The sequence below is a fragment of the Ylistrum balloti genome, unplaced genomic scaffold (assembly GCF_031769215.1).
Source record: "Ylistrum balloti isolate Yb309-2 unplaced genomic scaffold, AGI_CSIRO_Ybal_v1 Utg370416, whole genome shotgun sequence".
Classification (NCBI taxonomy): domain Eukaryota; kingdom Metazoa; phylum Mollusca; class Bivalvia; order Pectinida; family Pectinidae; genus Ylistrum; species Ylistrum balloti.
The window spans coordinates 1,724,290-1,982,728 of record NW_026782282.1 but is presented as its reverse complement, the minus strand read 5'-3'; the positions used below and the strand labels follow the sequence as shown (position 1 = coordinate 1,982,728).

General features: G+C 34.4%; 14 protein-coding genes across 21 annotated transcripts in view; 6 read left to right on the top strand and 8 right to left on the bottom strand.

Moving 5' to 3' along the window:
* Positions 1-36,098: 36,098 nt before the first annotated feature.
* On the top strand, positions 36,099-57,263 carry LOC132554509 (low-density lipoprotein receptor-related protein 8-like). 4 transcript variants are annotated; one of them, XM_060218826.1, is made up of 19 exons: positions 36,104-36,176; positions 40,328-40,447; positions 43,827-43,943; positions 44,403-44,522; positions 44,830-44,952; positions 45,605-45,718; positions 45,802-45,921; positions 46,032-46,154; positions 46,651-46,782; positions 47,444-47,627; positions 48,281-48,511; positions 48,873-48,991; positions 49,373-49,506; positions 49,869-50,019; positions 50,313-50,567; positions 51,933-52,064; positions 53,358-53,369; positions 56,476-56,595; positions 57,026-57,263. In XM_060218826.1, exons 1-19 carry the CDS (start codon positions 36,104-36,106, stop codon positions 57,103-57,105), a joined length of 2,460 nt encoding a protein of 819 aa, XP_060074809.1. In that variant the 3' UTR covers positions 57,106-57,263. The 4 variants fall into 4 exon arrangements, with proteins under 4 accessions (XP_060074805.1, XP_060074809.1, XP_060074806.1 ...); XM_060218822.1 differs by lacking the exons at positions 40,328-40,447; positions 53,358-53,369; positions 56,476-56,595; positions 57,026-57,263 and having other exon boundaries at positions 36,099-36,176; positions 51,933-52,136; XM_060218823.1 differs by lacking the exons at positions 45,802-45,921; positions 53,358-53,369; positions 56,476-56,595; positions 57,026-57,263 and having other exon boundaries at positions 51,933-52,136.
* Positions 57,264-59,026: 1,763 nt separating this feature from the next.
* On the bottom strand, positions 59,027-70,309 carry LOC132554526 (chitobiosyldiphosphodolichol beta-mannosyltransferase-like). Its single transcript, XM_060218847.1, has 13 exons — positions 70,084-70,309; positions 69,262-69,342; positions 68,872-68,975; positions 68,342-68,490; positions 67,265-67,351; positions 66,711-66,821; positions 66,226-66,335; positions 64,935-64,973; positions 64,594-64,659; positions 63,479-63,589; positions 63,211-63,325; positions 60,125-60,200; positions 59,027-59,234 (listed from the first exon to the last, which is right to left on the bottom strand). The coding sequence occupies exons 1-13, from the start codon at positions 70,280-70,282 to the stop codon at positions 59,082-59,084; spliced, it is 1,401 nt and encodes a 466-aa protein (XP_060074830.1). The 5' UTR covers positions 70,283-70,309; the 3' UTR covers positions 59,027-59,081.
* A 300-nt stretch (positions 70,310-70,609) lies between these two features.
* Positions 70,610-76,920, top strand: LOC132554529 (ankyrin repeat domain-containing protein 54-like). The gene is given in 4 exon segments (XM_060218851.1): positions 70,610-70,753; positions 73,171-73,770; positions 74,434-74,503; positions 74,679-76,920. Coding segments are annotated over 4 exon segments (855 nt in total). The 5' UTR covers positions 70,610-70,681; the 3' UTR covers positions 74,792-76,920.
* A 21,395-nt stretch (positions 76,921-98,315) lies between these two features.
* On the bottom strand, positions 98,316-130,009 carry LOC132554588 (uncharacterized). The gene is made up of 13 exons (XM_060218912.1): positions 129,983-130,009; positions 128,649-128,820; positions 127,871-127,950; positions 127,408-127,554; positions 122,861-122,967; positions 116,143-116,261; positions 114,966-115,078; positions 113,926-114,059; positions 112,710-112,825; positions 112,351-112,523; positions 111,970-111,980; positions 108,129-108,174; positions 98,316-98,728 (listed from the first exon to the last, which is right to left on the bottom strand). The coding sequence occupies exons 2-13, from the start codon at positions 128,769-128,771 to the stop codon at positions 98,446-98,448; spliced, it is 1,452 nt and encodes a 483-aa protein (XP_060074895.1). The 5' UTR covers positions 128,772-128,820; positions 129,983-130,009; the 3' UTR covers positions 98,316-98,445.
* A 3,331-nt stretch (positions 130,010-133,340) lies between these two features.
* On the bottom strand, positions 133,341-160,255 carry LOC132554507 (scaffold attachment factor B1-like). Of its 2 annotated transcripts, none has more exons than XM_060218818.1 (20): positions 160,123-160,255; positions 157,458-157,563; positions 155,936-155,964; positions 148,149-148,277; positions 147,700-147,771; positions 146,916-146,958; positions 143,819-144,494; positions 142,864-142,901; positions 141,545-141,639; positions 140,992-141,141; positions 140,308-140,428; positions 139,902-140,069; positions 139,200-139,435; positions 138,443-138,606; positions 138,151-138,279; positions 137,888-137,980; positions 137,065-137,361; positions 136,485-136,783; positions 135,466-135,666; positions 133,341-134,639 (listed from the first exon to the last, which is right to left on the bottom strand). In XM_060218818.1, exons 1-20 carry the CDS (start codon positions 160,249-160,251, stop codon positions 134,299-134,301), a joined length of 3,516 nt encoding a protein of 1,171 aa, XP_060074801.1. In that variant the 5' UTR covers positions 160,252-160,255; the 3' UTR covers positions 133,341-134,298. The 2 variants fall into 2 exon arrangements, with proteins under 2 accessions (XP_060074801.1, XP_060074803.1); XM_060218820.1 differs by having other exon boundaries at positions 142,864-142,898.
* A 122-nt stretch (positions 160,256-160,377) lies between these two features.
* On the top strand, positions 160,378-168,807 carry LOC132554587 (uncharacterized). Its single transcript, XM_060218911.1, has 11 exons — positions 160,378-160,421; positions 161,368-161,463; positions 162,016-162,092; positions 162,966-163,054; positions 163,420-164,228; positions 164,424-164,568; positions 165,048-165,153; positions 166,344-166,448; positions 167,089-167,196; positions 167,517-167,700; positions 168,565-168,807. The coding sequence occupies exons 1-11, from the start codon at positions 160,378-160,380 to the stop codon at positions 168,677-168,679; spliced, it is 1,878 nt and encodes a 625-aa protein (XP_060074894.1). The 3' UTR covers positions 168,680-168,807.
* Positions 168,808-171,821: 3,014 nt separating this feature from the next.
* Positions 171,822-175,778, bottom strand: LOC132554552 (tektin-4-like). Its single transcript, XM_060218877.1, has 6 exons — positions 175,157-175,778; positions 174,899-174,969; positions 174,350-174,493; positions 173,480-173,702; positions 173,074-173,228; positions 171,822-172,295 (listed from the first exon to the last, which is right to left on the bottom strand). The coding sequence occupies exons 1-6, from the start codon at positions 175,691-175,693 to the stop codon at positions 172,079-172,081; spliced, it is 1,347 nt and encodes a 448-aa protein (XP_060074860.1). The 5' UTR covers positions 175,694-175,778; the 3' UTR covers positions 171,822-172,078.
* Positions 175,779-178,670: 2,892 nt separating this feature from the next.
* On the bottom strand, positions 178,671-190,745 carry LOC132554516 (forkhead box protein K2-like). The gene is made up of 8 exons (XM_060218833.1): positions 190,366-190,745; positions 188,846-189,046; positions 187,978-188,278; positions 186,042-186,235; positions 185,270-185,472; positions 184,714-184,905; positions 183,490-183,785; positions 178,671-183,064 (listed from the first exon to the last, which is right to left on the bottom strand). The coding sequence occupies exons 1-8, from the start codon at positions 190,722-190,724 to the stop codon at positions 182,936-182,938; spliced, it is 1,875 nt and encodes a 624-aa protein (XP_060074816.1). The 5' UTR covers positions 190,725-190,745; the 3' UTR covers positions 178,671-182,935.
* Positions 190,746-193,898: 3,153 nt separating this feature from the next.
* LOC132554556 (cilia- and flagella-associated protein 52-like) lies at positions 193,899-203,018 on the top strand. The gene is made up of 12 exons (XM_060218881.1): positions 193,899-193,962; positions 194,746-194,945; positions 195,274-195,410; positions 196,338-196,466; positions 197,595-197,694; positions 198,225-198,478; positions 198,767-198,842; positions 199,316-199,428; positions 200,064-200,212; positions 200,872-201,184; positions 202,018-202,255; positions 202,693-203,018. The coding sequence occupies exons 1-12, from the start codon at positions 193,908-193,910 to the stop codon at positions 202,876-202,878; spliced, it is 1,950 nt and encodes a 649-aa protein (XP_060074864.1). The 5' UTR covers positions 193,899-193,907; the 3' UTR covers positions 202,879-203,018.
* A 1,923-nt stretch (positions 203,019-204,941) lies between these two features.
* LOC132554520 (ubiquitin-like protein ATG12) lies at positions 204,942-209,028 on the bottom strand. The gene is made up of 4 exons (XM_060218838.1): positions 208,857-209,028; positions 208,335-208,471; positions 207,170-207,232; positions 204,942-206,816 (listed from the first exon to the last, which is right to left on the bottom strand). The coding sequence occupies exons 1-4, from the start codon at positions 209,017-209,019 to the stop codon at positions 206,757-206,759; spliced, it is 423 nt and encodes a 140-aa protein (XP_060074821.1). The 5' UTR covers positions 209,020-209,028; the 3' UTR covers positions 204,942-206,756.
* Positions 209,029-210,781: 1,753 nt separating this feature from the next.
* Positions 210,782-221,007, bottom strand: LOC132554506 (charged multivesicular body protein 6-A-like). 2 transcript variants are annotated; one of them, XM_060218817.1, is made up of 9 exons: positions 220,929-221,007; positions 219,252-219,382; positions 218,471-218,580; positions 217,808-217,895; positions 216,991-217,077; positions 216,157-216,222; positions 215,464-215,544; positions 214,618-214,684; positions 210,782-213,694 (listed from the first exon to the last, which is right to left on the bottom strand). In XM_060218817.1, the coding sequence occupies exons 2-9, from the start codon at positions 219,318-219,320 to the stop codon at positions 213,651-213,653; spliced, it is 612 nt and encodes a 203-aa protein (XP_060074800.1). In that variant the 5' UTR covers positions 219,321-219,382; positions 220,929-221,007; the 3' UTR covers positions 210,782-213,650. The 2 variants fall into 2 exon arrangements, with proteins under 2 accessions (XP_060074800.1, XP_060074799.1); XM_060218816.1 differs by lacking the exon at positions 220,929-221,007 and adding an exon at positions 219,660-219,762.
* Positions 221,008-222,607: 1,600 nt separating this feature from the next.
* On the top strand, positions 222,608-225,639 carry LOC132554547 (phosphatidylinositol-glycan biosynthesis class X protein-like). Of its 2 annotated transcripts, none has more exons than XM_060218873.1 (5): positions 222,608-222,663; positions 223,650-223,794; positions 224,360-224,585; positions 224,997-225,088; positions 225,475-225,639. In XM_060218873.1, exons 1-5 carry the CDS (start codon positions 222,638-222,640, stop codon positions 225,628-225,630), a joined length of 645 nt encoding a protein of 214 aa, XP_060074856.1. In that variant the 5' UTR covers positions 222,608-222,637; the 3' UTR covers positions 225,631-225,639. The 2 variants fall into 2 exon arrangements, with proteins under 2 accessions (XP_060074856.1, XP_060074855.1); XM_060218872.1 differs by having other exon boundaries at positions 222,614-222,790.
* A 2,242-nt stretch (positions 225,640-227,881) lies between these two features.
* Positions 227,882-234,565, bottom strand: LOC132554533 (myb-like protein X). 2 transcript variants are annotated; one of them, XM_060218858.1, is made up of 5 exons: positions 234,352-234,565; positions 233,386-234,312; positions 229,698-229,871; positions 228,685-228,913; positions 227,882-228,450 (listed from the first exon to the last, which is right to left on the bottom strand). In XM_060218858.1, the coding sequence occupies exons 1-5, from the start codon at positions 234,451-234,453 to the stop codon at positions 228,047-228,049; spliced, it is 1,836 nt and encodes a 611-aa protein (XP_060074841.1). In that variant the 5' UTR covers positions 234,454-234,565; the 3' UTR covers positions 227,882-228,046. The 2 variants fall into 2 exon arrangements, with proteins under 2 accessions (XP_060074841.1, XP_060074839.1); XM_060218856.1 differs by having other exon boundaries at positions 233,386-234,565.
* An 8,334-nt stretch (positions 234,566-242,899) lies between these two features.
* LOC132554530 (nucleosome-remodeling factor subunit NURF301-like) overlaps positions 242,900-258,439 on the top strand; it is a 20,170-nt gene continuing 4,630 nt past the window's right edge. Inside the window, exons 1-19 of the mRNA XM_060218852.1 lie at positions 242,900-243,903; positions 244,124-244,244; positions 245,055-245,176; positions 245,635-245,840; positions 246,128-246,375; positions 247,016-247,532; positions 248,209-248,427; positions 248,848-249,231; positions 250,086-250,228; positions 250,615-250,907; positions 250,969-250,975; positions 251,071-252,643; positions 253,435-253,573; positions 253,841-254,178; positions 255,022-255,231; positions 255,365-255,472; positions 255,716-256,471; positions 257,276-257,549; positions 257,944-258,169. Of these exons, the coding sequence (XP_060074835.1) occupies positions 242,900-243,903; positions 244,124-244,244; positions 245,055-245,176; positions 245,635-245,840; positions 246,128-246,375; positions 247,016-247,532; positions 248,209-248,427; positions 248,848-249,231; positions 250,086-250,228; positions 250,615-250,907; positions 250,969-250,975; positions 251,071-252,643; positions 253,435-253,573; positions 253,841-254,178; positions 255,022-255,231; positions 255,365-255,472; positions 255,716-256,471; positions 257,276-257,549; positions 257,944-258,169 (6,888 nt within the window). The remainder of the gene's footprint in view (positions 243,904-244,123; positions 244,245-245,054; positions 245,177-245,634; positions 245,841-246,127; positions 246,376-247,015; positions 247,533-248,208; positions 248,428-248,847; positions 249,232-250,085; positions 250,229-250,614; positions 250,908-250,968; positions 250,976-251,070; positions 252,644-253,434; positions 253,574-253,840; positions 254,179-255,021; positions 255,232-255,364; positions 255,473-255,715; positions 256,472-257,275; positions 257,550-257,943; positions 258,170-258,439) is intronic.

Here is a 258,439-nt window from a genome sequence, read left to right as displayed (position 1 = left end):
TCCCATTAAGCCTTACTGCAGGAAAAATAGTATAGATATCAATACATTATCATACAATGTAAATCTATCTTAATTATTCATAAAATTAACAATGGCACCCCTCTCCCAGAGCATAATACACACAAACACATCATACAATGGCCTGGTCATAAAAAACACTATGAAAAAGACATTAAAACTAAAATATTCCTTCCATCAGAAGATAAGAAAAAAAAAAAAAAAATACAGAAAAATGTTTATTTTATAAAATACATGTCTCATCAATTCATTCTGATCCAATGTTTATTTCATCAACAACTGGATTTTTCAATTAATTCTAAAACTGTTACAATGTGTGCAGTCATCTGAAAACATGTTTCTGTAATTAAATATTTGTTCAAACTTTTGCGATGAAAGGTGGCCAGTCTGTGGTATAATTACTTTTAGTCATGCTTGTACCCCTCTATAACAGCTAGGCAGATTCTTTCAAGCAACAAAACGAAAAACATGTCACAAACAAAGATATTGGTGATGACATACAACCTCTGTAGATTAATTGATAATTAGAATAAATGTGAAAAGAAAAACAGAAAACAACTGACTTTTACACACCTACTGTGACTCTATAAATATTTCAAAACCTGACAACTATGTGAGTTAATGTCCGAATGATCATGGTATAAAGCAAATTTCATCCAACACAATAGTGTGACAAATGGCCAGTTGACATTCCATGACAGTAACTCCACCACAGTCACAAGAACAAACTTATAATTTACAGCCAAAACATTAATTAATTTTGGTATAAGTTGGGTGAAAATGGACATTTACGAGGTCAAATAATATGACCTATCAAAGACAGAAGGTTGTGTTGAAAAGGTCAAAGGTTGAATTTCCATTCATAATTGTGGAGATAATTTAAACTTTGAAGGGGAGTTATTGGATCAGGAGTGTAGAAATGAATAAAACATGTGTAGGTTCTGTAAGTTTTGTGAATAAAGCATCATGCTATTTAGCCCCCAGACATATTTTCAAACAGTTAAATGTGTGTTTATGTGCCAACAATTTGAATTGCATGAGTATAAATACTGTATTTACAAACAAAATGATTTAAGTCTGAACTGGTGATCTTTAATGTATGTTGAATGACAGACGCTGTATGGGCTTTTGAATTTTAACACCACCAATTTATAGCTAAACTGGTATATCTATGAAGGACAAGAAACAAATTTTGCTTTTCAAATGCTGAAATTTATATTGTATACTTTTACGATTGACACAAACACGAACACTGGCGTGTTACCGTCAAATCACCTGGTCGCACATTCGTCGACAACCATAACGCTTTTGTAAACCCAACCTCAGGTCTAGAATACTTTTCTCAGGTAAAATTTAACATATTGTACCTAGGGAAAGAAGAACCTGTTCAGTCTCTCTCATCAGTTCCAAATGATTAACCAGCCAATCAAGTGCCTGTAAGGCAATTCTTTCCCTAAGAGCACGAATACAATTGATGTTCATTTCGCCTGTGGAAATTGTAGAAAAATATGTTTGAAGATTTTATCTTGTTTCAAGTGCCCCTTAAGCAATATTTTTGTGTCACACTAGAAATTTCAAGTGAGATTTTACTCAATAAAATGTGCTAAAAACAGTAAACATTTCAGTTTTTTGGTAGTTTAAGGATATCTTAAAATTCTTAAGGCTCTATCCCACCTTACACTATAATGCACTTCTTTTCAAAAAGATTTCAGCACTAAGCATCTTCTTCTAATAAACAAAGTGTAAGGTCACATACAACCTTAACTCTAACACAAATCCTAGTAGTAATGTGCAAGGCAGCATGTAACCTGAACTCAAACACAAATTAGAGCTGAAGTGTGTTTAAGATTATATCATGTCAATTCTAACTACACCAACTGAAAGTTTAGCTGGAGTCAGGTAACAATATAACAGAAACAGAAGAACTTTGCCTGTTAAATTCAGGGCTTTTTGCTCGTCTTATTTGTTAAAGACAGGTTTTACTGTATAAACATACATATTCATGCATGTCAGATATAGATATAATATTCACAACAAAAACAACCTACTAAATTAGCATATGATATTAAACTGTAGGTTAAATATATGAACATTTTGCATGATTATTGTTAAGAAGTCCCCCTTGGCTTATTTTACATCCTATTTCCAGCCTTTAAATCACTAGAGGTCCAGACTGATTGGCAAAGCCCTAGTATTTATTGTATAATGTCAGTTTAGTTCCCTAATGGACAGTAAGTCAGACGTCTTACCAATTACAGGGAAATTTAAACTACTACAGGGACATCTAATCAACTACAGGGACATCTAATCAACTACAGGGACATCAATCAACTACAGGGACAACTAATCAACTACAGGGACATCTTAATAACTACAGGGACATCTAATCAACTACAGGGACATCAAAACAACTACAGGGACATCAAAACAACTACAGGGACATCGAATCAACTACAGGGACATCTAATCAACTACAGGGACATCAAAACAACTACAGGGACATCTTAATAACTACAGGGACATCTAATCAACCACAGGGACATCTTAATAACTACAGGGACATCTAATCAACCACAGGGACATCTTAATAACTACAGGGACATCTAATCAACCACAGGGACATCTTAATAACTACAGGGACATCTAATCAACTACAGGGACATCTAATCAACTACAGGGACATCAATCAACTACAGGGACAACTAATCAACTACAGGGACATCTTAATAACTACAGGGACATCTAATCAACTACAGGGACATCAAAACAACTACAGGGACATCAAAACAACTACAGGGACATCAAATCAACTACAGGGACATCTAATCAACTACAGGGACATCAAAACAACTACAGGGACATCTTAATAACTACAGGGACATCTAATCAACCACAAGGACATCTTAATAACTACAGGGACATCTAATCAACCACAGGGACATCTTAATAACTACAGGGACATCTAATCAACCACAGGGACATCTTAATAACTACAGGGACATCTAATCAACTACAGGGACATCTAATCAACTACAGGGACATCTTAATAACTACAGGGACATCTAATCAACTACAGGGACATCAAAACAACTACAGGGACATCAAAACAACTACAGGGACATCGAATCAACTACAGGGACATCTAATCAACTACAGGGACATCAAAACAACTACAGGGACATCTTAATAACTACAGGGACATCTAATCAACCACAAGGACATCTTAATAACTACAGGGACATCTAATCAACCACAGGGACATCTTAATAACTACAGGGACATCTAATCAACCACAGGGACATCTTAATAACTACAGGGACATCTAATCAACTACAGGGACATCAATCAACTACAGGGACAACTAATCAACTACAGGGACATCTTAATAACTACAGGGACATCTAATCAACTACAGGGACATCAAAACAACTACAGGGACATCAAAACAACTACAGGGACATCGAATCAACTACAGGGACATCTAATCAACTACAGGGACATCAAAACAACTACAGGGACATCTTAATAACTACAGGGACATCTAATCAACCACAGGGACATCTTAATAACTACAGGGACATCTAATCAACCACAGGGACATCTTAATAACTACAGGGACATCTAATCAACCACAGGGACATCTTAATAACTACAGGGACATCTAATCAACTACAGGGACATCTTAATAACTACAGGGACATCTAATCAAACACAGGGACATCTTAATAACTACAGGGACATCTAATCAAGTACAGGGACAACTAATCAACTACAGGGACATCTTAATAACTACAGGGACATCTAATCAAACACAGGGACATCTTAATAACTACAGGGACATCTAATCAAGTACAGGGACAACTAATCAACTACAGGGACATCTTAATAACTACAGGGACATCTAATCAAACACAGGGACATTTTAATAACTACAGGGACATCTTAATAACTACAGGGACATCTAATCAAACACAGGGACATCTTAATAACTACAGGGACATCTAATCAAACACAGGGACATCTTAATAACTACAGGGACATCTAATCAAACACAGGGACATCTTAATAACTACAGGGACATCTAATCAAACACAGGGACATCTTAATCAACTACAGGGACAACTAATCAAGTACAGGGACATCTAATCAACTACAGGGACATCTTAATAACTACAGGTACATCAAAACAACTACAGGGACATCAAAACAACTACAGGGACATCTAATCAACTACAGGGACATCTTAATAACTACAGGGACATCTAATCAACCACAGGGACATCTTAATAACTACAGGGACATCTAATCAACTACAGGGACATCCAATCAACTACAGGGACATCAAAACAACTACAGGGACATCTAATCAAATACAGGGACATCGAATCAACTACAGGGACATCTAATCCACTACAGGGACATCGAATCAACTACAGGGACATCTTAATAACTACAGGGACATCGAATCAACTACAGGGACATCTAATCAACTACAGGGACATCTTAATAACTACAGGGACAACTAATGAACTACAGGGACATCTTAATAACTACAGGGACATTTAATCAACTACAGGGAAATCGAATCAACTACAGGGACATCTAATCAACTACAGGGACATCTAATCAACTACAGGGACATCTTAATAACTACAGGGACAACTAATCAACTACAGGGACATCTTAATAACTACAGGGACATCTAATCAACTACAGGGACATTTTAATAACTACAGGGACATTTTAATAACTATAGGGACATCTAATCAAGTACAGGGACATCTAAACAACTACAGGGACATCTTAATAACTACAGGGACATGTAATTGACTTTAGAGACATCACAATGATAAGATTTGAATTTGTCACAAAGGTAAGTTTATAATACAATTACAAAATTTGATATCTGAAATGGGTGCTAGACGACTCAGACTTTGAATTACATAAAAATGTCAATCATACTCTAAGTATCCAAATAGATTTTAAATTATATAGACTGTCTTAATAATTCACGTTTTCTGTCCGCTGTGTGTATGAGCCTCACTTTTAAATCCTGTCCCTGAGATGCAGTAGGAATTGTATGTTGTACCCTGGGACTTATTGTAGGACACATGAGATATCATCGTATCCTCCATACACATTCCCAACTTACCACAGTAAAGGACTTTCATTAGCCATTCTCCTTAAACCCTTAACATCTACTTCCATACACACTTTATTCTGACCTCTATCGGTCTATCTTGACCTAAACCACTTAACTACTGTTTGACTGATATCAATACAGCCTTCCAGCCATTCTCCCTACCCCTACACCAAACATCTGACCAGAAATACAAATCCCTGTTAAACCCTTTACTAAATCGGTTGTAATTATTCTGCCTGAAATATTTAGTTTACCCCCTTACAGAACTTGTTCTGATGGCCACACCCAGTTTTGATACTATTAAGGTTCTTTTTACTTTTCTTTCCCCACCTAATACTCACGATCCCTTCCAAAAATTTCTAGTCGGACACATACAATCAAAATCTTCCCATTCAAAGTCTCTACACCACCTCGGATATCTCAACCTCTCATCAATCCCCCCTTCTGTTTCAACTGCTTTTTCCCAAAAATAAAACTACTAACAATACCTGTCCCCATGTCCAAATTCTTTATAAATATTTCAAACCAACCTTAAAAATTGATTTTTCAATCTGAACCCCTGTGTCTTCATCCCTCCTTTTCCCCCCACCCCTGAACTATAACCCCTATTTCTTATTATTGATGTGTAATTGTTGACAAAATAAATTCTCTATGGAAATCAATATTAAGACTCACGTGATACGCATACATTTCTATTAAAAGTTTTAATCTCAATTATTTTTGTACTTCTTTCGTCAAATTACAAATGTAGTAGTTAAAAATTTCAGACAATTTTGAATGGAACTTTCCATTAACAAGGTATCAATGTCCTTAAATTGAAATATATAAGCAGAATATACATTGCACACCATTGTTATACCTATATACAATGTACCTGTACACAATCTACCTGTAAATACCTGTCTACTGCCTAATCTTCTTATCATCTTGTAATCATTAAACATAATCTCATAACAATAACCCTATGCAGCTTTTCACTGACATTAAAATTCAGACTTTCCTTGTGACAGCTCATTCTAATGATAGGCCAATACTCGTGTATACTATTATTGATATTTTCCCAATCAGTAGAGGCTTTAATTTTTGTTTTGCCCTGATAAGGGAATTGATAATCAATACTTTTTCACTCAGCTAAAATTAGTAGTTTATGAGTGTACATTTTCTGTTAAGATCAACAATACTTCACAAAAACATGAAAAAGGAAGAAAAAAAATCTTTGTCATGTACAATCATGATGTATAAATTTCTTTTTCATATTACAACAGATTTTCAGAAGAATAATGGTAATGATGAAAAAATAGAACGACATATTCAGAAATCTCCTATACCACAATTTGAAATTTAAGGATTCAGCTAGTATACATTACATGTATCAAACAATCAAGAATTCAAGAAGAGAGGATGTGCTGTCCGAGACAGGAACAGTGTTCCATTAACAAATATAAGTGACCTTGACCTTTGACCCTCAGGACTGAACACATTTCCACAAAAAATACAATTTTCAATTAGGAAAAACTGCATCAAAATTTAGCTAAACATCCCCATAGAACTGAAGTTATTTAGAAGATGCTTTATTTGAAATAACATAAAACAACCATTACCTTTGAACTCTGATAATTGAACTGAAAACTAAAGAAAGTACTAAATAAAGCCTGAAATGAACTGCTTTTACAAAAACCCCGACCTGAGAATTTGATGCGTAGACTTTTTACATAAATTATCAGGCAGAAACCTGTCCACAGCTGATGAAACTGATGGTCAATGCTAATTTACATGTGGAAAACAGAAATTGATTCATTAATAAATTACACTACGTCAAAAGTTTTGTTACACTTGTGTCACTAATCAAAATATATCAAAGAAAGTTTAGGAGTCAAATTTCAACAAATTATGTTGTGAAATCCTTTCCTGTGTTCACACTTTATGTCATATTCATGTAAATATGGAGATCTTTTTCTGAACAACATCCATTCAAACACTAAACCTGTCAATATTTCAGTTGTTACACTTTGTAAATGTATTTTGACTGTAATGGTGGAAATAAAAATGTCAGTGCCCTATATCTATATCAAGTACCTGGGTGATACAATTTGTACTTTTTACTCCCGTTGACCTTCAATAAAAAGTGCACTTACTGAAATGTATCTATACACAACTAAATGTATACCAGTGTTTTGTCAGAGTGAACTTACATTACAATCCTTATCCAATAGTATTTGTGTTTCATCCAACATGACCCAATCATCTGAACAGGGTTCACATTTTGACAGATTTTCATGTGAGGCAATTGTAATTAATTAGTATTCGATGCTACAGGCCTAAAATAACAGGAAACTGAGACCTTGGAACATCCTCTGCTGTAGTAGTTGTTCCCTTTGGTAAGACACTATACTCAAATTGCTAATGATGTGTTGGGCCTCCTTTATGGTGTTCTTTAAGATAGCCACTAACTTCTACAAGGAGACCCTCCCTTAAAGTGACCCTTGCTTGAATTTTTTTGTCATATCACGTTAAGTTACACACTTACCTTTGTGCTGTTTGTCTTTGCTCAGAAATAATATCAACCTGTGGTACATTCCTGAGAATTATTGTCTGCTTTTTCTGTCATTTTGACAAGGGATTTGAAGATCACATCTTCAAAACTGAAAAAAAAAAAAAAAAAAGCAATTAATAAAACTTAGATTTATTTAAAAAGGCATTTCAAATCACTTTTGGGCCTGAATTTAACGTCCATCCTTAAACCTAATGCTGCCATTTTATTCTAACCTTTTTTTCCCGAAGGTGTCATGTTAAAAAAGAAGCACAAGCTGAAAACTCACATCATACCACAATTTAATATTATGATATCTAGTAGCCATATGAGCATGTCCTAAATTCTAAATTTCAAAGAAAATCATCAAGACCAAAAGAAATACCAATTGCACAACTACTCTCAATATGTGCTCCAAGAATTTAGTCGAAAATGAAATTTACCCCAGACAAATTTCTGTCCACTGATTTAAGATGACAAACACTCCATTCTATATCCCACTAACCCTCACACCCCAAAATCATTCTTGAGAAGGAAGCATACCAACTGTTTAAGGATCAGGCTGAATAACTTAGAGCAAGTCAGCAATAGCATATATATGTTTACATCATTGTTACAGTGCATAACTATCAATGTTTACATCCAAACCTGCTTCTAAATGCAGGTGTTGAATTTAAGGCAAAAAAAATTAACTGCAAATTTTGCTGAATTCAAAGCTATAAATCATAAATGACATGTCACACAAGGAACAACATAAACAAGTTATTGAAAGGTAAAATCTATCTCACCATGAAGAGGACAAACTGATACAGTTTCACCACGACCCAGGTACATACAGGATCATAGATCACATCAACGAGTTATGAGTGAAGAGGCTATTTATTACGTTACCAGGCCAAAGAATGACATTTATTTCACAAAACTCCTCTACCAGATATTTTGACAGTCACAAAATATGTTTACTGCTAAAATCAAAAGTAGGGCTAAATTCTATCAACAAACTTATAAAATCTTTTTGCTGTTCTGTTTTGGCGTGACATGACATATTTTTTTATAAAGTTAAAAAAGTGACTCCTTTGTCTGTTATTTAAAGATTTTTTCTTCTTGAAACATCCATAAAAGCCTTCACGCACAAATATATAAACACCAATTGTAAATTTTTATGTATCTAAAAACTCTGTTGCACAATTTGAAAGTGGTTTATGGTTTCCATATTTTGAGTGCCTTATTTATGACACCAAACATTTTTTGGTAGTCAAGTGTTTTTAACTATAATTCTACCTTGCCGATAAGTTATTCATGAAAGCTGAAATCCTGAAACATTTAGAGTAAGAGATAAATGATTATTTCTATCTATTATCATTGTAACAGTCTTGTGTAGTAAAAACAGAAAATAATTCTATTAAAATTGAAACTAGTTTGATTTCTGATTGAACATGTTACATGGGTATCATTTTGTGGACATGAATCACTGGACTACATATATGATCAGAAACCATGGCCACATACACTTGTAATGCCTACATGGTTCAGAAGAAATGAAAGTATTAATTGTCTCCACTTGAGTTCGTTTCACTTCATTTTGTGTAACGTAGAAGCAGCCTCTATCAATTGATGTGAATGTTTAACCTAGAATCTTTAGTGTACCAAAGATATTAACAACATTCTTGAACCAGGTAAACTGCTTTCACATCCTGTCAAGCACCTTCTGTTTCCGGATAATTTAGTCCAAATACACTAGTTCACATTTAACAACCCCATTGCCCAAACAATACCATTCTCAGTTTGAGTGTGTGAATTGTAATGTACAGAAGAAAAAGAACTGATATACACATGTAAAGCTAACATTAGATGAAGTTTTTCTTTTCATTCAAATTTGCAATTTTCTCTCTTTTCTTTTCCACCCAAATTATTTTCCATTTTTGACATTGAAAATATTATTTAAGCTGAATTTGTATTTACTATATTTTGAAAGAAAAGTAATTCAAATAAAGCGGATTTTCATTCACAAATTCTGGCCATCATTCTTAACTACATTTAAATGAAAAAAATATATATGTCAGGACTACCTCAACAATCCTAAATTATCAACAAACTTGTTGAAATCAAATCAATTGTCCTGTTCTTTCATTTTACTGAAGTTTCACTGATTTACCAGAAACTAATTTATTATGAATATTATCTCTGTGCAATGTTATCTCAACCCAACAGGTAAGATTATTATATAGTTTATTACTCAAGACTTTGCCTGGTGCTTCATTACACTGAGGTGATTGATTTGCTTTTTCTCACACTTTCCAGTTGTTATAATATTTTAAGATGTCATGATCAACTGAATACTTTACTACATCATCATAAATAGCTTATACAATACGTGTCAAAATTTGATGATATCAAATGATGAGATGGATACACACTGATAATATGATGACTCTATTGAGTGATGACATTTTAAGAATAAAAGAGGATACTATCTTGTAATAAAACATAGAGGAGAAAAGAATGATTTATCTTTCCCCAGCAAAACTGGGAATGCACCTGTTAGGTGTAGGAGAAATATTTGTCTTGTCCAAGTCGGGTTTAAAAAAAATTTCACAGTGAAATGACTTTTTAAATTTGAGTATTCCATCTTGACATTGTTAATTATAAACTGTAAATCTGAATCCGAAACATAATAACAATTTCTGCAAATAACATCATCCATAGCACTACATAGATTAAACAGGTGGTGAAAAATAACAATCAGGTGCTGAAATTTTTTTATGTTTCACTGTAATTGTCAGCAGAAACAATCAAAGCAATCACTATCACTATTTTACTGTTCTATTTTTAACTGTTTCCCATTTTCATCCCAAATAATCCATCATTTTCAGTCAAAAGTTCAAGCTTAGAATTTTGAATTGGGAATAATTTCAACAAACAATAAAGGGTTGTGTGACTCACACATATACACAAACAGTAGGTGTTTTATCTTCTTGAAGGTGAACAAATTAAACCCTCAATTAATTAAACGTCATAGAAACATTTCCTGTGATGGCAAAATACATGTGGTTACCACGGTGACCTCACCTTTTAATGTAACTGTACGCCTAAATCACATGTTATTGCTACGGACATCTAGTAAGTGTGCATTTTAAAAACTACATTGGACGACTTGCATTGCCAGCCAGTGAGTAAGGAATTACCTATAAACAAAACCTTATAGCTGTTTACTGTGTTAATTATCATCACACCGTCATTACCATACTACATCCATACCTACAATAATTTTCACCTATTCATGAAGACATTTATGAACAAGTGCAAAAGGAAACAAACTACAGTACATTGTTCACATCTTGTGTACTTTTTTCTCTACAATCTGTTTACCATCTTGTTACAATATATTTGAGAGTAAATAGGATTATAGTACAGTCGAAAAAGTTGATTTCATACCAGCTTGTACATTACATACCTCTGTGCCAGTATGTTTCCCATCAGTCATTTGTCTGATGAATGTGACTGTCCCATCAAAACATCACACTCAAACCTTTTACTGAATGTGTTATAACAACTTGTATTCTATTGACATCACCAATGTTAAGAAAATGTTCAAAAATATCCTGTTTTATCATACTTGTTTTAAAACCTTCATTTTTGGCACAAGGAACTTCAGATATTGATACTGACCTAAAGACTCCCACTTGAAAGGACGCCAATCTGTCATATGACTACTTCCCAGTTAAGAATTTATTTATACAGCTACATAGACTAAACCATCAGTGCAGGGTTATACACAGAAGTATATACTACTACACATTTGGATCTAACATTTAATACATTGATAAAAATGTTTTATTCATGCTGATCTACATAATTCATCATTACTCCCTTACCTATGGAAAAAACATGCAATAATTTTCCACATCGTTAAAAGTGTATGGTGTGAATATATTTTGCAAGCAAAATGTAATGGGTGTGTCAGAGAGCTGAGAACCAATTCCTGAGGTAGTGATCTGGTAACATATTAACGATCCCAACGCTGCTCTCGTAATGCAGAAAAAAAAATCTTATATAGTTGTGGTGCTGGTTTTTTCTTGTAACTTCGTGTATCTCTTCAAAACTTTGACATCAGTTCTCCTATGACATTCCATGTTGCAATGAAATTAGAAAAAATTCTCTAAAGGATTGGGCCATCAAAAGCACCTCAGGGTTAAAACCATCTCTTTATCCTTAGAAAGTTGAACCTACATAACTGATCTGAATCCATTTCCATTGAAACTAGAAATCCAAACCATTTCATACATCACCTTCCATACAAACTATGACCCTATATATACCATGACCTTATACATATGACCTTAAATACAAACCAAGACCTTGTGGACAAACCATGACCTTGTTCACTTTATGACCAGGATTTTTGAATACATAGTTTCCCATTGTACAAGTTTTGTGCACAATTTAATTTTCAAATTAAAAGACTTGAAATTTAAAGAAGACAAATGATATTTTCGCTGGTAATTAAGCGTAGATCAATAACCATCCTGTCTACAAGCCTAGACAAAATGCATTCAAGCATAGCCAACTTCTTTTCAATTATAGTATTCACAGGATAATTTTACACTCTAACCATTAGAAAACCTCCATGGACAAGGACAATTTGTAACATGCTTATTCATAAATGTCCTTTGACAGTACTGTAATCTTCACACAGAAAAAGTCTACACTGAACCTGATCACAAACATGTAGAAACCAAACCACCAACCTGTGCTGATCCGAGGACCTGTCTACTGCATATCTAAATATTTCTAGCTTTAATATGTTTTACTGAACGTTTACAAAAGAATCCTTGTAAATCTGAACATTAAAAGTCTGATAATCATCACTGATCTTTGGATAAGTAATCCATAACTTACTATTCTTTAAACATAAACATGAATAATATTTTTGAAAATAAGTTTATGCTGAATAAAAACATTGGTTTCTGGTTTCTTTGAATTGCACTGCTTTAACCATGTACAAACACACATAACACATGATTTCATCATATCAAAATCTTGACAAATATTATTTTTTGTTTCCCTAAAATACTGAAATATTCTGAACATAATTCACTGACACTGTATTTGAATAATTTGACATACATATAACATACAAGCAAGATATTTTGACATGAATAGTTCTACCTCACACTTAATGCAGTTTAGTTTACAAGGAAACAACTTATATAGCCAAAATCTGGTTTATGCAGTTTTCCATTCAACAATACAATGACAATTCTGGTTTATGCAGGTTTCCCATTTATGCAGGTTTTTCACTTAACCATTCAATGACAATTCTGGTTTATGCAGGTTTTTCATTTAACCATTCAATGACATTTCTGGTTTATGCAGGTTTTTCATTTAACCATTCAATGACATTTCTGGTTTATGCAGGTTTTCCATTTAACCATTCAATGACATTTCTGGTTTATGCAGGTTTTTCATTTAACCATTCAATGACATTTCTGGTTTATGCAGGTTTTCCATTTAACAACAATTCTGGTTTGTGCAGGTTTCACTATACAAATGCACATTTAACAGATAAAATCTAGTTCATATAGGTTTCTGGTTTTATTTAAAAGGCAAATTAAAGCATTGTTTATTCAGGTCAGACATTGTTTAACTTATTTCAGGCTGCCCTTATTGCCAAGAAGAATTGAAGAACCCAAGAATGATTTCGAGATCAATCAACACTTGTCTACACCAAGGATTGTTAACAAAGATTTCTATACATATATATATATGCTTTATATGGGGGTAGGCAACCAAAATACACTTACGACTATTACACAATATAATGTACACTCTAAAAAGAAATTATTCCACTGGATTGAATAAAGAATATCTTGCGAGTCCACTGAAAGAATTGAGGAAATTAGTCAATGTTCTGATTCTAATCTTCTTACACTGTAATATATTATATAACAAATACCTAAATCCAACAGTGTCTACGGCCTTGTGACCATTACAAAAGACATGAAAGTCAGTACCTTTAACAGAGAAATTCAGCTATAAGATCTATTTAATACATGCTTAACTAGCACCACCCTTAAGACGTTTGACTGACACTTAACTGAATCATCAGTCTTTTTAAACATGAAATGTACACAGAAAGTATATTTTATTTTACCACACCCATTACAGAAGCAGATTAAGTGCTAGAGTGTACTGTCTACACTAAATAATTATAGACTTTCAGCGTTCTTGTACCATTGGGCTGGGTCCAAACTGACAAATGTATGTGTGTCATCGGCTAACATTTAACACCCCTCCCAAACATATTGTTATATTCAACTGTGAACTGCCGAACTATGGTTTTAATTCCGATAGCCATGGTCTGTGAGCATTCTATCCCAGTAGTATACATATATATAGCATTATCAACACCATAGATCTCAGGCATACATTGTTATTTTATTATATACTCCAAAACAGCTTAATGTTATCACAAATTAACGAGAAATTGTTTAAAGTCACCAAATTAAAAGGCAGGAGCATAAATTACATTTGATAAGTCATATATTGAGTACTATATTATGAATTGAGATAAATTAGGACCTGTCTTAACGCCTTATACATACAAATATACTGAACGCATAATACATCACAAGACATTTACTGCCGTATACAGGCTAACAAGCACTTACCACCTGCACAGAAAACGTGTCCGTAAATCACTTTGTCAATCTCTTTAGTGTCGAAATTTAATCCAAGTAAGGAACAATTTTTATATCATCCACTGATTAAATTTTCTGCATAGACTGACCACAGGTCAGTCTTTTCGAAGTGACCACCAGTGTAACACTGACACGCACACATTTACCTATATGTATTATGCTCAAGTGATTTCCGGGCCGATCTGATCCTGTACAGGTATAATACACATAGGTATACCGGTTTGGAGTCTTTACACTAGGCTCATTAGCATGACAATGAACGGAATTTCAACATGGGTGAGTTTATAACTCAACAAACCAGTCAGTGGAGCATATATCTAATACAGGTGAAAATAATATACATGTATACTTTACAAATACATCATTTATAGAAACACGTATACATTTCACCTATCTTGTCAAAATGGATTTCAGGTCAAATTTTTATGTAAATCTCATGTCAAAAATTGGATCTCAAATATTTCTTTATAATGCTTAAGAAACATTTCAACCAGAACTGAAATTTTTTTGATAGAAAAAAAGAAAGTGTTAACCTAAATTTGTCGACCCCTTTGAACTTTGTATAGAATTGCTTCAATGATCAGCTGGGGAGTATACACTTCGTGGAATAAAACATGAATGACCACAGCAATACGCCCCACTGTTAACCACCAGATGGCTAAAGTCCCATTCAGGTCAAGCTACAGAATGTATCGATAAGGACACAGCAATACCCAAGGGGATCCTGTACTTGCCTGGTTCTGCTCAAATTGAAATATCTTCAAATTCAATTCTGAAATATTTTGACAAAATTGTATGAAGCAAAACACAAAAATTACATTCGCATGGGGTCACCTGTTCTTTATTTACTTTAGCCATACAACAGAAATTTGAAAGTACTGTCTTAATTGCCACAACAAATTGATCTTTTCAAACTTATTTCTTTCAACTGGTGTAATTAAAGATTGATGAAGACTATTGCCCGTTTGTTTACATTTTGTTACATAAGATTCAATTTCTTGATTCAAAATTGATAACTCTTTGGCATGGAACCAATAAATGCATACCATATGACAACCGTTACAAGAATATTTCATATGAGGTGAATGATTTCTTAATTGATTATACATGACCTATATAACTGACGTGTTGACCAACAAATGTATATGGTCGGTATACATACTTAATGCTCATGAATGCCAATGGAGATATAATCAATCAATTTTATATTCGGATAAGATGTTTGATTAGTATACCATGAAGTGACGACCTGATAGAAGAGATCTATTATTTCACTCTAACATATTCAGACAGAAAGATATTTAACACGCTACAAAAATAAAGCTTTCATCAAATGATGTTTGGTTTTTGCTTTGCATTGACATTTGTGAACTAAACTTTATAGCCAAAACAAGATCATGCAGATTGGGGCCTTATACCTAGAGCTCTGTGACATTAGATCAATCAGATATATATATATGCTACATTAGAGTATTAAACCAGGAAGAACTAGAAAATAAATTCTACCATAGTCTGGTAATTTTTCTAATGTTGATCCTATAATTTCCAGGTCAATTACAAATAGTGTCAACAATGTTTCACTGAGTTACCGTAATTATACAAATGACATTTTTTTTTATTAAGATGTACAGTTGCATCCTATATCCTGCCAAGTGTTTTGGACATATTTTTCTGGCAGAAAACAAAAATATTGTGATGGAAGCCAACAAAAATTTCCAAATATTGCTGTGTCTACACTACAATTTAGAAAACATGAAATCTATCGTTGTCTATTTTCTGTAACTCCTAATTTACATCTGATGTGAGTTTTAAAAAAAGTTGACTCCTAATAAGCACCGATCTGCTTCAAACACATACTGGTACGTACCATTCACAATTTGAGCAGTATAATGACATGTACATATCTACAGTATCAAGAATATAATGATTAAAACATGAGCTGGAGTCATATGATAATTTCATTAAATTGATGATAAAGCTTAACTCTCATTAGATACTTCCTAATACCATCTAACTTAATTACAAGGGTGGGCTTATTACCAGACATGTGTGTATCACATAATAAACATTTTTTTGGGAATTTCGTTGCATTGTAAACACTGGGACAATTTTACTTCAGTTTCAAAAATGGGTACAAATGTTGGGAGTTGATGTACATTTTGTACTTCCACAATTTTAAATAAAAGATACTTCATTATTAGCAGCCTCCATCATTATTCATAATTGAACAGCTACAGAAAACATGTTTGTTTTACTTCCAAAAGCAGTGACAAAAGAAATTCCATGACTGCCCTAAATACAAAATTCACTTTCTATTTTGCTTGAGTAAATTCCCCAACCATACAAGGACACTTTCTACCTAATACACCTAGAATAATTACAGGATTAGTACACAGGTGAGCGGTTGCAAGCCTAACCAAGTTTGTAGACTGGATCAAGAGCATGGAACCCGTCTCTCAGACCTAATTCCCTTGTATACATGGAACAGAGTGCCTTTCAGCAAACGCTCCACTGACTGCTTGTGTAAATTCTTGAAAAGAATTTCAGCTACTGTACGGCATAAAAGAAATTTAAACGTCCATTCATATACCTCGGCTGTAATGTTTATCTAGTTTTCATCATATTTATGACCATATACAAAGACGTTAGGCCAAACGTCATATCAGGTTTGAAGATACCTATGTCACTGACACTACACAGGTCCTTCTCAAAGAAATTTCTATAACCTGATGTCTATCTCACACGTAAATATATAAACATATGTGAAATCAGAATGAAAAATGGCCCCAAGATAATTGTTTTGTGGTCCTACATTTAAGTCAGGTGTCTAACGTTACTGTATTTCTCCTCCGATGTCTTTTCTCATAATGATCAAGATTTTACACACGATATGCAAATTAGTTTATTGACAATCACAATATTTACAATACAAACACAGCCTGAAATACACAGTTATAAGAGTGATTTTAATCGGTCATACGAGTCTGCACTCCATATGAGAATATGATTATGTGGTCCTCGCAGCAAAAGCAACTTGATAATACTTTCTAAAACCAAAAAAGAAATAAAAAAGTAGCTGATATCAGGTAGTGCAAGTGTTCAATATGACCCCTTGTCTAGTTTGACCACTCATCCAGTTCTGACCCTGTCTTATACTGTCAAAGTGACAAGAGATGACAGGTGTGGATGTGAGGTCATAATTAGGCAAGGATAACCTGCTCACCTGTCCATTTGACCGCCTGTCGCCTGTAGGCATCTACGCTAATGACCAGTCCATCTCACACACCGACTGCTCTAAAATATGTCACGCTTCGTATCTGCACTCTACTAATTACAGGTGTAAGGAAAACTATGTCTGCCATACACTGTAATGTTGTTCTATCATTAATGACCTTTTTTATATGTTCTATACATTTATGTGATGTCAGAAGACAGGGTTTTCTTTTTCTTTTGCTGAGTATATTGGACAAAATCTTCCTTTTGTGTTTCTCAAGAAACTGAATTAATTTAGTTTAGTGTTGCTTTACGTCCTATTAACAGCTGGGGTCACTTAAGGACATGCCAGGTCTGGGTGGTGAAGGAAGTGAGAATTCTTGGAGCAAAACCACCAACCTGCAGCTAGTACCTGGCAACTGTCCTCAGAATCGTGACCCTGAGGTCCCTGCCTCTTATGAAAGCTGAGAATTTTTGTCCTGTCATGATTGTATGTTTGGAAAACAAACTTTACCCCAATTGCCCCTGATGGTATGAAATGGGCCTCCTGTATAATATTCAGTGAGGTAGCCATCAGCTACCACAAGGAGACACCTGCCTCAAAATGAAACCCAGCAATCCAATAAAGTTGTCTTCCTACTGACATACATAAATGAGAGAAATAATCAAAATAGCAGAAACAGACTGGTATAAATTATAAACAGCAAACCAGGCCCCACTTGTATAAAACATCTTAACTTGAGATTTCCTCAAGTCGAGATTTTCCTCAGCTGATATCTCCTCAAAAACGGCTTGTATAAAATTTTCTCAAGGAACAGGAGGAAGGCATCGGCTACGATGTCCTGAAATTCCTTGAGGAATTTTCATACAATATATTTTCAAGGAGATATTAGCTGAGGAAAATATGGGCTTGAGGAAATCTTAAACTGAGATATTTTATACAAGTGGGGCCTGTTCACATATAGGGATATCTCAAGTGTTCTATACAGCCAGATTCCTGTATGAAGTCAATATTTGGTATCTGAATGTCAAGGACAGGTTTCTGTTGCTGACAGGTTCCTTAAAAAACAGTAAAAAAGCTGTTTATGACTGGCATCGGTGGGGGTATAATGAAAGGCACTAGACAGGTCAAATTCTAGACTAACTAGTGGATTAATTTTGGTCCTTTCAGCCCCTAATCAAAGATTTCAAGGATATTTATTACATGTGTTGGTCCCTGTAGTCATGATGAAATTTTACTGACATCTAGAACAGCTGAAAGACTGGATCATATCTACCTAACAGTAAGCCAATGGCTGGTTACCAGCCCATCCCGTAAACTTGGTAAAAGAAATAACATGTTGGCCCCCTGGCCGAACTGCAGCATAAGATAAAATAAGGTATTGATGAAAAGCTGTAATGTAAAAGTATATGTATGTAATATATAACAGAGGTCATTATTTTTTTCAATGCCTCCGCTAGGGTCGCAATAGTATACTGCTAAACGGTATATCGCAGTAAAATGCCTTCATTCCAGTTAACAGTGGTTTTTTTTATTACTACGGTACGAAAATGGTATGTGTTTTTCCCGATTATAGATTCATTCCTTTGTTACCCAACACACAACCTTGGACTTATTAAAATGTTCAGCGACGAGGATCTGCTTTGAACACTGCAGCAGTATGTAAAGGCATGTAGGAACAACAGATAGTAATTCCATCATGGAAGTACTAGGGTATATTTAATATGTATTTGGTCAGGACATACCAATAAGTGTTAATCAGTGATTCCAGTGGCTATGAAAGTTTTCTTGTCCTGTATATAATGATGATCTATACAAAAGAAAAACATGCCTGTTTGTGTGGAACAATGTTATTAGTACCAGTACAATTAGCCAATCAATCTAACCTCTTCTTTCTGAGAACATCAAACAGATCATAACAAACAAATCACTGCAGCAATTTCACATAACTGTGAATTCTTTCAATAATTTTATAACTTTGATGACCCATATATGGAAATTCTATCAAAAATTAAAATTGAAATTATATTGCAATAGAAAGGCCAACTAAAGATTTGTTTCAAGAGTAACAAATAAAGTTTCATCCAATGGTAAACATTGGCTATAAAGACAGGCGACACCCTGGATTACTCCCATAATGCTTTAAGGTCATGTTTCTAACTGTCCCTTTCTAAATACAGTAAATAAGATAACAACTTGATAGCATAAAAATCATTCCATTGAAAACAGTAACATCTTTATCTTTAAATTGACAAATGAAAATTGAAAATAAAACAAACCAGCTGATGTAATAAAACGGTACAAAACCCTTTGTGATTCAACACTGACTGATATTCAAGAATAGATGGCCATGTGCGTGAAGTTTGTGGTAAATTACAAGCAACGGTGGACTTGGCTGTGACTTTGAACATACAACACTTAGACTCCATTTATCTGTTGCTAGAGCACTGACAAGAATTTTCTGAAAAAATGTTACACATGTATATATGGAAACATCTGCAATATCCTCTCAACTTTCAATCATGAAATGATACATGACAAACAGAGGAATTAAGACTTGTACATGTTGCCTGTTATTTTACCTTGACCTCGGTACCCAAATGCTAAGGACATCTACTACACACACTTATCAGAAGAACACCTTGTGTATATGTACATTCAGGGAGTCAGAGATGGTAACTAGGAATGGAATAACTTTTGAAGAAACCACTGACAATGATGTTATCAATCCTGGTGATGTATTGACAAGATTAACTGTCAATGTAAATTTAAAATATGTCACTGATATTTACGCAGTACACACATCTCGGCCAATCATTAAGTTAACACAGGAAACTTTCTGACTGAAACCCTTCATATTTGTAATCTTTAGTATTTCCTGTCAAATCCAATTTCTATTCAACAAATTTGCTATATTCCTGAAGCTTCAATGCCTCCTTGCCAGTTGAGAAATAATGTACTGGAGACTGTAGTACCCTTTTGAAACAAATTTTGATTTCAATCATCAATTTTTTTTTAGACTTTTAAACACAAATTTAAACAAATTTTTCAATATAAAACAAGACAAACAGTCCTAACAAAAATCCAAAAATTGTTTGGTATTGTCCATCAAGTGTCCCCTTCATTCCTCAGCATTACTTAGAAAATTCCACCTCAAATGCTGTCTGCCATTAATACAACTTATGAATTTTCTGCTCAATAAATGACTGCAGTGTACAAAGAGACCTTTTATAATCATACAGCTCAGACATAACATTGTTGAACTATCAGCTAATATACCATATTTATCGGTGAAAATGTCCTAGCCTGGTAATAAGCCCACCCTAATAAAAGTAGAAATGTCAACATTTTTCTGCAATAAGCCCACCTGCATGATTACATGACAACCTTGATTGTCTAGTTCAAGCTCAAGCAATAGACAGTGTGGCAAAGAGGAATGCCACGGGAGAAATATGCAATTTCCAGGTAAAGTAAAGGACAATTGTGTTGACAACTCACAACATAAAGAAAAGAAGTCTTGAGAAAGCGATCTGGTGGTCTACTTAATACAAGTAAATATTTTACCACAAATTTAGATGTATCAAGTTTTTCAAAAGTAATTGTATCTGTATTGTCGTAATTTCTAGAATTCTACGTCCGAACTTGTTTTTCTGCAAAATAATGTCACTCTGGATTAAAAAAAAGCTCACTGTTTCTTATTACAGCTATTTATTGGTACAAGAATGACAAAACAAAAAACAACAACAGAACAACCAAACTAGAAATGAAAGTTAATAACAAGATGTATACAAACAATTTCCTTTTTTTGTGGTTGTGTTTTCAGACATGAATAACATATATCCTAATGTAGAAGTAATTAAACATTTGAACATGTAACATATCTGACCACAAAATGTCACTGGGAAAGTCATGATGAATTGATGTGCATGTTTGTTTATGTACAGGATGTACGTAATTATTAATAAACCAAACCTGTCCTTCCCCTCCAAAATTTCACCAAAGCACCAGGAAAATGGAGTTTATTTAAGGAGAAATTTGATAACAACTTGTTCTTAATTTGTTCACAACCCAGGAAAATACTGTAATGTGAATGAAGATTCTTAGTCATTCCAATTTTTGTAGTTTTACCAGAGAAAAGGGTGGCATAAGGAAGCCTTACCTTTTCCCAATGAATTGAATTTCCAAATGAATTTATTTTTCTAGAGACCTATTTTTCAAGATGTTATCCATCTTTGAAAAAATATTGAAGTCTTGAAGTTTTATTTCATTATACAACATAAATCATAAGGCAATAGTTTTTATCACACAATATTTGCAGTAATGTTAAATATGTTATGTCACTATAGCTTATATATGTGTTTCTGTGAATTATATTCTATAAATAAATATACGCCCAAATCATAAATGCTCACATTCTGAAGTGATGGATGGCCGTCTTAGGCTATGTGTGATATAACAACAGATTCATAATCATTATAAGAGTAAAATTTACGCCACATTGTAGATACATGTGACAGTGATCTCATATGTTCATACTAGTGTCAAGTTACAAGAACCATTTATACAGGATTTCATGTTTCCATATCCTGAACTAGGTTCCAAATTTCATTTTACATCAGAAGATATAAGTCTTAGAAAAATTCACCGAAAAGAAATTATTACTCATCAGGTCACCTGACCTTCAAATAACTTAATACTCCCACATGAATAAATATTACTCCCACAATCTGAAAACAAATAATTACTTCTCAGCTGATTTTATTTTGAATGTCAAGCAAAAATAATTCATGGAAAGACATTTCTTCCTCAAAGTGTCACAATATTGCGACTGCGACATCAGATTATTTGTTAGGGGCTAACCAATTGCTAACAACAGAGCTTCTTTTTCAGAACAACTAGAAATATGTATGCTTTCCTTCTATAATAGTGTTAACATACACCCACATCAACACTTCAAAACTTAACCAAATGATTGATGTTTGTAGGAAAACAATTTAAAGATGAAATCCTCAAGGTTGCGACAAATCATACTTCCATCATATCATATTAATTCGGTTCACAGCTTCTCTGTTTTGAATAACTTTGAATTGAATCAAGAAATGCAGTTATTTTTAATAGATTCCTTGATTTTGTGAGCAATTTACTCCTAACAACACTCATGATACACAACAAAGAGAATACTTTAGTACATTTAGTTAATATGTCTTCCCTGTGTTTTTATTATGGGTGATAATTAAATGATGTTGTCAATCCTGTATGATTTTTTGGGTTGTGTTAAACAATTTACATACAGTAATAGACTTTTCTATCTTGCCATTTTGTTTAAAAAACTGGAAGTGGTCCCATATCTTGGATACCATTTTGTTTACTGGCAGCAAATGTAAATTTAGACCCAATTTGAATAATTTGAATTTGTGGAATTCAAAATTTGAGATTTGATTTGAAAAAATAGATCCTTGATGCACCAAAAGTTTCGGTGCACTGCACACCACTATTATCAAGTAATATATGTAGTTAAATCATCAATAGAGCATTGCAGTCTAAAATCTAACTCAAGCAGGTGAATATTCAAGATGGGTAGCTCAACTCCTAACCCAAGATGGTTTGTTTCTCTTTAAAATGAGATACCCTTCAATCCTGTACTGTAATGGGTGTGTCTTTGGGCAAGGTACACTTACCAACAATTGCCCTGCATAGTGCATCATGCCATTCCAAGAGCACACAATGTATGCAAATGTTGTGATTGTAGACTACAGAGCATATAAGAAAGCGATCCACAAACAGTGGAAACTGAACAAAGGGCAATAACTCTGTATGTAAAGAATCATGAGACAAGATTTCTGTATGCAGTTCTCTATCGATCCAAGAGGTATAGATGACAGAGTATACCCAGTAGAAATATGGGCTGGATAAAGGACTCACAGACAGAGCAAAGAGTGCAAAACTAATCCCAAGTTTTAGTAACAGATTTTGATAAATAAGCCATGTAAATATCTATCGTTAGCTCTTATTTTACCTTTCTAAAAGCGATGCTCTATCACAATGACATTGTATGATAAGAAAAAGTATGAACCGCTATTCAAGCAAAATTTACAGGTAGCTTATATATTCCCATTCATATGGTGCAAACCTGGGTAATAAATATAGATTAAAAAATAAATTTATTTAATCATCCTACATATATAAACACGTACAGGCTTAAAGTATATCTCCTGGGATGACAATTTAAGACATGATCGACCAGGAAGTTAGTATGATGTAAGATGAATGGTAAACAGTTATGTAAACACAAGTTTGTGTGCATGATCATTGATCATTGTACACTTAAAAATAGGTGTTGCTTCCATATACCCCCTGGTATTCATCCTCAACTATAACTACTTCAACCAGACATGATCAAACCAAGTGTTTGTGACCTAAGATAGACAGTTTACCTAAGAATTAATCAATTACCTCTGTATTTAATATAATTTGCTTTATCGATACCATTACAGTTATTGATTTCAATATTTGTGTATATTTATTCACTCCATATTGATTCAAATTTTTTCCTTCCTAGATAGGCCATAAAAATTATTTCTGCAATGTCTTCTGATTCATACATTCAACAAATTAGGCAATACCCAAATCATTTGTTAAGAACGCCATCGGTTTAACAATCTTATCCTTACCAACATCTGTAATGACCTCTTTATACAGCCTGATAGATAAAATATGTGATTCTATAGTGTACCTGGAAATCATTCAAGAAAACATATTTAGAAAACAGGGAAAACTGGTGTAGATCATGGGGCTTCCTTGATATCATCCAGCCAATGTTAACATAAGTAGACCATGAAGTGTATTACCATTCTGTTGTCTTAAACATATCTAAATGTATCTTTTGCAATGTTTTACTGTTATGATAATACAAAAGAGGTTATTTATATTAAATTTCCATGCTGATATCCCATACTGATAAATCATTAACACATGTTGTATATAAAATAGCATCTCCGTATATTTTCCCTTTCCACTCTGATGAAACACTCTGATTATGGTTATTGTGTTTGAATCACTCGATAGAGCATCCATCAAATTAAACACGAATAGTTTCATTGATAATTCAGTACAATTTGTTTTCCAAAAATAAAGTTCTTTTCTTTTCCACACAGTAATGGATATTTTTGTACCCACTTTTGCAAAGCATCCATCTTCCATTTGCATGAAAACTCCATCTATATGTGCATAATTCGCAGATTCCTAGGTCAAGGTCATCCAAATATCAAACAGTGTTTTAAGCACTTTGTCATGTCTGATAAACAAAGCTTAAGAGACAACCCTGCAGTTGCCAGGTTTTGGAGTACTGTACCAGGAAGTAAAAAACATTGAATTTGCTATAGCAATAATACCAAAATAGGAAAAAGACTTAAGTATTTGACTATTTGTTTACTTTTAATACCCTAGCCATAAATCATACCTTTCTAACGACGGGTAAATTTTTTTTTTACAAATCAATTAGTACCATGGTTACATATGAGCATGCACAGGAGGACTCCATTAGACATTACCTCTGACTCAACACAAGGGCAGGTTTATTTTTGAACATAAGTGTTATTAAAGCTACTGAACTTACTGTTAAGACGATAAGGCTTCCAGCACAATATTGCTTTGGAGGCAACACTGGCACATTCTGTGTAGATCTAGAACAATATTTTCAAGCATGATATTAGATATGAAATTAACGAGGAAATGTTTCAAATCTCTCTCTCTCTTTAAAACAAATTGGCAACCAAATTTTCCTCACCCCTCTATAAATTTCATTCAACCTCTGATAACCAGTGAAATCTGACTGATTTGTTCTATATATTATTATAGGTAATATTTTTCATCACATATCTGGTATTCGCGGAACAAATAACACTACTGCAGTTATAATTTTTTAAAGGCACCGACTGCAAGGAACAAAATATTATTTCTCAAAGCAATGCTCATCTACAACATCATACTGCAGCCTATTAAAACACAGTATGGAGATTAACTGGGGTCGATTGATTTTATTTACAGAGGTGAACTAGAATTAAATATTGTTAAACTTCCTGTACCTGTTGCTCATAACAATCTATCACTTCTACAGATGTAGTCATAATATCACATCAGCCACAGGCAAATTTATCAAAATAAAGCTCATTACATATATTTCTAGAAATTTTCAAATCAAAAGAAAAATAGTATATAATTTGGCTGTTTAAAATGTTTGTGTGTACAGTTGATTTGTCTCTACAACAGCATATATCAGTCTGCAGATTTTCATTTTTAGGCAAGGGTAAAAAGTTATATGCCTTTTTTCCTAAACTTACCAGGTCTCCCTTCATATCTCCCTAACTTTTTGGAGTTTGCCCCTGTTCCAATTATTTGTGAATCAACCCATCTCACTTTAAACTGGTGATAAGGTGATCAGTTCACAGGACAGCATTAACTTCAGCGTTTAAATAAATAAAAAGACTTTCAAACCATACCCATTGTAAGTGTTACTGCCAGGTCTTTTGTATGATTTGTTCCAATACTGAAAGGTTAACTGGTACAAATCTCTCTTTCCCTGTTTTTGAAGACCACCCCACCTAATTGAGGTTATAATATTTTAAATGCCAACTAAACACTAACAAACTAGATATCGGTCATGCAACATTTTTGTATTGGCCATCGCCTGTCATAAAACAACCAGCTACAGGCCAGCAACATTTTGGAACTATAATTCATAACCAGTCCACACCTATTTTTCTCCAATCTCTGATATTAGTCAGTATTTTTACCCTCCAGCAGGAGACAGGTGATTCAAGGGCAGATAACTGTCATCACATTTAGCAATTAGCTTGTTTTGCCTCAAACTAAACAACTTTCATCACCCTACCATATTTCACTGACATTATATGTATGGTTTACATTTTTTTACAGAACAAAATGAGTTAAAGATATTTATCAGAGCAGTATAACCCATGCCTGGTTATATGGTGCTGTTTGCATGTACCTATTTTTCTTCTGTATGAATGCCAAGAAATACTATTTCATTGTCCTGTAATGAGCTTGCTCTCTCACTTTTCACAAGATTATGTGTTGGCTCCATGGGCATATTGTATATAAAAAATATGGTACTCTTAATTTCGCCATGGTCCTAACAAAATGTATCTGCTGTGGTAAATCAAGACTTTCATTCATGAATAAGAAAATATCTTTAACTTTGATATGACACCTTATTTAGTTATCTTATATGCTTCTGATACTGAGGGTTTCTACCATGCCCTGTACATACTTTTCTTCCATTGCAGTAATAAAGACTGCATCAAAGCATACAAGAGTGCCGTGGACACAATATATGCCACAACAAAATATAAAGATCAAAATAAAATGGCATAAATCTTACAAAAATCAATGAACCATAAACTGGACCCCTCATGCACATCGAACCATTGTATTAGTGACATTGAGGAAGTTTTATGAAAATCTGATCATTAGTTTAGGAGGAGTTGCGTTCACAAAGCTCCACTAAGAGCAAGCCAAAGACAAAAAGTTGAAAATCGCCCCTTTATGCACATCTACCCATTGTAGCAGTGACATTGAGCAAGTTTCATGAAAATTTGATGATAAGTTTAGGAGGAGTTGCGTTCACAAGAAATGGACGTACGTACGGAATTACAGGCAGACGGACGGAGAAGATGACGCCAATATACGCCCGCCTCCAGCGGCGTATAAAAATGAAAAATTTTAATAATAAATAATATTTCATTGCATTTAAGACCATTTCATCAAATTGGTCGAGTTAGGAGGCAAGAAAGAAGTTTTACCTTGTAGTTTGAAAAAGAAGTTACTAACATTGTTTTAATGACAATGAACCCATTTTTTCTGTTTTAAATTGGACAGATTTCAAGGTATCACTTGAATGCAAACAAGAATTTGGTAAATACCCAAAATAAATCAGTTTCAGTCCTTACAACTGATAGATTCAAGGTATTATCTTAATATTTTGACAAAATTTGTAAAAGAAATAATATTTTTACTCAAAACACATAATGTTTTATTTTCACATCAAGCATCATAGGTTAAATATTTTAAATGTATGTTTGGTGTAAGGAAAGCCTAAAACCCAAACCATCTACATTTAAAGCGTTCTGTAGGTCAAATCCTTAGTTGACGTTCCTGTATCCCATAGTATAAACATCGAACAGCTGTTTCACACTAAGTATAAACCATGGCTACTAGTTGCTGAGATACAGAAACATTTATTTGATGCTAAAATCAAAAAGCCTATTCATCTCAATGATAAAAACATAAATATGACTGTTTGTTTACAATCTGAACATTTTTTCAATGTGTTAAAATCAAAAGCAAATTAAAAAGTTCAGCAATTCAGAGGTCACTTAAATGCAGAACCACATAGAAATGCTATAATTTCAATTCTTTATTCAATTACAGATGACCATTAAGCTAAGCTGGAATAAGTCACCATACTTTTTCCGCCATCCCATCACTTGTTAACTTTCAATGTACACTCCATCGATTCAGATCACTTTTAAATTTCTAAACCAAAATTTTAATATTCAATACTATGATTTGAAATGAACTTACATTACAACAATGAACAAGTGCAAAGTCTATCAAGTTTGATGTGTAAAATGACAGAAAAAATTTAAATAAAGCACCTCTTCTTTTCATTAAGTTTGCATTTTTATCAAATTTTTAACTTAATCATGAAGTCAGTTCAATAACTTTCTCAAGGAGCACTGCATTTATCTTCTATATTGTTTTTGCATTTTTCTCTCTTTTTTCTTTTTTTTCCAACACAAAAACAATATTTTCTATGAATTTTACTTTATATTGTATAAATAAGCTCTTTACAAAAATCGGACCATTTACATTTGGGCTTTCTTAGACAGTGGAACTGTTGACCCAATATTGACATTCAGGTATATATGTTCATTACATTGAGTGTGTACTGTACTAGGATGGATCGATCATATGATCATAATACGCATGTTATACTGAGAGCTCAAGTATTAATTATCAATACTTTAGATTAGATATTGACAGAAGGGAACCAAATCATATAAAAAATATGGTAACACAGACTGGCTATGAAATCAGTACCTACGCAGTAGTATCTTAATTTATACCAGTGTGTAGCTGCATTCATGCAAATATGAAAACATTAGGGAAACGTATGCACCTTATTTTTACTTTCACTTCCCTTATAAAGCATCTAAATGAATTTCACTTTCAATTACACATAATTTGCCAAACAAAGATAAATTTTCCTGATTTCCTGATAAACAAAAGGTATCAGTAAGCCAATTCATTTCAATGCTTTATAAGGGAAAGTGAAAGTACAAATGAGATGCATACTTTTCACCGATACCCTGAAAACTCCTATCCCATGTAACTTATAATATAGGATGGGTGTTTGAGGAAGAGAGAGAGGGATGTGGGCATGCGTTAGGGTGTGGTGGTGTGGGGTTTACACTTCACTGCACAAGATCAAAGTATACATAACTTGGGTGTTTTCTTGGGAGGTTGAGGACTTTGCAGATGGTTGTGTGTGTCACCATTGTCCCTAATTTGCCATGATATAACATACATGTACACAGCTGTGACTGAGCCAGGTCTACATGTATATATATATAGCAGTTAATAATATAATAATTTCTCACAAATCCACATATATTCATTCAAATTAGTTCTAGAATCCTTTAACTTAAACACTTTTTTTTCATCTTGATTATGCATATATGTTTTAACAAAAAACCGACACAGGTGTACAGGTACATTTCTATACACTTAACAGCTCTAATTAAAAGTCAGGCGAAGATGTACACGAGGTGAATATATAGATATAAAAATACGGGTTTATATTGTTTACAGGTGTTGTGATTGAACAAGTCGACCAACTACTGGTATATGGTATAAATATCGTAACACCAAACTATTGTACGACTACTTGTATACGAAAGATTGGACAAGTACATTGGGTATGTGTTACTCTATGTGAACAAAACACTTATAGACAATATAAACTAAACCTCTGCATTGCTACTTCGGGATACTGTGTGTTGTTGAATTGTCGACGACAGGTGCATATAGATAAGCATTGAACACTGATACACAATATTGTCCTACCCGTCAATATCATATTTATTCTAAATATTCAAGAATATATATTTTTCAAACTAAAATCGTACTATTTCTCTAGCTCAATTAAATGCGATTTGCAATATTTGAAAACACATGCTGTTTCGTGTTTTGACAGCTAATTTATCTACCCGACAAAACACGGGACGTTCTGGCCAATTCAGTGAATAATGTTTCACACTTACCTGCACAGAAGCGCTATACAGCCTTCAAAATTGCTTGAGATATTCTCCAACTATCGAATAGATTTAAGTATGTTAAGACACAGTTCGTAAATTTGTAGATGAAATGAAGTTATCCTAGTTTTGGCAAATGTTTGGTTGCCTATCCCCGTCCATTAAATCGTTATCGATTTCCTTCTCTCCACAACAGAGTGCCGACAGGTAACACACTATGAATATTCATGACTCTCCGATACCGCAAAGCGATTGGATAAAATTGTTTGGTGTGAAAGGTCATACTGTTACCGCGAAATTTACACACGGATGTTGTCATGTTGTTGTAGGTGAGCGTATGGAAATGATTTTTTTTATGTATTTTATCACGGACTTAGATATACATCTAAATCCGTGACGTCATCATTTTATCTCAATTAAAATAACATCATCAGTACAACAAGATTTACTGTAAATGAATGTAAATGTATAATTTCTCTCTTTCCGTAACTTTTTTTTCTTTCATTCTTTCCGCACGTCTTTTCCCGCTTTCTTGTGAAACTATGAAATCGGCCACATCTGTCACATCATCTTCAAACAGATTTGATTTAACATATTTTATTGCGCGTAAGTAGCAATAGGATTGGGCACAAGTTTTCAAATGATAACCTTCAACAGAGTGAACAGATGGTGTGATGATTTTAAGGTAAAAATGACTCAGCCCGAGACCTAAATATTTAGTCCAAATAATGCATTCTTCCTTTATTAAAACAAATAAAACAAAACAACACAACACAAAAATTAAGATAGATAAAAATGTGCAATTACTTACGATAAATGTTATAGTGGACCCTGAATCATGCCAGGCTGTGACAATAACATAGCATCATTGGTGGGATATTTCATGCATCGCACATTCTTCTTTGATAGTTCCGAGATTCCTGGCGAGGTCTGTTGAATGCAGTTGCCACGGAGAAAGCTCTGAAGCCAAGCTCCATTCGATGAAAAATTGATGTATATTATAAAAAGAGAGCTTCTGTACAAAACATCAGACTACTGGCATAACCATATTGGCGATGCATGCATTCGAAAAAAAAAAACAACAGAAAATTGATTGACCCTGACCCTGTCTATCCGCCAACACCCAACACATTCAAAAAATTAAACATGTCTTGTTTTGTAGCAGAAAACCGGACGTCATAATGTCAAATATTTCTAAAACCTATCTTTATTTTCTTTGATTGACCAAGATTTACAGATGGCGGCTATGTTCGAAGAAGCAGAACTCGCTCCGTTTTGAAACACTCCGTAACACTCGCTGATTTGTCCCCATCTTAGAGCTTCTCCGCATGAAAAAAACGACGTCATTTGCAACATGGCTTCCGTATGATAGTAAAACTGATTAAAGAACCAATTTTAGCGCGCCCCTTTTTTGAGATCAATGTTAACAGCAACAGAATACAGATATACAGCATCCTTAACATTTCAGTCGGTGTTCTTCGCATCCCCACAGTGCTTATGCTGTCCGTCCGCTCCAGTCTACATACTTCCTCTTTTCCTACCGAGTCCTTCTAATCTCTCTCTCTCTGAAAATCCAGTTCGTCTTCTTGTGTGTTGACCGTCATCTATGACAGAGAGATGATGATGATGATGATGATGATGATGAAGAAGAAGAAGAAAAAGATGATGATGAAGATTGTATTTAATGGGGTTTGGCCTTTATTGACATTTCAAAACACGATTTGCCATAGGAGCCAGTCAAAATGAACTTTTCTGCGACCAACCCCATATTGCTGTTTTGTTTGACTCTCTCTCTCTCTTGTGTGTTTTAATTTTTTCGACAATATAATATACACAAAAATGGACAGGATCACTAGCGATTTCTTTAGATGGTAATTCCCTTCTACTATTGACGTTTCCCAAAGTTACATAACTTGTCCTGTCGTTTGCCCTCGTTCTTCAACCTACAAGACATTGACATGTCTATAATTCACTGGTTTTCCGTCACAGCACTCTGTGCTATGTAAGCGTTGGAAACAACCTCTTGCTATTTTTCCTTGTGGTAGACACTTTACTTTGTGGTTCTGTCATTGAAATTTGTCAACAACAAGAAAACAACAGCATGTCAGCATAATCATAACCCAAACTCAAATTCACTAAATCTAAAACAAAACAAAAAAACAAAACAAAAAAAACAAAAAAATTACACGCAGACTTCTGAAAGAATACGAGGAGTATTTGACAAATGATCCGGAAGAGTAAGCGTCTTCTGTTTCATCGACGACACCCGCCATGTATACCTTAGTAAATCCAAGTAAGTAATGTCACGTTCCCAAATGCGAACGAGGAATACAACAACGGACCAACAGGCAAACTACGGGGCATCAAACACGTCCAGATCCTTATCATACAATGAAATAGAACATTTCTCAATGAGATCACTATGACGACCGTAAGACCTTTATATAATTTTCTTCCACCTGCATCTTTTGAAACCCCATGTTGAGAATTTGTCCGCCAGTTGATGACTTCTTGCAAGAAATTCATGATAATGGGAGCAGACCGTTGAATATCTAATCCAATGTAATTTGTAAACACCGCAGGTTGGCAATGAGGGGATGTTGCTATCCAGAAAGGGAAAATTCATAAAAAGGAAATCGTGCTTATCATACATCTTTGTGGAAGGTTGTCGATGTTATTTTTCTGGACAGTTGAAAGTACTCTTAATGACAAATGGAGAAACACCTTTTTAAATGTTTGTAGTAACGATAAAGGAAGGTAACATGTAGAGCATGAAATACATCTGATTCAACTCACTGATATGGAAAGTATATGAATGTAATCGCCATGACAACAACGTCTGTCTGATGGTCTTTAATGATTCCAAATTATTGCAAGGTTTGCAAAATTTCCAGTTGTAAGTTTTGTCTTTTATTGACGTAAGATGACTCGATGACGTACATCACGGAAAATTGTAATGAAGTCACATTTTGAGGAAAATATTAGTTTGGTGTACAGATGTTTACATAAGCCACTTCGATCTGTATTTAAACACCTATTGCAAAATTAATTTTAGTATATAATACCATCGAACAAAATACGACACTCGGAAACAAGACAAAATCGATGTAAAAATTTCGTTTTTTTAAATGTTTTTTCCCGATAAATGGAAGCATAGACACTCTCGCGTGATGAATTCGACATATCCTATTTCATCACATTGTATTGGGTGGCTTTCCAAGGAAACAAAATATGAAAATGTAACATATGTTCAAAATTGATTAAGATTCATATCCAATGACGTGATCCTGTTTATATATATATGCATAATGTGTTAAGCATGGCGTTATTCCCATCTGATATATGCAGAACTTCCCGGTTAGCGTGGAAAGCCCCGAAGAATAAAGATCAATTTTAATGCATAAAGATATTTAACGAATGTAGGAAATGCAACCAAGAAAAAAGAGCGAAGAGAAAAAAAGAGTCTGAGGATGAACAAAAACCAACACTTAGATCATTGCTGGTGATCTGTATAAGTTTACCATAAAAGGTGCGCTTCCGATCAAACACATATGATGACCTGTTCTTGTATCCACGGTACTGTTGAAGTCATTATTTCATGAAGTACACAAGAGTTATCGCCCTTTAATTATTTTCATCAACGCTGAAGTTGTCTTTCTTGCAATTAGTAATTATTAATGACCTGGTATCTAAAGTAAAGTCCTGACATTTTCGTGAAACATGGGAGCTATGTTTTGGTTTCGTATACTCATGGTCAAAGGATCAAAATCCGTATATCAAAATGTTCTTTCAAGTTACCGTAATGTACAAGGTTGATTAGCAGACCAAATTTACGAGACAGCTTATTTCATCTTGCTTTCCATCCAACCTCAACCACTCCCATACACATTTAACACTCTAGATTTGAATAGTAATTATACGATTAAGAAAAAAAACCCGATCGGAATATGATCATCCACGTCTAATTTAAAATCAACAAAGAAAAACACGTAAAGAAACAACGTGATTGAAAATCAAGGACAGGACAAACTCTTCTACATCAACTGCTGACCGCTATCTTTTCCAAATACGAAACTAACAGGCATGAAGAATTCTACTTCCCTGTGGTGAATTTTCCATTTCTTAGAAGCAACCTACCTGCTTCCTCATCCTATGGTGTTTATATGCCGTAGTTGATCCGATATTCAATATATTGTTTCCAATATTTCGAATTCCGTGCAAGATGTCGGGAGAGGTAAGTAAGACTATGAAAACGTGTGGTTGTCACCGTGACCTCCTTGTGAGGTTTGGAAATAGATGTGTTCGATGCTCGTTAGGATGCCTGACGGTAATGTTATTAAAAGTCGGATTCTTCTTTGAGAAGGAATTTTTTTATGGTGGCAGTGACTCTAGATTTACATGTTTATGTCTTCGACGAAGCAGAGGTTGGGTGCTCGAGACATATAACCAATCTAGTTCTTTTTCAATTGTCTCGATGCAGATATTTGTTTAGTTCTTTTCACAAACTAGCTTCATCGACTTTAAGATTGTAGAAAGGTTTTGTTACTATGTTGGATTATTCCTGTTTTGTTTTTCATCAGTCAGTCATCGACATTTATAGCGAAAATGATGACATTGTGAGAAAGTCCTTTGTCTATTGAATAACTGCGACAAGGTCAAACGAAAGTGAGGGAATGGGATTATCACTACCTTAAGATAAAAAAAATCACTTATCATACAGCTTTGGGAAAATGCGGCCCTTTTAGTTTTTTAGCGAAAATATCGAGGTAAGCAGATAATTTTAGAAGTTATTTCCCAATTCTGATGAACATGGACAAACTTTTCAAGTTAACCAAAACTGTGATTTCCAGAATAATGATCAACGAAGTGAAATTGAAGAAGGGGAAGGGTCTATCTAACATGCTTTGGAAAGTTGTTAAGCCTCTTATGAAAAATTTTCAGGCAAGAGAAGAAAACAGTTTGTTGCCATGCGGGTGGTAATACCCTGTAAAGATATTGCCAACCAAACATTCAATTTCACCTCGCTTTAGACGTACTTTTTACCAAATACATTCTGGAAAACTTCAAAATAGCATTTCAATGACAATGGAGGCGTTCGTCTAGGTTGAGAAAGGTTATATAGTAGTGTACAGTTTAGAAAGTAAATGCTTTTCTTCATGGAGATTTTTTCATGAACGGGTGTTCAAGACTGATCAATAAAAAGATCTTTGGTTCCTCAATGTATATCATTTCACAACGAGGCTGTAATCCTGGTGTGGTAATACTACAAATGGTGGTGAGAATACAAAGGATAAAGGTTTTGTTGCACAACTAGCCAAGCCAGCAGTAAAACATTGTGTTATTTGGCTTGTAGATGTCGGTAGACGATGACTGGACTCAAAACGCCGGGTTTCGAGAGATGCAGGTTGATGACGACTTTGGGTAAGTATTTTATTCAACGTTATGATAATATTGGGAAATATCCATTTTTGTGATACCCGATAACATGTGTTATCATTTGGAAATGTGGCATTACTTGGATTTACCTGGAGCAGAATACCCTTACTCTTCCGAAACACTATTTTTGTACTTTTACATTGGTCACCGTGTAAATCTCTCATTTGATCATATTTCGCATTAATTAATCTGATATTTTTTAGTACGGACACATTCTTGATTCAAACTCAAATTCGATGAAGCAAGGGCAAATCAAACAAGAGAGATTTACACAGAGATCCCTGACTTAATTTCAAGGAGAATAGGACCAGGTGTGCAGAAAGAGTAGGCGATTTCTGTTTTACAAGGAATTATAATTGTGTTGAATGGTATGCAATTTCATGCTGTTAAAAATAGATTCTTATTCAATTTTAAGATATAAAGTGAAGTAGATATCTTATATCTACAAATGTATATCTCATAAAACGTACAAGATTTATAATAATTCTTTGTGAGGTATATAATTTTCGACATATTGCCCCAAAAAGATTTAAACTTGCTTGTTATACTCTCTATGTGATCTTGTTATTTTAAGCCCTGATGACATTTTAATGCAGCATTAACTACACTCCCATTTCACGGTAATACGCTGACTATGAGAGGAATATGTCATTCCGAACCGGATACTCTCACACTTATATAAACCTCCGAACCTGCTTACCTCAAATACAGCGTTAGCCAGACAAGATGGCTGTCGGGACGTACATACTCACGACTGTATTTCTCTTCTATTTGATTGCCATCTGCCGCACACAGCCAGGTAGGGCACGAGTTGAAACGTTTACACAAATGTTTAAACCTCATGTATACTTCTTTTCATAACAATTATTAGTATATATGTTTTAACAGTTATTTCTGTATTTTCTTTTTGGTCATTTTCTGTCGTAAACTAAATATCTGCGAGTGAAAACTTAGCAATATGAACTGCATTGTGATAGGTTTTCAATAGAACATCCGGTCCGGATATCAAACTGTCGTGTCCAAGCTATGACATTTCAGTGCGATGACACTATAAAATCATCCGTCAGTAGCCCCAATCACACGTAGACACCATCTTCATATGACTCTGCTTGTTAAAAAGACACAAAAAATTAAACACCTTAGTCAATTAGTGATTAATTCTTTGGTGTAAAGTTTTCCTAACAAGAGCGAATTATCATTTTTCTATTTTTTGGATAATTTATTTGTGCATTGGAGTATCATTTCAGAATTCAGATATTGTAAGGAAAAAAAACATTCAACTTTACGTACATTGTCTCGCCGGTATCTGAATGCCCCTTTAAGTATTTGTGTTTACTACGTGACACTACTTATACTTTCACTAACATTGTGTGACAATCATACGTATGTGTGTGAAACAGTACAGTGTGAAAACACATCTTTCATCACACGCTTACTCATGCAACGTAGTTACAACTATTTAGCTACGATAGATATATTTGTTCTTAGCAAAATAAACCGGATTAACAGAAGGCTTTGTTTATAACCCATTTTGTTTAGAACTTAAAAAACCTGCTGTTAGTTCATAAAACATAAGTTAATTTGGGTTAACGAGGTTCACATGTAAATTCTTGACAATGCACAATTTGTCACCCATGGCCCGGTGTCTCTAGACATTGTTCGCGCCAACAAGCTACTGACATTTAACCGCCCAGTTTACCGAAATAATGGTTTTGTTTTTCATTCCGCAAAGTATATTTCTCGCGAAACCATTTTTAAAAGCAAACTTTTGAAGTAATCTCCAAATATTAATTAACTGTTGATATCCTGGCTCGGATTAACCTGAAACCCGCATCAGAGCGAAATTTTGTGAAATAAGATATTGCGGCTTTCGAATGTGCTGGGATTTTTAAAAATGTATTTTACATTTTGTAAATCCTATATATATATATGTTTAATTTAATTTACCTGACATGGGAACCCATATGTACAAACTCGGCTCCACGACTGAACCTCAGGACGAACTCTCGTTTTTGAAATGTAGAATATATACATGTACTTGTTTTATTTCAATCCACGGCATATACATAAGAGATAGCTCTTTATAAAAATGTTTTAAGATTTGTGTAATGCATAAACTTTCGTGGCATTAAAATCAGTAGTCGTACACCATAGGACACAATATGTATAATTCCCACAACTGATTACGTTGTTGTGAAAACGCCCAATACTTAAATGTTGATTTGTGGTTAACACTCTCTTGTAATGTAATAAAAATTGAAAAATTCTTTATAGTAATGCTAGGAAAAAAACTGTCGCACTTAGTATTTCTTTGTCTTCGATAATATTTTATGTATCAATAAGATGTTTCATCGGTTATTTTGCTTTTTAACTCATCTTTTTTTCATTTAAAAATTAACATTACTTTAGGATTTTCCTTGATGGATCTACACTGAACAAAACACACGACGAATTATGTTTCTCACATTTAAACATATTTATTAAATTCACAAAATGTAACAAAAGAAACAACTTCCCCCCCCCCCCCCCCCCCCAAAAAAAAAAGTCTTGGGGCAAAGGTCAAACCCAGATCACGATCTTTGTTACTCTGAAGTAATTGAAGTTAAGTGTTACACAAATATGTATTAAATATATATACAATAAGGAAATTGTAACAAATTGAAAAGTTGTGAAACAACTTCACAAATCGCTGAATAAGCAGTGATTCAATATTTGCTTAAGAAAGGTGTAGCACCTAAGGATATCCATGGTGATTTGGTAGCAACACCATAGAATGATGTCATTTGCTACAGTGAAAATGTGGGTAGCGGAATTTAAGCTTGGCAGGCAGAGCCTTGGGTGTGATGCCCTTCCTGGAAGGCTTGTCACTATCGCATCACTAGAAATGGAAATAAAGCTCATGAAAATTATTATAGGTGACAGGCGAGTTATATAGAGATATATAGCCAGTTCACAGGAAAGCATGCATTCCATTCAGATCTTACAAAGAGAAAGCAGTCAGTACGTTTGGTACCAAGACTTCTGACAGTTGAGCAAAAGTTTTCCAGGCGGATTTTGTCTCGTGCTAGTCTGAACTTTTTAGAGGCAGATCCTGCTAACTTCCAGTAGAGGTTTGTGACTATGGATGAAACATGGGTCCATTATTTCATACCAGTGTATACAATGGAAGCACCCTGTTTCACCTCCGGCAAAGAAGGCATAAACTGTTCCATCAGCTGGTATACTGTTCCATTAGCTGGAAAGGTTAAGGCCTTGTTTTTCTGAGATGCTGATGCTATTTTGATGGTAGATTATCTGCAAATAGGACAAGCAATCAACGGCACATATTATTCATCACTTCTTAGTCATGGTTTACATGGGTGGTCTTGGAGTCTGTCTCTTGACCTTCTTGAGAATAACATGACTACGTGGCGACACGAGAGAGAGAAGGGGGAAGAGGAGGCCCAGCCTTTTTAATATGGTTTTACTGCGGGGTGATGTATGTATGTATGTATGTATGTATGTATGTATGTATGTATGTATGTATGTATGTGTGTGTGTGTGTGTGTGTGTGTGTGTGTGTGTGTGTGTGTGTGTGTGTGTAATGTAATGTATGTAATGTATGTATGTGTGTGTGTGTGTGTGTGTGTGTGTGTGTGTGTGTGTGTGTGTGTGTGTAATGTAATGTAATGTAATGTATGTATGTATGTATGTATGTATGTATGTATGTATGTATGTATGTATGTATGTAATGTAATGTAATGTAATGTAATGTATGTATGTATGTATGTATGTATGTATGTATGTATGTATGTATGTATGTATGCATGCATGCATGTATGTATGTAATTATATTTCACGAATTATAACTTTAAATGAATACTTATATCTTATCTCCTCCTTGTACAAAAAAAAAATGTTTCAAATCAATTAGTAATATTTCCATCAATTAGTAAAGATTTCCATCGATTAGTAATATTTCCATCAATTAGTGAAGATTTCCATCTAACTGTGGTATATTTCATTTGTCATATACCGATAAGAAATGAGGAAAAAACATTTAAATGAAAGGTCGCAAAAACACAGAGGCAGTATGCAGTTAATAACACTTGTAAAGGCTAGAAATGTAGCTGATAAATTCGAAAAAAAAATAAAACATATGATAGTGTGCTTTTTAGTTGTTGTAATTTATCGGGCACTTAACAATTGTTAAATCATAGATATAGATTTAACTGGAAATTGTAGGGCGCCGGGCTTCAAACCCTTCTTGGTAATATTCTAAACAGATGTAGACAGACTGTTGAGTTTAAATATACTTAAGATATTTTTAAGCATTAAAACAAAACTTAACCCCGAGGACATTGATCCTTGGTGACGGAAACTTACGGTTTCAAACACTTTGATGACTTTCACAATCTTTGGTTAGGTGTATCCGGTTCAAGGAATACTTCCGCAATTATGAGGCTCAAAATTTATGACAGACGGCTCCGATGCATGTATACACATTCATGTGTACCCGTTGTACAAATATGAAACGTTAACCCCCCCCCCCCCCCACACACACACACACACATACACACGCAACCCCCCCCCCCCCCCCCCCCACCCCCACCCCCACACACACACAGAGCAAAACGATAATCATTCATCATAATGAGGATTAATTAAGAAAGATTTCCAGAATTAATAATCAGATATAAAAAAAACACCCATTCATTACTTTTTGCGTAGAGGCACGTTACCATGAAAATGTAGGCTCAGACCCATTTAACACACGTACTTATATATATGTTGTGTTACTTTTTCATTTATTTATTTTTTATATTGTTGTTATCATTTTATTGATAAAACAGGAAATTAATTTAGCAAATATGTAAATAATTGATGACAATGAGTACACGGTAAAAAGAGGGAGAGTGATAATTTCAATTAGCGAAGGCATAAAACAAAATGATACTATTTACCGCATAGATTCAAACCGGAAGTGTAATCCAGGAGAAGTGCGTTGCGCAAATACCAGCAGGTGTATTCCCCGGAAGTGGATGTGTGACGGAGATGCTGATTGTCCCAACAAGACTGATGAACTCAAATGTAGGCTCTGTATTCAGAAACTTATATTTGGCATTAGAAATCAACGGCTTTAGTGTTAAGAACCATCGACTATGTTGTAAAGGGTTACATTATGCCTGAATGCATTTTTTTTTTCAGTAAACCTAGTAAAAATTGTATAAATGCATCATTGGCACCATCCAAAAAGAATTTGAAAATTGACACCGGCGAAAAGAAAACAATGGATTAGTATTTTGATAAAGCTTACAAAATTTTGTTTGACTTAATTCATATCGCAAACAGTTGAAGAAATGATAAGGGATGGTTCTGAACTTGCGCTGCTTTTCTTGAACTAACACAAACGCTTATTCGTAATAACAACACAATGTGAAAATAAAAATATTTTGGAGAAAAGTTTGAAAAAGATGAACCACGCGCCTCAAACGTTTAACTATAGCATGTGCACGTGTGTAGGAAAAAAGTAAACCTAACTTTTGGTAACAATGTATATCATCAATTAACCTAGTTATTGGTAACGGTGTATTTTATCAATTAACCTAGTTATCGGTTACGGTGTATTTTATCAATTAACCTAGTTATCGGTTCCGGTGTATTTTATCAATTAACCAAGTTATTGGTAACGGTGTATTTTATCAATTAACCTAGTTATTGGTTACGGTGTATTTTATCGATTAACCTAGTTATTGGTTACGGTGTATTTTATCGATTAACCTAGTTATCGGTTACGGTGTATTTCATTGATTAACCTAGTTATCGGTTACGGTGTATTTCATCGATTAACCTAGTTATCGGTTACGGTGTATTTCATCGATTAACCTAGTTATCGGTTACGGTGTATTTCATCGATTAACCTAGTTATCGGTTACGGTGTATTTCATCGATTAACCTAGTTATCGGTTACGGTGTATTTCATCGATTAACCTAGTTATCGGTTACGGTGTATTTCATCGATTAACCTAGTTATCGGTTACGGTGTATTTCATCGATTAACCTAGTTATTGGTTACGGTGTATTTTATCGATTAACCTAGTTATTGGTTACGGTGTATTTTATGATTAACCTAGTTACTGGTTACGGTGTATTTTATCGATTAACCTAGTTATTGGTTACGGTGTATTTTATGATTAACCTAGTTATTGGTTACGGTGTATTTTATGATTAACCTAGTTATTGGTTACGGTGTATTTTATGATTAACCTAGTTACTGGTTACGGTGTATTTTATCGATTAACCTAGTTATTGGTTACGGTGTATTTTATCAGTTCATCTAGTTATTAGTTACAATGTATGTTATCAGTAACCTACTTTTGGTTACAGTATATGCAAAAACTTTGTTTTTCTGTTGCGGGAGTTCTTTTCGAAGTGGGTGATTTCGTAGTGAATGTTATACTGATTTCTAAAGGTCCTGACATTTTTTAAACATAACCTGTCAAATGTTCTCTCAAGTAGTGCAAAAATCAACATGAAAGTATACTATCCGTTGGCCTCTGGTCAGCACATGCTCTAAATCTCATTGGTCATATCTCTAGTAGTCACGATCTGCTGAAGGCGTCGTCTGCACATGAATCTTTTGTGAGAGATATCAACGGTAATGTCTCCTACTTAGTTCTTGTGCAGGCAAATTTGTTGTATTTTAGACATTCTTGAAGAGAAAATGTTTCCATGTGTCGGTAACTTGTGGCTTCTTTCAATATGTCATCGGTAGGTAAATCACGAGTAACTGTCATAAGGTCACCCGTATGTAGGTCACGTGCGTCAGCAGATGACTCGTCGTATACTAACACGAGAAGAATACTGCATGGCTAATAATATTCTCGTTAAACATTTGCTTCATACATCAGTAAACTAGAGAAAAGAGCACCTTCGCATTAGTCTGATCAAGCATATTATTATCTTCTCAAAAACAACTCTAACAATCAATGCTCTTATAATTATATGTACATATATATGTAATAATTATCTATGGAAGTAACACAGTGAGCATTAGTGATCAATTGCATTGAATTATAGAGAGCGGATTGGGTGATTTTGCTATGAATAATTCTATCGGCATTATTTGAACGATTACAAAATGCTGGTATAGAAATGTATAAAAAAAATCATGATTCGAAAATAGATGAATAAGTGAACAAGTAAAATATGAAATGTAATCAAACAAACAAACATGTAGCGCCAATCGCAATTGCCGAAGATGCTTTTGGGAAACTTTTGTTAATTATACATAATTTTGTAAAATGACAGAATTCCCCTTGCACTCTATTATCTCATCTCACCTCAGCCCAAAGTTAAGTTCCCTCTTTGTCCTGCCAAAATGGAACTGAAATATTACAAAGAATCCAATTTTAATTCATGTTCAAACTGTATCTAAAGCGGGCTTGAAAATAACTTTATGACCTTCGTTTAAAAATGATACTGCTACCTCACTAAACTTCAAGGTTCAAAGGTTAATAAAGGCATTTATATAATTTTAACAATTAAGCATCATACAGTATGTTTTGTTGAACATGCTGGAAAACAATATATCAAAACAATATCATTACGCTATTTAAATAATGTAAACATTTTAGGCATGGGTGATTAAGGATAATTACTAACTATTCTTAGTTAAGGTCCTGACCAACATTCATGAATAAAAAATCAGAAATTAAATTGTGGTTTGAGACCTGATTCTCTACTAAGTAATATTTTAAAGCCAAATAGGAGACGAAAATTAAATTAATTTTTGTTTTCTGTTTCCGGTCATGAGCAGGTCAAGCAGCAACATGTAATTAAATGTTTTACTTAATTTTATTAGTTGCCTTGTAAAATCAATGTATGAAAATAACGGGAAACATTTTATTAATGTTAGTATATACAGAATAAAAGTTAATTATCTAATTATAACCAAATACATGTGTAACTTTTGCATGACTACATTGGCATTGCCTTATCTAGAGCTTGGCTTTTCTTTCAACCACTTTGGATTCTTCTCAGTTGCCTCCAAGGCTTCAAACTTTATGTCCATAGCGTCACTGAGGAGCCTTAGGACAAAACAGCTGTATGGAGCAGTTTAACTCTGCTGTATCTCTTAATCTGTTTTAAAATTTGCCATTCACTTGTGTGTCTTAAGTACAATCTACAAAGAAAGATGTTTCAGTTTTTGTAATGATCGACAACTGGGTAAAGAAAGTGTTCTTAATTAATATTTATTATTATATATTGATATCGTCGTTCACGTTCTTCAATAAATCGTTTTATATCTTTTATATTTAAGACTTTTTTGTTTGCTCATGCACAACAGGGTGTGGCACAGAAAAAAATAAACACAGAGGGACATGATATAATCTGTAGACAATCTGTTCTTTTTATCATATATGAGTTTATGAGTAATGACAACTCTGATTTTAAAACATTTTTCTAGGTGGAAATGAAACATGCTCACTTCAAGAATTCATGTGTAAATCTGGAAAGTGTATTCCAGCGAGTTGGAAATGTGACGGAGACGACGACTGTGGTGATCACTCTGACGAGAAAAGCTGTATGTTTGCTTTGATATTGTACTATTAAGATAACTTAGTGGAGCAGTGGACTGCTTTTAAAACAAATTGTTTATGTTTTTGATATTACCTCGATTCTTTCTACAAGAACGTATCATCATATAGCAGGTGTCATTTATGAATCAAATTTGTATTTATTCATTTGCTTCATACAATGAAATATAAGAAATATCCGACCAGAGCAACAGACTAATAAAATCTATTATTGAGTTCTTTGGTGTCACCTCTATTCTCGTTCTATGAACATAACATCACCTGGCAGTTCCAACATTTTCAGCATCACAAGTCCTAGTAGGACGAAAAAGTTTTATGATGCAGTTTAATTGATTAGGTTGGCTCTATCTTACTTTGTATAGAAATGTACTATTATTTTGTGTCTTTAATACAATTTATTTATGAATTATGCAACTTTATAAAACTTGTATCGTGTATCTTTTTAGGTACAAATAAAACTTGTCTAGACAATGAATTTATGTGCAAAACAAGTCAAAAGTGTATCAGTCGGCAATGGCGATGTGATGGGGACAAAGACTGCATCGATAATTCTGACGAGCTTAACTGTACGTACTACAGTCGGTATCAGAGGAATTCTGTCAATCAGTAATATGGAATAGAATTTTAAAAAATTAACCCATCAGCCGTTTGAAGATCAGTGTAGACAGTTTTACACCTCAGTACATCTTAATTATATATATATATATATAACGAGTTTGACAAGCTCCAATAATTCTCTGACGTAGCCCGTGTCAAACAAATCATTAAAAACATCTCATGATTTCTATAAAACATATTTATTGTCGCAATGTTTTCTTATCATGCAATTCGGACTATAAAGAATTTTCTTTAACGCCGATATTTGTTCTATAGGTAATATGACGCGTAATACCTGTAAAGACGGGGAATTCACGTGCAACTCTAATGAATGTATCCACGAGTCATGGGTCTGCGATGGAGCGAATGACTGCGTCGATGGCTCTGATGAGCGGAATTGTAAGTTAACCCAATACGTATAATTACTTGTTTATATATCTATTTACTTATTTTCTGTACCTGTTCATTTTTAGATCACACTGCGTCTATATATATATCGTATAACTGGTCAATGATTTCATGAGGTAACTTTAATTAATCAGTCTTCATTGCGAGATGGAATAAAAAATGGAAATATCAAATGCAAATAAACGTTAAAAGAAAGTAGAAGAAAATACCAACATGTCAACATAATTATAATACAAACTCAAATTCAATAAAACTAGAGCAAAATATGAACAATTGAAAGATTCTGACGGAGACTAAGGGAAGTACTAAGAGAATGAGACCAGGTGTTGCAGAAGAGTAAGCATCTTCTGGTCCACGACGCCGCCATGAAAATCTTTGTCAATCCGAGTAATGTCACGTTCTCAAAAGAGAATTAGGAATACAACAACAGAGCGAACACGTTAACTAATGGGCGCCAAATACGTCCATCTTCATAGCGCAATATGGATATTTACACAAAAAATGTCAACACGCTGTTATTTTCCATGTTATTTGTTGTTTTATAACACAATTTTCAAGAACTGGAATACTCATTGCAGGAAACAACAAGTTTTATTATATTTAGTTCAAAGCCATTGTTGATTTATGATAATACTTGTTGCAGGCACAGCCTGTCGCGAAAATATGTTTATGTGCCAAACAAGTAAGAAGTGTATTTCTAAAGAATGGCGATGTGACGGGACAAACGACTGCGTCGACAAGTCGGACGAAGTCAATTGTAAGTCTTTTATGATTTCATTGTATTAAGTTCAAAGAAATCGCTTTTTACTACGATTTTCATGTGCTTGATACTCATTGTAGGTAAAAATAAGACGTGTAGGGACGATCAGTTTATGTGTAAAACAGATCGGATTTGTGTTCCTCAAGAATGGCGGTGCGACGGTGACGGTGACTGCACCGATAATTCAGACGAAAATAACTGTGAGTTTATTTTATTTTTGAAAAATGTACGTATTTATTGTCGCAATGTTTTCTTATCATACAATTCGGACTATAAAGAATTTTCTTTAACGCCGATATTTGTTCTATAGGTAATATGACGCGTAATACCTGTAAAGACGTGGAATTCACGTGCAACTCTAATGAATGTATCCACGAGTCATGGGTCTGCGATGGAGCGAATGACTGCGTCGATGGCTCTGATGAGCGGAATTGTAAGTTAACCCAATACGTATAATTACTTGTTTATTTATCTATTTACTTATTTTCTGTACCTGTTCATTTTTCATCACACGGCGTCTGTCGTCGTTCGTCGTCAACTTTTCCGTTCAAACGACTTCCTCTCAATAACCAAAAGGGCTAGTATTTTCTTGGGCAATTTCTTAGATGTAACCCAACAACATCTGCAAAAATGAACTAGACCGATTTTATTTGCAAATTCACAATGAAATTACAAGACAACATGGAAAAACTACGTCATAGTTGGTAAAATTGCGGAATCAATAACTATCAAAATATCATCCTCTAATATTCTATTATGCACGTAGACATTGGGAACAGTCTATAGATAGGCACGAAATCCAATGCCCATGAACTAGTCTAAGCTGGGGAAAATTAGCCCCGCGTTTTTAAACAACTTCAAAGTATTTTTGTTTCGATAAAAAATTGATGATTGAATCAGAAATGATACATGACATTTTTAATTTGCAGGTACTAAGGAGATCAAGTGTACTTCAAGTCAGTTCCCATGTGACAAGAAAACGTGCATTGAGGAAGCCAAGAAATGTGACGGATTCACGGACTGTTACAACGGAAGGGATGAGGCAAATTGTGAAACCAAGGGTAGCACACACTAGTTTTTCCCATATAAAGTCAATAGTCATTTGTCAATTGAAACATTTAACTTGAACCAAAAATGTGTTTTTAAGAAAAATCTTCACACATTTCACTTTTCTGAAGTATGCTGAAAACCAAAATCAGTATGCTTGACAGCTACTGAAGACTTGAGATTTAAAAAAAAAGAGAGAAAAAAGACGATGGAGTGTGTCATCATATAACGTAATATAATGTTGGATGTGATGTGCCAAAGCTAAACAAAATATTTTTTTCTGTGAAGTCTAGGTTGTTATACGTTGTAGTATAAAGTGATACAGACGAAAATAAGTAAATTTCTATTTTGTTAGATATTAAAGATTTAGTTACTTAACGAACGGTATGCGGTGTGATTATTTTGGGTGGTCGTGTGGCGCAGTGGATAACAGCTTCAGAGTTATGTTGTTAACTTTCAGATCATGTAGATTTTCCCAATGTTATCTCGTTTTCTCGTTCATAAGATTTCATCCCAGTCAACAATGCGATTAATTCAAGACGTCCTTCGTGGATGATATCTATTCTTATGTTGATAAAACGATGGATCGACCACATCAAAATATTATTGTACATTTTTACTTGTTGAGAAATAATTTCAGTCTACGTCTGTATCATTTTGGGATTCATTTTTCAGATACAAAAGTTATCCTGGCAGACACGCACAGCCTTAAGTTGGTTACACTTTTAAGTGGGCCCAAAAAGGCATTGTCACGTCGGATATCGCCCTCACGAACCGGACAAACCATAATAGGAGTGGACTTCGACTACGAGGAGAACTATGTGTTTTGGACAGATAATAAGAGATCTGGAATCTTTGTGTAATATTTCTATTTAACTATTGTGTTTTGAGTGGAAACATTTTGTTTTTAATTTAAATGCAATTTTAATGATGATAAATGATTCAACAAGAGTTCGCCATTTTCACTGACGGTATATTTTTAACAGAAGTGTAAAATGTAAATTTTGTTTTGTATATTCTCATTTACGGAAATGTTTACTGTCGGCTTTCTTCTCCGATAATAACCTGGTAACTGTTTGAAAGAACAAAACTGTACAACTAGTGTTGTAATGAATTTATGTTGTGAATGAAAAAACCGATGATATGCTATTTATTGGTCAATATTTATATAACATCATATGAATTACCTTACTTTCCATTTTATTTAAAAGTCAAAACTCTTTGACAACAAGTATGCCCGCCTTGGGTATGATGTTACTTTAAAAATTTTTTCAAAAATGATTCACAAAGTTTGCTACAAAAATCATTTTCGTTTGGGTATTCATTGATCTTTATTCTATTAATTTACGAATACGTGTGTCTGGGAATTAGCTGTTAAAATTTACATCATTTACGTCAGTGGTGTGTTTTAATCAAATCCGTAGTTATAAAAAAAATCAAATTTCTTCAAAAATGCTGTCCTGACAAATTATATCTGAATTTTTAGATATATTTTAAACACGTTTTTTATAGTGCCAGTTTTCAGAATACTTCGGGATCCATTACGGACGAGCGAGCCGTCTTGAGTGACGGGATAATCACAGCAGACGGCATGGCAGTAGATTGGGTCAATAATCTAATCTATTGGACAGATACTGGCCGGGATGAGATATCCGTCACAAATTACAACGGAACAATGAAAAAAGTCCTGTTTCGCGATAACCTAGATGAGCCTAGAGGCATAATAGTGGATCCATTGACAGGGTAAGATTATGATACTATAATTGCGCGGATAATATAATACAAGACACATTGCTGACACGATTAATAATTTGTCAGATTATTGCCTGCTTGTGATATCACTACACCAATCCCCATTCCTCTTGGGTATATGTATTATCACAATATATTTTGATGACAAATGTGGAAATCCGTACCGAATTTCCTATTTTTTAAGCTTAAACTTTGTTGAAGTTGAATGTATCAAATGTCATCTGAAGATACCAGAAAATGTATTCCATTTTGATACACAAATGCATGAACGTATGAAGAGATGATTCTATCTTATTTTTGGACACAGCTACCTTTGTTATTTTCTTATTGAGAAATATTCGTCTTTATTTAGATGGATGTATTGGACAGATTGGGGTAACCCTGCCAAAATAGAAAGATCCGGCATGAATGGACAACAAAGAGAGACTATTGTAGCAAGCGATTTGACTTGGCCAAATGGTATCACTTTAGGTAATAGCTAAGTATATCTTATTAGTGATGGTATAACAATAGATAAAATGTAAAATATATATCATATGACAGGTCAGCCCAGTTTTGAGATAACCATACTGTAATAACGGCGGTAGCTTTAATGGTGCTTGCAATTTACTGTTGAGATAAGAGCGAATCGTTCTCATTTCTTACCATATGGTCTGTTATCGTAACGTGAAACATTTTTTATAAGATAATAATTATGCTTTAAAAACCACAGCGATATCCAGGTTTCATGAACAGTAGATCGAAAATTTCAGTCTTTTAAATGATAATTTGATATCAATATTAGCATCGTTTTATCATTTTAGAGGCAGAAATTTTCGGTCAAGGTGAACATTAGTTTGTTTCACTTTACAGATTATGACGATGGACGGTTATATTGGGTTGACTCCAAATTAAGAAAGGTGGAATCATCTCAAGTTGATGGCAGTGACAGAAGAGTTATCAGCTCTGGGAAAATAAGCCATGACTTTGCCATCTCCACATCTAAAGTAAGATTTGATAGCGACATAGTATGTGTGTGAAGTGTTCCTCGAACAGAGATCGAATGTAATGACACCAAATGTATACTTTTGCTTTTTTTACCCCATGAATATTTATGTGATGGTAAGTCAAGGTCACATATATTTTTTTTTGTATATACATGATACAAGGTCAATGTCACGTAACTGGTTTTGTATCAATAAATAGCAAATCAAGTAATATTGGATCTGTTTAAAAATACAGAGCATACGTTTATTCTTGTTTTTATAACCTCAATGAGGTACCCCTTAGCTTCTAAAAGGACAATCCGAGTTTGTTTATGGGGCAATGCACACAAATACAAAAATCACGTGTCCCGTTTTACTTGTAGTTTGATATCTTTATCACATCCTGGGCAGACATTGGTATCACAGGATTGTCAAAATCAAATGGAGAAATTACAAAATTCACAAACGAAAGGACCGATTCTATCTCTCGGCCAATGGGAATGAAAGTATATAGCAACACAATGCAAAAACGAAGTAAGTGTTTCCATCGAGTACTGCAAAATAATGCAGAGTTTTGAATGAAAGCAAATATTTGTTTTTTAATGCTAACGTTTTCCTCTTTTAATCGCAAAAAGTACTTTTCCCTGCATGAGATTAATTATCTCCCTATCTTATCTAACGTCTATGTCTTCATTCCAGATACCATATTTTATCTGTAAAAGAATAATTTTTAAAGATAAATTAGAAATGAATTAATAAATGACTGTAAATTATCGCCAAAATATTATTTTTATTGAAACATAAAAACTATTATTTTCCACTCAAAGAGACAAGTATATGTTACACAAACGAATTTGAATGCGGGTATCTTTGTCTACCGAGACCTGCCCAGCCACCATCGACTGAAGTCCAATACACCTGTGCATGTCCAGACGGAATTACATGTGGAATCTCCTCCAACTTGTCATCGACTACATTGATACCGACCTCGACCACAGTCGAGACAAGCTTGGCCACTACCAGACAAAACTTGACTACAATTGAATCTGAAATAGAAACCCCAACAGTAACACCCACCACAGGTAAGCTTCATAGGTTACACAACACTAATTTCAAAATAGAGTGATCTAAAGTCGATTACAGGCATTGTATTGTATCATTTGCTGAGAAAGAACATTGGTTAAAAAAGAATATAGGCATGCACGAACATAAAATATAGTCTGAGTTGATTTTCATTTTCTGCTTTATGCTCGATATTCCATTGGTTACAATCACTTTCGCTTTCTGCACCGATGGAACATGTCATGGTAAAATTGAGGGCCCGTGTGCGACACCTTGTAAAAAAGACTAGTTTGATCCTTTCATGTTCATCAAACGCATCTCCAGATCGCATAACGGTATGGCTTTGAAGATGGGTGCCGCTCCTTTGTACTCTTCAAAAGGTGAATGTCTGCCTGTGATTGGAATGGTCAGTTATTTTTTTCTCTTGGAACCAATCAAATTACTTTTGTTCCTTTAGTTTTGCCATGACATGTTCCAGGGGTGTAGAGAGTGGAAGTGATCGTTACCCCAGGAGTATCGAGGATAAGTCTACTTAAGGCTCAAACCTTAAATAAAATCAATTTATTGTAAAGAACGCATGAATCCACATAACATTTACAACAAACATTATTTACATGTTCCAGCCGCAAAAAGAAAAATGCGTATGTGTACGTTATATACAAGAGTTATGATGCTGACCCGGGTCGAAAGATCGGGGCATATTGTTTTTGTGCTGTCTATTTGTCTATTGTCAACTTTAACCTTGCCCATAGCTATTACACCGTAAGAGGCAGGGCTTTCGTATTTGACATGTGACAAGACTTTCCGGTGGTACCTTAAGTTTTGACCATGTGACTTTGACTGTTACCTTTGACCTACATTTGAAAGTAAAAAAAGAATCATGACCACAATGAAGACACAAGTGTTTCACAGAGTGTACATGATTACACAGTCAAGTTTTGATATCCTACATTGGAATTTTGTTGCAACTGGGGGCATAGTGTATCATAAACATGCCTTATTTTCTTTATTTTTCAACTATTACATACATACATACATACATACATACATACATACATACATACATACATACATACATACATACATGCTCTCTATACGTCGAAAATGGCTTATAGGTCCGTTTTGGCCAAATGCATAAGTGGTTCAGTGTCTGTCTACATATATGTGTATTAAATAGTCGTTAGTTTGTTTTATCCCGAGTTCCAGCCGGCCGTTATTTCAAGTCTTTACTTTCCCGTTCCCCTTGTATCTATAAAGTATTTTGGCTTTATTAAGATTAATATATTTGTATATTGTGTAATGTCTGTGTGATGAAAGTAAACAAAGAATGGCTTTGATAATATTAGTAATCGTTTTAATTGATTCAGTATATTATGTAATTCTAGTTACGCCAACAACAACTAGCCCAAAGACAACTGATATCATCCGAACAAAAAATTCCACTTCCGGTTTCACTACTACACAAAATCCAGGGACGTCAACAACCGTGTCGAACGCTTCCACTGCTCCTACGCCAGGTAAATATTTCTTTAAAACTTTTACCAATAAACAAAGTACCTTGCTTAGGAAAGAATGATTTAAATATTGTATTCAAGATATTCATTGTTTATATAGTAATATGTATAGATAATCAATATTTTGTTATTTGACTTTTTTTTTTACTTTACTTTAAAAACTGCTCTCTCTTGTAGAAACCTGTACATTTTTTACATTTAGAGATTTGTAAAAACATTCATTTGAAATGTTATTGATATATTACTGGATGTAAAATAGGAGTTTTCAGAATATGTTTTTGACATTTGGAAATTTGTGAAAAAAACATTCATGTGAACTGTTGACATGTTATTGTATGTGAAATAGTAGTTTTCAGAATGAGGAAACTTGAAATAACTAACAAAGTATCTAAATGAGTACATAGAACATAAATAGATATTTTTCAAAATGCAGAGTAACGTAGCAAATGCTCTTTTGTCTTATTTGCAATAAAATAGATAAATATGCAATTTATTCGTAAATGCAATGTTACAGGTATGTGCATGTACATATTGGAGATTAACATGCTTTGATTAAGCCTAACAGTATTTGTCTTCGTTAGATTAAGACGGTGATGTCTCATGATCTCAACCTAATAGCTCGACGGCTTAGAGAGATGTTTTTAAATTAACCGTTCCGAAGGTGTAAATATCTCCGTCTACATAACATAGAGAACATTGATAATTTTTTCAACCACACTTTCCGTTAAATTTTGGAAGTAGTTTTGGCGGAATGCACGCATTTATCACGCCAAATTAAGTAACCAACGAAATATGTGTCAAATTTTACGACATTATCCACTTTTGACATTTGGTTGCTACATCACCGAATGAAGTAACCCTACAGAGAGTTGTGAAGTTTTAGAGAGAAAGCTAACCTTTTTTCCATGAGAGGACCAGATTTATCCTTGCCTATGAAAACTGCGAATTCACCGTTGAAGTAGCAGAGAATTATAAAACCTGTACAAAACTATCCCACTCCGAGCTGATACTAATGTATTCATCCCGAATGTTTTTAAATCATAAGTCGAAAAAATGGACATATTTTCGTTTTTCGCGGATTTTTGTAAATGACCTACACAGGTAAGTTCTTAAATTTGTACTTTTGCTTTCATATTTTAAGTGAAAAATATCCTTTAGCTATTTTTTTTACGAGTCATATTTACGAATTGAAAATTACGTCAGAAATTAACTTTTAACAGTACTGTTAGAGTATCACTGAATTTGGTTGATTATCAAACCATTGAGAACAAAAATGAAGTTTCCGAATTATATAAGTCCTTAAAGATGGTGATATCGAGAGAGGTTGAAGTATCGGGAATTGAACACATTTCAAAGTTTTCCATTAACCAAAAATGCTTGAAAAATAGATACTTTAGGACTTTTGCATGGTGAAGAGTAGCCCTATTTGTTTGTATTCAGAACCATCCAAAGAATTTTAATAATAAAATCAAAATCACAACAGAACAGAGGTAGAAACTTCAATAAATATTCTAAATCATTATAATTATCATCTTTAATCAGTCATGTTTTACGGTCCGATAAACATTGCTTCTAAAATGTTATAAGATTAAAAATGAAATAACATTATGTTTCAATATATCCACGTCATACATTCTGCTCGTTTCATATCTACAGTATGTCTGCTTGTAGTTGGTTAGGTTTGTATGTTTTGTTTATTTTCAGGGAATTTAACATGGTGGTGGAAATAATCATTGAGATGACATTAGAAAAGTATGTAATTAATTATCGTTATATGATTATTAACAACTTAGATGTTATTTATCAGTGTGGTGTACGTCGGAGTCAAGCTGCATGTTGCATGCGTAGTTTTGTAGACAACAAGTCAATTGTCTGGACCAATCCTTTGTTATTTGGTTTCTCTGATATATTTAATCGTTGACGTCTGTCTGTGCCATACTTTCCTCTGGAATTAGTACACGTTCTTATTATATAAACCTGTTTTATTCCTTGAAAATTATTCAAAATCCAAAATTATATATTATGAACAGAGACGTATATATGTCTCTGGTATGAACTACGTGGTTAGAGCATCTAAGTCTACAGTTTTACGTTTGTTTAGTCGAGATTTCATAACGTTCTCTCTGGATTTCACTACTCTTCACTCAATATTCTTTTCTCCCATTATCTCTCGAGTCTTAGAAGGATAAAACCGTTATGTAATGCTATTTTTGTGTTACGCAGAGTGCATAGGTTAATTTCATGGGGGTCTATTTTGGCGATTTAAAAAAAATAATAAAATCACAAAAATATACTCAATATATAATAATGCAGAATTGATACAAAAAACAAAACGATCATATTATTAATTCCGTGAAAAATATTTTCTTGTTGGCAAGAGTTTTCGGTTTGACATTGGAAAAATTGCTCCCTCGAAAAACACCAACCGTAGCTGTATACAGCAGTTTCTAGACCGTGAAACATCAATGATATTTAGGTCGGCTCTCTGGCTGACTGAATTCGTCACAGCTGACTAGATATTACTAGTATATAAGAAAACATGTATTTTAGAAACCTGGTAAACGGAGTAGTAAACAGTAGGATTGTCATCGATACTCCAGGGATTATGTTCACTACCGCTCTCTGCACCCCTTGAACATTTAATGGCAAACTAATGGTTCCATGTGCGACACCTTGTGTCTTCGATGTACTTCAAACGAATCACAAGGTCGGTATGATGTAGTGACTTTGAAGTTGGGTATCGTTCCTTTGTAATCATGAAAGGATAGTATCAAATCTGTGATTAGTCATTTTTTCTCCTGAAACCCGCTCTAGACCAATCAAATTACTTCGCTCGCGAGCAATAGTGACTGTAGCCGCTTGAGTATCGAGGATACATGAAAGGAAATCACTGACTAGATTTCCACTACAGTCTTAAGATAAAGTCAACACATAAGTCTCTGTTATAAGTGTATTCATTCTAACTATATCAGCCATATTTTGCTATCCTGACAGTCTGCCAAACTGACCAGATGTCATGCGACAACACGTCGTCCACATGTATACCACTAGCCTGGAGATGTGACGGCCAGCAGAACTGTCCGGACGGGTCAGACGAAAGCAGTTGTAAGTGGTATACATATGGCATATGGCATCAAAGAGTATTTGAAAACATCTCCTATTCTAACAAACATTTAAATATGTGTCAATACAATTGAACAGATTTCCTTTCTTTAACTACAAGCCCAGTAGCATTACATTAAGTCCAAAGTTTCAGGAACTGGAATATGACACTTCGAAGTTAGAGATTGTTAATTATCTTGCTTTTTGTGCAAGTTGAAGTCAGATTCCGAAATAATCGAAAATACTGGTGTTGGTCATAAGCAACAACTGTTTGTTGGTTAACCGTATTTTGTATTCTTTTCTTTTGAAGTCTGTAATGTTAGGACACATTATAGAAATAGGAAATTGGCATGTAGTGTGACAATTTATTATTTCAAATTTCATGTCGCACCTTTTTTCTAAGGATCCGTTCAATAATCGAATCGGATTTCTTAAAATAATATTATAATATTATTCACAGGTCCAACCACTACTTGCTCTTCAAACTATTTCGACTGTGGTAACGAGCGGTGTATTCCGGATTCCTGGGTTTGTGATGGTGACATAGACTGTGTGAACGGTTCGGACGAAGACAAATGTAAGTCCAGGTCAAAAGACGAGATAAAGTTTTACTATAACATATTGTTTTTTGTACTGAATCAATAATTTTCATTGGCATGGCAATGTAACTATATCAACTAACCAAAAACAAGTGCGATTCATGGCACCATAAATGACAGCCAGATCGTGACCATTACATCGTCATAACTGTTGAAATGGTGATGGTTCCAGTCAGACTGGCTGTTCCTTTAAACAGATAACGTTTAGATTAAAGTAAGTTCTAATTGTCACAAGTCTGTGTATGGAAAATAGATATTTTGAAAAGGTGGAAATATTAGAAATGGTGAAATATGGCCTATCGTGTTTAAACGCTTATTTTTTGTTGATCTGTTTACATAATGCTTAGAACGTTATCCACTACACCACTGGAATATCCAAAAGTGTTCCACCAAATGAGGATGCAAAAACAAGCCTCAATGCAATTGTCACCTTTGCCGGCCGAACATTCTTTTAGACCATGAAACCTTAAATCATTAAAGAATTCTTATTCGGATGTCAATGTAGAATCAGTATTTAGATTATCAGCAGAGAAATGCAGATCACATACACATGTATATTGCCTTTTCAGTTTCATATTGCAAACATAATTAAAGCCTTTAATAGAAACCTTTAATAACCGAGAATAACATAAGGTTTACAAGCCCTAGTTCTAACTCAAATTTAATAGAATGACGGTAAAATGGGTAATTTTTACACAAATGATATATTTCAGGTTCTGCAATATGCAAGTCAGGGGAATTCAAGTGTCTAACTCAAGGCACATGTATATCTCAGACCTGGGTGTGTGATGGACAGTACGACTGTTGGGACGGCTCTGATGAGTACAATTGTAGTACGTATGGATTATTTCCATGATTGATATTGTGCTAGTACAATTTATATCAAACAAATTTGATTTCTTCAAAAATCAAATGTAAACATGATAGATGATATACAGTGAAAAGACCCTAACATGTCTTCTAATGTTTTTCAAAAATTATGTTATTCGGCAAAAATTGAAAGAAATCAGCTGTTAAGATACTATCGTGTTCTAGTTTGCCCAAATACTTTGTGTAAGGATTGTTGTGATTTCCAATACAGAATTTCTTATCGGAGTTTCATAATTGTGTGGAAATTCGAAAGTGGTGTCAAATACTTGTCAAATATTCATCCATATATCGCTATCACCATAGACCTGAAGTTTGATGGCAAATAATATCTAATCATGTAAGTGTATTCGTGATCATTTACCAATATTAAGAAAGCTTTTTCATTTCATTCAGGAACATCAACCTCACCAACACAAGATTGGAACATGAATCCAATGTATGATGAATTCTTTTATAATTTTCTTATCAAATAAAACATTTATCTTCAATGAAATATACAAAGAAATTAGTCTTCACGTGTATCAAAAGGCGGCCATATTGGGACAAGTTGCATCACAACCAAGCTACGACCTTTAGAGGTTAATAATAAATGATGTTTTCTCATAGTCTGATAATAAAGAAAAAAATAACATTTATTTGTATTTGTTGTCAATGTATATGCAGTTATAAATTCAAAACGTTTGACACAGATCTAAAACATCCATTGGTTTCGAGTATTCTTGAGTCACAAGACGTTGGTGCCATGTAAGACTCTATCATACAATCTGTCACCATATGCCAGTTTGACCAAATGTGAACGAGTCTCAGTGATTACAAACACTTGTAATCATTATTATCGGAGAGTTTATAAAGAACTTGTCAAGCAAGGCAAGAGGAAATGGTCAGTATCAATTTCATGACACTAAACTTCTTAATCTTATTGGCCTTGTACTTTATCAAGGGTCTCAGTGTTAATGTTTAGGTCATCTGACCAAAAGGGTAATGATGACCTAAAGCTATTGTGCTTTGTCCGTCTTTGTTCGCAATTCGTAAATTTTTGTCATTTCAAACTTCTTCACAAGTTCCACTAGTGGGATTGAACTGAAACTTGCAAGAAATGATCCTGAGATGGTCCTGACCGAGTGTTATTATTTTTCGGCTATGTCTGAAATCCAAGATGGCATATTTTAAAATTCTCCAGTTCCACTGGTGCCATTGAGCTAAAAATTGGTGGGAATGTTAAGAAAAGGAAGCCAGTTGTTCTTCTCAAGTTTCACTAGTGGGATTGAGATCAAACTTGCATAAAATGATCCTGAGATGGTCCTGACCAAGTGTTATTATTTTTCAGGTATGTCTGAAATCCAAGATGACCGCCATCTTGAAAAACATATTCTAAACTTCTCCAGTTCCACTGATGCCAATGAGCAATTGGTGGGAATGGTAAGGAAAGGTAGCCAACAAAGTGTTGTTATTTTTCATACGTTGTCAAAAGTTTGATTTGGCAGCCAGGGAGGCCATTTTGAAACAACTATTGTGCAATCATGGTTTTCTAATGCAACACCAATTTCAAACTTACGACTTGGACTGATTTCCACCTTTACTGTCAAAAAATAGGTAACACTTGTTATAGTTACCTACTCCTCACCAAAACTACCATCTGCATCATGGAAAACAGATTCTTTGTAAGACTTAATTCAAAGTAGTAAAAATAACTTGCATAGAATTTGAATATTTCCGAATCATTATGATGACCATAAAACTATCTAATAATCGTCATCATCCTGTATTTCTTGAAACCATTTATTGTGAATTTGGCTGTCAGTAGTTGACAATTGTAATAATGGAAACATCCCTTAAATTCAAATTGGTTGTGATATGTAAATACTCTATGTTTTGGAAGCGAAAATGATGGTTATGGCAAGGTATTTGTGACCTTTTTTCCACATCATATGAAAACAAAAAATAAGCTGTCCAAGAGAGGTTGCAACTGATACACGTTTGTTTCTCTGAGTATGTCAAAATCTGTTTAAACCTGACAACCAAACTCAATATTGTCAAGCAGAATTCCGTTTTCGTTTTCCCAATTTTTGTTACTTAAATTTATATCATTATTATGTATGATATGGCTCCAGAATAGCTTGCAATCATAAATCTATACTGCTTTTCACCCTTCCCGTAAAAGAGAGCTCTCATAACAAGAGAAGGAATGTTTGGAAAGCCGTATAGTAGTTAGGAATGGGGTATGGTAGTGTACAGAGCCAGGAAATCAAATCTTTTTATACAAGATATGTTTTTTACAAGATTGTTTACATAATAATCATTCATAAAAAATATCCAATGAACATGAAATTCCTTTTAAATTCTACACAAATGAAAGAAGAAATCAACAATTTTCTGCTGATCAACAGTGTAGCATCCATTTATTATTTCTAAATACAGATCCATATCAACGTGTTCTTGCATAATGTATTTATCTTTTCTTCTTGTCTTTTTTGTGTTGTTTTAACAAGGGAAGAACAGTTCTTTTCCAGTTATCATGCCATCTCATTGCTTGAAAGGATTTCAAGTTGGATCGCATTTTCTTCAACATCTTTTGGTCATCTGGGAAAGATTCTAGTAGTTCCTGTAATAAATAAACAAGTATAAAAATTAACAAACTACATTTTTCCTGAGCTGTATTAAACATTTATAATCCGAGTAATAAGGATTCGGGTACAAGTATGGTAAATTTTATTCTTCATTCACTTTGTTACGTTATTTCTTAAGATGCTGTAAAATTTTGAAGTTCGACAGATCACTTCCAAGCCACTTTTTTGTAAGCAGGAATTTTTGCAAGGCCTGTTTTTATCAATGATGCAACCTGGCATGTTCTAATACTCTCAATCGCATTCTCAACAAGAAACCATTTTGCTCTGACTTTTTCATTTGTGTTTATATTAATGAAAGAATTCAGTGCTTGCTTCTACAACAAAACACACACCCACAATACATTTATGCAAGACGGTCTGTATTTATTTATTTATTTATTTATTTATGATATAAAAAATCTATTCCTTGATCTGCTGTTATTTCCAGTTCTATATTTGTAAGAATTTGTAGACCAAGCTAACTGCTTATTATTATCAAAACTTCAAATATCTACCAACAACTCTATGTGTCTTGAAAATTTGTACCCATTTATATAAAGAGAAATAAGCCAATCTGATCCTTCAGGACCTGTTAAGGTCCGTCTCTTCCTGTATAATCCCACTGACAAACGTCTGTCACAAAAGTCACATTAACAAATTGTTTGCTTTTCTACAAAAGAGTAGCAAATGACATTGACCTTGGGACCCTCAAACATGAAATAATTAGAATTTTTTTCATAGATGGCCTTTGCTTCATCAAAATGAAGTCATTAAAATGATGACATTGATTCAGTGTGTGATAGACATTAATAACACTATATGGAGTGGAAGAAGCATAAAATCACCGCCTTATATCTCTACAGTAAAACATATAAATATATCTTACCTGCAATTGGTTACACAGTTCCTGACTGTTTCTGAAAATTAGGCCACTGTGCCCATGTTTTACAAGCTCAGACAAACTGCAAGGAAATTTACAAATGTGTTACTTCTCCAAGACAATAATCACAATAGGAGTGAGCAGGCCAATCCTAGAGCCAAAATCTCCATCTCCTAGATGGAAGCCAATTCAGCAACTAAGAGCATTAACCTGGATACTGAGGAGACTGTTTAGTGTACATGTTCCTTGATGGTAATTAATTAATATATCAGGACTAAGATGAAAGAAACATTTGATCAATTAAAAGGAGATATATTTTAATGCGAAAAAGACGGCAATTCATTCTCTTCACACAAAATATCTTCAGACACACCGCGAGTATTACCTCGCTTCTGTCAAACATTAAGATATCTTTATTTAAGACGAGTGCAACTCAAACATACCGTATTTATTCTCATAAATGTCCCGTCTCTAATACCCCCCAAACTCCAGTGATTTTCCCAACTAAGATCACAAAACTTACCTTGTGCCAAATATCCACGCATATAAATATGAATATGAAACAGAAAAATTCAAAAATCTAAAAAACAATTAGATCTCAAAAGTGAAAAACACATGTCTATTTACATTTCTACACAATTACCGACAAGCTTAACCACCAGGACTGTTGTATGAATTGCTGTCCTCACTGTTATCACTTTCACTCTCTGTTACCTCCATTGGATCAGGCTCCTGTGCAACACCCATCAAATTTTCCAAAAAAAAATCATTTGCAGTCTGGACGTTGTTTTCAGTAAAGTCTTCAAATTCCTTGTTATCAGAGTCTTGCTGGAAAATGCCATGCTTGTTTCTGTCTAGTGAATTTGTAATACTGCAATTTTTTAAAGATTTCTTGATAGAAGTAGGATTTATACTGTCCAATGCTGCCTTCACCAATGGCAATATCATTGCCTTAGATGGGGCCTTACAATTCCCCCCTTTGATTTACTCCACAGGACCATTCAAACATCACTCATCATACAGCTCTCCAAGCTTGTCTTTAAAAGGTTTATTAGCTTACATGTACAACCTCCTGGAAGAACACACAGTTCGCTGTTCTACTTCTGGTGTACTAGCTTTTAACATCCTCTGTTAATTGGCCCCGTAACGAGTCCTACACCAGCAGTTGCCTGTCATTAACACCCCAAATTTTCTTCAGCCAAAACTTTATACTTTCTTTATATGCCCATGACTTAGCTCCCGCCCGGCACATGTATATAACAATACCGCTTGGGATGTTGCATTTGCATAGAGGACAAATTCCAAGCAATTGTACGAGAGTGGCCATTTTTGTGCTGTCAGCATAAGCTGCTTGTGTCACTGTAATTTTTTATTTGCCCTGTACCATAAACATAAAGCTTTCTTGTCACCCATACGTATGACGGCTTCTTTTCTGTCAGCCATTTCATCAAGCTTTTATCGATATCTTCATATCGAACAGGTCTTCCACCTCCTTTACAAAGCTTAGATGTTGTACCAAGATATTTAGATTTATCTATGTTCTGACACCAGTCCCGCACTAATTTTCTGTCTATATGGAGCACATTAGTCACAGCATATTTGCCCTTTTTCTTGTGCATATGCAATACCTTTAAGCTTAATGGAAATGTCATAGTTTATTCTGGTTTCTGACATGGTAATGATGATGAGTTGGGATCAGCATGGTTATAGACTGACATTATTTTAATGTTATATAATGACATACAAGTGATGAGAGGACACAAGGTCATGACCTTATTACTACATCTCTTGATAGAAGTTGACACACTCTGTCTAATTGTCATTTCATACACAAGTAATAATCACTTGGAGTACAAATGACAATATCTATGCTAGTGTAATTTCTTACATCAATGCCTAAACATATGTTAATTTGTTTAACAATGTTTGAAGCATTACACAGACATAATGAGTGTGAAATTTTCTGTTCTGTGTGAAATTTTCTGTTCTGTTAAATACCCCCTCCTTGGGTAGTTGCATGTCCCTGGGGCATTTATTAGAATAAATACGGTATATTTGATGTCTCTAGTAATATAAGATTTTCCGAGTTGCAAATAGCACAAGCCATATCTAAAATGTAGATTTCCAGTGCAAGTTGGTTCACAATTATCTGTAGAAGTCTTTGTTCCAGTTGAAAATAAGGTACCATATATTCCAAATTATAAGTCACAACTTTTTTTCTAGTGGGTTGGGCATGTTGAAAATCGGCAGGATGAACAAAAAAAAAAAAAACCTGTGTTGTATGAGACAATACAGAGTTTTTTTTAATGAGTATCTGCCCACCATGTGTTTGTGACTGAAACAGATCATGTAGAACCACCACTTGTAATCATATACAGAATGCTTTGAAAATTACAATAAAAATTAACATTCTCGTGGGTTTAATTGATCATACCTTTTAATATGAATCCCAATAACATCTTATTGACTTTCACATTTACTGCACAGTAATTACAAGAAGACATGGCAAAACTTTACAATAGCCTATTGTACCTTGGGATCGATAAGACATTAGGTAACAGGTCAAATTCTAGAACAACCCCCATCCTTGTTTACAATACCAATAGCTATATGTAACTTTCAAGAAGAAATATTATGGGATTATAAAAATTTTGTCATCTGAACAGTATGGACGCCGATAGAGAGATGGTTTAGTAAACCTTGCATAATGTACTGCCCTATATCTGTGCATAGACAATATTTTAAATATCCTATATCTGTGCGTAGACAATCTTTGAAGGCCTCAAGCCAAACAACTTCGATACTTTGAATTATCAGAATGATTTTAGAAATACATTAACAAATTAAAGAATTATCTGTGTATAATTCATTAGCAAACTATAATTTAAGAAAGAGTGTGGCTTGGTTTTGCGTGCACCTAATACATGGATCAAATCAAACTGAAAAAATTGTTAAAAACTGGCTCTGCTGCGTTTATACCAGGGCAACTTATAACCCAGAAAATATGGTACTCTTACCAAACAATGTAATATCTCACTAATATTGTATTCTTTTTCTTGCCTCTGTCATATGACAGAAAAAAATATTCTTACCAAAAATAATGTACAGCACAGACTGGAAGACCACAACCAAACATGTCAACAACCTTCATAGGAAGGTCAAGGCCACTGGAAGACTTATGAAGGCACACACCAAGGTCAGCTGATCCTGTAGGTGGAAGAAAATATCGGAACCTTCGCAAAGTAAAATTAGGTTACGCATGACGTTACAGACAGAAAATTTGACTATCATGTAGCTCCCTCATATTCTATCTAGTAGGATCAAATCATTACATGAACGTATATATAAACTTGTACTTACCTAAAAGAACAGGGTAGTCCTCAGCCTCAAGCCACGGTAGACAGAAGTGTATATGTTTCCACTCTATGCTTTCAATTTCCTGGCTATAAAACTCTTTCTGTGGTCCCTTACCTGAATAACATGTAAATGTAACCTCAAAAACTGATGAAACAAAGCAGTCAAGATTTAATGGAAATCAACTTCTGAATTTTTTTTTTCAAAAGTTTGAAGTCATATATATGTACTACAATTATTCTACAATAAGTCTAGGAGGCAAATACAGTGTCAGCAAAAACTCACCTCATTTTAACCAAACTGATATTGGTGAAATTATGACATGCTTGCATCACCTGATATTTCTTTAATTTTGATTGGTTTACTAGACAATCAATTTTTGATTTAAATATAGACAAAGCATTTTTGCAACAATACAAAGAACATCATCTACTTTCATACAAATATGACAGCTACTCAATAGAATTGATTATATAAAGACTATTATCTAAACGACACTGTAAAACACTTGACATCCTTGATATTGAAGTGATAAGATTAGATATTAGATGACTTGAGGTTAGCGACACAAGGCATCCAACTCTGATACAGAAATAACATCTGTTGGTACTCTACAGCAATAAAATATGGGGCGGGCTTATTACATGCCATGGTATCATCATATTTAATGAAGATTTTAAAAACCTCATCATTTCATTAACCTATCAAGTTTTGTTTTTTTTTTTTCATGATGGCAAACAGGATTTCATCAGTGTTAAAATCATTCTTAAAACAACCTTGAAGTGATCAGACAAACAAGAAATTAACAGATTTGTATTTCTAGATTATTAGTGAAATTTCACATTTGGTTGTAAATGGAAACAATATTAATGCAACAGATTTATATCCAAGATGGCCATCTGTCCGCCATTTTGTTTTCCTGATCTGTCCCAAAATCAAACTGACATAACTAGGGACCAAGGGGAACCTACATATGAAATGAGAAAGATCCATCCAGTACTTCTAATGAAATAGCAACAATAAAACTTGTTTAGGACAGATGGACAGACCATGGACGAAAGACAATTTGAATAACCCACCGTCTGATGATGGTGGGCTAAAAAATGGGATCAATCACTAACCTGTTATCACACATAATATATCTGGTATGCCTTTCTGCATATTTTTTGAAGCCGCAACTTCGTATTCTGAAAATAAAACGAAAAGTTTCAAACCTCAAACATTTAAATGTGAAGTTCAATTTCTTTTTTACTTTCCTTGATACAACAAATTAAAAAGATGTGCCAACTTGATCATTGATACTTCAATTCACTGCTTGGCAGCTACAAACCATAGTAATACAAACATTTCACAAACAAGTTTATTACTTCAAACATCTCTTTAACATATGTGACTAAAGTGAAAGTTTTGTTCTTGAACAGGTGAACAAGTTAAATTTTATATCAATGTGCATTATACTCACTTTGCAAAGTTTTTAATAAAATTCCAAAATCTTCATCTTCTGTAAAAGAAATGGAACAAGGAGGCTAAATATTGAAAATTGAACACATATAGAAAATGCACATTCAAAAAATGAATAATATTGAAAACAGATAAGAACATTGCAAATATTGAAAATCACATAAAATGTAGAAGCTGAGAGTATGAATATTTGAGATTGCCTTGGTTGGTGGGAACTGTCCCCAACCTAGTGGTGAAGCAGGATATTTTAAATCACTCATTCTTACTACAGACTTTGTGAAGTTGACACTTCAACAGTAATTGATTTAGAAGATTCAGAAGATTTGTTCGAGCCAAAGAACTTTGGTAGTGCGTGTCTAGTCTACAGAGGTGAAAAGTCTGTAGTACTGTAGTGTAGTTGTAAAGAGTACAGGTCATCTTAATAGTCTCAGCTGCTAAGAGCTTTCCTTTTGCCAAGAGAAAACTAAGTTGGAGAACCAACACTCTTGAAGTCTTAGATTGCGGTATGGTTCCTAGATGGATACCACAGGGTATTCAATAGAGATCTTTAGAATATGTGAATATAAAACAATAAGGAAGGATACTCAACATCCAGGAACTCTTGTATCTGTTTATTCTTAAGAATAAACCTCCGTCGACATGTTTCGACTGCTATGCATAGAATTTTTAAAGCATCTTGATATTGTCGGAGAATTGTTAAGATATTGTTTACGTCATAATTATCATTGCACTTTGTCCATTATCATGTCATGTTCACTACCGCAAAAGTATACTTTAGCTGTTGTAATATTTTGAACCACCGTCCTGATGACGACTGCATAGCAGTCGAAACATGTCGACGGAGGTTTATTCTTAAGAATAAACAGATACAAGAGTTCCTGGATGTTGAGTATCCTTCCTTATTGTTTTATGTTCACTTTTGCCAAGAAGAAATGTGTCTGCTTTGGGGAACAAGAGGTCTCTAGTTTCTCCAACAGACGCAGGATTTTTTTTTACATCTTTCTACTACAAAAATACATTTGTTGCCAAGCCAATCTTGTTCATACAGATGACAAAATTTTGTTTATATCTAAACAATAGTGAACATTACATGCATCACCAATTCTTCTGATAAAAAATATCCAAAATTCCCTTCATATATTCATAGAATATTTTCAGTTGACATTCCATCAGAAATGGGACTTAAATTCTTGATGGAACTTCTTGTTTTTTGATTGGCTGCCAAAATCTGAAGCTATATACAGACATACAAAAGTTTTATTCCAAAGAATTCTGATATTTCAAATACAGACCAGTCCAGCTTGTACTGCTCACTAAAAGAGCAGGGCGGTCATTTCGGTACTGGATCTTTCCAGAGGCTGACCGATAAGTAAAGGCAGTTGAATCTCTTTCCCGTTCATTTCTACAAATGACAAACATGTCCAAGTAACGAGCTGCAAATCAACTTATTGGTAGAATATCACGGTACAAGAAATCTTCTCTTGTGTTGTGCGTTGCAACAACTGAACACAAGCAAATATATTTCAATTAAAATGGACCTGATGATCAACTGTGACAACTTTTAAATTTGCAAACAGAAATTCTCAAGATGTCCTGATGAATTAAATCTTCAAAAGATTAATCTGGTTGAAGATGAAACTAACAAAATGATCCTACAATATCACAACTTCTTTTATTTCCCTGAAATAATATTTCAGTATATCTAATCTTAGCATTAAGCATAGAAAAAACGGGTCTGAAGTCTTTTGTTTTGGTCAAAATGCATTTATAAGACTACCTGCTGCCAAATATGGGATACGCCAAGGATAGTTTACTAAACAGATCATGTCTCTCTTCCACTGTAGCTTCTTGAAACAGTTCAGCTGGTCGGTCATATAGAGTTTCTGCACTGCATTTGGAGCAAAAAATACCCAATTACTAATTTACTATGTAATGGTTACATCTTCATAGAAGTCAGTTTGTAAAATTCAGAACATTAAAAAGCACTTGTCATTAACTCCACACTAAATATTGGTTGATATATTACCAGGCATGTGTGTATACTTTTCTTCAAATTGGATAAATACAGGTAATGATATTCAAAGGAGATGGCCTTATAACACTTATTGTGAAGAGACATAAATACATGATTTCTTTTATTTGAAAAGTTTAAGGTACATTAAAAAGCATCTGTTTAATTTCTATAATGAAAAACAAACAAACCCCCCCCCCCCCCCCCCCAAAAAAAAAAACACATGAACAACTGTTTTCCTTTTTGTTGAAATAATCTATCTAAGCTAACTGAAAAGATATTAAGTTTGTGTTTTGCTGTTCAGTAGTAAATGCCCTTACCTTATTCCCCAAGTTTTCAAATCATCTCGCATTGCTTTTGTCACACAGATATTTGCCTTTGCAAATCTGCCAAAAAATTTCTCATACCTGAAACAAATAGGTCAGACATTTTAAACAAATGCAATATTCATGAAATATAATACATGTATAAGTACTGTACATATGTAGGATTCAATAGTGCTATAAAGATCTATTAACTTTATTTTATGATGCATGATGGGCACAGATGAAAGCACACAAGCTTAAGGAGTAGTATATGGTAGGTAACTGTCAGTGAATTTTTCATAGTGTCAGACTGTTCTTCCGACTGTCCATCTTTCTGCTATCTTGTCTAGGCTCTATCTCCTACGCTTCTTGTCATTTGAACTTTGTACTTGGAATATGGGTTCATCTTGTTGAGGGAGTGTGTCCTCTATCAAAAGTAGGCCGCTCTTACCTACATTTTGACCTTTGACCTACATCAAAGTAAAACTTTTTCCAGGCTCAATCTCTTATATACTATGAGTTTCAATGGAACTTCATGCTTGGTGTATGGGTTCCTCTTGATAAGACAGTGTGTCAATGGAGGATTGTAATTTGCAGCATTGCCTTGCTACAATATGGGGTTAAAACTGAGCAGTCTTCATGAAATTGGAAGGTGCTGTCCACTGTCTCATTGAATCACCACGAACAAACATTGCATGTCTCGGATTTGATTCCATGCATTCCATGAAAATAGAGCTCAAACTATTCTACCCAACAACAGTTTATGTTCAACAGAAAATGTAGTTTATAGTGACCTATAGAACAATATGTACATTCATTTGGGTAATTACAAGCTATCAGTATTTAGAGTTATCTCCCTGCATAAGTCTTAAATTGAAATTAATTCAGAACTCAAAAAAGACTACCAAAGACTACATCATAAATAACTGCATATTTCTTCAATACATTTCAAGCATGTCATTTATGCTTTAATTACATATTTGATTCGTTAAAGTATTTACATCCATGCATTAAGGTGCAACACTAATTTGAATAAGTAGGATGTCCAACTAATGTAGCATATGTCCTTAAGTTCAATGTACATATACTGACCATTTGGAAAATTTGACTAGGGGATGATTCACACCAAGTGACAAAGCAAGTATAGTAAAACCATAGTTATGCCAGTCAATGAGGAGAATGCTGCCCCTTGACAAGCATACAATCAGGGCAACAAACATTGTCGGAATGGATGGTGGATTCTGGAATATAAAACATTTCATTTCATAAATAATAACGGAAAGACCGTTGAACCACACTAATATAGGAATTTTTTTCAAAGCGAAATAAATCATAATCAACAGAAAAAATAAAGGCATTTTGTACTTTATTACAAACATGATCCATAAAATATTACAATATCATAATAAATTTGATTGGAAGAGATGGTGCGTTGTGAGGTGACACATCTTCTTTGATTCAAAGTTTGTGAGTGAGCTAATTAATTACAGGACAATGACAGAGTAATTGTTGGCAATACTATTGAACAGCAACAAGTATTGGCAGCATATTACCAAGCTTTCTATGAAGTCGGGGAATGATTTCAAGTCCAATCAAATCAACCAAGTAGTAATAACTCTTACCTGCATAACTAAGTAATTAGCCTTTGGGAGAAGCAATAATTTTAAGCCTAATGATGTACTTAGCCAGAATACTTTCAACACATATGCGAGGAGTCTTGGAACATCTGTAAGATAAAAGATGATGGCTGACATAGCATAAATACCAATTTCTTGAATCTTAAAATTTTTGTGACTATATTGTTTCAATTCTAACAAATAATCTTATTCTTTCATTATGGCATGACATTATTAATTTATTTTCTCATACAGTTTTCAGGAAAACAAAAGTTCAAACATCAAGAATGGATAAAACAAATGCAGAAACAAGCCATGGACTACTGAACTGCTAACAAACAGAGCAGAGATGTTCTAAAATTTCTATAATTTGAAGGTAATTAATCATGTTATTACATTTCACGAAAATTGGAGGTTCCCAGAGATAATGTCGATTGATCCTTCTGTTTATCTGTATGTCTTCATGGAGCTTGGAGCCTAAAACAAAACAAATAGTAATGAAGTATTCAAGTAGCAAATAAGTATAAAAACGAAGACAATAATCAATGTAATGTGATTTTTATTTACACTTAGATAAATCCATGTCATCTTTATTTTACTCAGTAATACCATACATCATCCTAATATTTTGATCATATTTCACTAATCTATCTTTCAGAATTTAGCTTGACTGAAATGGGAACGGTCAAGCCACATGTAGCAAAATATGCATGCCTTTAAGGTGCAGTAATATCAAACAAGCTTGATAATGTTATACAACTCTAATCAGGGAAAAATAAGAATTATCTAATTTTCACCACAAATTTCCTCTGGCCTCTGACAACATATTCGACGGAAAGGGGTAATCATGTCTCACCTCATATTTCGGAGCCGACAACTGAAATGTGATTGATTATTGTGTAATTTAGTGCCAGAGGAAACTTGTGCGAGAATAGTTCTATTTTCATTTTGAAAGTTAGTCTTTTTACGATACATTGTTGCCTTTGTGTGAAGAATATATTATATTTCTGCTATGTAACACGGCAAATGGAATGACTTTTTAAACATTCTAATGTGAAAAGAAAAGTATAAACAAATCCCTTAAAAAGAGAGAGAGAGAGAACTTGTTTTGGCGACAGTATTCAATCAAATCTGAATAAATAAATACAGTGTATGATAATGAAATTACTTCATGAATTACATTACATATAAGAAATATTTCGTTTAAGCGATATTTACCGGTGTACCCAACGAGATCAACTTCATAACCCTCTTTCGCAAACGATTTCGCATGGTACAGCATTCGAGGACTTCTGCCTAGATCGCCAAGAACAATTATACAGACGGAATGCCTTGGTTTGGCAATGTGATTTAGGACTATGTATAGCAAAACAAAAAGGATAGGCCATAATGTAAGTATGAAACCAACAAAGAGCATTTTCCTTATCTCCACCACGGCAAAGCCGCGAATCTGCAGACGAAAAACTCCACGATACATTTCCTGTTGCCGCTTACATCATCATTTGCTAAGGTCATCATTTTTTTACATTCGATACAAAATTATCAGTATTTGCTTAACTTTGTAACATATTTTTCTTACTTATTTAAATAAGTATTTGTAATCGTTGAATTGCTTCAAATAATGTCTGTAAAGATAGCATAACTTGTTATTATTTATGGGGTTGTAAGCGGCTGCTGAGTGTGGTGTGGCTCAGCCATCGTATAGGCCTATGTGGTTTGTCAACCTTGCGAAACATTGTATTACAGACAAGACAATTGCTGCATGAAACTTATTTAATATTATATGTGCTAAAATATATAAGATATTCTGGTTGTCATGGACGATGCTAATGATAGCGACAGTACTAGTTCACTCGGAAACATGAGCAGCTCAGAAGGGGAATATTCTGTAAGTAATGTTGAACAGACGCCTGTTTTCCAGCTCACATTGGACTCAGAATGTATTCTCCTTATGTAAATATCTTCCTTGATGGCGGACAGTAATGATGATTAATAATCGAAGGCTGCGCTGGTTGTACATAGTATATTTGACTGGTGATTTTCAACACTGATTTATCCAAAAATGACACAATGACAGCACATATACATACCACAGTGACTTTCTTTGTTGAGAGTATCAAAATATAAATCACCAGTAAATTTTGGTTTATTATTTAGTGCTTAAATAATGAAGAAAAAATTCCACGCTTCTGCAAGGTATTATGCAAGTATTGTGAGATTTTGTGTGCTTGTGTACATGCTGTCATTATATTGGTTGGCATTATTGGACTGGTTGCCTGCCATTGTTTTCTACTCTATCCTTCGAAAATACAACGACAGGTCAGGACTGATATTTCTGTCATTTTGATTTGCTGATATTTCTATTTGCTATAGGTATGTCCTCTCCAACATGACTAAAAAGAAAATTTGCATAAAAATTAAAAAGTCAGTGATTGCTACAATTTGTAGCCAGATATATATTTGTACAATATATGCAACATCATTGTTGTATTCATAGTAGTAGTTGCACTTGCCATTTTTTTAATACATTGACTCCAGGGGTTACAGTCACTTTTGCTTTCTGCACTCCTTGAATTTATCTGAGATTCCATGTGCGACAATTTGTGGAGAAAACAAGAAGTTTGATCCTTTGATGGCAAGGTCGCATAACAGTATATTGCAGTGGTTTTGAAGTTGGATGTTGTGCCATTGTAATCTTCAAAAGCATCATATCAGCTTGTGATTGTTTTTTTTTCTCCTGGATCGAATCAAATCACTTTGCTTGTGCCTTCAATTTTGCCATGGTATGTTTCAGGGGTGCAGTGATCAAAAGTGATCGTAAACCCAGGAGTATCAGAATAACATCAAATCATTTGCAATTTTTTTCAAGCAGATACTTAATGTGTCTGTTTATTTTCAACATAACATCACTGATGAAAACTTGGAAGAATAAGAAATTATAATTTATGTCAATTTTTTTTTGTGTGAAAGCATCTTAATGTTAAGTATTAACTAACGGTAAGTAAAACAAACTCAGGAAAGTGAAAATAATGTCATAGTATTTTTTATTAACCTTAAGTTAGCTATGGGTAAAGTGCAGAGCAACCATGCCTACATGCCTTTCATTTTTGGATGCCCCATGCCTTTTACTTTCGAAAGAATTTTGCTCAGATGGATCAAGTCCTGGGACCTGGAAACAAAATGAATAAAAAATGAGGAATCTTGCTGTGTAGCTTAAAACAAGAAATGTCAATTAATTGGTTTTACAGAGTTATTTCATATACATACTGTGTTGAGATCTCTGTTCTTCTATTGTAATTTCTATATCCAAAATTGCTCTTTTGTCTTGTCTTAGACAGAATGTTTAATTCCAAACTAACATATATTCTGCAAACTATACTTAGTCTGAAAATTAAATATTCTTAAAACGAATAGTATCAATGAATGAAGCCATAACTTGCCATAATCAAGTATTTGCGATTCGTTCATATAAGGGAGGTAACTCTTATGTCATCCAACCAGCTCTTGAAAATTTCAAGAAGAGATCAAGTGGCTGCATTGTAACTTGTCGTAACCAAGACAAAAAGGGAGAGACACTATACACCACAGCAAAATTTGTGGTAACTCTAATCTTGTTCATCCAGTCCAAGGATTTTTTCATGGAATTATTAAAAAGCTGGTTGAAAAAGACCATTTCTCCATTTGAATACTGCTTACAGTTTTCAAACCATCCAATTGCAAAGATAAAGGCAACATAAATAGAAAGGGAGGTCACTCAGTCTAGTCACTGATTTTATTTCCATATTCTAGATTTTGAAGACCTCCACTCAGGCACCTGTAGTGCTCTTATCACTCTTGTTGGCTGTTTAGGTTTCTTAATGTGGAAAGAATCTATGATGAGTACCCAGAGAAAAATGGGGTCGTGGTTGGGCAGCTGGTCCAATTCTACTTTTGGTGTCCATTTCGGACATGGAACCCTATTGGCGATGGAAGTGAAAAGCAAATCCTGTGTTTTACAATTTTATCACCAAAATATATAACAGATTTATATCACATCAAATGTTTGAACCCTACTGAGTTGGCCGAGTAATATTGACTCACCTTAAATAAAAATTATAAGATGATTTTTAAAGGTGAAAATTCAGTCAAAATATATATATACATTAATTATGAATTCAACAAACGTGATCCTGCCAATTTCTTGCCTATTCTATTGAAGTTTATATTTGACTGAAGGCTTGTGAACTTGAAATAAAAACTTGTTTATATATCTTTGTAGTACATTAGGATAGCCTGGCTCACTTGATATGCATTATTTTTTTTCAGATGCAGGATGATGACACTGGCTTTCCCAAGTTTGATGTGACATCCTGGAGTCCAAAATCTGAAAGTTCTGGTGTTGACTATCTCTGCCTTGTTCCATTTGCTTCAAATTACACACCAGAATATGACCAATCATTGCATAAAGGCAAATTTAAAACTAATTGCTCGGAACGTATTCATAGAAAGCCCTACAGTAAAAGCAACATAGCAGATGAACGGCGTTTAAGGATGGCAGCAAATCAGAATGATTCAAGTGTAGTTTTAAGTTTATTAGAGAGTGGTATTGATACTTGTTGTTATGATGAAAAGAAAAGGACACCATTACACTTTGCAGCATCTCAGGGCAATGAAAATATTGTGAAAGCGTTATTAGAAAAGGGAGCTAATCCAAACCAGAAAGATGCTGTTGGCAATACTCCACTTCACCTTGCAGCATGTACAGGGAAAGTGCCAATTGTTACTCTGCTGCTTAAGGCTGGCACTGACTTGCAATCTGTAGACAAGTATGGACGAACGCCTCTTACAGTTGGAAAATCACGCTTAAAGTTTCTCTCGGAATCTAAAGTTTATTCATCTCAACAGGTCAAAGATGAAGCACTACAGGTAATGAAACCAAAGCCTGCTGCAAACTGAAGATAATATACTTAGACAAAATAATATCATCCCTTAAAGACTCCTTCAGTCACACATACACTGTATATATATATATACATATTTTTTTTATCACTAATGACAAAATGTCCAGTTTTCTCTTTTTTTGCCATAAGATGCTTGGCATATACAGATATTGAACTAGTAAATTCAAACAGAGAATGAGTTACATAATATCATTTAAGATCCTACTCTGACTGTCAAAAATATGCCCATGGCATAAATTTGGTATTCAGGTTTCTTGAAAACCAAATGCAGAAACTTTTCTTTTTGAAAGAGAAACCTGTTGAAAGGTATGCTACTGTCGGATAAAAACATGTTAGATGAAACAGATCCAAGTTTCAGTTTTTAAGATCTTGTTAACCAATTTATTTATTACAGTTTTCAGAGTAAAAAGTTCAAATATCAGGAATGGATAGCATAAATTCAACAGGCCACAGACTGCCAGTGTGTCATTATTTAGTGATTTATACCAGATGACATAATTACTTAACATCTGTTTACATACATAAGATATGTTGGTTCTCAAAGACGAAAGCAGTTGCTACATTCATTACACATGAAAATACGTTGCAAATATGTATGAATTGACAAATTAAAACATTTTTTTGGCAGGTTTGTGATATGATGAAAACCTATTTGAACTTAATTACTTAACATCTGTTTACATACATAAGATATGTTGGTTCTCAAAGACGAAAGCAACCAGATGACATAATTACTTAACATCTGTTTACATACATAAGATATGTTGGTTCTCAAAGACGAAAGCAGTTGCTACGTTCATTACACATGAAAATACGTTACAAATATGTATGAATTGACAAATTAAAAAAATTTTTTGGCAGGTTTGTGATTAGATCGTCTGTGTGACAAACTTCAACAAGTGTCCACAAGAGAGGAAGTAAACCATGTGAATATTTTATTATCAGATTTTGCGGGACTAACGTTACAGAAGAAAAACTCGTCATGACAAAGGACGACAAGGAAGAAAGCCATGTCAGTATTTTGTAATCATACTTTGCTGGACTCAGCTTATCGAAGAAAAATTAAACTCATCATGACAAAGGGCTGCAATATTATTGGAGTTGCAAGTTTTACAACAAATCTAACTGTATTTACAAAGTTTAGACAAACTTACAGTTATCAGCAGAGACAGAGATAGCAAATCGTATGTGTCAAGTCATATAGGCTGTTTTTGGAAGGTTAAAGGAACTCAGAATGACCTTTAGTGTTAGAAGATGAGTCAGGGAGTGATGATAAACATGGGGTGAAAAGGAGTAAGAATGAAGAGGGAATAAAATCATACAGAAAGGTTATAAGTTTATTCAAGATAAGGTAACAGAGTGTTAAGAATGGGGTCAAATAGCATAGAGATATCTCAATTATACATTTAAGTACATGTATAGGGTCAAAGGTTTCAGAATGATATATGATTGTATTCTGATTGTTCTGAGTTAATACACTGCACATCCTCTTATAATGACCAGTTTCATTATCCTTGTTTTAATGCAAGTAAGAGTAATGGTTATGACACAAAATGTTAACAAATGACAATAACTCTGAAATCAAAGTGTTGCAGGTCTTAATTTTATATGCTGCACATCCTCTTAGTATGATCAATGTATACATCAGGTTTCATTATCCTAGTCAAATGCAGACCAAGTTATGCTGCAAACACAAAATATTAGCAAAGGGCAATAATTCTGTAATTTAAGGTTGGCAGGTCCAAACATTGGTGCACTACACATTGTCTTAGTATGCTCAATGTATACACCAGGTTTTAGCATAAATGAAAGCAAAGGTATGCTAAGGACAAGAATTTTTACAAAGGGCAACAACTATGTAATTTAGGGGGTTTTGGGCCCTGAATCTGGTACACTGCACATCGTCTTAGTATGATCAATTTACACACCAAGTTTCATAATCCTAGTTTAAATGCAAGCAATTTAAAGTTGTCCTCTTGACATAATTTTAACAAAGGGCAATAACTCTGCAGTTAAAGAGTTGCAAGCCCTGATTTTTTGTACATTGCAGATCATCATAGTATGATCGATGTATGCACCAATTTTCAATAACCTCTCGTAAAAAGAAGCAAAGTTATGCTCTGGACACAAAATTTTAACAAAGGGCTATAACTCTCTAATTGAGGGGTTTAGGACCCTGAGTGTGGTACACTGCACATTACCTTAGTATGACTAAAGAATACACATAGTTGCATGAATTTTGCTCAACTGTGGTCAAAGTTATGCTTTTTACACAAAAGGGCAATAATTCTGTAATTCATGAATTAGAATGAGCTCAAAATGCTTCATATTAGATCATTCATAACGTCATTAAAGCTTGGATTAGGAGGTTATTTACAACAGGAGTCTCTTGCAAGCAGTTTTGGATTCATATAGTGACAGAGACATCCCTGCAAACAGTGGTTCAGAGTATATTTCCCTGTGTTATGAAATGGAAAGAAGAAGAATATTCAGACCAAAAAATCAGTTTCTAATATGACTATTTGGTTTAATGAAAGAATCAAGATAGATAAAGTTTTTTGTGTTTTACAAAGATTGGTATAAAAGGGAGTGATAGTCATTAATGATATAATAAGGAGTTCTCATAGATTTTTATAAGACTTTAAAATTCACACAGATATACAGTAAAAAAATAATTTTTTTTATTAATATCAGGTATTATAACAGTTATAAAGGACCAACAAGGCTAAACCCATCTAAAGATAAATACGTCATTCATGTGAAGAAATTTACAAATATATTTTTTTTTTTTAAATGAAAGGGTATGAAAGATTTCTATAAAATATTCATGAAAAATGAAGTTATTGAAAATGGTATGAAAAAATTGGATGAATATTTTGAATTTGATGGAAATGGTTGGCAAATATATTCAAGCTTCCCATTTCTGAAACAAAGAACACATAATTGCAGTGGATGCAATCTGGGATTAATCCTGACAACAAATTCTTATTTATTCAAAGTAGGTCTTACATATAGTCTATACAGTAATAACTTCATTGTAATTATTACAGAAATTAGAACAATTGAACATATTTTATGGAATTGCAATAAACTTAAAAATTTGCTCCAAAATTAAGCAACCTTCTTTCATTATTCATTTATTCCATTTTGATTTTAATAAAAAAAAATCCTTTCTTTTTGTTGAAATCATTATGTAAACAGAAAAGTAGGTAATGTGATAATTTTCATAATAAAGTTATACATAGATTAAAATGTGTCTAAATTTATAAGAAACGTACACAGTTCCAAATACATAGCTAGCAGCAAGGGAGAAAATCATCTCAACCAATGTAGGAGAGAATGTGCTAAGAATTTGGTAGATAACTGAATCAAAAAGAGATTTGAAATAAATATATTTTCATCCTCCAATGTCCTTTTAACGATTTCACATCAACAGAGAAATTCAGGAATTAGTTGGGTATTTCATTACCGCCTACCTTTCTGAGTTTTTTTTTATGTATTAGGAGGGAGCGGGCAACCAGTATTGATATTTGTATGACAATATATGAAAGTGATGATATATATGTATATGTGACAGGGAAGGAGTGTGTGAGGATGTGTGGATGGAGAATGAAAGGAAAGTGTTACTATGTGTCTCTGTTTGGGTTTTGGGATCACTGTGTCTTTCACCGGTTGATGGCCCTGATGACCTTTGATGTGTTGATGGGCCTGATAACCTTGGATGTGTGATGGGCCTGATGACCTTGGATGTGTTGATGGGCCGTTAAGAATGATAATAATTATTGATGGAGTTTGTTGTATAATGATTAAAGAACATGTCATTGTAATGTACCAATGTTGGTTTTTGTAATGTCTGTTTTGATTTTTACCAATGAAAAAAAACCTGAAAAATAAAAATAATAAAAACAAAAAATATTGTGATAATGTAATACCATATGATATTATAAAATGTTGAAATAAAGTGCTGGTGTCACTCTGTGTAAGAATTTATTCTGTAATTGCACTGGAACGTCAATTTATGTTGGGTGGTTCTTATCTTGTTTTTTTAAGGATGTAAAAATATTTGTGAAAAAGATACTTTGAAAATATGAATCTAACTGTGATCTTCTTTTTGTTAAAGACATACAGTGGCTGCTAATTCCTGGCCCCTGATTGGTCAAAATTTAAATATTGTAAGATTTCCATAAAATTTGGTATGTAGGCCTATAATTGGATACCTTCTTAGAAAGCAATTAAAAAAAGAAACACCCAAAATTAAAGTATTTTTCATGACTTATGTGAAAAACGTATCTTTTTTTCGTCATCACCATTTTCGCTAAACTTTGAAAACTTGAATAATTAAAAGCAACAGCTATTACTGTATTTGTAATTTTACACTCTCAGTTCTGAGAAGTTAATCATTAGATTTCAACATCAGGAAATGGAGAATTCCGCTTATGAATAATAAAATATATTCATAATAAAGCGATACACTTGCCTATAATGTCAAATTTGTTGTTTTTGTACATATTTTCAGTGTCGGAACATTGTTTATCTTGACTATTGTTTATAAATATGTTCATGCTCGCTTAATTACGAAGAAAGCCGAGTGGGTCACATGGCTTGTCATGTGATGAAGTCATTTAATTCCACCTCAAAGAAAAAATGAATTACGTGGTCAATAAATGCACACGTCTTATGTATGACGCTTGCTTTTGAGCCTTTCTACTAATTCTTGTTTGCAGTAAATGATTATATAGTGTTATAATATATAATTTTTAACGGTCAGTCTTGATAATTCGTTTTGGTTTGGCTTTGTCATGCGAGAATTATCTATGTCAATCGCAGGTGCTAAACTAGTGGGGCCCCAAAGGGGGTAATTATAATCAGAAAAGAAAAAAACTCATTGTACAGAAATGCAGATGAATTGATACTTTTCTGTACATATTAATAGAGATATTGCACTGTTTATAATGAAGACTATGTTTTTATCACCACGGTCGTTATTTTTGTTTATTTATTTTGACACTTAGAAGGAATACCCCCAATTGGGCCCCACCTTGCAGTCAACAACAAACACACGTTGTCGATAGAAAATTCAAACGAATAACGTTACTGTTTTCATTCAACATTTATCAGATAACACTTTTAGTAGTGTTGTTCATAACATATTCATGCATCAAACACCAGATATTGGATTATAATCATTGACAGATGGTTAAGTTAACCAGTCAAGCAGCAGCTTCGCAAATTCCACTTTGAAGCAACTATGATAATAAAAAACACCACTAAAAACAATATAAAACATTTTTTTCCCCAATAGTGTTACAAGCCATGTGACCCACTCAGCTTTCTTTGTAATCAACCAAGCGTGAACATGTTTATAAACAATAGTCAAGATAAACAATGTTCCGATGCCAAAAATAGGTACAAAAACAACAAATTTGATGTTATTGGTGCGTGTATCGCTTTATTATGGATATATTTTATCATTCATAAGCCGAATTCTCCATTTCCCGATGTTGAAATCAAAGGTAATAGCCGCTTTAATAATTAGATGGCAAATGCTAAACTGTGACCAAAAATACTAAGCAAAAATATATCAATGCAAGCATGATAGGAGATGAAGATAAGGCCAAGGAGTAGATATTTTTGGAGGTTGGATCAAAAGAAGACTGATGCTGGATGTAGGCAATCATGGTCACATGGTCTGATTATTGACAGATGGCTACAGATTGTGCAAGGTGTGATAAGAGTAAATTGTGTTACAGGTATATTAAATCAAAGATCAAAATGAATATGGTCCCGGTTGAGTGAACCAGTGCAGAATCATTAATGTTTTGTAGTTTACACCAGAACAGAGGGTAAAAGATGAAGGAAATGTGTACGGATGTGCATTAGGGAACTTCAATGGCAAAGATTATAAAAATTAAGCTAAAGAGTGTTGAACTACGTATCTCAGGTGTGATCCAAGTTGTGTTGTGTGATCTGACAAACTGTGGTAGTGTGTACTTCTCAGGAAGCTGCACTGTGATTTTTGTGTCCTTGGGCACGACATTTCACCCATGTTTTGGGTGGCATGTGACACACCTTTGATTTGCTGTTCAGTGAGGAAGCCATCAGCTACTTCAAGGAAAACTCTGTTAAAAATGACTCTGATTGTTGTAGTGGCAACAAACCTAACAATTATATTTATACATGTGATTAAGTAACATTTAATAATATAGGTCTTATCATGTTCTTAACATGCTTTCATTTCTACATGAATTAACTTCGTTATGCGAAAAACTTTTGTTTTATTAATGACTATTATTATGTGAAAAACAATTGTATTATTAATGACTAGAGTAAATTCCATACAATGGTACATCACATGATATAACAATTAGGGCCCTGAACCGTAATTTGTACTTAAGCTGAACTTTTTACGATGTAAAATTGTTCTGATGACAGATAGCCTAGCCATCCGAAACATGTACACATAAATAAATTAAATGACTACAGAATCCCGTGTGTTGATACCTTGTCCCATCTATGGAGCTCTATTAGTATTCCTTGGTAGCCATTTTTCCTTCTTCTCCTAATACACATACCAGCTAGCTATACCAAGTGGAAGTTGGATCACTCTACTTTTTATGTATTTTCTTCAAATATAGGTCACGTATTATGCTTCTGGCGTGAATGAAGTTGTGTCTTCGTGGTACAGTATACATATAAGACATATATAAATATATATATGTTTCGTGTATGGATGTCATATTTGATGTTTCAGTACAAGGACATGTAATGGTTTGATATATATATATCAAATATTGCAAATTTTAAGTGACCTTTAGCATCTGCCAGTTTATGTAGATTTCTAGCCTACATCTCAAAGTCATAAAGGTCAACAAACTTCATATGGAGGTCACTGAGTCACGTATCAAAATGAAAAACGCGGAAACACCATCCCCCATATGACCTTTGACCTTGAACTTAAGTACATACTATGTACCATGAGACATTGTGGTCACCGTTTTACTTATTACTTTGGTCACAAACACAAGTTTCTGGTGTATACTTCCGTTGGTCTAAGAATTATGCAAGGAAATTGTAATATATGTTCTTGTACAGTAAGGTCAAGTAATGTGTTGGAATACAAAATTGGGTTACTTTGATTGCTATCCTATTTTGTTTTGTAGAAGTTGTTAAGTGAATGGTATCTATGAAGCTCCCACCTTGAATAAGATTTTATCAATCAAAGATCTTTTTAAAAGAAAGTAAGTAAAATTGACTCTATTTTTAAAAGGACATAAGATTAGTTGGGAGCAAATATGCTTTTACACTGGTATGTGCACAATGTTTGTCCAATAAAAAATTAACTAATTCCATATTTTTGTCAAATTTTGTGTGATACAATGATAAAGGCATAGGGTCAACATGATTGAAGAACATGGTATTCTGTGACCTTCACCTTTTGTAAGCCCCAATTTACCCATCATTTGGCAGAGTTACAATATTAAGAAAATTTCTGAGGAAACTACCACTTGATAATTATGCCAAGATAAGATTAAAACGTACTAATGTTTGGTAATATCTGATAAAAAATATTTTGTGGGGATATCAGAACAAATAAATATTAATAAGAATGGGTCTCACTTAAAATACACATAGATGTTATTGGAGATTCAAACGGACTTCATGAAAAAAAAAGTGACCAATTTGCATACTTAATGCACTGGTGTAGTAGGCATGTTTATGTATTCATGACACATCATATTACAGGAAGAATACATTACAGGTAGAGTAGAATACATTACAGATAGAATACATTACAGGTAGAGCAGAATACATTACGGGTAGAATACATTACAGGTAATGTTTAGTCATTCAAGGGTTCATTCTGTAGTTCGAATAGAGCAATAAATGTTTATAGTATATACCAACCTCTCACGGAAATCTCCAAAAGATTTTCTAACTTTCGTTCAGCAAAGATTGTAAATGGAGGCATGATGAAGAGAATATCAATTAACTGTGACCATTGAAAACATCTTCACCTCCTAATGTGAGCCTTCTTTAGGCCAGCCCCAACTCCCCTACCCACCCAAGACGCCATGACCTACCAACTAACTTATCCACCCATTAACGTGCCCACCTACTGATATGGGCCTTTGTTAGACCAGCCCCAACTCCCCTACCCACCCAAGACGCCATGACCTACCAACTAACTTATCCACCCATTAACGTGCCCACCTACTGATATGGACCTTTGTTAGACCAGCCCCAACTCCCCTACCCACCCAAGACGCCATGACCTACCAACTAACTTATCCACCCATTAACATACCCACCTACTGATATGGGCCTTTGTTAGACCAGCCCCAACTCCCCTACCCACCCAAGACGCCATGACCTACCAACTAACTTATCTACCCATTAATATTCCCACCTACTGATATGGGCCTTTGTTAGACCAGCCCCAACTCCCATACCCACCCAAGACGCCATGACCTACCAACTAACTTATCTACCCATTAACGTGCCCACCTACTGATATGGGCCTTTGTTAGACCAGCCCCAACTCCCCTTCCCACCCAAGACGCCATGACCTACCAACTAACTTATCTACCCATTAACGTGCCCACCTACTGATATGGGCCTTTGTTAGACCAGCCCCAACTCCCCTTCCCACCCAAGACGCCATGACCTACCAACTAACTTATCCACCCATTAACGTACCCACCTACTGATATGGACCTTTGTTAGACCAGCCCCAACTCCAATACCCACCCAAGACGCCATGACCTACCAACTAACTTATCCACCCATTAACATACCCACCTACTGATATGGACCTTTGTTAGACCAGCCCCAACTCCCCTTCCCACCTAAGACGCCATGACCTACCAACTAATTTATCCACCCATTAACGTGCCCACCTACTGATATGGGCCTTTGTTAGACCAGCCCCAACTCCCATACCCACCCAAGACGCCATGACCTACCAACTAACTTATCTACCCATTAACGTGCCCACCTACTGATATGGACCTTTGTTAGACCAGCCCCAACTCCCCTTCCCACCCAAGACGCCATGACCTACCAACTAACTTATCCACCCATTAACGTGCCCACCTACTGATATGGGCCTTTGTTAGACCAGCCCCAACTCCCATACCCACCCAAGACGCCATGACCTACCAACTAACTTATCCACCCATTAACATACCCACCTACTGATATGGACCTTTGTTAGACCAGCCCCAACTCCCCTTCCCACCCAAGACGCTATGACCTACCAACTAACTTATCCACCCATTAACATACCCACCTACTGATATGGGCCTTTGTTAGACCAGCCCCAACTCCCCTACCCACCCAAGATATCATGACCTACCAACCAATTTATCCACCCATTAACCCATGCTACCTAAAAGCCAAAGATCAGTTTTGTCATACACTTCTGTCCTTAATGATATTTTTTAATAGCTTAATTTTCTTTAATGAACTCAGAGAATTCACTTTTTTTTATTTATTCTCTGAAAATCCATAGATCAACAAAGTCCATGGCAAATTTCATTAACCAATGATTATGTAACGATTTAATGACTTGACAGATTCACACCATACTTATAACAATTAATCTTGCCATCAGGTAACATTGTGGTAATAATATAATAAAGTTTGACAACAAACAATTATATCACAAACTTAATTTCAATATCTTTTTTTTTTTTATATTAAAGTCTTATTTTGCTGGCATATCCATAAAAAAACCGCAAAAACCTCTAACCATAGGAAGCTACCATACAACCCCATTTATACATGTATATACACGGTGAACGTTTTGACTCCTTTGCCCTAAAGATGTTTTAGATCAAATGACTTAAAATTGTTAATTCTTTGTGGCAAAAGAGTTTCAAATCTCACTTTTATTTCTGTCCCATTCACAAATAAATCTGTTAAGGGAGATAACTCTGTAATGACAGACTCATATACATGGTAAAATATTATCTTACATTTTCACTTGTTCTCAAGAATTGGGTAGATTCATGACATGAAACTATGCAAGAGAAATGGGTTCTCTTCAGCATGTCACTTTTGAGCATGAGAAGATTTTCAAGATGACTATCAGCATCAATTTTGTTGAAATATGCAATTACTGATGTGATCTCGTTGGAACTTAAGGGACATGTAATCAATATTGGTCATTGTTACGCATGCCTTATTTTGAATATAGCCAGAATTTAAAGATGGCTACCAGCGGCCATTTGCAAATTTATTACTAATTCTCAGAAAGTATTGAACATTGGATATAGTTTTATGTGTTTCATTTTGGTACCTTTTCCAAGAAGAAAATGCTTTTTAGGTGGATGGAATTTAAAAATTTTGACATTTTAGTAAAAATAGAATTAACACCTGGTTCATACACTTTTAATAATGACAGGACTGCCAACATAGATACTGAAAAGGAGAAAAGATCAACAAATAGCCCACAAACAGTCACGAGACGCTCTGATTAGTAGGATGTCCTGATGCCTCACGAATTTCATACAAACATATTAATGTAGGTTTTGTATAAAATTGTGATCTTTTTGAAATAAGTCTAGATAATTTCTCTGAATTCCTATGGATTTGATTATAGGTATTTTAAGGATACTAGATCTGCCCATGGATAACAGATTTCTACACATGCACACATATAAACCACAGTCACCTACACATACTTACACAATGACACACTAATTATCACACACATAGTACACACTGGAAAACTTTGTAACCACACACGAATCACAGAAGTTGCACACACATACATACACAATGACACACCATCATCACACACATGGTTCACACTGGAAAACTTAGTAACCACACACACAAATCACAGAAGTCGCACACACATACATACACAATGATACACCATCATCACACACATGGTACACACTAGAAAACTTAACACACACATACATACACAATGACACACCATCATCACACACGTTACACTGGAAAACTTAGTAACCACACACACAAATCACAGAAGTTGCACACACATACATACACAATGACACACCAACATCACACACATGGTACACACTGGAAAACTTAGTAACCACACACAAATCACAGAAGTCGCACACACATACATACACAATGACACACCATCATCACACACATGGTTCACACTGGAAAACTTAGTAACCACAAACACACACATCACAGAAGTCTCACACACATACATACACAATGACACACCATCATCACACACACATGATACATACTGGAAAACTTAGTAACCACACACAAATCACAGAAGTGTTACAAACATACATACACATACACATTGACACACCATCATCACACTCATGTTACACACTGGAAAACTTAGTAATCACACACACAAATCACAGAAGTCTTACACACATACATACACATACACAATGACACACCATCATCACACACATGTTACACACTGGAAAACTTCATAACCACACACACAAATCACAGAAGTCGCACACACATACATACACAATGACACACCGTCATCACAAACATGGTTCACACTGGAAAACTTAGTAACCACACACACAAATCACAGAAGTTGCACACACACACACACACAATGACACACCATCATCACACACATGGTTCACACTGGAAAACTTAGTAACCACACACACAAATCACAGAAGTCGCACACACACACATAAACAAAGACACACCAACATCACACACATGTTACACACTGGAAAACTTAGTAACCACACACAAAAATCACAGAAGTTGCACACACATACATACACATTGACACACCATCATCACACACGTTACACTGGAAAACTTAGTAACCACACACACAAATCACAGAAGTTGCACACACATATATACACAATGACACCCCATCATCACACACATGGTACACACTGATAAACTTAGTAATCACACACATAAATCACAGAAGTCACACACACATACATACACATACACAATGACACACCATCATCACATACATGGTTCACACTGGAAAACTTAGTAACTACACACAAATCACAGAAGTCGCACACACATACATACACAATGACACCCCATCATCACACACGTGTTACACACTGGAAAACTTAGTAACCACACACAAATCACAGAAGTCGCACACACATACATACACAATGACACCCCATCATCACACACGTGTTACACACTGGAAAACTTAGTAACCACGCACAAATCACAGAAGTCGCACACACATACATACACAATGACACACCAACATCACACACATGGTACATTCTGGTAAACTTAGTAATCACACACATAAATCACAGAAGTCACACACACATACATACACATACACAATGACACACCATCATCACATACATGGTTCACACTGGAAAACTTAGTAACCACACACAAATCACAGAAGTCTTACACACATACATACACAATGACATACCAACATCACACACATGTTACACACTGGAAAACTTAGTAACCACACACATAAATCACAGAAGTCGCACACACATACATACACAATGATACATCATCACACACGTTACACACTAGCACTAGTTGAAAAAAACCCACAAAAATTGAGTCCCAGGAAAATGAATGATTTCACAGTTCATTGCCTCACTTTTTTGTGTATATATTTATATAGTTAGGTATTCATTGAGGCTGAGGATTCAAACAGTGATCAGATAAAAACATTGCCACATGTTATCAAGTGTACCAGATTTTCATTTTAGCAGTTTCCCATTAGATATCACAGGAAACATCAGGATGTATGGAATATTGCATTATATTCCAAACATTCAAGTTATGGAGATAAGTTCAACATTGTACAACATGTATGAGATAGGACAGATCAAGGAGCCTGTCCAGATATTTCCTCGGGTCAGGTGGTGCAGTGGTAATGCACTCGCCTTTCACCTAGCTGTCCGGGATTCGATTCCTAGTTTGGAGATGTAAAGATAACAGTCACCTGCCTAACCACATGGGTTTTCCGGTTTTCCTCCCACAACAAGACCCCTGTCACGTTACATCTAGTCTTACAAGTGTGATTAATGTAAGTTGAAATAATTTGTTTCATAATTGTTGCAAGAAATTAATAACGTTGATATTGTAATAGATATTTCCTCTCACACACATATTGTACAATTTGAGGCTTATCTCTGACTTAAAACATGGAAGTATTTTGTATCAATATAGAACATCTTTATTTTTAATAAAAGCTAGTTCCACAATCTTTGTCTCTGACAATAGGCTTAAATTCATCCTTGTGCAATTTACCATTGTCCTTTTTGAAACTTCTATGATGGCTCTTCTTCCGTGCGTTCAACCAAATCAACATTATTTATCAGCTATAACACAGCCACAGGAAAAAACATACCCAGAAGTGTTGTTATCAGAAACTGTGTTAAAAATGTGATAAACAACATTGAAATGATCAAGTGCATAGAACATCATTTTGGCCTGCTTATAATAAGTTCACTTCTGTGTGGAAGTGTTTTTTATTGTGTCAACAACATAATTTTAATGAAACAACAAGTTACAAAGTGGTCAAAATGTTGCAAATTGATTATCCTTTTAAAGCTGGTCTTAAATCAGTTGAGATCCAGAAATGTGTTTCTATAATAAGCTACTTTAAGTAGATTTGTAGGAAAAGTTATTTACCTAGAAAACAGGATGTTATATTAAAAAATACATGAGTTTCTGCTATAAGATTTTATATGTGTGTGCTATATACTGAATTAATACTCTTTCTGATGGAAAATGTCTCTCTCATCATCCTCACATGGAATTTTGTAAAAGTGTGTTAAATATTGCATGAACCTGCCTGTATTTAAATTAACATCAGGAAGTAGCTTATCACCTTCAAAACAGTTAAAGTGATTTGTCAAGGGGATTGAAAATCAAATCCCCTAAGTAAATAGAGAACTGAATATGAATGCTGGAAATATGTCCTTTCCTTTGAAAGTACAGTGACTCCTTCCTTGTTAATAATGTAAAAATCTTTGTATACACGTGTACAATCTTTTTGGTGCATTTGTATCATGTGACACACTACACACTTGGATTTTATATATGTAAAATACCTTAGGACAAGACCAAATAATTTCCAGTTACCTTTAACTGTCTTATAAGTTATTGTTCAATAAGCGAGTCACTTAAAAGAGAGTCACTTAAAAGAGAGTCACTTAATAGAGAGTCACAGGCTGCATATAGAATAGTTACAGGTGTAAACATGCTTGGTTATAGAACATAAACAACAATGAATCACATCTCAATCATGGTTTAATTTAAATAACATTTTTTAAAAATTCAAACTTTGCTTTCTCAATACTTTTAAAGGCAATCTATTCACCTCAAATTGTATTTTTTCCATCAAAACATGCACAAATAATGCACTGAATAAAAGAAACAGAGATACCAGTAGAAGAAATAGATGATGATGATGTTTCTTGAATATTTAATATATTTAATGAGAAAATTTGAAATTTTTTTTCTTTTTAAAAATCAGGTAACATTGTGGTAATAATATAACAAAGTTTAACAACAAACAATAATAACACAAACTTAATTTCGAGATCTTTTTATCTATTTTTTATATGAAAGTCTTATTTTGCTGGCATATCGATAACTCTACCACATGGCACACACAGAAAATAAACTCAAGTCATCTGTTCACTCCTCAATGTAATTTCATAATGGGATTGGCAAGTGAGTGACATCATCGATGATGTCACACTATAGGCTGGCTATGCTACATAGCCAGAAATCGAAACAAATAATAATAATAATAATCAAACATGGCAGGAAAACATGTCAGGAAAACATGGCAATAGGTTGATTAATCCTTAAAATCTAACACATCTTGTTGGTATAATGTGTAAGTAATGGGTATGATATCACAGTAATTGATCGTTCACAAACAAAAGTGTAGAATGTAGTCTATAACCTTTGCATTGTGAGTGGTCATGTGGCACAGTGGCAGTACATTTGCCTTTCACCTAGGTGTCGGGGAGGGGAGGCGGGAGGGGGGTTTGAATTCCCGCTAGACGTGAAAAGGTATAGGGTCACCAACCTGACTGTGTGTTTTCCTTGGGGACTTTTTCATTTGGGCCACAAAGAATGATTAATATAAGCTTAAAGCTAACATTCATATTTATTTATATTTAAGTATTCAAAGGCAGCAGCATACCTCCTTCACATGTTGCAAACATAAAATGTATTGGTAACATATTATAAAGCCTTTCAATTTTATCACACATTATATACAGTGTGTTTGGTAGCATCCAACTTAACAGTACCATACCTGGCAAGCATAGTAGCATTAACCCTTAATTCTATCATACATAACAAGCATGGTATGTATAATACAACGTAGCATACAACCTTAACTCTATCAAACTTCACAAGCATTATACGTAAGGTCGCATACAAACTTAACTCTATCAAACTTCACAAGCATTATACGTAAGGTCGCATACAACCTTAACTCTATCAAAATTCACAAGCATTATACGTAAGGTCGCATTCAACCTTAACTCTATCACACTTCACAAGCATTATACGTAAGGTCGCATACAACCTTAACTCTATCAAACTTCACAAGCATTATACGTAAGGTCACATACAACCTTAACTCTATCATACTGCACAAGCATTATACGTAAGGTCGCATACAACCTTAACTCTAGCAAACTTCACAAGCATTATACGTAAGGTCGCATACAACCTTAACTCTAGCAAACTTCACAAGCATTATACGTAAGGTCACATACAACCTTAACTCTATCATACTGCACAAGCATTATACGTAAGGTCACATACAACCTTAACTCTATCATACTGCACAAGCATTATACGTAAGGTCGCATACAACCTTAACTCTAGCAAACTTCACAAGCATTATACGTAAGGTCGCATACAACCTTAACTCTAGCAAACTTCACAAGCATTATACGTAAGGTCACATACAACCTTAACTCTATCATACTGCACAAGCATTATACGTAAGGTCGCATACAACCTTAACTCTAGCAAACTTCACAAGCATTATACGTAAGGTCGCATACAACCTTAACTCTATCAAATTTCACAAGCATTATACGTAAGGTCGCATACAACCTTAACTCTATCAAACTTCACAAGCATTATACGTAAGGTCGCATACAACCTTAACTCTATCACACTCCACAAACATTGTATGTAAGGTCGCATACAGCCTTAACCCTATCACACTTCACAAACATAGTATGTAAGGTCACATACAACCTTAACTCTATCACACTTCACAAACATAGTATGTAAGGTCACATACAACCTTAACTCTATCACACTTCACAAACATAGTATGTAAGGTCGCATACAACCTTAACTCTATCACACTTCACAAGCATTATACGTAAGGTCACATACAACCTTAACTCTATCACACTTCACAAACATAGTATGTAAGGTCGCATACAACCTTAACTCTATCAAACTTCACAAACATAGTATGTAAGGTCACATACAACCTTAACTCTATCAAACTTCACAAACATAGTATGTAAGGTCACATACAACCTTAACTCTATCACGCTTCACAAACATAGTATGTAAGGTCACATACAACCTTAACTCTATCACGCTTCACAAACATAGTATGTAAGGTCACAAACAACCTCAACTCTATCACACTTCATAAATTCAGTATGTTAGGCAGCATACAGCCCTAAACAAAGAATTCCAGTTAGAGGTCAAACTATCAAATGTTTGGATGAAATGGCTCATCCCATATTAAACAGTTTCATAGCAGATATTGATCTTTCGCTGTCCATCTTGCTTGAGACGATTAGGCCAACACTGCTGACAAAGGAAATGTAGCAAGTATGCTATTATTAGCAATCCAAGAAATATCAGAATCAGAATTCCATCGATGACCAACACAAGGTATACTGACATTGGGTATACCAACATTTCTCCGTGCTACTTTTACCCTTCAACAAGTTTGTAGTGTCCTAGGTGATCAAAATCTGCTGTCACAAACTTTGGTACTACTGAAAACAAAACTGAGAATCAGAATAATCCTCAATTGATGGGAAATACTGAAGACACCAACTTGAGGCTAACAAGTTATTGATTCCAGCACTAATGAAATATCAGGTCACATTGTTCTCACATTCTTCTTTAAAGTGAGATATATTTTGAGACATTAATGATTCATCCACTGTCCTCCACTTTTGGTTGTTTTTTTTTGTTTGTTTTCTGTTTCCCTCAAAAATATATATATATAAAAAAACATATATATGTCAAATGGTTGTAATTAACTCCCAAGATTCAGGACATTTTGGAAGTCATAGATGTTCCATATTAACTCTGATGATTAGCTATATCAGACTCAAAGCAAATATTTTTCCATTGCAATATTTGTCAGAATCTTTGTTACAAAATTGCAGATTCATTAGTGTTCTGGTGATACTTCTTGAAAGTTAAATCCAAACATCTACATAACATATTCCTTTGCAGTAAAGTTTGCAATGATGTGGCACAGAAGCTTGTCACTGGTTTATCGGTAGATATATCTGCAAGCACATTTATATTCTGCCTGGGTCACACACACGTGTGTGTTCAGTGCAGTCATTGAGACTACTGATTAGTTTCCTGGTTTCCAGGCTCTACTTCACATGTCAATGATCTTATTCACATCACCATAACCTAAGCCCCACGCTGACTGGTCTGATGTTTGTATGCCGTAGTCTTTCTAAATATCATTCTGTTGCTGTGGTCTCTAGTTCTAGCCAGTAGACTACACAATGATTACTTTAAATCACAATATACCAGGAAAAGTCAAGCTATAATTTTTCTTGTACACACAAGAAAGGGTTACACTACCATTCAACATGGAGGAAGATTTCCATTATAATTATACCACTGCCGAAAACATCCATTCACTGAGTGCCTTACTGGGGAATCCCTAGAACAACATCCATTCACTGAGTGCCTTACTGGGGAATCCTTCGAACATTCATTGATTGGTAGCCACCAAAACCATCTGAATTTGATAACCTTCCAACACACTAATGATATCTGAAAATGTAGTCGCCATCCCCTTGTGTCGTATAATTTCCCTCTGTTTTGTGCTTTGTATGAATTTAATTATCACAAGTTTATGCCTCCTAGCTATAAGGTGGACCAGACGTGGATGTAAGGGGATGATTAATTATGAAGAAGGAGACTCTCCGAGGTGTGTTATTAGCGTCAAGATATTTAAAAAAAAAAACTCATTTATTTTTCATAACGACTGCTTTTAAATGTTGAATTTAATTCTTCATCTATTCCATCATTAAAAAAAGTTAAGAAATGAAAAAAAAAAAAAAATAAAAAAAATATGGTTGTAGATTTAGCTTGCGATAGGACCATGCAGTGAAAAAATTGTAATGAAAAGTTAGCGTGTGCTATTTTCAGCTCATTTCATATTACAGGAATTGGCTTTCACTGACATTAGTCTTACTAAAAAAATGCTTACAGTATTATTGTCCTGTAGTAAGCCCATCAAAATTCTGAGTCAGAGATAGTTTATGGGCAATTTGGCTAGCTTTTAATCAGAAGATATGTCTATTCATTCTCACAATGTTAAGTTCTATACTGGTATTTTTGTAAAATATGTGTAGTACTTGTCCCAAATAAAATTACTAATCTATCTTTTTTATTTTGAATTTACCCTGACTACACACAGAATACGTCTACAGAGGACAGATAAAAAATTAGAATTTAAAATGTGCTATCCAAACATTAACATATCCATGTAAATCAAGGATTGTCAACCTCTGAAGTTACATTGTATTTCTCAAGGATGACGACTGGTTAGAAATGAAATCAAGGCACACCAGCTGTTGTGCTTCTGTAATATAAGAGCTTGCCCATGGATTCAAGGGTACTGGGGTCATATTCCCCGAGGACGAGAACGACAATTGGCTAGAAATCCAAGTCATGCTCACCAGTTGTAGAGTTTCTGTAATACAAGATCTTGCCTATGGGTTGGATTCAAGTATGCTGGGGCTTTTACACTTGCCAGGTAACTGAACACAGTCTGATGTAATCTTTTCTTCTCAAATATTTGTTATTTTGTAACAAAAGAGGGAATGTTTGATTTTCTCATTCTCATACTTTACCAGGTAAATACTTTTTTTTTTTTTTTTTTTAAATTTCAATATTCCAAAGAAACCCTTTTTTTAATTTCTACAATAGTTGTAAGCATGATCAGTTCGGTAGGGAAATTTCAGATACATCAGTTCAACAAAACGTAATTTAATTTTCATGAAATACCAGGTACATCTTACCAAGATAGCTGCTTTTCTTGCCTTATTAATTACACTGAAAAATTGCTTCAGAATAATGACATCAGCTCAGAATCATGTACTAATCTTCTGAAATCTGACTAAATGATATTAATGAAATTTAATTAAAGATGAAAAACACCGACATTCATTTACAAAATGAAGACAGTTAAGAATCATTTACTGATTTTCTGAAATAATTTTAATGAAATTTAATTAAAGATGAAAAACAATGATATTCATTTACAAAATAAAAACAGTATACATTCAAATGTATGCGGAGGTCATCCCTAATACGACATCATTACAGCGTTACACATTAACGACACAAGAGTCCTCCACAGAAATACGATTTGTTTGATGTTTATATCCCAATGTCATGAAGATGGTTAAGTTTATTTATCCCTAACCAATTTTACTAGAAAGAACTCAATCTTTTAGTCAGATTTCAGATGGTAAGGACTTCTCAAAGACAACAGTAATTTGATTGTCTGCTTCAAGAGTTATGGCCCTTGTTTTACATAATAATGTCTAGGCTATTTCCACTTTTAAACATACTTTATTGAAACTAGAATTGGAAAGATGAATTTTTGTGTAAGTTTTTTCCAATTTATGAAGCCATCTGCAACCAATGACAATTCAACACCATGATTGTAACAGAGGTCATTTTTCATCTCAATGCCTCCGCTAGGGATCGAACCCGGGACCCCTGCCTTACTAGTCTAACCCTCAACCAATCGAGCTAAAGAGAAGTTCTCTCTAGCCAAGAAGTATATTGCGGCTAATATTTTACCAGGGTTACATGATGACAAAAATGACCAATTTCTAACATGGGAACTAATTTTTGAAAGCAACACCTGCCATTAACATAAATATTCTAAGTTGAGTTCTCAATCAAATATGTTTGTCTAGGGCTTGTGTATGTGCCAAATAGAATCCAACATCATGACACAGATATTATCTGTCTTCATCTTCACAGCACACAATCACCTCGTCTTCAAGAGATCACCATTTAATGATCTCTATTGGTTCGATAGCAAGACTGATTTTTCTTCTTTTTCATTTTGTTTTCTTGAGCAAACACAAAGTAAATAAACACAGGGGAAAGAGGGGAACCTAGATAAGCTTGAGAAATATCTCTCAAGTATTTTCCATGAAATATTGATAACAAGGATTGTTGAAAAATGCACCAGGGAACTTGGATCACTGACAAATTTGAATAGGTAATTTCCTGATAATGGCCGGCAAAAAAGAGAGTTTTATCTTTGACTGACAAAACAAATGCAAACACTCCTGACAAGGCTGCCAGGTACGTTAAAAAATTATCAGTACAGCACAGTGGCATTACCAGAATAAATGAAAAACCAATTTGGAAAGTCCAAAGTTACAAAATAATTTTTATTATGTAACAGCAAAAATACATTATCTTAATCAATAAAATGAATTACAAAAACAAATGTATGTGTGATTTAAGAAAACGTAATTTAACAAAATGATCCATTTAATAGTTCAATTGGAAGAGAACAGTCTTTACAACACATCATACATATGTCAAGATCAAGGTCAAATGTCAGATTGATCAAAACCTGGCAAAAATGATATAACACTGAATGTTAAATATTTATATACTGGTAATACAATTCAAAATCTTTCTTAAATGATTTTATTTTATTTGACAGATTTATCATGCAATAAGCCAATGCCTAATTAAACCGACCCGCTAATCTCTTTTTTGTTTAATTACAAATAAAGGCTATCATTTTAAACCAACCCGCTCATCTCTGTTCTGTATTGTTACAAGTAAAGGCTGTCATTTTAAACCGACCTGCTCATCTCTTTTTCGTATAATTACAAGTAAAGGCTATCATTTTAAACCAACCCGCTCATCTCTGTTCTGTATCATTATAAGTAAAGGCTATCATTTTAAACTAACCTGCTCATCTCTGTTCTGTATTGTTACAAGTAAAGGCTGTCATTTTAAACCAACCCGCTCATCTCTGTTCTGTATCATTATAAGTAAAGGCTATCATTTTAAACTAACCTGCTCATCTCTGTTCTGTATTGTTACAAGTAAAGGCTGTCATTTTAAACCAACCCGCTCATCTCTTTTCTTTATTATTACAAGTAAAGGCTATCATTGGTGATTTTCTTGGAATAAGCCCATATCCTGACAGAAGTCATCCAAATACATTCACAATAGCACACCATCACCACACATAGGGTACACACTGATACACTGACTCAACCAAACAAATGAATCACAGAATTCACCCACACATACACAAAGACACATCATCATCACACACATGGTACACATTGGAAAACTTAGTAACCACACACACAAATCACAGAAGTCGCACACACATACACAAAGACACATCATCATCACCACACATACGGTACACACTGATACACTGACCACACACACTGAATAATATATAAGCATCAAAGTCAATCAATCAACATGCACATAACAGCATCATTTTCCTGAGAAAGCACAGCATGGTCATATTATCCAAGAAATTGCTTGTCAAGTACAGACACCCAATTACTGGAAGACTTCAACTCATAAAAAATCCCTTTAATTATGAATAAGGCTTCAAATAACTAACCTATGGGTCTTTGTGATCTTCTGTTCCACACAATTTTAAATCGTCTTGTGGCTTTACTATGGCAATGGTTCATGGTGAATTTCTCTTTATCTCAAATAGCAGAATAGGTGGTTTTTTCTCTTTCTGTAATTATATTACTAAGGCAAAGGTCACAGTATGCATAAAATTCATCAAGGCTTATGTATCCCATTTTTTTTTCTGAAATCCCAGCTTAGAAATGATTTTAAATATATTTGTGATCACATAACTAGCTGGTCACTGTATGAGTATTACAAGTGGTTGGATTTACCTGGAGAATATTACTCAGTTTACCAAATATGCACAAGCTGAGCAAGAAATTGTCTTTTGTTGCTACTAACCTATGTGATTCCCAAATCACAACAATTTAAGTTCAATATTTTCACCAAACATAATATGCTGAGCAATATTATAATGATATACTGAGTAATATTATAATGATATACCAAGTAATATTATAATGATATACTGAGTAATATTATAATGATATACTGTAATATTATAATGATATACAGTAATATTATAATAATATACTGTAATATTACTGAGTAATATTATAATGATATACTGAGTAATATTATAATGATATACTGAGTTATATCATAATGATATACAGAGTAATATCATAATGATATACTGAGTAATATTATAATGATATACAGAGTAATGTTATAATGATATACTGAGTAATATTGTAATGATATACAGGGGTAATATTATTAATAGATTTTTTGTGATAGAGAAGTCTAACCCTCGGCAGAGCCTCGGGTTAGACAACAACAAAAATCACCCCTCGGGTTGGAGATTTCTCTGTCACATCCTCTGAGGGTAGGGGTTGATTATTGTTCTCCCACCCCATTATTTCTGCCACGACGTAAAAAAAAATCCCACGGTACAAGTGTCTGAATGGAGCATGAATATCACGATTCACGTTTCCAAAATTTTACATTCTTCCGCGAGAGCAAAAATGACATACTACAAACGCAATATGAATAAACATTAGAAATATTAATTTTGTGGAAATTAAATATTTTAATTAGAGATAGATACATGGAAATACTTGTATTGAACAACATTTAACTCTATCATTTATTAAGGTAGGGTAGGCTTGCCGCGATGTCGTGGACAAAAAGGGGATTTCCCAGTTTATAATGACGTCAATTGTTTGTGCGCGCGAAAAATTGCAATGGTGCGAGTGTCACGCGTGTGTTCATTCAGAATCAGAGTCATAGATGATCCTCCGACGTTTATTTGTGTTCACTGGACAAGGATTGATATAGTTAATGTTAACTGTGATGTTACAGTCGCGCATTACGGAACCTGCAAACAAAGCATCCACTCGTCGGTTTGAGTATGTTGTGATAGCCGACTGAGGTCACCGAGTGCAGTCATGTGGGATAGCTTTATCCTCCATGGGTGTTCCACATGGGACATGTCTATCCTACATGGGCTGAGGTGGGAGAAAATGATATACTGAGCAATATTTTACAAAAGTACTTCACACGATAAAAATACCCTCATGTCTCAAACTGGTATGACAAGGGAACTAAAGTAAATGAAAACCTACACATATACACAAACATCACCTCTTGTAAGAATTTGCATTTGTACTTTCTGCAGTGCTAATGTAGGTTACGGTTACTATAATAAAATTGTTTATCTTTTATTCAAATGCTGCATCAATGGCAGTAAGGTCTGTGAAATACAGGAAAATGATGCCCTATAAGAATGTGAATGTCTCTGGTGTATATATAGTCTAATAAACTACCAAAATGATTAGAAAGTGACTTTATATACTGTTTGTAAGTGGTTTTTTTTATAGATAACAAAGAATTTGGTGTTTTATTAATGTCACAATTTAAGTCTCCCAATAAGATAATGGGACCAGAAGGCAAGTCATGTGACTGCTTTTGTAAAAATTTTCATAGTAAATGAAGTCGGAGAATTTAGGAACATCCAATTTCAGCCACTTTCTATTTATAGAAAAGCTGACCTAGTTTTTGAAACATCGAAGGTCAAAATTTAAACTTGCACAATGGAACCTTTAGAGCTATGACGTGAAAATTTTGTTAGTTTCTATTTATAGTAACAGTGACCTCGTATTTGACTGCACAACATTGCAAATCAAACTCATACAAAAACTGATGTTTGTAAGATGTGTGGAGTTTTGTACCATTCAGTTGAGAAATGCAGCCTGTAGATTGTGAAAATTTCTTTTCATTTCAGTAATAATTACCATAACTTAAGTTTAAGTTTAGTATGCAAATATAGTACCTGCAACCATCTTTGTAGCCCAAAAGCAGAAGATTAAAAAAATCCCGCCCTCCCTACTGTCCAATGAGTCATCATGGCAGAGACATTTAGTGATCTCCCTTCCTCTTTCCTTTATTCATACCCTTGATGACTCACCAAGAGGGTATAATTATACACCAAACAATATTATCACCTGGGTGACCTTGGTTTTATTTCCCAGCACATTTCAACCCAGGTCAATAAGAGTGAATAAGTATTCTTTGATGTGATTTTCACCACTGCTGTAGAAATAAAACAAACTTACAAATTAATTTAATATTAAAAAAATATATATATATGAATCAACAGATTTCCTGAGTATTTTTAAATATTTTCTGTTCGTACTTCATTTTTTTTGGAATTCATGGTTCTGGTTAAACAGTATATAAAATAATTTCAAATCTCAGTAAATCTAAACCTGTCCCAATGATTTTGTCACACAGCAGCTTGGTTTGAAATCTTTGTCACTCGAAGTCTTGCCTGTGGAGAAGGTCGTAACACTAATGCCTGCTGTCGTTTGTAAGTGTAGCCAGGAGACAATTTAAAGTCAAATTCCTGAATGAGACAGGAAAGCACCGTCTTCATTTCCATGAAGGAAAACTTGTAACCGATGCACATGTATGGTCCTATAGCAAAAGGCAAGAATATTCTGGATTCATTCTCGACACGGTTCATAAAGCGTTCAGGGTTAAATGAGTCGGGATCTTCCCAGTTCAAACTGAAATGACAAAAGAAAAGATCCTACAATCAGGATATAATCCAAATTTTAACACTACAAATGCAAAAAAATTCAAATAATCATTCTGGAAAAATATTAAACGACAATTACACACATTTGTTACAGTAGGTAATATTCTCAATCCAGGGATCAACTTCAGTTGACAATATCACACTGCATTGTCTCCTGCTTTTACTGGATAAACCTATAAATTCTATACAGAATGATACATAAATACCAATCTTTGTAAGAAACATACTGATAACTTCATCCGAGTTTTTCACAACAATTTCATGTTGATACCTCTCCATAATGTCTATCATAATAACAAACTTTATTTATTTTACAACAACTGCAAAGAAAATTTTTCCGGCATATGTTAATCACTCTGTTGGCCCGGATGGAAGTGCGAGAGGGGTCTTACTGTGGGAGGAAACCGGAGTACCCGGGGAAAACCCACATGGTCGGGCAGGTGACCCCATGCCTTTTCACATCCCTTCTGGGAATCGAACCCCGGACGGCAAGGTGACATGAGAGTGCATTACCACTGCACCACCTGACCACCGCAATTTCATCTCACAACGTCTATTGTTTTATCAATCTAATTTAGTGAATAACTACCTTTACCATTCAGAGACAAACATGACAAATTTTATGGATGCACACTACCAATATATATAAACAACAATTTTAACATATAATTCAAGCAGATTTTTTTCAAATACCTCAACCTACAACCTGCCTCAAATCTATCAACAACTTGACTGGAAAGCAATCAGAGCTTCTACATTATCATTGGTTAAAAGGAGCATTTTCATTGGCTAAGAATATAAGAGGGACTGTTTTCAACAAAATTTTGCATTTCTTAATTTTTTTTCTAAATATCACTAAAAATGCAATAATATTATCACTTCTAGACTGAAATGATTTTAGAATGCTTGCTTTTATGCAGAGATCTGATCTTGAATTTTGGTTTCAACGAAAACGAGCATACCATCTCCTAAATGATTTTTAAGTTACACATTATCAAACTAGTTGACAGCCCTTTATCACACGGCACCTGGCCACATTGTTATTCAGGACACATCATTCCAGTGACCTTAAAAATGAGTGGAAAAGTTCATATAATTAAGCTATTAATTAACCGTTCATCTGATGGGCCAAATATACATCGGACCCGTTTGACTTTAACATTGCGTTTTGGTTAAGGAAATCGACTTAAACACACTGATAGCCCTTAATTCATCAAAACATGCTAATGGAAAAAAATATTGTCATAACTCTGAGCTGGATATTTAAAATAGGTTTTTTTAAAAGAAAAAAGTTGATTCTGGATGAACAAATGAATAGAAGTAACACCATAGATATATGCTTTCATGCATGTCATAATAAACTTGCATTTTCCCTTCTGAATTCCAAGCAATAAATTTTATTCCGCTTCAGTGTATCAGATGTTCGTGATCTGTTTTAAACATCTAAGTCTGTAAAGAAATTGAAAATGTTTTTTTTTTTTTCAAAATAATGCTCAAGTTAAATAGACTACTTCCTGTTTCTACACCATAATTCATTTTCCCTCTGTTATAAACAAATACATCATTCAGTTAGGGGCGGCATGTGTGTTGCCAGCTCTGACTCATTATCACTATATGTGGTTTGGTTGCTGAGTTACAGGTTTTCTGCTATGTGTCTCTTTCACCAACCAATATCCTTGTCCAGGCCCTGTAGGAATATTATGTAAACAGGATATTTCTAAAATCATTCACAATCGCAGGTAAAAGTCACATGATAACCCAACATGGTGTTTCTTATTAAGAAATATTTACTCACAAGCATTGACATTACAGAATTTTTTTTCTTTTCTTTAAAAATATTTTTAAATGAGTGCCAGAGTCACATTACTTTTCCATCCATAGATTTCATTACCGTATTTACTAACAAATAAGTCAATATTTACATTTTGAAAGTCTTCAAATATGATTCACAGTTTTAATTTAAAATTTGTATCCTTATGCAAAAAAGTTTGTCTATGTGAGATCTGCAGTAAATACATGGCCTCTCGACCGACCCCCTATGAATGAACAATAGACAAGCTCTGTGTAGACCAGTTTTCGTAGATAAATTTAGAAGTGTACTAGAACACTTGTGTATTTACTCTGACCAATGTAATAGTCATGCTTTCTGTATAGGAGCAGTTACATCTCCAGCGACACATAATGAGGACCATCTAACTACAGTACTACTGAGGTGGTATTGCAGGTACACACAAACTCTTCCCGATCATCCATTACAGATGCCCAGATAGCGCTAACTAACACTTAACTAAATTGTTGGATAAAAATCAACCTGTTTCAACAAGACACCAATTTTCTGACAATTTTATTGTTTTTTTATTATCCTATATATGATATACCTGCGAATTTTGTGAAGTCAAGGAGAAAATATTAGTGTACAACATCACATATAGCTAATCTGCCCAACATCTGGCTTGAGCCCAGAGTAGTGTGACAAAAATTCAGCTTAACAATTATAAGGTGTTATTTTTTTTCTGCAAGTACAGACAAGTCAATTGTCAAATTTTTTCGAGGCAACCTGTCCCTTTATCAAAACACAAGTATCAAATACATAGAACATAAAACAAATACAAAGTTATAAATCTAAATCAAGCATATAGGTGATCCCAACGAAAACATTTGCATGTCACACTCCAAGAAAAGTAGTCTACCGGTACATATCTGCCACATTCTGAATGAGGAATTGTTTGACTAAAAATTTTAAAAAATATTGTAAAAAAATATTAAATGTATGTGTATTTGCAATAAAAAGTAATTTGATAAAAATCACCAGTTAAGTGCACAAAAAAAATATTAAAATCAAAAATATTAATCTGAATAAGGTCAAATAACCCCCAGAATCACCAATTCTCCCAAGTAAAAGTCGCCCTGTAAAACAGAATCTTTGATATATGATATAGATTATTAAAGATATGTGAATATGTAAATTCATAATTCATTTCCTTTTGCCTTTTCTTTCTATATTTTAGATAAGCACTCAGAGCGGATTGGAGGAAAGCAAAAACATCATAAGCCAACACATATCATCAAAAATATTTCAAACAAGAGTATCGATGGTAATAATGATTGGTCCTAAAAAATATTTTATTGAAGGCTTGTCTGTCTTTGTATTTTGTATATGGAAAGTTTAGAAAGAATAATGTTTTTACCTGTTACATGCATGTATTTGTGTCGGATACATACTTCTGCTTTACCTATGAAGGTATATTACACTCAGTCTGATATCTAATGTGTATGTCAGCGATAAGTACAGGTTGTTACCATTGTGTGAGTCTATGAATATTTTAGTAATGTGATTTTTTCTGGTGATGAATTAATTCAACTGGGGGAAAAAAGATTAAAGCTGAAAGGCTTTACACCTGTTCAATCCAAAATACAGTTACCAGTACACTCCTGACAAATTTCAACAAAGGGCAGTAACTCTGGAAACAAGAGGATTAACAGTCATCTTACTATAAAGACAAGTATATAGAAGGAACACTTATCAAATGATTAAAAAAGTTTGGAATATTTCAGCAGTAAAGATAACAAACACTCTTCATTTATGTTTCCCAACATTCCCTTAAAATTTCAGCTTAACAGCACCAGTGCATCCTGAGAAGACGTTTAAAATGTGTGTTTCAAGATTGATGACATGGTGGCCATATTGGATTTCAGGCTGACCAGAAGAATAGCGAAACTTGGTCAGGACCATCTCTGGGTCATGTTGAGCAAGTTTCAGCTGAAACCCATAAGTGGTTCTTGAGAAGAAGTTTAAAATGTGAAAAGTTTATGCATGGCACATGACGACGAAGATGACATGATGACTATAGGTCTTCCTAATCAGAAATCCTCTGTGGAAACTGCCTTAGTATAACCTATGTATGTATATCAAGTTCCATTATCATTTTCATTTCGATGCAAACAAAATTATACCACACACGTGTCCATTGAATCTATTACACTGAAAAGTAACTTCAATGAGAAGGAGCCAACGTCAGGTATGAGTAAGTGGGTATTAGGTGGGTACTTCGCTGTGAGTATGGATACCAGAGGGTATGCAGGGCGATTAAACAAAAACTAAGAAGTATGTATGAAGAGGGTATTAATCACAACATACTCACGCGTTCCCAATAAGAGAGTGTTGACTTTATTCGTCGACTAGTTTCACCTCTGTCGCAGAGGCTTCTTCAGGACAAATATTATACAAATTTTATCCCTGAAGTACCTTCAGGGAGGAAAACTTATCTGTGACGTAATGGACAATTAACTGTTATCTTGCATATCTGTAAGTTTAGCACAGTTCATATATAGAATAGTAAGTATAACTTTTGAATAAATGAATTTAAAGATTTCTAACAGTGTTCGTTATTGTTATTTCTGTCCGGATCCGGTATTTGTGGGGTTATTCTGACTCTGAGTCCCTTGGGGATACTTCCGATTTTAATGCTCCTTTCTAAAAAAGCGATGTGATGACCACATCGTTCAAGCTGGATAGATAATCGACGGTACACTTTGAAGTGTGGTACAACAATGGCCGGGATTCTAATTTTCTCCGTGTCGTTCTCAGTTCTGGGTCTCTTTTTCTCCGGGTTGTTTTGTGGGTTGTCCGAGTTTGTGTCGGTGGGTAATTTAAATATGAATTCCGAGTTATCTTGCTCCGACATTCTATGTGGTGTGAGCTGGTCCCGGTTTGGTGTGAGGGCTCTTCTGACGGATCCCACCTAATACCCACTTACTCATACCTGACGTTGGCTCCTTCTCTTTGAAGTTACTTTAGAAGATTTATATTCCAGAGCCCCTGCATCCTCGGATCCGTCAGAAGAGATGTACAAAGAATGTTTTATGATCCTTGCTTAACTGTGGGTAAAATTATGCTCTCAGCATAAAAAGGATGGATGGAAAGATGGACAGACAAAGCTCCAAATATATGTTCCCCTAAAAAACTTGTGAAACAAAAAATCATTGAGCTTAATTAATATTGCGCCATGAAAAATCTGGAAATCAGAAAAAGCTAGGATCCTAAAGCACGACTGTGAAAACATGCTGTACAATATGAATGACTGCATATTTTTCTCACACAACACAATTTCTTGGTCTAATTTAAGAAAGTGACTTTCATCATGTAGGAACTTTGATAATCTATATGTCTTGATAATAACAAGGCAAAACAATATGAGTCAAGAATTCAAATATCATTATTGAGTTTCCTAATGGGGTTGAATACTGACAGACAGATGGAGGGACACAAACACAGACAGATGGACAGACACAAACAGACAAATTAACAGACAGAAGACACCATAAGTCTAATAACAAATCAAGGCCCTTTTTTTTTGGGGGGGGGGGGGGGGGGGGGTTGGGTTGGGGGTCTAAATATGGACCCTACTTTTTTTTAATGTCTTTGTCCTATACATATAAATATAGTGACAATAAAGCTCTCAATTTTCAGGCCAAGGGAAAATTGTAAAATGCTGATCACTTCTAGAGTCCAGACATTAAATAACACATTTATTCCTAGCAGCAGCTTCACAACAACGTCAATGTTCTTGTGAGATACACTAAACACTCATTTTCTCCATAATCATAAGAACAGGTGTATCTATTAAGTTGACTTCTGACATCATCATCCAGATATGAGCTAAGGAAGGCCAACCATCAGTTCTTTGTGAATGCTTGTATTACATCTGTGATGTAAGTATCACACATACTACAAATAAACTGGAGCTACAGCTCTACCTTGATAGACGACTAAAATCCCAGCACCCATATATGTACACAAGAAGGAAAGCACCACAAAGCCTCTGACACTTTAATGATATCTTACTGACAGGGCCATTATCTTGGTATCCGGCCTTAAAGGCTTACAGCTGCATACTCAGACATGAGATGGTCAAATATTTGCCAGCTCTTGATGTTAGAATGGTTCAAAGTAAGGGGTGGCACACGTTATTTAACTGTAGGATTTTAGAAGAAATTTATCATTGTTTTTTTTTTTTTTTTGGTTAAAAAAATCTTCCTTTCAGGACACATGAAAATTTTTGATGTCAGAAAGGTTCAAAGTAAGGAGTGGCAAACATTATTTAGTTATAGGATTTTACAAGAGTTTTATTTTCTTTTTTATTTTTTTTAAATTTTTTTTTAATCTTCCTTTCAGGACTCATGAAAATTAATCAGCCAATGTATGACAGTGATTTTGTTTCAAAAGACTGACGTCCATATCTGAATTTTTTTATTTCATAATAAAATTGTGCCCTTGAGGAATTAAAATTTGTAATTGGTGGCAGATAGGACATGACATGATGTAAATGTAATAAATTTGACATGATGTAAATGTAATAAATTTGACATGATGTAAATGAAATCAATTTGACATAATGTAAATGTACTATATCTGGTGTAACAAATTTTTGGTGCATTATCACTTGTTGTGAATAGCGAAAAGATGAATGTGATCATCTGCAACAATTATGTAAACAACAAAGATGAACAAAAATTATCATTTTCATATTTCAGTGTAAAAAGTGCTGAAATAAGATCACCTCTAAAATTTACATGTTTACGGTGAGTAATGAACCCATCCCCTTTCCAGGTAAATTTTATCTAACTCATTTTATATGCTACTGAAAAGCCTAAAATTTACATAAATTAAATGAAATAAATTTAAATTTTTTATGAACTTGAAAAAGCAACTGAACCATTGATCAATTTTCACATCTATCTTTATATATATAACAGCATAGTTTTGCTACTAGGTTAACAACATTAAGACCTCATGGTCCACTAATCATATTCAGTCTGAAACTACCTGTAATTTTTAATCTGTTATAAGAAATCTTTGTTTTGTATATAGATCCTGGTCTGCTTTTTTGTTTGACTTTTGCAAAAAGGTACATAAATTGATTACAATCTTCAAATGCAAAAAAGGACAATATCAATTATAAACGCATTCCAGAAAGTTTTGTCTGTTCATTGATGTTTATCCATTTCATCCTTTTGTCAGTATAGGGAAGAAAAGGCTGGCTGGAGTTTTAACGTAAAGTTGAAATAATAGTGTTTTTTTTTATTAATATCCAATGGTAAAATTGACACTGAGCAAGAAATGACAGTTTTATTCAAGGGGGAAAAGTCAGGGTGAATAATTCCAAATATACAGTAGTTTGACTTGAGATGACAAGGAAACAGAATGAGAAACACACTTGAAGTCATTTGCTCCCAATGGCAAAAGAGAACGTACGTTGTGAGAGTAACTTTCAGGAGAAAAATAAGTAATAAAGGATAAATCTGTATTGTAAGCTTCGATTTCAGATTTTGAAGGAAAACACAGTTTAGCTAGGGCTTTCTAATGGCACTTACAAAAAAGGAACAAATTGTGAGCGACACTTTTTAATGTCAAAAAGATATACTAGGATAAATTGAAATTTTTCTTTCAGATTATGAAGAAATGCACATCAATGGTAGATAAGAGAAACAAACATTTCATTAGCCTTGCCTTCAGATGGCAAAGAAAATCATACACTGTTAGCGTAGCCCTTTGAAGACAAGAGACAAACAAATTGTTAACTTTGCCTTCAAAAAAAAAAAAAAAAACCACATTGTGCATTGATATAAAAATTAGTCTGACCTTACCTTACATGATGGTGAAATGCAAATGTTGTGAGCTTGGCTATTTATTGACAAATATACATATATATTGTCCTTGGAAGACAAAGAAACATATATGTTTGAATTTAAAGTTACTAGAAAACCCTATCTATTGATGGAGTCTATGACTTGAAGCTACTTAACGAAGCTGCCTAAATATCTGAGGTACAGTGACAGATGCAGAGATGATAATTAACTCTCAACGTATGTCAAGCAAATATGATCACTCTGCCACTCCCCAGCATGAAATAATTAATATCATGCCACAGTAACCATGGATACGCTTTTCCTTATTACTATCTGGCTAAATTAAAATTGTAGAAAACCGCCAGAGAACCAAATTTAACATCAATCAGTTGACATGTATGTTGATGTCCATCTACTGTAAGTTTGACCATTGATCGTGAGGAAAAAGGGTCAGAATTACAGAAATAATTCAACAACTAATGATTTCTGGTCAGAAACATTAGGGCAGTTAAAGATCCTGAGAAAAACTGATATTTAGATTTGCATAGCCAGACACACAAATGTATTACAGTAGTGTTTGTACATGGTTGAAAACCATCCCAGAGTGATCCTGTTGCCCACCTTGGTTTGGTCTTTATTTCGTCTTTAAATGTGTAATTAATTTCAGCTGTTACTCTTCATTTCTTTGATTTCGCTCTTTAGAAATAGTGATAATAATCATTGATGGTCAAATCTAAGATGGTCATTTTGTTTTTCTGATTATGCACACCTACAAGTGAAATCTTGCACCCCAAAGTTGTACGAAATGTTTCGAGTAACCATAAATGTATATTGCTTTGGCCTGCTCCTTGAGTTTGTCTCAGTTACAGTATAGGGAACACTTATGTGAATGAAGTATAGTGACAATCTGATAAGAAATATAGGATGGTGAAGCTTTTTTTTCTACCTGTAGGAAAGATGGCCTAGCTTTTGACTGGGGACCAAGGGGAACCTTTATATGAAAGATAGGAATGTTCCATCCCATATCTCCAAAGAAATAGTGATAACAATCCTCAAGTGATATAATCCACAATAGTCACGTGTGAGCCTTTCTGTTTTAGTGCAGAATTTTGTCACCAAATAACTTGGCAACAATGAACATTAGACAATGTCAGTTAGCGACTGCATATTTGTTTATGGTAGAGTTCTCTTGTTTACAGCCTGGGCCCAGTGAAGGCTAATAGCTTGTGGACATGTGAAGCCAGTCTCTTGTCTACAGCCTGGGGCTAAGTGAAGGTTAACGACTTGTGGACATATGAAGCCAGTCTCTTGTCTACTGCCTTGGCCAAGTGAAGACTTGTGGACATGTGATGTCCAGTCTCTTGTTTATAGCCTGGGTCCCAGTGAAGGCTAATGGCTTGTGAACATATGAAGCCAGTCTCTTGTCTACAGCCTAGGGCAAAATGGAGGCTAGTAACTTATGGATATATGATGTCCAGTCTCTTGTCTACAGAAGACAATTTGAAAATTTGGAACAGGTTCTTGCCAAATCTCTTAATCCGCCCATTTCATCCATAACTTTGTCAGGGGAAGTCAAGATATCCCTTTTTGTCTTGTTTTAAGATGAATTGATCTTGTTCAAACTACATAACAATATCAGTAGATGACAAGTGTAAAAGAAAATGTATTCTAAATACCAGACAAAAACAGAAAACAGGAACAAACAGCTTTGGAGAAAAAGAAACATCAGTTTCACTCACCGATGCAATGCTCCAATATGAAGTCCGATCTTTCGTGTCATCTCAGCTGGAAATGGGTGGTACATGGTTACTGATCAAAACCAGTTACTGGGGTACAACCTGAACCAAACATATACTGGTTACTGATCAAAACCAGTTACTGGGGTACAACCTGAACCAAACATATACAGGTTACTGATCAAAACCAGTTACTGGGGTACAACCTGAACCAAACATATACAGGTTACTGATCAAAACCAGTTACTGGGGTACAACCTGAACCAAACATATACAGGTTACTGATCAAAACCAGTTACTGGGGTACAACCTGAACCAAACATATACAGAGGTTACTGATCAAAACCAGTTACTGGGGTACAACCTGAACCAAACATATACAGGTTACTGATCAAAACCAGTTACTGGGGTACAACCTGAACCAAACATATACAGGTTACTGATCAAAACCAGTTACTGGGGTACAACCTGAACCAAACATATACAGGTTACTGATCAAAACCAGTTACTGGGGTAGGGGTACAACCTGAACCAAACATATACAGGTTACTGATCAAAACCAGTTACTGGGGTACAACCTGAACCAAACATATACAGGTTACTGATCAAAACCAGTTACTGGGGTACAACCTGAACCAAACATATACAGGTTACTGATCAAAACCAGTTACTGGGGTACAACCTGAACCAAACATATACAGGTTACTGATCAAAACCAGTTACTGGGGTACAACCTGAACCAAACATATACAGGTTACTGATCAAAATTAGTTACTGGGGTACAACCTGAACCAAACATATACAGGATCAAAACCAGTTACTGTTACTATACAGATCAAAACCAGTTACTGGGGTACAACCTGAACCAAACATATACAGGTTACTGATCAAAACCAGTTACTGGGGTACAACCTGAACCAAACATATACAGGTTACTGATCAAAACCAGTTACTGGGGTACAACCTGAACCAAACATATACAGGTTACTGATCAAAACCAGTTACTGGGGTACAACATGAACCAAACATATACAGGTTACTGATCAAAACCAGTTACTGGGGTACAACCTGAACCAAACATATACAGAGGTTACTGATCAAAACCAGTTATCAAACATATACAGGTTACTGATCACCAGTTACTGGGGGGGTACAACCAACCAAACATATACAGAGGTTACTGATCAAAACCAGTTACTGGGGTACAACCTGAACCAAACATATACAGAGGTTACTGATCAAAACCAGTTACTGGGGTACAACCTGAACCAAACATATACCGGTTACTGATCAAAACCAGTTACTGGGGTACAACCTGAACCAAACATATACAGGTTACTGATCAAAACCAGTTACTGGGGTACAACCTGAACCAAACATATACAGAGGTTACTGATCAAAACCAGTTACTGGGGTACAACCTGAACCAAACATATACAGAGGTTACTGATCAAAACCAGTTACTGGGGTACAACCTGAACCAAACATATACAGGTTACTGATCAAAACCAGTTACTGGGGTACAACCTGAACCAAACATATACAGGTTACTGATCAAAACCAGTTACTGGGGTACAACCTGAACCAAACATACTGGGTACAACCTGAACCAAACATATACTGATCAAAACCAGTTACTGGGGTACAACCTGAACCAAACATATACAGGTTACTGATCAAAACCAGTTACTGGGGTACAACCTGAACCAAACATATACAGGTTACTGATCAAAACCAGTTACTGGGGTACAACCTGAACCAAACATATACAGGTTACTGATCAAAACCAGTTACTGGGGTACAACCTGAACCAAACATATACAGGTTACTGATCAAAACCAGTTACTGGGGTACAACCTGAACCAAACATATACAGGTTACTGATCAAAACCAGTTACTGGGGTACAACCTGAACCAAACATATACAGGTTACTGATCAAAACCAGTTACTGGGGTACAACCTGAACCAAACATATACAGAGGTTACTGATCAAAACCAGTTACTGGGGTACAACCTGAACCAAACATATACAGAGGTTACTGATCAAAACCAGTTACTGGGGTACAACCTGAACCAAACATATACAGGTTACTGATCAAAACCAGTTACTGGGGTACAACCTGAACCAAACATATACAGGTTACTGATCAAAACCAGTTACTGGGGTACAACCTGAACCAAACATATACAGGTTACTGATCAAAACCAGTTACTGGGGTACAACCTGAACCAAACATATACAGAGGTTACTGATCAAAACCAGTTACTGGGGTACAACCTGAACCAAACATATACAGGTTACTGATCAAAACCAGTTACTGGGGTACAACCTGAACCAAACATATACAGGTTACTGATCAAAACCAGTTACTTGGGTATACAGGTTACTGATCAAAACCAGTTACTGGGGTACAACCTGAACCAAACATATACAGGTTACTGATCAAAACCAGTTACTGGGGTACAACCTGAACCAAACATATACAGGTTACTGATCAAAACCAGTTACTGGGGTACAACCTGAACCAAACATATACAGGTTACTGATCAAAACCAGTTACTGGGGTACAACCTGAACCAAACATATACAGAGGTTACTGATCAAAACCAGTTACTGGGGTACAACCTGAACCAAACATATACAGGTTACTGATCAAAACCAGTTACTGGGGTACAACCTGAACCAAACATATACAGGTTACTGATCAAAACCAGTTACTGGGGTACAACCTGAACCAAACATATACAGAGGTTACTGATCAAAACCAGTTACTGGGGTACAACCTGAACCAAACATATACAGAGGTTACTGATCAAAACCAGTTACTGGGGTACAACCTGAACCAAACATATACAGAGGTTACTGATCAAAACCAGTTACTGGGGTACAACCTGAACCAAACATATACAGGTTACTGATCAAAACCAGTTACTGGGGTACAACCTGAACCAAACATATACAGAGGTTACTGATCAAAACCAGTTACTGGGGTACAACCTGAACCAAACATATACAGAGGTTACTGATCAAAACCAGTTACTGGGGTACAACCTGAACCAAACATATACAGGTTACTGATCAAAACCAGTTACTGGGGTACAACCTGAACCAAACATATACAGGTTACTGATCAAAACCAGTTACTGGGGTACAACCTGAACCAAACATATACAGAGGTTACTGATCAAAACCAGTTACTGGGGTACAACCTGAACCAAACATATACTGGTTACTGATCAAAACCAGTTACTGGGGTACAACCTGAACCAAACATATACATACTGATCAAAACCAGTTACTGGGGTACAACCTGAACCAAACATATACAGATACAACCTGAACCAAACATATACAGTTACTGATCAAAACCAGTTACTGGGGTACAACCTGAACCAAACATATACAGAGGTTACTGATCAAAACCAGTTACTGGGGTACAACCTGAACCAAACATATACAGAGGTTACTGATCAAAACCAGTTACTGGGGTACAACCTGAACCAAACATATACAGGTTACTGATCAAAACCAGTTACTGGGGTACAACCTGAACCAAACATATACAGAGGTTACTGATCAAAACCAGTTACTTACTGATCAAAACCAGTTACTGTACAACCTGAACCAAACATATACAGAGGTTACTGATCAAAACCAGTTACTGGGGTACAACCTGAACCAAACATATACAGAGGTTACTGATCAAAACCAGTTACTGGGGTACAACCTGAACCAAACATATACAGAGGTTACTGATCAAAACCAGTTACTGGGGTACAACCTGAACCAAACATATACAGACTGATCAAAACCAGTTACTGGGGTATCAATCAACCAGTTACTGGGGTACAACCTGAACCAAACATATACAGAGGTTACTGATCAAAACCAGTTACTGGGGTACAACCTGAACCAAACATATACAGGTTACTGATCAAAACCAGTTACTGGGGTACAAGCTGAACCAAACATATACAGGTTACTGATCAAAACTAGTTACTGGGTTATAACATATTTCTGATGATGAAACATGCAAACTGCTACAGGTTTTTAAGATGCAGAATCCAATCATCTATAGAGTTACTTGAAAATACATTTGGTTTGTAATTCGTGATTGTCACTTTGAATAAAATTTATTGAACAATAATGGATGAATTTCTGAAACCATAATGAACAAAAATTTTAAAACTGATGATATAGGTGAAATATTATGTGCTAATTACCTGAGAGTTTCTTTGATCACACAGGTGAGGTATTTAAGCTGATCCAGTGTTTCATAGTTGATAACACCATTACAATCCTTTAACACTTGATTGACCTCCTTCCTGACCTTCACCTGAATATCTGGGAACTGTGCCAGCTGTAGGAGTGTCCAAGTCATGGCAATACTGGTTGTCTTAGTAACAAAGATAAACAAGACACTGTCATTAAGATTTCATATGCTTCAAAGATAAAGCTGATTTTTCAGACCTCAGGAAGAACAATCTTTTCTGTAAGTAAAAACAGTACTGTACAAAAGAACCAAAGACACAAGGCTTAAAGGTGGATTAAAAATCATGTTTAGAATATTGCAAATCTTTACCTCAAAGCCAGCAAAGAGAAAACCAATCACTTCTCCAAATAGGTCCTTGTCTGACATAGCTCCACCTTCCTGATCCCGTGCAACCAACAGCGAGGTCAATAAGTCTTTCCCACAACCTGAATATGCAATCAAATTACCGGAAAATCTTGGTGATAACATAATTTTTCAACACTGATCAGTTATTATCATTTATTACAACCAAACTTTGCTTCATCTTTATACAAAAAAATCTGAAACTTCACTTCGTTTTGCCAAATTTCCAAATATTAGCTCCTTAAACATTTGATTGAAGCAATTGATAGTTTCTTCTGCTCATTTATAAAAGTATTGTGCCATTTTATGTGTTGTTGTCAGAGACTGTAGTTGTGCATTAATATCCACAGTTCCCTCCCTTTTCATCAATTAATAAGCCCATGCTGAGTAATAAGTCCATCCACACCCACTGCTGTTTAGTAAATGCTATTACAATGTCATGTAATAAGACTCAAGCTCCATGGAAAGAGAAACTTAAGTCTGGCTAACTTGTCACAATGCCAAATCAAACTATAAAATTTTGAGTGATCATTCTTGTAAATATTTAATTAAAAATTGATTTTATAGAATGAAATTTTAACTTAAATTTAATATATTTTAACAATTAAGGAAAGTGGCCAATAAACTATTTGTTGGACAAAACTTTTTAATATTTGATATTTAATAAGTCAAGGAGGACAACAAAAGGATTCAGACAAAAAAAAAATAAAGGTAATGGGCTTATTACAGGATAATTTTTTTTTCGTTGATTTTGTTGGTACTTTCAATCCATGAATTCATAAGTTCACAAACTGTTAAAAAAGGTGTGAGTAGATTTATTGAGAAATCTTTATCCAGGACGCCTAAGGCAGCCATTTTGGATTCTCCAATCCGCACAAATATCAACAACGCATGTGCCAAACTTCATGATGATCATTTGTAGCAAGTTACGTGTCAATGGCACCAGCTGTTCTTGAGAAGAATTTAAAAAATCTCAGCTAATCTGTTGCGACAGTGACCACATTGGAACTTCCAACATGTGCCAAACTCAACAACATTTGTGCGGGATGTTGTAATGATCATTTGTGCCAGCATGCAGAGTCCAATAACAATAGAGGACATGAACAGATTCGAATTTTTTTTTTTTTTGCTTGCCAAGTCTCATGTTCATAAAACTTGTCAATCAATGGAAGAATTGGTATACCTTGAGTACCCAATGCCTGCTTCTTTTGCTGTAGAACCTTCTCTGCTAGTTGTGATATACTTCTGGAATCCTCCCATATCTGTCTATTTCTCTTTGTGGGAAACCATTTGCCAAATGGCAAATAGTCTAAAAAACTTAAAAACAAGAGGAAAACATTAATTATTTAACACTACAGATGAATTCCACAGTGCCTGTTTCTATCATTAAGAAAAAAATTCTAAATCAAAATATAATTCAGAAAGCTTATATTAAATTATAAAAAGTGCTTATCTGATTTTTCTTGCACCATCATATAAATAACACTAAATGAAGTTTAATGAAAATGTTCAGTGAAATAAAAGCATGTGGAATGATCAAAAGATTTTTTATGAAAAGCAAAGATGACTTTGACCTTGATATCATGAAAAAATGAAGTCCCACATTTAGAGATCATTTATAGATAGTTTGGCCAAAATCTACTTAGAGATGAAGGACGACAGTCTCAAAGGAGTTGAAAGTGTGTGCATACCCAACATGTTTTTCGACATTTGACCTTAACATTTTTTTTTCTTTTGACCTTGACACAAAGGTAGAGGCCAAGTCAAGATTCCTACATTAAAGCTTGGAACATTAATATAGATAAATTATGTGTCATGCCTAATCTTTCAATATTAACATACTTTGTTTTGTTTTTTCGTCTACGTTGTGTACAAACAAGATGTTACAACTTAGGTTGAGCATTTTCAATTCTATGAGATCTCATTGCCCTGTCCAAACCATTTTATCACTCATGCATGAAATAAGATAACCAGGCACTTTGCATTGTTATGAACTGACAGATGTTTATTACATATTGAACCAAACATTGAAATTTAACACATCCCCACAGCCAAATATCCAACATGCTTCCTTTTCAAATGTGCTTGAAACAAAAGTTTGAAAATCAATACAAAATTATCAAAAATCTCAGAGAATGAAAAGTCATTTCTCATCTCATAACATAGAGCTGTATACAGTAAAATCTTGATAACGTTTTTTTAACTATTCATAACAAAGCTTACCTTGAAGTGGCAAGAGGCCCTAGTCTCCTTAGAGGCTGAACAAGTGGTGAGTCTGGATTCTCAATGGTGTGCATATCATAGCCAAATCCACACTTACAAATTACATCACTTGTCTATAATGGAAACATTAGCACATATATATAAACAGAACTTTTGTAACTTAAAAATACTTCTCCAGAATACCTTAATGAGATTCCAAAGAGATATTGATGAAATTGACTCACACATGTATATATATAAACAGACGTCTTGTAACTTAGAAATACTTTTTCTCCAGAACACCTTAAATAGATCCAAAGAGATACTGATAACATCAACTCACACACACACCTTTATAACTCTTAGAGATTTTTTTCCTCATTTTTCCCTTTTCCTATAGCTAATATGCTGTATGATAGCAACAGTAAATCTATCATGAAGGATAACTATTGATCAAAATGTCACATTTTAATTCATTCTAATAGTGGCATGGTTCAGAATTAACACTTTTACTTTTTCCCTTTTCCTATAGCTAATATGCTGTATGATAGCAACAGTAAATCTATCATGAAGGATAACTATTGATCAAAATGTCACATTTTAATTCATTCTATAGTGGCATCTGATACATGTATATAAAAATTACAAAATTTATTGGGGCTGCTGCATCTCCCCGTCTAGATTTTGACCTTTTTTCTTGATCGCTTTGGATTTTTCCTCAGTTGCCTCGTAAGCTTCAAAATAAAGCCCTTCTAGCATCATTGATGAGTCCTAGAAGGACGAAGCAGCTGTATGATGCAGTTTAATTCATTGTTTGGCTTTACTCTATCTAACTCTAAATTATTAAAACTTGCTGTTCACTGGAGTGTCTTGTGTTTGACATTATAAAGTTTTTAACATCGTGATGTTCATCAAGAAACTATTACTGAACCATTTTGAACCTACACTTTGGGACAATAGTGTTTACCTTATTTATAAACCCAGTTCATCTAACTCAAAGTGTGGGGGCGGGCTTATTACAAGACATTTTACATGTTAATTAACACTATAAAACCAAGTAATATTTGTTTCTTACTTTCTAAGAAACAGCATTAACAAGAATCATCAACAAACAGACACACAAACTGAGACTTTATCATCACATATTTCAGGCATTTTGAGCAAACAGAAGGCAACAATCCATGTCTGGGTTACTTACAAGCTTGGCTAGGTCTGTTTGTACATTTACATCGCCAAACGTTTTGTTGTCTTGGGACATGCCTTGGACCCAAAGATGGATCAGAGCATCAGCTCTTTCCTGGAATACAGGTACCATTCCTGCAGAAATAATAATAAAAAAAAAACAATTGGTTATTATTTCAGATTCAATATCAAGTTTTTTTTTATTAAATTATGCACTAGTTCATATGTCCCCATAAATACTATTAGATATGATTAAAAGTTAGCAATCTATTCACGAGTCTATGAATACATCAGTGTATCTAATAAGTACATCACTCTGTCAGTCCACCAATCTGTCAGTCTATCAGTCCACCAATCTGTCAGTCTATCAGTTCATCAATTGATAAGTCTATCAGTCCATATCGCCTTGGCTCATTGAGAACTTAACTCATGCACATATAATTACCTACAACAACCTCACGAGATATATGGAATATTTTGTTCTGGTTTGTAAGTTTTATAAATATGTATATGTTCTTTTGCACGAGATATATGGAATATTTTGTTCAGGTTTGTAAGTTTTATAAACCAGTGTAATGATTAACTACCCTTTGATGAGATGTTATTTAATTTGTATTGTTGTATAATAAGAGTTCCCCCCACCCCCCCCCCCCCCCAATCTTTGAGAGTTCTTCGTAGAATTAATAAAGTGGTATTTAAATTAAATGGTTATGACATGGGTGTTGATTACAGTAGAATATTACACATCATCTGACAGCTTACCAATTAAATAGTCAACAATCAAGTATTGGGGCACTGAGAACTGTTGGATACTGCACAATCATTCATTTCTGTGGGAGATTTATTTTCACTGAAGTTATTTCAATCCATAAATTTTTATGTCTACAAACTTTTGAAATAAGTAGATTTGTTCAGATATGTTTTACTATTAAATCAATAAAATTAAAGAGATACTTGTAGTTATTTATTGAAAAAACATGAAAATTGAGGAAATACCATATTTTCCAGATCATAAGCCCCAGCTTTTTTCCTCATAGGTAAGGGTACAGCTTATATACAGGTGTGGCATATATTTTGACCAAAAAAATTCAGCAAAATGAAAAATGAAAATGTAGCATCCCGTTGCAAGACAATACCTGCTCCCCACATGTTTGTGACCGATACAGAACATTTATTTCTAGATTCCATCACACTTATTTACGATATTAATGGCTTTGTGTAACTTACAAGAAATAGTATGGGACTATAAGTCAGCATGCAAGGGCCTTCATTAATATTTACTGGTGAAGACACTGATGGAGATATTGTTTAGTAAACCGTAGGTAACCTCAGGCCCTTAATCTGTGCGTAGACAATCCTTGAAGGCCCTAAACCAGACAAGTTAGACATTTGCTATTTTATATATTTTAAATGACCAGAATAATTTTGGAAATGCATAATTAAAATACAGGACTATTTGTGCATAACTCATTTGCAAACTTTATTAAATGTTTAACCCACTATCTTGATAATTATCCTCTGTTGTCTGTTAATCAACAAAATTTGGTCAGAATTATCATTATTATATTGTTAAAAAGGATGCAGCAAATATTCTGGTGCAGCTAACAAGCGGATCAAATGGCAAAAAACCCAACTAATAACGAGATCCCAGAGGGATCTTGGCGCCCACCATTGTTTGATCTATATATGCTCTTTGAAAGCTGGATCTTTTCCCTTCTTTTCTCTTCTCTTTTTTGCTCTTAATGATAAGACATTTGAACACTCCTCTGCAGAAATAACAATGATAATCTTTACCTGCCAAATCCAAAATGGCTGCCTGGAAGCCATTTTGTTTCTTTTGATTAGTCCCAAATTTTTACACAAGGAGAGATCAAAGGGAACATATGTATGAAATTTGAGAGACATCCATTCAGTACTTCTTAAGAAACAGCGATAACCAACTTTACTAGGCAAAATAAAAAATGGCCACTTGTCGGCCAATTTGTTTTTCTGATCAGTCCCAAAATCAAATTGGCACAACTTGGAACCAAGGGGGAACCTACATATGAAATTTAAAAGAGATCAATCTCCTACTTTTCAAGAAATAGTGATAATAGACTTAATTGAAAAAGTTCATAATGGCTGCCTGTTGGCCATTTGGTTTTTCTGATCAGTCCCAAAATCAAACGGGTACAACTATGGACCAAGGGGAACCTACATATGCAATTGGAGAAAGATCCATCCAGTACTTTTCAAAAAATGGAAATAACAAAAAATTATTTACGGATGAACTACAGATGCAGAGTGATTTGAATAGCCTACCATCACTAAAAATTGGTTCTGCAGCCTTAATACCAGAGTAAGTTAAAATCCAGAAAAACATGGCATATGCTTTAACAGTATTTTACAGAAGAACACCACAAGTATGTCACCAGCTAATTTAACACTGTGATGTACATGTAAACCAAATTTAGCCCAATATCTATTACAGTTCAGTAGAAATACCAACAAATGTGTTGTCATTAAGATAGACCTGCCTGTCTACTTCAGACATTAATTGTTGGCCTTGTCCCTGCCTCCTTTGTAAATAAAATTTTAATATAATTATGACTGTATGACTGATTTGTTTTGCTTAAAGCAAATTTAGTCATTTGGTGTCATATTGGGAATATTTGAATACACCCATGCCATATTTTCACCTTTGAGATGGTAATGTAACTACATTGAAATTAGCTAGTTAAAGGGATCTTCAGCACAAATAAAGATTTGTGTTTTAAAGAAAAAAAATTATCACAAAAGGATATGCTTCAGGACTTACAGAAATTGTTTGCAGCAATTCACATTATAAACAAACAGGATATCAAATTTTGGAAATTATAATTTATGTAGATCTACCTCAATCAATTTACAAACATTAGCATGACTGTGATTGCACCATAACAGGTTTGCATTTTATTAGCCAAGTAATACAAAATATTAGTGCATATTTTAAAACTGACCAAGAAATCCGTCAAGCAAAGCAATGTAAATCCAATCCAAGCAGCAATTACAAGTGAACAGTGCACACACCTGTGTAATGACCCAATACATTGCATAAAATATATGTTTCAGTCAGTGGCCCAGTTCCAGATTTCCCAAGGCACTATATTAACACAGTTTAATTCCATATTGGCAAGTGGTGTATCACTGATTTTGCCTGTCCAAACTGGCCTTTGGGAAGACATTTAGATAATGAAAATAGTTTCTAAAAGTCCATAGAAAGAATTCTAAAAAGGTACTTAACAGCTAGACATTTTCAACTTATGCAGAATATCTCTTTAATTATTTGCAGAGCAACGTTATGTTGCAACAAGAGGCCCATGGGCCTTAACAGTCATCTGACATAACATACAAGATTTCAGATTTTGAACTTATTTCACCTGGATTTAAGAATCAAGGGCACTCAGCCACTACCTTGAAAGTGGGTTAAGGTTATTCATTTCAACAAACTTTGTAAACCTTCATCCCAGCATGCTACAGGCCAAATATCATCACCCTGGGTGTTCTGGTTATTCAGAGGATGTTTCTTCAAGGTTTTATACAAAGTTGACCCTTGTGACCTTGAAAAGGGATAAAGGTCATTTGTTTCAACAAACAGGATTCTCCGGAACAGAGTATTTGGTTAGAAGGCTGACAAATCTTCTGGACATCAGATCTTTGAGGCAAGGAATGTTTTTAGGGTTTAAATAAGCGCACACATCTTCTTTTCCATACAAAAGTATGGGGTGCGGTTATAGCAGCATGTGTGGTAATTAGGTCAATACGGTTTGTTGTTTATAGGTTATATAAGCCTTGAAGAGCTGTGTATACCTAGAAGGTCTTAGGAGCCAACTTTACCAAAATTTGGTCAGGATCATGTCATGATTATTTCATATAAATTTAAGCTCAATGTCACAAGTAGAACTTGAGAAGAAGTTGAAAATGTGTTTTCAATGTATTTTCAAAATGGCGGCCATTGCAGCCATGTTGGATTTTGGACTGACCCTAAATTAACAAACTTTGGTTGGGACCATGTCACGATCATTTCAGGTAAGTTTCAGCTAAATGTCACAGGTAGAACTTGAGCAGAAGTTGAAAATGTGTTTTCAAGATAGAGGCCATGGTGGCCATTTCATTTCAGAATATTTTATTGTCTTGATGTTGGTGACAAATGGAATTGGGCAACAGGCAGAGCCTATGAAAGCCCTCTCCATACAACTTAAACAAGTACACAGACACATCAATCAAAATTTAAGATATTAAATACTAATGATAGCATTCCAGGAAAAGAATTTAGAATATAGATTCAGTTGAATAATTATTTAATAGAAATGTTAGGCAAGCATTACCATCATTTAAATTATAGTGTTAAAGAATAGTAAGATTAGAGAGGTAATATAATTACATATAACAAGATGGAGTCAAAGTTTGTCGATTGATCACGGCACAGGCTGCAGGTTCAAACAGTCCATATACACACAATCCTGAGCCGAGTCCGTAAAAATTGACAGACGGACCGAACTTAAGATAACAAATTCAAATTAAGAATAGAAAAAAAATGTATATATAAGTATAAAACAGGCGACCAGTGTCAGTTATGAATCTCTGAACCAAATCAAGAATATATTTATTTATATTTGCATCAAGTGTATGAGATCCTTTAAGAAATGTATCAGTGGTAAGAGGTATAGAATCACTAAGAGTAGAAAGAGAATTAAGGAGGAGTTGTCTTTGGATAGTAAAGAACGGACAATGGAAATAGAAGTGAGTAGGATCTTCAACTGGGTGGCCACAAGTACAGACAGGGTTGTCTTTAAGGTAGGAATTAAATAAGTCAAAATTTAGATTACTTGCAGAGTTTCTTAGTTGACACAAGATTATGTTTGCCTTTCTGTTATCGTAATATTTAAAAGTATCAGTGCATTGTAAAAGAGGATTGATAACAGTCTCTGACAAAAATGTTTTTTTTTTCATTTCAGAAATGGATGTCAATGAGGGAAACAGACAGGATGGGTCGTTCCATTCAGTCATGAGTTTAGGAAAGAAACTAGTGCTATATTGACGAGTTCTTGCAAGGGGCACATCAAACAACCTATTGTGTCGAAGAGGATAAGAGCAGTATTATTGTTGATAAAAGGCTGGATAGAATCAGTTACATGAGGAGGGCATCTATTATTTAAAAAATTTAAAAAAATGGATATTTTGATGTAGGTGTCTTTGTTTAGCTAATGGTATTTATCTAGACTCATTATAAAGGATAGCATGACTGGTGCCCCGTCTCAGACCAGTAATAATGTGTATTGCCTCTAATTGAACTGATTCTAAGATGTTGCATTCCCTTTCTGTGCAGTTAGACCAAACAATATCAGCATATTCTAAAATAGGACGAATAAATGTAATATATATTAATTCAAGTGACTTTCTGTCAATTTTATACTTTAACATTCTAAGAATATTTATTTGTTTATAAGCTTTCTCATACATAAAGCTTATGTGGTAGGACCAATTAGCATGACTGTTAAAAATTAGACCCAGGTGCTTATGACAGGTAACATTTCTAATAACTGAGTTATTAAAATACAGATTTGGATGCAACATTTCAGAATCTATTTGCCTAGAAAAAAGTAGGGATTCAGTCTTATCCGGATTAAAAATAATACCCCACCTATTGGCCCATCTAGAAATTTTTTGGAGATCATCATTTAGTATATCAGCTGCATCTTGCCTGTCACCCTCAATTAGGCCATATAAAGATATGTCATCAGCAAATAATTTCATATTAGATAGTAAATCATCACCAATATCATTGGTGGCCATCTTGGATTTCAGACCAACCCGAAATTAACAAACTTTGGTTGGGACCATGTCAAGATCATTTCAGGTAAGTTTTTAGCTCAATGTCACAGGTAGAACTTGAGAAGAAGTTGAAAATGTGTTTTCAATATATTTTCAAAATGGCGGCCGTGGTGGCAATGTTGGATTTTGGACTGACCCGAAATGAACAAACTTTGGTCAGTGCCATGTCATGATCATTTCATGCAAGTTTTGGCTCAATCGCACTGGTGGAACTTGAGAAGTCGAAAATGTGTTTTCAAGATGGCGGCCATCTTGGACTTCGGACCAACCCGAAATTAACAAACTTTGGTCAGGACCATGTCACGATCATTTCAGGTAAGTTTCAGCTCAATGTCACAAGTAGAACTTGAGAAGAAGTTGAAAATGTGTTTTCAATGTATTTTCAAAATGACGGCCATCTTGGATTTCGGACCAACCGGAAATTAACAAACTTTGATTAGAACCATGTCACGATCATTTCAGGTAAGTTTCAGCTCAATGAGACATGTAGATCTTGAGAAGAAGTTGAAAATGTAAATTGTTTATGATGCAATATGGACGCCGCAGGGCAAAAGGCGATCGCAATAGGTCATCAGACTCTTCAGGTCAGATGACCTAAAAATCACAAATATGACATTGACAAAAAGAACATCAAACTGAGTTATACAGTAATATATGTTATATATAAGAAACATACATGATTGAAAACCATACAAATGTGCCAGCTACAGTACAAGGGAGCTAACTCCAGGAAGGTGATTTAAAAAGTTGTTAATCAAAATGTCTTTGAAAAGGACCAGATGTTCTCACTCGATGCCAAACCCCCAAATATCGCAACCAAAGACTGGCTCCTTTGGTGCTAACAAACGATAAATATGGTAATTAAGTACTATAAAACATACCTTGTATGAGCTTGAGAGAAAAGCCTGGGTTACAAATTTTTCTCACAACATGATGATGTTCTCCACTTAATACAAACAATGGTCTGGAAAGTAAATAACCCAATGGTCTGCAACGAAAAATGATATTTTTTTTAAAAATTAATTTAGATATTATTGCACACTATTTTCTTTAATAGTGAGAAGTATCTGTGAAATGTTGAATTGAGACTTTCTTATGATGTTTCAAGTTAAATATAATCGATAGCTTTCTTTAAATCAAGGAAAGAAGATGGTCAAACAATATAGCAGAAAACTCTTAGTTATAGCTGGACGGATGACCCAGGACAGCAGAAGCTTACTTGCCCTTTAGATCATTGTTTACAAACACAGATACAACATATTTGAGACTTGCACAAGTCAACAATATATAGCAACAATTAAATACAAGAGGCCCATGGGCCTTAACGGTCATCTGACAAAAAGCAAGCCAAACTCTAACAACAGTGAGTCTGCTGTTAAAACAGTGGGCTTTATTCATTTGAATAAACTTGGTAGCCCTTCCTTACAGCATCCTACAGGCCCAATATCAGCACGCTGAGTCTTTTGGTTACTGAGAAGAAGTCGTTTACAGATTTTAGCATATTTGAACCCTGTGATCTTGAAAGTGGGTCAAGGTCATTCACTTGAACACATTTGGTAACACTTCCTCAAAGCATCCTACAGGCCCAATATCAGCACTCTAATCATTTTGGTTATTGAGATGTAATTTGCATATTTTAACATATTTAACCCCTGTGACCTTGAAAGTGGGTCAAGGTCATTCATTTGAACAAATCTGGTAGCATGTCATCCCAGCATCCTACAGGTCCATTATCAGCACTCTTGGACTTCTGCTTATTGAGAAGAAGTTGTCTATATATTTTAACATATTTGACCCCTGTGACCTAGAAAGTGGGTCGAGGTCATTCATTTGAACAAACTTGGTAGCCTTTCCTCCAAGCATCCTACAGGCCCAATATCAGCACTCTTGGACTTTTGCTTATTGAGAAGAAGTCGTTTGTATATTTTAACATATTTGACCCCTGTGACCTTGAAAGTGGGTCAAGGTCATTCATTTGAACAAACTTTGTAGGCCTCCATGCCAGCATGCTATTGGCCCAGTATTAGCCCCCTAGGCCTTCTAGTATTTGAGAAGCTTTTTTACGGACGACGCACGGCGGATGGCGCATGGCAGACGACGACGGATGAAGCACGATGGCTATAGGTCATCTCGACCAGATGACCTAATAAAGACCAGGAAAAAAAGGTACATGTAATTATAAACCATAATCCTAACTCAAAACCAATAATAAAACAGTTCATGTATATCATTAGTGATGTCACCATGGTCAGTTAAGCCCTGGTTACTGGAGATATACTGATAACAGTTTACTGTAGGCCTATAAACACTGCATAGCAAATGAGATCAACTTAAAATTTCTTATTTATTTATGCTATAATTATGATGAATCTTAAATCAAAATGAAGACCTTGCAATTCTCTTTCCGATCATGTTTTCTGTATTTTAATGCTGTGAATAGAACATATGTAATTGGCTAACATGTAGTTTTTCACATTACTTAGCTCAAGCCTCTCAGACCTCCAGGGGGCTTGGCCTAATCTATTTTTTTAACAGTGTGACATCACTGTGAAAGGTCCTAATAATTTATTCCAAACTATGCCAAGATAATTCCCAGCCAAATATATTCCTTTAATAAGTCATTGGAAGGTTCTACATATTTGTATATAAGCCTTTGTGAAACTTTTACTGGCCACATATGATAGCCTTGGGTCAATCAGAAGTTGTTAATGATTTAACCCCAGTGACCTTAAATATTTTTATGAGTCAAGCTATTTTTTCACACACTATGTGGGCACCATTAAGGGAACCTTTTGGCCAAATATTATGATCCTAGGGTTTAGGTTAATCTGAAGTTGTTCAAAAGTTTAACACATTTGACTATTGTGACCTTGAATATGGGTCAAGGTCATTACTGTTCTCAAATATTACCAGGCATCATTGAGAACCTATTTTAGAAAAACATCACTATCCTAGATGTTTTGGATAATCAGAAAATGTCATTTATAGGTTTAACACACTTTGTTGGGCTTCATCAAAGGAACTTTCAAGCCAAATATGATAACTCTACGCTTTTCGGTATTTTAGAAGAAGCTGTTTAAATGAAAAGTTGATGGATGCAGGACGGAGAGACGACGGACGGACGGATGGACGGATGGACGACAGACGTCGCACTGTGGCATAAGCTCACTTGGCCCTTTTGGCCAGTTGAGTTAAAAATAATCCTTAAGCTTCATAAAGACGGTGAACCTATTACCAAACAAGAAGATATTCTAAATGAAATACAATCATTTTATAAAAAATTATATAAATTTCTGGAGATAGAGGATTGTAATTTTGATAATTTTCTTTAGAATTGTAATGTTCCAAAGTTAAATTAATTGAATCTTCTAGTCTTGAGGGTGACCTTTAAATAGGCGAGGCAAGTAATGTTCTAAAAAAATATGAAGAACAATAAGAGTTCCGGGTCTGATGGTTTTACTGAGGTTTCCAAATGTTTCTAGAAATATCTTAAATTTCTTGTTGTTAGATCTGTTAATTTTGGTTCTTCAGTTTGCCAACTTTCTATCACACAAAGACATTATAAATTTTTAAATTTATTAATAAACAGTGACCAAACAGGTTTCATGTCAGTGAGATATATAGGGGGAAATATTCGAACATTATGATGTTATGCATTATTCTGAAGAAGAAATTATTCCTGGTAACAATAAATTTTGAAAAAGCGTTTGATTCTGTTTCATGGGTGTTTATTGAAAAGGTTTTAAATTATTTCAATTTTGGAGAGGTTTATTCATCAATAAATCAGGATGGTTTATATCTCTGTTCCTATCAACATCCAAAGTGGATCTGTTGTCAAGGCGACCCAATTGCTTCATATATTTTTATTTTCTGCATTAAAGGACTTGCTGCAAAACTGATTACAATTGATATACAAGTTGGTAAGAAATTCATTTTTTACCAACACTGGTTCAATGCAGGTATATTTACATTGAATGACTTGGTTAAAGATCCTATAAATCTCACTTTTTATACACTTCAAGAATTTCTTGATTTATATAGAGTTAACACAAACTTTCTTCAATACCATGATATCGACAGTAAGAACGTTTTTGGAGAAATTTGAATTCCTGATGGTAAAAACCAACCAAACCATTTATACTGCTGCTTTTGGAAATATTTTACAGAAAAAAGAAATGTTCACAAGACTTCTACAAATGTCTTATTACTAAAGCATCAGTGTCAATACGTGTGCACAAATGAGGAAACTCAATTTTCTTTGATTTAGTTCAATGGAAAAAGATTTTTTGAAATTCCCTCTAAAGTCTCAAAGAGTTCAAAGCTGCAGGGTTTCAGGTCAGAATCATACACCATATCCTGGTTACAAACACCTTTCTTTTAAAAATACATTACAGGGATTTGAAAATCTTCTCGATATTCTGTTTACTGCATTCTGTTTCAATAAAGAATCGTTTCTATTTGAAATCATACAAACACAATTCAGTTAATAATGAAATCCTAATTCTAATTCATCTTTATATTTATCGAACTAGATGTTTCAACAAAGCTCTTGCTCATGTTATTGAGGATCATTATGATGTTCAAAAGTTTTCAAACTTTAGAAATAGTGAAAAGAAAAACACAATTTCTGACATGAATCTGAGGAAGCAGAAGCCATTGATAGACTTTTAGCCTATACTTTTTGGTGTTCCTTAATTTTATATTGCAATTAAATATTTTTGTTTTGTTTTCTTATATATAAATGCTTTTTTTGTTTTTTTGTTTGTTTGTTTGTTTTTGATGTTTTCTTCAGTCACAGCTGTTTACCAAAAAAAAAAAAAAAACTTCCCAAGAACTTCACAGTGTGCCAAACTTACATTCGAAATATCTAATAATCCTCATATTCTAAAGATTAGAACTCATTCACTTTGTTCTTCTGAATTTCCCATATCTCTCTCTTGTTCTCTTTCTATCTCCCTCCCTCTCTCTCCCCATCCTTTTATCTCTTCTCAACTTTACAATGTGTGTGAATGTCTGAGGTGTGTGTATGTGAATAACTGTGATATAATGATGATGAGGATGATGTTGATGATGATGACGAGGATGATGTTGATGATGATGATGATGATGTTGATGATGATGATGATGATGATGATGATGTTGATGATGATGATGATGATGATGATGATGATGATGATGATGATGATGATGATGATGATGATGATGATGATGATGATGATGATGAGTCATGTGTGAATGTTGGTATGTGTTCATGTCTTGTTATTTTTAAGTATCATGGAAAATTTTGAAAAATAAATACATACAAAAAAAAAAATTCTTATCTATTTGTTTATTGCACTTCTAAAACATAAACAATATTCAATCGAAAACCTGATTGGTGTCTGTATAAGAGGTCAATACTTTGTTACTTTGACAAAAACAAACATACCCACGAGCCAAGTCTCCAGCTCTGTCATAGTATTTGCTGTTAGTGATAAGAATGTGCTGGAAAATGTCAGGATCTGCTACCAGAACTCGTTCCTCTCCCCCAAAGAAATAAAACCGAATTATCTTAGAATCCAGTTTTTTCATCCATCTACAGATACAGAAAGGAAAAATAGTTATGTAAGAGAAATGTGCCTTGAATAATGAAACATTGATTTGGAAGGTTTTGATGAGTATATTATATACAGTATAGGGAGGTGGACTAATTGCAGTATGAAGAAAAAGAAAATTTGGTGGAAAATCTTCCTGGGATGGATTCCTACAGTAATCGAACATCTAACGTTGATTGTGGTAAAGAGAGATATAACTTATCTTTTGTTGATACTGTGTGGGCTTATTATCAGGCACAGACTTATTGTTAGATAAATACAGTAAATGGGTCAGTCTGTAGTAGGAGTTATTTATACCTGATACAGTTTGTCATGGCCTCATATCGACGAGCTTCCAGCATGTTACCAAAGAAAGGCACATAGGGAGTTCCAGGTATCTGAGTACGAGAAATGAACATTTCTTCAGCTACTTCCATAAATAAATACTGTACTTCGCTTATATTTTGGGTGGAATCTATTTTCACGTTAATACGAGAAATGAGTCAGTCACGAATTCAAATCCCTCAGAATTATTTGTTCTGTTACCAATATCCCAGTCATGAAGAATCCTGGTCTCTAATAACACATCATTTGCGAATTTTAAGTAATTTCAAATTCAGCATTCGCGAAATCATGTATATGTGAATATGTCTGAATTAAGTGATATTTCATATATATAGTGAATTTCAGTAATACAGTAACTCGAGTTCATCTTTTGATTTCAAATAATCAGTTTTTATAGTATTTGTCATTTTAATTGTAGAATGTTGAGCCTAAAATAAATCAGAGAATGAAACATATCTTTACAAACAGATTCATAAACTATCATTTGCTTATTCATCTTATCTAGTTAACCTAGGCCCAAATTTATTTCAGAAATGTACTAAATTATTTTCTTTCTCTGTGTGAATTTTTGCATGATTTAACAATTTGTAATTATTGAATAACATTAAAAAAATGGTAAAAAAAATATACATATTATACGGTGTAAATACTTCATTCTCATCTAAGCATTAATTTTACATCACCGTAAATGTTGCATGTAAAACTGTCTGTGACTTAATAGTAAAAAGCTGCTGACTTGAAGTTATTTTACCTTCCTGAGAGGTGACAGAAGGGGCCGGATGAGGATTTTGTACATATACCAGGACATAACAGCCAGGCCAACATACAGCATCACATCCCACCATAATACAGCATAGCGTGTCATCATGTACATTCAGAGGTACAGGTATAACTTGGTTTCTGGCTACCGTAAACAGCAGGTTCTGTACATTACCATAAGTAATCAACAACATTAAAAAGTTCTAATCAGGTGACCAAATTCAGAAAATATATATTTATCCAATATGTTTAGGTATAGAATTAAATTTACTGGTGATATCCAATATGTTCAGGTATAGAATTAACTTTACTGGTGATATCCAATAGGTTCAGGTATAGAATTAACTCGTGATAAGACTTCCTTAATTATAGTTTTTTTACACACTCAAATCAGGTTTTTTTATGAGTTTTGCAAAGAACGCATTTACTTGTTTGGAACAGAATTTTTACAGAAAAATTAAAAGCTTCTGGGGTTTGAATATAGTGAGTAAGATCAATATCATAGTAGTACTCCAATTCAAACAATCATAGAGGTTTACACATCAAGAAACTAAATGAAGGCCCTTTCTGGTCTGCACAATAACATCAGACAATAAATCCTGCCATGGGCGATTATACTCATTTACAGTTAAACGAATCTTTATATTACCATTACATTTAAGCAGAAACCTTTACATTGTTACAGTGTAATAGTAGTTATCCCACTAACTGTAACCCTGGTAAAAAAATAGTCGTTATAGACTGCTCAGTTAGAGAGACCATCTCTTAAGCTTGATCGGTTGTGTGTCAGATTAGTATGCCATGATCCTAGGTTCGAATTCTAGCAGAGGCAATGAATTAAATAATAACCTCTGTTACATGAACTACAGTGATAAATAAGACTTTAGTACATTTCTCATCTGTTACCTAATGTGCTCACATATGCTGAAATTTTGTCAGGACCGAGGAAGAGATCTCTAATTTTAATCAATGTCTAATTTGTTAAAATGAAGAAAAAATGTCTCGTCGGGTACTGCTGAGCTACACAAACCGAAGTAAATACATACTTTTAGCATAATACATATCTGAATATTTCAATTGTAGGTAAGTTATTTTTCATTCTTCATCATAACACATCAGAGGACAACACTGTCATTATGAAAACAAGTTTGACTTTCAGCGAAAGAGGACTGTTGACGAGCAGACAACTTCCTATTGGTCAGATAACATCTGAGACTAAGAACTTCAAAAGTGTAAACAAAATTGAAATAAATCGGAAAGATTTAGTAAACTGCGACGGATCTATTCCCAACTGTATCACTTCCATAAAAAACAAAGTTATGTTACCTCATGCCAAAGTCCACAAAACCGAGTCAACAAAACAGCACAATACCTGTTGATTATGAACTGTCAGGTAACAGGATGTGAGTAAAATATTCTAAATGATGAACCGGCAAATCCATTATAGTCCGGAAAACTGCTACATGTAATATAAAGCTAAATAATAATTTTAAAATACCTGTGCACATTTACAGAAATAGAAAAATAGATAACAAATATTTAAAACAGTGGTGTAGTTCAGTCCTTCTCATTTCAAAGAAAACAATATCAATTGTGAGGTAAGAATAAAACTGTTTTTAACCATCCAATAAAAACTGGATTTTTTTTGTATCAAAATTCAGGCAATTTCCAATCAAATCTAAAATTCAACTTCTTTCAAACTTCAAGCAAATAAGGAAACCAAAGTAGATTGTAGGAATTTTCATTAACAGTCCTTAGCTCTTTTCCCCTCTAAACATTCAATAGCTGTTTTAAGGGGTGAATTATTTTAACGAATTTGCAGCAGACTGTTAAGGAAGGTTAACAGACTGCTTATATGCAAATTTGACAGTAGAGGAACTGCCAGTGAATGCTAACAAGCAGCCTATATGTAAAGTATCACTGGGCCTCCCCAAATATGGAAGTAGTGAACAGCCTATGAATGCTACAAACAGTTAAGAAATGCCAATTAGTTATTCCAAATATAGTAACAACTAACTGCTTAGAACAGTGAATATTCAGTGCTTTCAATTTCAATTTACGAGATATAATTATGTATCCAACACATATGTCACATGTTAATGAGTTAACAAATTAGTTTCATTTAAACTTGATTCTGCTGGAGTCTTTGAATTTTGGAAACTAATCTTAAGTAGCTAGACTTTAGTTTTTTTCAGGTATCCTCATAAGCAGACTGTGTTTGAATGTATATATGGTGTATTGCCACATAAAGAATTATTGACTTAAAATCCATGGACAGATCAATTTGAAAACACCATACCCTAAGGAGACCATGCAACTCATGTCAACATATATATGATCTATATATTGATTAACTTTTGAGGAAATTTCCTTTCAAAAACATACGAAAACAAAGAACATAACCTCATTTGTTTCATGGGCACACTTGTAGATATTATCATCTTAAATGTCACATTTATCCTGAAATTACTGTAATCCTGGAACCATGTGCATACTCCAACACACTTTAAACCAACTGGCAGTGACATCTGATATTTTGAAATTTACAGTACAGTAAGATTTGTATCAGTTGAAGGCTAAGGACTGCTAATAAACCTTCAGGTCAATTCTTGGCAGTTTTTGAACTATTATAAGCACTCATGCTAACAGTTTACAACCATTCACAAGCAGTTCATTGAATAATAAGCAGATAATTTTTGTTGAATTGTTAAGGAATATTTGAGAACTGCTAGTAACAGGCAGGAAGACTTAAGAACAGCTAGTGTGTAAGTAGTTCACTTTGTCTTGAGCAAATAGGACTGCACTAACTATAGTTTCATTTTTTGTTTATTTTTCAAAAACTGTAAATAAACACATTACTGCACGAACTTGTTGAATAATGATATTATACCAAACTCTAGTTCTTCCAAATGAAGGACTTTTACAGAATGCATGTCTGCCACTATTTGCAAGAGTTTGAACATGGAAAGTTGGATCATATTGACACACTTCTGGAACTTAAGGTATAGACCATATTTTGAAAATCAATGGATATTTCTTCCAGAATCAATTTCTGTCTTAAAATCCATTGGCTGGTAGAGGTTACACGAGTGGCTGTTCATAAACAACAACCATCAGTTTGTGTCACTGACTTTTACTGAGAGAAATAAACATTCTACACACAGAAACTATTGACTTTGTTTACAAACTTTGGTTGCAGCGCAATAATATATCTGGAAGTAAAATGCAGCAAATTAATATTCAAAAATGAAAATTCCAAAATTTTTTTAGAAATATTTATTACAACGTACTACAAGAAAGTAACAAATATAGTATTTTCAAGTCCATCATACGGTAGAAATATGTATGAAAGTAAGATGATAACAAGAACAATATAGAAGTATTTTATTACACACTTGAATTTTGGAGTACGAGTAGCACCACATTGGTCAGAGTCCATCCTGTCAACCAGTCAGAATATGCAGAATTGATAAACCACACCTGTTATAACATATAGTGTATATGTTTATACAGCAGTTGGAATGATTATCTGATGCCTTGAAAGTTGAATAACACCAACAAGCACACATTAATAGTACACGTTCGTGAGTCCAAGATGGCCAATTGTCAGCCATTTTGTTTTTTTTTCTGATCAGCCCCAAAATCAAACTGGCAAACCTGGCACCAAGGGCATATGATATTTTCTCAACCCATCCTTTAGAATTATCTTATAATTGTTTGGTTATGATTCTGTTCCTGAACAAACTCACTTTGGGATGTTTAATACCACTTTTGTGCCAACTCTTTATTGGTCACTGTGACCCTGCCTATCTCTAAGCAGTGTCTCCCCTTACTTTATACCACTTTTGCGCCCACTCTTTATTGGTCAACGAGAACCTTCCTATCTCCAAGCATTGTCTCCCCTTACTTTATACCACTTTTGTGCCCACTCTTTATTGGTCACTGTGACCCTGCCTATCTCTAAGCATTGTCTCCCCTTACTTTATACCACTTTTGTGCCCACTCTTTATTGGTCACTGTGACCCTGCCTATCTCTAAGCATTGTCTCCCCTTATGTTATACCACTTTTGTGCCCACTCTTTATTGGTCACTGTGACCCTGCCTATCTCTAAGCATTGTCTCCCCTTACTTTATACCACTTTTGTGCCTACTCTTTATTGGTCACTGTGACCCTTCCTATCTCTAAGTATTGTCTCCCCTTACTTTATACCACTTTTGTGACCACTCTTTATTGGTCACTGTGACCCTTCCTATCTCTAAGCATTGTCTCCCCTTACTTTATACCACTTTTGTGCCCACTCTTTATTGGTCACTGTGACCCTGCCTATCTCTAAGCATTGTCTCCCCTTATGTTATACCACTTTTGTGCCCACTCTTTATTGGTCACTGTGACCCTGCCTATCTCTAAGCATTGTCTCCCCTTACTTTATACCACTTTTGTGCCCACTCTTTATTGGTCACTGTGACCCTTCCTATCTCTAAGCATTGTCTCCCCTTACTTTATACCACTTTTGTGCCCACTCTTTATTGGTCACTGTGAACCTTCCTATCTCAAAGCATTGTCTCCCCTTACTTTATACCACTTTTGCGCCCAATCTTTATTCAGCCACTAATGAATACCCTTTGCTTAACAATATTTACCCAGTAATTCAAAGTTGCTAATAAAACAACAAACAATTTCAAAATTTCTTTAGACATGTTTATTTTCACTTCCAATGACAAACATCATAAAGCTGACATCCTGATACTGATGATAAATGGTTGAGAATGATGATGTAGTGACTGCTGAACTGATACAAAGAAAATCTTCACACATATTTGATAACAGCAGGATGATAATTGGTCGTGTTTATGAATGTGGTATTCAATGGAATTCATCTATAAATATTGGAAATGATTCTTGGATGTCTGTCCCTGGATTTAAGTATCTTTCTAATGGCCTCCAACTATGACAAAGTAATGGGTAACTTGTAGAATTCACTGACAAGTGATTATACAATATGGTATGGAAAATGTCAGCTGATCTTTAAAATTGCTTCAAATACTAAGTCTCTGGATTGATAAAATTCAATTGGCACCTGAAAACATAACACTGTTCTCCATATGATATGGAACCCCAGATAATAAAATGCAAATATATTTACATAAACATGATTGACGAGGATGAATTAAAAATGTCATACAATTATTTTGATTTCCATTCACAAGTACAAACATAAAACAGAAAACAAATCCCACCAAATTCTTAATGGCACACAAAACACATTTACACCTATAGACAAAAACAGAATGGAATTCTTTTTTCAACCTATCAAATACCCTCACAGATTGCATTAAAAGTGAATCAATGTTTTTTTCCCCTTTCATTCATGATTTATTTCAATGATAATGCTCTTGAAATTGTGAACAATGATCAAATCTTGGGTCTTTGGAACTGTAGCGATCAATATTTTTACAAAGTTTATGATCATGATGACTACCTTGAAAACTTGAGAAAGCCTTGCTTTAACAAATTCTGCCCTAAAAATGCAACAAATAATGTTCTTTAATTCACAAGCATCATATGCTGAAAATAAAATCACAAACTTTATACCAAAATAATTGCTAGTTCTCATTGTTTGCTTTTTACAGATTAACAGTTCTCAGTATGTCCGTCTCATTGTTCCTGTCTGCATTTTGTAAGCGTCAAACCGTGGCTCAGGTTGACGCCCCGTTGTGATATTGCCTATGATCATCCCGGACTGTTGAGGAACAGATGTCATGTACACATTGGGAGGGACACTGATAAGGCCAGTGGCAACAGGCTGTGTGAAGCTTGTGGGTCTTGCCTCCTGTTGTATTGTCACTCCCCCTGACCAGCGGTCCTGCTGCTGTGGAGTGACACGTTGATCCATATTGTTGTGTGTTGACCAGTTGCCGTCCATCTTGCTACGATTGTCTGTGCCTGATCCCCACTGACGATTCTGACTCTGTGGAGCATTTCCTGGAGTAAACGAAATAAATGCTTGCTATAATTTCACTCAAATGAAAGATTTTCAGGTAAGTTGATGAGATGAATATTGCTAACTCATTTGTGGTTTAACAACTTAAAATCCAAGTATCTATAAAACTTGATATCAATTTTGCATGTATGTGATCATGTGATGTGTTGAAATTTGGCACTCAACAGCGGAGGCTGGGTGATCCGATATTTGTGCATCTGAAGGGGACACATCTCTATGATCTTAACAAGACAATTTGGCAATTGTATGCTAAGGCAAGTAATTCTGGTTTCTGAATGTTGGACAAACAGTAACTATATTCAACAAGGACAAATCTGCTAAATTACTAATTTGGTGACACCATGAATTTCACACCATGTCATTATTTACTTGTGTTGATCATATCAGGAATTCAAACAAATAAGCAATATCACCAATTCAAAGAGACAATGTAACTGATTTGAATTAATGTTATCACCCATTGATAGTTTAGGTTGAGGGTCAAATTCTAGCTCAAAGTGGTTTTGGTACATGACATATCACTTTACCAAGGTATGACTTCTCAGTGATAAGCAGTATCGGAGATGGAGACTGAACAAACTTTGATATAATTCGGATGTCTAAATGTAGGTCAAAGTGACCTACTTTAGGTACATAATACAATCTCTTGTCTAGGTTAACCTTTGTCCAAGCGTAAACTTCCAGCAACAAGTAGTGTAGGAAATAAAGCAAAGACAAGATGACATGGACACATTGGAAACTTCTATTCAGTTCTGTTTCTCAGTGAGGAACAAATTCATGCAACGTAGCAGGTTCCAAAAAACTTACCTAAGAGGCCTGCACCACTATTGTGGCCACTGAAACCCTTGTTGCTACCACGGTTACGGTCATCCTGGACTACATTAGAGTAGCTCCCATGACCACCACTATGTCCCCCACCATGACCACCTTGCCAGCTGTCCCGTCCTCCTCCAGCCATGTTGTTCTGACCTCTAACAACTACCCGAGAGTCACCCTGTTGGCGTGTATCTGCAACAAACCAAGCATACGATTATATGGTGAGGTACAAGCATACAAACTAGAGACTATTATTCATAAATATACTTATCAACAAATGTATACATAATGGGATATAAGATTTCAATCCTATTTGTACTGAGAAATTTATGAATGAGCATATGTATGTTTTTCATAAATGCCCCTATTAATATTCAGTCTTTATGTTAACTAACAAACAATTTCCTTTCACGTACTCTAATGAAATTAAAAGTATATACATATGTTATCTCCATTTCTCTTCTTCAATCTTCACAATTAATATCAATAATCCTTTTGCTTCAACTTAGAATATATATGTATAGAGAAAGCTTTCAATAAAGAAAGGCCAAAAAGTCACTGTTTAGTGCAAAGAATTCAGGTAAGATTTGAAAATAGAAAATAACTTTGAGACACTGACGAGTGTGTCAGTGTCTCAAAGTTATTGACCATTGGCCTAGAAACACTAACACCATAAATTTAAATTAAAATCCCTTATGAATGAAGTTGCTGGAGTGATGACACTGATTTAGGACAAGACAAAATCTGCCTGTTCATAAAATACCATGGGCATTAAAATCTGATCTCTGAACTTAAAGTCATGTCAACAAATACAAAGGGATTTGATCAAGATATCCTGCATACTGAAGCAGCTAAGTGTTGAACTGGACATATAACAGGATTCAGAGTTTCCTTTAAATTTTGAAAATTCAAGTTTAAATTTTAAAATAACATTTCCTCCATAAATCATGAAAGCACCATACGAAAACTGTCATACACTTCACTTTCTATTGCTGTAAGGATTGCCTCACCTCGTTCTGACTTCCATTCACCTCTGTTGTCTGTGTGTCGTGGAGATGTCACCCTCATGTTGTGTCCACCTCCAACAGCCCCCATATTTCGGTTATCTCTCTGATTGTCCCTAATGTTTCCACCACGCCGGTCATCCTGAGCCATATCTACACCTCGTCGGTCCTCCCTTACATGATCCCGAGACTGGTTGCGGTTGAAACCTGTGTCCCTTCGATCATCACGAATATTGTTTCTGTCATGTGACCTGTTTGCTGCATCATGTGTCTGAGCATGGTTCACACTCCTGTCGTTGTATGATCTAGAAGCATTTTTTTTTTAAAAATCTTAATGAAGGTTCTGACACTGACATGACAGGAATGCATATGTTTCTTATTTAGGAGACATACAAATGGATGTTGTGCAAATTTCAATTACCCATCCTCTATTTGACAGTCGGGAATAAATATTTGTCAATTAGGTGAGCCTAAAATCAAGATAACAATATTTGCAAAATTCTAACTTTATATACTATAGCACCAAAACAGAAATCATATTGATAATTTTAAGAAAAGTAAAATGAGCACTGATAGGGAAACCCACCTCCCAAATCTATCATCATTACGACGGTCATCTCTTTGTTCTTCACGAAAGTTATCTTCGCCTCGGCCACCACTTCTCCGGTTGTCTTCAAACTGCCTTCCCCTGTTGTCATTGTTACGGTTGTCCTGTACACGATTCACTTCTCTACGATCATACCTCTCCACCTTACGCTCAAAGTTCCCACCACCAGAAGTCCCACCGCCAGACCCACGGTCATTAAAGCGGTTAGTATTGTCACGGTTCTGTCTATTGTCTCTACCACTCTTATCCCTTGTTTCATTTTCATTGAATCTGTTGCTGTAAAATACAAAGAAACAACATATAGAGGATCTTACCAAAAAACAGTCTACGATAAAGTTTTTGATATTTCTACATGTAATGTACATGGGGTGGCCGGGTGGCGCAATGGTAACGCACTCGCCTTTTACCTAGCCGACCGGGGTTTGATTCCCGGAATGGACGTGAAAAGGTAAGGGGTCACCTGCCCGACCACGTGGGTTTTCCCCGGGTACTACGGTTTCCTCCTACAATAAGACACCTCGCGCGCTTACATTCAGGCCAACAAGAGCGATTAGTATAAGTTAACATAACTTATTTCGCAATTGTTGTAAAATAAATAAAGTTTATATGTAATGAAAATGACCTAGTAAATTACAGATCAAACGATTGGTCACAAAACTTTACAGGCTTTGATATGCATAATGAGCAACAATGAAAACAACCAGTAAATTTCTCTTTTTCTTAAAATATATTAATATATTTCCTGGAGACGTAGCTCTGATCAGAATTTGAATGATGACCCTGCATTTTTTTTGACACTTACGCACGCTTTGGCTGTGACCAGTCATTGTCTCGGGAACCTCGTGATTCATAGGTGCGCTTAAGGGCTGCTCGTCGCTGCTCTGCCTCTGCTTGTCTGAAAGAAAAAACAAAAACTGCATTAATCACACTCTAGGAATGATTACAAAACAAACACAAACATAAATGAAGCTTGACAACAAATGCAATCAAAGTATATGAAAGAAAGTTATATTAGAGGTCCCCAAAAATAAAAATGCAACTGTTGTTTCTTTCTAAATGAATTACCTCAGTTGTTCAAGTCGTCTCTTTTCTTCTCGTTCTCTCTCAAGGCGCTCCCGTTCCATCTGCTCTGCACGAAGTCGCTCTAGTCGCTGAGTCTCCATGCGTTCCCTCTCGAGAAGCTCCCTTTCTTTCCTATAATAGAATATCAATAACTAAGTGAGAATTTACTGCCTTGTAAAGATATCGAATGAGAAAGGACATGTACTGGTGTATTAATAGATACAGAAAACTATCCAGAATTCAAATATCCTGAACACTAGCACTAAAGTTTCATGAGTGCCTGTTTATCGTATACCTAAGACGTTCCCTTTCCCTGGCAAGTCGGATGGCCTCTGCACGCTGTTTCATGTGAACATCACGCTGGCGACGTTTCTCAAATTCGATCTCCTGTTTCTTTATCCTCTCTTCCTCCCTAAGCTTCCTTTCTCTCTGGCGCAGACGTTCGCGTTCCCTCTCCTCCTAAACATCAAAACGTAAGGAATTAGTTTTCAATCATTTACTCATGTGAGGAAATGCACTGGTTAATATTATTCTGAATCCTTAGCATACAATCTGGACTCATTTATAATCTACCCCACTCAGAGTATAATAATATACACATACCACTTAGTACACCAACTTCAAATTCTCTGTCACTCACTTAGAGTACACTAACTTGTTTGTAAGTCAAAGTCACTCGAGTACAACAGTACAGAAATAGTAATACCTAAACACACCGACAATTTATATTCTACCGCAAACCACAGGAAAATCCATTAGGAATTAGAATGCAACCACAACTTTGGAGATCTGAACCAACAACTATTGTAGTCAACAGACTATCACTGAGCTATGAATCAAACAGCTCACTTGTTATGTCAAATCTAACCCATAACGTGACTCAAAACAATAACTGAGAAAAATTATTATTTATCAATAACACTGTTTTAGTTGCTTTTTCTTGAACATGTACCATGTAAATTTTTCATCCATTTTTTTTTTAGTCCTCAATGACGAGAGACTTTGCTGAGTTGCCTTAAATCTGATCACTGCTTAAGTTGTATAAAACATACCTGTATTTTATCAAAGGAAAGAGCATCCTTAGTGTCCTCTTTTTTGGCAGACTCTCCTTCCTTGGAACCAGAACCTGAACCAGATTTAGCAGCTGCTGGGGATTTCTGGTCTGTGGATGTAGTCGACTTCGCTTTTGAGGGTGACTTGGACACACGACTAGATGACCTGTCACGACTGCTGACCCTTACGACAGGTTCACCCTTAGATTTGTCCATCACAACAGTCCTTGATCGGTCTACAATAAAACAATCCTTTTCTTTTTAATGATCTATGTCAACTTTCTCTTACTTACATTACTGTCAAACAATCAGGTCTAATGTTAAAAAGATCTTAAATTTTATGTACTTCTTTCACATTTAGCATAAATACAACATCATTGTGAGAAAATATAATAACATTACATTACAGCAGATTTTTCTTGTTTTCTCTTAGCTGACACAAGTTTGATAGTATTATTATCAAAAAGAACACACAACAACTTGTCTTCACAGGTATATATTCTAAGAGAACTTTCCAGGTTTTTATCACTTAATGGACATTGTTTGATTTTACTCAAATATATCCATCAGATTTCTGCATGCTAATTCTTTGCCCAATCCCCTATTTTGCGCTAGAGGTTATATGCTACCTACAGGGATCATCCGAAGACATTTACTGACAAACTGTCACTTTCCCCTATGATTAAGTACCAAACACAATACCTGATCCAGATCCAGTTGAACGTCTATGTGTGTCTCGTCTGGTGCTACTTGAATGTTTGTCATCACTTCGAGAACTTGAGGATTTATGGTCTCTCCTGGAGTCTCTTTTAGTATCTTTTTTGTCATCCTTCTTATCGTCCGACTTCTTCTCACTGTCTCTTGCATTATCTGAGAAACATAAAGCAATTTCAGAAATAATTCAAATATCAAGCCAGCAGAATTCTCCCATTCTTAAGAAAAAAATGAAATCCATTTGATGTAAAACCTTTTGATCTTTACCATTATGAAACTTTTAAACTTGCATGAATGATATCAAAGAAGTTGTATATGAAAAGAACGAAGAACTCCATCAAGAAATCAACTTGTTTGTAATCACTAAAGTGATCTGACAGGCTCTGAATTTTACCTCGATCGTCTTTGCGAGGTGTGGTACTCTTCTTGTCAGCAGGAGACCTAGCATCTGGCTTCCTAGTGGTCGATCCTGCGGCTGTTGCACCCTTCACCTGTGCACCAGGCTCGTTCTTTGCCTGATGACACAAAATAACATTTGGAATTACTAAATAGTAATAAAATGGTACCAAAAATGTTTTTGACTCTATCATGTAAATTTATTAATTGTAAAAATCATACAATTAAAAACATAACACAAACTGATGAGAGGCATTTGGCCTGGAAACAATTTAAAACAAAGCAATAAGTTTTATCAAATCAATGCTTGACCTCAAATAGATAAAAAATTCAAGCATTAAATTTGTATCAAGCCATTCAATACTAATCAAGGCATTCCACTATATCACGAAATCAGACTTTTGGTTTCATACACAGAATAGTATATTTATATTTTACAAACTGATAACAATAGTATACAACAATCTATTAAAGTTACTAAACACATGTGATCTTCAATACATGGCTGTACATCAGTATTTTATTTGTTATGACAACATTTTCACTTCAAGCCAGAAGATTTTCAGGTAAACTCACTTATGAAGATCAGATTATAATGAATTGCTACATGAATTTAGCAAAACATAACAGAAAAGATTTAAGATGCACAGATTACATATTACTCCAAATTTCTAATATATACCCTTTCAACAGAAATCATTTTGCCATGGAGTTCAGTACGATGAAGATGCTGTATGCATTTTGTAGCCTCATCAGCTGTTGACATGGTAACAAATCCATAGCATTTGGAGCCTGGGCTCCTTGCATTTGTCACCACCTTAGCACCTACCACCTACAAATACAAATCGATGATGTCAGATATTAAATAATTACTATATACCTAATAATTAATACAGTCTTTAAGGATTAACTCCCTTTGCTACCACTAACATCTTACAATTTTCTGATTTTTAAAATAAAACCAAACACATTTAAACCATACATAATTATACATCTAAAAATAAAATGTGAATAATAACAAAAAAGGTTTTCAATTAATAACAAACCAAAATCTATAAATAAAATGAAGATTTACAGATATACAAAAGAAAACAATAACAAAATAATGCTCAAAATATCTCAAACTTAAAATAGGAAATTCCTTTCATGATAGGAACTTTATAACAACTTATCAGTTTAGCAAAGATCTTACAAAGTAGTTATGTTATCAGCTAATATCTGGAAATGACATCTACCTTGCCATGTTTGCTGAACAATGCCTTGAGGTCTGTCGCCCGAGTGGAAGAGGAAAGTCCGCTCACCCACAGGTTACGCCCTGCCCCACTACTTCCTGTTAAACAATTTTGTATATTGTGCAAATACAAGCAAAACATAATATATTAACCCTACATACTTTCTATGCTACTACAAGTATACAGCCACTTTTTCTTAAGGGTCTCTTTCTTCACAGATTTGCCAATACAATATACATATTCAGCCTTCTAAATCTTTTTAAACCTTAGCCTCTGGGCTTCTATATACCCAAAAATTACCATCTTCAATGTTGCTGAAAATTTCATTTTCTGGCACCAAAGTTTCATATCTGAAACATAATTCACAGTAATTTTTCCCCTTGAATTTTTAAACACATCCCTTGTGTATTTTTGTAAGTGCATTTTGAACTGCTCACAGCAATTAAGGTACTCAAAATTTATCATTTCATGAGCTACAACAATAAATCAGCATTTTCCAATTTGTGGATGTATTTTGGGAAAACAAGTTTTCGCCTCGACACCTTCCTTTTTTCCAGAATAATATTTACCCCTGGTACATTTAATCAAATTTACTATAATTGTAACAATTAGCTTTAGGGACCATCCAAGAGCAATTAAAGACAATGCAGATACTGGAAATCCATCATTGTTTCATCTTCAAAAGTTGGATCATTTTCCTTCTTTTCTCTTCTATTTTCTGTTCTTGCTCTTTATGATAAAAAATTTGAATATTTCTTTGCAGAAACAGCAATAACAATCTTTAACTGCTAAGTTCCCCATGTATGTTCATCAAACATTTTGATTTTCCTGATCAGCACCAAAATCGAACAGTCACAACTAGGCACCTAGGGGACCCTAATATGGAAGAGATCCATAAAGTTATTCTCAAGAAATAGCGATAACAAACTTTACTTTGTGAATTCCAAGATGTCTTTTGGTCACTTTGGTTTTCGATCATTCCCAAAATCAAAAGGGCACAACCATGCACCAATATCTACCTGCATGTAAATCTTGAGAGAGATCCATCCAGTACTTCTTAAGAAATAACAATAACAAACTTTACTGTGCAAAATCTAAGATGGCTGTTGGCCATTTTGTTTTTCTGATCAAATCAAAAATCAAATTTTAACAGTTCGTAGACATATGAATAAATCTAACACGAAAAGAAATGATTTTACAATAGTGTATATCAGTGTGGAGTCATTCATCATTTCTGAAGTTTACGATTCTGATCTGGTAAATTTTGATCACACAACATTCAGATATATTGTTTAAAAATTTTAATCTAGTTGACAACTCACCCTTCTCATCCTTTTTCTGATCTTTTGTTGCTGTACTGCTGAAAAGCAGTGGGAAGAAAATGATGAGGCACAACAAATAGGGACATCATCCTGAACAATTATACATCTCAACAATTAATGAATCACTTTCAAATAAAAACTTACCTTTTGCAGGTGAACTTCATGCTTTATAAAATCAAGCTTTGAAGCTATATATGTAGCTTAAGTGACTCAAACTGATAATTTCCTACATATATATCAGTATGATTCGAAATTTATTTGATGCTAAATGCAAGGAAACATATAATAGAAGACTTTTTCTTTACAAAAATACTGCAACTGAAATACCTTTTTTTCAATATTATTTCCAACTGTCTAGTAAATTGTTGTACAAAAAAACAACCTTTGATAGTATGCATCAAAAATGGATTCCATTTAATATTGTCTTTGTCTATCATATTTACAAATAATGTGCATGCACAAGTGTTTTTAAACGCTACTGAAGTCTCCAGCTATAAGCGTGTATTCGAGGGTAAGAAATATGCTTCCATGATTGCTGTAGGACATTTCATTTTACAGAAATTTGTGATGTCACATTGATCAGTCTGTCAAGAGTTTTGTGTGAAACATCTTCCAATCAATATACCTCCAGGCTTGCTGTCTGATACTGTCTAGTTTCTATGGTGACGCCAGGGGAAAGTGTAAATGGAAAAGTGCTAAGTAGGTCCAAAATGTACATAAACAAAAAACAAAGGACTTTTCTTTTCTCTCAAATTCTCCAAAAATGTCTGATTGGATAGCATGGCAGGCTAGTCTCTCAGCACCATAACAGAATGTAAAGACAAGCGCTTGCTACCTTTGGTCGAACCTTTGCTTGAAATACAAAGCAGAGAAAGAAAACACATGGAAAAAAGAAGAGAAGATGCTTATAAATAATATATATGTACTGTAAATGGGACATACAAACCACACCGACCTCTTAGCAGTGCTGGAGGAAGAAGCTGGTTTGCTGGTGTCATTTTCATCCTTCTTATCAGCTGTTTTTTTCTCTCCTTTTGCATCTTTTCCTGGTGATACAGATGAAACTTCCTTTGCCTCAGTGTCAGGGGTTGTAGGCTCCACTTTCGTCTCCCCATCCTTGACCACAGCTTGCTCCTCACCTTCTTTCTTTTCTTCAGCTTTGGCATCTGTCGATGCAGGATCTTTCTTTTCCTGGCTGGATTTCTCTGAACCAAGAAGGTCAGCATCCAGGTCATTTTGTGTGTCATCCACATGAACATCCAAGGATTCGTTCTCCTCTGTCTGTATCCCTTGAGAAGTATCCATTCGTATCTTGTCCTCCACTGTAAGGGGGACCAAGGGGACAACAGTGGCTGGGTCTGGCGGAATACCAGTGTCTTCCTTTTTCACCACAGTGTTGGCAGCTGGAGCTTTCTCATTGACAGGAGCAGGCGATGTAACAGGTTCCTCCTTGAGCTTGACTTCCTTGACTAGGGGTACTGGTTTAACCTCCTTGGCTGGAGGAGCTTGCTTAACCTCCTTGGTTGGAGTAACCTGCTCAGCCTTCACTGTTGGTACGGAAACGGCAGCTTCCTCGTTGGTTTCCATTGGCATTTCTTCCTCTGTCTTAGCAGGAGCAGATTTTTCAGGTGCTAAAGAAATTCAAGTCAGAACTTACATAAGTGAACTCTAAACAAAAGGCCTATCTTGCTTTCAAATGCCATATTTGGTCAATGATGAAGATTGTCTTGTTTCTGTTGCAATTAATTAAGAAACGTAAAAAGAAAAAAAAACTTGATGACCTTGAAGTTTTATTGAAATAAGGAGATGACTGCCTTGATGATTTGAAGCCGACTTTGTCCTTTCAAAAATAAGCTGACTTTGCCTGGAACACTGAACATTATAAAACTAATAACTATACTCAAAATTTAAACGTTACACAATTCACTGTGAATTCTTTGATTAAATACAAGAACTTTTGATGTTTTCACAGGTTTCAATTTGTTTAATAAATTTTCAAGTTGTCTCATGTTTCATAATGTTTGAGAATTATATTACAGGCATTAAGTCCTCTAATCCAAAAATCAACCTATTTTTGAAGTGACATAGTTTGCTGTTGGTTACTTTAAAACAATAAATTAGCTCAGGGCCTTCACAACTGGTCTACTCAGCTTTCCTCAGCATATTCCCAGAGAAATTCTGTTTTGAGGCCAAATTTGACGCTTGAGCACAAGTCATTCATCTTATTTCCCTGTAAGTCACCGACGACTTCATCACTCAACAGTTTTGAATGCTGGCTATGTTCTTCTGCAAATTATTGATGAAATCTATTGATGATGTCCAGTTCGGAAAATGACCTTGAAGCATGGGCACAGTTTTTTGAACATATAGCTTATTCCCACAGAATTCTAAGATAGCCTTTCAATTGGTAATTACCAAACAGTTTCAAATATTTCTTGGTCATTTACGATGATCCATCCAACCAGATATTTCCTCCAAAACTTTTCTGTAGATTTCATTTTTTCAAATGTTATTTGGTAATTTGGTAAGTTATTGTAAAAAACAAATGTCACATATTTTCCCATCACAGTCAATCAAATAGAAATTACCAATGATTTCCTCTGCGTCCTTTCCTTCCAGGAAACAAAATGAAGAAATCCTGTAGACAGAGTAGTTTTATCATGTTTTGTTGAGAATTTGTTCATCAATCCAGATTTGTTTACTCCAATGCTTATTCAATCTTCTTGCATACAAAACCATGCGAATCCTGTATCATGTAGTCGTTAAACTAAAAATGAGGTTCCTATGAAGCATATGATGGGATTCATTGCAAAATCAACTTCAAACAAAAGTATCAACTTTAAAGGAAGGACTTTGTTGTTTCTTCCTTATTCATCCATGTCTTTTCTCCAGCGGTGAGTCCCATCCCAACAAGACTTTGGTTCACCTATCAAAAAGCTTGTGTGTTTTGAAATTGCCAAGCACAGAAATCCTCAAGCTGAATTACATCTACTCCAGTGTTGGTGTCTACAAATCATTCTTTTCAGTTTATACACATGATTGAAACAGATTTCAATGTCAGCATCTGCAGTAAGAAAATGCTTTTTTTGCATCTCAATGACTGATCTTCTTTTTCATTTGGCATAATTTCTATTCCTGCTAGAAAATTAAAACTTGACAACTTTCAAACTTTTTCAAGGATGGTTGACTGAAAACTGGACTATTTCCGCTGTCCAGAGAAAAAATTTAGCATTCAAGAGTTCTGTAAAATTTCTCTTAAGGTGACGAGAAATGCATTTGTGTATTCAACAACAACATGCAGAACTGCTGGTTTCCATTAATTTTTCTTGTCGAAGGTGTCCACATCTCCAATTAAATTTCTGGTAATTTTTTCTGGAAATCTTCAGCACTTGGCCTTAACTGGGTCCATTCTTTAAGATTTTCCTGGGTTTATTATGCCTTTCATATGCATAACATTTCCGTTTATTTACAGAAATCTTCTCACAGCTGCTTTTATATTCAGAGCTGAACCACCTGGGTTTTACTCTTGACATTCATCTGCCATTATAATCCATCTATACTATATGGTATATGGATACTGTTCCCTGCAATATTCCATTCTTTCATTAAGAGATTACTCTTGACAACTTCGATGCTGTGCCTAGTGCCCACAGATGTCTTTCATTGCACTTAAAAAATCTTCAGAGATTGCCTGTGCCATTTCCATCACCATTACTGCAACTGCTGCTGTTGTTAATACATGCATGAAATAGATATTTCTCCTCATTCCAATCAGTTGTATGATGGCGATGAGCATGTTGGCCCTGAGCTTTTGATACTCAAATTCTAACAAAACAAACTAGTCTTTTTACAAGGCAGTCACTTTTGAACCATAACAAACAAAAAACACCGCAAATTAACTTGTGCATCCGAACTCCACTTTTTTTTCATAGCTTTTACACTGCAAAGGGGAGATAACCTGCCAACTTGCATTGCCTACACAATCTCACCATATGTTCTGACTTTTCTATTTTTCAGATAAAATCTAACACAACCAAATGAGAATACTTTACCTTTATCTGCTGCTGCTGGCTCCACTGAAGGTTTCTCTTCCTCCTATAGACAGAGAACTAGTATTTACTACAGTGTTAATATCTATAGTTCATTTCTAAATTACAGAAATCCTCACAAATTGATTAAAATTATGGAAACCATAGGAATCTTTGTGCCCACCACTGTTTGATATTTATTTCCTCTTTAAAAGTTTTATCGTTTACCTTCTTTTCTCTTTTCTTCTCGGTTTTTGCACTCAATTATAACAAAGTTGAACTCGCTTTTGAAGAAATAGTGATAATAATCTTTAACTGCCAAGTCCAAGATTGTAACCTGGAAGCCATTTTTTCAGTCCTAAAATCAACTGGGCACAACTAGGGACCAAGGGAAACGTATGTATGAAATTTGATACGTATCTATGCAGTAGTTCTCAAGAATTAGTGATGCTTAACTTGCAAAGTCGAAATTGAAGATGGCCACCTGTCGGCTATCTTGGTTCATTTAATCAGTCCCAAAATCAAATTTGCACAATTGGGGAACAAATGGAACACAGGTATAAAATTTGTGAAACAGTAGTTTGAGAAATAGCTATATCAAAACTAATTCTAATTCAAAATTCAAGATGGCCTATTTGTCAGCAATTTCGTCTTTCTGATCTGTCACAACTAAGACCAAGGGAAACGTACAAGTGAAATTTGAGTGAGATCCATCCAGTACATCAAGAAATAGCAATGATGACAAATTTTGACAAAAATCGAATTTTTTTAATTTTTGATCTGTAGCTATTTAAAAGTAATATTTTACCTTCTTCCCTGTAGTCTTTTGATCCTCAACCATCTCTTCATCAACGGTACCAGTCTCTGGTGTTCCCATTTCCTGTAAAAAAAGTAAATGCATCATTAACTTTCACTCAATAAATGTGAACATGTATCAAGTGTGATATTAACAAATTTCAACAGTGACTCAGAATACATATACAGTCACAATTTTCAAACATATATACACAATATACAAACAAATGTACAAAATATCTCATTTACCGCCAGATTATCAAAGTACTTCATTATGAAAAGATTCAATAGGTTTTTAATATTGGAACTTAAAGATCATGATTCCATTTAATGCATCTTTATCATCTCCCAAAGTTAAAACATAAGAGGACTGACAGTTAACAATGATCATGAACTGCTTCTATTTTCTGTGAAAATCTTTTCCAGGCTTTACTCGACCATTTGATATAATCTAAAACATACCTGGTCTATGACCTGCATTTCTGATTCCAGCAGTTCCATATCTGCATCATCTATGTTCCCAATCTCATCTTCAAGGTCCAAGTCTTCCTCTAGCAGGGAATCGTCTACCATTTCTTCCTCATCTCCATCCTATCAATAGATTTACAAAACAAATCTCACAACTGCAACTTTATTCTGATAAAACAGAACTGGGATGAAGTTGAAAATCAGATATGGTCTTAAGATATAATAGTCAAAAACCCAAAATGCAGAAACATTGATGATTTTTACATTGCATGTGTAAATACTGTATCTAAGGCAATGCTATTCAAAGCCTTGCTAATTAAGTTTTTTCTAAAATAAAACCTCTACAACCTGTTAACATAAAGTTCCATCACAAATATTAAGTGATATGATTAAAAATAAAGTTTACATTTGATTTCAAATGAATTTGTTACTATACTGAACTACAAGAGATTATTTCCTGAATAATTTTTCCAATTTATGCAGTTTAGCAAGAATACAGTCATTTTTCCTGACAAATGTCCAAGTTCTGAACTCCTACTTTTTCTGTAGGATACATATGACAACCCATTGGCCACTATGATCTCATGGATTTACCTCCGAAAAGTTTGACAATAACATTTTGTCCAGTTGCCTAATAAATCCACCAAACTCACATGTGCACAAAGATTTCAAAAGGAAACTGTCAAAGCTTTTAAACAGTTAAATTACCAAAATAATCCATTCGTATTCACTTCCACTGAACAGATACTGCAGCAGTTCACTCTCCATTGCCACTATCATATGTGTATAGACTGAATACCCTCACTTGACCTCTGACGAGCTTAAATGAGCAAGTCTATTTATCCCCACCCAGCAGCAAAACATGTCTTCTCTATGCAGATTGGATCTCAACAGAAAACTGCACCATAAAATATTCATGTTTTATTTTTGGTGATACAGGTATTTCATTTCTTCAAAACAATAAACATATCACAAATTTAAATTTGTTAGTAATCTAAACATCCATTTCTTTTACATTTAACTATAACCAAAGTAATAAACATGGACATGCTTCAATGAACTGGAATTTTGTATGTAATATATAGTTTTTATCCTTTTGATGAGAAAAGTTCTGGATAATAAACATGTTGAGGGTTATCAACCATGGATGTCAAATTAAAATGTGTCTTCATGAAAGGGACAGTAAGCAAAGCAAGAGTTGTTTTTGAAAGTATTTCATACCGTATATATGTATCATAACACATGTAACACATGTACTAGTATAAGGATTATCTGTATAAATTTTCACTCCCAGTATTTTTCTCTTCCATAAAATGTATAACACAAAAGTACACATTCCTTATCGCACATCTAAAAGAAATTTTTTAAATGTGTACATCACTTTTTTAAAAACAGAATAAACAACATAAATTTTATAATTGTGAGCAAAAATGAATAATTTTGCATACTGCTTTTAAGTACCTTATCCATATAGCTCAACGTCGTTCAAATCGTTGTAATTTCCGATGAGTCATGAATATATTTCATCTTAATAGGTGTAATCAAATGCAAAATGCATGAGTGATAATGTTCACGAGAAAGGGAATAGCCATTCTTGATATAAATAAACTCTGCCAGAAGTTAAATACTTGTCATACAAAAACTTTTAAGAGTAAGATTCCTAACTACAGTGTATGGTTGAGAATTTATGACGTAGTTCTGGATTAGATTCTGATTGTTAAATATTTTCTATACCAAAATGATTTCTTTCAACTTTGCAAGAACTATCTGCATTTCACTGTTTAAACTGAAATTTGAAGTAGACCATACATGACCTATTTAAGTTGGTTGTAAAATGTTAGTAATTAGATAACTTTAACCAATGGCATACACAACTTGTCTGACAGGTTTCTCACTGAAATCTAAACACAAATTTACAGTATTTTTTCACTGCATGAAATTTTCCAAAATTGTTTTTTATATCTGTGGTGTTTCTTTAAAATTCATCTATTCATGATCATGTGAACAGGCTTACAGTTAGTGTTGTAAGCGACACACGTCCCCTGCCATGCCTTAATAGCATTTTTGAAGCAACTTTTAAAATACCCTGATTGGAACATGACATGCAAATTTTAACTACCGTAAATTTCCATGTATAGTGTGCACTTTTTCAAGCTAAAAATGTTGTGTCAAAAAGGGGGTGCACATTATACGCAAGGACATGCCATTCTTGGGATTATCATTTCCGAGTTCTGAGTCCGTCATATTGGATTACCTCTCTTCACATAGTTATATGTAAGAGTCGTCAGTCATATATGATAGTTTGAAGATGAAAACAACAAAAAAAACATAAAATAAATTTCGAATGTTTTAATCATTGGCCATACTCGCTAGCATTACTGTGAATCTATTTTTTTCTTCTTTTCCCATCGTTTGAATAGTCATTGTCTTTCTATTGGTCGGGGCTATAGTAGTGTCTGAAGGTAGATTGAAAGTAAGAGGTGTTTGGTCGGCATTCCTAATCATTGACGGGTCAATTTCGTATTTATGCCTCATTTTGATGATGTATCTCTGGAATTCAATGAGTCTGTCTTCGTAGTCATCCAGAAGTTTTTGGGTGATTGTCATTCTGTTCATAAATCAGAGAGCCCATCCCACCGATGCCTTAAGTTGGTGACCCTCTGACCTCACTTGATCTGCATGGCCCGCATGCGCAGTTCTGTTGTACTGACAGCGATGCTGGCATCTCGGCGATCGCATACAAAGTTGAACAGCTCTCTCTCCATCTCTGGGAGTTTCACTGTCGCACCTCTGACAGCCCTTTTGGTCAGTGGTTGGGACTTTAGACGTTCTTTTTTTTTCTTCCATGCCCTGATATTTGACTCTGTGGCATCTGGCTGCACGGAACCCAAGTCTCTCGGCGTAGTCAATGGCGTCCAGTTTTTCTTTTGCTGTAAACGATGTTCGCTGTTTCCCCATGTCAAAGTCGTTGTAAACAATGTATAATTAAGTACCTTTGGGTATCGTGGTAGATACAGATAAGGGGACAAGGTAGGATTGAAAATTTTCAGACATTTACAACAACATCGTTTTCTGACCAATAGCAAGCATTCAGCCCAAGCTGGGTGTCATCAATCTCCTCATACTCAATGGGTTACCTGTTCAGAACTGTTAATTATCCATTTAGCCAAGCCTTTCATGCTTGGTAAGTCAGACACCTGCGTGAATTTGTTTACACAAGGTAATTAAATTTGTTAGGGTCATGCTCATTGTGGATTCCTAATTATCAATGGACCAAACCACATCAACTGTCTCATCGCAGTTACCAGTAATCAATCAATCGTTCTGTAGAAAATCTTTTTTTTTTAATCTGACCCCAAAAAAGTACCTGCGTATTATACCCAAGTGTGCACTATACCTGCAAATTTACAGTAAGTAGTATGTAACCCAATATCATGCACACGTAAATTTCTTCAGTTATGATTAATTTGTATCAAATGGTATTGATCTGAAATAGATTAATGGTAGAAATACATTCTTCTTTGCCGAAGATGTCATCATGGAAACGAATGAGTGTGATAAATGTCTATTTTCAGGTATTATCAATGATTTTGATGACAGCAACCCAAACACAATCTCTAGATCTGATCATAACCTAACATAAATTACATTGTATCAAGTTTCAACATAATCGGTCATCCCTTACTCAAGTTACCATTCGGACAGACAGACATTTGATGACAAACAATATAGTCCCCTCTGGTTTCATCTGTTTTGGACTAATAAGATACAAACATGACTAGGTAACCAGATACTGCACATGAGGTACAGTAAACCCTCCATAAGCCTGAACAATATTTGATAAATGTTGCTGAATCTGTATACATACAAAATAATGCTTGTGAGAATAAATTAGTTTGAAATATTAGAATCGACATTACCTAAAATCACAACAAAGTATTGCTACTGATTACTAATAGACAGTTTTGAAAAAAAAATTACACCGATTATAACATGATGATCTTTAGAAACACTCTACATGTTAACTGACTGTTAAGAAACCACAGACTTCATTTTGTTCTTTATGACATTAGATATTGTAGAAAGGAGACCATGTTAAAGTACATGGCTGCTTTTGTATTGGCAAAGTTAGCATTCATATACAGTGGAAACTCATTATCTCAAAATTCAAAGGACTGTGGAAAATGTTTCTACTTGTCTGAATTTCAACCCAAAACGAAGTGTCCAAATAAGATTGATGATATTAGCTTCCTGACATTGATTACAGTTGAACAAATTAAAGTAAAGGTAAGATAGCATGGTACAACGTGGTACAAACACTGTAATTTAATCTGTTATTTGAAATAGCAGTTAATTTACAGAACCAAATAAATTTCCACATTCTCCCTTTATTGTTTATTAATCCAAACAACGAGAAATGTAATAACAACACCAATCAACTACATTTGGACTATTTGTCCAGTCCAAAACATTTATACACTACCCTTACTGACTACGCACATATAGATCTATAGATCATATTTTACGAAATGACAATAAAATGAAAATAAAATTTGTTTTTGATATACTACAAGAAATGATGTACTCAGTTACAGATTACATTGATATGACTTTGTTACGAATAATGTTACGAAAAATTCAGCAGTTCAAAGTTTTTACCTGTTATAGAAAACATTATACAAGACAAATTATGCACAGATATAGACTCTATCAATGAAAAATACTTTCAGCACTTCATTGTCCAAGCACTATGTCTAGCAAAGCGGCCTATCACAGTCCTTTTGAAAACAAGCTAAAAAAATTAGTGTCTCGTGGAATTGTGGCGATCAGATTTCATTAAAGTCTGTACTGGTTTGATGGTTTCGTTTTGATTCTTCCTGAAGATGCATGGAACCAAGTTAATGTTTTCATGTCTTGTGTAAATGCACTGCTTGTTTAACGTACAGGTAAGTCATTGCTACAGGATGATGATACAAACTTTTTATTGGACGATTAAACTGGTAATTAATAGCCAGACCAGGTGTTGTGTGTATAATGAACCGATACACCATAATTATCCAAGAGCTACACACAGATGACTTTCAAGACAACGAATGACTTTTGCTTTACAATTGAAGGGACTGAAAAATCACATCTACCAAATGAGTCATCCAAACTCAAATTACAAAGATATAGAATGAAAAAAATCAGGACTTGGAAATTATTTTGACACAAGCGAATTCGAGATGAGTTCCAAATCAGTAAGCAGAACATGGATTTGAGACTTACGTCTCTGGATTAATATGTCATTTCATTGGTAGTTACAAAGCATATACAAGTCCTACAATTATTTATTTGATATAGATATGGTCTTGGTGTAATTATCATATCAAAATAATGTAGTGAAACACCATTGCTCTTCCACAAATGTCGTCATTTCGTGGTCGGGATATACTGATCGCTTGTTATACAGTGACTTACAGCAGTCATTTACAGTCAGCTACCCACAACATTTTTATAACCTTATCAATAGTAAGGTAGTTTATATTATGTTCGGTTCCAACTATCACTAGCAAAGAAATTACTGTTTACCTGAGCTGACCTGGCATTGTACATGTATCTGACAAAACCTGTAATGAACTTGAGGTAACCCCAATCTGTACATGAAATAACCTGAATTTATCCAAGGTATTTCTACACTGTACCTGAGGTAACCCAACATCATATATGAGGTAACCTGACTGTACCTAAGGTAACCAGACATCATTTATGAGGTAACCTGATTGTACCTAAGGTAACCAGACATCCTTTATGAGGTAACCTGACTGTACCTAAGGTAACCAGACATCATTTATGAGGTAACCTGATTGTACCTAAGGTAATCAGACATCCTTTATGAGGTAACCTGACTGTACCTAAGGTAACCAGACATCATTAATGAGGTAACCTGATTGTACCTAAGGTAAACAGACATCCTTTATGAGGTAACCTGACTGTACCTAAGGTAACCAGACATCATTTATGAGGTAACCTGATTATCTCTGAGGCAACTTAACACTACCTGAGGTAACCTAATACTGTACCTGAGGTAACAATGCACATCATTAATGAGGCAACTTGATTAGCGGAGGTAAAACCACTCTGCACCTTAAGTAACCTGACTTTGGTTACAAAAATGATACTTTAGTTGTCATGCTGTTGAGGTACTACTGTTGGGGAATCATTCAGATTGTTGTCCTACAACTGTGGGGGGAAATTTTCATTTAGATAGATATGACACTAGGGAAACAAGGGGAATGGTTTTCAAACTGATAATGATCTTACAACTGTCAGGAAATCCCTTTCATTCAATAGAGTGATCTTACAACTGCTGGGGGAATTCCTTTCATTCAGATTGTGCTACTGTAACTGTTGGGGAATCCTTTAATTCAATAGAGTGATTTTACAACTGTTGGGGAATCCCTTTCACTCAACAAAATGATCTCACAACTGTTGAGGAATTCATTTCATTCAGATTGTGATCCTACAACAAAGTTATGTGTTGGTCCCCGGCATATTCCAGTATCCCTGCTACAAAATTATCCCCATTCTATGAAAAAAAGTTTCTGTTGGATTCTGGAGACATGCATTTCAGTTTTACACATTTTCACAAGTTATTCAGTGTTTTATGGATAATGTTAATAATCGCAAAGGATATTACAATCATTTCATACAGGAGTTCATTTGAAATAGTATAGTTCAGTTCATTATGGATTCATAGGTTCAAACATACATGAAGTTATAAGTTCCTTAACCAATCATTGTTAAAAATGTTGAATTTGAAATGTTATGAATTCTTTGTGTTTGATAAACAATAAACTTAAAACTTTATTTATTTCACAACAACTGAGAAGCAAGTTATATCAACTTACACTAATCACTCATGTTGGCCTGGATGTAAATGAAAGAGGGATCTTTATATCTTAATATTAAAATTTGATATTAATTCATCATAATATTAGTTATCATTATGAAGAACTCTTTGGAAATGGAGGTGATTTTAGACATGCCTCTGTAGGAAATGTAGCATGGCAAAATCAATGTATACCACTTGGTGTTGTTCAACATTGTAATAATTTCCTCACATGTATCCAATATAAGCAGGAAAGTTTCTATATATGATAGTGTTCTCATTGCAATTTAAAAACTTGTGGTTGGTCTTAAAAGAAGCAAAGTAAAAAACATCTTAAAGTAGTATCATTATATACATTTTCTGATCATGAACCCACTGGCTCAGAGCTAATGAAGAACAGGCTACTTTGCCAGTATCCAACTTCTGATGAGAAAATTCAATAGCAATTCAAACAGATGATATCTTGTTAACGAAGAATTTAGGAAAACAACAAAGTGACAAATACCTGGTTTCAGGAGTTGTTACTCTTTCTTATTACTTGAAAGAAAGCGCAAATAGCTAATCAACTGTTTCTTTTATTTTTTTCCCAACCTTTTAGGGATTCATCCCAGAGATCTATCATAACATTTGGCTTATTAACTATTAAGGAGAAGTCATTTAAAGGGAACAGCTGATGCCTGACAGACAGATGACCGATCCTTTAGGCCCCGTCCCTCAGACAGGTACTGTGGACCATAACATTTACAATTTTGGTGCACCTCTGATCATAGAAAGTTTCTGCAAAAAATTCTTTGAAATTGGTTAAAAAAAGGGGGGATATATTGCCTTATTATCATGTTCATGTGTGTTTTCAAATGCATCTGAAAGATATAGTATTGTCTTGTAAGTCAATGATAACTCAAAAACTCACCTCTTTTGCTTTTCCTTTGACACCTGACCCTTCAAAACAATTGAGAAAATAAGTCAAAATAAATACAACCAAACTTAAAAGTAGCATTATTCATAATCTATAATAATGATATAATAATGAAAAAGCACGTCTATAATTATAATAATAAGATGCCTAGAAATATTCTGTCAATTCTGACACATTAAATTGTTTAGGGTTCATACCCGCAGTTACAAATGTTACATTTCACAATGAATGAATTAATTGGTGATAAAACATTGAGTTTGGCAATATTTTTGGCAACAAAATAAAAAAGAAAGATATTATTTTGTAAAGTCTTATTGAAAGTGAGCCCTCAGTCCATTTAATTATGTAATACATGTAATATTGCTGTCCTAAGTCCCAATTAATTAAAATGAGTTATCAAAAGCATAATTATGCTAATTAATACATTTATCAAACACTATAGGTTTTGATAAAGTTCAAACCTAAGTCTTATTTTTTCATTAATTCATAAATACAACTGTGATTTAAGTAAGAAGTATAATAACACTTACTAGAAAACCTGAATTTACAGTCATTTAATAGATATTTTCTTTTATCTTCACCAAAATTGTAATGGTTGATTTACAGGGAGCTACTAAATGTGGCAAGTAAAAAAATAGATCTGGACCAAAATTCAGGAATGACCTTTTTCAGTTGAAATAAACAAAACTTGTTCTACACAATTTAGATAAAATTATGACATGGAAAATTAATAACTCCAATCTTACATTTCATACAGAAAATATCTAACTATCTCATATTATTTTTACATACATATATGTAAAAATCATACAATACCACGAACACTAAACATATCCAAGTCTGTGCTATTAACAACTTTTTTGAAAAGTGCTTAAATCACTTTGGCAGTTTATACCTTAGTTTTAGAATATTTATTTTAAAAAGATACAGGTATATTTTTGTGATTAACTTGCAAGGCTCTCGATCTGCCAGATTTGGGGTCGAATGCAAAATAGGATCTTTTTTTCCCAATTTAGACCCAAAGTTTTCCCAATTCTAAGGAAAACACCGTTATTTTTCCCAATTCTAAGGGCCCCGGGTCCCAGTCCCAAAATCATGTGTGAGAGCCCTGACTTTTTCCTTTCCACACTGCTAATCTTGCATTCCGGTTAAAATGAATTTTGGGGTCAGGACTCAATATCCTTTGTTAAAATTTTTCTAATTCAGTATATTTTTTTCCACAAAATATGAATTATATGTACATGACAATACTACCAAGTATATTTTTTTTCTTAAGCTACCAAATATGTTTAAGACCATATTGAAACAAGAGTACTGAAACTGAAGCTGATTTCCTTATTACTGTTTGTATAAATATTTAATCATAATGAAACAATTAGCTTTATTTTTTAAACATAGTTTTTGCCCCAATCATATTTGGCTCTTAAACTTATCATTTAGCTAAAGAAAAAAAAGTGAAATAAAACATATTTTTACATTATTTTCTTTGAAGTCCTATCTGCAACATCAAACTTACTTGGTGCTGTCTTCTTAGTAAGAGCTGCAGGAGTTGATCTTTTAGGTGAATCAGTTCCTGGTTCAAATATAAATTCATTCGGGTCCTCTCCTTCATCTTCTAAAGCCTGCATAAATCAAGCATGTACATTTTAGTAAAATAGTGTTAAGAATATGTGAGCTAGTTTTTCTTTGAATCATTATTGATCCACAGTGGCCTTTGGACAATAATTTGGTCTGAAGTATTATGTGATTCAGGTGTTGCATATTACAACACAGTGCTGGCCATAGAGTCTTTATCTGCAGTTGACATTTGGAGCAGGGTTCAAAGTAATTAATGAATATCAATGACATGGGCAAATGAAAAGATTAAGAACTACTCCTCATTTTTTCCCGGTTGATAAGGACAGCCTTTGTTAATTGGTTGTTAATTGACCAGTCAGTGCCAGTTAAACCAAGTTTTGTGAGAAAGGACAGACTTATTGGTGTAATTTGCACTCTAACAGGATAGAAACATAAATAGATTTAAGAGGATGCACTTTAACTCCAAACACATTAATTACATAATTACAATTAAATCAGGCATATTGGTGGACATGCATGTCATAAAATACATTTTGAAAATAACCTGTCACATAAAATGACACGCTAAACCATAAAATTTATGTTATTAATTAAATTAACATATTATTAATTAAAATACATGTCATCTAATATGTTTGCAATTCAATAAACTATACTCTGCATAGTGCATATCAGTGTAATTTATGGAAAGCAACAGTAAAGTCATGCACAGGTAAGTGAATATCTTTTAGAATGCACACGCCTGCTTTTCTGACAAATATCTCAGCCTGTGAATGACAAAATGCAATTTTGTAAAGTAACTTTTCCTGTACATCAATGTGTCTAAATTCAGAGGATTTTTATCCTCTGTAATGAGTGGATGTGTTAAACATCCAAGTGAAGCCAAGGATGTTCCCAACCTGTTTAACAAGCCCTGACAAAGAATTTCGGGCCCTGTATTAATAATGTACAAGTCCATCCAGATTTTTAACTGAAGATAGGGCTTACAATTAGTACGTTCATAAACCACTTTGTCTGCACATATTACAATTACAATATACTTATGTCATTTTGGGTGCAGTTGCACAGGAAAAGGAAGTTTCGGCATTATTTTACACTCACAAGCAAGACTATCTCCCTTCCTAAAATGTCTGTTTCTTTCCCCCTAAATAGCAAGAAGACCTTCCCAATATCTTTGAAAAAAATACATTTTCCGATAAGTAAAGTCAATTAAATACATATATTCATTGATATCTGAAACATAATTTTGTTTGCATACTTCATTTTTATCTAATTCTAAAATAATCATAGTACATTTTATTTAAAAGCATTATATCAAAAGTGGTTTGACATATTTTACAAAATACCGTACAAACTAAAATATTGGTCCACATTTCCCCAATACTGTACAAACTAAAATATTGGTCCACATTTCCCCAGATCTATCAATATAAAAAACAAAATTCCTTTTCCTTGAGTATTTATACAATATTAACCTAGAAATTAGTCTGTTTTGGATTTTGTATAGAATATCATTACCTAGAACAATATCCCAACACTGTAAATATTTAATATTTTATTGGGATCTTTGAGCATAGGTGCAGACTTCAACAACTGTCATTACACTGGTGGCGTTTAACCTACCACCGAAAAGGAAACAACTGCATATGATTTTAATAAAGCTGGAAGTGTTGATGACATGTCTTTCCTAATATAACAAAGTAAGAATTTAACCCACTGACGAGTAATCAGATTAAAACAGCCTTAAACTATGATTTGCATTCGAACACTGGTCAGGTGTGTCTGTAGTAGGTTACATTAGTACAGTTACTACTTGCAGCGACAGTTACATCATGTTTCTATAGTCGTATTTGCAAAAGCAGTTGAAATGGTTCAACTAGTTGAACCTGCAAGAAAAATGCCAAACACAGATTTGGACAAAGACTGGACTGCTGCATATTTGGCATGTGTTGATTTAGGGGTCCAGTCATACCTTCCTGAAAATAACTTGCTAAATATCATTAGTTTTTAGAATTTCAGCACATAGTAGGGTTGGTTCATCCACATACTTCCAGAAGCATTATGCTATTAAGAACCAGTTAAAATGCATAGTAATTATTTTTAGTTCATTGTTTTATGCTTGAATATAAATTCCGAAACTGTATTTTGAGCTTAACATACATCAGTTCCAACATCTGGTGCATGAGTTCGTGTATCGTGGAATTCTTGATCACCTGAATCGTTTCAACTTTGTTACGCGAATGTAGTCTCAGTAGCCATTACTTTCAGTAAAAAGTAAGTTACCTAGTCAGATATAAAGTTAACTTAAAATAATATATTGCAAATGTTTCTGTATAAGCGATTTTGACTTGTAGTAACAAATCCATACTCCAATTCCATAGATCTAGTAGGTGAGTTCCCTGACTTGTGTACAAGTCAGTGTGTCGCAAATATAGGTCGAACGTCCAGTTGACACTACACCTACTGTAATACCAGTGATGTTGGACAGATTGGTGAAATTGACCAGTAAACAGGAAGTCGCCAACGAAAACGTGGTGGAACGTCCAGTCGGCAATAGCCTACACACTACCATACCCATAATGTTGGGCAGATTGATACTTTACCTTTTGTAACCTTTCTGTCAAAACTGCTTTAACTCCTGTCTTGTCGAGTCCTCGGTTCTCTAATTCTCTTCTTAAATCAACAACGCGCAACTCTTTCAGTTTTTTCGCACCTCCGTCTTGAGACGCCATTGTGGATGTAGATAGTGCCCGGATGTAGAATTATCAATTTCTGTAGGGATCATGTTAACGTTTGTCGTGATGAGCATTTCACAGTATCAGTGGAAAGCTTATCATTCACGCGGTTAGTTTACAGTAATGGCTGCCAAGAGCAGCGATGGCTCATTAATCATTACTGAAAGGTAAAAAAATGGTCTCACCATTAGATGTTGTTTAGTGAAAAAAGAATCAGTTTGGCAGTTAAGCACCATCTCATGTTTAAAGTCACTATTTTGGTTGGAATTTAATACAACGAGCTATGAGTCGAGTTACTTCAAACCCATCACTGCTGATCTTTGAAAATACTCTCAGTTTTCAGTATGAACCACATATTCAACCATCAGTATATAAAGCTCTATAGAACAAACTGTCTTTGTATCGGGTATGGTGCAATACCACACATAGGTAATAGTCCTGCACTTGAGGGATAGTTACTGGTTGGAGTAATCAATTATTTACTCATATGAAGGATCATTTTAAATAAGAGACACACAAATTATTAGCAACAAAAAAGGCGAGAGCTAAGAAAAGATCAATATAATTGTTTGTGCTAAGAATAATTGGCACGTAAATCATAGATGAGATGTCACTACACTATATTTAATCTAATCCAAGGCTTGACAAAGTCGTCATTTGTAAGATCAGTAATTTTTAGGACTCAAATATTTCAGTTCTGGACTTGTGTTTTCTTGTAGGACTCTCCAAAATTTTATGAACCTAATATATCTCTTAGTATTGGGACTTTGAAAATTTTTGAACTAGTGTTCTGGATTGCCTGAAAAAATCTTACAAAAATTACTAAATTTAGCACAATATATCATTAAAAATTTTGAACCCACATGTAAACAAATTTTACGATTTCACATAGATCTAACTAAAGCACTTGCCAACAAACTTTAAAATTCTTCAATAGTTGAAAAAATCAGAGAGCCTAACATTAATAAGTATTATAATAACCAATATAATTACATTGTATTACATCTTTGTATATTATTTTTACTGATTCTTTGATCAAATATTTGTATGCTTATACATAGTGTCATGGATTCCAGTGAAATTGTTAAAACATTTTTGTTGGGCATGTTTCAGTATAGAGATTTTATTGAAAACTCTTGAAGACATAGAAAGAAGAAATGTTCACCTACAGAAGCTTTGCTGTGCAAGAAAAAAACTATTCAAACCTTGGTAAAATATTGATATATTATTCTTATTCATTTCAGATGTTAAACAGCATTTAATTGATCAATGAAAATATATTTGCCTTGTGTGGACATTATCTCCCTTTCATTTACAAATGCTTTCTCTTTTAAGTTGTTTAATCCCAAAATATGAAAAATTGATTTTTTTAAAATTTAATAAGACAATAAGATGCATGAATATGGAAAATGTTTTGTAACTGATTATAAACAAGTATTTGTTTCCATGATTCAGATTTGCCTTTCCACTCTTTTACATGTAATGTCTGTATACTGTCTGTATATATTGTATTGTTTAAACAAGAAATAAATTCTCTTTTGAGGATTGAATAAACAACAAGGTGAAAGATTATGTAAAACATATCATGACAGATTTCAAACAACAAATTTTATGTTTGATTACATTGATTCAGAAGAGAGCCCCACCACCCTATCGCCTCCTTATGGGCATTTTATATAATGAATATGAAAAAAATATTGCCAAATCATTAAAACTTTTTAATGAAGTAAAATGTTCACTTGTTATTAATTACTTGCCTAGGCCACGAAAGAAGAATGGAGATACAGAGACAGTGGAGAAAGAAAGTGATGTTGTCCAGGCTAATGGCCAGTGCAAAGGTAAACTGACCAGTAAGAACACTAGAACCCTGGCTGTTAAAGAAGGACAAAACTTTACAAGGAAATCATATATTAAGTAAACAGGTTTAAGAAAATAATTATAGAATTTTCCTTTCATATATGTTTTCATAATTATTGCAAAGAAACCACAATCTCACGTTTTCACATTTTCAATATTTTGAAGTTTAAGAAACTCAACTTGCTGCTATAGTTGTACTTAAAAGAAAGAAATTTAAGCTTTTGATCTTTTAGATGTCCATGTCCATGTCAAGTAATTCCACATATTTCCCTAGCTGTTTACGGAAACCACCAAAGTTCTATATTTGTAAAATTAAAGAAATCCCACATGCATATATATAAAAAATAAGGGAAACCCCAAAGTTCTATATATATAATTAAGAAAACCCCACACATTTTAGACATGTAAAAAATAAGGGAAACCCCAAAGTTTAAAAAAAAATTGAAAATTCAGAAAAACCCCACAAGTTTTAAACTTTCAAAATGTAGCAAACCTCATTAGTTATAGATATGTAAAAAATTAAGGAAGCCCTTTAAGTCCTACATATTTGAAATTAAATAATCCCTTGAGTTTTAGACATTCAAAATTAAGAAAACCCCTAATATTCCAGATACATCAAATAAACCTGATAAATTTTAGACTCTTAAAATTAAGCTAACCCCATAATCATAAGACATGTAGCATTGAATCATCTCATATTGACTTTACTATTCATTTTGTCTCACATATATTAACAAAATCACTGTACCTATTATAGATTGAAAACTTTTCATTCACTTGATATTGTAATAACATCACGTGAGGCCAGCAAGGAGGAACTGTGATAAATTATACAGCTTCTTGTACTTAAACAGATACCCTTACGTCTACTGAAATATCTGACTTGGCCATGATGGAGAAGATGCTATCGAAAGCTCAAACAGCTCGGGAGGTCCAGCAGAGGGTAGGTGCTTCTGTTGGAAATTACTCTAGTTCTTATTTACTGCAATGGTTCTTGCATGATGTATTGTTGTAAATATCATTTGATTACTTAATATAAAACCTGTACAAAAATAAATGAATAATATTTTCGCTCTTTATCAGGCAGGCTGGTTAGCCACATATTGATTTATTTATTATTAATTTGTGAATCTCTTACCCATGGCAGTTTTAATTTTCTGCAGAATATTAGTGTTAATGTTTCAACTGTATTGTACTTAAGTTAAAAGTTTAGTCTATCAAGTATCTATAAGTAACACAGTTTTTCTTTCATTTCATTGTTTCAATAGGGAAAAAGAATATATAAATAAAATATCTATCTAATTTAAGATTAAAGAATCAGGACGAACCAAAAAGCCTAACTTACAAGGTAAAAAGGGAGACAATTCGACAAATGGTTCCTTGAAGGGTTCAAAACCGGACTCTGTGCAAAGTGATAGTCCTACTGTTGAACCATCTGTCAACAATCCCACAAAGAAAACTATGAATGAAAAAATGACTGATAATTCTGGAAAAGGAACAAACTCCAAGTCTCAAGGAGATCATTTTGCTCCAAAATCTTCAACCACACGCCAAGACCTAGGTCGAAGTCAACGTGGCAGGTCTGCTGGGAGGGTGTCATCCAGTGCTGTTATACGAGGAGGGAAGAAGGTTGTGGCAGCACATTTAACTGCTCCATTTCAGACAAATCCACGTCTTTCCATTCCAAAACGACAGGTTGAAAAACGTATATCCTCAGGTGCTAAATGTAAGACTGTTATTCCTTCTCAGACGAAATCTTCTTTTCCATCTAAAAAATCAGCCATGTCTGCACAACGTAGTTCTGGTGCTGTCGAGAAAAAAACTAGTATTGGTGCTGTTGAGAAAAAAGCTGGGGAAGACAATCTTATATTTAAAAAAGAGAGTGAAATCACAGAGGAAGTTGAAAAGACTGTTGATGATATGTCTAGTGATGACAGAACAACATCTGCTCACAACAGCAGTATTGAATCTTACCAGTCAAAAGACCAAGAGGAGGAAATGTTCGTTAATGCCAAACAGAATTTGGTTGTAGAAAAACTTGGAAACCTTAAAGTGAATGATGAACCAGATACACAAGAGACCGAAAAGGATAAGAGATTTTCTCTGCTAACTGATGGGTTGGTATTAATAGTTATACAATTATGGTCAATATTATCACAAATGTAATGATTTTTTTTATTCTAAGAATGGCAATAACATAAATTCTGGCAAAGAAACAGGTATTGTTACATGTTCAGAACTTTGAATGTGACTGTGATTTTTTCTTGAGAAGCTAGTTTTTAAATTAATTTTTTTATTGATGTTTAATTAAGGAAAAAGCTGTCAATACCTGGTAAACTTCGCAGACTATATGCCAGTAATGTAAGATTAAGAGAGAAGATGAAACTACAGAGAATGACCCAAAAGGTGGATGCCTGCACAAGTCGTCAGGAGTTTTTGTCCAAAGTTGAATCTATGGTAATTATCGAGGGAAAGATGCTTAATCAGGAATTTGCTCTAAAATTTGCATAAAACTATAAATTCCATGAACCTGGAGAATGAAATGCTTAACCATAGAGCTTTTCCTGAAAGATAAAGGATTGCATATCTGGAACTGAAAAAATACCTTTTGTGAGGATATTTTTTTCAGAAATAATCAGTTTGAGAGAAAATACTGTAAAAGATACATAATTTTGAGGTCAAGGTCAACTTTAATAATAATTTACAAAATATCCTCTTATGCTTTGTCCAATAGCTTAATCAGATTTTATACATAAAAATATATGACTTGTATAAGCTAACATGCATAAGTTTGTCGTTATTGTCGATTGTTCTATAGCAAAGCAATAATTAAATATATTTCTTAACACAGCAGAGGCTGATTAGACTATCTATATAGCCAGCTCTGTGAGACACTTGAACTATAAATCGACTTAACTTTGTGCCTTACATTTTAGTTTGAGTGGAGTGAAGCTCAGAGTGTGGGGAGAAAAGTAACAGCCATCATCAATATCTACACCAATCTACTGCAGCTTCTTAGTGATCTTGATCTCAGAGACACAGGTCAGCTTTAAGTCATACACAACATGTGTATTTGTCCTCGGAAACAGGTCAAGGGAAACAAGAAACTTGCCATATCCCTCTACCCAATACTTTAACCATTTTACACTACTACACAAACAGGAGATATTTCTTTATCTAGGGAAATATAGGTTACAAAACAAGTGCTTGTTGTTTATGGTATTTTTTTCATTCCAGTTAGTTATTTTTCAAAAGTTACAATTAGCACAAGCTTCAACCGCAAGTTTGTGTGACTGGTTTCTACCACAAGAAAAAGAACGATTCTACACATGGAAACGATTGACTTTGTTGATTGACTTTGGTTACAATCCAATAATATGATTTGAAGTTAAATGCTGCTAACTAATATTAAAAAATGACAATTCCAGAATTTTTTAGAAAAGTTATAATTCATTACAAGAAATGAACAAATATAGTATTTTCAAGTCCATTATACGATAGAAATATGTATGAAAGTAAGATGATAACAGGAACAATATAGAAGTATTTTATTATGCACTTGAATTTCTGTGAAGCGTCCAGGTGTTATACCATGTGTGGTTTATTGGTGATGTTAAACAACAGTTGCAATGATTAATCAATGGGACTTGTGAGTTGAATATCATGTTCAACGTGTGGTAGAATATTATTTGTAAAAAACATAAGCTATGATGGAGGTTTAGCTTAAACGGAAATCTAATGAATAACACTGAGTTGGGAAGGGAAAGTGTCATGTACAAATTTTAAGTACAATAATAACAGGCTCTACCCACCTCTCACCTGATTGGCTTGACAGAAACACCTGAGTACAAGATGTGTTTTAGTTCCTATACTGAAGTATGTTCCTTGAATATAACATATCATTTTCTTCCATCTTGTTGTATAACTGGACATCGTAATAGAAATACAGTGTTTTCTAAACAGTCAGCCTCCTGTCTGTCCTTTCTGTTTGTTAACATAGAAAAAAAAAAATTTCTTCACTGTAAAGTATAATTTTTTTTCATTGGTGATGATTAAAGTAAGTTTCCATGGCAAAGGAGAACAGATAATTCTGACTCCCTGTTAAGTGTTGTGAAATATAAGTGTTTTTATTTCACTTTTGTCATATTACTAGTGATAGATGGAAATGTATGGAAATGAAACAACAGAAAATTTGTACATATTATTATTATGTTTATTTTCTAACACAACAGCTGACACCTGGTCCTGCTATGATGTGTTGCGAGCTAGAAGTCTCGTGGAGTTTATATTGACTGTGTTCTATAAAACAGAGGAGGAAAGACTTAAGTTTAATCCAGGTTTGTCATCTTGGCTCACATTTAACAAAATATAATAATTCATTGTTCTTCATCTGTCACGTCCTTTATAATAAAAACATCTGTGTTCTTCATCTAAGGAGGTTCAATAATAATAAATTTTTTTTAAAAAATTTTATTTTTCATTTGAAGGGGCCTAAATATCACTGAATTGGTAGAGTATTTGTCTAATAAAAATTGAGATGAATGTTCAAGTTTTTGGTGCAATCCCTTCCTACAATTCATAGAAAATTGAGATCACGGACCATTCTGTGGTTGTGTCACCTTACCCCAATTTTTCTACATAACATGAGCAAGCAAAGTAAAACAAACACCAGCTAGTGTAAAGGGACCCTGCTTCAATTTGACCTTTGTAGTTCACAGGGCAATAAATCAAGCAAATTACACAGTTTTCATCAGCAACATATTGAAGAGCGTTGAACTGACATGCAATTGTTGGGATATTAAAAGTTTGATAAGAAAAAGTATATCTGTCAAAATCCAACTGGCTTGTTTATGCAGATAAGATAAAAAAGATGTCAATATTCATTTTGGAAAAAAATTAAGATGATATTGAAACTTTTAACTGGTTGCTTATTCATGAACATCATTTTTTTCTTGTTTTCTTTTTTAACTTGTTCAGATATATTATCAAGCATTGCCTGTGATGGGAGACAACTTCCTGTTCAAGTTACTCTTCCACATGTTCCTTTTACATCACAGTTCTGGTCACCAGCTTCCATTAAATTAGGTAAGCAAAAATTGTTGATATTTTGATCTTGTGTAGTTTTCAAAAGTATCTTTTTAAGATCAAGAATTATTTTCAAAATTTGTGTGATTTTGTGTGCTTTTCAGTTAATATTTTAATCTTTTGTAATTTTCAAAAGTATTTTTTTGAGGCCAAGAACTGTTTTGAAGATTTATGTAATTTTGTGTGCTTTTCAGTGAGTTTCTAACCTCTTTTATCCATATCTGAATGAAGTTTTATGCATTGGGAGATAAAGTAAGGATAAAGCACCGATGTTCTTTAGAAAAAATAAATAAATTGAAATAGTTTTTTTTTCCTTTCAGATCCTTGTGTTTATAATACTTTGTCCAGACCCAATAACTGCCTGCAATACAAGAGTTCACGAGATCTCGATCGATACATGAATCTTGTCTTCCAAATCCAGTATGAGCATCTGCAGCTAAGACTGTTGGATACCATAGCAACAAAAGCGTTACCCATGTTGAGAAGTGGACACTACCAACCTAGGTGAGAATAAGATAGGTTAAATATCAACAAAATGTGTAAATGTATAAAGAGGGAATTTCTTTTGCTGTAAAAACATTATTTCTTGTTTTGGGTTTATTTTCACTGATTCATGGATACCTCTTAATCCCACAAAATGTAAGAATTTGAAGAAAAAAATAACCGGGTTATATCTATCCACAGATGAAAAGATGATTTTGCTGTAATTGAAAATTTTCTCACCAGTACACATTTTTAAAATGGTGTTAGTCATTGTACAGTTAAGAAATATTAGTCTGAGCATTAAAAAAATAATATTGTATGGGGAGACATAAAACAAATCTTGAGAACTAGGCATTATGTACTGCTATGTGATTCAAATGCATAAATGTGCCTTCTTATTAACCTGCATGCCATGTTTTGATTCATTCAAATAATGGATTATTTCAGAATATACACATGCTCTTGATAGTGTTCTAAAATTATCTGATAAATGAAAATTATGAAATTGATTTAACTATTGGGCTGCTGCAACTCCCCTTCTGGATTTTGACATTTCTTTTGATCACTTTGGATTTATCTCTGCCGCTTTCTAATCTTCAAAATTTAGGTCCCTAGCATCAATGACAAATCCCAAAAGAACAAAAACGTTATGTGATGTAGTTTGATTTATTGTTTGACTCTACTGTATCTGACACTAAGTTATTGAAAGGTGTTATTCACTTGTGTTTTTTATGCAATCTTCAAGAACATGTCAAACAGGAACTTATTTCAAAATATAATTAGTTACATAGTAATACAGTTACTAATGATCTATAGATGCATACTTTTTTTTAAAAAAAAACACGCCCTAACGAAAAATGAAATAAAAAACTTTTTTTGTTTTAGTGAGACGGTCAGGATGTTCCGGTCGCTGTATTCAATACTTAGCTCAAACAAATCTTTCCCTGTGATAGTCAAAGATACAATACAAGAGCTGCAGGAGTCTGAGGAAAATACATAAACTTTTCCATGATGTGATAAAATTATGTTAACAACTTCTAAATATTAGAATATAACAGTTTAATCATATCATTGTAGGTTTTGTAATGGGTAATTTCATTTTGCAATGAATCAGATTCATCTTATGATAATCAGACTCAATGTTAATTTTGTAGTTGTTCTTTGGAATATTTACACCTTCTCTTTAGATCACTTACTCCATTTAGGCTTTGTTTATGTGCTTGTTGATTGGGATGGATGGATGGTGGGGCGTTACTGAATAAGGATGCTATACATGCATGTATGATTTCATCAAAGAGGGAAAGTCAGCTTAGATCTTATATCGATGCAGTTGTTTGGTTAGTTGATATAGTAAGCAGTTTTTGAGAGATTGCTTTGGACGATGTGGAAAAAGTAGTGAAACTGATATCGAAATGGAGATTACACAACACACGCTTGTGGTATATATATTTTTTCCCATAAGTTAGTTATTTTTTAAATGTTACAAAAAACCATAGGCTTAAGCTAGTTATTTTATAAATTTACTTACTAGAAAAAATACTTACTAGAGTGAATGAAATATCATGTATAGAGTTTGTGTGACCTGTTTTCACCGCAATATAAAACCTTTTCCAGAATGGGGCCATTAAGATAATACTTTTATATTGAAATGCCACTAATTAATATGCAAAAATGGCAATTTCAGAAATAAATGGTGATATTGTAACTCACTGCAAGTTAAAATAAAAGTGAATTTGTCTGTTATCTTCAAAGCAAAATTAAGAAAAATAAAGAAAAAATATGGACAAAGGTCAAATTATTACATAAACAAATGTGAACTACCCGGTATGAGCTTATTGCACTTTCTAAATATTCTATGATTGCCTGAAGTTCTCTTCAATCAAAGTTCATCCTGTCAGCCAATCACATGTGGTAGAACATTTATGTTTATACAACAACTGAAATAATTAGTTGATGCATTTGGAGTTGAATAACACCCACATATTGTGACAGAAAAAAATATCTAATTGGAATGAATTTTATTATAGAATATATATTTGGAATACTCACATAACAAAATGTAGGATTGTATTTCCAAAGTTATTTCATTTCCCAAAACATCACTAAAATACACAGCGAGATAAGATTTGACTCGTTTTATTTTACTTATCGTCCTATAAATAGCTATGGTCATTTCAGAATGGAGATAAGATTGGAATTCTTAGCATTAGAAGAAAATATTTAGACAAATCCTTCACATTATATGTACATAAAATGGCAACACTACCCCATAATGAAGGCTTGATACAGAAATAAACTTTCCCTTATAACCCTGTTGGATGTTGGGTCTGATCCGCAACACAGAATGACCAACAGGTGGCAATCATGGATTTTTACAATGAAGATTATTATTGCTATTTCTTGAGAAGGGCTGAATAGATCTCTCTAGAAAAATTTCAAAAATAGGTTCATTTTGGTCCATAGTTTTGCCTATTTGATTTTGGGACATATCAGAATAGCAAAATGGCAATCTTGGATTTCGCCTAGTAAAGATTGTTATAGCTACCTTTTAAGAAGTTCATGATAGATCTCATTTCATATGTAGGTTCTCCTTGGTTCCTAGTTGTTCCCATTTAATTTTGGGACTGAGTAAAAAAAACAAAATAGCTGAAAGACGAACACGTTGGATGTCGCCTAGTAAGGTTTGTTATCTCAATTTCTTCAGAACTACTGGATAAATCTTTCTCAAATTTCCTATATAAGTTCCTCTTTCATCCCATGTTGTGCCCGTCTCATTTTGGGCCCGATCAGAAAAACGAAATGGCTTCCAGGCAAGCATCTTGGATTTGGCAAAGATCATTATCACTATTTCTATATAAGGTATACCGGTATATTCTATATATATATATTCTTTATAAGACATCTTCATATTTTTTATCATTAAGAACAAAAACAGAGAAGGAAAGGGAATAGAAGGGAAAAGGTAAAATTGTTAAAGAACAAATAAACATCAAACAATGGTGGACCCAAAGACCTTTCTGGGATCTTACGATTTATTACTAGTTCATATTTCTACAAGATTCAAGGGAGATAATTTTTCAGTTGAACATTGCAAAAATTTGGATGATATACCATAGGTGTAGTATATTGATATGTAGAGTTGGTAGCAATTACTTACGTTATAGTATCCGTAGAATTATATAGAAATATTTACATTAGTTAAATCGTTATTGTACATATTAATCACATTCAAGATTTTTATGATTGGCCTGACATCTACCATAATATTTTATGAATATTTAAATAAATCATTATGTTTAATTAAATTTGTCTCGTTTGATTTTATGTTTTAATTGAATCGTTTTATTTCTGACTTGACATAAACCTTTGACACATTTTGCTGACAAAGGATAATTTGGTTGACAATAGGGTAAAAACAAGATATGTTTATGAAATATAATGCAACAGAAGTCTGAAGTGGGACATTAAAACTATCCTATGGAAGGTATGTACTAATTGCATGCACACTTTGTGAAACATTTCTATCTTCATTATGGTAATGATTTGCCCTTTTTAATTCAATAGTTATGGCTAATGTTAATTTTTTTCAAATGTATGTCAAGGTCACAAAGTCAAAACTTGTCAAAACTGCTAACGTCTCGTCACAAGGAACACTCATGTTAAATATGAAAGGCTGACCTCTTATGGTGCAACAGTCATGGGCAAGGTTTGAGTTGACAACAAACAAATATGCAACTCAAAAACAATATGCCCCCAAGGATATTCAAAGGAAAACAGGGATTACCGTTTGCTCAATTCAGTAACAAAAAATATAAAAACAAATCATTCAAAATATGATATTTTATTTTCACATTACAACTATGAGATATATTGTGTATTCAGTCCACCATTGCAACAAAACCTCTTAATGAAGATTTTTTTTTGTACATATATTTACATTACATATTAACTTGCATCTATATGGTTTAAATTATCACAGTATTTTCATCCAAAAAATTTGTAGAGAATCATCTCATTTTTATGAATTTTTTTTCTAAAAGAGCAAAATGAAAAAATACAAGATAAACATGATAAAAAAAAAAAAAACAATAATTTTTTCAATTTTATTGTTTATATATTGAGAAATAAACACAACTCTTAATTTGAACCCAGGAATAGGATTATGAGTAACATGTAAAAGAACACACATGATTCAGAGCAAAAATTGATGATTTCCATTTAAGGATAACGAAGTGCAGTGCAAACTGTCGATCAAAGAAGCATGGAATGATACGAAAATTGACAGTGTTTATTGGGTGATTTGGATATAAGTTATCAAGAATTCAGCCCAGGGCACCCTGAATACTGATGAGGAATTAAGTCAACAGACAACAGTTGAAAGTGTTCTCAAGTTTTCAATTTACTGGTATCCCTGCAGTTTTAGGGTTGTTGGGTACCTGGTTCGTACCGTCACACATTTGTCTCTATCAATGAAAATGCTATTTTTCTTGGTAGAAATTTCCTTTTCCAATGCCATCCTGTTGTCTTGGAGATCCTTTCTGGAATTCTCAGAGTTGTTCAACCTCTCTGTCAGGGCATCAATAGACTGACTGATCTCATTCACTTCACCGACCAACCTGAAATGATTGTAATTTCAAAGAATTAATTAAAATTTTAAAATGATTTAAATGGAAAAAAATATTTGAAACTGACGACAGCTACAAGATTTCTTATCCTATTTTTTTTTCTCTAATAGTTTACAGAAATGTGATTCCAGTCAGTACCAATAAATTATGTCTATTTCCAGTGATTTTCAATACAAAAGGCCTTTAGGAGTTTTATAAACGATTCTGAGAAAAAAAAAATCATTTAATTGTTATGTTAACCCAAAAGCTATTTATTCATCACAATGTTTGTTTATCCATTTATCTATTACATGTTTATTTACATGTTAATGATGTTTATTGCTGAAATAATTATTATGTATCATAGTTACTGTTATCAGAAAAATCTTTGAAATGCACATCTTAACTTTGAATGCTATCAAAATTAAAAATGGATGCTGATATTTCTTTTTTTCTTTTTAAAAATGTGGGTTAAAAAAGATTTTCTACAAAATCAAAAGGGTTTTAAACAGAAGTTTTGGTAAAGGGAGTAAATATTTTTTAATTTAAGAGAGACTATGTTGATGTAAATTACATGTTTAAAATCAAACATTACTCTTACTAGTTTTTGAAGTGAGTCTACCTGAAGTCATGAAAAATCTTGCCTAGTAGAGAAGAGTTTTTGTTTTTTTTTAGAAAATTTGGCAATCCAAGCTGAATGACTTTCAGCAAAAAATTTAAAGACTGAACTTTTACAGTAGATACTTACTCTAAAATTATATTTAAAAATTTTCCCTTTGTTTACACTTACTTGTATTGCACTGGATCTCGGCAGAGCTCGACTCCAGGCCGGAACGTTCTGTTGTCCAATCTGGTCTGGGAGACCTTCATAGGATTCTCCTTATCGCGGATTGCTTTCCTAAGCATATCAATATTCTTTTCCATTTGAGCAATTTCATCACAAATCTGAAACAAAATTGATCAAAAGATTTTATTCTGAAGTTCATGTCTAGTAAAAAGCCCATCCACAACTAATGCAATATCAGTAGAACAGCCAAGCAATCCTCTATCATTTTCCTCTGATAAGCCAACCCACTTCCTGCAGTTTAGTGGTCTTCTTTGCTTAAATCTTGATATTCCTATCAACTAGATCACTTTTGCTTACAAGAACTTCATATAAATGTCTTGAATGTTACTTGTTGTTATCGTTTGTTTACCTTCTGGAGATTTTCCTCCATCTTTGTCTTAGCATCTTCCATTTCTTCAATCCTCTTCTGGAAGTTGAGGTCGACAGTATCACACTGTTCCCTCATGTCACGAGATGTGTCCTCCAGAATATTATCAATCATCTGTCTCAATTGAATAGATGCCATCCTCTCGTGTTCCGCCTTCACAATGTTATCATGTGTGTACTGTGCCCATGACTCGGGTGTTGACTGACTGTTTTGAAGAAATATATTCATAAGAATTATAAATAATGATTTTTAAATCTCAAAGAAAGAATACAAAAAATAATGGTAAATTCATAAGTAGATTATGTATAAGAATTGAAAACAATTTGCAATTTTGAGATCATTTATAGTAATACTTTTTTCTTTTGAATTTATGGCAAATAATTTACAAAGATGATTCTAAATGGATGTTAACATTTACACAAATATTCTGGTATTACTACAATTTCTGCAGTGAATAATTCTATTAGCATAATGCCTGGGGTTTGTGGACTTTTTAACAAACGTTCTATAAGCATAATGCCTGGGGTTTATGGATTTTTTAACAATAATTCTATTAGCATAATGCCTGGGGTTTGTGAATTTTTTAACAGACTTATTAAGATTTTTTAACAATTACTATGATGATACATTATACATATCAAACTATCAGATGTTTTATAACCAATTGCAACTATGAAATCTAAAAGGACAGTATCAAAGATTACTGATATAGTGTGATAGTGGGTATCACAGTTACCACAGTTCCAGCAGCTATTTTATGTAATAAATTTGTCGAAGTATTTTCAGTACATTTTTCTTTGCCGATTGATATATGTAACACTAACAATATGTTAAGACTCAATTTGTTCTTACATTTCTTCAAATTTCGCAGCTCCAGAATAGAATTGCTTATTTGTGTGTCCATTTCTCAAAGCACCAGAGGCTGTATCAATTTCTAGGGCATCTTTCTTATCACTCCAGTCCATCTCAAGATTCTGTTTTGCTTCTCTGTTCAATCTGCAGAGAAAAGATATATCTAATTGCCAAGATTGTTTTACTAAATTCTACAAAATTCAAATAATTATTTGATAAATAATTTGATTTCAGTTTTAGCAGCAGGGTTGTAATTTCAATTACATTTCAGAGTCTTTTGAAAAAAAACAAACTTCCTTTCCTGATTACAGAATAATTTCAAGTTCTCGTCTATCATGAAAGGACTATGATTTTGTCACCTTAACATTAGGTGGTTCAAAAAATATAATGTCTGATTTTGCTCTTCAACACATAACACTGACTAATGGAAGGCATACTTAGCTGTAAAAACAATTTCTTCAAAGTCTTTGAATCAATAATTGATAGTGTAGAAATATTATTTTTGTATCAGATCCTTAAATTTTTAACAAAAAGATAAAAGGTACTTACTTAATCTGTTTTTCTGCTTGGTCTGTGGTCTTCCTTAGCAAATCTTGTACATTGTTAATCATTTCTACCTCCTGAAATATAAATGAATTTGTAGAATTGGCAATATTAAACTCCCATGCATCAATTTATGTGTTTAAAGACTAATATTCTAATCTGATTAATATTTAAAATTGGTAACAATTAATCTACATATTGTAGGTTAAACTGACATCACACAATCAATAGCTTTTCGTATGAATAGAACGTTTTGTTATGTACCTTTAAAAGGCCCAATTCAACACTGTCTTGGACTAAGTCCACTCCTGTACGCCTCTGACGACAGTTCAGATTATCTGTCGAGATGTGGAGAGGAATTTCAGTTGCTCGAAGGGCATTCTCGAGACGCTTTTTCTGATCTAACAGCACATCTGTTTCTGAAATTACATCTCGAATCTCCCTTTCTAATTCGAATTTCCAGAAATTAATGTCCTGAATGCGTTCTCCTAATTTTTTTGTGACCTCCGCCTGTGTTTTGTTGGTGGTTGCCTCCGTTTCGTTGGCGCACCTTTTAGATTCATGTCGGATTCTCTCTGCATTATCACGGTCGGCGAAAGAATGATAATATTTTCCATAATTGGTCTCATGCCACTCGTTTGGGGAATATTTCGAAGCTCTAAATCCCATCGTTGATATCCCCATATCATTCCCTGTGTTGCCAGTGTAAGTGATCTCCATCTCGGCTCTAGGTGGCGGTGGCTGCAATTCTGGCTTTGAAGGTGGAATTTCCCTGCTCTGAAGAGTTGTTACAGCAGCCATTGTGTGTATGGTTCTTCTTTCAACCCCTCCTGCTCTTCGTTTGGGTTTCCAGACGAACACGTTATCAACACTACCCAAACACTTGCTAACACAACCGTTGTGGGTTGTTGCTATGGAGCGATCTGTTTCCTGTTGCAAGTCACGTGATAGAAACAAGGGACGGTAACTCCCATTTTTAGTTGGCAAACCAACTAACACGAGATCCTCGGTAACTTGGCACAAGGTCTGTCAAAGAGAAAGAAAGGATCTGATTTTTATCGAATTTTGTGAATACATTATCAATACAAACACTTCGGTAAAGATTATACATTATGATTGCGCAACATATAAATATTCGTAACTTATGACAATTATATGGTAAAAAACCAGTGTGAGTCCTACATTTCAGTACGTGTACTCAGTAGTTCAAGGCTAATTGTGTAAGTCTTTGATTAAACCATATCAATAAAAATCTGCCTAATCTACATCAGAATGTGGACATTTCCTTTGTATAAACATAGACTTTACTGAAAACTTCACGCGACAATAAGTTTGCATTAAAATTCGTAAGAAACGTGATAGGCTGAAGAGTCTGACTGTCTATCCACAACTTTGTGAGTAGTTTCCCATTTCCGATTTGAGATTTGACAGGGAAAAAACTTAATAGCCTATTTAATCACGGACTTGGATGTCCTTATATCCAAGTCTTTTATAAACAACCAAGAAAGAGAAAACGGACGATTTGACAACACAGGTTTAAGCATATTGAAATTCAATAGATATTGTTTAACTGTTAGAGCTGGTCTCCACTAACATGTCTTTAATTTCTAACTGTGCCATGCCCATTAATAACGTTGACATAGGCAAAACAATACAAAGATAAACAAATAAAAGTAATATTACTAACAGTATTAACATACATGTAGTACAAGCAGTTGTTTGATATTTTTTTTTCTTTGAATGTGAAATACAGAGTGATATTATTTGATCAGCAACAAAACTCGGATGAGGATGTTTTCAAATTAGTATTCAAATATGGTAGTGCATCGATGATATTAATTCTAGCATTTTCAGACATATGGATCATCTCATCAATTCCAGCAAATGATAGATTCTCTAAAAATGTGTCTGTTTAATTCTTAATACAATGGTTGGTTATATTTTTTATATTAATTTGTGTGTCGAGAGTGGGCCACTGATGGACCCAGAGAGGTGAGGGGCGCACCCCACTTGCTCCTCCCGCCGCCCCTACTAGAACGGGCAAAACGACCTTTTGTAGGAAGCTTATGTCAGTATGAGAATTGTACAAGTTCATTGACAAGTATGTAAGGACGGACCTAAAGGGAAGGGTATGGCATCATTATATGCGGTACGGTCCCTTTGTCTTATTTATTTATTTATTTATTTAGCTGTTGTTTTTTTAGTTTGAAATATCCACCACCAATCAGTTTCACAAGGAATACATAAATATGAAATAGGTAATTTGTCAAAAGACAAGATATAGGCATTGTTTTATGGATTGATTATACCACAAACTGAATAAGATCAAGGAAAAAACAACAAAACAACATACACGTAAGAAATATGCTATTTGAATCACACCATTTCTTAGCCTTTTACGTCAAAATCAAAGAAGGATTTTTATCTTATTGATGACGCAGCGCAAGAAATAGTATGAAGAAATGTTGATGGATATCATAGGTGGACAACGACATCCATTTTCAACGGTCTGGCAAAATATGTCACTCTCCACCATACATGGGCTTCACTTTGTTGCACTAAGAAATACATAAACAAAATCAAAATCTAATTAGAGGGGGTGGTGGCGTGTTTTTGTGTGTGCGTGCATGTTCCAGTTAAGAAATCTCGTGGCCCCTCTAACTCAGAATGCTGGATCAGTGCTTGTGGTTTATAAGACGAAACAATCTAATCCCCTGTCAGTTTATTGACGAACAAGCGATCCCAGAGAATTTGAACATTCTTTCGGTAATCTTTATCTGCCAAATCCAAAGTGGTCGCCTGGTAGCCATTTTGTTTCTTCTGATCAGTCCCAAAATCAAATGGGCACAACTAGAGGCAAAGGGAAACTTCCAATATGGAATCTAAGAGAGATCCATGACATATTTCTCAAGAACGATCAATAACAATTTTTTCTTGGCATCAAAGATGGCCGCCCGTCTGACCAGACCAAAAATCAAATTAATACAGCTAGGGACAGAGGAAAACCTAATTATTAAATTTGAAGTATTCCATTCAGTACTTTTTAAGAAATATGAAACAAACTTTACTTGGTAAAATCCAAGATGGCTGCCTGTCGGCCATTTTATTTTTGAATCGGTCCCAAAATGAAACGGGCACGCCAAGCGACCAAAGGAAATATGAAAGATCCATCTAGTACTTATCAAGTATTCTTGAAAAAGTCAAGATGGCCGCCTGTCTGCCATTATCTTTTTTCTGATCAGTCCCAGAATCAAACAGGCACAACTAGGGACCAATTGGAACCTACATATGAAATTCGAGAAGATCCATCCAGTTCGTCTCGAGAAATAATGTAAACAAAAGTTGTTTATAGACGTACGGACTATGGATCACGTATGTAGGGCGATTAGAATACCCCACAATCAGATGATGATGGGCTGCTAAAGATGTTTGGATATCGGCCAAATTTCATCTGAAGCATTCTTACATGAAAGAGAACTGATTTTGTATAAAGATGGTGGGTCTCGGCCGTATAGGGGAAATACAGTAATTGACCATTCCAACAATGAAAGGCATGAAAATAAAATGAATAATACAAAATGATACAGGTTTAGCAACCCTTTATTCTGTATAGTTTGAATTAACCTCAAACCCCCGAGTGATATTTTTGTTGTTGGCTTTATTGATTTTTTTGTAGTTTAATTTTGATGTGAGAGTTAAGGTTTCATGTGTCATTAACCTTAACCATGTAAACCAGTTAAACAGAAACACTTTAAAATAAGACGAAACAAGACATGAGTGGATTAAAACAACATGTTTATTACACATGCCAAGAAAGCCCTGGCAGAAGTAACAGACAATGTCATCTGTATAGAAAACATGCTACACGTAAACAAATCACGGACAATTCTATCCATGTACAATGTACACATGAAATCATGAGTGAGGAGCGACCAAAAGTAAGCAAAATGTACAATTGTTTCTTTAAGAGGTATTTCCCTACAAAATACACCAGATACGTAAGGAACCATTAAACCATATTCTTGTACTAGCACACGGTGACAACAAATACTGAACCAGGACGGGTGAGCTTCTTATTTACAGCTTTTCCGATGGTGTTATTACCAGTCAGTGGCGACTTGTCTGTGCTTGATAGCCCAATATTGTATCAAAACAGACCTGGACATTTATCGTGAGCATGCAATGATGTCACAAAATATCACAGTTTTTAAATTTTACAAATACACATGAAAATGTACAAGTAAAAGTTTTATATTTTGATGGTATCGGTTACAACAGAAGTTATCTTTTTTTTCAGGACTGCCTGATACAATGTTTTTTTTCTCATTATTATTTTAAACATACCTGGTACACACACATTACCTAAAAGTAGGCAATCACTGAGTTAAAAATATTCATAGCAAATGTTTATACTAAAACATCTTTTATATGGAATTTCCTATTTCTTCTAAATACACCAGAAATTCCCTTTTTAACATCATGGTATTTCAGAAAGAAAAAAAAAAAAAAAAAAACCAAAACAAAATCAACATATTTAACAGAGCAGAGACAACTTAAATATAATATTCCATGCATCTAAAATGTCTCCTCTCCCGCCTTTCATACATGTCTGTTACACTCACATTTACTTAAACATAATAAAACATTAAACATTTAACTTTGGATGCAACAGTTTTGGTGGGAAAAACCTGTGAACACTACCTACCGTTATTTACCATAGCCTGATATGTGAGAAATCTTTTCTAGACAATGCCTATGCAGTATCTTGCTTTGTAATGCTAACAAACCCTAGCTGCCATGTTGATGTAAATGCTTAAAATTACAATGTGTAAAGATCTTATTTAAACCTTTAGAAGTTTTGCCACCTCTAGCTAGCCCCTGACAAGATATACTATGATGGGTTATTTTGAAATTTATGCATATCTGTAGGTATTACCAATATTATGAGGAATTCTATTACAAATAGAGGGGTTTTATATGACTGGAATAAAGGGCCAGGCAAACCGCTCAATATCAGTTTTAAAATCGACTCTTTTAAACATCTGAAACATTATCTCAACTTATACATTTGTCAAGAAAAACATGTAATTACATATTCATACAAGACATGCCGTTTTCACTTTGTACATTAACTTACAATTAAATCGTAGAAGCTGACACAATTTAAGATTGTCAGAAGACAAGTGAATGAACATTTCAAATTCAATTTTCTAATTTTCTTTCTTTAGCAGAGGCAGTATTCATTAAAAATTCAATTTTAAAATGGAGGTTAACAAAACAAGTATGGATCATTCATATTTATATTCTGAAAAGTTGAAAAAAGATATCTATTTGTCCTTTGACTATAACTAAAATACCACACATACAGACTAATGCTTTTTCATTTCATATTGGGTTTGCATTCATTTTGAGCTGCCTGCAAAACTTAACTCCATTATTTTCAATTAATAAGATAAGTCATAATTAAAAGGCTGAAGAAAGAAGAAGACTACAAATGAAATAAAAAGAATTTGAGAACAATTTTTGTATCCCATAAAAGAGAGAGAGGAAAAAAAAAAGAACAAAACAAGCTCACCCACACTCCACCAAAATTCTCATTCATATCTAAATACACACAAAGAAATGTTGGTATCCAAACAGATAATTAACAAGAAGCACTATTTTGACAATATTTATATATATATATAAATATATATACTTCATAAGGTCCTTTCTCTTGGAGTACATCTGAGTTTATTGACTGCAACAATAAATCAAGATATGCATATCCAATATATATATAAATATATATACTTTAATATTCAATAACATATCATCAACTTAACATCTTTAAAAAATATGTTTTCAACAGTATTTCATTTTGTAGTTTCGTTATTATCCCCAAAATTTATAAAAGAATCATTAACCTAGCTCAGCAATCTAATGATTCCTGATGTAATTTGGAATCTTTTAAAAATTCTGATGAAATATGTTTTGGTGAAAATCCTTTGAAAACAATTTTTTGTGGTTGTGTTCCAACAACAGTCCTGTATTAAACACAAATTTGTACATCACGATAATGCAAAAGCTATACACAAAGTATAAATACAATTTTTTTTAATTCTTCGGAACAACATGTATAGTATATTCTCTTCAATGTATTCCATCAGCAAGATAACACTGTTTATTTACATATTTGCCTGATGTATTTAGTGAAGAAATTAAAAACACTGGAGCATCTATTACACAATTAACACTTAGTGGGGGAGACGTAATCGATTTACAATAGAAACCTGATTTCTGCTACCGTCTGACGGTTCAATACTAATGCAGAAAAAAAAGTTCATAATTAAGTTACGTGAAGCAATGCCATCACACCAATCTATATCACTGGTCCATTACAAATCTTAACTGTGCTTTCTTAACAAATTTAATCATGATTTATTTCAATATGGCTCAATCCTGATTTAATTCACTCAAGATAACCTTTCAAATATTACCCATCACATTTTTTCATAAAATTATAACACTATATGTAAAGGGTATTGTATCCTGTTTAGAACATGATGAAACCATTTCCAGAAATATATCTGTTAAAACTTTTCATGTCACACAAGAAAAGTGCAGATATAAGTTTTTTAACCTGAAAATTCAAAAAATATTTTCTGTATTGTGATTTGAAAATTCTGCCGGTAATGTCAAGAACAAATTTCATTTCAACACATTGACAGTGAATAATGTCAGTTTTGGAGATTTTCATCTACTAGGAAACATTGAATAATATAAACTCTACAGTTTTGGTAACAAAATATGTAACACATACTTGCCTTGACCCGTATAGTTTCATGGAATTTTCTGATTTGGAAACTTATTAAATACCCTAATCAAATCTAGAATACTTAAACTTGAATTAATAAATTGCATTGTTATATTTTTTGTCATAGAAAACAAGGGAATCACTGACAGGCAATTTACTAGGGAAAATTTAATCAATCTTCAAACAGGATAATAAAATTGGAATATGCTATTTTCAAATGAAGGTTTCAAGACAATCTGCTATTGAAGTCATTATTAAAGGAACACAGAAAACTTATGCATACACATGATTTCAGTATCATTTACTAAAACAAATAAAGTGACCAGACAGTATGTAAAATGATCATGAGTGATTACATTAAATGACTTCTGCTCCCCGTTACTGAACAGCATCAGAACATTTCACAGCCATGTCCCAAAGCTTGACATCAATAATTTTGGGAATTTGTTTTTTATACAAAAGCAGTGAACGTTCCATTTGATGATAATAACAATGATACAAAACTATCAACAGATTACAGAACTGAAAGTGCCCTTGTTTTATTATGCCATTATATTCAAAAACAGCATTTGGAATCAAATCATCTTTTAATCAGCAGTAGCATAGCTTTTTTTTCCTTACAGAAGCCAAACCACTAACGTCACTTATTATCAAAATTCACAAGAGAAAGTCAAATGCATTTGTAGAATTCATCTACTAGCTCCTAATTAACAACAATTTGAACAAGTGTCAATTAATTTCTGATGAAATTTATATTCAGTACTCACAAACCACTTATTTTGCAGCGGTTCTATTACATTAAATTGATACATCAACTGGCCTCAGAAATGTAACGACTATTGTGCACAAGTGTACATTGAAATCAGATCCACTTGGAACTTTGAACCAATTAAAATTGAAAATGAAGCAGATTTTTTAAAATAAGCTGGATACAAGATGACTTCTGATTTTTTATATCTGATATTGTGGACCTCGTACTACAGAATCATTGTATCAGAAAAACTTTCTGAAACAGAAAAACAAGATTCTTGGATGATCAATTCCTGAAGTTAAGCATCCAGAAAACAATACTGTCAGAACTATTAGAACAGAAATGGATACATTCTGAAGAAATAACCATAAGAAAATTTCAATTTTCGGATTTTCAAAGTCCAAAACAATGAAGAGTTCATTGCAAGTCACTCCCAATATGGTTTACTTTACAGAAAAATTTCACCAGGTTGTGTTTTCATTCATGACTCCCACCCTCACTCTTTCTCCTCTTTTATTTCCAGTTTAACTGTTTTCGCGTCCTTTTCCACCCCTTCGTCATCTCTATAGTCTTCTAGTGGTCTCTTTGATGCCATTGAAACTGGCACATTGGACAGAGTGGTAACCTATTGAAACAGTAACATGACAATTTTGAATATTGAAATCTTCAACAATGATTTAGGATTTCCTAGCAGCATCTTAAAACTAAAAACTGATATTGAGAGCCAATGAACAACTTTCAGTTTTTTTTTATTCTGAATCCTGGTAATAAGAAAGTCTAGCATTTTACAGACATCTAAAGTTCAAAATGTAGAGGGAAAAAATCTCCCAATATAAGCTAGTTAAATGCATAATATGGTTCAATTATTGACGTGTGCACAAGGTAAGTGGAAAGAGGGAAGTAATAATAAGTTACACAGAGATGATCTTCAAAACATGAAGCTTGAAAATTCTTTGCACTTAATTATTTCTCAAGAAAAGGAGATCAACCAAGATGTTTTCTTGGTGGGTGAATGTTGCTTTAAACAATAACAATATAAAACATACTCACCAGTAGCTGCGGCTGTGACATTGCTGCCTGTTGAGAGGCTGACGTCGTCACCAGCTGCATACCTGCTTGAGGGATGATGGCAATGCCAGGGCGCTGCACTGTTGAGAAGGTGCTGATGCTGGGCTGTGACAAGATAGCCGTAGATGGCAGGCCATTGCCCTGGTGTGTTGCCAGGGATGACAGTTGCTGCTGCTGCTGACTGGTTAGGCCCTGTATGGAAGCAGTCGTATTGCGCACTAATGCGACAGGTTTTATTGTTGCCTGGCCCCCAGCCGTCACAACAGCTTGAATTTTTTCTGTGGGAAGAAAAAATGTCAAATCAAAGTACTGAAATAACTGGAAGGCTACACATATTGATGATAAATATATTTGTCACTTTAACATGCAAAACAATTAAACCCTTACATAGAAGAAATAAGTTAAAAGTGTATGATTCACTGAAACAATTTTAAGTTCCAAAAGAGGAGATTACAACTGGCAGTGATACAATGTATTGGCTACTAGACAAAAATGAATCTTTAAAAAAGATTATCAAAAGGCTTATTTAGTAACAATATGATGTAGGATGGCCCAAAAGCTCAATCCCAGGTACTTTAAATGACAATGTTCTTGTTCTCACATTATCATTGTATGCTACATAAGACACAAGTAGTGAATATGATTCATTCAAAGAATTGAATTGCTAGCTTCTAATAGAGACCTAATAACAATGTCTTCAAATTAATAAATCGTATTTTCAGTGGGAAAACCTAAGTTAAAAACAGCACGTCCCATTACCGATATGTCCGATTCCTACTACAATATTATGTACATACCGGGACTCCGTGTCAATGGTATACAGACTCTGTACACATGTAAAATACACAAATGAGCTAGGAAAACTTTAAGTTTAAAATGTCTGAAGAAACTGCAATTTCGTTTCAGAGGCAACTTCTAGCAGAATCATTTTCTAATGCTGTTTCCTGTCTTTTGATTGGCTACAATACAGATTATTTCCTAAATTGAATAATATTTAAGTTTTCATATGCTACATCTCATATTGCAATGACAGGCAATATTGTGTACTCAAATCTGCAAGACATTGCCCATTTAATTTGTAGAGAAACTGTTCTATGTCTCCTTGCACATTCCAAATATCAAGTATCATACACCTAAGTCACCGCATAGCACTGAAAGAGTTTTCCTACGTTAAAAAAAAAGAAAAATCCAAACAAAAAGTCATACCTAGCGTTCCATGTTCCTTCTTGATTTCCATGTGAGTCCCATTAGTGAGCCCGCTGTTTGTATGGCCTGCAGGAGGACCATTGAGGACGAGTTGCGCGGTATTTGTTACTATCACTTTTGGCTTTGTAATCATGGTTGGTAACTGATGAACTGCTGAAGTACCTGATGAACTTAGCGTTGTAGTTATGTTAACTGTTGTGAGAGAAAGAAAATAAAGTCAAATGTTTTGTCAAACAAAAATCATACATTTTATTTTGTCTGGATAGAAAATCCATTTGGCCACTTTCATCATTAAACAAGTCAAATTCATTTAATACTTGATACTCCAGACTGCATGATATCTTAATGTGCATACACTTAAAGGTGGATAAGTGCATGAATAACTGTGGATTCATTCATTTTGCAAAATAAAGCTACTGATTTTTCATTAAATCACACCCAATTCTTTAGGGATTTAGCAAACAAGTTAACATGTAAACTTAATCACAATCCAAAGCCCTTTTGACTAACTAGCAGATTCAGATCAAATAACTGAATAGTTGTGTAGGTAACTTACCTCCTGGTGAGCTTGGTGCTGACTGACTAATCCTACAGAGGTCTGCAGCTGTCTGGGCTGCCAGGATCTGAGGGTGTGTGACTATGGTACTGGCAGGATGGACATCTCCTTCACTGGGACCTTCAGGGATAGGGCTTCCCTCCCTTGACATACTGTCTGGTGTAAAGTTTCCCCCCATATGACTTGGTGAAGCTGGTGCTGACCTGCAAGTCAAAATAAGGCAAAATGAATTGATTTCCTACAAGCTTTTGATGATATATCAATGACGTATTTATTCATATGAATGGCACCTAAACACAATACTCTTAACAAAGCGTCCAACAGCATATTTAACTCTCACCTACAGAGCGATAGATCTACATTTGACCTTTGAGTCCTTACTCAAAGAATTTTAAATTTTACAAAGTTTTAGAGGGTTCTGAACTATAAATCTTTCTAAATAAAGCTAATATTAAACTAGTATATACACTTTAAATAATTAGATGCTGATTCCTCCAGACATCTTCCATTTCATCAATAACTGATAACGTAAATGGTACCAGCTGACTAGTATCTTTATCTCTAGATTTTTTAATACAAAAAACATAATGGAAAAATCAAGGGAAAAAAAGAGTAAAATTTGCTTTGCTCAAGATATCAAAATCAATGTCATTTTTTGATATTCTGCAAAGGTGTGGTCTTGTATGCTTCTTCTTAAATTAGTCTTAAAAATATGTAGTAAATACAAATGTCATATAATGAACAGTCTACAACTGAAACAATGGAATTTTACCTTGTTGACAATCCACCGAATGGTGTTCTAAAACAAGGCACACCTCTCTGCCGCCGTCTCCTAAATGCTTGTGCTGTAAGTTTAGCTTCTGAAGCTGGATCAATCCTCCAAAAGGATCCTTTCCCTGGCTCTTCTTGTGAACGAGGAACTTTTACAAAATATCTATTAAGTGATAAATTGTGCCTTATTGAATTCTGAAATAGAAGAAACAAAACTTAAAACATATCAAGACTAAGTCTTCAATTTAACTGTTTTACGGGAACATGTACTTTAAACTGATATATAATGGGAAGGAACTGGGTAACTCTAGATACTGGCTCAGTGAGCATAATTTTATTGTTTCATCACATTACCACTTATTCAATGATGAATGGTGAAGGCCTCGTACAATTGTGCATGAGTCTTTTATGCATAGTTATGATACTCAAGGGGTTACAATCACTTTCGCTCTTTATACCCCTGGGACATATCAAGCCCTACTATCAACTATGATTACCCTGGACTGTCCTGCTACCCCTGAAATTAACATTAATGTGAAAACTTCCCATAAAAAGGAACTCTGAACAAGAGAGCAAATGTCCTTAACAGTCATCTGACAATTGACGAATGAACAGACCATAGAATTTGCTGATGGTGGGCTAACAAATCTGATGAATTCAAATTCTGAACATTCCTCGAAAGTATTAGAATCTTGTACGTGGTAGACTCTGTTCACGAAAAACAGTGGCACAATCATATTACAAAATAGTTACTGCAGTTACCATCTTGAAATTTTGACTAGACTTAAAAATAACAGATCATCTGCCTCTTTTCCTTGACAAATTTAACTCCAAAATACTTTTTTCATTGGTTTGAATGAAACTTGAGCAGATCAGACTTCAGACTATTTGTTCAAGAATAGTTATGTTGGATTTTGGACCAAATCAAAAAATATGATTTGTTCAGGACAATCTCAGGAACACTTCACATGTTTGATGCCATTGCCACACCCTAATGATGTTTCAGACCAAATTAGGTTGAAATCTACCCAGGAATTAATCGTTTTGAAGCAAACTTTAGCCTAACTTCCCCTTTTGGGGTCTTGTCCCCAAGTCCCTCGTGGTCAAATCAACTATCTGAACTTAAGAAATGATGTTTTGGACCAAAGGACTTTAAATGAAATCCATTCAAGCACTAAGAAAGAGAAGCGTTTTGAAGAAAAAGATTTTCCAATTTTTGGGGCCCCTTCCCCAGATCCCAAGGATCAAATCAACTTTCTGAATTCAGATAATGATTCCCCGCTCCTAATGATGTTTCTGATTAAAGTTAGTTGAAATCCAATGAGGCATTAAGCGAGTTGTGTTTTAAAGAAAAAGTTTAAAGACTGTGTATGGCACACAGTACAGCCATGGACAAATGTGAAAGCAATAGGTCATCTTGACCTTTTGGGTCAGATGACTAAAGATATATCTGATCACTTCCCTCTACCATTTATGCCAAACCATTTTATAAAAAGTCCCATCAACATTACAAGGTTCATACAAAATTTGGTCAGACTACATTCTGCAGTTCTAGCTGAGATCTTCCAAGACATGTAAAGTATAAAACCAATAACATAGCACAAATTATGATGTGCATCAGCTTATGTCATTCAAAATGAATTTCTATTAAGAATGCAAAGAAATACTACTGAAGAACATGCAGTACATATATTGGTGATAGTCCAAGCTAATCACAAAAGACTCAGTTCACAAAAATTCCAAATACACTTTCTAGAAATTGAAGAGTATGTTTCTGACACTTCACAAATTATTCTGATTCTCAGGCTTTAAAGGTATGCACCTTTCCTACATCTATTTTTATTTTCCAAATTCAGAGATAATAGAATGTTGGCAAGTTGCAAAATATCAAACGTCAACTGAGAGCCATGAAAAATATTCTCTCAAATAATGCTCACCTGCCATCCTTTATCTGCTGTTCGGTAATAAGGATAATTTTTAGTTATATATGCATATATGCCACTAAGTGTTAACTGTTTGTCTTGAGCTGACGTGATAGCCTGCACAATTAACTGGGCGTAAGAGTAAGGCGGTTTAGAGTCATCCCTTGGGCTGCTACTGGCACTATCTGTGGGAGTAGGGATGCTATCTCGTTCTTCCCTTGGATTTGCTTGTGCACTCAGTGCTGCCATCTGAATATCTGCAACAAAGCTTGGTCTGGCCCCTCCTCTAGGACTTGTGGGACAAGAATTTGCAGCACTGGAATATTAAAGGCATACAACAGAATTACACAAACCTGCTATTCAGTCATGTCAGAACACAAACAATTCATTGCCAAAGTAGGACTGACCAAAGGAATAAATACAAAAGCTATTTGCATCATGCCAAGTTCCTCTTCTAACAGAAAATATTAGCACATATTTTCAAGTAATCCTTATATAAATCAGTAGTATTACTATATTGCCAGCAAACAAGAATACATACAAGTTCTAGGTAAATCATTGTGAATTTCAGATAAATCATTCACTTCAGCACTCTGATCTGAGAACACTTGATATGAAAAGTGACCTATGCAAGCAGCAGCATCACTACTGTAAGAGTTGTGCTTTCACCAAAAACATTTTTCAAGGAAAAGCTGAACAGACAGAAAAAGATCAATCATCAGTCAATATCATACTTAATCAAAAAAATACTGTTAGAAGTCTTTTTTGGTAGACATGAAACTATAGAAATTGACATAGTCTCAGTTGGAGTCTTCTCTAATTTATTAGTCATTCAAATACAAATTTCTGAAATGGATACCACACACAAAGTCATAAGAGGTACCTAATAGTTCCAGTAGGTGATGGACAGGGACTGAAAGCGTGCTCCACTGATTCAGGAATGTTGATTTTCAGTGGAGGCAAATTCTTTTTCTTAGGTGGAGATTCTGGTTGTGGTGGTGGTGGTGGTTGGGCAGGGGCATTGTCTTCAACAAGTGCCTGAAATGCTATCCTGATATTTGTACTTGGAAACCTCAGCACACATCTGTAAGGATTGAGAGACAAATCAAAACTAATACATTATAAATGGAAAGAGCCATTATCAAAAAATGTTCAATAGAAACTGTCAAGAAATTATCTTCTCCATCTACCAATAATTCAACTTCAAGATATGGTACACTGCCACTGCCTATGCAAAGCAATATCATCTTTTTAATCTGGTAGTAATTCATGTACAGATTACCAATATGCAATGGATGTTGATAAATATAAGGATAAATAAAATGTTTAACGCTTAATGTATTGTTCTTTTCCATCGATGGGTCATAAAAATCCATTTCTTCCTTTCATATTCATAGGCGATGCAAAGTATAATAAAGGTAAGGTAAAAATTTTACATACACAGTGCACACAACTAAGGATATATTTATGGTTTGGTGAAATTAAATTGGCTCTGGGCATTCAGTTCCCATTACCTACTTTTTAATTTACAGAAATTAGAACATGAACTGCAAATTAATTTTGGTCATTCTGTTCATTCCCATCCTTTCAGCATTTAGAGTGATTTGACAGCATGAAATAAGTTGAATAACACAGTTATATTGAGGTACATTATATTGAAAGTAAACAGAAAATACATAAATTACCAAATATTAATGAGGGATCAAGAAGCAAAAAGGGATAATTGGTAAAATTATTGACAATCCATTTTGATTCACAATATATTTTAGTAACATTCCACTCTTAACAAAATATGTATACTTTAAATCATATTGACACTTTATTTTGATTGCAAAAATAAGCAATCGCCATGTGTTACTTTAGACGTTTAACTCCATAGTAGGCTTGTTGCACTTCCGTTATTAAGTGCATGTACCCAGTGCATGAAAGTGGGGCGAGTCGTCTTTTCTCTACTAATTCATGCATTATAATTTCTATTTTCAAACAGAAAGGAAATGTCTTTAGCGGCAAGCAGGTAAATTTGAAATTCTTAAGAGAAATTCGCCCTTCTTATCCCTCAGAAACGTGAAAGAAGCTTCAGAAACTGCCATATTTTTTTTTTGCAAAACACAGATTACGTAGAAAACATAAACAAAATAAAGCAGCCATTTTGTTTACATAGCCGCCATGTTTATTCGAGCACATGGTAACATAAAAATGCTTGTAATAATGAAATTGCACAAAATGTCAATTAGAAATGTATGTTATTTCGAATCTTTAGTGATAATTAGTATTCGACGCCCAAACAAATAAGTTGTTTATGTTATAGTTCGGGTAAAAAATGTGGTAGACACTAGACATAAGCCGAGGGGCCATCAGAAGGGGAGTGACATTGTTTTGATAACAATCCACCACGCTACTTACGTCCTTGGTAGTTGCAGAGGGGGTGCTCCTTTCCTTTGAAATATTCCGTCAATAAATATACCATTTTTACCTCCGCATCTCATGAAAAAATTAGGGTGATCATAACAAATTTCCAAATGAACTCTAGAAATGAAGCTCGAATGTCCCATGTTTACGTCTACTTCTCCCTTACTGCTATTCCGACCTATCGTGACGCGAGCTTGCCGCATCAAATATTCAAAGTCTCTTCCTTCCAATCGAGCAATTGCAGGTTCCTTGGGTTCTGGGGTCCATCCTACTCTTGCAGGACTGGCAGGTGCAGACTTAAGGGCTAACAATGCCCAAGCGTCATTGTCCGAAGGCTGTTGAACAGCAGACATCACGAGGCGTCCAACGCTCCAAAATGGCAGATCGCAGAGGAAAAACAACGTACCTCGTCCCTGGGTGTTTACATCACAAATTTTCCCACAGTGCACTGCGATAAAATTATTTTATGGTCTAGTGAGAATGAGGTAGAAGTGCACTGCCAAACAAGCAAGCACTTGTAGAAAGTCTGATTCTAGAACACATATCATTTTTAAAGTGAATAAAAACCCGTAGATGATTATGGCAAATTAATTTAATGTAGCTGAAATATAATTGATATTCATATTATTTCATTTGAAGGACGGATGAAATAACTGTTTAGTTAGAGTTTAAATTGGTGCTATATTACGGAATTCGTGTGTGAACCATTTTCCATCCCTTATAAAGTATATTTGGAATGCTGTATATCAACAAGGACGAATTTAGGCGTTTATATCCCAGATACACACTAAATAAGTGTGTTTCTAGGTCATCAGAAATTTATGAGCCAGAGTAAGATCGCCCCATAAAAGTAATATCTCACCGACAGTGACACAGACAAAATGGGACGGTTTGTAAAAATGTGATTGAATATCGGCCACCTGGCGGGATAACATTTTTACTTGGAGTTGACAATGTTTGCTGTGTAGTTGATTGTCGTAGATGCTTTGTCAATGGTTCGATATCTTCAACGGATCCTGCTAATATGATTGACATCGCTACAGCTTATGCTATAACGTCAACATGTGGCGAATGTCCGTTCTTGTGATGTCACATAAATAATACGTCATGAATTATAGTGACGTCACAATGGACAATCCCAAGCGTCAGAGGTTAGAATGCTCTTTGACTGGTCGTAAACCTTAATTTTTTACATGGAAAAATTTTAACTGCCTTAGATATTCAATTATAATTATACATCTAAATTCTTTGTCGATTCAGTAAATTTTGAACATGATAAAGAATATGCAGACGTGTTCGTTCAAATTTGATAAGTGATCAGTTTTGTTTATGCTGTTATAAATGTGGGGAGAGTATATAGCTGTTTTGAGTAGGAGTCCGGAGGGGATCCAGGAAAACCAACGCCTATATAAGCTTTGATTGATGTCTGTACATCTCTGAATCTCCGTAAAATGTACTATAATATTGTCCATTTGAAATCGAGTTTTTAGGCATTCATTATGAAGCGATAATTTTCCCAAAAATGAATATACGTGTGAAGGCATCACATTTAAGGTTGCCGTGTAGTCATTTTGCATATTGAATACCGTTGCCGCAAGTCTTCATTCAAATTATTATCCACAAATTATATTATTCTGACATAAAAACGTAACGAAGGGGACACTCCAAATATTTCAGATTTCTTTTTTAAATATTACCCCCCCCCCCCCCCCAAACAGAAATTTCTTACATCCCCCTCGGCTTTTGATTCTCAATTACGGTCAACATGATGTAACTTTGGGCAAAGACGAGGCCTACTTATAATTCGTAACTCATTTTGCATGCACATTTAAACAGAGAAAAATTACAAGGATGGGAGACAGTATATCGATATCCAGTACAATGCGTTTTTTCGCCGCCATCTTAATGTCCCCACTGGACTACGGACACGACAACAAAAGATGGTATGTATACACAGAATAACTCTTTTACATAATGGCGCTACAAGATAACATTAATACACAGCATCGTGACAATAACATTTTAAATGTAAATAAATTATTCAGCGGTTGGCAAGTTCAATGATATTGTCAAAATAGTCATGACGTCCTTTCTTCTAACAGATGTTATTTATTTAATTGTTCTAACAGATGTTATTTATTTAATTGTCTCCCAGACTGCATTCATAATATCGACGAAAAATGCATTTCTATAGATGAATACAGCTATACACTCTAGTTCACAGACCCCAAAATTGAAGACTTTTCGGGGTTACTAGGAAATCTCTTGCGTGTAATATCGGCTACACCGTGGTTTTAATTAATAGTACAGTAGAAACACTCCGCTGAAGTTAAACTAGAAAGAAATGTCAGGCAAGTGATCAATAAATTCTAACTGATGTTCTAAACCTTATCAAACTACTGTTTTACTGTTGAAACTGATTTTGGTCCACGTTAGAAATCCCAGGGTTTCGCACTTAGGAATGGTTCTGTTCTGATATTCTAAAGACGGGATCACTTCAGCTACCGTCAGATTTCGATTGTGGTATTTGGACTTGGACATTTAATGGACAAGACCAGCCTAAAAAGAACTTACTTTTAAAAGGCTTTAATCTTGGAACACGTCGTCTAGAATCGGATCACTCACTGCGTTTATATGGTTACGGACAACAAAAAGAAAAGAAAAACGGCTTGACCATCACCTTGTCACATGATTTCATTTTTCCCGGGGACGACCGGTTTGCCTGTTGTACTTACAGCCTGATCAGGGAAAACAAATTTGAAAAAGAAGCACCTAAAACGATGAGGTGTCAAAAAATGGCGCTTCTGTTGATTTAAACATTTTTCATTATCAGTAGCTGATAAATGGATCAGAGACAATTTCTAGCAACTTATGAATCTTCTCCATTTATGAAATTACAAATAATTAATATACTACACGTTACATATATTTATACTATAAACATGAAAATATGTCATTGGTAGACGTACAATTGTAAGTTTAAATAATTTTGTCAAAAGGAGGAAAAGATAAGAAGATAGAATTGAAAAAATAGAAGAGAAAAAGAGATAATATATATTTTACATCAATTTAGTGCCGACTACAAACTGTTCAGAATCAGGCAGTATTGAAACGCTTTGTTTGATTTATAAACTTTTGAGAGCTTCTTCTACAAATCTGTTTCATAAACACCGGGCAATTATTTTGAGAATTACAGGCCTAAATATTTCCCGTAATAAATCGTATCGCGTATATATCGTACAACAGTTGTGAAATTGAACAGTTGCGTTATGTTGTCTTGCATTGATATAAATAATTGTATGAAAAAATACAATACAATCAATTTCCTCTTCAAAATTTGGATTAGACATTATTGTTCCGAGTTTTCAGTTGCTTTGCACATGTCTGGACTAGCACGATTTGTCTTCTCTTGTATTGATTGTTAGGCATAGGTGGCGTTCGAATTGTCACCATGTCTGTATCCCTTAGCGACGAGTAAATTTCAAAGCATTGCATTTGTTGAAGCTGTTCATCTCACAGCGAACACAACTGCAAATATGGCCAATTCTTATGATGGACCCCGTTTGGAGCTGGAATATATCGTAGGATATAGTAAGTAATGAATATATGATATTTGATTTGTAATTGTTCGTTAAGATAATTGCATAGTATGCATTACGCACCTATCTTGGCATGTTGGTAACGACATCTTATATCTATGTTGATATTGTTACTAGCTATGTTGCCGGTCTTTGTACCATTACTCATTATTCGTCTAGAAACTGAAAAAAGTGAATAAACGTTATCGATTCGAATAAATCACATTAATCTCCAATACACTCCAAAATGGAGGCTGAGATATGAGTTGAAGTGAAAAAGAAATAGAGGTGTGTGTGTGTGTGTGTGTGTGTGCGTTTCTTTTTGGGGTTGGGGTGTTATGTTAGGGTCTAAACCTTAACTGTCAGTCAATAATTTGATACTCTGTAGGTATGGATAAATATTACACAATGTTCAACCGTTGATTAATTTCACGGTTTTTTTTCATTTGAAATAAATTTATTCTAACTTTACTTCCCGAAAATCACAATTAGGAGTCGGATGTTTTATGTAGTAGTTATTCTGCTTCAGTATTAGAAATTTACCATTAGCTTTTCATAGAGGAGATATGTAGTATGACGACTATAATTTATAAAATTGATTATGAAATCATTTATAAAAGTCAGATTTCTGTGTTTAAATACAATGTTTGTTCACACATTATCAAGTGGTGCACTATGATCTATTGATATCAGATTCTGTTGTTTCTTTAGACATTAAAGTACTTCTTGACTGAAAAATGGAAGAATATTTATTTCAAGTGAGTGCAGAATTTTAATAATCACTTTGTTCTTTTAGATGGCATTCCAAATGGCCTCAAAGTTCATCCTGACAGACAACATCTCATCTACTCACTTGGGAACACCGTCATCATCGAAAACATTGAAACAAAAAAACAGCAGACTTTAATGGGACATTCATTAGATGTATCCTGCATTACTGTTTCCAACACTGGCAAATACATTGCTTCCGGCCAAGTCACTCATATGGGGTTCAAAGTTAGTATTTTGTTTTTTTCAAAATCAATGGGTTGTTTTTATATTTCAATCTAAAACCATCTACCATGTTTTAGATCAGAGTTTGCCTGAAAAGGCATTGATATTCTTGAGAATATTTAGAGAAAGCATAAACTTTTCTTGATTCCTAATTATTGAAATTTTCTTCTGATCATGATGTGTATTTAGCATATAAATCAGTTCAAAACAATATATTTTTGCTTTAAATTATTGCTGCAGTTCAACAGCCCAGAGAATATATAAAACATTAAATTCATAAGGAACATAAAATGTATTAGGAAATACATTAACATTGTCTTTTGATTTGCAGGCTGATATAATCATATGGAATTATGAAAAAAGGGAGCTTTATAAACGATTACAACTCCACAAAGTGAAAATTGAAGCTTTGGTATTTTCACCAAAAGACACCTTCCTCCTTTCCTTAGGAGGACAAGATGATGGATCGTAAGTTTTCGTTGAATGTGAAAAACCACCGTTATTGAGTGTGTAGGATAAAACGCATTTGAAAATATTTGAGGTTATTGCTTATGACTGTTTTTGTTGGGCTTGAAGAGACATGCATACAGAGTGATCAAGGTTCTAAGATTAGTTGTACAATCTGGCCCTCATAAAAAATAAGTTAAGAGTAACCAGTGGCTTGTGAAAAATTCCAATTGCCACCACCGAACAAACTAGAGTATTACATGCAAAATCAACACTCCAAATGTATTAATCTGACAAGTCTCAACAAACCTACAGCTTTGAAATGATAAAGAATGCTTCCCATTAGCTTTAACCACTGGTTATCTCTTATTATTCTTTGAATAACTGGGACCTGGTTTCGATTTCAATAATGCTTTTCCGGATTTTGAGAAATTTTCTTAATTTATAGAACTTTTGTGAAACTGGTGCCTGGTCCTGTCCTTTGGGCCCAACTATTTGTAGGAATGTCTGTGTTAATTAAGATTGTACACAAGAAATAATCTGAAGTATTATATTTAAGTTAATTTTTTTAATATGCAGAATAATCCATGTAATCACTATCTTACCTACTAAATTTGTATTCTGTATATGACTGAATAAGTGTACATACCACCATCCCACTTTTTTCCTCATTTTGTTAAAGGGTTTCCAAATACAGTAATATTCCTTTCAACTCTTGTCCATCCACTTAGTAAAATAAATGAAAATTTACTACTTTTATATCAAATTCAAGTTAAGTTCTTGTGTCCAAAGTTTCAACATCTTTTTCAAACTTTTTCACCTGTAAGGCTTTCTTTGTAAATACTTTTGTAAAGGTTGCTTTTGTACTATAGCTCCACATCATGCTTAGAAAGTTGCTAAGAGTTGTAAATCTTTCATCTTTATATATTGTTTATATTTCTTTGACAGAGTGGTGGTATGGGACGTTAAAACCAAAACTTCAATCTGTGGTTCACCAGCTCAACTTGAAAGTGCAGGAAACACTATGTGTGTTGCATATCATGAAACAGACGAATACAAATTCTTCACCGGTGGAGAGTAAGTATTACTACCAAGGATATATCTGCTGATAATATGTTCATGCCTGGTAGGGTAGGTAAATAACGAATTCATTGCCCAATGTGCACAAAATCACAATCTTGTTTATCTATTACTGTTTAGAAAGAGCTGAAAAATATATATTCTCCCAGAATAAGCCCACACTGTGTTTGTGTTAGAATGGGCATATTGGTCCCTTGGGCTTATCTCTACTGAATATTTGCATGAGATGTAAACAAGATTATTACCAAGCATCATATGACGTAATATAGTTAAGGATTTCATGCAGAAACTGAAATTTCATAATATGCACACCTTTTTTATGATCTTATTAAAATCTTCAGACCTTTTCTGTTACATGATGTTTTTTTATGAATGCAAGCAGAAACAAAAATAAATTGTCTCCCCTGTTCCTTTTTGTTTTTTAGCAAAATGCAAAATACATTATTGTCTCTGCCTTACCCCTCCATTCCCTAAATACTTAAATTGATTTCAGTTAATGATATTTAAATACCATAGATATTATTTTCATGTCTAAAAACTGAGGTTAAAACATTAGAGTAATTTTTTGTTAATTCTGTAATGCTCAAAATTCACTCAAACAAGGCATTCTTAACCCAAAATTATCACTCTTGCCAAGAAACAAGAGGAAAACCTGTCTGATATTTTACAGGACTTGTCTTAATATGATACTAAACTTTTTAGCAAAAAAAAAAAAAAAAAAAAAATATAAAGAAAATAAAAAACACAAAGCTTTTCATGTCCAGTTTCTAAACATCCCTATTTTCAGAGTTTTGCTGGATCCATAAAATCTGGGAGATATTTTGTAAATTTGTAAATGATGAATGTGTTGTGTTATCTACTATTTGGTTTAGCTATATGTATACCTAGGTTGGTATAAGTTGGACTTAAACTCTTTGAGCAATAGATCTAAATGCAGAACTTTAAAGTGAAATGTGGATGATACCTTAGTCTCTCTTCTGTGACTCTTCATTGCAGGTGATGTGAAAAGAGAAAATTCTTCCAAGGATCAAGGTTTTTTATAAAACCTTTACTGATGTTAAATGTTTATGTTAAATTTTCTTCAGATCAACAATATGATTATATTTCAAAAATTGTATTTTTCAGTTGTACACTGAGAGTTTGGGAACTGGATGTGGAAAACAGGAAAATAAAGCCGACAGATGTCGCCATGGGTCAATACGTCAGGATCTGTAAATGTATAGAGGTATGTAATGTCTTAAGTGTACAGATATAAATACAAATATATGTATACAAATATACAGGCATTTCACAGGTAAATGTATATATAGGTAATGTCCCAGGTGTTCAAATGATACAGGTGTGTCCTAGATTAACAAATATAAGCAGGTATGTCCCCATATATAGATATGTCCCAGTTATACAGATAGTTAACTTGCAGACTGAAAAAACAATGGTTTGACCAAAGTATACAAAAGTACAGTTAGGTATGTCCCAGGTTTTGACATATTAGATTTTTGGGTCTTTGTAGGTTTGGCCAGACATTTATCATAGCTTTGAAATTATTAACTAAAGTTTAAAAAGAATTTTGCGAACGGATTTGAGGGTCAAAATTTGACACATGGATGTTGGAATTGAAATTTAGACAAACCAAACCAAAGTAAATTTACCAAAACCAAAATGAGTCAAATTTAGCTGACAACAAAATATACAACATTTTTTTGAATCACTGAAAAATATTTGTTTATTGATTGAACTGTATTTGCTACTTTTCAGATGAAAGGTAACTATTTGCTGTGTGGTACCACCACAGGTGACATTCTCGGTGTAAATGTAGAAACAAAACTCTTCCAATTTCATGGTCCGGGGGGGACAAACTGTAAAAAACAGAAAAACTTTGGTTGCGGAGTTACTGCCCTTGCTCACCTCCACGACAAGCAAATGATGTTGATAGGATCTGGAGAGGGAGAAGTCGCATTAGTGGCGTACAACCGTAACAAGAAAAATGAATGGGTGTTTGAAAAGAAGAGGTCAGTACTTTTTCTTTTTGATTGTGTATTGATATAATTTCTAACATATCCTAAACAAATCCAAAGGGTGGGCTTATTACGTAACATTTAGTGTTTTGTTCATATTTTTATTGAACTATAGATTTGGATGAGCTTGTTACTATACATAGACTGTTTATGAATACTGGATATTGTGTTGCAGTATATTGTGTACTAAACACCGTCTTAAATATGTTACAATCTAGAATTAAAAGATATAATGTTATTATCTCATGTATTAACTAATTGCCTACTTGTGTATTAAAACAGGTCTTGGTTTGATGAAAATTATAAGAAAGAAAACGTTTCTGTGGCAGCCATCGCCTTGAGAGGACAAGGTCAGCAGGTATGTGAAAACACAAACAGAATGAAAGATATTTATAATAAAAACCAGGTTGGAATAAAAAAATTGATGGACAACAATCTCATCTCCTACTCACAAAATAAATAAGACAGTCGGTAAAGTAATACATATTCATTTATGTTTACCTCACATGTCACACATGCCTTGCAATACATGGAAGTACAGCATGACTTTGTCATATGATCAATTCAGCTTGTTTGGCAGTTAACCAAGGGTGGTGGTGTTTGGTAAACAATTTTTGAACCGCATTAAAGAATGTACATTTACAATAAAGTTGACAATATACGCATGTGAATGGCTCGTTTCATTATCCATGTGACAGATTCTCCATTTTCTGACAGAATGCAATCTATGGTAATAGCTTTGAAAATATATTTTGATAACCCCTAATGTATGTATTATGTTATAAGGTACCTGTATGTATCCATAATCTTAACTCTTTTTCATCCTTTCAGTTTTTTGTTGGAATGACAAACTCCCAGATCTACAGGTTCAATTTTGCAGACTTCTCATGTGAGCTTATAAAAACAGCCCACAACAAATCAGTCACAGATATTAGTTTCTCACCGTAAGTTTCTCAGCAGTTTTATTTATATTTACGTTTTCATGGCAATATCACAATAAAAACAAACCAGAAAGGCTTTACAGCATTAAATGTGACATCCAATGCACAACCTATGTCAATGTCATTACTGTGGGCATTTTTGATTTTTGATACTCCATGGGCTATGAGGGGGGGCTCAAAAGCAAAAAGTGAGCATAACCTCTGGAGTGTCAAGGATGAGAAACAGCCATGGCCGTACTACAAATGTATTGATTTAACAATTGTCAAAATGATGGCTGTTTCTTTTGACAGATTATTCTGTCAAGGACAAATTCTTTGTTTTTGTTTAAATCAAGGTATCACTGGTGTAAGACAGTAACATGTCTGAAGGGACTGTAAGTGTATGCATTGAACTGTATTCTTATGGCATTTGCAGTTAATATAAATGACAAGAGTTTTGCATGTTAAGATATACCACCTTGTGGTATGTTTTTTCTGCAACTCTTCATAATTTGGTGCCCATAAATGCAATACCACGACAGTTCAATGATGGTTGTGGGAATATTTTGTGAAGGTACCCGTCAGCATTTTACAAAGAAAAAAAAACAAACAAAATTTTTGTATGTACCATATATAATTCTTTTTTCATTTGCATCCAGCTTAATGAATGACGCCTTCATGACATCCCAGTTAGGACAGATCCGATTCTGGCTGCTGAAGAATGGCCGAGAGCTTTGGAGGCACACAGAAGCCAACATCACCTGTACCACAGTCATTTTAACACCAAATGGCCAAGAGCTGTTTACTGGTAAGTAGAAGTTCACTGTTTATAGTGCTATGAGTTTTCATGAGGCAAAGCAGACTTATTACATATACAATGAAATATCATTAATGATAATTCCTGCTAAGCTTCAAGATATGCTGGAGATAGTGTACATCATTTGAAATCACATTGTTGAATAGCAGCACATACACAGTGTGACCTCTTGTGAAATTTAGATTTATAGAGAATCAACAAAAATAACTAGGACTACAAATTTCATGTTTGTAATTTTGGCTAAAGAGTTAAAGCGTTACCCCATTGTGTCTTCAGTCCATCAGTAAGCAGACGTTTTTTTTTTCCAGCTTTGCTTAAAAAGGAAAACCAGTTATTTTAATTGCAGTATCAACTAGTTTGTATGAAGCCTTGTGAATGTAACCGGTAATCTGAATATAGATGTGTAATCATGATATATTTTACAAGGTCCCTAATTTTCAGTGGAGTTTACACAATGTTCCATTTTTCATATCTTTACAAAATGATTTTGAAGTTTCAGGGGTATTAGGTTTAATGGCCAAGAGTTAACAATTCTTGTTAAATGTGCCCATTTTCTATCATCCTGAATTGTACCTGCTTGGTATAGGACATATGCATGTATATTCAAACTTGTTTCACAATGATTTGACTTTCCAAATTTTGTTTTCTAGCATGGGATGATGGAAAAATCAGGGGTTATGGTCATAACAAAAATGGCTTTTGCCTCAAGTTTACAATAGAGGATGCCCACAGTAATGGAGTGACTGCCCTGGCCTATACTTCTGAACGTAAGCATCGTATCATTAGTGGGGGCGGAGAAGGTCAAGTCCGTGTATGGAGCGTCTCAGAAGACAACAAAACATACTCCTTGAAGGAAAATATGAAGGAGCACAGAGGGTCTGTCTCGGACATCAAGATCAGCCAGGATGAAAAGACCTGTGTGTCATCCAGCCATGATGGAACAACCATCATCTGGGACATGAAGTGAGTTTCATTGTTGACAAATATCTGGCATGCTATGCATTTATCTTGAAATAAGCTAAGGGACATCTACACATTAAGTCCTCCTTAAAGTGTGGAGGTGGGCTTATTACAGGTCAATGAAGATTCACTAGAAGTATGTGCGCTTATTACCAGGTATGGGCTTATTGCTATCAAAATAAACTACCCTCATATATCTAGCTATAAACCAACACAGGAGGCATAACAATGATATTTACGCTTGAAGATTTCCAGGGAATCTGGGATATCACACTGTTAGTGTTTTTCTTCTTTTTTTGTATGTTTGTTTTTTTTTTTTTTACATTTTATAAAGGGGCGTTTCCATTTACCTAGAACCCATTCTTTCTTTTACGTTATTGTCTTTGCTTCTGGAGTTGGTACAGCTTCATAACATATATAAATTATGAAGTTGATGGTGAGTGGTTATCATTCTTTATTGTCCAATCACACCATGGCCAGAGAATTTAAGATTAACTCCCTTTAACATAAGCTAAAAATTGATAAAGGCTTTATATACGTTCACATAATCACAAAAGTGATACCTTATAATTTCTTCTTCAAGTTTTTGCAAAGTAAGGAAGTTCATTAACATTTACTTGTTGTAGTAAAGGTACTATTTTAGAATGGAATGGGCATAAACAAAACTGTCCACCTCCCTATTTTTGTGTGAGTTTCTTTGACTTTTAGAATTTTGTAAAAGTCAGTCATTTGGAAAGCTGACAGGTTTGAAAAAAAAATTTCCCAGAAATCATTTGAGGTATGAAATGATGTAAATATGAAATGAATTTTCAAATTTGATGTTCTTTATGTTTCAGGACGCATAAACGTTCCCAGATTGTATTTGCAACCACTTTGTTCAAGTGTGTAGTGTATAACAGAGAGGGAAACCAAATTGTGACAGGCGGTACGGACAAAAAGCTAGTCTACTGGGACGTCATCGATGGTGCAAAGATTCGTGAAAATGACGGATCAGAAAGTGGCTCAATCAATGCTATGGACATCTCAGAAGATGGCAGCCTCATTGCTACTGGTGGTGATGACAAAATCTTGAAGGTACGTTTACATTTAATTTCTATTTTGGATTTTTTTTCAGGTTATAAAATGGTAATTAAGTTCATAATCTGATTTGCCAGTGATGAAAGTCAGTGTTTGCTAGGGAATACCAAATGTGGTATGACAGAAAAAGAATGTATGAAAATTTATCTGCCTGCAAGTTCTACTCTAGTGTTACCAGGGTGGCTTCTGCAGTGTAATTTTATAGACACTTCTAAAATACTTTGAAAAGGCTTTGCAGTAAAGTTATCATATCATTAAACCTTTTGAGTTCAATTCTCAGTGTCGTTTACAAAATACACTAATTCTAAATTCTTCATATTTAGCTTATAAATGTATGCACATGGAGAAGATGTCATGGTTCATATTTAAAATTTGAAAGTTTTGTATTTATAAAAATGTTGATAATTAATTGAATTTCATTTTCATTTACTCAGCTGTGGGATTACAAAAAAGGAAAAGTGATATCAGTAGGACTTGGACACAGTGGAAATATCCAGAGAATCAAGATTTCACCTAAAAACACCCATATCGTCAGTGTCAGTGAAGATGGTGCCATCCTGGTCTGGAAGTTCCCACAACATCTTGTCAGTAATCAACAACATAGAGAGTTCTTGTCATAAACTACCAAATTAGGAAAAAAAAGAAATCCTACCAAAAAAAGGATGAAGATGCAGATGGAAATTAATCATTTCTGAGAACATTGACATCGAAAGGGAGAAGATATTAAAACTCACAAATTAGAAATGAATAAGTCATGGAATTGCACATGGCACACACATTTACTGCCTAGCCAATTCAATACTTAATTTGTGAGTGAAGACTTTGACAAATTGCGAGTCTTTACATTTATTGGATTTGCACATAGCTCAGCAATATCCACACTTACTTAGGGGGAAAAAAAAGGGAAAATACATAAACTACATTTTATGTACCAAGTAAATGGACTTTTAAAAGCTTTCACTTGACGTTTGACCTTTTCGAATGAATTTAATATTTGTACATATCTTTATTAAACTTTCTCCTAAAAGACATGTTCTTGGAGTTGAATAACTAGATGATGACTCTATAGAATATGCTGATGTTGAAAAATATATAAATATAGGTCATATTTTTTCTTATCTTAAGACTGAATATTGTATATTGTTATTTTTATGCTTTCATTTCAATAATCAGAAATGAATTGCATTGGAAATTTGTCATTATTTATGTAGAGCAATACAAAAGGATTTGGAAAATATGCTGACATCAATTTATGAAGTGCAAGAAAATGAAAAATTAGTTTCTCTCCCCAATTCAAGTAAAAACATGTGTATAACTTAAATATTTACATTTGCGCCATCAGAAGTGTTTGTCGCTGTCATGTTGTCAAATGACAATGTTGACATCAAAGTTTGCATGTTTCTTGGGAGATATTTCACACAGGAATATTTTTTATTCCCGGTTAGATAGAATGGCAGCAAACTTGTATGGAAAATGTAGGGGTGTATTTTAAATGACAAAACAAAACCAAAAATGGCAGAATTCTGTGATTACAACTTATCAGTTTTTGAGAAACTAATATTTTTTTTTCACCATTCCCTGTAGAATCTAATAGATACCTTTTTCATTTATGATGCTGACCTTTCAGTTACTGATAAAGGTGATCAACTGTTATTTTGTGATACAATGTATTTATGTTTTACACACAATGTCATGTATATTTTGCCAAATGTAAATTAAAGATGGTAACATAACTGTCTGGAATTATTTATTTAATTGTTTATTCATTTATCATTTTACGGTACATTGTTCAAAATTTAAATGTCGCCTGACTTATCGAATTTAACTTGGTGGTCCTTTTGATAAAGTGAGCTTTAAAGAAAATTTTGATATTGTGACCTGTCACCATTTAACTGAAAATCGCTACTTGTCATGAACAACAAAACATATTTTGACAAATTTTGTAAGAAGCATCCTCAAAGAAGTGTAACCAAGTATGCATAAATATTGGCTCTTGGCCTGAGGGGTGGGGTTCAAAAGAAATTTTGCAAGTTCTTTAAAATCCTACGCCACCTATAGGTATGAATAGACATTGTCTAAATTTGGTCAGAAGCATTCTTGGGTGAAGGGAAATAAATCACAGCCCCATTAAACAGGACTGCCAGGACCCTAAAGGGGAAATAGAGCAAATTCTTTAAAATCTTACTCCACAACATGGCACAAGCTTACTGGTCCTTTGGATCAGCTGAGCTAAAAAAACCAACCCAAAACTATAAAAAAAAAATGGGAGTCAGTTTGTCAACCATACTGTTTTTTCCAAGCAGTCTAACAGATAATGTAAAACTGGAGACCAATGGAAACCATCAGAGTTTACAATGATGAACATAATCTTTTTCATAATCCAATTTTATATCAACATAAAAAAGTTCTCCCATTTTTTTTCATAAATCTTATGAAATAATAAATTCATGCAAGATCCTGTTTTTTTTCTGTATTTTTGTGTTTTAAAAACAGATCAATGTATCGTATTATATAATTTCAAGAATTTTGAAATGGACAATGGATTTCAACTTCTATATAAAGAAGTTAAACAGGACTTCAATCATTGAAATTGAAAACAGTGAGTAAATTCATTATTCAAAATTTAAGGAATATTTTACTGGTTTTATTTTGATGGTCACAAAAATCACACAAACCAGAGAAATTAATTTTGGACATAAATTTGTTTTTATTGTTTAAGATTTGTACATTTTCTCTCAACAACAATAATCTGTCTTTTTGTGATGCAGAGATATCTGCTCTTGTGAGCAGATATTGACTGTTCTTATTAATTTAAGAGATAATTGTGTCAATTAAAAAAAAAAATTATGATATTACTCTCATAAAGAAACAACTACCTGCTCACAACAGCTGAAAACTCTGTATTGCTAAAGGGCGGAATATTACTTTCTCACACCTGTGTCACAAACAAATGAAATTTATGGGAAACATTTATGGTGTACAACAAAACTTTCTGCAGTGAAACCAAATCATACATTTCATAATTTACACACACAAAACTTAAATAAATCACATGATCCTTTACTACTGAATCAGATGCAGTGGTCCGGAACAAAGGCAAAAAAAATTTTGAATGATTTATCAATGATAAAATTGACTGAATTGTATCCACCCAGTATACAGATGGCAAAATAATATATGTTTGTAGGGTAGATGTTAGAGAATAAATGGACTGCCATTGTCATGAGTAAAGACATTTTGAGTCATTCCTGAATTCAATGGATGAATTGGTGTCTTTTGAAAAAAAAATTTCCATCGTTTTCTTATTCATTAAATCACAGGCCTGTCTCTGACACAAGAAGTCTTTTAAACACACTGGCTCAACACTAAAGCCAGACTCTAAAAGAAAAACACATCCATACACTTTCACCTCTAACAATCCTATCTCTCTCATATATATATAATATCACAGTATTTCAAGCATATCCATCCTTCACTTAAGAACAGACAATCTTTTAATTCCTCTCAAAAATGAAAAGAAACAATAATTTACAAGTTCAGCATACATTCTTATCAAACTCCATTCTATTTTTCAATTGTTTATCAATACCTTCTGTAAATCTACTCACAATTAGTGTTTGCTTTCTGTCTACAGAGATGTTTATAGAAAATTCCTGATAATTAAGTAGATATATTAAGCTTTTTTTGCTCCTTTGAAAATCTTTCCATTAGCATGTTCTATCTTAGTTGATATATTTTTTGAAATTGCAGATAGAAACATTCATCTTTTAAAAGTTATTTTCACTTATTTATTCTGATTTTTCTGTCATTAACTCTGAGAAAATAAAACAAATTATAATTGATATCAGTGGAGGCAGTAAAATACATTTTGTATAATGTTGATCACAAACAATCAATTAAATGACATTGGAAAGCAATTCCTTAAAACTGAATTTTATCCCCTGATGAAGAATGGGGGGAGAGGATATATGGCAGTTCTGTATGTTACATAACACTTATCTTTGTCAGCACTCCAGTGGCCTTTACTCCTGAAGGGATTTAGATGAAACTTCTCATTCATATATGAATGACCATAATATCACAGACAAATTCAAGTTTCTGGATTGTAAGGCTATGGTCATTATTATTGTTTTTTTTTAAAATCCTTGTTAGCACTTTTGTGGTTTCATTCCTTGAAGGAATTTGATGAAACTTAACACCCTTGGCCATCTTCTTTATTCCACATAAGTCTATAGGGAAGATTTTCATTCTTTGTGATGCCTTGTTCTGCTTTCAAGATTTCTCCATAATTATTAGTAAAACTAAACAAAATTAATTCCAGTTATTTTTGCAATGGTGATAACAACAGAAATAGAATATATGAAAAACATGCAGAAAATTTGTCGCACTTGGCTCACATGCTTAATACCTATTTCACAGTCTGTCATGTTTTTTTTTTCAAATAAATTTTCTGTGACATCAACTGGAATATCAGCTGAACTCTTGCCTTTCAGACATATCATCCCCATGCTTGGGTCCTACAATAGTGTACCACTAGTTTCCCATCACTACCAAAACACTGAAAAAGATCAATACAAGAATATGCTGTTTGCTTTCATAATCAATTGCAATTTATTTCTAATGTCATAATATAAGGACTTTTTCTGTAATACAATAAATAATGAATTATATATGACAAATTATGGTCTACCTAATAATTGACAATATGTTATGAAATATAAAATATAATATATTATAAATCATGAAATTAACTATCCAGGCAAAAAATAATAAAATATAAATAAAATAGGATTTACTCCTATCCTCCCTTTCCTATCCAGGTTTGAAAATAATTTTATTTTATTAAGTAATTTTCATGTGTAGAAGGTGAGCAATTATTAATGCTTTCCTTACAAACTCTAGAATACTTACATCAAATACTGTGCCTATCTCAGTGTCAGGTGAAGGAGCAAATGACTGATGAACATACAGAAACTGAAAAGAAAGCAAGATTGCTAATAAAGGTCAGCTTGAATGTATTATCTTGACAACATGGAATATATGGAGGCAGTTGTTTAAAACAAACAAACAAACAAACAAAAACAAATCCTGAATCCAAACAATGTTCAACAATTGTTTCAGTTTATTTGGGAAAGGGACTGGAGTCATGACTGTTCTTTTGAAACAAATCTTAGTACTTCATCTAAAACAAAAGTACATATAGTGGAACCTCATATACATATAAACTTTATTAATTTTACAACAATCGTGCAACAAGATATCAGCTGATATTGATTGCCCTCGTTAAAATACTTTAAAATATGAAAATGTAACACTATATGTCATTTGCGTTGATCTTCATAGTAACATGTCACTATTAGAAATTCTATGAAGTTTCAAAGAGATATTTTGGAAAATGAAATAGGAGACATTTGAACAAGATTAATATGTTGATAAAAGTCTTTCAGTATATTATCAATTTGAAATGTCACTCAGGAAAGCATAACTATGTGTACATTTCATGATTTTAATATCTATGAATCAATTATGAAAAAAATTTGGAATTGAAGAAGGAAAATCTCCAGACAAGATTAAAAACTAGTTCAAAAATCGTCACAAAAATTTTAATGCAATCTGGGGAAGGAAACGGCAAACAAGATCCAGTTTAATAAAAACAACTGACATGACTGATGGACAATGCAACACCAAGCTACCATTCTGAAAGTCCAATAAATTGTTATTGGATTTTTAACATGTGAACAAAATATTTAAGGTAGTAATTAATCAAAATACAGACAAAAAGATCACTTGGTCAAATATCTACTGTTATAGATATTGTGTGGTCTCTTTTAAGTTCCAACAAATCAAAACCTTGCCAGTCATGCTTATTTTGGAGTGTCTTATCAAGACACATACCAAATAATTTGCCTTTTCATCTAGATAACAACTTCAGTGCAGGATAATTGAACAAAGATGAATACATAAAATGTAGTGTTTAGCAGCTTGCCTGTATCTACATTTTAAATGCTTCTTGAACTTTACCAGTGTTCTATTATTATCATTTGACAACGACAAAGGACAACGCAAACAGCCTCACCATAGATTCCTTTGGGTCCAGTTTAAGATATTTCTTGATGAATTCACTGATCCAGTTCACTTTCTTGTTTCTTTCTACAGCCCATCTCTTTTTTTTCATGATCGGGGCATCACCAGCTGGCTTTAACAATACATCAACTGCGATAAGAAATATATTCAGTGAAAACGTTATGTGATCTGTGTGTGCTAATAAAACACCCTAAAAGTACACCTTTTCTTCATTACTAATCATTCTCGGTCCTTTTCATGGTTTACCCCTACCGGATCAAAAAAGCATCCTCGAATCCTCCAGGGTTATGTCATATGATCAATTTTGCTCTCTGCACCCCTGGAAAATTTCCTAGCAAAATAGTAAGAACTTGGTTTTCTATTTCAAATGACCATGCGTTTAAGTAACTGGCTGATTATTCAAAGCAGTAACATTCGCTCAAATGCAGGTCTCTTATCCATATGCATGGGGTTGTGCTCAACCTGTTTTAGGACTGAAATCAGACAATGTCAGAGACGAGCAATTTCAACTTACTTTTGGATTTCGTTTCAGATACAGGGCTAGATGGTCCGGCCTGTGGATGCTGTTCTTTGTTTTCGGGTACTTCATCGTGTTCTGTCAGTTTTTTATCTATTGCAGCTTCGTCACCTTGCTCAGAAATATTTGTTTCCTTCAGTTCCGTATCGTCGGTCGACATTTTCGCTGGAGTTGTCAATGTATATTTAGTGCTTTGATTATATCCAGGAGCAAAACAAGAAGTCGTGTGATCCTGATCTTTTATAATATAATATACAGGACAAGTACCCACCATAAACCCGGAAAATAACATTCTTCTATCTGTCTTACCAGGGATGTATAATGATTGCTGTTACTTTAATTTAAATACATTATATATAACTTACATTTATCACAAGAATGTCCTGTCATTCAGTGAATAAGCCAATAATATGACATATTGTGATCTCAATATGTAGATAATTACATGATGTCATACACTAGCAGATTGCATTATGAGGAGAGATAGATGTATAGTAAAAAACAAAAGTCCAACCTCTTAACTAATTCAAATAAATTTATTTATCATTCTCTTAACGGTTGTTTGAGAAAAACAACAACATAACCAAAATTAATAATTAAGAATAAATTTTGTTGCAGTTAGTTTGAGATTTAACCATATGACAGTGTGACATAAATTACCATCTTGATGGTAGGCTGTTCAAATCAATCTTTCTATATGTCATTAAACAATTCTTATAATTTCCCGAAAATGAACTGTGATGGATAATTTTTTCCAATTCTAATTAGGAAAAGCAAAATGGTTGATATTTGCAACTATATTAGAATTTTAAGTCATTATTTTTATTTCTGATTTACTGGATGGATCATTAAATATTTCCATACATTGTTTTCCACTGATTTAGTATCTAGTTGTATAATATTGATTTGAAACTGACTGGTGAAAAATAGCCAAAATTATAGGCAGTCAGTTTGGATTTGAACACCATTTTTCAAGATGTACCAGATATATGCAACAAAATTTTCATACTTAGGTCCTCCTTTGATCCAATGTTGTGCCCATTATGGTTTGAAATTGGTTGTGAAACAAAATGGTCCACATGTGGCCATCTTGGATTTCAACAAATTTCATTTATTTTTATCCCATATATCTTGAGTAGTATTGCATTGATGTGAATGGTTCTCAAATTTCTTAGGTAGATTTCCCATAGTCCCCTTTTTGTCTATGGTCCATATTAGGAGTGAAGAGAACAAGAGGTCCAAAGGGCATGTATCTCTCACCTGATTTAAAAATTGATCTAAAATAATAGAAAATGATTTAAAACACTTGAATCTAATTTCCCCATGAGGCTCTGCACTAAGGAGAACAGATGCACTGTTCATACAAAACTATGTTACATTCAAACAGGGATGCTTTAGATTTAATTTGGACAAACTTGAATCATTCCAACAGAAGCAGGATTTTAAAGAATTTCCTCTATTTCCAGTTTTGGACCCCCATCCCTCCTGCCTCAGGTGGCCACGACCGGCCATTTATATAAAATTGAGTCCCTTTCATTTCTGGATGCTTTTGACCAAATTTGGGTAAAATCAAAATTTTTCTTCAGGAGGAGCAGAATTTTCAAGAAATTGCTCCATTTCCCTTATAAGGCCCTGCCTCTTTGGCCCCAAGGAGCAACGACAAACCATTTATACAAAATCTGCTCTTCTTCCTCCAAGGATGCTGGGGACCAAATTTGATAAAAATCCACTCAGTCATTCCTTTGTAGATGGACAACAAATGCCTACGATATGGCAAAAGCTCACCAGTCCTTTGGACCAGGTGAGCTAAAAACACAGTCATGGAGACGATACCCCTTAACTAAGTGGAAGGTATAAATATATCATGGTGGACACTAAGATCCTTCTGCAATCTATTGTTTATTTAAAACAATTCTGTCAGGTAAACAAATGACGGATTTATTTAGCATCATAAAAATAAGCATGATGTTTACAAACGTGACAAGTATGCAACTTTTACAGGACATGAAATATAAATACATACACATCTAATAATAATCAATATGATCGCATACCAAAGATATATTGCTTTATATTCTTGAATATTTATAAGATACATGGTCATCAATATAGAGCTTATATATTAATAATACAGCGAGTCTCTCTTCATACTTGAATGAAAAAGAATTAATTTCATTTACGATAGGCAATCACTAAAGCAGATGCCCCGCATCTAAAACTTGATAACGAGACCCTTAAGAAACGCCTTCAGTTCCAGTATTACAGTTGTAGGTTTGGTAGGCAATATGCTCAAGTACCAGATTAGACAAGATTATAAAGGCTTTAACAATAATAACAAAATATTAGCAGTAATTCATTGATTCACAACTCTTAATCAAGAACTATGAGTATTAATGTCATATGATTGAGCATGGAAAACATTCATATTTCAACATTATTAATCAATGTTATTTAGGTCTCAAGAAATGTCATGTGATTGATGATTAAGGATCGACAGGAGCATTGCTCTGTAATTCTTGTATGGTTTTTGTAAGCTAGACAATCATAGACTTTGATTTATCTATAATTCTGAGAAAATTAACGAAAAAAAAAAAAAATCATATATGAAGCTTCAATTTATTCTTTCCTCTAAAATTGAAATGAAATCATATCATTACCTGAAATACAAATTTTCATCTAGAATGCATATGAATATATTTCAATTTCAGAAACTCAAAAATATTTTGATTGTTATGTATATGTATCACATTATATGTTCATATATAAGTTTGGTGTTCTGTTCCTGCAGATGTTCCTTAAACTTGTCTCATCCTAACAATTGTAACCGATTTTTTTTCACTATTAATCCATGGATAAGTACAAACATTTTATTCTGCAAGCGTTATTGGCATATCTCACACTGACTAGCTACGAAGCTACAAAAATGTCTTCAGACCCAAATATCACTTGACTGATGTGTCAGAATACCAACTTAAAATTGGAAACAGCAGCAATAGTTGTTAAAACACGAGGCCCAAAGGACCTGCATCACTCACCTGGTATTAAATGTTTGTCAGTGTTCATCACAAATACATTAACATGCACACCACTGACACCGGTTTAGAAAAATTTGACCACTGTGACCTTGAATACGGACAGACGGATCCCAGACCATCGCATAAGCTCATGAAAAACTAAAAACTTGGATTTGTAATTTGTAACATCAGTACTGTCTTTCTAATTTTGCTGTTGTACATTGGATGTATCAGGTAATTGTAGTGGTCACATAAAATGTCTGCAAAATCCTTGTTTATGATCTCACTGCTTGACAAGAGCAATGCTCTAATGAACAAGATTCTAGTATATACATGCAAGCCAATCCACGGTCTGGCACTGACATGTACTCCAACCCTTTAACAAGTCTACTTTCATTTTGAAAAAGACTAGTGGTACACAAAGACACTGGAAGAATGGTGTTTCAATACCACAGCTACATTGTCAAACCATACTTCTCACAAAATTGGGAATTAAGCAAATTTATGTTAAAAACATACAAATTAATGTTAAAAACATATCTGTTCCTAACTAGTTTGGTGTCAAAGGTTTTGATGTTTATATAGAACTGTCAGGCTGTTTCATTAGCGGACTGATGCAGTTACGTTATCAGACTGTTCCATTTCTTATGTGAATACATAGAGAATACTTGGTCAGTATCTTAAAATATCAGCTGTATTTTGGCAGGGAGATGACGAAAATACAAAAGTGGCGAGCAACTTTTGTGTTTTTGTCCAAAGCCAAAGTGCATCTATATCTTAATACACTGACCATGTATTCAATTTATCCTGCAAAAATGATTGAAAATCAGTTTATCAAATCAGTTTTGTTATTCAATTTGTTTATCTAACATTGATGTTATGCTGAATTTTGCTTGATGGTGTATCCCAAAATAATTGCTCCGTGCAGAAAAACAGTTCCAAACTTCAACGAATACGACAGCGATTTCATGATCTTAAGAAACAAGTTGTTCATTACATGTAGAATTGCTTATTTAAACAACTATTTATAGTTCTAAAAGTAAAATTTAAAGGGGTATACATACAAGCTTTTGTTTCTAATTTACGTTTTAAAACAACTTTGCGCAATATTTAACTTTTCCTGTATCCTGGGATTCATGAACTTTCCGAAATTAGAAAAATTTACAAGTTATGCTATCAAGTTGTTTAGTTTGATTTAAGAATAAATGCCAGGAAGCGATATATTCTGTAAAGTTGTGGGCAGCGAAGAAGCAACCAAATCTCTGGCATGCACATATGGCGCACGTGCTGAAGAAAATGAAGAAAACTGCCGCATTCAGTCATTTTCTGCTGCAGGTGGCGCTGCAACTGTTGTAACTGTGCATGTCCCTCGTGCCAAATCTTGCAATCGGTTTTGATTGACAGTTCATCGGCAGATTTTTAAATCGCGTGAATAAATGTGTTAAGAGTTTCTTGGATTGTTTATAATATCAATGAATATTCTCTTTTAATAATTTTCCAATCATAGTTTGGTTCATTATCCATTTGAGAGACCTTTCTGTTGGAATGTATACCCCTTTAAGTAAATGTGTACCCCTAGTCTGAGCGGTATGTAATATTTCATTCTCAAAATCGATTTTTTTAAAAATCAAAATTATTCACACGGTGTAAAATTATCAGAGTTCTTGTCTTCAATCCTGAAGGTTGTATAAATGATATACACATGATATACATTGTTATACACAGTTTGATGTAGAATGACAGAGTTGTTTTGATAAAATAGTTGAAAGAAGAAGTGTCAAGAGGCTGGTATTGCTTCTCTCTCCTCTTTCTGAGCTCTTCCTGAAAGTAAAAACAAAATTATTAACAGATAATAATTCTATCATTCTAACTTAAATGTTGCTTTGTTTGTCAAAGCTTCTAATTCTCAAGATAAACATCTCAGTTTCTGATATAAACAGATATTTATAAGTAATTATAGCTTACTTTCTTTTTTTCATTTCCATAGAATTTTATCAATTAAGTTGTCATTTTTAAAAATCTTAAAATTATGGCACAAAATATTTTATAAAATTGATACCCCTTATGAACAATTCATGCTGATACTGATAGGATATAGTTTTTTTGATCATCACTCCAATGCAAATTAATATACATTAGCTTACTACAGCCGAACCTCTTTGTCTAAAACTCTGCTTGACCATGTGGAAACTTCATGATAACCTTGTATTTGAGTTAAGTGAGTTTGAATGCTTTGCAAGACAGTTGAAATGCTTCAAATTAATCATGGTCTTCCAGTTCAAGTTCAAGATAACAAGGTTTGATGGCATGTTGTATCCTTATCATGAAATCGTATGCTTTCAATGTATTTAATCAAAAGAAAGTTTTCTTTTTCTTATCAAAAGTGGAATTAAATATGTTAATTGAGAGAGAAACCCTGTATCAGTCAAGAATAGGTGATAGATAATATGTGATTGCAAGAATAAAATAAGATCATTGAATTCTGAAAGGTTCTTATTTTAAAAGGTGCTAAAATCAATTTTCTAAGAGAATTTTTGCGCAAACCTTCTTTTGAAAATGGAACATCATAAAGCTTTTTTTTTATGATTCAACCATTAGAATAAAAAAAAAATGCCTCTCATTACTGACAAAATTAAATATCATCCTTTAAAATTAAAAATGGCTTCTCCTTTCAATGTAATACGTAAATGTAAGAGTCCCTGAACTGAAGACCAGTAACTGAGAAATTTTTATCATATAATTACTTTTTTCCTTTTCTCTTTGTATTTCTGGTAGTTCGTCTGTAGGCACATCCGGCAAGGCAATGTCTTGCTGTTGAAATGTAAAATTCACAAACTGTTAATAAACTAGGTAATGTTTATCCAATCATCAATTATTATGTGTGTTTTATTCTATCTCTTGACAATAAAAGAATTTGAGTAGATCTACCAGATTAGAATCACCATCTTTTCAATAGTGCAAATTCAAATTTTCTATTACAAGTATATCTAATTAGAAAAAGACGACGTACAGTCAAACTTCCATAAAACAAAGTTTAGTGATTCAAAGTTTTCTTTTTATAATAACTATGGCTGCTTTTGCATAACCCAGTTGAATTGGTTGAGGTAGTCTGGAACTATTCCAATATACATTAACATACTTGTACTGGATGTTGGACCTGATACGTGTTAAGCTCAAATTACAGTTTCTTGTTAAGCATAAAACCACCCAGTAAAATTAAGATACGATCCGTTTCACTCTTACTTAATAGCACATTGTTTCAGGAATTACGTGAGTGCACTGACCCAACTTTATGCTGAAATTCTGAAAACTAATAATCTTCAGCAAGTCTGCTTCGGTAAGGTATGGCTGGACCCCTCAGTCTGTACATGCTAAATATTCCGCAGACCAGCCTCAGTCTCTCCTGAACCTAACTTTTTTTCTTGCAAGTTCAACCACTCCAACCAGTTCATCTGCTTACGTGAAAGCGACCTACATGTCCATCTCAAAATTTCCACACACAATGGCAGAGAAATAGTTGAGTGCATGATTACAAGTAATTAACTAATGAAGTTATCAATAGTTTATCATTATTGGATTGGATTTGATACCTTAGTTAGTTCATCCAGCTCAGCCAGGACATCTTCTTCATCATCCTCTGTCAAACCTCCAGCTAATAGATTGTCTATCTCCTAGTAGAGGTAGAAAACAAAATTATCGCAAAGTTTTAACTAGCAAAAATCTGCATTACATGAACGCTCCAATGCATATAAGTACCACTGATTGATAAATTTGATTCAGTTGTCAAATGCAACCTCTGACCCTTCAATCTTGACCAATGACCTTCTAGGATGATAAAATATAGAAGATATGGGGTGAAAATGAATCAAATTTCTGCCATTATTCTCAAGATATGATAATGATTCAGAACCGGTGTGATCTGACAAATGGAAATGGGTTAACACTATGCACCACCTATAATATGGTTGGGACATAAAAATCATAATTTTCAAAGATATTCTTTTTCTCAAGTGCCATTCCCACAGGTGTTTCATTTCATATTTTGATTATTAGCATCTGAGGAAATTTGCTTGCATGGGATGTGGGTTGGTGAAATAGTAAAAGGTTCATCACATCTTCCATAACTGCCTGATCTATATCTTCAATTTTCTCAGTTATAGGAAACTGTAGTAGATCGTGTTTTATATGGATGTATTACACCCGAAAAATGTCTTGATACTTTACTGCTAAGACTCTAGGGGTTTGAGTAGGGGATAATAACATGTTATCTATTCTCTTCTTACCCTTTGATATTCTATAGATTCCTGTGTTTCGTCCATCAATTTCTCCACATCTTCAATTGACATAATCTGTACACAAAAAAGATAAATAAAATTATTTAGAGACACATCATGCATATTCTGATATACTTCACTGGGTCAAATATTTTGAAACCTCTTAAATAAATACAATATATTAAAAATCTATTAAGATATGTCTATAACAATGAATGATTTTCTAGAATGGCAAGATTTGTGTTGGAATTAAGGTGTGATCAGATAACACAGTTATCCCCAATGTAATGATTGGAGATTTTCTATCTATTATTCTCAAGGATTTTTATTATCACTGATAATGACATTGTCAATACAACAATAAAAGATTCTCTACATACTACACAAATGAGTGAAGGGCAACATTTTGGAAAGTTGTAGGTTATGGTTTTGAGGCAGATATTTCTCTACTGATCAAAACAACAATTAAACAACATTTTAACAACAACAAAAAAGATGTCATATTTCAATGTGAAGACTGATATTTTTTGGCTTTTGAAATAGAAATATTTGTTTTTTTGTACATTTCAGGCCAGGAAGTATATTATTGGGAAACATGGACACTGTAACTACTGATATTAATGCGATCGGTTGGAATGAAGAATGTGGATGTATACCCAAAGGGGACTGGTTCTACAACTATAGACATCAATAAAGAAACAATTCTCCAAGATATTATGTTGTTGATTGGAAAATGTTGTTCACTTAAATTTCTACTTTGACTACTATGCATGCTGAATGCGAAGATGCATTGTTCATAATTTTCATTTTCTGAAAAAACTAAAATATTTTCGGATTAAATACCTGATGTAATTTTTTCAGTGATTCATTTCCAACTTTCAATCCCTCGAAAACCTTTGCTTCAATTTGAGCAAATTCAAGGTCATGCACCTGAAATAAAACCAAATGGTAATTAAAAAAATACAACTGTTGATGACAAAATAAATCCCATTAGTCATATAATTAATGACGATTAACATTTTCAACACCAAAGTCTCGGCCGATACATTTTCTGACGAGTCTTAAGGAATGTTACTATCGCTGATAATCATTAATTGCCGACTTTTAGACAGACTGCCAAGAACAGATGTCAATGATCCAATTATTCTGTGAAATGCAATGCTAGTTTGTGATTGATGCAAATGTCAATCTGAATATTTTTATGAACCTGTATGTCAATTTTTTTTCAGATTTTAGTATGATACTTGATTGTCTCATAGTGACTGTATCTACACATGACACAGTGTTTTGAATGATGGCAGCATTGTTTATAGCATATGACTGCTGCCAGGGGTCACTGATAAATCGTTGGAATATTTCCACCAATCAGAAAGCTAGAATTGGTAGTAACAACTTGTTCCAAAGGCTGTGACAATAGGCTTAAACCGTAATTGTATTATGTTTAGCCTAGAAACTATTTTTAGTTAACTTTGTATAATCCAATATCAAATATTAAGTTAAACTCCATAGTATAGCTATAATCCAGTGTGTGCACATTGTATTATATCAGAGCAAGTGAAGTTTAGGTCAAAACTGTTCATCCTTAGAGTTCACCTCCCAAAATTTGCAAAAAAAAAAATATTGTATGTCATGGATGACAATGACAAGAAAATGCATTTACCATTTGTTCAATATTCTCCAGTTGTCCATCTGTTTTTTCTAAAAGGGATTCCTGGAATCTTTTCTTTCTCAGCATCAGCTTAGCTTTACTGTAAAGAAATGCAACAAATTTCATATTACAGTTAAAATATGAGAATACTTGATAAGGAAACAAAGAACTGGCTGACACTAGCTATAACCACATGTATATAGAATCAGAATTAAAATAGTAGTCATAATCAGACAGGACTACTGATGTTATGTATTATCAAAAGGACAAAAAAACAGCACACAAGATGTCTTATACCCCAAGGAAAAATTCTGCTAACACTGTTTGCAATTTCTGCACTCTTCTCTACGATTCATTGATAATGGGATTTCATGTATACAGACTTAAATACCTTTTCAAAACATGAATCAAGCATAATTACATGTCTTCCCTATTCCTGCTTTGTTAATTAAATGCAAAAATTAAATTTTGATCAGGACGCCATCACCATGGAAATGTAGCAAGATAGCATCTTGTTTTTTGTGGCTTTTTGTTGCAGGCAATACAATAACTATGGGAAAGATTTCAGGAATCATTTCGACAAAAATCTTACAAAAGAAAAAAAACAACAACATTTTATCATAGAAGAGCTGGATTCTGTTTCATTATGACATAAACAGTATTTCATTTTCATACCTCTTTTTGCCTTCATGTAGTAACTGCTTGGCCACTTGTCGATCCTTCTCAATCTGTACAAATATTTTCTTTTGGTACTGCTTTAATTTATCTCGTTGTTGTTTAAGTTGCTGTAAGAGTTTTAAAAAATATTAATAGAGACTTCCTTTTTTGTGATTAATTTGTGACACCATTCATAAAAATAGACAAAAAAAATGAAACACATATTTCAACTAGGTGTTACTCATTATTATTGGCCAATTGTTGTTTAGAAGTTCATGTCTGTATCCCTAAGGTAATCTCTTTACATTTCTTCACAGTTACATCATAAGTGAAAGTGCACCTGATTGCCCTCTCAGTGTGGGTTGTCAGATGTTTATTATATAACATAGGGTATAGGTCCGTGCTTTGGAATAAGCCCACCCCCTTTTTTTTCATGATGAGGTACTTCACAGAACATCACGATAAATATCTATCTGCAGTTGAACCTGGTTATCTCAAACTGGTATAACTTGAAGACTCTGTATAATTTGAAGCATTTCACTGTCTCTGCCTAACTTTACACAAAACATTTGACCTCACTTTAATCAAATACTCATTTATCTCAAAGTTTTCTTATGGCCCTACTGAGTTTGAGATAATGAGGTTTGACTATACAATGTATGTTGAGATATCTTAATTGCTGCAATGCTGTCAAAAAAGAAGTAAAAAGATCATTGTGAGAAAATGGCTTCCCTTAGCTTCCTCCTCTGGCTGGTATCATAAGAAATCAGCAGGAAAAAAACAAATTTTTTGGACTTACCAACACAGCTTTGTCCTGTTCAGTGACTCGTGAAGGCTCTTTCTTCGGCTTTGAAGATGATCTCCCCATATTTTTATTCTGATCAGTTGATAGTTTTCACAAGGATTGTCTCATACCTATTCTTCAAGAACCTGCAACAGAATTTAATTTAACTGCAAACACTTTACTAAAAAGGAAAGAAAAAAAATGAAATAACAATATCACATAAAAAAGAGACCCTATGGGCATGCATTGCCGATCATCTGACTAATTCAGATATTTAACATATGACAGATAATTTCTCAAATAATTTCCCTTTTGGGTTCTGGCCTTGTGGTCAAACAGGTGTCAGATTCGCTATTCATAAAAATTGCTTCAGGCCAAACTTGGGCAATATCCTTGTATGTAACAAAGATTTCAAGAACTTACATTTCCCCACCCCTTCCATCTCAGGGGGGCTGGGATCCATCATTTATGCTGAACCGATTCCTTTTCACTGAAGAATACTTCAGACCAAATTTGGCCAAAATCCAGTCATACCTACAAGATGTGTAAAATTTTAAAGAATTTGCTCTATTTCCCCTATTCAGCCCTGCCTGTCCCTCCCTCCTAAGGGGTCTAAGACTGCATATTTATACAAAATTGATTCCTCTTAACCCTCAGACCAAATTTGGGCAATATTCATTCATTCCTACAGGAGTAGGATTTTAAAGAATTAACATGATTTTCCTTATTGGGTTCTGTCCCAGGGAGCCGAGACCTAACGTCTTTACAGGCTTAATTCTCCTTCATCCATGAATGTTTCAGACCAAATTTGGGCAATATCCATTCATTCTTACTGAAGGAGTAGGATTTCAAAAAAATTGTAAAATTTTCCCTTTTTGGCCCCACCCCTCAGACCTCTGAGGGCCAAGAACTAGTATTTAACAAACTTATTTCCCCTTCCTCCAATGATGCTTCTGATACAATTTGGTTGAATCTGTTCAGACGTTTATGACTTGTAGCAATTCTCAGTAAATTGTGGACAGATAATGGATGCTGGATGGTCAATGGATGTTGCGACATTTGCATAAGCTCACCAGACCTTTGAACCAGGTGAGCTAAGCACAACCAGACTTCAGGGGCTTGAAACTGGGAACAAAAAATAATTCCAGACGGATGCCCTACCAATACAGCTACCTGGTAATCAACAAATTTCCTATACCATTTCTGTTACATTTGTAGGTTATTTATCCGACAATAAGCCCATGCCTGGTAATAAGTCCTTACGTCTATTAATCAGAATTACCAGGAAACGCTAATCATTGTCCAACAACAAGTCTGAATGAGAGGTCATTTGTTAGCCACCTGGTCATTTGCAAAATAAACTTGGCGCACTTATTGCATGTTGTTAGTTGCGACAGAGAAAGAAAAGCAGCACAGATTTCTGGCAATATTATGCTAGGCCTACTATAATAGTATTGATACAACTGATAAATAAACCACTTTGATCTACGCAATGCTATCTTTGGAGGATTTATGCTGCTTTTGATTGTTGTTATTTCACAGTTCGATACATTAAAACATCCGAATCGTGCAACAAAAGTAGTGGATAGTTTTTGAGCCGGCCAACACAGGATTAGGTCCTACTTGAATTTTGACGTTGTAAAAGCCCTACATAAATCATACTAAAATATTTATCACTTTTTATATACTTACGGTCTATTAAATCTTTAATGTTTTTTCTTGGTAATCGGTGAAATTACATATTGTTTTGGTGACAAATCAACTGTCGATAAACCGGAAGTTAATCATATGTTCACCAGGTTTTATGCACTGGAAAATTTAACCCCATCAAAGCGAAAATACTTTATGCAAAAACTATAGTAAATTGAACTATGTATATATCGCTTATATCCAAATTGAAGTAGACTTAACCATCTACGATTCAGCTATGGATATTATTTAAAATGCATTAACTTAACAAGTTGTCTGAAAATGTGAACACACAAAAACATCCCTCAAATAAATTGTCTGGGTCAACAAAAGGCATGCGTTTAGTTGTAAGCACAGGGACGTGGTTTTAACTTTTGTAAGTTTGTTTTTCATTATTTGTAAAGCATCACATAAATGATATATGAATATTAATCTATTGTATTTAATTTTTGTAGGCTAACTATTGTCATATTAATAGTTGTATATTTATTGAAATGTATCACATGCTTGAAAATTAGCTTCACATGTAAAAGCTGAGTGTACAGGTGACCTTATTAGTCTCAGGTAATTGGAATTTGCCTTTAATCAGGCTGTAGAGTGTCTGGCTATAGAGACAGAAGGGTCGCTAGTTCGAACCCCAGCGGTGGCAGGATGTTTTGATAAGTTGGCGATATAATTATCTCCCCTTGTGTGGAAGTACCACTTGAATATGTGATATGTTGGGAAGTTCTTACCGCTGAGAGACACAGGGACTTCCAAATTTGTGATATCCAAATTCCATTGTCTGGTATGTATTAAATATCATCGTAAGCACTGGTATTCCATACATGTAGGATCTGAACAAAACAATTGGCTGTAAATATGTACCCTGTAGTACACTTAGGATTCTGTACAGGATGATGAGCTGTAAGTATGTACCCTGTAGTACACTTAGTATTCAGTACAGAATGATAGGCTGTAAATATGTACCCTGTAGTACACTTAGGATTCTGTACAGAATGATGGGCTGTAAATATGTACCCTGTAGTACACTTAGGATTCTGTACAGGATGATGAGCTGTAAATATGTACCCTGTAGTACACTTAGAATTCTGTACAGGATGGTGAGCTGTAAATATGTACCCTGTAGTACACTTAGGATTCTGTACAGGATGATGAACTGTAAATATGTACCCTGTAGTACACTTAGTATTCAGTACAGAATGATAGGCTGTAAATATGTACCCTGTAGTACACTTAGGATTCTGTACAGGATGATGAACTGTAAATATGTACCCTGTAGTACACTTAGGATTCTGTACAGAATGATAGGCTGTAAACATGTACCCTGTAGTACCCTTAGCATTCTGTGTAGAATGATGGGCAGTAACTATGTTGTATGCACACTTCTTATAATAATTTTTTTTTAGCTTACTTGGTCCACAAGACGGGTTAGCTTATTCCTTGGCGTGGCATCTGTCATATGTCTGGCAGATGTCCAGTGATGCAGGCCTGTTCTCTTTTTCACATATAAATAATATTGAAACTAAAGGCTTGTCATGTGTAGGAAATGTTCTTCTGAAAACTTTATTTTCCCTGCAGCTTTTAATACTAAAGAAAAACATATCAACTATACCATAAACTGCAAATTAACAATTCTGATTTCATATAGGTTTAATATAATGTTGAAATGTCTGTTGTAGGCACTGCCATAGGAATTTCAGGATTCTTCCATGAATTTGAGAACTAGTTGCTCCAGGTACAGTGACAATGAATTTTCCTGTGAATTTCCTTACAAGCATACTAGTCTACATAGTAATCCATGAATCTGAATCTTTGAAATTACCCAAAGTAGAGAGATCCTTGACGAAAAATGGTTTCCATAGGTGAGTGAAAATTTGAGTTGATTTGTATGATTTATATGCTTTGGAAGCTATTTGTTGTCCTGCTTTTCTTCCAGCGTTGCATCTTTGGGATTTGCAAATGAAACAGGGTACAGGGATTGATCTCTTGGGACTGAAGTGGGACAAAAAAGGATGAAACTGGTAGATTTTGCTTTGAAAATTGGACTGAAGATACATCTTAAGTATCTAGATAAAGCATGAACATGGTTGAGATCATATTATTCCTTATTCTAAAATTTATTTCTTCAGTGCCCTGGGTTATAATGTACCAAGGTAGAAATGTTATGACTTTCTCTCAAATTAATTGCTTGACATCACAGGACAAATGCATTGTACATTCATACCAATATAATTGTTTTATTCATGGGTTTTTGGTGCTGTGACCCAAGTGACATTTAAAAACATGTTAAGGTAACCCTCGCAGGCCATTCAGTTTTGAGGACATAAGAAAAGAAGATGACAGTGAAGATAACCCTTGTCTTGGATGTGATAATGGAGAAAAAGAAATGACTTCCAAGAATTTGGCTAAAAAATCCTGGTCACAGCACCACAAATGTCATAAGTCAAATAAACATAACCTACATGTTTACAAACCATTTATCAGCTGTAATTTTGAGGAAACCTGTGGAGAACATCACAATTGTTGGGATGTCACATTAGTACACACCATATAATGTTGTGTCAAATGACTGTAAATGTGGGATGGCTTATACCAGACATGGACATATTGCTAAATAAATACAGTATATCATGGAAAAAGTCATATGTTGATTTAAATATTGATATGCTTCTTTTGTTTTGAAACTGCATTTCTGATTGATTTTTATCATTTTATCAACAGAGAGCTAGCAACAGAGATAACCTTTGAAAAATCTCTATTTAAAAATGTGTCCAACTGTGATGTGATGCTATTAGAGTTACTTCCCCCTGGTGCTTATATTGATCCATTCCAGTTACGATCACTTCGGGAGTTTGGTGGGCCTAAGGTAATGTTGAATTGAAAGAATGTACTTTAACACTTTATATAATTGATATCTCGACATGAAGAATATATTGCCCATATTTGTCACAGACCATGTTGTAGCTTTACATAAAATAGGTACTGTTTCTTAGATAAGGGACTTGTTTGTGTATACAGATAAACTGATTCATCGGCACTTTAAGTGCTGTTTCGGGCATAAATTGGGACAAACTTGCAAATATTGATACAGTTCTCAAAAGGCTGAGTGAAAGCTCGTTAGAAAACAAAATGAATCAGAATGTTGGCCCTTATTGCATATAGAAACAATTTCATGAAAAATATTACATGTTTATCTTTGCAAAAAATTACAAAAGAGGAAAAAAAAATGGACTTCTTTTCATTTACCAGAATCTCCATAAATGAGGCTTGCATTATTTTGAATATCTACTGTAAACACTCTACCACAAATTTCCAAAATTATGTATTGAAAACATTTAAGAGCAGAGAAAGTGCATCATTTTCAATTAAAAATTAAGGATGAAAAGAAAGTTGAATGTTATTTATTTTCATGTGTTATGTTGTTTTGGTAGTTCCTCAGTGATCCAGTTGATGTAGAACAGCCAGAATATCTTGCTCCATCCTTGAACATTTCCTTGTATACATCTCCTCTGAGTGATGCAACTGACAAACAGGATTTTCTGATGACCAGCGTCACCATACCAATACACCTCCGGTATCACAGACCATCATCGAGTGACGAGTACACATCTGTTATCATACAAAACCCATTGCTTCTTCTATCCTGTACACAAAAAGGTGAAATACACCTTTCACATTCCGCTCTTTGTTAATCAAAGAATACAAATACTTCTGACTTGCAAAAGTGATAATGTAAATATATTTATTTTCCTTTTTATCATTTCATGATTTTTTAACAGGAATACTGTGGAGTAGGACAATAAACACCTATCTTATGCCAAAGAATTATACTTAAGATTTGTTGCATCGAAAAACCAAAGGTCAATAACGCTTTCAAAATTGTAAAAATCACAATGACAGTAAAGACATCATTTCATCATATGGTTTGAAAGAAATTTATTGAAATCTATTGCCATAACCAAACTGAAGGAAATGTTCGGAAATGATGATGTCGGTTACAAAATAGCTCTTTCTTTTCAAGAAGTGAGTTATCCTTCTATGTATTCAACTTACTGTTGATTGTACCAGATTACATTGGGGCAGTGATTGGTGAAGAGGAGCTCCCTTGTACAAGTGCCACATTGATCAAATGTAAATGGACAGTGGTCAAATACCTGTCAGTAAGTATCTCGAATAAAGGTCCAAGTTTTAGTTTTGTCAGTCATTTAAAGTTTGCAAGGGGTTTGAGGGTACAAAATGCAATTATTTAGATATCATTGATGCAGTTTATTTATTTATTTTTTTTTTTATATATATTTTTCTCTATGAAGTTCTCAAAGTAATAAAAGAATTTGAATGTCAGAGGCCCACTGGGGTTGTTGTGTATGCTAGACAATTTTGAAGTCCTCAATGTAACATTTTATGTTGGGAGATGTTGAAACCATCAGTGTAATAACTTCAGGATTTTGGGGATGTTGTAGTCATCTGTATATCGATTCCTGTACATATGTATATTTGCTTATTGGATGATAAAGACAAATGAAGTTTACGATACATTTACTTCCAGGATGTTGATGCGATTGAAGTAACAGTGCCAGTAGGTCAAACAAGCCACACATTGCTAGTGGTAGTAGGAACACTAATAATGACAGTCGCTGGATCTTTAGTCATTTTATTGAAAACATTCAATTTTAATTATGGAATAAAAGAAAAGATCAGTTAAGTTCAGAAACATTTTTTCTCTTGTTTTTCTTTGTATCAATATTTGAACATTAATGTGCAAACTGTCATAATTATATGACAATAACCCATAATAAACTGACCAAATCCAATATTTATATCTGTTTAGTATAACTGCCAGTAATTTTTCAGCTTTATCATTGTCCTGTAATAAAGTCCACCACCTGACTGAGCATGAGGTCAAGTGTTGGCTACCCCCGATCATGTAATAAGCCCACCACCTGACTGAGCATGAAGTAATTTGGTGACTTCCTGAGGTCATATTATAAGCCCACCACCTGACTATGAATCAGAGGTAGTGTTGGCTACCCCTGATCATGTAATAAGCCCACCACCTGACTATGAGTCCGAGGTAATTTGATGACTACCTGTGGTCCTGTAATAAGCCCACCACCTGACTACGAGTCAGGTAATTTGATGACTTCCTGTGGTCCTGTAATAATAAGCCCACCACCTGACTACGAGTCAGAGGTAATTTGATGACTTCCTGAAGTCCTGTAATAAGCCCACTAACTTACTTTGATTCAGAGGTAATGTGTTGTCTTCCCCTGATTGTGTAATAAGCCCACTCCCTGATTATGAGTAAGAGGCAATGTGTTGACCCCCTGGGGCTTTTTGTTGGGTAAATACAGGTACATGATACAGGAACTGGCCCACATGTTTCCCCAACTATCTTTTGTAATTTCATCAATGGAATCCTTTTATATGCGTTTTCTAATAGCTGCATAGTTAACTGGTTTCAGTTTTGTTATCAGAAGCCATATCTGGCATCAGTTTTGTGATCGGTTTCTGTCTCCAGAAGCCATATCTGACGTTGGCTTTGTGATCAGTTTTGTCTCCAGAAGCCATATTCTGTGTTGACTTTGTAATCAGTTTCATCATCAGAAGCCATATCTGACGTTGGCTTTGTGATCAGTTTCGTCTCCAGAAGCCATATTCTTTTTTGACTTTGTGATCAGTTCATCATCAGAAGCCATATCTGACGTTGGCTTGTGATCAGTTTCATCTCCAGAAGCCATATTCTGTGTTGACTTTGTGATCAGTTTACTCATCAGAAGCCATATCTGACGTTGGTTTTGTGATCAGTTTCATCTCCAGAAGCCATATTCTGTGTTGACTTTGTGATCAGTTTCATCATCAGAAGCCATATCTGGCATTAGTCTATAAGTTTCTACCTTCAGAAGGTATATCTAGCTTCATTTTGTGACCAGATTCTATCTCAAGAAGCCATTTCTGGCATCGGTTTTGATTTCAATCTCTACCTACAAAAGCCTTATCTGGCATTGGTTTTGTGATCAGTTTCTATTTTCAGAATTTATTTTGGCCCTGTCAACTTCAAGTCTTGATAAATGTGTTAAATTTTAGTATAATAGTGATATCTTATATTTTTATTGATAAAGAATGTTAGATTCCTGTAATTACCCCAATAAAACTCACTTAATTCAGGATCATAATTTCATTATTTCATCTCATTCACTGTTTTACACATTTCAAGCATGTTGCATAGTGTCTGACATGATCTTGAATGGATGAAACCCTGAAGTGACAACATTACCAATAGTTCTCCGCTGGTTTTAATATCCCTCACATTATTTATGGAGTTTGAAATTAAACAAACTTACATCTGATATGTGAAAGCATATTTTCTTTTTATTTTCGTAGCTATAGCATCTACATTAGAATAATGCATGAACATGTGAAATTACCATGCTTCATAATATTCATCCTACAGACCTAGAAATGCCTAAAGTCCCTAGTAATGTGCCATGACCAATTTTGACATCATGATTGAGTTCATCTCTTGATGCCCATCATTGCCACATATGATTATGGCTGGGGAACTCAACTGTTTCACAGATATAAACCAGAAACAATGTCCTGAGGTGTGGGGGCCACACCCCAAGGACAATTCCTACATCATGAATGTATTTGTCTCCAGCATTGCTAAATATGGTTTAGGGGTGGAGATTTCAACTGTTTCAACAGTATATCGCCCAGAAACTTCAGTCCCCAGGGATGGGACCAGATCTTTCAATTCCTTGAACAGCCAATCATACCGAGTCCTGGTTTTATATTTAATGTATTTACTCTCCTGATCTAAAGAAACTGTTGATAACAACACCCCATAGGCCAATCAGTGATCAGGACAGCCATTCCAAGAATTTTTAAATGCAGTGTATCACTACCTGGTTTCAGTTATTGATGGATCATTTGTGAAATGATTTTGCAAGAAATTAAAACACAAAAATCTTTTATTTTCATTCAAAAAAAAAATGTATTCTATAACCAGATCATGGATGTAGATACTAGCAATTGTCCTTTTTACAAACATCAATTTGTTATCAGATACAAAATAATTATTAAGTAACAAATTAATGTATGGCAAGGTTCTCCTGAAATTACCTTCCATTTAAAACTGTCTTTGCAAATTGATAAACTGAATTCTTATCGCATGATGCAAGCCACTTTTTCACATTGTTCGGGGCATTTGACATTTGATTGGTTTGAAACAGTGCAGCCCACATCACCATATCGGCCAATGACATCTCAGATCCTACAAGCCAATCATTTCTTCCAAGCCTGGCATTAAGAGACTTCACAGCAGCAGCCTTTTGCTTCACGTTACCATGGTGGAGTTGTTGCTGGGCGGAATCTAACCATTCGTCAATTTGAGTTGAGGCAACAGGGTCTGAGTTATCGTAATTTTGGTTGATAAGACGCATAATGTATCTGGCAATATTTACTTCCCCTTGGATTGTTGTCTGGTTGTGTGGTGACACTATCAGGTTTGGACCATTCTCGACTACAAGCAAGGAATAATGATATGATAACTTCATGCAAATGGCAAACAATTGGAAACACGTCTGCATTAGGTCTGTTCTAAACTACATGAAATGACACTAAATCATTTCCAATCAAAACCTGTGTTGCAATTATCAGTATATAAATGACATTAAACCACAAACAATTCTGTTCTAGACATTTCCAATTACTAATGAGTTCATTAAATCTGTTTTCACCGAAATTCAATATTCACCTTTTTTCCATATGAGAGTGATTGCCACTTGGTGGCTGCCACGAGGACAGTTGTTATCCTGGTCACTGAAGACATTGCGTAGCTGGTCAGGCACACTGACCACACTAGAATGGACTAAACTTGACCCATATACCCTACACCTCTCTTTAAGGAGTGTGAACAGTACAAACACAATGACCGGTGGGTTCTCTGGATCAGCGTTGATGACAATGTCATGGACAACTCCACCCTGGAATGAAAACAAAGAAAATTAATTTAATGGTAATTACCACGAAATAAACACCTCATTATGATGGGTCTTAAATTCCAAACATGGCCTCATTATAAAAATGTCTAAAAATCACACTCATTATAAAAAGTGACTTAATTTCCTGACATGACTTTGTCTTATTGCAACAGATATTCCCTAGATAACCCAGTTTTAAAACTTTTGAAATTCTCTTGTAGACTTTTAATGAGTCTTAAACTCCCAACTTGGCTTCATTAAAAAGATATCTTTCCCAATTACACTAGTAATGACTCTCTTATCAAACAGAATGATGTAAAATCATATATTTTCATGAGACTAACATTTAATGGTTTTGCAAATGTTTACATTTTTGTTGGCACTTGATTTTTAGGATAAATCAGTCTACAAAATCCACTTGTACTATAATCTATGTCAACATCTTTTGTTAATCAGTTCATGTTCAGGACATGAATGAATTTAGAGTACTCATGAATTGAACAAAAAAAATCCCAAACAAAAAATATTTAATGTAGTCTTTCATTTTACCAGTCAAAGGTTTCCTTACTAAGTTACATCATAACATGACTGGAAAAAACAAGAGATAAATGTTTTATAACTAAATGCTTGGCATTGTTGATGAGATGTTATCTTAACTAAGAAAAGGGAATCCCCCCAACTCAACCCAAGGGCAATGTAAGGAATCTCACAGCAGTAAAATCATATAAATACACCAAGAATACAAGGTTCTATTTCTCAAGCAAAACTAAAAGGAAATGCTGCTCACTGGTAGGATCATGGTAGAAGATGTGGTGGATGATGACACAGTGGTGGCACTACCATACTTCTTGTTCAGCTGTTCCAGCACACCCTTCAGCTCTCCTAATCTCTGTAGTATGGCTGTCTGTTTACTTTCTAGGGCAGCTACCGAATTATCCACACCCGTTGATGCTGTTTCCATCTGAAACAAACAGATGATTTTGATTCCTGAATTTCAATCTGATCTTGTATGATGATATGCACATAAATACAGGTTATGAATTATTCTGATTCTAACTATTGTATAATTTGTTTAGGTCCTTCTAACAGCCAAGAACAAAGAAAAAATGTATCAATGGAACAACAGGCCCATAGGTCATGTATCACCCACCTGATTTAGTTTGCTACAATTGATCAATATATTATAATGGAAAATAATTTAAAACACTTGTATCTAATTCCCTCATTAGAAGTGTCCCCTCTGCCAATAGGGGCTTACATGCACTGTTCATACAAAACTTAGTTCTCTTATCAAAGGATGCTTCAAATCAAATTAGGTCAAACCTGAATCATTCCAAGAGAAGAAGGATTGAAAAAAAAAATTGTTCTATTTCTCCTATTGAACCCTGCCCCTCTGGCCACACTAGACTGAGAACCTCTGTCTACACAAAATTTATTTCCATTCACTCCAGAATGCTTCTTAACAGATTGTACAAAATTTCAATCATTTCTTCAGGAGGAGTAGGATTTCATAGAATTTGCTCTATTTTCCCTATTTGGGCCCTGCCCCATCTGACATTAGAGTGCTGGAGACCCACAATTTATACAAAAAGCTTCTGACTAAATTTGAGCAAAATCTAAGGATTTTGCTACCGCAGAAGTAGGATTTTAAAGAATTTACGCAATTTTATCTATTGGGACATGCCCCTCTGGCCCCAGGGGTTCAAGACAAACCCCTTATACAAACAAGATTCCTGTTTACCCAAGAATGCTTCAGACAAAATTTTGGCAAAACCCAAAGATTCCTCCAGGGGTAGGATTTTAAACTGTTTGCCATATTTCCCCCTATTGGACCCAGCCCCTCTGGCCCCTGGGGTATAGACTAAGTTCACTGGTCTTTGGGACCAGGTGAGCTAGAAATGACAGCAACACATGTGGTTGTCTCAAACAGGGGACATAACCTGGAGTATACCCAGCATGAGCAAACTTTTAATATAAATATATGCAAATTGGCTAATACACATGAAAATGTAATTATCTTCATCCCAATCAGAAGTCTTATTGTAAGCTATGCTAGTCAAATTCACTGATATTTTAAATAGTCTTTGCTGAAATCAAAGTAAAATAAGGGTTTTATTACAAATGAAAAAAGAGGTTCCACTCCCCTAATAACTACTCCAGCAATGGAGGGACTAGAACACTTTACAGTATCTATTATTGTCCATTAGAATACCAAAATCTTTTATTGTCCTGTAATAAGCTCACCCCCTGACCTTTGATACAAGTATGTTGACCACATTGGTTTAAAAAGGCATATCATCCTTGTTTCATTCCTCTGTTTTTTTTAATAAAGATTTTACATAAAGATTCCTGAATATCAAAGCGAGTTTATATTTTTTTGACATAAATATTGTACAAAACCTCTAAGTAGTTCCACAAAGCGTGTATGAAGAGAAATTAACTTTTTACCACAATGCCTTGGTATAAACCAGGTAAAGGACTGCTATTTAGCATTACAATATTACTGTGTGTGACATTTAGTCATAAAGTATATATATCCAAGTGTGTATAGAACTATACAAAAACCAAGTCAGGTATTTCTTAGATTACAAAGGTACTCCTCTGAAATATTATAACAATATAAAACTTGCCCATGTGTATCAGAATGTGAAACAGCGAACAGAAAATTTCATGTTAAATACTAAATTCATCCATGCATAACCCAAGTTATTTTTGAAAATCAGGCATTCATCATCTATATCAGAGCTTGTGTTAACAACTGACAAAATATATGATTCATCTATTTCCCTTACTGTCTTAATGTACCAAACAATATTAATCTCTCGGGATAGTGTTCTCATAAAGTAACTTCGTACAGTATTCAAACTAATAAGTTCACCTCTTTTCACAACAGCATGTGCTCCTACATTATTCAAATAGATAATTCTCGGCCTTTCATCCATTCAGTAAATTTGCTTGTGTTTTCTATTACTAAAATTTCATTTCTCATACAAATACTTTTATTCACACCACCCTTTCTTGTTTTAGTAAGTATAAAGAGCACTTATGTTGAATATGGTATACTGATTTATAAGGATGTAATATGCTATACTGATTTATAAGGATGTAATGTACTGATTTATAAGGATGTAATATGGTATATTGATTTATAAGGATATAATATACTGATTTATAAGGATGTAATATGGTATATTGATTTATAAGGATGTAATATGGTATACTGATTTATAAGGATGTAATATACTGATTTATAAGGATTTAATATACTGATTTATAAGGATGTAATATACTGATTTATAAGGATGTAATATGGTATACTGATTTACAAGGATGTAATATACTGATTTATAAGGATGTAATATACTGATTTATAAGGATGTAATATACTGATTTATAAGGATGTAATATACTGATTTATATGGATGTAATATGGTATACTGATTTACAAGGATGTAATATACTGATTTATAAGGATGTAATATACTGATTTATAAGGATGTAATATGGTATACTGATTTATAAGGATGTAATATACTGATTTATATGGATGTAATATGGTATATTGATTTACAAGGATGTAATATACTGATTTATAAGGATGTAATATGGTATACTGATTTACAAGGATGTAATATACTGATTTACAAGGATGTAATATACTGATTTACAAGGATGTAATATACTGATTTATACGGATGTAATATACTGATTTATAAGGATGTAATATACTGATTTATAAGGATGTAATATACTGATTTATAAGGATGTAATATGGTATACTGATTTATAAGGATGTAATATGGTATACTGATTTACAAGGATGTAATATACTGATTTATAAGGATGTAATATACTGATTTATAAGGATGTAATATACTGATTTATAAGGATGTAATATGGTATACTGATTTATAAGGATGTAATATACTGATTTATAAGGATGTAATATACTGATTTATAAGTATGTAATATGGTATACTGATTTACAAGGATGTAATATGGTATACTGATTGGATTACACTGATATCCATTACACTGATATCCCCCAACACTTTTTCTTAATGATATAGGGTTTGGTGGTCAATATTGAAGACTTAGACATTTGGTATGACACTCTGCAATCCCACCACATACAACAAAGAAACTATTGACATAGGCAAGAAAATAGGTCACAGTAACCTACTTCTGTCATGCATTTTTACGTTAATCCAAGATATATTATAGTTCATGTAAATGGTTTTAGTTTACAGGAGATCTACCCTGAAGAATCATTTTGAATGTAAGCATGGAGGACCAACATTACCTACAAAGTGAAAACACATGTAGCCCAACCATTTGAATCCACTGGTAATAGGGTGGGTTAAACAATAATTCTGTTCTCTGTTCCTATGACCTCTGCTCAGTTTGACCTTTTAACCTCTGCACCTTTAAACCCTTCATCTTGACCTTTCAATCATTCATCAGGCCTCTGGTACCTTTGACTTTTCATCTTCTACAACATCCTCTGATAGAACAGCATCTCCATTATGAACCTTCCTATGACCTTCCATTTCCTGCCTTTTTTTTGTCAAATCCTTTTTCTCTATAAAACTGCCAGCATCATCATCAAAACTGCCTCCCTCCATATCATACGTTTGAATATCATCACCTGTTTTTAAAGCTATGTCAGTTTTTTTTGTGAATTCATCATTTACACCTTTATCATGATGATCAACTAAATTTTCAGTTTGTTCTGCCTTAATTAACCAATTTTCTTCCTTAGCTGGTAGTAACTTGTGTTGCTCTAATTCTTTCTGTCTGGTTGTATCTTGTTTATTGTCCAGTTTAGTTTGCTTTAATTCATCCTGTACCTCACTTTCCTCAACCTTTTCTTGTGAAGACTTATCAACATTATCATCTTCCTTTTTCTTTTCCTGTGGTGTATATACTAGATGAACATTTTGCTTGGCAGTTTCAAGTGTCTTATGCTGTGGAATATCACATAGTTCCCTCTTTTCTTTGAGATTTTTACAAAGAACATCATATTGCTGTACTATTTCAGTAGTCTCTTTTATTGAATTATCACTTTGCTTGGCCTCATATTGCTTCTCCTTCTCTAAGCCATGACTTTGCCTGGCGTTGTCTTTTTTCTCCTTTTCTAAAATATCACTTTGACAAACCTTTTCTTGTTTCTCCACTGATATACTGCTTTTCTTAGCTATTTCTTGTCTGTCCTTCACTAAAATATCACTTTGCTTGGCCTTTCCCTGTTTCTCCTCCTTTGAAATACCACTTTGTTTTGCCTTTTCTTGTTTTTCACTCTGTGAAATATCACTTTGCCAAACATTTTGTTTCTCCACTGAATTATCACTTTTCTCAGCATTTTCTTGTCTATCCTTCACTAAAATATCACTTTGCTTGGCCTTTTGTTGTTTCTCCTCTAAGTTATCACTTTGCTTGGCCTTTTCTTGTTTTTCCTTTTCTAAAATATCACTCTGCTGTGCCTTCTTGCTGCTGTGAAATGATGTAATTTTCTCCTTACATGAACTAATAGCCTTCCCCATATCTGACACAAAATTTGGTACCCACTCTCTGTGTAAAACATACAGCTGAGAGTTGTAATTAATTGATATCCTGATACTGGGTACTCTCTAGGAGAGTTCTGGAAGTAGCTATGACACACGTGCATACGAGATGGTTGTGCTGCAACACTGAGGCCTCAGCTTGTCAGCTGTGTTTATATGTAATAAGGAACGCTATACAAGGGGAGGGGTGTGAGGAGAGTAAGAGATCAGGTTGCTTCTTACCTACTGCACAAGTCCACCTCTACACAACCACAAAGATAGATGTTTGTACTTGAGTTAACAACCCTACACTTCATTTCAAACACATGCATGTGTAATGCCTACTAATCCAGTAAGTCTGTTATGATTGTAGTTAGAATAACCTTGACTGATTCTGTCTGGGAAAAATTTTCATTTCTGATACTTTATTACAAATAGCATGTATCCATTCATTCACACAGTTGTAATCAGCAAAGTTGGCTAAGGCTGTTAGATCTGAAATATTTTCTCATCTACAACTCTGATACCACACATTGTCAAGTGTGTGTCTTCCACGGACCCTATAACATCAGCAGCAGATGGGTGACAGTAGGTGACAAGAAAGATACTGGTAGATTTCAAAGTTTACACAGCCTAAATATGATTATGTTTTATCAGTTAACACTTCTTCTACACAACAAAAACAGTATATTTACCCATTAGGTTCTTTAATTAAACCTTTTTTGTAGGATTAATATCATGGAATTGAATTAAAATCAAAGTCACATTATGCTGCATAGATATGGATCCCCCTCCACCACACCACCCAGATCATTATAAATCCAAAGTGACCCCTGACTCTTAAATTCTGACCAATGTTTACCAAAATGTCATGAGGTGGAAGTAATATGGTGAGAATAGAAACCAAATCTGTTGAAAGGTACATGTGAAATCTCATACAAATGCTTTTTAATTCTATCTTAATTTATTTCAAATATGCATGGTCAAGTGTAACCTTTGACCCTTTAACCTTGACTAATGACTACCAGAGACTAATATGACGCAGAAATTGAAGTTGTGATACTGTGGTGTTAATATGTGACCTAAAGTTAAGAAACTGGTTTTGAGGTAGCTTGTACACTTCTTTGTGCTACACATGCACAGATGGATGGACAATAAGCATGCAACAATATATCAAATTACGATATATCATGATATTTTGTCTTTGATATGATACACGATACACTTTTACAATATCACGATACGCCTACGATACATTCCTGATGTTGCCCCCGTCCGTTTTTAGATTCTCCCTTGTAAACCATTCGGAACACCGCGGCCGACTCCATGTCATCTAAGATGGAAGGTACTGTAATTGAGGCGAGGTAATCTGAATGCTTGTAAACATATTAAACTGATATGGCGGAAAGTGCAGCTTCAAGCATGGCCAAGTCGGCGACTACAGAAGCTCCTGATTAATACCACCACCGGCATCGTACCGGTCACCAATCTGGGCCTACTTATATATATATACATATATATAGTTCAGTCTATTCCTTTATCCTATACGTATCATTTATGTATCGAATATGTATGATATCGTGAGGCAAGTATCGCAATACGTATTGTATCGTCAGGTCAATGTATCGTTGCAGCCCTAATGGACAATCACTTCAAGGTGCTCATGTATTCAAAAAATGTGATTAACCAGAAGGAGACGATGAATCAGATACCAGGGTTAAATTTTAGGAAGTGTGCTCCATAACTTGAGCCAAATTCTTGTCCTAAGAAATATGCAATCTACTGGTAATCAAAATCAGTTCTCTCATTTCATTTTCTGGACTATGTTGTGTAAGTTGACCTTCTGATGACCTTTTATATTTACATAACTCATCTATAATTGTTCAATCAGATAATCCAATTCTGCAAATATATGGAATATAAAAGTTCTTGCAAAGTATTCATTTGTTGGAAGTGGCAATTACGAAGGTTCAAGTATTTATCAAATCGACAAACTCAAAAACTGTGAGTATTAAGTTTTGCATGGAGCTGCCATGGAGTGTTTAAAAACCCTCACATGTGATTTAACAAACAATTTCTGTCCACAATCCTTGTAATCAGCGTAACTTTGATTGATTGTCGACTATTTGATCCTAAATCATCAGAATAGCAAATCTTAATGTAATTAAGTACAAATTCAGCATTTGCAAGCAGTTTCTCAAGAAAATTCAATGTGTATCATTAATGCTGGTATAACCAATTAATATAGCACTTTAGTATGACTTGGACAAAAAGAAAACTTAAAGTTCCCATCTTGGCTGACTTACTACTTCTTCTCATCCAGCAACACCTATTAACTCCCTTTCCCCTGAAATAATTTCTTTGAATTATATTGAAACTGAGAGTAGAAAAAGCCTTACCAAACATACTTTAATTACCTAGCAACTGAAGTATACAAGGAATCAGGCAAAAGTCTATTCTGAGACTGTAAATTTTGTTTATAGAAACAATAAATGACAAGCGCTCCTTCAAAATGTGAGAGAATAATTATTGTTTTTTTTTTTTCAGCACAAAAATATACTTTTCATTTCAGCAATATATAAACTAATGGCCCATAGGGCATGTATTGATCAACCGGCTTTGCTTGGCTGAAATCACTTCATCTAAAGTAAAGGAAAAGGACTTTAAAATATACAAGCACAAGACACACAACATATACTGGACAAAATAAGTTAAGGATCATAAATTGTGACCATAATATCTTTAAAAATTCAAATCATGTATTGCCGGTAATTGCACTCGTAGTTTCTCCAATATGTACCTAAAGTCATGTCAAAGGTGAAAGCACGTGCATCTGAAGGTCTTGCCGTTCCGCTCTAGTTAACTATGGTGGTGTGAAAAACAGACTGGTCTATTACTACAGAGGAATCTTGCAGGTTTTGATTCTGTTACTTCTAAGCTAAAAAAAGTTGAATTTGGAAACATTTAATGAATTTGTAACGAAAACTTGAAAAACTAATCATGCGAAGACACTTAAATGATATGGAAGCCGCGCGAGCTATAGGGCTCCTTCAAGCTGGTCAAACTCAACGAAATGTGGCGGCAAAGCTTCATGTTTCTCAGAGCGTGATTAGTAGGCTATGGAATCGCTATCAACAGACAAATAACGTCCGTCAACGCCCCAGATCTGGACGACCACGCTGTACGACAGCCCGACAGGACAGATTCATTTGCATCACGGCACGACGTCAGCGGTTTTTGAGTGCTCCTGTCTTGAATCTTCAGTTTCAGCGTGCTACAAATCTAAGGATTTCATCCCAGACAATCAGAAACAGACTCCATGCCTCTAATTTACGAGCTAGAAGACCAGCAGTCCGACCAATTTTATCCAGAGGTCATCGACAATCCAGACATCAATGGGCCACTCATCATTTGAATTGGCAATTACGTCATTGGAGAAGTGTTATGTTCACAGATGAGTCTAGGTTTTGTGTTGACTTCCATGACGGTAGGAGGAGGGTATGGAGAACCCAAGGAGAGCGCTATGCAGACTGCTGTGTTGTCCAGCATGATCGCTTTGGTGGTGGGTCAGTGATGGTTTGGGCAGGGATCAGTGTTGACTTCCATACAGACCTCTACATCATAGACAATGGATCTTTAACAGCTGTTCGATACAGGGACGAGATTCTACACCCTATAGTAAGGCCCATTGCAGGAGTTGTTGGCCATGATTTTATTCTGATGGATGATAATGCTCGTCCTCACCGTGCTCGTGTGGTCAACGACTATCTTCAACGTGAAGCAATCGTTCGCATGGACTGGCCAAGTCGTTCTCCTGATCTGAACCCTATCGAGCATGCTTGGGACACCTTGCAACGCCGGGTTTCAGCTCGACCTAATCCGCCACAGAACCGCCAACAGCTTATGATTGCTCTGCAAGAGGAATGGCAGCGCATCCCACAGATCAGCCACCGACGACTAATAAGGAGCATGTGCAGACGTTGCAGGGCAGTTATTGATGTCAACGGAGGTCATACTGCCTATTAAACTGCCAATTGCAGTTTGATGAGTTTTCCTTGTCTACATGATTAACTTGCTCTACTTCCTCTTACACTTTGATTTCAAGGGTGCTGTTACTCAGGGTTATCTGCTCTTGGTAGCAATTACCACAAATGAATTTGTTTTGTGTAATTAAAGACTAAAATGAATGTTCTGTCATTAAAATTTAAAATATAATCATATTATTATTTGTATGTAAAACTGCACTGTTTCAAGTTTATGATCCTTAACTTATTTTGTTCAGTATATCTATATTTCCATTGAGTTCACTCCTCTGATGCTAACTAGGTCAGCAAAGCCAGACATACTTCAGATCAAATAGTGACAGAATCATGCCATTCTTACTAACCAAGAAGGATTTTTAAGAATTATTTCCATATAATGGGTGGCCGAGACTCACCGTTTATACAACATTGATTCCCCTTCACCCCTTTGCATCAAATTTTGACAAAATCCAATCATAATTTTTTAAAAAAATTACACTATCTTCCCTATTGGGCTCTACCAAGACCAACCATTTATAAGAAAATAATTCCCTTTCACTTAAGAATTCTTTGACCAAATTTTTGATTTGCTCTATTACCACTTTTGGGCCCCATCTCTCTGGCCCCAATGGGCTGAGATCCACCGTTTATACAAAATTGATTCCTCTTCACACAAGAATGCTTCAGACCAAATTTGAGCAACATCCATTTCTTCCTACAGGAAGGGAAGGATTTTAAACAATTTTCTCTTTGTCTCCTCTCAGGCCTGACTCTCTTGCCCCAGGGGGCTGAGACCTGATGCTTAGACAAGATTGGTTTCTTCACTCACTGATGCATCAGACCAAATTTGGGCAACATCTATTCGTTCCTACAAAAGGAGTAGGAATTTGAAAATTTTACCCCTTCTGGGCCCTGCCCCTCTCACCAAAGGAGCAGAGACCCGCCATTTATACGTAATTGATTCCCCTTCAACCAAGAATGCTTCTGATCAAATTTGGGGAAAATCTATTCCTACAGGATTAGGATATTAAACCAGAGGGCCATGGCCCTTAATGGACATCTGACATTTGACAAAGGACGGACAAACCACAGAGTTTTGCTGATGGTGGTCTGACAAATCTGATAAATTCAAATTTTCAACATCACTTGAAAGTATCAGAAACTCATAAATAACATAATAATAAATGAAAAACAGTTGCATAATCATGTTACAAGATTGCTACTATTGAAAAATAATCAGTCTGAAAAATAACAGCATATCAACTCTGTCTTTTTCTGAACAAATCAAACTCCAAACATTTTTGTCGATGGTGTGAATGACACTTGCAAAGAAGTTCAGACTATTTGTTTAAGATGAGTTATGTTGGATTTTGGACCAAAGAGTTAAAAATAAGATTTGGTCAGGACAACCTCAGAATCACTCCATGCACATTTGATATCACTGCCACTTCCTAAAAATGTTTCAGGCCAAATTTGGTTGAAAATGACCGAGGAATTAAGTTGGAGTTGAAACAAAACATTGTCTTACTTCCACATTTGGGGCCCTGACCCCAGATCCCTAAGGGATGAATTAAAATTCTGAATTTAAACAATGATTCCCCATTCACAATGATGTATAAGACCAACTTTGGTTAAAATTCATTCAAGCATTGCAGAAGAAAAAGTATTTTGAAACAAAGTATAGACAAATTTAAGATGAGGTACACAGTGCTCCAGATAGCCTGCGTGAATGCGTTTTCACGCACAATATTTCTAATTTCACGCTAGGAAAAAAATAAGATTTGCGTCATTAACCCGTGCGAAATCCGGACTCTGCGTCAATGTCCGGCTCCAATATTACGTAGTTAGAAAACTCAATAATCTAAGTCAAACAGACACTTATCAAGTAAACGAAACTCGTAACAAGCGCTTTCTTGATCGTGATTATAAACCAGTCGCATAGCAAATATGGCGCTGTCAAAAATGTTTACAAATTCAGTGTTACCCTAATATGGAAAAACCCATACACTTGTTGAAGGCAGGGGTGAAAAAACCCCTCAATTTATAAAGGTAGGAGTGAAAACCCCACATGTCAAAAAGTTATCTGGAGCACTGAGGTACAAGTTATTAAACTTTATGCCTTCTCCCAATATGTTTACACATGGAAAACAATTACTGTCATGGAAACATGCATATATCTACAATAATTATTACTATTAAAATCAAAATTTTACCAAACTTAATGAAAGCCTGCACATGTCTGAAGATATTTGAAACTAAAAGAGAATTTTCGAACAAAATATTATCCAAATTGAACAAAACATTCAAAGTAGTAAAATTTTAGATCAATATATTCCTTTAATTGGTATCAAGATGACACCATAAAGAGAAGTGAAAGACATTTTCAAAAGGATAAGCACAAGTACACAAAGCTTTATATACTAGTGGGTTTGAGTGGAAATACAGCCTGGTAGCATTGTATAGTTTTTGAGCACTGATAAGGAATATGCTCTATTTCATGGCAGAATTTCTGTATTTCAAAGTTATATACTGTGGTAGCGCTAAGGTTCAAAAATAGAGAAATGTATCAGAGAAAAATATTTACAAAATAACTTCAATATTGACGTCTGCTGATTCATACTAAGACTACATATTAAATACATATTATAAGGACAAATTGACATCATTGTGCACTCCTTATGTTAGGTCGATAATTAAAATATTTGATCTTATTTACAATACTTATGTATGAGATGCTAATTTATATCATAAACTTTGATAAAATAGTTCTGTAATAATAGTTTTTTTTGTGAACATAAGTGAATCATGAGGTTCTGTTTTCTCTCCATATACATGCAATTTACAAGTTATGATTATGCATCTTAGTTTTTTAATGAAATAATCTCTGTCCATTGCTTTAGTCTACCTAATCTAATTATGATTTATCAATTCAGTCTAATTGATTTAAATAGCATCTTCATGTGTGTTTAGACACTTGATACAGTACAGTGTTTGCCTACTCATGATTAAAATTGTAAAAAGTTTGTAGCACTCTAAACATAATTTACAGAAGTAGCAACAAAATATACCACATTACTATCTAAACAGCTCGCATATCAAACGCACAATGGCAGCTACCTGGTATATTTCTATAGTGCTGTTTTGACAGCGTTGAACTTGTGACGTCAGATGTAGACAATCCATATATTGAGGTGGTCGCCGCTATGTCAAATGTGTGCATTTCACATAAATCAAAATCACTAGGAAACGAAATTAAGCACGATGTTTGCACTTCCTTGGCCTTTTATTTTATAATAAGTATTTTAGAGCTAAATATGGCAAAACATTCGGCACACTTTAAGCAGAGAAAACGAAAGTGGTGTCATTTCCATTACTTCACGCTTCATAGAAAACCACACAGTATACAAAACATAAAGATAATAAATCACATCTGATTGGAGTATTTGATATTAACAATCGCGTGTACTTATGTATGCGGATTTAAAAACCACCAAGTAATTAGACCCGTTGCCTGCCTGGAAATCGTAAATTGTCGTATCGTATACTGAATTGTTACTAGTAGGTCATGATTGAACTAATTTCACCATTAAATACATACCTTTTCGCAGTTGTCTGTATCTGTCTGCATATTTGGCAATTTGTACATATTATCTGGTAAATCTAAGGTTACATTCGAGTCGTAATACGGCTGAACCTTATACATTACTTGCGACATTTTGCCACATGTGGACCGGCTTCTGACGTTCGTGAATATCTAGTTTTACCGAACTCCTTGTGTCTAACTTTTGAACATAAATGAAATCGATAAGTCTCGAGGTGTTTCAAATGAGACAATAACGCAATACGTATGTAAAGTCAAATATGATTGGCTAATAAAAGTTGCAACAACAACTTTCATTTCTTCCTAAAACTGTGTCACATGGGTCTACTATCACTTTGACTGTTTAAGTATCTTCAAAATATACAAATAAAACTGAAAAGTACATAATCACGACGCCAGAGGGCAGAATTTAATAGTATAATTCAATACTGTCTAAAATGAACCATCCAATGCGAGTTTCTCTCTTATATCGGGTGCGAGAAAGACGGATCAGAAAGAAACAATAACATTATTCGATTTGAATCTCCTTAAGATCCTTTTTCACCACATGAAAAACTTAACGCGATCAAAATTATCAAAGTGAAGGTAAATATCGTAAATCTGATGTACGAAAATCCGAGGTAGCCGCACTTAACGGTAGGACTTCCATTGTATATTACGATTGCGTTGATCACGTGATCAAATTTGGAGAAAAATGGCGGCTTCCGAAAGTTGAAACATGGACACTAAATCCGATATAGAGGGCTGCCGATGTGCACAAGGGCCGCCTTTTTCAAGTAGCAGGGAACATTAGAGCACCTGGAAGTATTTTAAAGTGTGCATTATGTCCACTAGAGGAAGACGCGGAAGAGGGCGACCGCCAAAGACGCCTTTGTCATCCGTAAGGCCCAGGAGTAATTTTTTGAGAAAGCCCAAAGCCTATCAAAACCATGGAACTCCATCAAGTGATCCAAGTTCTCGGTCGAGTACCCCAGTCAGTACGCCTGGAACCCCGATACGGGGACAGGGGAGGGGCAGGTCCCGTGAGGCTGCACAAAGAGGTAGACATTTCATTCAAAACATGATATTTGAAGACGATGATCAATCGCGATCTAGTCTTGATCCAGAGGATAAAGCAAGTGACGTTATAGATGATCTGGATGAAAACGATCCGGTTTCAGATGCTAGCTATGAAGAATCTGACTCTGATTATAGTGATGATAGCTTCAGTACTATAGGTAGCTCTGCTGGCAGGAGAAAATTGTTTTTTGGAAGAAGACCTAAAACACCAGAGCTACCGGACGACAAAGATATTACACCATTAACTATGCCTCCTAGTTCAACAGATTTGTTGATACCCATTGAAAACCTTATGCAAAGTTTAAGCATCTATGAAGTGCTGCGACATTTCCGTACCATTCTCAGATTATCCCCATTTAGCTTTGAGGACTTTTGTGCAGCAATAATGAGTGATGAAATTTCCTCGCTGCTGACAGAAATTCATATAACATTATATAAAGCGTTATGGCGTGAAGAAGATGGTAATAATACAGCATTTGGTCCCTCGGATATGAAGGACAGCATCAATATATCATTGTTCTTCGTTGATGCTTTTACTTGGCCAGAATCCATCCGAGCACTACTTGACACAGAGTCTGACAGATATCCAGAGTATAAGGTGGCAATAGAATCATTAGAACATCCAGACTTCCCCTTTGTGCCTGTTGAAGAAAGACTTAAAGTTTTGAAGACTCTTACTGACCTGTTTTTGGTTACAAACAATGTGAGAGAAGAAATTATGAATGAAGGAAATATCCAATATGATGATCACTGCAGAAACTGCCATAAGTAAGTTTCTTTCTGAAAACTTTTATGCATATAACAGATTTAAAGTAAAGGTTAGATATATGGAAAAGTGGAAATATTTGCTTACCATAGAATAACAGTTTATATTTTTATCAATGTTCATTTAACAGTACATAAGGTATTTTAAGGAATTTTATCAACTTTTGTTTTGGGGTAGCATTGATATCTTGATTTTTTAACTGAGCATTCATTTCTTAAGCAGACTCGGAGATTTGCTGTGTTGTGAAACCTGCTCTGCTGTGTATCACCTAACATGTGTGGAACCTCCCATGGAAGAGGTACCGGAGGAAGATTGGGTCTGTGGAGTTTGCCGAGCTCACAAGGTGCGTCAATGGAGATCATCACTTTCAAAATCAATTGCAACATTTTTCTTGATTTTGAGGACAAAGTCAGATGTTTTTAATTTAATTAAAGTAGATGCTGACAAGCAAATTTTTTTATAAATATTCTAATCCAGTGGGAAATCAATGAAAATTTAATAGTTTCATTGTTTCGTGATTACATGAAATCTGAAATTATTGGGCATCAAGTTTACTGCTGGTGGAATTACTAGTCCTGCACATGTCTGGGTCCGATATCAGTCATTTTAAAGAACAGAGGTCTGGTGTGCTGGCTGGAGCTAGAGCACACCTCTGACGAAAACATAGAATTCTGACATAATTTGGTGTAAATAACTTTTGAGTTCGTGATGAACTATGAAAAATCAACTAGCTTAAATTCATTGACCAATGAGGTATATATATTTATGCATCCAAAACTACTCATTTCATCCCTGTTATACATTGTCAATTTGAAAAGTGACACCAAAAGTTGTAAGAAAAAGTCATGGTTTCAGTCAAGAAGAAGTGAGTGCCCAGTCTTGATATCAGACACTCATCTGTTAGAATGATCTAATCACATTAAGCTTACATTGGAAAACAGCTCAGGACTGTTCAGGTCTGAAACCTGCATAGGAATCAATAGACTGTAAAATCCTATACTTTTTGTTACTTATTTGAATAGATTGGTGACATATCAATTTTAAATCAATGATAATAAATCTCTTACAAAATTCTATGATTTTATAGTAGATCTTTGCAAATTAAATTTATCGTGACTTTTAAATATGAGTTAATTTTTTTTTTTTTTTGTAGATTAAAGGTGTTACAGATTGTGTATCTGAGGCAGAAAAAAGTGGTCTTTTATGCAGACAGGAACCTATTGGGTTTGACAGACATGGAAGAAAGTATTGGTTTTTAGTGCGGAGAATCATTGTGTAAGTCTTCACTTGTTAAAAAGAATAAACTAGAATGATGTAGAATTACATTTCATTTCATTGTAAATAATAAGGCATTAAAATTTGTGTGTGGTTATGACCACATGATTTGCCTAAGTAGGTATTGGTTAACTTATGATTTCATTTTCTAGTTATTTGATAATTGTAAATATAAAAATTGTTCTGATTGTTAAAAAAAAAAAAAAGCATGCAAAGAAAAAAAAATGAAAGAAGAAATAGATACACAGTTCTACAAAAATTCTGAAACATTTTCCGAAGTTGGAAAGAATATAAAGTTATGTAAATAGATTTTTGTGTATTTTGTGTATTATGTATATATTCTCCAACTATAGATGTATATTATATGTGAAATTTTACAGGAGCAATATAAAATATGAATAAAAAGTATGTTCAATCATAAGCTGGAATTGAGAAAAAGAACTTGCTTTAATTTCCAGGGAGGGTGAAAATGAAGTTTGGTACTACAGTACAAAGGGTCAGATTGACGAGTTGCTGGAGGTACTGGACTCTGAAGGCTGGGAGAAAGATCTGGTCAACGCCATCTATGAATTCAAAGAAGATATTCTCAAACAGATGGCTGTCACTCACGAACTCACAATGTTACACAAGGGCAGCAAGAAATCTGCTTTGGAGTTGGAAATAAGTAAGCCATCCTCCAGTAATGTTATATATTTTAGTCATGAAAGGAATGAAATGTGCATCAAAAATCTTGGTCATTTTCAAAACTGGTGATTCACAAATTACTTTGTTAGATTAGTTTGAAAATAAAGCAATGGAAATTTACACATTTAAAAATTAGTTTTTAAGTATAACATTTTAAAGATATGCTTATATTTTATTGCCTGCTTCAAGTATTGATCATTTGCTGTTTTTACTTGCTAATAGAACAAATTTAAAAGATAGAACTGCTATGAATTGGATAATTTTTAGATGAAGTTGCCAAGACACAAGCAGAAAGGTCATTACGAAAAGCGCAAGAAGAGGCAGAAAGGAAAATTAAAGAAGAGGAAGAGGAGAAAAGGAGGAAAGAGGAAGAAGAATCTGAAGAAAAAAGAAATCTTGAAGAAAATAAAGAATCAATGGAACTTGATGGTCCAAAGGAAAATGGAGCCACCTGGGCAAAAGACGAAATTAAAGAGGACACTATCCAAGCCAATATGGTAATGATAAACCTGATAGTGTAATGATAAATTAGGGCATTTTTTCTGCATTATAACCTCTGAATTTCATAATTGTCATTTTTGAAAGCATGAAATTAAAGATAATTCGTTCTATTTTGTTCTTTCTGGAAAATGTAAGCCTGCATTTCATTGAGTTTATTAATTGGTCAGTTGGTTGAGTATCAGACTAGCAGGTGAAGATCCCAGGTTTATGCTTCTCGTGAATCTGACATTACTGACTGTCAAATACTGTTGCAATTTTGTCCTTTAGCATTGTACTTTACCCAAATTGTTCTTGTAAGAATAAAGTGGACCTCCCTTATGTTGTTCAGTGAGGCAGCCACCAGCAACTAGATAAAAATTTAACTCAAATTTAACCCTTAAGCAATAAACCTATCATGCAAAGAACATCGTTTCAAATTATGGATGTAGAAAATTTTGTTAATTTCAATAAACATCAAAATAATGATGCAGGGTGTAACATGTTATTTCCAGGATGAATTTGTATTACCTGGTCAACATGTCTGTTTTTATTTTACAGGAAAAAAATGATATGGAGATGACAGAATTGATCAAAACTGAAACCACCACTTCAGTCACAAGTAATATGACCATGACTGCCACTGTGTCAGGCAACGGCAGTGCAACTGTAGAACAGACAGAAGTTCTGACCACAACAACAACCACCTCAACTTTGGTGAAGTCTGTCACTACAATCTCTGAATCTTCAACAGTCACTCCGAAGATGGAGGACATAAAGGAAGAAATGGAAGTAGATATAAAATCTGAACTGAAGGAGGAAATTATGGAAAATAATGTAGAAACCAGTGAAATTAACCAAGAAGTGAAATCAGAACAACTGAAGGATCTTCAAAACCAAGTAAAGCAACCACTCGACATTAGAAAAATTGACTTAAAAAACCTTACTCAAGTTAACGACAAACCCAAGTCCACAATAATGAATGTTCAGTCAGTTTGTCCAAATGTGAAACAGACTGTTTTGAAAATGAATGATGAAAGTAGTCCACAGAAACAGACTAGAACTGTTTTAATTGTAAATAGAGATGGCAATAAGGTGACATTGGCTGTCAGTAAACAGCCACTCGATGGCACGAAGGCTGAGACAACTACCATCCAGCAAACTAGTACGACAACCACAGCATCAGCCCTAGCAGGTAAAGTAGTGTATTGAACAGTTGAGTTAGCAAAGAACATGAAAGATTTCAAGTGTTCCTTAATTTAAGGTAATTTGAAAACTCTTTTATTGGTATGCTGTTTAAAATTCTATATTACTGTCTTGAAGCTTGTGATTTAATGTTGATTACTTGATTTCACCATTCGACTGCCCTGATGTAAGATCTTACGGTCTTATACGTCAGGATGGTGAGGATTTTTAGAAATGACATGCTGTATCTAAGCTAAAAATTCTCACTTGTTATAAATCAGATCAATTTATATGTTTACTGTTAGTAGCATGACTGTAGAATCAGAAGTGAAGTATGCTAAGTTTGAAGTCATTTTATCACAATACAGACATATTCAAATTTGAAGTCTGTCATTTCTAATCTTAACGGTATGCTGGATCTGATGAAGGTCGATCAACTTGTCACTAATTTGTATTATCAGGTACAATATCATATATTATATATTATAGCAGGAAAGATAGCATTAGCTACAAAGGAAGTTGCCTTTTTTGTTTTTGGTGCAGTAAGAAATCCTTTGGATGAGTTACAATGTTGACAGGAGGATTAGCATTGATTTTCATTTCCACTGGTCACATGGATCCATTGTCCAGTAGAACTCACAATTTCGAGACATTTTTCTGATATACATGATCGCATTCAATTTCAGAAGCCAGAAAGATTGTTACAAGGTCAAAAACTGGTTCACTAACTCCAAAGCAGTTCACAGATTCAATAACGGGAACCACATCAGTCAAAACTCTTTCCAAACTGTCTTCCTCTTCATCTGATGATCTTCTAGTCATTAATAAAGATGGTGACATCACTAGGGTCACCAGGAGTAAGTCAGCCTCTGTAAGCGCTTTACAGCAACAGCATTTTAAGCTAGGTAAGTCAGGCAAGATATTGCATATTATGCAGTGATTTGTGTCAAAGTGTTTATCAGCAAAAAAAAATAATAATAAAAATGTCAAAACATGAGAAGAGAAAAGGTTGGAAATCAAGATAATTTCAGGAATGAAATAGAAAGAAAAAGGGAGTGAATTCTTTTAGCCTCCTCAGCTTTTTATAAGGGAAAAAGGCCCAACTTGTTTTTGGGTCATATAAGCAGAAAAAGAAAAAGAAGAAATTGTTTTATTTTACAATTTTTTTATTTTCATAAATAATCTGTGCTTTTTCAACTAAATACCTGGTAAGGATGTGATTTTGTGCAGTAAAGAGTGGTTATCATTTACTGAGGTGATAATGAAAATTTCATTATATAGGTGTTTGTTTATGTTTTTGATATGGCTTAATCGTTATTTCACAGGCATGGAATGTAATTTTAAGAATTACGTGAACCAATATGCTACAAACAACCTGGCTCTGAACAAATACCAGCATAATGAGGAACGCGACAAACGGCGCTACCTGTCTCATAAGTTCAGTCTTACGCAGGCTAGTGAGTTCAAATGGAATGGGGCAAACCATGGCAAAAAAAGTACAGTGATTCAGACATTGATGTTGACCATTATACAGCTGGAGTCAAGTATCCCCAGCTCATTTCTCCACCCTAACTGGCCACTTCATCGACAGAGCTGGACGAATGCTGTACACATGTGCCGTAAACCAAGCGACTTCTCTCTTGCCCTTTCTATACTTGAAGCTTGCATGAAGCCTGTGATATTCAATCCAGTATGGTCTGAAGCTTTGGGTAGGTAGTTCATTGATTGTCAATTTGCCCATGTTATCTTGAGGCATCTCTGAAGAAAGAAAAAAGAAACAATTCTAGAATTGCTGGTACTCAATCTTAGCCTGGTCATGTTTTAGTATATTATTGAATTATAAAAGTTTAGGATAATGATATTGAATTATAATAAAAGGATAGGTTAGCATTCCTGCAAAATAGGCTGAGAAAAATGTTACTATTGTTGCATTTGTAAATGCGAAATAGAAAAGACTAAAATGAGATTACTGTTCTGGTGGACATATATTTTAATATGAATCGTTTGTGTTCCCTTGATAATATCTACTGCTGGATTGGTAGTTATTGAGGTGTATTTGTTTTTCTTTTTCTGGATCCTAGTAATCACCTTACCTGTCTGTTTGTTATTTGTTTTTCTTGATTCATTACTGCATAAAAAGAAGGTTTTCTTTTGTTTTTTGTAATTTCTCCATCCTCCAAACATCGCCTAGCACATGAAGAAGATCTGTCATTGTCCTAGAATAGATAATTATCAAACTTAGTAGGATGAAGACCAGAAGCATTAGGATATACATAGTGACATGTTTTACAGAAAAGGGTCAAGGATGTATTCAGAATTAATATCCAGGTTGTACTGCTTTTATTTATTAAGTACTGATTTACATCAAAGTTTGTATGTTAACAGTTTCCTTTCCTGTTCAGTAGCATTATTGACCAATCGGATTATGCTATTTCATAATCCTGTAGAATGCCTAACCCCAGAAGGTTATATGTTGACCTCTTGTCTTACTGCAGATTGTTCGGTACATCTAATTATGTAAATTTTGAAAGTTTTGTATTTATTCTTTCATGTTTTGTTTCAGGACACTGTCGCCTGCAGAAGATTACATCCCTAGACAGGGAAGAGATGAAGAAACGAGAAAAGGAATTGAGAAAGAGGAAGGAAGAGGAGGAGGAAGGTCGGCCATTGGTGTGGATAAAATACACTTTAGGGTTGAAGCACCAGGTAAGTTAATTAATGAGGAAAGGCCACCAGTAACAGAATTGGAGGAAAAAATGACTGGTTTTTAATGTTTCAGAGTCTTGGTACAGTGTTTTCTCTAGGTATTTGGTTCATTTAATCAGGGCAAATATTTGGAAACATTTAAGTTGAAATTTGAGTCATTTCCAGTTGATTTTAGTGTGAAATGTTCAATATCACATTGAGAATTGGATTGGTGCCTATTGGAATGGGATCGTTCGTCTGACCCGAGGTAAAACACTGTTATCATATCACTGCAGACACAAATCCAGGGCATTATTCATGTATCAGCTTTCATGGTATTTTTTAGGGGGACTTATTAATATGATAGTATTAGATGACATTTATATGACATTTCTGTGTTTGTGCAGGTGTGGAAGCAGAGAGGAGAGGAATACAGAGTGACAGGTGGTCAAGGATGGCGATGGATTAGCTCCACACGGAAATATCAATTTGTACCTCAGGATACAGTTGGACTCAGGAATGTAGCTCGTAAAATTCAAGCCCGTAAACGTAAGGCAGCGGAAGTCATACCGAAGGCAGCAGACAGTAATCCAAAGTCTGTTTCCTCCCCCAGCAAGTCAGAGGGAGCAGAAAGTGTGGCTATGGATACAAAGGTGGAAGAGGAAAAGACGGAAACTTCTCCAGCAAATTGTAATGAGGAGTCATTAAATGAAGATGATGGTTCTTCTAAGGATTCCACCAAATGTAGTGATGCTGCTGAGAGACTCAGTTCAGATGCAGTGAATTCTATTGATGCTATGGACATAAATGATAAGGAAAGGAAAAGTGTTGAAATATCAGGGGTCAATGATAGCTCTCTAGAGGGCGCTGATAATGGGGAGTTAAATGACAAGAGTGGGACAAACAAAAACTTGAATCAGTGCACTTCTGTTGGAGATGACCAAATGGAAGTTGACATTGAAAGTGTAAGTCCTGTCAAAAAGTCTGTTGTTCAGACATCTGCACCAGTTAAAGTAGATAACAGTGAAAAGAAACTGGATCTGTTAAATCATACTCTGCCTCCAAAATTGGATATTCCACAGGTTGATGTTTGTAAAGCTATGAATGAGAGAACACACTATCCGAAAGTGACAAAACCATATGCTAAACTTGACTTGCTGTTGCAACGACGGCTGAAACAAGAGGAGATTGAAAACAAGCAAAGACAGGCTCTCCAGCAGCAGATTAACTGGAAGTTGAAGAGTCAAAATTCTCCCGACAAAAAAGATGAGTCAAAAGATTCCTCGGAAGAAAAAGATACAGAAAGTAAAGAAGATAAATCTGAAGATCCGTGTGAACTAGATGATGTGTCAATGCCATGTTATTCCTACTTGTGTAGGGAGAAAGGCAAAGAGTTCTGTTACTCACCCACTTGTCGGAAAGCTGTTTTGGATGAGAGTGAGTTGATGGATATGGATATAGCTGAGGATGCTATCGAGGCAGAGAAAGATAAATCCATTGCTGACATGAGCATGGAAGACGAAGATGTAGATATAGAAGGAGACAAAGAAGAGAAAACAGACAAGAAAGAAAAAGCTGAGGAGAAAGATTCACTCATTGATGTGGAAAAAGATGAAGAAGGGACCAATAAAAATAGCAATAGCAGCTCAATTCCAAAAGTACCATCATCAGATTCATCAACATCATCAAACACTTCTTCCTTGGTAAGTAAAACTCCCACCACAACTTCTCCAGGCACAACATCAGCCATTTCTTCTGCGCTTTCAGCTATGAAGTCACCGTCAAGTCGAGCAGCGGCTGTTGCACAACTCTTGGCCAACCGTCCAGGCCTGAAGGCATTCACACAGGCACAGCTCATGTTGAAGCAAGCCATTGAAAAAATGAGTGTTGAAGAATTAAAATCCAAAATGCCACCAGCCAGGTCATCAAAAGAACCAATAAAGTTAGTGAAGTATGCAAAATTCGGACAGAAACCCGCAGCAAAGAAAAAGGCCTCGCTTCCCCCTTGTCATAAGTATTTAACACCAAGTAGGAAACGGTCAGCACTAGTATTAGAGAAACACGATCTTAGGAAAATGGCAAGAACAAAAGGGCTCACTGAAACCAAACAATTCAATTACAATTGTAAAATGAATAATGTCAACTGGATCTATCCTTGCCCACGGCCTCTGTTCAGAACATCATGGCGGTATCGTACTCAAACTGTTAAATCCTTCGGTGGAGTGGGTCTCCAAATGAGAATTCTGTGGGCGTGTCTGCGCTGGGATGATCTGTCAATCAAGCCACCAGCTGGAGGCACAAACACAGTGTCAACAGAAACTGAAATCACCACTAAAGAGCTTCTCAAGCGACGAGATGTTGGACGTGATGGACTGAGGTCCGAGTTTCTGGTCAGAAAGATTGTGGTGCCTCTAGGTTTACCTAGTCAACCTAAAGGTAAAATATTTTGCATTGCATACATCTTAATTTGATATCTGAAAAATATTTAGTAATAGGACTAGACTAATTATGAAAAAAGAATTAACAGTAATATTTGTAGTAAGCTATAATATTTTGATTGCAAAATTGTTGAAAATTTTGTAACTTTTTGCAAAAGATTAATTTTCCATAATTCCGTTATTATTTCAATTTTCGAATGACAAGTGACATGTAACATTCACAATATCAGTGTTCTTTGGTAATATGATTTTTATTTCACCTAAAAATTGTTGCTTTTTTTTTGTCATAAGCGACTGAGTGAATTTTGATCAAAGTTGGTCTGAAGAATCCTTAGTTGAAAGGGACTTTTGCATGTTCGTCATTTTGTTTAAAAGGTGGAAATAGAGCAAATTATGAAAATCCCCTACCCCTTAGGAATGGGGCCAAATTTGAAGGGCAGGGCCCAAATATAAAGGATGGGAAGGGGGGAGGGGGTGAGGGGGGGGGGAGTGGGAAGGGGAAGGGGCATGGCCCAATATTGCAAATTCTTCAAAATCCTACTTCTCCTGTTGGCATGATTTGATCTAAATTATGCATTGTTTTGTTGACCCAAGAGGATTGGGGTCTAATAGGAAAATAAATGTGTACTGAGGTATTTAGAACACTTTCTTTCTTTTTCCTTTAGTTTTAATGAAGCAATTTCAGTCAACGGAATGCAAGATGAGCGATACCGACCCTTTGGGCCTTTTTTGTTTTTGTTGTTACTTTATGATATGCTTGAAATTGTTTTATATATATGAAATCAACAGAAAAATACACACCTCAGAGGAGTGGCTTAAGGGAAAGAAGGAGGGCAGAATCTCCCAAACAGACAGAACCAAGTGTGACAGAAACATGGACTCCAGAAGAGGAATTGGAACTCTGGGAAATTAAACAGTTTGGAGAAAAGTAAATAAGTTTTTGGTCGCTTTGCTATTCTTATAATGCTGTTGATAAATTTAACAGTGATTTATTGCCTCATAAATTTATTGAAGAGTTCATATGGTTGAAAATATCAGTTGATTCAGAATTTTTTTTTTGTAACATTTCATCTGTTGTCAGTTCTGATTGAATCACTTCAGATATCTGGTTGACATTTTCAATGAAGATCCTTTCAAAAAATGTATAGATAAATCAATCGGGGAGCTATATTTGTTTCAATAAATTATTTTTAAGGTTAGCAAAACAGAGAGCAGCAATTCAAGAGAAGACAAGTCAGGATTCAGTGAAGACTGCTGTGAATGCCCAGCAGTTGAAGGCACAACTAGAGATGCAGCTGAAACAACAGAGACTTGCGCTACAACAGAAGCGTATGATGGAGTCTCAGGGTTCAACAGCAGCCACCACAACATCTACTACCACTATCTCTTCTGCAGCTGCCACTTCTTTAATCTCCACAGTACAGAGCACTGCAGGCGGTACCATTATCAAGCCAGCCACCACCGCCAACTCGATACTTGGTGGTACTAGTATACTCAAGACTGTACAAGTCCAGCCTAAAACTGTCATTGCAGGTCCGTGTTCAGCTTCTTATGTTTTAATTTTGTATATGAATGAATACATTAATTTTCATCTTGGATAAATTTTTGTCCCTTATAAAGTGGTGGCATCTACAGATGATATTGAAATACAGATCACAATTAAGCAGTATTATCAAATACTATATATAGTAGTTTCTGGTCAATAATTTTCCAAGAATTCAAAAAGCCTAAGACAATTTTCTTTCACCTATACTTGTATTCTTTAAAAAAAAAAAGAAAGGGTACAGATTAAGTTCAATTTCCGGCTGTCTGTGACCCTTTCTGGCAAAGTAATGCCCCTTTGAACTTAGAAAATTCTATGGGAATATTGTTTTTCGGACAATTTTGGGTTATCCTTAGAGTTATTGTAATGAAATTTGGTATATGGCTTCTTGTTGGAAAGGTACAGATGAAGTTCAATTCCTGGCTGTCTGTAACCCTTCTTGGCAGAGTTATGCCCCTTTGAATTTAGAAAATTCTCTGGGAATATTGTTTTCTGGACTTTCTTTGGTCATGCTTTGAGTTATAGAAATGAAATTTGGTATATGGCTTCTTGTTGGAAGGGTACAGATGAAGTTCGATTCCTGGCTGTCTGTAACCCTTCTTGGCAGAGTTATGCCCCTTTGAATTTAGAAAATTCTCTGGGAATATTGTTTTCTGGACTTTCTTTGGTTATGTTTTGAGTTATAGAAATGAAATTTGGTATATGGCTTGTTGGAAGGGTACACATTAGTTTTGACATCCAGTTCAATTTCTGGGTGACTGTGACACTTTATGCAGGTGACACATACAGTTCCGATAACTCTTGATTGGTTTTCAATTTTATTTGTATATTAGGTAGCCAAGGAACACCTGGACGTTCACTGGTACGATTCCAGATCCCAAGGTCAGCTGTCCAGCAAATGCAGTCATCCAGTTCCTCTAATATCACACTTGCCCCAAAACCAGGACTTGTTACAACAGCGGTCACCACAAGCGCAGTTACTTCCCCGGCAAGGGTGGTAGTGCCAGCCCCAACCTCCACACCACAGTCACTGACACCAAAAGGTATTGGATTATCTAGAGCGTCCACCTTAGTGATTTTATACTCCTATCTGAAATGCCCCATATCTGAAAATTCCAAAAAACAAAGACATAAAACATGTTTGAAAATGCTAACCCTTTCATTTTCTATTTTCAGTCCAATTTCGGCCCCAGGTTGTGGCTCAGGGTGTGCCAGGCCAGGTGCAGAATCTACAGATTATCCAGGGCCCCCAGGGTCAGCTTCAGGTGCGAGGACTCCTGCCAGGTATGTGTCGCTTTCAGATCTATTATAGTTTTTAATTTGGTAATCATCACAGGCTTTGCAACAGCCCACATCTAATTCAATAAGAGTTAGCAATGCTTTGATTAATTTCTCAATTATACCAATATCATCTGTGATTGTGCTGGAAATTTAAATGAGGAAATTTATGTTGAAATTAATTCATATCTTCATACATAACAGGTATATTCTTTCAATAATGTTTTAATCATTGCCTTTGTATTGCAGGTCAACAGATCATCAGATTACCTGATGGACGTCTTCAGCTTTTGTCAATGCCGCAGTCTCCACAAGTGGCTTCTGCCACTCCAACTCCAACAGTTACCCCTGCCACCACTGTGGCCGCCCCTGCCCTGACACCACCACGTACTCAGCTTGCCATTCGTCCTCAGACCTCCATCATTGTAAGTAATGCCAGTGGGAGTACACAGACAGCTACCACACCAGCCAGAATTATCATTCCATCTCAGAACCTTCCAACAGCATTAGGCTCACCAAGTCCTGGCATCAGCCTTGTTTCTGCAGCCAAAGAAGGTGGCCTTGTTGCCACAGTAGTCAAGGGCAATAGCCCCACTTCCATTTCCCTGGCTACACCCAAAGTTCTTGCTCCAGGACTAGTCACCGGTTCCAGTACATTGTCTGGAACTCAGGCAGTCACCATGACAACTTCATCAGCTGCTGGAGCATTAGCATCAGCCATCAAAACCATCACTCTTCAGAAGCCAGTATCATCCTCTACCATCACTTCACCCATCACAGTAACCTCCATGCCACAAGTGGGATCGAGTGGCCTCCCCAAGATTGTGACAGCTACTAGAGCTGCCCTGCCTGGTCAACTCATTGTTCAGACACCAAGGCCACAGGGTCAACCTCTGCTGATGGCTCGACCTCAGGTACCAACTACAGTATCAACTGCTCCAGTCACGACAGTGTCAGCAGCTGCTGCAACAAAGTATGCAGTCACACCACAAGTTGTGCAGCAAGGTAAAGTTTTGTACACTGTATCAATGATTTAATTCAAGTAATATAATCAATACTGTGTTAGAATAAGAAAAACAAGAGTTGTCTCAATAGATTACTTACATAAAAAGGAGGATGTGTACGATTCCAATCTTTATTGTTATGAAACAGGGCTCTCGATCTGCCAGATTTGGGGCCGTATCGGCCCCATTCCCAATGCAAAATAGTATCTTTTTTTCCCAATTTAGACCCCAAATTTTTCCCAATTCTAAGGAAAACTCTGCTATTTTTCCCAATTCTAAGGGCCCTGGGCCCCAGTCCCAAAATGGGGTGTAAGAGCCCTGCTGAAAGAAGGCAGAAAAATAATGATTCATTGTGATTTCCTTGAAAGTCATTTGAGTATGCTTGAAATATGTAGTAAGTACATTGCAGCAGCATGTTTTGTTTCATTTGCTCTTTAAAGCACTGATCAGTAGATTTGGATAGGAGAAACAGCTTTTGGTATACATGTAACTATCATTTCAAAATATTTTACCTAATTGAATAAATTCAACTTTTAAAGTTATATTTAGAAGTCAATTGTAGGCATTTGCACATAACAAAGCATAAAAGATCCAAAATGGGATGAGTGAATTTTTTGTGTGTTTTGTGTGAAGTGTGTGTAGAAGAGATCTTCTAACCAGTCTGGTAATTTGTAGATCTGTATTAAAAACGTAACATAACTCTTCATCTTTGGTTTGTTCAACTCCACTTGACTTCAATTTTTAGTTAGATTGTCAACATTTTTGATTTTTTTTAATAAAAAAAACAATCTCATGTTCTTTACAGTGGTTCGTCAAGCATTGATGCAGAACCAGACACCAGAGATACAGGCCAAATTATTGGCTATGCAACGACTGATGACCCAGCCAAAAACTGCTGGCTCCTTAGCAGAGCTGGCAGATTCAATTACCATATCTACTTCAGGCTCTGAAATTGGGGTGGAGGGGGCCAAAGTACCAATCTCAGCAATAAGTAAAGCACAAGTACCAACAGCTACACCCGACCAGAACCGTCCACGACAGCTTAAAACCACAGTAGTTGAAAAGGAAGAACAAAATAGGTATGGTTATATTGCGAAATCTACTGGTAGACATGTATTGTGTGATATACTATCATGCTGCTCCCCACTCAGCTTTTAGACATTGTGGTGGCCATGCAACCTCATACAACGACCTCAGATTATAAATGAACCCGATTCTGATTGCTTAATTTGCTTTTGCTGAGTTTTGTTTTGAAAATACATTAAAGGCCATGTATAGGAGTAATTTGTGTTCTTATACTGCAGTGGGGAATCCATGTGGATAAATAAAACATGCCCACTTAATTCCCTGTTTATCTCTTATATTGGCACTCTGTGGTATTACTTTGAATTAACTATGAAATGTGCATTGTTGTCAAATTCCTGATACTGGTATCATAATTTTAATTCTCTATTCTCCATACTGTCATTTCAGACTCACAATTTGTGGTCAGGTGCTTCGAAACGTTATTGAGAAAATCGAGAAGAAGGAGCGAGACGAAAGCCGGCGGATGAAGAAGCAAGAGATGGAGGAGGAGAAACATAAAAGACTAATGGTAGCCAAACTTCAGGGCACTTTATTCAAACACAAGGAAGCTCTTAAGAAGGAGATTCTTAAGAAGCGGTCGATTATGGAGAAAAACCTACAGCAAGAGATACAGGTTGTTCTCCAAGCAGTTGTTGTAAAGGCTTGGGAAATGTTGCATGTTTTTTTAGAGGCTTAGCTATCCAGGGTCATTCAGACAGTGCAGAGGGTCACCAAATGTCACACTTCAGATAGATTTGCTTTATACATTTTTTTTTTCAAATTCCAAAGTTTGTCCCATAAAACTGCAATGGTGCACTTTCTCATGAACCCTGAGATAGATGTTTGTTTATTTGTTGTATATTCTGTTTTGGTGTTTCATTTAACAAAAAAATACTTGAATTTT

Bases quoted from the DNA above. Each gene is read 5' to 3' on its own strand.
- LOC132554516 (XM_060218833.1), bottom strand. From the start codon at position 190,724: ATGTCTGCTGTTCAACAGCCTTCGGACAATGACGCTTGGGCATTGTTA. The intron at 185,473-186,041 runs GTAAAATTCCAT...TTTGACTTGCAG, and splicing joins TTCGGTGGATTGTCAACAAG to GTCAGCACCAGCTTCACCAA. The intron at 183,065-183,489 runs GTGAGTATGTTT...CTGTTTCAATAG, and splicing joins TGTCACAGCCGCAGCTACTG to GTTACCACTCTGTCCAATGT.
- LOC132554507 (XM_060218818.1), bottom strand. From the start codon at position 160,251: ATGGCGTCTCAAGACGGAGGTGCGAAAAAACTGAAAGAGTTGCGCGTT. The intron at 139,436-139,901 runs GTATTGTGTTTG...GTTTTATTGTAG, and splicing joins TTCAACTGGATCTGGATCAG to ACCGATCAAGGACTGTTGTG. The intron at 137,362-137,887 runs GTAAGTGTCAAA...TGTATTTTACAG, and splicing joins TGGTCACAGCCAAAGCGTGC to CAACAGATTCAATGAAAATG.
- LOC132554547 (XM_060218872.1), top strand. From the start codon at position 222,675: ATGAATTTTCCTGTGAATTTCCTTACAAGCATACTAGTCTACATAGTA. The intron at 222,791-223,649 runs GTGAGTGAAAAT...TTTTATCAACAG, and splicing joins ACGAAAAATGGTTTCCATAG to AGAGCTAGCAACAGAGATAA. The intron at 223,795-224,359 runs GTAATGTTGAAT...TTGTTTTGGTAG, and splicing joins GGGAGTTTGGTGGGCCTAAG to TTCCTCAGTGATCCAGTTGA.
- LOC132554556 (XM_060218881.1), top strand. From the start codon at position 193,908: ATGGCCAATTCTTATGATGGACCCCGTTTGGAGCTGGAATATATCGTA. The intron at 196,467-197,594 runs GTAAGTATTACT...TGTATTTTTCAG, and splicing joins AAATTCTTCACCGGTGGAGA to TTGTACACTGAGAGTTTGGG. The intron at 199,429-200,063 runs GTAAGTTTCTCA...ATTTGCATCCAG, and splicing joins ACAGATATTAGTTTCTCACC to CTTAATGAATGACGCCTTCA.
- LOC132554552 (XM_060218877.1), bottom strand. From the start codon at position 175,693: ATGGCTGCTGTAACAACTCTTCAGAGCAGGGAAATTCCACCTTCAAAG. The intron at 174,494-174,898 runs GTAAGTACCTTT...TTTTCTCTGCAG, and splicing joins CAAGCAGAAAAACAGATTAA to ATTGAACAGAGAAGCAAAAC. The intron at 173,229-173,479 runs GTAAACAAACGA...ATTTTGTTTCAG, and splicing joins TGGAGGAAAATCTCCAGAAG to ATTTGTGATGAAATTGCTCA.
- LOC132554587 (XM_060218911.1), top strand. From the start codon at position 160,378: ATGGCTGCCAAGAGCAGCGATGGCTCATTAATCATTACTGAAAG. The intron at 164,229-164,423 runs GTTGGTATTAAT...TGTTTAATTAAG, and splicing joins TTTTCTCTGCTAACTGATGG to GAAAAAGCTGTCAATACCTG. The intron at 167,197-167,516 runs GTAAGCAAAAAT...TTTTCCTTTCAG, and splicing joins ACCAGCTTCCATTAAATTAG to ATCCTTGTGTTTATAATACT.
- LOC132554533 (XM_060218856.1), bottom strand. From the start codon at position 234,453: ATGGGGAAGGCTATTAGTTCATGTAAGGAGAAAATTACATCATTTCAC. The intron at 229,872-233,385 runs GTACCAGAGGCC...TGTTTGTTTCAG, and splicing joins TAGAAGATGAAAAGTCAAAG to ATGGAAACAGCATCAACGGG. The intron at 228,914-229,697 runs GTGAGCAGCATT...TTTTCATTCCAG, and splicing joins CTTCTACCATGATCCTACCA to GGTGGAGTTGTCCATGACAT.
- LOC132554509 (XM_060218826.1), top strand. From the start codon at position 36,104: ATGGCTGTCGGGACGTACATACTCACGACTGTATTTCTCTTCTATTTG. The intron at 45,922-46,031 runs GTGAGTTTATTT...TTTGTTCTATAG, and splicing joins TAATTCAGACGAAAATAACT to GTAATATGACGCGTAATACC. The intron at 47,628-48,280 runs GTAATATTTCTA...CGTTTTTTATAG, and splicing joins AAGAGATCTGGAATCTTTGT to TGCCAGTTTTCAGAATACTT.
- LOC132554506 (XM_060218817.1), bottom strand. From the start codon at position 219,320: ATGGGGAGATCATCTTCAAAGCCGAAGAAAGAGCCTTCACGAGTCACT. The intron at 217,078-217,807 runs GTAAATGCATTT...GTTTTATTTCAG, and splicing joins TGGAGAATATTGAACAAATG to GTGCATGACCTTGAATTTGC. The intron at 215,545-216,156 runs GTAAGAAGAGAA...TACCTCTACTAG, and splicing joins AATCTATAGAATATCAAAGG to GAGATAGACAATCTATTAGC.
- LOC132554520 (XM_060218838.1), bottom strand. From the start codon at position 209,019: ATGTCGACCGACGATACGGAACTGAAGGAAACAAATATTTCTGAGCAA. The intron at 207,233-208,334 runs GTGAGGCTGTTT...CTTTCTTTTCAG, and splicing joins TGGACCCAAAGGAATCTATG to TTTCTGTATGTTCATCAGTC. The intron at 206,817-207,169 runs GTAAGTATTCTA...GATCTTTTTCAG, and splicing joins AGATAGGCACAGTATTTGAT to TGTTTTGGTAGTGATGGGAA.
- LOC132554588 (XM_060218912.1), bottom strand. From the start codon at position 128,771: ATGTACATGATGACACGCTATGCTGTATTATGGTGGGATGTGATGCTG. The intron at 116,262-122,860 runs GTATGTTTTATA...TTATTTCTGCAG, and splicing joins TTCTCTCAAGCTCATACAAG to GAATGGTACCTGTATTCCAG. The intron at 98,729-108,128 runs GTGAGTGAAACT...TTGTCATTTCAG, and splicing joins CATATTGGAGCATTGCATCG to TTTGAACTGGGAAGATCCCG.
- LOC132554526 (XM_060218847.1), bottom strand. From the start codon at position 70,282: ATGCTCTTTGTTGGTTTCATACTTACATTATGGCCTATCCTTTTTGTT. The intron at 68,976-69,261 runs GTAATAACATGA...TTTATCTTACAG, and splicing joins ACCTCCAATTTTCGTGAAAT to ATGTTCCAAGACTCCTCGCA. The intron at 63,590-64,593 runs GTTAGTGATTGA...CATGTTATTCAG, and splicing joins TATATTATGTGTGATAACAG to GTAAGGGACCACAGAAAGAG.